We start from the raw sequence: 246,540 nt of genomic DNA, 5'->3' as shown, positions 1-246,540 counted from the left end.
AAGAGTGCACTAGGCTAGAGAGAAAAGTAGCATTCCGTTTTTCATTTTCTCTCTTTTGATACTTGAGAAACATAGATTCACATGACGTCCAAATCTGCAAGAGACAAAAGCAGCAGAAAATCAGCAGGTGAAGAAAAGGGTTAAGTGAATATGATTTAAGAGCAGTCAAATGAAGTAATAGTGACATAGATTGTAAGAAATGAAATGTACCATGTGAACATTGCATTGTGGCTTTAGAAGAGCATGTATTTGTAGATGAATGACAGATTAGGTTTGGTGACAAAGTAACTGTATAATTTGAGGTACTCTACATGAGCATGTGTTTGCCTATTTGATGATCTGTTGTAGTTAATGTTTGATTTTGAGCACATACTTGTTGTGACAATTGCATCAGGTTGAGGGAGAAATGGTCTGTGTGGCCATTGTGAGTGGCACTTCTGATCCAGCAGGTGGTGTTAAGATCCCTCCCTATGTGGCTTTGAATGATGAGCCAGTGTTGGCAAAATGACTTGTGGTCCAGCGGGTGGCGGTGAAATGCCTCCCTATCTATATGACTTGCCCTATTCCTTTGACATTGTTCACTTGATTGGAGATGATTCCGGTCTTCTTCATGAGCACTCCTGCATGTCTTCCTTCCTGTCTTGCCATGTGGGTTCCACGGAGGTGTGTGTTTTTGTTAGATATCACTGGGCACATTCCTAACGTGGAGGTGGTTTGCATAGCTCATGTCATGTGGATATATAAAGTATTGTATTGTAAGGTATGTTAGTCTACGGACGGTCTGACATTGCTCGTCCATATATTGATGTATTCCAATTGCATTTGGGTGTATTGTGTGGAATGTTGGAACATGGTTAGATATTACTTGTTAGACTTGACTGTGCTGTTGGAGCTAGTAACACAAGCATTTCCGACATCTGCTAAACAGGTGTATGTATATCTCTCTAGTCACCCCCAAAACCAATTCTTTCTTTGGCCGCCTCTCCTTCCAGTTCTCTGCTGCCAATGACTGGAACGAACTACAAAAATCTCTGAAACTGGAAACACTTATCTCCCTCACTAGCTTTAAGCACCAACTGTCAGAGCAGCTCACAGATTACTGCACCTGTACATAGCCCACCTATAATTTAGGCCAAACAACTACCTCTTTCCCTACTGTATTTAATGAATTTATTTATTTTGCTCCTTTGCACCCCATTATTTTTATTTCTACTTTGCACATTTCTTCCATTGCAAATGTACCATTCCGGTGTTTTACTTGCTATATTGTATTTACTTTGCCACCATGGCCTTTTTTTGCCTTTACCTCCCTTATCTCACCTCATTTGCTCACATCGTATATAGACTTGTTTATACTGTATTATTGACTGTATGTTTGTTTTACTCCATGTGTAAGTCTGTGTCGTTGTATGTGTCGAAGTGCTTTGCTTTATCTTGGCCAGGTCGCAATTGTAAATGAGAACTTGTTCTCAACTTGCCTACCTGGTTAAATAAAGGTGAAATAAAAAAAAGAATAAACAAATAAATGTGTCTATTTGATTAGGATTAGGACTTTTCCTCTATGTGTCGCACTTCCATTTCCACTTTATGTCCCCGTTAGGGAGCTGTCATTTATGCTGCAGGCTAATTACTACCAATGTCATTGTGGTCCAAGTTCAACTCCTAGCCTATAGGGTGTGGTAACAGGCCCTCTGTTATTTGTTGTTGTACTCTGCATGTGAAGTATCTGCACTGCAGCCTATAGAGGAACTAAGCCCTTGATAATAGGGGAACGTAAGCTGTTGAACACAAACTCCCAGTCCTATGATGTTGCTCTGTGAAGGAGGTTAGCTTTTCAGCATTCAATTCCTGGCAGCCTTCTTCTCCCTGGTTGATTTGTGAATGTGAGTGATTCGAGAATGTTTGGCTTGGGTATCCAAGGTGTTTGAGATTGTTGAGGACCAGTGTTCCGAGGGGCTGACTGTGACATCATAAAGCGGAATGTAGTTAGCGTGCTGTTTGAGGGATTCCAATTCAGTCCGTTGCGGCCTTCCAGGCAGTGCAGTTGTGCTTCAAGTGTGCTCTCTGTGTGATGACTTGTTGTGCCTACACGGAGTACAGCTACGAACGGACGTGGCATTTGGGGTAAGCCTAAGCCTTTTCGTAACCTTAACCTATTTCTTCTAACTTGCTATGACAAAGTGCTTTGATGACACTAGTTGCATCCCAGCTAGTTGAACGCTTGTCAGTCGTTCTCCTAAAAGGCAACCTCTGTTGCTCGATGTACTAAACCGAGGGCCGGCAGCCACTAAGTACATGTAAGAGACAATTGTGGCAACAATAAGTTGTAAGATGATACCTAGTCACATCTGAGATGTGAATCAACTGCACCGATTGGTCAATCGCCAGTATGTGCCCTTGGGCCTCATTTGTCCCCTTTGAAATGACCTGTTGAGATCATTCAATGCAACATCTGAGGCTCTCTGGCCTATAAAGGATCCACCTCATACCACTATTTCCGTAATATAAGGCTATGTTATTGTTTTTTGAAAAAAGTACCATACAATATTTGCACATCCCTATCACCTCTGTACGCATAGGAAAATGATCCCTTTATTGTGTGTGTGTTGGGTGGGTGTCTGAGGAATGTTTTACTGCATTTCAGCTTGCAGAGGTATCACCACCCGTCCCATGGCCACCTGGATCATGTCTAGGGAAGAAAAAGAAGAATGACGTTATTACATGGCCTTCAAGAGCTACATGACTGCTGAGGTGACATTACGGACCCCTTAGGATTTGTGGCATTCCTTGTGTATTTGTTTCCCGTTTGTGCCACTTCGTTTCTCCTTTGTACTTGTGACACTATTTGAGGTTTTTAACGCCTATCTCTATTAGGTGTGACTGGCAACTGCAGTGGGTTGAATCCTACTAGTTCAGTGTTTCCCAACTCCAGGCAGGGGTAGAGTAGGCATTTTTGTTGAAGCCCTGGAGAGGCACAGCTGATTGAAAGAGTTGAATCAGGCGCAACAACAACAACAACAACAAGAACAACACCAATCAATGTGAAGAGTGGGACATCACAGTTGGGCCTTGTGTTCAACATAGCTCAGTATTTGAGTGTGTTTCCCGCGCATGCAAGTAGCTTTGATTTCTTCTTCCTCCATAGTTCCCTAGAACGAACGCCCTCCCCTTTGCAGCAGAGGCCAGGCAAAAGCGCGCGCTTTCTGTGCCACTGGCTTCAATCAGGTCCACCAAACGCAGATAATAAGAGCACCGAGCACCGAAAATTACGTCATTAATTCACTTGAACTCAGCTAGTGAACACACGATGTCTGGAAGAGGTAAAGGCGGCAAGGGACTCGGAAAAGGAGGCGCCAAGCGTCACCGTAAGGTTCTCCGCGATAACATCCAGGGAATCACCAAGCCCGCCATTCGCCGTCTGGCTCGCCGTGGCGGCGTGAAGCGTATCTCCGGGCTGATCTACGAGGAGACCCGCGGTGTCCTGAAGGTGTTCCTTGAGAACGTGATCCGTGACGCCGTCACCTACACCGAGCACGCCAAGAGGAAGACCGTTACGGCCATGGACGTGGTCTACGCTCTGAAACGCCAGGGACGCACCCTGTACGGTTTCGGCGGTTAAACGCACTCTTCTCGGAACGTCAACATCCCGACTTGAACCCAAAGGCTCTTTTAAGAGCCACCCACATCCGCTTCAAAAGGGTCAAATCCATTATCGTAGGAAACCATGAGCCACTCTTGAGTGGACAGGGAGGGAGTATTCGTGACAGGAGGCTATGTTCAGTGCAGGCTTTGCGTACAGTCGTATTAAACCATGAGCCACTCTTGAGTGGACAGGGAGGGAGTATTCGTGACAGGAGGCTATGTTCAGTGCAGGCTTTGCGTACAGTCGTATTACTGAGGCACCACGGCTGGGAAATCCCCACCAAGTACCAAAAAGGGGGGCCTTATTTCTAGCCATTGTAGGACTTTTTTGGAAACACACCATTCCCCACCAGTGACAGAGCATAGGCTATGGTCTTTGTTAGGGAAGCAAGCCTCTGAGTGGAAGGCTCTTATGCGCGCTCAGCTCCACTGGGCAAATGGCAGGGGCGCCTATGAGAAAGCAGGGGTGTGTCCACGGCCGGCGAATTAGCTTAGCTTCGTCTTCATAAGAGGGAAAGGGCTCTCCACCCCCTCATTCGTTTGTGAGAAGCAGCGAGACATCAGCATCATGCCCGAGCCAGCAAAGTCCGCGCCCAAGAAGGGCTCCAAGAAAGCCGTCACCAAGACCGCAGGGAAAGGCGGCAAGAAACGCCGAAAGTCGAGGAAGGAGAGCTACGCCATTTACGTGTACAAAGTCCTGAAGCAGGTCCACCCCGATACCGGCATCTCCTCCAAGGCCATGGGAATCATGAACTCGTTCGTGAACGACATCTTCGAGCGTATCGCCGGAGAGTCGTCTCGCCTGGCCCACTACAACAAGCGTTCCACCATCACCTCCAGGGAGATCCAGACCGCAGTGCGCCTGCTGCTCCCCGGAGAGCTGGCCAAGCACGCAGTGTCCGAGGGCACCAAGGCCGTGACCAAGTACACCAGCTCCAAGTAAACAGCCCATTTGGAGTGCTGTAGTAACCCAAAGGCTCTTTTAAGAGCCACCCAACCTGTCAGTGAAAAAAGCAAATCCATATGTGTGTGTGTGGAGGACATGTCAAAAAGGGGGGAGAGGGAATAAATGATGCTGACATGAACAGGGTAGGAATGTGTGCATGGTAGTATAACACAGTGAGTGGGATTCCACTCGTGCTCCGATGACTGGAGCCTGTGTAACAGTATAACTTTAGGCCGAACCAGGGACCCTCTGCACACATCATCAACAACAGTCTCAGAGCAAGTGACGTCACCGATTGAAACTAGCCGTTTCACATCCCTTACACACACCTGTACAAGAGGGAGGAGGAGAGAGAAGAAGAGGCTCCAAATCTCTCTCTCTCTAGGCCTATATCAGGGCGGACAAGCACATGGGGCGCCAGCCTCCATAGCGCCGGCCGCACAGCCAGACACCAAGACCCACAGACACAAAGACCGGCACGAGTGAGTCACGCTGCGGAGTCAAGCGAGGAAGGACTGCGAGAAGGCCACAAGCCTATCTCTCTCTCTCTCTCTCTCTCTCTCTCTCTGACACGCTTTTGAAAGAGACACACAGACAGAGAGAGAGACTACCTAGCACAAGAAAACACACAGGCTCCAAATCCAACTAATAAACTCATACTAATAAAACATCACACACACACACACACACACAGTGCAAGTAAGCATGTCGTTGGACAGTGTATTATTTCGTTTGCCTCCTGGACACATGACGAATACAACGTGAAACTAGTCTCAGCCAGGCCTCACAAGTGCATGTGTTTTAAGGTCCCCAAAAGAGCTCTCCTTTAAAACACCAAGGAGCACATCAGGGGACGCCAAACCATTTGATTCCCTTGCCAGACATCTCGGCTCACTCCACAATCAATGGTGCTCGCAATCGGATGCACTTTTAGGCCATTTAGGAGACAAATAGCACAGGAAAAGCAGTGCGCACCGCTCCACCCGACAGTCGAACGGTGAGGTTTTGAGCGAGTCGCAGCAAAATGCACGGGGCTTCTGCAGCCCACATGACTTTATTCTGAACGGACACAAGTCTGCTCGCTGGGCCGTTCGCTTTTGGGCCAAAAACACGGCTCCGTCGGTGACTTTTGGCCCGATATTGGCGACCAGAAAACACAAGTGAAAGAGCATTTGGCCAGCCCGGAGAAGCCGAGCTGGGTGGCTTGAGTCTACATGGTTCTCATGTCGCGTTTAAGGCCAGCCCCCTGCACGGTGTGGAGCTTCAATAGCGCAGAGCAGCGTCTACAGCAAAGTACTCCTCCTCACAGACTACCGTAGTGTTGTAAGTGTGTGTGTTTACCGGACCGAACGACAGACATGGCAGAAGTCGCACCAGCACCCGCCGCCGCCGCGCCGGCCAAGGCACCCAAGAAGAAGGCAGCAGCCAAGCCCAAGAAAGCGGGACCCAGCGTAGGCGAGCTCATCGTCAAGGCGGTGTCCGCCTCCAAGGAGAGGAGCGGCGTGTCCCTGGCCGCGCTCAAGAAGTCTCTGGCGGCAGGCGGCTACGACGTGGAGAAGAACAACTCCCGTGTCAAGATCGCCGTCAAGAGCCTCGTCACCAAGGGCACCCTGGTCCAGACCAAGGGCACCGGTGCTTCCGGCTCCTTCAAGCTCAACAAGAAGGCCGTCGAGGCAAAGAAGCCCGCCAAGAAAGCCGCAGCCCCCAAAGCTAAGAAGGTGGCCGCCAAGAAGCCCGCCGCCGCCAAGAAGCCCAAGAAGGTAGCAGCCAAGAAGGCCGTGGCCGCAAAGAAGTCCCCCAAGAAGGCCAAGAAGCCCGCTACACCCAAAAAGGCCGCCAAGAGCCCAAAGAAGGTGAAGAAGCCCGCCGCAGCGGCCAAGAAAGCGGCCAAGAGCCCCAAGAAGGCTACCAAGGCAGCGAAGCCCAAAGCCGCCAAGCCCAAGGCGGCCAAGGCCAAGAAGGCAGCCCCCAAGAAGAAGTAAACCTATTACAAACAGTGTTCTTTCTACTCGACACATGTTGTTACCACAAAAGGCTCTTTTAAGAGCCACCCACCTCTTTCCATAAAAGCGCATGTCATTCCATTCCACCTACCTACCCGTGGTGCAAAAGAAATGAAATGAATGACTTTTACGCACCACATTTTCGAGTGGCTAAATGGCTTTACATTTGTCACTCAAGAGTGCAGCACCCTCACCAGTCAACATTGTTGTGATGTGTTAGAATTGGCATGTCACATTGATCCTGATAATAAGAAGCATACATACTATAGTGGGTTGGACAGCAGCCATTGGTATTATGAGCCACTCTCGAATTGATTGATACATGTTTCAGTGATTTGAGTAGTCACTTTGGCGCTCCCGCCAACGTGAAAAAGTCACAAAAGTCGGAGGGAAACAGAGTAGCCTAGCCCTCGTCACTCTGCTGCCTGCCTGCCTGCGGGTGGGTGGGGGCGGGCTTAGGGCTGACTGCCTGTCTGTCTGTCCCTCCCTCACTCCAATTGGATAAGGCCACACCGGTCCGGTGGCCAATCGATGGCTTTTGTGGCGAGGTATAAGTAAGGCTCTCGAGGTGGCCAGCGGCTCATTCAGACTTTCTGTGACATACTGAAGCTACCAATATGAGCGGAAGAGGCAAAACCGGAGGCAAGGCCAGGGCGAAGGCAAAGACACGTTCATCCCGTGCCGGGCTCCAGTTCCCCGTGGGCCGTGTGCACAGGCTGCTGCGTAAAGGCAACTACGCCGAGCGTGTGGGCGCTGGCGCACCAGTGTACCTGGCCGCAGTGCTCGAGTACCTGACTGCTGAGATCCTGGAGTTGGCCGGAAACGCTGCCCGTGACAACAAGAAGACTCGTATCATCCCCCGTCACCTGCAGCTGGCAGTCCGTAACGACGAGGAGCTGAACAAACTGCTTGGCGGCGTGACCATCGCTCAGGGTGGTGTTCTGCCCAACATCCAGGCAGTGCTGCTCCCCAAGAAGACTGAGAAGGCCGTCAAAGCCAAGTAAAATCGCTGGTGCGGCTGCAACTTGACTACTCAACCCCCAAAGGCTCTTTTAAGAGCCAACCACCTAGCTCAACAAAAGCGCAAAGTGTCCTTTCTATGCCTGGCCAACTATTTGGCGTGTTTGTTAGATACACACACACATATACACGGCACCGTATCAAGTGCCCACATGAGGCCTAAATGAAGGATAACAACTAGTAGGCTCGAATGAGAGCATTATTGCGCGTAAAATGTAACGTTGCTCGCGGCCCTAACAAAAGACCCAAGCGCGCCTCGGCGAGGGTGGGGGTTGCATTTTGGGGCGGCACGGAGAGGCCGAGCCTCCCGTCCAATGGGCGGCGGAGGAGGCCTCCGCAACGGGCCAATCAGGGCGGTGCGGAGATGGTGACCAATGAGCAGACGCCGCTGCCGGCTTTATAAACTTCACATAGGCATTTTGAGGCTATACTCCGACTGTGAAAGAAGGAAGCTAGCTAGCGCCATGGCCAGAACCAAGCAAACCGCTCGCAAATCCACCGGTGGCAAAGCACCCAGGAAGCAGCTCGCCACCAAGGCTGCGCGCAAGAGCGCCCCGGCCACCGGCGGCGTGAAGAAGCCTCACCGTTACAGGCCCGGCACCGTGGCTCTTAGAGAGATCCGTCGTTACCAGAAGTCCACTGAGCTGCTGATCCGCAAACTGCCTTTCCAGCGCCTGGTGCGAGAAATTGCCCAGGACTTTAAGACCGACCTGCGCTTCCAGAGTTCCGCAGTGATGGCCCTGCAGGAGGCAAGCGAGGCTTACCTGGTCGGCCTGTTCGAGGACACCAACCTGTGCGCCATCCACGCCAAGAGGGTGACCATCATGCCCAAGGACATCCAGCTGGCCCGTCGTATTCGCGGAGAGCGCGCATAAACGATGACCTGATCTCCAAAATCCCCCAAAGGCTCTTTTAAGAGCCACCTCCATATTTCAGTCAAAAAGGCACAATTGTTCCATTTGTACACGCCCCTTTCCCACCGTGTATGTTCCCTGTTCTCGAGTCACTACAGACCGTGGTTCGATTCCAGGCTGTATCACCACCGGCCGTGATTGTAAATAAGAGTTGGTTCTTAACTGACTTGAGTCGTTTCAATAACGCTCTCTATATGTGATTAGATGTATGCCTAGAGTAGAAGAGGGGAAAAATACACTAGCAGTAATGAGTGATAGTAATGATATAGGGCAAAAAGTGTCAAAAATGGTCACTATGTAGCTAAGAACAACTGACTTTGAAAGTCCCATGTTGCAGTGCCGCTGATGAGAGGGGAAAAGTTTACCGTGGAGCACGGAGGCCATCTAGTGGTTAAACGCGGGTACTGTCAGCGTGTGAGCACGTCATAGTGGCTCCCTATTGGTATTTGATCTTCAGGCCAGCGTTTCCCAAACTCGGTCCTCGGGTCCCCAAGTGGGGCACGTTGTGTTTTTTCGATTCCAATTGCTCTTGGAATGTAACATGCTAGAGTCTGTCTATTCCTTTGTGAAAATGGCCATTCAATGATTTCTGGGCCATGTGACATTCCTCGATGGCCCCAAAAATCCATGTTTTGATCCGATCATTACAACGTTAGCTGTGTGCACCCCATAATTCATGCGACTGACTAAGCTATTGAAAGTAAAATGATATATCTCTGTCCGGCGCAAGTGAAAGGTGGTCGAAAAAAATTGTTACCAACGTTGTGGTTGAAGGTACAGGAAATGTTGTAGGCCACCAAATTAGACGTGATATTATTAAGTCGCCCTTCTGTGCTTGTTTGTGTGCGTGCATAGGTAAGTTGTTTCGATATGGTGGAATAAATGGAGAAATGAAAGGAATGTATTTAGTGGGATGAATTCAGTGTGCGATTGAATATTCCAATGCCATACCCATTGATAGGCCTTTAGACTAGATCCGAGATCCCTTAAGAGAAAAGGTATCAGGACAGCAGGAATCAATAGATGTAATCGTCAAGGGCTTGCAAAACAGCTGTTACGAAGCTGCCGGGATGATTGCCCTATTAGTAGTTGACCAATTACAGAATAGCAATCACCAATGCAGGCAGGTACGTGGTGATTGCTGCATTGGCTTCGTAAATAGGCTTCATAGGAACTAAATGGCTCAGCACATGACACCTTCACAGTGCAGAATATTTGATACTATTGACTCCGGTTGAGTAGAGTCGTGTGTCTTTGGCGTGATTTGAAGTCGACTTCTGATGTGGGATTTAGTTCATTTTTCAAAGAAGATTTGCTGACGAATCGAAACCCCTTGACCAAATGATACGACAAAGTAAAGGCCCTAAATACAGGCTGCCAGTTAAATGCAGCAATGACACGGCTAAAGTGTGTCATTGCAGGACAAAAGAGCAGGAATTGTCTGCTGTTGCATCTTCACTCATGAGACAGGTAATAGGGGAGCTCCGTGGTGCTGAAAAGGACAGCGCCCCTGGCCATTTGCCAAGGCCTATTTCCCGTTGGAGGGATTTTTGACATGCTATAGGCACAGTTCAGTACACCCCTCACCCCTATCCTGTAATTGGTCCCAGAATCATCCACTTGATTCCCGACCACCAACCGATTGTCGGGGTGCATTGGTGTAAAATGTGGTCGTCGAGATCAGGTTCTATGGCATCTGTACCTTTTTTTGGAGCTACCTACACCAGTAGGGGAGCTTACAGATAAAGAGTGCACTAGGCTAGAGAGAAAAGTAGCATTCCGTTTTTCATTTTCTCTCTTTTGATACTTGAGAAACATAGATTCACATGACGTCCAAATCTGCAAGAGACAAAAGCAGCAGAAAATCAGCAGGTGAAGAAAAGGGTTAAGTGAATATGATTTAAGAGCAGTCAAATGAAGTAATAGTGACATAGATTGTAAGAAATGAAATGTACCATGTGAACATTGCATTGTGGCTTTAGAAGAGCATGTATTTGTAGATGAATGACAGATTAGGTTTGGTGACAAAGTAACTGTATAATTTGAGGTACTCTACATGAGCATGTGTTTGCCTATTTGATGATCTGTTGTAGTTAATGTTTGATTTTGAGCACATACTTGTTGTGACAATTGCATCAGGTTGAGGGAGAAATGGTCTGTGTGGCCATTGTGAGTGGCACTTCTGATCCAGCAGGTGGTGTTAAGATCCCTCCCTATGTGGCTTTGAATGATGAGCCAGTGTTGGCAAAATGACTTGTGGTCCAGCGGGTGGCGGTGAAATGCCTCCCTATCTATATGACTTGCCCTATTCCTTTGACATTGTTCACTTGATTGGAGATGATTCCGGTCTTCTTCATGAGCACTCCTGCATGTCTTCCTTCCTGTCTTGCCATGTGGGTTCCACGGAGGTGTGTGTTTTTGTTAGATATCACTGGGCACATTCCTAACGTGGAGGTGGTTTGCATAGCTCATGTCATGTGGATATATAAAGTATTGTATTGTAAGGTATGTTAGTCTACGGACGGTCTGACATTGCTCGTCCATATATTGATGTATTCCAATTGCATTTGGGTGTATTGTGTGGAATGTTGGAACATGGTTAGATATTACTTGTTAGACTTGACTGTGCTGTTGGAGCTAGTAACACAAGCATTTCCGACATCTGCTAAACAGGTGTATGTATATCTCTCTAGTCACCCCCAAAACCAATTCTTTCTTTGGCCGCCTCTCCTTCCAGTTCTCTGCTGCCAATGACTGGAACGAACTACAAAAATCTCTGAAACTGGAAACACTTATCTCCCTCACTAGCTTTAAGCACCAACTGTCAGAGCAGCTCACAGATTACTGCACCTGTACATAGCCCACCTATAATTTAGGCCAAACAACTACCTCTTTCCCTACTGTATTTAATGAATTTATTTATTTTGCTCCTTTGCACCCCATTATTTTTATTTCTACTTTGCACATTTCTTCCATTGCAAATGTACCATTCCGGTGTTTTACTTGCTATATTGTATTTACTTTGCCACCATGGCCTTTTTTTGCCTTTACCTCCCTTATCTCACCTCATTTGCTCACATCGTATATAGACTTGTTTATACTGTATTATTGACTGTATGTTTGTTTTACTCCATGTGTAAGTCTGTGTCGTTGTATGTGTCGAAGTGCTTTGCTTTATCTTGGCCAGGTCGCAATTGTAAATGAGAACTTGTTCTCAACTTGCCTACCTGGTTAAATAAAGGTGAAATAAAAAAAAGAATAAACAAATAAATGTGTCTATTTGATTAGGATTAGGACTTTTCCTCTATGTGTCGCACTTCCATTTCCACTTTATGTCCCCGTTAGGGAGCTGTCATTTATGCTGCAGGCTAATTACTACCAATGTCATTGTGGTCCAAGTTCAACTCCTAGCCTATAGGGTGTGGTAACAGGCCCTCTGTTATTTGTTGTTGTACTCTGCATGTGAAGTATCTGCACTGCAGCCTATAGAGGAACTAAGCCCTTGATAATAGGGGAACGTAAGCTGTTGAACACAAACTCCCAGTCCTATGATGTTGCTCTGTGAAGGAGGTTAGCTTTTCAGCATTCAATTCCTGGCAGCCTTCTTCTCCCTGGTTGATTTGTGAATGTGAGTGATTCGAGAATGTTTGGCTTGGGTATCCAAGGTGTTTGAGATTGTTGAGGACCAGTGTTCCGAGGGGCTGACTGTGACATCATAAAGCGGAATGTAGTTAGCGTGCTGTTTGAGGGATTCCAATTCAGTCCGTTGCGGCCTTCCAGGCAGTGCAGTTGTGCTTCAAGTGTGCTCTCTGTGTGATGACTTGTTGTGCCTACACGGAGTACAGCTACGAACGGACGTGGCATTTGGGGTAAGCCTAAGCCTTTTCGTAACCTTAACCTATTTCTTCTAACTTGCTATGACAAAGTGCTTTGATGACACTAGTTGCATCCCAGCTAGTTGAACGCTTGTCAGTCGTTCTCCTAAAAGGCAACCTCTGTTGCTCGATGTACTAAACCGAGGGCCGGCAGCCACTAAGTACATGTAAGAGACAATTGTGGCAACAATAAGTTGTAAGATGATACCTAGTCACATCTGAGATGTGAATCAACTGCACCGATTGGTCAATCGCCAGTATGTGCCCTTGGGCCTCATTTGTCCCCTTTGAAATGACCTGTTGAGATCATTCAATGCAACATCTGAGGCTCTCTGGCCTATAAAGGATCCACCTCATACCACTATTTCCGTAATATAAGGCTATGTTATTGTTTTTTGAAAAAAGTACCATACAATATTTGCACATCCCTATCACCTCTGTACGCATAGGAAAATGATCCCTTTATTGTGTGTGTGTTGGGTGGGTGTCTGAGGAATGTTTTACTGCATTTCAGCTTGCAGAGGTATCACCACCCGTCCCATGGCCACCTGGATCATGTCTAGGGAAGAAAAAGAAGAATGACGTTATTACATGGCCTTCAAGAGCTACATGACTGCTGAGGTGACATTACGGACCCCTTAGGATTTGTGGCATTCCTTGTGTATTTGTTTCCCGTTTGTGCCACTTCGTTTCTCCTTTGTACTTGTGACACTATTTGAGGTTTTTAACGCCTATCTCTATTAGGTGTGACTGGCAACTGCAGTGGGTTGAATCCTACTAGTTCAGTGTTTCCCAACTCCAGGCAGGGGTAGAGTAGGCATTTTTGTTGAAGCCCTGGAGAGGCACAGCTGATTGAAAGAGTTGAATCAGGCGCAACAACAACAACAACAACAAGAACAACACCAATCAATGTGAAGAGTGGGACATCACAGTTGGGCCTTGTGTTCAACATAGCTCAGTATTTGAGTGTGTTTCCCGCGCATGCAAGTAGCTTTGATTTCTTCTTCCTCCATAGTTCCCTAGAACGAACGCCCTCCCCTTTGCAGCAGAGGCCAGGCAAAAGCGCGCGCTTTCTGTGCCACTGGCTTCAATCAGGTCCACCAAACGCAGATAATAAGAGCACCGAGCACCGAAAATTACGTCATTAATTCACTTGAACTCAGCTAGTGAACACACGATGTCTGGAAGAGGTAAAGGCGGCAAGGGACTCGGAAAAGGAGGCGCCAAGCGTCACCGTAAGGTTCTCCGCGATAACATCCAGGGAATCACCAAGCCCGCCATTCGCCGTCTGGCTCGCCGTGGCGGCGTGAAGCGTATCTCCGGGCTGATCTACGAGGAGACCCGCGGTGTCCTGAAGGTGTTCCTTGAGAACGTGATCCGTGACGCCGTCACCTACACCGAGCACGCCAAGAGGAAGACCGTTACGGCCATGGACGTGGTCTACGCTCTGAAACGCCAGGGACGCACCCTGTACGGTTTCGGCGGTTAAACGCACTCTTCTCGGAACGTCAACATCCCGACTTGAACCCAAAGGCTCTTTTAAGAGCCACCCACATCCGCTTCAAAAGGGTCAAATCCATTATCGTAGGAAACCATGAGCCACTCTTGAGTGGACAGGGAGGGAGTATTCGTGACAGGAGGCTATGTTCAGTGCAGGCTTTGCGTACAGTCGTATTAAACCATGAGCCACTCTTGAGTGGACAGGGAGGGAGTATTCGTGACAGGAGGCTATGTTCAGTGCAGGCTTTGCGTACAGTCGTATTACTGAGGCACCACGGCTGGGAAATCCCCACCAAGTACCAAAAAGGGGGGCCTTATTTCTAGCCATTGTAGGACTTTTTTGGAAACACACCATTCCCCACCAGTGACAGAGCATAGGCTATGGTCTTTGTTAGGGAAGCAAGCCTCTGAGTGGAAGGCTCTTATGCGCGCTCAGCTCCACTGGGCAAATGGCAGGGGCGCCTATGAGAAAGCAGGGGTGTGTCCACGGCCGGCGAATTAGCTTAGCTTCGTCTTCATAAGAGGGAAAGGGCTCTCCACCCCCTCATTCGTTTGTGAGAAGCAGCGAGACATCAGCATCATGCCCGAGCCAGCAAAGTCCGCGCCCAAGAAGGGCTCCAAGAAAGCCGTCACCAAGACCGCAGGGAAAGGCGGCAAGAAACGCCGAAAGTCGAGGAAGGAGAGCTACGCCATTTACGTGTACAAAGTCCTGAAGCAGGTCCACCCCGATACCGGCATCTCCTCCAAGGCCATGGGAATCATGAACTCGTTCGTGAACGACATCTTCGAGCGTATCGCCGGAGAGTCGTCTCGCCTGGCCCACTACAACAAGCGTTCCACCATCACCTCCAGGGAGATCCAGACCGCAGTGCGCCTGCTGCTCCCCGGAGAGCTGGCCAAGCACGCAGTGTCCGAGGGCACCAAGGCCGTGACCAAGTACACCAGCTCCAAGTAAACAGCCCATTTGGAGTGCTGTAGTAACCCAAAGGCTCTTTTAAGAGCCACCCAACCTGTCAGTGAAAAAAGCAAATCCATATGTGTGTGTGTGGAGGACATGTCAAAAAGGGGGGAGAGGGAATAAATGATGCTGACATGAACAGGGTAGGAATGTGTGCATGGTAGTATAACACAGTGAGTGGGATTCCACTCGTGCTCCGATGACTGGAGCCTGTGTAACAGTATAACTTTAGGCCGAACCAGGGACCCTCTGCACACATCATCAACAACAGTCTCAGAGCAAGTGACGTCACCGATTGAAACTAGCCGTTTCACATCCCTTACACACACCTGTACAAGAGGGAGGAGGAGAGAGAAGAAGAGGCTCCAAATCTCTCTCTCTCTAGGCCTATATCAGGGCGGACAAGCACATGGGGCGCCAGCCTCCATAGCGCCGGCCGCACAGCCAGACACCAAGACCCACAGACACAAAGACCGGCACGAGTGAGTCACGCTGCGGAGTCAAGCGAGGAAGGACTGCGATCTCTCTCTCTCTCTCTCTGCCTGCTCAGAGACAAGGTGAGCTCAACTACTTTGGCCCTTCACGTCAAAGTACGTGCCGCTTTTCTAACTCCTCTATGCCTATGACTTAACACCACTACAGGTGGAACCACTTCTGAGCAACACCGTCCACCAAAGACACCTCTACTAGACTGTATAGGCTTCTTTGCAGTGGTTTTATGTCTTTTCCTTTTTCAACACGTATGTCTCCCATGGATTAGTTCACCATTTCACTAACTCCTACCCTGTAACTCACCTCTGGAGCACCAACCCGTTTCACCTGCATTTGCTCATTATCCCTCTCTAATCATGGAATCGTTTAGGTGTGACACAACAGGTGGGTGTAATTAATTATCAGGTAGAGCTAATCGTTCTGTTGCCTCCCAATCTCTTGGGTTAACCATTTCTTACCCCTGACATATTTTCTCTTACTATTAACTTTTTGGTTTTGGGGGCATTAAAACCTAGCTTTTTTGCTATTTACACACTGAATGTTTAACTTTTCACCCATGTCCTAGCGCTTTTGCCAATGCCTGGTTAACATCTAACCCTAGATGCTGTTGTAAGTAGTACTGTCTGATTATACTACATAAAATGGCTACATCTCCCTTTGTCTGTTTGAGAATACCTTGATGCTTTGTAAAGTATTTTATTGACTCTATACTACTACTACTAAGCTACAGATCAATGCCACCAAATATTATTGAGACATCAATACCCTATTTATTTTACCTTTTCAATAATAGTTACAGCAAGAGTAGGGAGATCCCCAGGATGGAAGAGTTTACTACTCTTAGCCTGATCTGCCTTCAATCACTTGAGATAATTTCCCATGACAAATAACCACCGTATCTATACCAACTTAAATTACTTCTCACCGTCCCCATAAAACTCTCATAGAAGATTTCCCATCCTATCCTACCTGGGGAACCGAACAAATGCTTAGTAAATAGTAGGCTAACACTCCTTTACTTTCCTTTCACATTTGATGGAATACTTTTCTGTTTACACACCATCACATATACACCTTTTCTAAGCATGATTAACCTACCATTTCACATTCATTACCTCCACATGGTGAACACCTGCCAGCCTGAAACAGTTGCCTCTATTGGTTGAAAGTCTATTTCCCAATGACTCATGAGAGTAGTATTTTGGAGCTGCACATTAGTTACATATTTTCTTCAAATGTATCTGTGACATTTTAAATCATTGTCAAGTTTCAGGAACAAAACCATCATTCATGTAGGACACCACCTGAAAACCTCAATATGGCATTAATACAAACCTGAGCTGATTGAAGACAATACCAATTAGTGGGGTGAGGGGACATTTTACCCTGTCTGTGTAAATGCAGCTCTAGAGCGCAAATGCTTGAAAGCTCAGTTAAGATTTAGCCTTTACTTTTACAGTCCAGTCTGTGAAGACCTGATAGCATCCTTTTTCACCCAACTATTTACCATTTCTAATCTATTCACACAACTACACACATTGGTGTGAACACCTGCAAGTAATTTGCCTGAAAGACCTGGACGTAACTTCACATGTGCACTTCTTCATAAAATGGCTTCTCGACAACCAGCACACTTCACTGGGTAACTTTATCCCAGTATGGTAAGTTATAGGCTTTTGAAATAGCATGAGCCCAATGTGACCTTTCATGTATTTATCATTCTTATTTACTCACTACTTCATATAAGCTTGACATGGCTTGTATTCAAGTAGCCTGAACTATAACTTGTGCCTATAATGGCCTTTAAAACACAGTTGCCTAATTTATGATAGGTCATAATACTGACCATGCCAACAAGGCACTTTAACAGTCTTCAAACTGCCTAACAATTGATATGTGGCTACAAGAGGATCACAGTAGGCTTTGGTGTAGCAAGTGGAGTGTTACCCAAAAATCAGTCACATGCATGTGACTACATGAAGGATAAATTACACGTTAATGCAGTCAATATCAATCATATTGTAGTTGCAAAAGTATATTACATAAACAAATGTATACTTCAAATTAGCTTCCTCACCACTCTTGCGAAACAGTATATTACCGTTTCTTTTCTGGCTTGCTCAGGCACAATCTTTGAAACTATAGGCTATTTCTTTTTTCATCTCTACACACTAACAACCAAAACATTATACATCTCTTGCTAAAACAATCCATTCTTGCTAAACTCTTCAACCTCTTCACAAAAAAGTGTTTTTGCATCCATACAGTAAACACAAACCATCATTTGAATCAGCACACAAAGCACCACCTACGCACTGATCATATAAATTTACAAACACAGGTTTTTCCTGTGTGCAGGGCATAGCAGTTTGAAAGGAAGTTTTCTAATACATGTTGCAAACCGAAATAAACACAGGTATCAAAATGTGTAAATTATGGATGTGTATTCCAAACATAACACACTCAATACCAATAATTTCCCCAGTGTTCTAACAATCCTAAAACAACAACCGCAATAGGAAAAAAAAAAAAACATTTGTGCTATCAAACAAATAAGTTACATATCTTTTCATACATCTCGCCACCTTTGTCAGTCCGACAAGAAGACTTCATCACGTCACATGCGATGTCTGGAGCGATGCATTGTGGAAAATATCACCTGAAGTGTCGTATCCAGCCCTGGCATTACACCTAATCGATATCTACACAAGCCTCCTCTATTGCCTGTAGAAGGGGCATGCGCTGGTGGGGCTGGCAATCGTACACCTTCCAACGCCATACAGAAAATATTTCTTCATTACCCATTGTAAGGGTTTAGGATTCCATGATGGTGAAGAATGCCATTTTAACTAATAGCCACACACATTATGTTGCCACCATGTTATCACGGGACATTGATGATGACATGGTGTCAGATTATGTTTTTGCCACCGCACCTTGTTTTTCTAACCTGCCTTGTCAACATATATTGGCTCATGATGCACTGCATCTTGCTTCTAGCTCCATGACTCTCTGAAAGAGACCAGGCAAAACTATGTAGCACAGTAGACAGGGATCATTCAATATAATGTAGCACCGTACACTTCCAGATCCAGTACCAATGATAGGATAGTATAGCTTCATATCTCCGTTTTTTTACACAGTCAGAGTTTCTTTCGTAATGGACTCTGTACAGCTGCTTCATCTTAATTCAATTGCGTTTCAGTAGACGAGACAGTGCAGAGAGACTCGCTCTGTTAACATAATTACTGTTAAGGCTGCAAAAGCACAGAGTACTCTCATCATCAGTGAGAGTTTGGGTGAGCTGATGCTGTAACCCAAAATTATTTTCTGTCAACTATTTGACCTGTATCAAATACACTGACAGTCAAGCTGAAGATGACACGAGTAAAGAGAAACCAACACATACATGTACACAGAAGGCCCATAGTCCAGAGCTCACAAACTACACTCTGGACCTCAAACCAAGTTCAACTGCATTTGTTCATTGTTCCCCTCTAATCAGGGACTTATTTTGACTTGGGACACCGGGTGGGTGGAATTCATTATCCGTAGAACAGAAAACCTGCAGCCTCCAAACCTCGTAGGGTAATATTTGAATACCCCTGGTCTATAGGCTATGCGAGCACAACGCAACAGCAGGTGGACTTACGGTGCTCGGAAACCTACAATGGGAACACATCCTGAGACTACAACTCAATCTATCAGTTTGATGCCTCTATCTTAAGCTATCTTGTTGAGAGTAGAGAGGTGATTAGCTCTAAAAGGCTGTGTGGAGGGCCTTTATTTTATGGCTGACTACTATGTGTGGACTGACCATTTATGACCTGTGGGTATACAATCCTATGAGGACAAAGTCTATGAAAAGCTATTGGCAAAGGACCTTTCGCTTAGTTACTACAATATTTCCTTTGAAAATATCATTTTTAATGGATTAAAAACATTGGAATTTAATATTTTATTACATTATTGGCAAGTTCAACATGTCAATGTTGCATGCCATGTATTATCTAACCCAGTAAGCAAACCAAGCTACTGTGCTGTATCCTCTTGCTTCTATATTGCTTTGGCTCCACTGATGTGGCGCTGCTGACTCACTGTCTTCAGTCGGTTAGTTCAACTCTCCCCTAAAACACTCCTAACACTTATGTCCTCTGATAGCATGCAATCCCTACACTACCCTCTCACTACTAAGCTTCATGGCTGACAGTTTCTATAGTGTTTTGCTGCGTAGACTTGTCATATGTTAGATTAGATGAATGTATTACTGAATTAGCATTATAATGTAAATTAACACCATATCATTTCCTGTGTTTTTGCCTGCTTCATTGGTTCTGTTTGAAATGATTATTTATCTGTTCTCTACTCAGCTTGAGTCTGTCTTACTAACCCACTCTGAATGTTTGGCAAAGAAAATACTAGCTTTCCTACTGTAAACATTTGAAACAGGGCTGGGGTCAATTTCAATTGAAGGCATTTCAAAAATTTCCATTTCAAAGACATTGAAAAACTTTGGGAATAAATAGCTTCTACTTCTCGGTTTATTTAAGTCATTGAAATAGATAACATTTTATTTCTTTTGAGGATTTATTATTTACAACCCAGCCTTGTACTGTATGTCATGTAACTCCTCAGCGTCCCTCACTTTCCTCAGATCATGGCTGACTTTGACATGGTTCTGAAATGCTGGGGGGAAGTAGAGGCTGACTACAACACACACACACAAAGGATTGGTTCGAACCCAGTCAGTGGATAACATTGGACTGTACTTAGCTCTGGGCCAGGGCGTTACATTTTGCCTAGACTGCAGACTGTTCTGTTGAACGTAAAGAGCAGTAAAAATAAATGTTTGGTCATTCCCGTGGTATACGGTCTGATATACCACTGCTGTCAGCCAATCAGCATTAAGGGCTAGTACCACCCAGTTTATAATCAACTTTATATCACTTCATCTCTGTTGGAATATTTGTTTTGGAATACACAAAGCATAAACACATTAGAGGGTGTTAATGTGGAGTTACAATTAACATTTTAGCATGTACTGTGAGCATGAGCTGACCAACTGGCAAGTGTCTTCACTGACATTATCAACCTCTCCCTGTCCGAGTCTGTAATGGCGGAACAACTCAACAACATTCAGTTAAATTGCAGAGAGCCAAATTCAAATTAGTTTACTATAAATATTTAACATTCATGAAAATACAAGTGTAATACATCAAAATAAAGCTTAACTTGTTGTTATTCCAGCCGCCATGTCACATTTCAAAAAGGCATTACGGCGAAAGCAAATCATGCGATTATCTGAGGACAGCGCCCCACATACCAACACATGAAAAACATATTTCAACCAGGCAGGTGCGACAAGAAAGTCAGTCCCAGTCCCAGTTACATCACAAATGGTCATTTTGTTCGATAATAAAAATCAGTTTAGCTGGCATGCATCAGTCAATATTCCATCCAGTTTCCTCCCTCAAAATGCATACCAAATGAATCCCAAACATTACTAATAAACCTTTAAAAAAACAAGTCAAACAACGTTTATCATCAAACTTTAGGTATCCTAATATGCAAATAAATGATACCGGTGTCGTGTCTTTACTATCATTAACTGAAGACTTTTAGTTTTTATTAAATATTCTCTGTAATTAGTATTACACCATTAAACTGATTAATCATGTAACTAATTAACTAGGAAGTCGGGGCACCAAGGAAAATATTCTGATTACAAAGTTATAATTTTCCTAATATAACTTTTCAGATATTTTCATATCTGATCAATAGTCTTCTGAATTAATGATTTATTTATTTTACCTCACATTAGTCTCATTCCAAACGTCGTCAATCGTTGGTTATCTGCACAAACCCAGTCTTCACTATGAGTCAGCCATACATCCATTTTCTTAAATTATTTATTAACTAACTAAACAATCACAGAAGTGCACACACAAACAAAGTAAATATGGTTGCAAGAAATGATAGGAGAATGTGCCCTAGTGGGCTAAACCGGCATGGCGGCTTGTTAAACAAAAGGGGAGTGGGGGTCAGCTGAGATAAGACAACACACAGTTGATAATTATAACCATTGAAATGCTAATCCTTTGCACATGAACGCTCACTTATTTGGGAACAATTGCAATCAATATATATATTTACGCTCAGTGTGTCATTGGGATCTCTGCTGAAAAGTTTGTTTCTTTTGTAGAATTGTCCATCTCTCTCTCTGGTTAGAATAGATAGTTCAGAGTGACATTCATTCATGTCGTTATGGATAGATGTTTAGGCGGTTGTCGTTCTTTGCGTTCAATGATACCGAATTCCTAGCTGCAGACTAGTAATTACTATCAAAGACTTGTTCTTATTCTGTCGGTATCGATAGACTAAGAGTTTAACCATGTGGTATGGTTCAAAGATTCAGCAGTCTGGTCTGCAACCTTTGTCCTCTCGTAATTGAGGGAAACATGGTCTGTTGAGAAATTCTCAAAGTTGGGGTTTTATTCGGGGGCTGCAAAAAAGGGCCTGTCCCAGGATGCCCGGCCCTAACTGGGCTCATTGGTGGTCCTCTGATTTAGTTAACCTCAAAAGGGAATTGGAGTTTCCTTCATTAAACAGTCCAAAATCACATTGCACAATTTTACAAACAGTATCATCCTCACTCATTCATCTTATACAACAATTAGATGTAAACCTCATATCTGAGCCTATTATATAAACAGCGTTATGGTAATGTGGCCGCACCGTCTTCCATGAGCCCCCCAAAATTACACCAAACGGACCAGTTTGTAGCTGGATTCTTCACCGATATTTCATACCTTCTCCAGAACATAAATGTGATTCGGACCTGAAGTTCTGTGAGGTGGAAGAAATTCCTTTGTTCTCTATGAAAATTCACTATGTCTCTATACTGTGGCCATGAGGAGATAATCTCCTCCCGGAATTTACGACCTCTCTGACCACAGCAGCCTAGTTGTAGGAGACAGAGAGAGGGGGATGGTACTCGCTGTACCCAAAGAGGGCAACTTCATGACACCGAAAATAAATAAGAAAGAACGCTCTTTCCTCCACTCGCTTGGAAACACTACAGCCAAAATGGGAGTCACCTACAAAAACTACAATTTCTGGGTAATTTAAAAAAAAAACAGCCTGAAACTCTTTCTAAAGACTGTTGACATCTAGTGGAAGCCATAGGAACTGCAATTTTTGAGAACTTGGCCTTATAATTATAGTACTAGCCATTGAAAACAGTGGTAAGGTGAAATTGTTTTTTTGAGGGGATGGTTTGTCCTCGGGGTGTTGCCTGCCACATCAGTTATGTTATACTCACAGACATAATTTTAACAGTTTTAGAAACTTTGGAATGTTTTCTATCTAAATCTACCAATTATATGCCTATCCTAGCTTCTGGGCCTGAGTGACAGGCAGGTTATTTTGGGCATGCTTTTGGGCACACCCCCTATCCCAAAGAAGTTTTAAGCAGACCACCAAAGTGCCTGTGCCCAAGAACACTAAGCTAACTTTCCTAAATGACTACTGACTTGTAGCACTCATGTCTGTAGCCATAAAGTGCTTTGAAAGGCTGGTCATGGCTCACATCAACACCATCATCCCAGAAACCCTAGACCCACTCCAATTTGCATACCGCCCCAACAGATCCACAGACGATGCAGTCTCTATTGCACTCCACACTGCCCTTTCCCACATGGACAAAAGGAACACCAATGTGAGAATGCTGTTAATTGACTACAGCTCAGCGTTCAACACCATAGTGCCTTCAAAGCTCATCACTATGCTAAGGACTCGGGGACTTAACACCTCCCTCTGCAACTGGATCCTGGACCTCCTGACGGGCCACCTCCAGGTGGTAAGGGTAGGTAACAACACACCCGCCACGCTGATCCTCAACATGGGCCCCTCGGGTGCGTGCTCAGCCCTCTCCTGTACTCCCTGTTCACTCATGACTGCACTGCCAGGCACGACTCCAACACCATCATTAAATTTGCCTATGACACAACAGTGGTAGGCCTGATCACCGACAACAACGACACAGCCTATAGGGAGGAGGTCAGAGACCTGGCCGTGTGGTGCAAGGACAACAACCTCTCCATCAACGTGATGAAGACAAAGGAGATGATTGTGGACTACAGTAAAAAGAGGACCGAGCACGCCGCCATTCTCATCGACGGGGCTGCAGTGGAGCAGGTTGAGCGCTCAAGTTCCTTGGTATCCACATCACCAACAAACTAACATGGTCGAAGCACACCGTGACAGTCGTGAATGGGGCATGACAAAACCTATTCCCCCTCAGTAGACTGAAAAGATTTGGCATGGGTCCTCAGATCCTCAAAAGGTTCTACAGCTGCACCATCGAGAGCCTTTATACCAGGCAGTGTCAGAGAAAGGCCCTACAAATTGTCAAAGACTTCAGCCACCCTAATCATAAACTGTTCTCTCTGCTACCACACGGCAAGCAGTACCGGCGCGCCAAGTCTAGGACCAAGAGGCTTCTAAGCAGCTTCTTCCCCCAAGCCAAAAAACTCATGAACATCTTGTCAAATGGCTACCCAGACTATTTGCACAAAAAACACAGCCCAAGAAGAAATGCATTATTCGGACTAGTCCGTGTCTTCTACTACAACTTTCGCTTGTTTTGTTCCGTTCTTTGATTTCACTATGTTACATTCATTATCACACACTTCACTTGCCACACTTTCGGATTCAAACACCGTTGCCGTTTCCTCCTCAAAGTCGTAAATTGTGACTGGATGAATGTGTGGTCAAAATGTATATTGTTGCTCAAATGTTTTACAGATCGTATCATAAAAGTAGCCATAAAACATACGTGGATTTTGAGACACAACATACTAGGCAGATTTTTTGTGGTCGCTTGTCCCAGAAAACCCCTAACTAGTCGCTAATGTTTATGTTTAAGATTAGATATCAGATGTAAGATTACAGCTCGTGTTCACTAGCACGCGGTAAATTGCTGTGTGCCGCTTACGCCGCCCGGGGTGGCTTGCTATTTTATTTATTTTACCTTAATTTAATCAGGTAGGCCAGTTGAGAACAAGTTCTCATTTACAACTGTGACCTGGCTAAGATAAAGCAAGGCAGTGCGACAAAAACAACAGAGTTACACATGGGAAAAACAAACGTACAGTCAATAACACAATAGAAAAATCTGTATACAGTGTGTGCAAATATAGTAAGGAGGTAAGGCTATAAATAGGCCAATAGTGGCAAAGTAATTATAATTTAGCAATTTATACTGGAGTAATATATGTACAGATGAGGATGGGCAAGTAGAAGTACCGGTGTGCAAAAGAGCAGAAAAACCAAAACAAATATGGGGATGAGGTAGGTAGTAAGTTATCCAGGCTATCCGGGCTAAAGCGTCTGGTGTCTGAGCTAAAGGTAAAGACCGCTAGCAGTGGCTAACAATAACTAAATCGCAAGTAGCTAATTAGCTGGCTAGCTGTTGATGTAGATTCCAATTATAAGGTCTAAAAAAATAGAAGATCCGTGAGGCGGGTTGCAGGAAGGAATATTTCATTCGAACATGGATTTTTTTTTTTTTAATATAATGAAATGTATACTTAAAAAATGATAGACAATATTTGTAGGTTAAAGCTGGAATCCTTAGTGGTGAAACTGCCATTTCCATTTGCGATATTACAACCACAAAGAAGTTCTTGCAAAATCAATATATATACACTGCTCAAAAAATAAAGGGAACACTTCAACAACACAATGTAACTCCAAGTCAATTACACTTCTGTGAAATCAAACTGTCCACTTAGGAAGCAACACTGATTGACCATAAATGTCACATGCTGTTGTGCAAATGGAATAGGCAACAGGTGGAAATTATAGGCAATTAGCAAGACACCCCCAATAAAGGAGTGGTTCTGCAGGTGGGGACCACAGACCACTTCTCAGTTCCTATGCTTCCTGGCTGATGTTCTGGTCACTTTTGAATGCTGGCGGTGCTTTCACTCTAGTGGTAGCATGAGACGGATTCTACAACCCACACAAGTGGCTCAGGTAGTGCAGCTCATCCAGGATGGCACATCAATGCGAGCTGTGGCAAGGAGGTTTGCTGTGTCTGTCAGCGTAGTGTCCAGAGCATGGAGGCGCTACCAGGAGACAGGCCAGTACATCAGGAGATGTGGGGGAGGCCGTAGGAGGGCAACAACCCAGCAGCAGGACCGCTACCTCCGCCTTTGTGCAAGGAGGAGCAGGAGGAGCACTGCCAGAGCCCTGCAAAATGACCTCCAGCAGGCCACAAATGTGCATGTGTCTGCTCAAACGGTCAGAAACAGACTCCAGCAGGGTGGTATGAGGGCCCGACGTCCACAGGTGGGGGTTGTGCTTACCCATGGTAGCCTCCATGTGCTCACCAGAGGTAGCCTGACTGCCATTAGGTACCGAGATGAGATCCTCAGACCCCTTGCGAGACCATATGCTGGTGCGGTTGGCCCTGGGTTCCTCCTAATGCAAGACAATGCTAGACCTCATGTGGTTGGAGTGTGTCAGCAGTTCCTGCAAGAGGAAGGCATTGATGCTATGGACTGGCCCGCCCGTTCCCTAGACCTGAATCCAATTGAGCACATCTGGGACATCATGTCTTGCTCCATCCACCAATGCCACGTTGCACCACAGACTGTCCAGGAGTTGGCGGATGCTTTAGTCCAGGTCTGGGAGGAGATCCCTCAGGAGACCATCCGCCACCTCATCAGGAGCATGCCCAGGCATTGTAGGGAGGTCATACAGGCACGTGGAGGCCACACACACCACAGAGCCTCATTTTGACTTGTTTTAAGGACATTACATCAAAGTTGGATCAGCCTGTAGTGTGGTTTTCCACTTTAATTTTGAGTGTGACTAAAAATCCAGACCTCCATGGGTTGATCAATTTGATTTCCATTGATAATTTGTGTGATTTTGTTGTCAGCACATTCAACTATGAAAAGAAAAAAGTATTTAATAAGAATATTTCATTAATTCAGATCTAGGATGTGTTATTTTTAGTGTTCCCTTTATTTTTTTGAGCAGTGTATTTAGTCAGCCACCAATTGTGCAAGTTCTCCCACTTAAAAAGATGAGAGAGGTCTGTAATTTTCATCATTGGTATACTTCAACTACGACAGACAAAATGAGAAAAGAAATCCAGAAAATCACATTGTAGGATTTTTTATGAATTTATTTGCAAATTATGGTGGAAAATAAGTATTTGGTCAATAACAACATAAGTTTATCTCAATACTTTGTTATATACCCTGTGTTTGCAATGACAGAGGTCAAACGTTTACTGTAAGTCTTCGCAAGGTTTTCACACACTGTTGCTGGTATTTTGGCCCATTTCTCCATGCAGATCTCCTCTAGAGCAGTGATGTTTTGGGGCAACACGGACTTTCAACTCCCTCCAAAGATTTTCTATGGGGTTGAGATCTGGAGACTGGCTAGGCCACTCCAGGACCTTGAAATGCTTCTTACTAAGCCACTCCTTCGTTGACCGGGCCGTGTGTTTGGGATCATTGTCATGCTGAAAGACCCAGCCACGTTTCATCTTCAATGTCGTTGCTGATGGAAGGAGGTTTTCACTCAAAATCTCACGATACATGGCCCCATTCATTCTTTCCTTTACACGGATCAGTCGTCCTGGTCCCTTTGTAGAAAAACAGCCCCAAAGCATAATGTTTCCACCCCCATGCTTCACAGTAGGTATGGTGTTCTTTGGATGCAACTCAGCATTCTTTGTCCTCCAAACATGACGAGTTGAGTTTTTACCAAAAAGTTATATTTTGGTTTCATCTGACCATATGACATTCTCCCAATCTTCTTCTGGATCATCCAAATGCTCTCTAGCAAACTTCAGATGGGCCTGGACATGTACTGGCTTAAGCAGGGGGACACGTCTGGCACTGCAGGATTTGAGTCCCTGGCGGCGTAGTGTGTTACTGATGGTAGGCTTTGTTACTTTGGTCCCAGCTCTCTGCAGGTCATTCACTAGGTCCCCCCGTGTGGTTCTGGGATATTTGCTCGCCGTTCTTGTGATCATTTTGACCCCACGGGGTAAGATCTTGCGTGGAGCCCCAGATCGAGGGAGATTATCAGTGGTCTTGTATGTCTTCCATTTCCTAATAATTGCTCCCACAGTTGATTTCTTCAAACCAAGCTGCTTACCTATTGCAGATTCAGTCTTCCCAGCCTGGTGCAGGTCTACAATTTTGTTTCTGGTGTCCTTTGACAGCTCTTTGGTCTTGGCCATAGTGGAGTTTGGAGTGTGACTGTTTGAGGCTGTGGACAGGTGTCTTTTATACTGATAACAAGTTCAAACAGGTGCCATTAATACAGGTAATGAGTGGAGGGCAGAGGAGCCTCTTAAAGAAGAAGTTACAGGTCTGTGAGAGCCATAAATCTTGCTTGTTTGTAGGTGACCAAAGACTTATTTTCCACCATAATTTGCAAATAAATTCATTAAAAATCCTAAAATGTGTTGAAATAGTTGAAGTGCCATATCAGTCAAAACATGCATTGCTGATGTTAGTTTTGAAGAATTGTCTTTGATTTGATCAAAAGCATTGATCAAGGCCAAAACTGGGTCTGCAAAACTTTCATTGCTCTCAACCATGTCTTACCACTCCTGGCACAGGCACTGAAACTCTGATAGGAAGTTTGCGTGCTTTGAAGCTGAAAAAAGCTGACTTTATCCAAGTTGACTACTGAGTCTTCTCACATATGGCTACAATAATTCACTAAATCATTTGCGCACGTTACCCATCATGAAAAACATTCAGTGACCAGTTTATTAGGTACACCCATCTAGTACCTGGATTCAGAACAGCCGGAATTCTTTGAGGCATGGATTCTACAAGGTGTGAAATTCAAACACTGCTCAAATGGTATTAAGGGACCTAACTAGTGCCAGGAAAACATTCCCTTCATCATTACACCATTGCCACCAACCTGTACCATTGACACCAGGCCATGGACTCATGATGCGTATGCTAAATCCTGACAGCCATCAGGATGACACAACAAGAATCGGGATTTGTTGGACCAGGCAATGTTTTTACACTCCTCAGGCCAGTGGTGGTGACCACGTGCCCTCTGGAGCAGCTTCTTGTTTTTAGCTGATACAAGTGGAACCCGGTGTGGTTGTCTGCTGCAATAGCCCATACATTTGTCAAGGACTGACAAGTTATGCGTTCCCGAGATGTCACTCTGTGCCGTTATTTGTCTGTTTTGGCCCGCCAGTTAGCTTGCACGATTCTTGCCATTCTCCTTCGACCTCTCTCATCAATAAGTTGTTTTCATCCACAGGACTACCACTGACCGGATGTCGCACCATTCTCTGTAAACCCTAGAGATTATCATGTGAGAAAAGCCCAGAGATACTGGAACTGGCGTGCCTGGCACCGCCGATCATACCACACTCAACATCGCTTAAGTCACTCGTTTTGCCCATTCTAATGTTCAATCGAACAGTAACTAAATGCCTCTATACCTGCTTTACATAGCAAGCCACGGTCACGGAACTCACTGTCTGCAGGAGCTAAATATTTTCTTGAACGGGGTAGTATACCTAATAACTGACCACTGTGTGTATATTGAGTCAAATATTAGACAGTAGCGTACACATATCATTAAAATACTGAACAATAATAAAAACCCAACAAATAACAATTTCAAATATGTTACTGTCACGACTTCTCCCGAAGTCGGTTCCTCTCCTTGTTCGGGCAGTGTTCGGAGGTAGACGTCACCGGTCTTCTAGCCATCGCCAATCCATTTTTCATTTTCCATTTGTTTTGTCTTGTTTTCCCACACACCTGGTTTTCATTCCCTCATTATGTGTTGTGTATTTAACCCTCTGTTCCCCCCATGTCTTTGTGTGGTATTGTTTGTTGTAAGTGCTTGTGCACATTGTTGTCTGGTGGGCGATGGGATTTGTACCCATTCTTTATTATTCTGGATGCCGGTGGTTATATATATATATATATATATATAACTGCTCCGGTTATTACCCAGTTCTGCTCTCCTACGTCTGACTTCGCTGCCACCAGTGACGCACCCCTTACAGTTACAAATCATATAAGAAAATCAGTCAAATTAAATATATTCAAAATACCCAAATCTATGGATTTCACATGACTGGGAACACAGATATCCATCTGTTGGTCACAGATACTTTAAAACATCCCAGGCATGCTCAATGAGTGACATGTCTGGTGATGTCACGATCGTCTGAAGGAATGGACCAAGGCGCAGCATACTTAGAGTTCCACATGTTTAATAAATATGCAACTCACCAAAAACAAACAGAAGAAAATGCAACGTGATGTTCTGGGCTGGGCTGCTCACAGGCAGCTACACAAAAACAAGATCCCACAAACAACAGGTGGGAAAAGGCTTCCCAAATATGATCCCCAATCAGAGACAACTATAGACAGCTGCCTCTGATTGGGAACCATACCAGGCCAGCAAAGAAATAGAAAACATAGATTGCCCACCCTAGTCACACCCTGACCTAACCAAATAGAGAATGAAAAGGATCTCTACGGTCAGGGGGTGACAGGTGAGTATGTAGGCAATGGAAGAACTGGGACATTTTCAGCTTCCAGGAATTGTGTATAGATCATACAATTTTGTCAGCTGGTGAATGTCAAGCAAGTAACTGCCAGTCTCACGGTAAATTACCTTTTAATTAGGATAAATACACATACATAATTAGCATAAATACGTTTTAGAATCTCCTGGCTTCCACGCATAGCCTACAAGCCACTGATGCAGACCAATGGAACCTCTACATTTCCAAAAGACTAATAAATCAATGTAATGTAGCCTACCCCATCACAACAAATCCATTATCTATTTTAGATAGGTCTAAAGAAAGATGACATGAAGAAATTGTAGTCTATTTCAGAAGAACAGAATAGCATACTCTGAGTTGTTCTTATGTTAGGCCCTGCCTGATACAGCTATGCCATATGGCTGTGGACTACACTCATTTATTTAGCAGACAAGATTTGCTTAGAATTCCGTGGCATATATATATTTTATTATATTATGAAGAATACAATTGAACATAGCTCAATAAAATTGAAAGGATATTTTCTCCAAACGATTTCAAAGGAAGTGCGTACATGCGGCTATTCTGTGTAGAGGGGTTAACAAATAAACTGTTCCTCCTATTTGCTTAATTTAGTTATTTATGCTACTTTAGTTGTGATACAAACGTTGGGCTATTGTTGTTTTTGAATACCCATACTAACATACTTAATGAGACTACATACTATATACTATTAGTTAATTTTAGAATACTGTAAATGAACGGTATACTTTCAGTTGAGTATACTAGTACTTTGCATGTCCACCAGAAGGCAATGCTGTTGCTATGCGACTTCTTGCTAGCTTGTTAGCATAACAAATGAATAGCTAGACATCTTGCGACTTCATTAACAATGTATATTAAGAATGCACAATGACTATAGCACTTAGCTAAGCTAGAATGACGTGAATAATCAAGTCAATAGGTTGCATTCGTAGATTCACTCTGGCTATCTACTCCGATTTTAGAGCACTCTCATCTGATTGTGCAAGAGCGTAGAATAACCGATGAATTTACGAACGCTCAACACCCGTTGAATATGGTCGGTGTCAGTAAACATAAAAAATCCTTGCCTTTTGTGGCCAAAGTGGCAGCTTGGGCTGAATATAATAGGCTAATTATAATTCCCTTCTCCCGGCTGCCATGCTCCGGAGCACCTCTCACTCAGCATGGCTCTCTCAGATGTAGCAAATGCCCTTCAAGTGATAGGGTCCTTCTCACAGGCATTTCAGCTACGAAGTAGGCTACAAGTGAATGAAGACAGACATCGGGGACGTAACTGTGCACATATTTAAGATGTTAGAACTGTCCCACATTTAGGCTACTTTTCGTCTGCCAGCAAGATGAGTAGGCCAAACGAACAGCAAAAGCACTAGCCTATGTCAGTCTACTATCCCCCATAGTACAAAGGTTAACCTATTCCATTGGTCAACTTGTCCTTCTGTGCAAAAAAATAAATATTCCAAACATACTCTGGGACATTTGTGGGATGCAATTGATCCCAAATTAATACAACCACTTGCATCAAAAACCTTTTAAAAGCAATGAGCCTGATCATTTAGCTTAAAATGTTGATGAACTATTTGGCAATTGTTTTCCCATTATAAGCACAGCAATCAAATCTAATTTTATTTGTAACATGCGCCGAATACAAAAGGTGTAGTAGACCATACAGTGAAATGCTTACTTAATGTACAAGCCCTTAACCAACAATGCGAAACGAAAAATATATAGAAATATCACAAATAATTAAGTTACAGCAATAAAATAACAGATAGTGAGGCTATATACAGTGGGTTCCGGTACAGAGTCAATGTGTGGGGGCACCGCTTAGTCGAGGTAATTTAGGTAATATGTACATGTAGGTAGAGGTAAAATGACTATGCATGGATAATAAACAGAGAGTTGCAGCAGTGTAAAAAATGGGGGGGGGGCAATGCAAATAGTCCAGGTAGCCATTTGATTATCTGAGTCTTATGGCTTGGGTAGAAGCTGTTAAGAAGCCTTTTTGACCGAGACTTGGCGCTCCGATACCGCTTGCCGCGTGGTAGCAGAGAGAACAGTCTATGACTAGGGTGGCTGGAGTCCTTGGCAATTTTTTGGCCCTTCCTCTGACACCGCCTGGTATTGAAGTCCTGGATGGCAGGCACCTTGGCCCCAGTGACGTACTGGGCCGTAAGCACTACCCTCTGTAGCCATTTAAAGGGATATCAACCAGATTCCTTTTCCTATCGCTTCCTCAAGATGTCAACTGTCTTTAGATATAGTTTCCGGCTTTTATTTTGAAAAATGAGCGAGAAAGACAACATCGCGTCATTGTATGGCCGGGTGCCAGCAGTATTTTGCTTGGCGCAACAGAGTTTGGGCAGCCATTACCTTTCCCTCTCCTACTGAGAAAGACAGTTGCGGTTGATATATTATCGATTATATATTTTAAAAACAACATGGGGGTTGATTATAAAAACGTTTGACATGTTTCTGTGGACATTACGGATACTATTTCAAATTTGTCTGCATTGTCGTGACCGCTCTTTCCTGTGGATTTCTGAACATAACGCGCCAAACAAACGGAGGTATTTTGGATATAAAAATAATATTTATGGAACAAAGGAACATTTATTGAGTAACTGGGAGTCTCGTGAGTGAAAACATCCGAAGATCATCAAAGGTAAACGATTCATTTGATTGCTTTTTGATTTTCGTGACCAAGCTACTTGATGCTAGGTGTACATAATGTTTTGTCGAGCAATCAATAAACTTACAAACGCTTGGATTGCTTTCGCTGTAAAGCATATTTTCAAAATCTGACACGACTGGTGGATTAACAAAAGGCTAAGCTGTGTTTTGCTATATTGCACTTGTGATTTCATGAAAATAAATATTTTTTGTAATATTATTTGAATGTGGCGCTATGCAATTCAGCGGTTGTTGATGACAATTATCCCGCTAAAGGGATGGGTAAGCATCAAGAACAATATAGTTCAAGAAATGGTGCTAAGAAAATATTTACTAAATAAACTAAAGTAAAAAATTAAAAGTAACACAATGAAATTACATCACAATAATGAGGCTATATCAAATAAAACTTTATTTGTAACGTGCGCCGATTATACAACAAGTGTAGACTTAACTGTGGAATGCCTACTTACATGCCCTAACAAGAAGAGTTAAGAAAATATTTGCCAAGTAGACTAAAATAAAATGTAATAATTAAAAGTAACACAATAATAATAACAATAGCGAGGCTATATACAAGGGGGCACTGGTACCGAGTCAGTGTGTGGAGGTACAGGTTAGTTGAGTGTGGGGGAGGGGGGGGGGGGGTCTTTCATGTGGCACCGCCTATTAGATAGGTCCTGGATGGCAGGAAGCTTGGCCCCAGTGATTTACTGGGCCGTTCGCACTACCCTCTGTAGCGCATTACGGTCAGATGACGAGCAGTTGCCATACCATGCAGTGATACAACCGGTCAGGATGCTCTCGATGATGCAACTGTAGAACTTTTTGAGGATATGGGGACCCATGCCAAATCTTTTCAGTCTCCTGAGGGGGAAAAGGTTTTGTCGTGCCCTCTTCACGACTGTCTTGGTATGTTTGGACCATGATAGTTTGTTGGTAATGTGGACAACAAGGAACATGAAACTCTCGAGCTGCTCCACTACAGCCCCATCAATGTTAATGGGGGCCTGTTCGGCCCGCCTTTTCCTGTAGTCCACGAACAGCTCCTTTGTCATGCTCACATTGAGGGAGAGGTTGTTGTCCTGGCACCACATTGCCAGTTATCGGACCCCCTCCCTATAGGCCGTCTCATCGCTGTCGGTGACCACTGTTGTGTCGTCAGCAAACTTGATGGTGTTGGAGTCGTGTTTGGCAACGCTGTTGTGTGTGTAAAGGGAATACAGACGTGTTGTTGCCTACTCTTACCACCTGGGGGCGGCCCGTCAGGAAGTCCAGGATCCAGTTGCAGAGGGAAGTGTTTAGTCCCAGAGTCCTTAGCTTAAGTGATGAGCTTCGTGGGCACTATGGTGTTGAAAGCTGAGCTGTAGTCAATGAACAGAATTCTCACATAGATGTTCCTTTTGTCCAGGAGAGAAAGGACAGTGTGGAGTGCGATTGAGATTGTGTCACCTGTGGATCTGTTGGGGTGGTATGCGAATTGGAGTGGGTTGGGCTGCCCAACCCTCTTCCTGGAGATCTACTAGGTTTTCAGTCCAACCCTAGTTTAGCATATCTGATTAAGCTAGTTAAGGTCTTGTTGAGCAGCTACTTAGTATAATCAGATGTTAATTCAAATTAGGGTAGGACTGAAGCCACAGGATGGTAGATCTCCTGGAAGAGTGTTGGGCAGCCCTGGTCTAGAGTGTCCGAGAGGATGCTGTTGATGTGAGCCATGACCAGCCTTTCAAAGCACTTTATGTCTACCAACTTGAGTGCCACGGGGCAGTAATCATTTAGGCAGGTTACCTTCACTTCCTTGGGCACAGGGACTATGGTGGTCTACTTGAAAGACTTGGTCAGGGAGAGGTTGAAAATGTCAGTGAAGACCCTTGACAGTCGGTACACGCATGCTTTGAGTATACGCCCCGGTAATCCGTCTGGCCCAGCGGCTTTGTGAATGTTGACCTGTTTAAAGGTTTTGTTCGGCTACCGAGAGCATTATCACACAGTCAATAAGAACAGCTGGTGCTCTCGTGCATGCTTTGGTGTTGCTTGCCTCGACGCGAGCATAAAAGGCATTTACCTCGTCTGTAGGCTCACAGGGTGTACCGGTACCGAGTACAGGTGGTACCGGTATACAGGGTTTACCGGTACTGAGTCAGTGTGCGGGGGTACAGGTTTGTCAAGGTAGTATGTACATGTAGGTTGGGGTAAGGTGATTATGCATAGATAATAAACAGTGAGTAGCAGAAGTGTAAAATCAAAGGGGGGGGGGGGTCAATGTTAATAGTCCGGGTAGCCATTTGATTAATTGCTCATCAGTCTTATAGCTTGGGGGTAGAAGCTTCACCTGGAATGCTTTTCCAACAGTCCAACTCACCCCAAATCATCTCAATTGGTTTAGTGGTGGTTGTGGAGGACAGGTCATCTGATGCAGCACTCCATCGCTCTCATTATTGGTAAAATAGCCCTTACACAGCCTGGCGGTGTGTTGGGTCATTATCCTGTTGAAAAACAAATTATAGTCCCACTAAGCACAAACCAGATGTGATGGCGTATTGCTGCAGAAGGCTGTGGTAGCCATGCTGGTTAAGTGTGCCTTGAATTCTAAATAATTCATTGACAATGTCACCCGCAAAGCACCCCTACACCATCACACCTCCTCCTCCATACTTCACGGTGGGAACTACACATGCAGAGATAATCCGTTCACCTACTCTGCATCTCACAAAGACATGGCCGTTGGAACCATTAATCTCAAATTTGGACTCATCAGACCAAAGGACAGATTTCCACCGGTCTAATGTCCATTGCTCGTGTTCCAAGTCTCTTCTTATTGGTGTCCTTTTAGTAGTGGTTTCTTTTCAGCAATTCGACCATGAAGGCCTGATTCACGCAGTCTCCTCTGAACAGTTGATGTTGATGTGTCTGTTACTTGAACTCTGAAGCATTTATTTGGGTTTAATTTCTGAGGCTGGTAACTCGAATGAACTCATCCTCTACAGCAGAGGTTATTCTGGGTCTCCATTCCTGTGGCGGTCCTTATGAGAGCCAGTTTCATCAGCGCTTATATGGTTTTTGCGACTGCACTTGAAGAAACTTTCAAAATTCCTGAAATTTCCCAGATTGACTGACCTTCATGTCTTGAGGTAATGATGGACTGTTGTTTCTCTTTGCTTGTTTGAGCTGTTCTTGCCATAATAAGGAATTGGTATTTTACCAAATAGGGCTACCACCCCTTCCTTGTCACAACAATTGATTGGCTCAAACACATTAAGAAGGAAAGAAATTCCACAAATGAACTTAACAAAGCACACTTGTTCATTGAAATAGATTCCAGGTGACTAGCTCATGAAACTGGTTGAGAGAATGCCGAGTGTGTAAAGCTGTCATCAGGGCAAAGGATGGCTACTTTGAAGAATCTCATATATAAAATGTAGTTTGATTTGTTTAACACTTTTTTAGTTACTACATGATTCCATATGTGCTGTTTCACAGTTTGTCTTCACTATTATTCTACAATGTAGAAAATAGTAAAAATAAAGAAAATCCCTTGAATGATTAGGTGTCCAAACTCTTATAGACCAATTACAAAGAGTTATAAACCCCTCTACCAATAACAGCTAGTTTTCAGGTTACATATCCCTCTCATTAGGCCCCTCCTGTCTAGTGGATTGATCCACACAACAGTCGTGTTCCTCTGCTCAGACGTTGCGGAAGCATGCCATATATTACAAATGCCTGGATAGGTATTTTACCACATCATATGTTATAGCAATCTGGTACCCGATGGCACAGATGATGATGTGGCATGCAACCATTGGTTGACGCATGCAACATCTGAACAGCTGAACACAACCTGTGGTAATAGACTGCTTAGGTGCCCTCCCCCACATTACTCAGACCCCACCCAGACAGTCTTGGGCAAAATTCTTGCTTGAGAAATATATTTTTTTATTTGTATTTTTTTATGGAAAACTGTTACAGTAAATACATTCATTGTTACCCAGAAATGATTTGAAATTGAGATAAAAATGGCTGCACTGAGCCTTTAATAGGATAATGAGTTTTAAAATGAAATGTTTGAACCACATGATACATAGTACAGTGCCTTGCGAAAGTATTCGGCCCCCTTGAACTTTGCGACCTTTTGCCACATTTCAGGCTTCAAACATAAAGATATAAAACTGTATTTTTTTGTGAAGAATCAACAACAAGTGGGACAAATCATGAAGTGGAACGATATTTATTGGATATCTCAAACTTTTTTAACAAATCAAAAACTGAAAAATTGGGCGTGCAAAATTATTCAGCCCCCTTAAGTTAATACTTTGTAGCGCCACCTTTTGCTGCGATTACAGCTGTAAGTCGCTTGGGGTATGTCTCTATCAGTTTTGCACATCGAGAGACTGACATTTTTTCTCATTCCTCCTTGCAAAACAGCTCGAGCTCAGTGAGGTTGGATGGAGAGCATTTGTGAACAGCAGTTTTCAGTTCTTTCCACAGATTCTCGATTGGATTCAGGTCTGGACTTTGACTTGGCCATTCTAACACCTGGATATGTTTATTTTTGAACCATTCCATTGTAGATTTTGCTTTATGTTTTGGATCATTGTCTTGTTTGGAAGACAAATCTCCGTCCCAGTCTCAGGTCTTTTGCAGACTCCATCAGGTTTTCTTCCAGAATGGTCCTGTATTTGGCTCCATCCATCTTCCCATCAATTTTAACCATCTTCCCTGTCCCTGCTGAAGAAAAGCAGGCCCAAACCATGATGCTGCCACCACCATGTTTGACAGTGGGGATGGTGTGTTCAGCTGTGTTGCTTTTACGCCAAACATAACGTTTTGCATTGTTGCCAAAAAGTTACAATTTTGGTTTCATCTGACCAGAGCACCTTCTTCCACATGTTTGGTGTGTCTCCCAGGTGGCTTGTGGCAAACTTTATACAACACTTTTTATGGATATCTTTAAGAAATGGCTTTCTTCTTGCCACTCTTCCATAAAGGCCAGATTTGTGCAATATATGACTGATTGTTGTCCTATGGACAGAGTCTCCCACCTCAGCTGTAGATCTCTGCAGTTCATCCAGAGTGATCACGGGCCTCTTGGCTGCATCTCTGATCAGTCTTCTCCTTGTATGAGCTGAAAGTTTAGAGGGACGGCCAGGTCTTGGTAGATTTGCAGTGGTCTGATACTCCTTCCATTTCAATATTATCGCTTGCACAGTGCTCCTTGGGATGTGTAAAGCTTGGGAAATCTTTTTGTATCCAAATCCGGCTTTAAACTTCTTCACAACAGTATCTCGGACCTGTCTGGTGTGTTCCTTGTTCTTCATGATGCTCTCTGCGCTTTTAACGGACCTCTGAGACTATCACAGTGGAGGTGCATTTATACGGAGACTTGATTACACACAGGTGGATTGTATTTATCATCATTAGTCATTTAGGTCAACATTGGATCATTCAGAGATCCTCACTGAACTTCTGGAGAGAGTTTGCTGCACTGAAAATAAAGGGGCTGAATAATTTTGCACGCCCAATTTTTCAGTTTTTGATTTGTTAAAAAAGTTTGAAATATCCAATAAATGTTGTTCCACTTCATGATTGTGTCCCACTTGTTGTTGATTCACAAAAAAATACAGTTTTATATCTTTATGTTTGAAGCCTGAAATGTGGCAAAAGGTCGCAAAGTTCAAGGGGGCCGAATACTTTCGCAAGGCACTGTATTTGGAATTATGAAATATGTCAAATTTGTTTAATTAATGTATTGTGATGTGTAGAATCAGGGGTGCAAATTCCACTGGAGAGGGGGGAAGAATTCAAATACACAAACAAATGATATCCCAGTACTTCATAAATATATATATTTTTAAGTATAAATAAGTATCTAAGAGACTGTCGGGGACCCCCCACATTCTGAAAATGCATTTTTGCCCAACCCCCCAGTTTTATCATTGGAATGTGATACAAAATGAGGCAATGGTGTGCTTTAGGCCCATGCGGACACCTACGAGCGGTCGAGTAGGCTGTTGAGTGTTTATGCGTCTGGATTAAAAAATATATTTTCCCCCTACGTCTAAAACCAAAGTTGGCCCCTGCGTAGAATGAATGACACATTTTCATTTGAACTATTGTATTCCTCGTATTCCAATACAGATGTCAATTAAACATCCTGTTGACACTTTCAATTGACATTGAAGTCTTGCGTTGGAATTATAGAGCAATTTATCTCAATTCTAGAATAAATAAAAGTTTGGAAGGTAGAGTGAGCTTTCCTAAAAATAGGCAAATGATCCTGAGATGTGTAAAATAAATACTTCAAAGTAATGTGGAATAAATCCAGCCAATCAGTATTACACATCCCCTGGAGTTGACAAGGGTTGCGTCTTTTGTGTCTGTATTATGAGTGTTGGACTTCATAATTAAACACATATTTGTAGGTTAATGCTGGAATCCTTAATGGTGAAACTGCCATTTCCATTTGCGATATTACAACCACAAAGAAGTTCCTGCAAAAACAATAGATATACACTGCTCAAAAAATAAAGGGAACACTTCAACAACACAATGTAACTCCAAGTCAATTACACTTCTGTGAAATCAAACTGTCCACTTAGGAAGCAACACTGATTGACAATAAATTTCACATGCTGTTGTGCAAATGGAATAGACAACAGGTGGAAATTATAGGCAATTAGCAAGACACCCCAGTGACCACAGCCCACTTCTCAGTTCCTATGCTTCCTGGCTGATGTTTTGGTCACTTTTGAATGCTGGCGGTGCTTTCACTCTAGTGGTAGCATGAGACGGATTCTACAACCCACACAAGTGGCTCATGTAGTGCAGTTCACCCAGGATGGCACATCAATGAGAGCTGTGGCAAGAAGGTTTGCTGTGTCTGTCAGCGTAGTGTCCAGAGCATGGAGGCGTTACCAGGAGACAGGCCAGTACATCAGGAGACGTGGAGGAGGCCGTAGAAGGGCAACAACCCAGCAGCAGGACCGCTACCTCCGCCTTTGTGCAAGGAGGAGCACTGCCAGAGCCCTGCAAAATTACCTCCAGCAGGCCACAAATGTGCATGTGTCTGCTCAAACGGTCAGAAACATACTCCATGAGGGTGGTATGGGGGCCCGACGTCAACAGGTGGGGGTTGTGCTTACAGCCCAACACCGTGCAGGACGTTTGGCATTTGCCAGAGAACACCAAGATTGGCAAATTCGCCACTGGCGCCCTGTGCTCTTCACAGATGAAAGCAGGTTCACACTGAGCACATGTGACAGACGTGACAGAGTCTGGAGACGCCATGGAGAACGTTCTGCTGCCTGCAACATCCTCCACCATGACCGGTTTGGCGGTGGGTCAGTCATGGTGTGGGGTGGCATTTCTTTGGGGGGCCGGATAGCCCTCAATGTGCTCGCCAGAGGTAGCCTGACTGCCATTAGGTACTGAGATGAGATCCTCAGACCCCTTGTGAGACCATATGCTGGTGCGGTTGGCCCTGGGTTCCTCCTAATGCAAGACAATGCTAGACCTCATGTGGCTGGAGTGTGTCAGCAGTTCCTGCAAGAGGAAGGAATTGATGCTATGGACTGGCCCGCCCGTTCCCCAGACCTAAATCCAATTGAGCACATCTGGGACATCATGTCTCGCTCCATCCACCAACGCCACGTTGCACCACAGACTGTCCAGGAGTTGGCGGATGCTTTAGTCCAGGTCTGGGAGGAGATCCCTCAGGAGACCATCCCGCGACCTCATCAGGAGCATGCCCAGGCGTTGTAGGGAGGTCATACAGGCACGTGGAGGCCACACACACTACTGAGCCTCATTTTGACTTGTTTTAAGGACATTACATCAAAGTTGTATCAGCTTGTAGTGTGGTTTTCCACTTTAATTTTGAGTGTGACTCCAAATCCAGACCTCCATGGGTTGATAAATTTGATTTCCATTGATAATTTGTGTGACTTTGTTGTCAGCACATTCAACTACGTAAAGAAAAAAGTATTTAATAAGAATGTCATTCATTCAGATCTAGGATGTGTTATTTTAGTGTTCTCTTTATTTTTTTGAGCAGTGTATATTTTTTTCCGAACATCATTGCACACGTGATAGAACAGAAAATATGTACTGCATGTTACACAATGCTCCTCACCTCGGTGGGGCGGACAGTGGCTGTTTTCCCCTACTGCGGATTCCATCTTAGGATGCAGATTCCAAGTGACTGCACTTACTGTAGATAAGTAAGCTAATAATGTTAGTCATCTGCTATTGTAGGCAACTAACTAACCAACATGTTCACTGCAAAATATTTTTCCTGTGAAATGCCTGAAAATATTCTGTCCATGTTCATCTGAAATATGTTGTGGTTTTATATCAAACTTTACAACTCAATTGCACCAATAGTATAACAATTATCTGTGGTAACTTTGACTTTCAGATGCTGGTTGTGTTCCGAAACCCAAAAGATACAGTCGTATCATACTACCACTTCATGAACACAAACCCTGTTTTGCCTAATGCCAAATCCTGGGATTCATTTTTCACGGACTTCATGGAGGGTGAAGGTGAGATGTTTTATTTATTTTATTTGACCTTTATTTAACTAGGCAAGTCAGATAAGAACAAATTGTTATTTTCAATGACGGCCTAGGAACAGAGGGTTAACATTCTTGTTCAGGGGCAGAACGACAGATTTTTACCTTGTCAGCTCGGGGATTCGATCATACCACTAGATTACCTGCCGATTTAAAGAACAACTCAACACATTCGTATTGTTTGAAAGAAATGCAGTGTCATGTTGGATAGGCTGGATGTAATGAATAGCACAACTAGAAAATTACATTTCTTAAATAAAATGTCTATGCTTTCTAGCTGGTCTTAAATTATTTATGGTTGTGAAATAAGTTTTAATAGTGGTAGTGACTGGTAGTAGTAGTAGCTGTAGTAATGGCAGTGACTGGTTATGGTTTAATAAATTGGTAGAGGGAAAGATTGCCAGCCAAATAAATCAAATAATAATAACTAGAAAAGTACATTTCCTGAAGAAAATATGGTGTGGTGCTAGATTGTGTCACGCTCTGAACTTTAATATCTCTGTTTTCTTTATATTTTGGTTAGGTCAAGGTGTGACGAGGGTGGGTATGCTAGTTTTTGTATTGTCTAGGGGTTTTGTAGGTCTAGGTATTTATATGTCTATGGTGGCCTGATATGGTTCCCAATCAGAGGCAGCTGTTTATCGTTGTCTCTGATTGGGGATTATATTTAGGTGGCCATTTTCCCTTTTGTGTTTGTGGGTTCTTATGCTATGTTTAGTTGCCTGTCTGCACTATTCGTATTAGCTTCACGTTTCGTTCGTTTTGTTGTTTTGTTAGTTTGAATAATAATAGAAGAATGTACACATACAACGCTTCACTTTGGTCTCCTTCATATGACGAACGTGACAGATAAGTTATGGCTGCGATCCCTGTACAGGGACCAAAATCAGCGGAAATTTCAGAGCGCCAACTGTAGTACTCAATAAAACTCAAACTTTCATTAAAACACACATGCAGGGTACTCAATTAAAGCTACACTCGTTGTGAATCTAGCCAATATGTCAGATTTGTAAAATGCTTTTCGGCGAAAGCATGAGAAGCTATTATCCGATAGCATGCACCCCCCTGAAATACCTGAACGAGACGCAAACAAAATAATTAGCGTAGCCGGCGCTACACAAAACACAGAAATAAAATATAAAACATTCATTACCTTTGACGAGCTTCTTTGTTGGCACTCCTATATGTCCCATAAACATCACAATTGGGTCTTTTTCCCGATTAAATCCGTCAAATTATACCCAAAATGTCGATTTATGAAGCCCGTCTGATCCAGGAAAAAGCGCCTTTCCAAAACGCAACGTCATTGTTTAAAATTACTAAAAGTTGCCTATAAACTTTTACAAATCACTTCAAACTACTTTTGTAAACCAACTTTAGGTATTAATAAACGTTAATAATCGATAAAATTGATCAAGGGGCGATCTGTATTCGATAGCAGCAAGTCTTGAAATCATCGTCCATATTTTCCCTTTCATAACTTCCTTCGGTGGACCCCAAGACAGGAAGTGCCTATTCGTCATCACACCAAGGATAAACTACTAATAAAATGCCAGTACTGGCGACATCGTGTGGAAGCTGTAGGCATTATAAACGGGTCTCTATCTATTTTCCCGTTGCCGTAGACAATACATAGACTGGCGGATGAAATGTTTTTTGGTGTTTTTTGTGAACATTTTTCCTCTGGATTTTTACTCCTAAACACGTTCTGTTAAAGCCACAGACATGATTTAACCAGTTTTAGAGACTGGTGTCAGTGTTTTCTATCCACACATACTAATCATATGCATATACTATATTCCTGCCATGAGTAGCAGGACGTTGAAATGTTGCGCGATTTTTAACAAAAAAATGCGAAAATTCGCAGCATCTTAAACAGGTTTTAAAATGTTTAGAAAATTGTAATATTGTTTTAATGTTTGTAGCTGAAATGGTTAGAGTGGTAGCTTTTAAAATGTCTACTACTGTGGTCTTATTTTTGGCGTTGAATCCATTAATTAAGTGTTATGCTAATTTATGGTAATTACCACTGTTTATACACTTTATTAAGAATGTGAAGATAGCCTGAACATGAGAACGTTGCTCAATGGGTGACATGTTTGGTGAGTATGCAGGCCATGGAAAAAACGGGACATTTTCAGCTGCCAGGAATTGTGTATAGATGCTTGGGACATGGGGCTGTGCATTATCATGCTGAAACATAAGGTGATGGTTGCGGATGAATGGCACAACAATGGTTCTCAAGATCTCACAGTATCTCTGTGCATTCAAATTGCCATCGATAAAATGCAATTCGTTGTCCATAGCTTATGCCTGCTCATACCATATCCCCACCGCCACCATGGGGCACTCTGTTCACAACGTTGACATCAGCAAACTGCTCATCCACACGACGCCATACACTTGGTCTGTGGTTGTGGCGTGTTGGACGTACTGCAAAATTCTTTAAAATGACAGCTTTTCATTAGCCGCCTCAAATTAATATTACATTCTCTAGCAACAGCTCTGGTTGACATTCCTGCAGTCAGCACGCCAATTGCACACGGCCTCAAAACTTGACATCTGTGGCATTGTATTGTGTTTGACAAAACTGCACATTTTAGTGTGGCCTTTTGTTGTCCCCAGCACAAGATGCACCTGTGTAATGATCATGCTGTTTAATCAGCTGCTTGATATGCCACATCTGTCAGGTGGATGGATTCTTTTGGTAAAGGCGAAATGCTCACAAACCGGGATGTTAACACATGAAACATAGGACCAACACTTTACATTTTTGTTCAGTGTAGTTAAAGTATGACTGCTATAAAAAGCATTTCTCAAGCAATCCGAGTTGGGGCAGTCTAGACACATGGTTAGTTTTTTGTTAATTGCGTAAATTGTTTAGCTCTAAAGCTGACTAAAATCAAATAACAGTATGAGCAAGTAAGAAATCTAGAATTGTGCTTTGCTTTGCAAGCACACCTAATAAGAGTATGTAAGAGTTCTAAAGTGGTCTGGCTTTCAACAAGCACATTAATAACATTGAGTGCTGAGACATATACTACAAAACTAGCTATATCTATTTGGGATTTTCTAAAGCTAGCTAGCTTCAGTTAGCTTCACATTCCAACTTAAGCTCAATGAAGCCATTTTTATAACAATATCAAATCACTTGAGTAACAATTAGTGGAACTGACAGCGTTTCAGCAAAATTAAATCTTGTTCATATACACCCCCAGGAAGAGTGATGCATTTTTGTTTTTACGTTTTCTGACAAGTGAGCATTTTCATACATCCATAGAATGTTTGGAAAATATTTCTCACAAATTTAGCTAGGACTGGGTCTGAGTGGCTAGGAGAAAACTGAAAACTAGCTGTTGGCAGACAGGTTTCAAAAAGTAGTTATAGGAAATTATTTTTGAAATACTTTGAAATAGAAATAATTAGATTTACCACAAAAATACTAATATCTAAATACACATGTATTTGAACCCAGAGTGTGGCTGAAGGACAATCAGCACAATGTTTACAGACATTTCTGTTTTTAAACCTTTGAGCTGCTCTGTGTAAATGTTTTTTTTTTAGCTGGCTACATCTGGCACATTTACAGAAGTCTTCACTGATGTCAGATCCCTGTCAGATAAATGCAATTAATGAAAATGAAATTCTTTCCACAGTATCGCACTAACAAATGGATAATCACACTATAGTTATGGTACAACACAGCGCACTACAAAAACATTATGTACATGACTGCTGAATGGATTATGCTATTTTTATTTATTTTTTACAGTGGCTTGGGGCTCTTACTTCAACCATGCCCTCGCCTGGGAGAAACTAATGGACAATCCTAACATATTGATGGCCACTTATGAGCAAATGAAGGAGGTAAAACCCATAGTATGTACAGTGTTGCAAAAATAGTGAATATTGATGCACTATTGAAGGGAATGTTTTTCAGATTAATGGACTCTACGGTGAGTTGTGTGTGATGGTTCTGGATCCTAGTGGCCAATTTAGGGCTTGGACAGGAAACGGAGAGGAGAGCGGGTATGAGGTGATGTTCAGAGAGGAGGCAACGGTCTGGTCAATAAAGTTCCCCACGGCACCGGAATCCACTAGCATTGTAGAAACAGTACATGAGGGACAGCCAGCTAGTGTGATCAACACTGAAAAGGGTTTGGAAGAAAATTATGAAGATTGGATACTCACACCTTCCCCAGGAGGTGGAAAATCATGTGACTGTCCCTCTGCTCTTGTGGATCCCGAGTTGGAACATAACGGACACTGCTGAAATTGGGGGCCTCCTTGACCACAATAAGGACAGAGCCCCAGCAGTTTCCTTCTGTGTCGCTCAGCCGCGGGGAGGCATGTGACCTTCACCTCCATCGGTTCAGGCTCTGCTACAGAGTCATCACTGAGGGAGGGAGAGAAGCGATGAGGGTACCAACGCTCCCGAAGTAGGTTAGCCAGATGGATGGCCATCGTGATGAGTGCGACCAAGGAGAGGCTGTCATCTCTACATGCCAGTTCTTCTGGACCTCCTCACGCAGTCCTCTTCTGAATAGCGTATGGAGTGCAGGCTCATTCCATCTGCTGAATGCTGCTACTGTCCGGAAGGTGAGCGCTTACTCGGCAGTCTGATCATCCTTCCGTAGTTGAAATAGGCCCTCACTCCCCTCTCTGTCCTCCAGTGGATGGTCAACGATACCTCTGAACAGAGCCATGAACCCCTCATATGAAGCCAGCGACTCCTCTCCTCTCTCCCAGACTGCCGTAGCCCACACCCGCCCAGTCAGCAGAGAAATAACCGTAGCAACCTTGGACCTCTCAGTGGTGGGAATTCCCATCTGGTGTGCAAAATAGAGGGAGCACTGGAGTAGGTAGCCACTGCATTTAGATGGGGTTCCGTCATATTTATCCGGGAGAAACAAACTGGCATCGCTGACCTGGGCAGACTGCTGAACGGACTGGTGTGCTGGCTCAATACAAAACAAGAGTAGCATCAGGACATGAAACACATAACTAATACTGCCTGGGAAATGGAACTAAGGGAGTGACAGATATAGAGGAGGTAATAAGTGAAGTGATGGAGTCCAGGTATGATGAGGTGTGATGAGGTGCAGGTACGCGGTGCCAGGTGGTGCGTAATGATGGTAATCAGAGCCAGTGATGAGTAAACCGGCCATGTCGAGCGCCGGAGAGGGGGAGCGGATGTAGACGTGAAAATATTAGGCCTAACTTTTGAAATGTACCAGTAAACTAACAGATTTTTTTGAGTTTTCATAACATGTTAAAGATATAAATAATACAATGAAATGTTTTTAATATAAAATAATTGATTCACAAAGCTGTATAACATAATCCTAAATATAACCAATCAATTTACTGAATACCGTTGTTTACCATGAGGGTTTCAGCATGGAATATCCTTTATATTTTCTTTTACTATGCCAATATATCTTTGCTGTAAATGTTTTTGGGCCGAACCAGTCGGCAGTTCTGAGAAGTCAATAGTTGGAAGAGTTCCAGAAATAATTGGAAATTACATTTTTTTCAGTAATTAGGCTCTCTTGAACCACATGGTCTAACTACTAGACACAGATAAAAAAATATATACATATATATATATATATATATATATATTAAGACATATTTTTGTATTATGTTAATTAAATTGACTCACGGGTGCATCAATCGACACTAAGGATTTTAATTACCAACATTTCCGATGTGGTAAATTACTGGGAGTTTTACAATCCTAATTATGTCTGAGTAATGTACATTTATATGTCATTAATATTCACTTTTATCATTGTCTTACATCATATTGATGTCCTCCTGGCTTTTTTGAGAGTTGTGGAATGCACAAAGTTGGATGCACAAGTTTAAACTCCTCTGTTTATTCTTCAGAATCTAGGTCAGGGGGTGCAGCAGATATCCAAGTTCTTTGATTTCTCATTGACTGAAGAGCAAGTCCAGACAATTGCAGGGCAGAGCACCTTCAATGCTATGAAGGAAAGTAAGTTCCAAGAACACCCATGGAAAACATGGCAATGTGTTTTTCCGAAAAGGTAAGTTCATAATAATTCAAATAAATTGTATTCACTTTACTTTATTCCTCTCATTATTGTCCCCCACGATGAAATCGGGTAGGGGATTGTGGAATGGTCTCGGTCCGTAATTTACTGAAATCATTTACTGAATCACACCAGTGAAGAGGTGAAGTCAGGGATAACTTGGGCCAAAATCTGTCTTTCCAGCAGTTTGTGTTTTTGTATGGAGGTCAATGAGAATGTCAAATCGCTACGCCATTTCCTGGTTGCTAAAATTCTAATAGTTTGCCTAATTTCAGTTTATGTGACAAAACAAGCCGTCATTGTGTAGAGAATCATTTTACCATCTGAACCGCTGTGAAATATCTTTTCCATAACCTAGCATATTGTATTTTCATATTTTTGAAGCTTGTGTAAAAAAAGAAAAAAGAAAAGAAAAGACGCAAAAACTAAATGTAAGAACTGGAAGTATAGAAATAGCGCAAATAGAAAAGATCTACCGCTTCTTAGACTTATTTTCAATGAGAATGACAGATCGATAACTCCCATTATGTGCATTGTGTTGGGTCGCCCGAAAAGTGACATATTGCAGCTTTATTGCCTAGAATGGTCCCACCTGATCTTGCCTCCTGACTGCATTCTAGACTGAGTACCAGTCTCTTTAGCTAAAATTCCACTCTTTGCCACTCCCTGTTATTGACAAAGAGATTGGCCTTTAGGCAATCTCAATGTTCAATATGTGCTGGATTTATGGCAGAGTTGCTCATTGGTTGTTGAAAATACCATTAATGTTTTCCATGACAGCATGTGGCGCCGCGAAAATAGAATTAGAATTTATAACAAAGACAAAAACAGAATTTATCTGTTAGCTAGGCAAGTTGTTGTACTTTGAGGCTTAAAATCAAATCATTATCAAAATTAGTAGTTGGAAATGCAGTATGCATTTACTTTAAGAATTTAGATGTGAGCTAGGAACTTTTGAAAGACTGGACAAACAAAAAACGGTTCCAACATTTACATAATCCTTGATTGGAGGATAGCTGTGAGGGTGATCAAATGCTCTGTTCATTACCGGATGCGTTCATAAATTCATAAATTAACTTTGGCTATCTACTCTGATTTCAGAGTGTGCCAGAGAGCAGATGAAATATGAATTTACGAAAGTGCAACACCCATTGAATTTGACAGGTATTAGTAAACTTCGGCAAAAAAGAAGTTTACTGATATTGCAGGCTATTCTATTTTGAAAACTCCATGTTCCATAGCCTCCCATTGCTCCATTTAAAGGGATATCAACCAGATTCCTTTTCCTATCGCTTCCTCAAGGTGCCAACAGTCTTCAGACATAGTTTCAGGCTTTTATTTTGAAGAATGAGCGTGAACGACCACATTGTGTAAGTGGATAGGTGGGGGCTCTCAGAGAGAATTGTGCGCAAAAGAGAAAGGCGGCCATTGTTACTCCCGGTCCTAGTGAAAAGCCAACTGTCCCGGTTGATATATAATCGAACAGATATTTGAAAAACACCCTGAGGATTGATTATAAAAAATGTCTGACATGTTTCTGTGGACATTATGGATATAATTTGGAATTTTTGTCTGCGTTGTCGTGACCGCTCTTTCCGGTGGATTCCTGGGCATAACGCACCAAACTAACGGAGGTATTTGGATATAAAAAATATCTTTATGGAACAAAAGGAACATTTGTTGTCTAACTGGGAGTCTTGTGGGTGACAACTTCCGAAGATCGTCAAAGGTAAATTATTAATTTGATTGCTTTTCTGATTTTCGTGACCAAGTTACCTGATGCTAAGTGTACTTATTGTTTTGTCGAGCGATCGATAAACTAACACAAACGCTTGTATTGCTTTCGCTGTAAAGCATCATTTCAAAATCTGAGATGACAGGTGGATTAACAAAAGGCTAAGCTGTGTTTTGCAATATTGCACTTGTGATTTCATGAATATGAATATTTTCTAGTAATATTATTTGACTGTGGCGCTATGCTATTCAGCGTTGCTGATGACAATTTTCCCGGATCCGGTATGGGTGGTTCAGAGAGGTTAACACACATAATTGTAGAATTCGTAGGCGATCGAATAAACCCCCACTTCCTTCTATTCTGCTAGCAAACGTGCAATCTTTGGAGAATAAAATCGATGACCTACGCGGAAGATTCAACTACCAACAGGACATTCAAAACTGTATATCTTGTGCTTCACGGAGTCGTGGCTAAACGATGACACTATTAAAATACAGCTGGCTGGTTATATGCTGTCCCGGCAGGATAAAACAGCGGCATCTGGTAAGACAAGGGGCGGCAGAGTATGTATTTTTGTAAATAACAGCTGGTGCACGATATCTTAGGAAGTCTCAAGCTATTGCTCGCCTGAGGTAGAGTATCTCACGATAAGCTGTAGACAACACTATCTACCTAGAGAGTTTTCATCTGTATTGTTTTGTAGCTGTTTACATACCACCACAGATGGAGCCTGGGACTATGATAGCATTGAATGAGTTTTATTCTTCCATAAGCAAACAAGAAAACGCTCACCCAGAGGCGGCGTTCCTAGTAGCCGGGGACTTTAATGCAGGGAAACTTAAATCCAGCAGGACTTGTAAACCATTACAGACTACAAAGGGAAGCACTGCCGAGAGCTGCCCAGTGACACGAGCCCACCAGACGAGCTAAACTACTTCTATGCTATCTTCGAGGCAAATAACACTGAACCATGCATGAGAGCACCAGCTGTTCCGGAAGACTGTGTGATCACGCTCCGATCATGCTCCGCAGCCAATGTGAATAAGACATTTAAACAGGTCAACATTCACAAGGCCGCAGGGCCAGACGGATTACCAGGATGTGTACTGCGAGCATGCGTTGACCAACTGGCAAGTGTCTTCACTGACATTTTCAACCTCTCCCTGTCCGAGTCTGTAATACCAACATGTTTTAAGGAGACCACCATAGTGCCTGTGTCCAAGAACACTAAAGTAACCTGCCTAAATGACCACCGAACCGTAGCACTCAAATCTGTAGCCAAGAAGTGCTTTGAAAGGCTGGTCATGGCTCACGTCAACACCATTATCCCAGAAACCCTAGACCCACTCCAATTTGCATACCGCTCTAACAGATCATGCAATCTCGATTGCATTCCACACGGACCTTTTTTCTCCTAGACAAAAGGAAACCCTATGTGAGAATGCTGTTCATTGACTACAGCTCAGCATTCAACACCATGGTGCCCTCGAAGTTCATCACTAAGCTAAGGACGCTGGGACTAAACACCTCCCTCTGCAACTGGATCCTGGGCTTCCTGAAGGGCCGCCTCCCAGGTGGTAAGGGTAGGTAACAACACATCCGCCACGCTGATCCTCAACACAGGGGCCCCTCAGGCGTGCATGCTCAGTCCCCTCCTGTACTCCCTGTTCACCCACGACTGCATGGCCAGGCACAGCTCCAACAACATTATTTAGTTCACCGACAACAACGAGACAGCCTATAGGGAGGTGGTCAGAGACCTGGCCGTGTGGTGCCAGGACAACAACCTCTCCCTCAACATGATCAAGACAAAGGAGATGATTGTGGACTACAGGAAAAAGATTTGGCATGGGTCCTTGCCAATGATATATTGACCTATAAGTAACATTGGAAATTGCAAGGCAGGTAATTGATCTAAACTGATTATTGTAAGAATATAGGATTAAACATTCATACAAACGTTTAATCTTAAATGTAAACATGATTAAAATATAAATGTGACACATTACAATATAATTTGTCACTTGAAATACCTTGATTAAACTATAATTGAATTAAAACATAGATTACATTAACTCAATCATGATTGGCTTGATTTAGATACCAATTTTAGATGTGGACAGTTCAGAGATATTTTTTTTAAAATAAGAAATGACAGTACTGTTTTAGTACTTCATGGATTACATTAATTGGAAACGAGAAAATAAGTACACCAACATGAGCTTCCATTCATAAAATGTGTAGAGTAAATTGCTAATGTCGATTATCTGTGGTAAACAAGGAAATACTTTAATTCAGTTGTACGGAATGATTGTCAATTGTTAAGTCTTTGCTTAGTCTGCTCAAATAGGAGGTTTAGTTTATACCAAAGATAAAACCCACCAAATAGTCTTGAAAAATGTTGGCAGCATCCAGGACTAAAATGTAACACTTTTGTGAGCATTAACCTGTCTACGATACTGGTTCCCAATTGGGGATCAACCCTCCCACGTGCAGCTGGAACGGTGGCGCATGGAACGCAAAAATATTCTTAAAAATATTTAACCTCCACACATTAACAAGTCCAATAGCTCAAATGAAAGATAAACATCTTGTTCATTTAGCCAGCAAGTCAGATTTCTAAAATGTTTTACGGCGAAAACATAGCACATATATATGTAAAACCACCACCAGACACAGCTCATTTCAATAGCCAAAACATGCAATCAACAAACGCAGGATTAAAAAATAAATCGCTCACTAACCTTTTGAAAATCTTCATCAGATGACAGTAATATGACATATTACACAGTACATATTTTTTTTTTTCAATAATATGCCATTTATATCCATAAATGTCCATTTACAGTGAGTTCACCTTCAGAAATTACTCAAAAACGCCCGCAGGAAATCTATGTAGCGCGGCAAGATAACGTAAAATAGACATCATAAACTTTGACTAAATATACATGTTCTACATATAGTTAGAAAGATACACTGCTTCTTTATGCAACCGCTGTGTTAGATTTATTTTTAACGTTACAGAAATCGCACACTATTCCATATTGTGAGACAGCGCTCAGTTCCAAGCTACATTTCCACGTAATGTTGGAGTCAACAGAAACACAGATTTAAGCATAAATATTCCCTTACCTTCGATGGTCTTCGTTCAGAATGTTCTGGAAGGCTTCATACTTACCCAATACATCGTTTGGTTTCAAGTCTTGCGTCTTTGTATTAGCTACTGCTAATAACATCAGCTGAAATGCACCCAAAACGTCCTCTGGTCCGGATAAGTTGCGCATCAAAACTTCAAAATTACACATTATATGTCGACTAAACAGGTCAAACTAAGTGCAGAAGCAAGCTTTATGATGTTTTAGACGTGCAAAACAAACTTCAATTCAATCGCCCATCGTCTGCCCTTCTCTTCAGTGCTGGAAACAAAGGAATGACTGTGACCAATTCGCGCCCATACGCACAGCCTATTCTCTCGTGGCACGCACTAATTTCACTCCCATAGGGTCAATTCTCGCGCGATTTGAACGGTTTGAAGCTCTAATGAAAGAGGACATCTAGCGGAAGAGATAGAAAGTGTCCCCAGAATCATAGCTGGTTGGGAGGGGTGGGGGCATGACGTCAAAGTTGCTCCAACTTTCATGGCCACAGAAACTAGTTTGGAAGAATGCCTGCCCTGTGAGTTCTGCTATACTTACAGACATAATTCCAACGGTTTTAGAATCTTTAGAGTGTTTTCTATCCAATAATAATTTTTATTTGCATATATTAACAATTTTTGAAAGATTTTTTTTCCAGTTTACTAGGGGTACCCAATCTCTCCAAAGGGGGCGTTTGTCTGCCATATCCTCAACAGGTACGGTGGCCAAAAGTGGTTGCAATGGAGATCAGCAGTGTGGGTGATTTTAGCGCACATTAATGTCATGACCAAAAATCATCTTGTGTTGAGACAATGTTAGTTGCAATTGACCGGTTAACCTCTTGAATGATAATTTAAAAAAATAGATTTCCACCTAAATTGACATACCCAAAAGTATTCAAGTGTTGCAAATGTTTGGTATACTCAAGAGTACACTATAACTCAGTGAAGATCAAAGGGATCTCCAAATTAGATTTCCCTGAGACCGGGTCTGCTAGTTTGTAGGATTTCCACCTAAATACTCTTACCCAAAAGTAATTATTTTTTGATGAGATGGCCAAAAACAATTACTAGAGAGAGAATAAAGTAGACATCAGATTTTGACCCTATCTCCGGATGACGCGTATATGCCCAAATATGGTTATCCGGCCTGGACATCCTTGCGGGAAGATGTCACGTGGTTATGGCCAAATAAGTGCATCCTGTTCCTGTTGTAACGTGTTAGAGGGTGTGTTATTTTATATCTATATTGCATCTATTCCTTTGAAGTTGTCATGATGATTGATGTGTAGGGACATGGTTGAACTGGGGGGGATGTGTTTGAACATTTCAAAGAGGTTGGCCCCACAACCCACCTATTTTATTGCCCTTAGGGCTGCTGTCTATGAAGCAGGAATGTCCGGGGGAGCGGGGGGGGGGGGGGGTTGTATTTGCAGCAGACGCATTATAAATAAGACCCAGAACAACACATGTGGCCTCAGAACACTAAACAAGATTTTAAAAATAAACATGGATTTTGTGATCAGTGGCAAAGCAGTGATGACCGTAACAACGGAAGTAGGACCGCGACTGAAACATAGAGAAAGGGCCAAGTATAAAGCATCAATATATGATGCACCAAAAAAGCGGTTTCTAAGTGTGTATAGAACCCAAATACCGCCCACAACTGCACTGAAAGATCAAGTGATGATGTCTAATGGACAGCATTGGGGGTATCAGTTTGATTACCAGGCCTGTAGAGTAAAACTCTATACCGTAGCCGAAGGAGAAGAATATACAGACCAGACTTTAGGAGTGGACTACGGGCTTGAAGACTGGACGGTTATTCGCAAGGTTGAACTGAAAGTGATCACAAAGGGGTATAGCATGTTCATGGGCTAATAGACCCGTTGGGAAGGTACCCCTGACTCCTCAGGAAGAGTATTTCACAGGGTGAAAATACAAAGAAAGAATGGACTTCCATGTGGAAGTTCTATTGTTCTATATCAGCAACGAGGAAAGCCGCAACAAAAACATTCTTGATGGAGGCCTGACTGGGCATTTTAGGTTGCGCATGCTTATTCCTTATAAAGTTGGGATCTAATGGAATTGAAAATGTTAGTTGTTGGACGCTCTTTCTGTACAGAGCCAACAGCGGCAGAGCATTTTTCGGCTAAGGAAGTGCATAATAAATACGAATCTTGAGGATTATGATTCAAAGGAACCCCAAGAAGGTACATCCTCAGAAGGGTCAGCCCCTGAAGAAAACTAAGTACGCGGCTGCATTAACCACACATTGATACCCAAAGGACTGGTTCACCAATAAAAGGAGTGCCCATAAAGCCTGCATACAATGTTAGAGAGAATAAATACATTTTTTCTTTTGAGAAAACGTACAAATGTTATGCATCAAATTATTGAAAATAAAGTGAACAATGTATCGTTCTACACAACACACAATACCTGTGCTAATTTAGAGCGTGTGCTAAAAATGGAGCAAATCATGTACAACATATGGGCAAGAGTCTACAATGGACACAACTGGTATCCCGTCTTGTGGATGATTCTGAAGAACTAGAAACAACCTTGTCTAAGATTTTACTTCATTTGTTTGAAACACCGTTTAATTGTAACATGTATCATATTTGTTGTTTATATACTTATATAGCGGATGTGTGTTTTAAAAATTCAGCGAATACAAGCCTGTAAATCTAAACCAAATATACAAGGTGTTGCATGCCTGGATCGTTGAGAAAACAGGGACAAGTATCCTGCAACGAATCCTGAATTGTCTGTATACGTAATACTTGATGTTTGCAAAAATAAAAATTCAAAATGAAAATGAAATATTGTCGTTATTTGAAAGTGGCTCATTAATGTTATTGTACCTCAGAGAGGCAAGAAGGATGGCGGAGCAGATGTTGAAAAACATTTATTATACCCCCTCTAAACCTGGGTCTTATGGGGGTAAGAATCATTTACAGATAGCTATAGCCGGAGAAACAGGTAGCTGGTTAAGGGCTGCTCAAGCGAATGAGTGGTTAGCAGAGCAGGATGCTTATACTCTACATAAACCTGTACGAAAACAATTTCCAAGAAATATAGTTTTTTCTACTCATCCCTTGTCCATAATGCAGCCATGATCCTTCTTGGCGGTCTGTCAGCTGTAAACACAAAAATAGCTTTTAATATAGGCTGCACACTTTTTGTTTTTAATGTATAAATATTCTTATGGATTTTATTATTGGATTTACGTCGACAATAGTGTGATGGGGGCTGGCTGCACGCGTTTTGCTCCGCGGAATCGCCTTCTAACGAAGGCAGTTCCAAATCATTTATTCCCTGGAGCAACTGCGTAAAGGACAGTTACCCTACAAACGTTAGATAATATTAACATTAATATTAATATTAACACGGCCAGTTTTTCAGTTTTTGATTTGTTAAAAAAGTTTGAAATATCCAATAAATGTCGTTCCACTTCATGATTGTGTCCCACTTGTTGTTGATTCACAAAAAAATAGTTTTATATCTTTATGTTTGAAGCCTGAAATGTGGCAAAAGGTCGCAAAGTTCAAGGGGGCCGAATACTTTCGCAAGGCTCTGTAGCTTCTCGTCAATCCAGATACCCAGATATTGTTAGCGGGAACACAATAAATGTGGGCACCATCTGAGGTACAAATGCATAAATTACCAGAGCTTTTTGGAAATTATTTATTATGCTTAGTTTTACCTGCAGGTACCAATTTCAGTTTAACAAGGGCTTTCTGCAAAGCAAAAAGGCAGATTGTAGCTCCAAGACAGCCTTGTCAACAGAATGCACAACCGAATAATCTGCATACAAGTGGAAGTTACAATTACCTACAGACCAACCAATGTTGTTTGTATTTATAGAAAAGTCAGGGCCAAAATCAACCCCTTTGGACACCCTTAGTAATATCAAGGAAACATTTCAATTGGTGAAGAGGAGACTGAAACCACCCAAAACAAACAACAACTGAAAAGGGTTGTAGTAAAGGCTGTTTAAAACATTTAAAATGAATATACAAGGATATTGGTGATGTCAGTTGTTGATGTTTTCACAGGTCCAATAAAGTTGATCTTCGCCTTTGATTTGTCCCCCTGCCTTTCTGCCTAGGTGAAGTTGGAGATTGGAAGAACCATCTAAGTGAAGCCCAAAGTAAACAGATGGACGAGAAGTTTGAGAAGCACCTGGCTCACACTAAACTGGGGGCTAAGTTAAAATATGATATTTACTGCAAGTAGGGAGTTGAAATTTCCAGATCCAATGCAGAAGGAGCATATTCAGAAGATTGAAATAGAAAAATGTTGCTCATGTCTACAGTAGGCCTAAACCTTCTGTAATAATACTCAAAGATACATTTATAACGCAGAGAACTAGAGATCAATGCAACTAGTTGTTTTTCAGTTCAGCATCTGTTTAGAATCTGTGTAGGGGTTCCAGTTTGGACTCATAGCTACACGTGGCAAGTTCTCATTGGTCCAAACTATCTACACATTAATAAAGCCTGAAACGGGATCCTTTGTATTCGGCCAATTTTACTGCAACAAATTCTAATTGGTTATTAACCACAGGCTAGGTTTTGGTATAAACTACATCTTGTCTCTTTGTTCAATGAAGAAACAACAAGAACAGGGAAGAATGAACATCAACCATCCACTTTCCAGCATAACAACTATGATTTGTTATTTTTGAATTAATATATTTTTCTCCCCCTTATTTGTTTTGAGGGCTGTGTTGTCGAAAAATAACATAAACAGAATAACCAACCAAATGTTCCAGCGGTATTTGCAAATCAAATCAAATCAAATGTATTTATATAGCCCTTCGTACATCAGCTGATATCTCAAAGTGCTGTACAGAAACCCAGCCTAAAACCCCAAACAGCAAGCAATGCAGGTGTAGAAGCACGGTGGCTAGGAAAAACTCCCTAGAAAGGCCAAAACCTAGGAAGAAACCTAGAGAGGAACCAGGCTATGTGGGGTGGCCAGTCCTCTTCTGGCTGTGCCGGGTGGAGATTATAACAGAACATGGTCAAGATGTTCAAATGTTCATAAATGACCAGCATGGTCGAATAATAATAAGGCAGAACAGTTGAAACTGGAGCAGCAGCACAGTCAGGTGGACTGGGGACAGCAAGGAGTCATCATGTCAGGTATTCCTGAGGCATGGTCCTAGGGCAGTTCTAGGCAATTTGCAGTGTTTTTCTTCTGTTTTGACCAGAATATGAATAGTAAATTGATATGAATTTCATAATAAGTTAGTTCGTTTTGGAATAAATCATAACTTAATTTTGTTGGGTGTTACAGAAACTATGTCTGTCTCCATAAATGTTGATTTAGCTTGTTTGACTTCAGACTGTAATAACCCAATGGAACTGTAGCTATGCAATGGATGAAAGAAGGGACTAGCTTCATAGACTGTTGCTTTATTCTTATCCAGAGAATCGTGTTAATGCAACTGCACTAAGAACATGTATGGGCTGCATCCCAACACTCTTAACCATTTTTTAAAATTGTATTTCACCTTTATTTAACCAGGTAGGCCAGTTGAGAGCAGGTTTTTGTTTACAACTGTGACCTGGCCAACATAAAGCAAAGCAAACACAAACAACAACACAGAGTTACAAAGGAATAAACAAACGTACAGTCAATAACACAATAGAAAAAGTTGATATACAGTGTGTGCAAATGGCGTAAGGATGTGTAAGGCAATAAATAGGCCATAGTAGCGAAGTAATTACAAGTTAGCAAATTAACACTGGCTTGATAGATGTGCCAATGATGATGTGCAAGTAGAAATACTGGTGTGCAAAATAACAAAAAAAGTAAATAAAAACAATATGGGAATGAGGTAGGTAGTTGGATGGGCTATTTACAGATGGGATGAGTACAGCTGCAGCGATCGGTAAGCTGCTCAGATAGCTGATGCTTAAAGTTTGTGAGGGGGATATAAGTCTCCAACTTCAGCGATTTTTGCAATTCGTTCCAGTCATTGGCAGCAGAGAACTGGAAGGAAAGATGCCCAAAGAGGTGTTGGCTTTGGGGATGACCAGTGAGATATACCTGCTGGAGCACGTGCTACGGGTGGGTGTTGTTATGGTGACCAGTGAGCTGAGATAAGGCGGAGCTTTACCTAGCAAAGACTTGTAGATGACCTGGAGCCAGTGGGTCTGGCGACGAATATGTAGCGAGGGCCAGCTGATGACAGCATACAGGTCGTAGTGGTGGGTGGTATATGGGGCTTTGATGACAAAACGGATGGCACTGTGATTAGCAATGCTGTAGACTGATGCTGAAACTGATTCTGAAGTCAAATAAACTTAATAAATAAACTCAACTACCATGGTTTTCCATGCAATAAATACAAAATATGGGAAGTAGCCCAAAAACTGATCATAGCGCAAATGTTATAACATTTGTGTGTGTGTTGCTCAAAATTATTATGGGGTTGGTTATTGTGACGTGTGCTCCCTCTCCGGCCTCTAGGTCACCAGGTTGCTTATTATTGCGCAAAGCGTCACACGCATCAGCGCCCAATGACACTCACCTGGACTCCATCACCTCCTTGATTATCTGCCCTATTTATGTCACTCCCTTTGGTTCCTTCCCCAGTCATTATTGTTTCTGTTTCAGTTTCATGTCTATGCGTTGTTTGTGTTTCTTGTTTCGTATTATGTTTCGTTTATTTATTACATTTTTCACTCCCTGAACTTGCTTCCCAAATCCCAGCAGAATAACGCCTCATCAAAGGGAAACATCAGGGGGTGTTTTTTTGTTGTTATGTTGAAGGTAATGTCGGGTCTGGGTGTCAGTACCACAGCTACCAGAAAGGCCTCAGCCGGTTTTGTCAGACTCTCGTGCCTCAGCTGGCTTGACATGGTTCCCATGCCTCTACGGGTTCGACGGGTTCCCATGCCTCGGCGGGTTTGACGGGATTCCCTGCCTCAGCTGGCTCGACAGGTTTCCATACCTTAGCGGGATCGATAGGCTCACATGCCTCAGCTGGGTGAACAGGTTCCCGTGCCTCGACCGAAGCAACCGGGGAGGTCTCAGCCAGCTCATCAGGCTTTCACACCTCAGCCGGTTTGTCAGGTTCCTGCGCCTCTGCGGAGATGACCAGTTCGCTCCTGATCCCCGGGATTGTCCCTTTGGTTGGTGTCCTGCTGCTGGACCAACGTGCCAGGGAGGGGGGTACTGTCACGTATGTTCTCTCTCCGGCGCTCTGGGTTGCCATGCTCCCATGCCTCAGCCGGATTGACAGGTTCCCACACCTCACCAGAGGTGACCGGTCTGCTCCTGATCCCGGGATCGTCATTTTGGTCGGCGTCGTGAGGGGGGACTGTCACGTGTGCTCCCTCTCTGGCCTCTAGGTCACTAGGCTGCTGATTATTGCACACAGTGTTATGCACATCAACACTTAATGACACTCACCTGGACTCCATCACCTCCTTGATCATCTGCCCTATTTATGTCACTCCCTTTGATTCCTTCCCCAAGCATTATTGTTTCTGTTTCAGTTTCATGTCTGTGCGTTGTTTGTGTTTCTTGTTTCGTATTATGTTTCGTTCATTTATTAAATTATTCACTCCCTGAACTTGCTTCCCGACTCCCAGCACACACGTTACAATTATGGTGCATTCAGTGTGTAGTGTCGTGGTTTCGATGTATATTCTCTTTTTTGACTGAGTTTGCCCCACCAATATTTCCATTCAAAAAAATATGGTATAGATATATTAATTAGTTCACGTCATAGAAAAACCTATAAATGTTTTGCAACAAAAGAAAGTAGTTTTTTCTTATTGGACAAGTTGACATAGTACTTCCCCCCCAATTTTCGCCCGTGTGCCTCTGTGTCTAGTGAATACAACCCTGTCCCTGAGATTACACGTGGTAACCCACACACTCGCTGCAACAAGTAGATTCACTTGTCAGTCACAGTCAATTGTCAGTCACTAGCTACAGACTGCTACAGAGCCTAATTGTACCGATATAGACAATTTTGACTTTGTGGCTTTGGTAACTACTGACAACACTCCTTTCCTGCCTGCCTGGTTGCCTGCCTCACGAGAGAGTGAACACAAATGTTCCTGGAAAACAAGGTGTGTGTTAATAAAATCAGTTTAGCTGTAGCTGATAGCTATAGGTTGGTCTTCCTCTAAAACCAACAAAACTACTAACGTTATCTTCAGTTAACATTAGCTAGCTAGATTGATGAGCCGGCAGCTAACAATAATAATTTAGACTCACTGAATATATGTGTTTGGCACAGAAAGATTAAACGATCTGCTGCTGCTACCCAAGGCCAAGAGATACAGAAGTTCCTGAAAAGGTTAGTCAACCAGTTTGTTGGTCCAGTAATGTTGTAATTTATTTTATTTCCACTGCTGGTGATTATTCACAAATGTTTCTGGTAACAAAAAAAAAACTACAAATTCAACAATAGAAGCGCAATAGAGAACAAAAGAGGAAAGGCTCACCCCCCACTTGTGCCAGATCACGAGGATACCTGGACCTATTGAGATGTGCCTTTCGTTAAGTAAATCAGGTTTTAAATGAGGTGAAAAGAACACTGGGGTAAGACTTAAAATAATGAATAATTACAGAAGAACACTAGGTCAGATTATGAAAGAATAGGTTTTATGAAACATAAAAAAAAAACATTGTTACAAAGTCTACTGTGTACAGTGTAAAATACTTTTCTACATTGAAACATGTCTGTCTTTAAAAAATGTCACATGCTTAACATTGTTTGTTTATAAAGTGAAATTCATATTTAAAGACATTGTAACCATTCTTTGCATAACGCTCAGCCCTGCTATTGTAGTTCGCTACGCTACAGAGTATGTTGTCCATTGAAGTTGAAATGAAAAAGAACAAAGTTTGTGGTAGTTTAAAAGGGTTTGATCCACCTTAGGCCAGGAGTGTTTCCAATTCACATGACCCGAAAAGAAAACCCCCCAGTCTTATAGTCATAGCACTGATGAAAAAGGAAGCTATGTATAATAATAATAATAATATTTTGTCATAGCCTATCAATAGGACCGAGAGTTTTACCTGACCAGGTCATGAGATCAGGAAAAACTCCAGGCCCCAGAAAAGACGCGTCAAAATTTGGACCCACCCCTTTTGAACCTGTGATGCCACCTTTGGCAACCACTCTAATCCTAATCAGTCAACACAAATCTGCTAAACTTTCTTTGAGCATTTTCCACATACAAATCGCTTGCAATATTTACAAAACAGAATAATAATCCAATCTTTAATTGATTTGTCCCTGTAGGGAAACTTGTTTTGGTGCTAAGTATAACCTTTTTGAAGACCCATAAGAGGAGTATTTGATTTGCGCAGCAAACCCAGAGCTTCAATCACAAGAAAGATGCAAATGTGGCCAATCTTTGCGAATAAAAATAAATAAAAATTAACAGAAAATAAAAGTTGCACACCCTCAAAACCCCTGCCTGCCCTGTTTGTTATTATGGACGGATGGATGCAGATTGGGTCGTAAGTGGCAGTCCCTCACAGTCCAGACCCGACATGGTGGTAGAGTGTTGGTCTGTGATCCATTTCAAACTTTCAATGCATAAATCATGAATCAAAATGGTGTCTATTGCAAGAAAATATTGTAATTTCACATAACTATACCACAAGGTTGTGAAAACTCTACCTGCTTAATCCACGATGAGAAAACTAACTGGAACTAGCAACCTAGCCAAGTTACTAGTTAGTTAGCTATTTGTTAGCTAGGCTACCAGTTAGCTTTTTCCCCTTATCAAGCCTAGCTAGCTAGCCCTACTGGCTACTGACCAAATTAGCTAACATTTTTGATTGTAGGTACTAAGATTAGGGATGTTAATTTGCATATTTTAGTGAAATTAAATTGACCTGTGTGTATTTGTATTTTTTTTCTCAGGTAACAACAACACATTTTGATATTCTCTTCACTTTTATCTCTGTCTGTCAACAATCCCTGATGGAAAACCTACAGATTAAGTATTTTTGGTGGCTGGGTCAGACGCCCGCAGCGTGAAAAGACAGGGGGTTTGCCTGCGAGGACTGCGGGTTCCCGCACAGGCGTGTCACCTGACTGTCTAAGGGGAGTATTGATGGGCGAGGGAGCGGCCAACTTCTGATCCCATGGCTCTTCACCCAGTGCCTCAGGCCCCATGTGACTTTCTGGTGTTCCGTCTTTTGTCATGCGACCCCTTTGACCATCAGGGTTCTGAGTAGGTGTTGGCTCAGCAATCCGAAGGTCAACCCTGTTACGACGGTACAGTGATCCATTCACTTCGACAAAGTAGGAGCGTGGTGCCACTTTCTGTACACAGGATCCGAGCCGGGCTGCTATCCATGCCTTCTGTCGGGGTATTGCGCCACTGCAGGATTGCTTTCCAGGCATCTTTGCCCTCTCGCAGAGCTATTTTGCAGAGGTTCTTTGCGATTTTTACTGCGGACTCCGCCTTCCCATTAGCTTTTGGGTGTCATGAATTCCCATCCTGCAGCACATTTTCGGAACTCAACTCCGGAGAATTGGGGTCCATTGTATGAAATTATCCTTTCTGGCTGGCCATAGCGGGCAAACTGAGCCTTGCAGCGTTTGATCGTTGTCTCTGCTGAGAGGTCGGGGAGGAGGTCAATCTCCCAAAAGTCTGAGTAATGATCGACTACCAGCAGAAAGTCTTTGCCACTGTGCTGGAAGAGATCTAGACTTACTATCTGCCAGGGGCGCATCGGTAGCTCGTGGGACATCATCGTCTCTCTCTGTTTCTCAATGGCATATTCATTGCAGATTGTGCATTTACTGACATAGTCTTTGAATTCACTCTGCATTCCTGGCCAATACAGTGTGTCACGTGCTTGTCTGTAACATGCCTCACCTCCTATGTGACTTGAGTGCACGAGTGCCAACATCTCAGGGCGCAGAGACCGGGGAATAACGACTCCCTGACACTTGAATATTACTCAGTTTTGAACACTGGCCAATATTCTCTGAAGGCTAAAGCAGTTTCTTCCTTGCAGTCGGGCCAGCCCATCAGAATCGCAGACCTCAATGCCTGGAGTTGTGCATGGAGCGTGTGTGAGTGCCTGATGCAGCTTGAGCGTGTCACTCACATACATCTCTAGCCCTGGCTTATACACCACCTTGAGGTTGTAGTTTTGTAGGGCCAGTAGCATGCTCTGCAGTCGTTTTGTGGCATTCAGAAGAGGCTTGCTGAATATAGCAATAAGGGGCTTTTGATGTACAGGTAGTGGTGGAAGCGTTGGCATGCAAACACAATGCTGAGGCACTCCTTCTCTATCTGGGCATAGTTCTGCTCTGTTGGGGTGAGTGCCCTAGAGGCGAATGCCACAGGCTGGCCCTCCTGCATGAGGCAACAGCCAAGTCCATACTGGCTTGAGTCACTCTGAATCGTGACAGGTTTTGACACATTGTGGTATGGCAGTACAGGTGTCTGGATGAGCAGTTGTTTTATTTCCCTCACCGCTGCGTCATGTTTTGGGAGCCAATGCCAGATAGTGTCCTTGTCATTGAGCCTCCTTAGTGGCTCACACACTTCAGAGAGCCGCGGTAGGAATTTGGCCATGTAGGTGACGAATCAGATGAAGTGCTGCACTCCCTTCACGTCAGATGGGTGGGGCATTTCCAAGACAGCCTTCACTTTTTCAGGATCCGCCTTCAATCTGGTGGAGGACAAGATGTGCCCATGAAAGCAGACCTCTGGCACTTTAAACTGAAGCTTTTTTATGCTTATCCTTAGTTTGACCTGTCTGCATCTGACCATCAGGGCCAACAGCTTGGTGTCATGGTCACATTCTGCCTCCTCATCACTGTCCCCACAGCCCACTACGAGAATGTCAGTAATGGCTGTTGACTAGCCTCAACTATTTCAAACTCAAGGGTGTGCTTTTGGCCACGTAAAACACACTCTGTCACAAACAGGCCTAAAGAGGTCATGAACTGGCCTGAATACAGTTTCAGATTGGTGCTACTCTATGTGAGTTTGTCTCTGGGCGCGAGCCTCCTTTTGTCTTTAAGGCTCATAACGTTGCATGTGCCCCCTGAATCTAGCAGGCATTGCTGTGGTTTATTATGAAGTAGCAGAGTGACAAACCACTTTTGTCCTTTTCCCCTCACTGCCCATATGCACTCGCTAGCATATACATCCTCTGTGCTGTCGTTCCCTTCATCTGTGTTTGTTTCCATGGAGTGCACTTTACCCTCCTTTCTCTTGCTTTTCATGCAGACCCTTGCGAAGTGATTAGCTGTACCACAGGATTTGCATATTTTTCCATAAGCTGGGCAGTGTTCTTTTCCTCGTCCATCAGAAATACCACAATATCGGCATGTATTGGGGTTGTCTAATGCAGAGTTGGCTGTAGTATTAGCATTCGCTGTGGCAAAGGGGAATTTCTTTACTGGCTGCCTGACTGTATCATTGACATTGTCCATATGTTGCCTTTCTAGCTCCATGGACCTTATCCGTATATCAGTAAGCTCTGCTGCATGGCATGTCTCCACTGACAAGACCAGCGTCAGGTCACGTTCTCTCTGCAAACGTCTGCGGGTGCCCTCATCAGTTATGCCAAGCACAATCTTATCTCTGATCAGTTAATCTCTTAAAGCACCCTAGTCACATGTAGCTGCCTTTTCCCTTAACCTAGTGACAAAGCTGTCAATGGACTCCCCGTCACCCTGTTTGCAACAACCGAAAACATAACGCTCGTAGATGACGTTCTTTGCTGGCTTAAAGTAATGTTCAAGAGCATCAAGAATAGCTGCAGCGTTACCTTGCTGAGCTGCTGTTAGGTTCAGGTTGTGTTTGTATACGTGTCGGCATTCAGTTCCCATTATAGTCCTCAAGGTGGCAGCCACTACCTCATCGTCCTTTTCCAGAAGTGCCGTTGCTAGCGCATAGTCCTCCCATTCACCTCTAAACGTATCCCAGTTCGTGCTCCAATCCCCGCTGAGCTTCATAATGGCGGGACGGGGAATTTTCGCTGCCATGTCTAACCGGTGCTAACAACACGGAAGCTAGCAAACTAGCAAACTCACTCTAGCTAATGCCAATTCCGGCGAAATTTTTATCAAATAAGCATTTGTTTGGTAAACCAGAACAGGTGACTCAAATTTGCGGAAAGCATGGTTAGTTATCCGACATGTTTCAATGTTAAAAGACGAGACAGAGGCATTGATTCGAGTAACCAGTCTTGTTCAGTACATCACAATACATCCGGGTATCTCAAGCACACCGCTGCTAGTACCAGCTAACAGGGACTCGTCCATCTCGGCAAATGAACGGCCTGTCCTCTGGGGGTTGTCGTTCTCCACACTGGCTGATGGACATTGCTGCATTGATACATTTCAGCAGTGATTTTCTTTGGCTTAGAGATTGTGCCTATTTTCTAATTTCTCAAATTTGACATATTAGCTTCATTTTTTGTCTCTTAGACATGGTAGCACATTTTGTTGCAAATCTCTATAGTTTACTTTTAGCTGAGATATTTTTCACTTGTAACTAGCTAACATTAACAGGCTAGGTTAAGCTACTGCATTAATCACTGAACGTCGTCGTCACAGACAAACAGAAAAAACTATACAATAATTGAATTGTCAGAATCATTTTTATTAATGTGAATCCCATAGAAACACACACATCACCAAAACTACCAATGATAGAGGGAGTGAACTTCTAGAGAAAGTCAGCAATGGCTATGAGCTGGTGGCTGGGGCGCCTCCGGCTGGTATAGTAGCTGGGTCAATGGGCGCCGAAATGCACACCCCCACCCAAAGAAATTGAGAAAAAAATATGAAAATATATATATATATACATTTACAAAATAACATGGGTAACTATTTACACAATTTCAATATTTGGAAGACCATCAGTCCTCTATCAAATCAAATGTATTTATATAGCCCTTCGTACATCAGCTAATATCTCAAAGTGCTGTACAGAAACCCATCCTAAAACCCCAAACAGCAAGCAATGAAGGTGTAGAAGCACGGTGGCTAGGAAAAACTCCCTAGAAAGGCCAAAACCTAGGAAGAAACCTAGAGAGGAACCAGGCTATGAGGTGTGGCCAGTCCTCTTCTGGCTGTGCCGTGTGGAGATTATAACAGAACATGTCCGAGATTTTCAAACGTTCATAGATGACCAGCAGGGTCAAATAATAATAATCACAGTAGTTGTAGAGGATGCAACAGGACAGCACCTCAAGAGTAAATATGAACAGGTTAGGGTTCCATAGCCGCAGGCAGAACAGTTGAAACTGGAACAGCAGCAAGGCCAGGTGGACTGGGGACAGCAAGAAGTCATCATGCCAGGTAGTCCTGGGGCACAGGTCCTCCTCCGAGAGAAAGAGAGAATTAGAGAGAGCATACTTAAATTCACACAGGACACTGGATAAGACAGAAGAAGTACTCCAGATATAACAAACTGACCCTAGACCCCCGACACATAAACTACTGCAGCATAAATACTGGAGGCTGAGACAGGAGGGGTCAGGAGACACTGTGATCCCATCCGATGAGACCCCCGGACAGGGCCACACACGAAGGATATAACCCCACCCACTTTGCCAAAGCTCTACACAATAGTGTGCAGCTGATGCCAGGTGCCATAGCAGTCTCTATATATATAGAGAGAGAGAACAGGGAACATAAGGTTGAATATATTATTATAGACCTGCTAGATCTACTGTCTCTTTTATATTATGACATTTCAGCTAGATCTACTGTCTCTATTATATTATGACAGACCGGCTAGATCTACTGTCTTTATTATATTACAACAGACCAGCTGTATCTACTGTCTCCATTTCACTTTGGCCATTGTTGTGGGCCTGCCCTCCCCTCAACAGCCTCAAATAGGCTATTTCATGTGGGTTGGGGTGGGGCGGCAGACACACGCATCTCACATTTCATTACATTACATTTTTATATATTGCTTGTAAAATTTAAAAAAAATCACAAATAATATTTTAGATTATTAATTTCAAACAAGGGCATTAGCATGAGAAGAACTTACCAGTCCAAAACTTGTCCTCTCCGTTCAAACAATATTCCTCCACTTGGGAATCACTAAATGAATCGTCCTACAACCATCTCTGTCTCACTTTTCCGATCAATTTCTTCTAAAATTGTATGTACATCTGTATATCTAGACTTAGACTTAGCTTTCCCTCACTTAGTCGCCATAATGATTGATATATAATCAGCTGAATCTGCGCGTTTACCAAACAATGCTGTGCGTAATATGCGTAGCTCCTTCCGGTAGAAAACTTCAATAGCGAATGACTCTAATTACGCTGGAGTTTACTACATGGACTACAAGACCAACACATAACCAATGCATATTGCCGTTTACCTCAGCTCATTGGCTATCTACCCAGCTAGATTTCAAGACGATCAGTGGTCATTGGGTTAAAATACAGTCAATCAACAAAACAGTGGTCATATCATTGGTGCACAGTGATGTCATTACTTGTTGTCTTCAAATCGGTTTCTTTGAGTCAATACGTCCCGCGAAATGGCCCATCACATTTGGTTGTGTTACAAACAAACCAGTTGATTGCAATGAAACCAAACATGACTGGAAAAGTCACGTTCTGTGTGGGTATTTACCCTGGAATGTGTCGTCGAAAAGGGAATGAGACGGAATTCACGACACAAGCGGTTCACAAAATGTTTTGTGTTAGGCTATAAAAACTGATTTTATTTTAATGCAGTTTGTGATTTTATTACTCCTGTGCTGGTTGAAATAGTTTTTTTATGGGGCTCTATCCTCAGATAATCGCATTGTATTCTTTAGCAGTAAATCATTTTTTAAACCTGACAACGCAGTTGGATTATCAAGATTCTAGGCTTTCGATACATGGGAGACACTGTATTTTCATGAATGTTTAATATAACTATTTATGTAGCGATCACCAAATGTTGTGGAATTTCAGCCCGCTAGCGGGTTCCGTGCGCAGAGAGGTTAATTTGCATAATTCTGTCAAATTAAATTGGCCTGTGTATATTTTTGTTAGCATTCAGAGCCTAATTTGAGAAGTGGAATAGCCTATCACCTGTCAGAGAGCGCAAGAGCAGCTTCTCAAAAAGCTGGTACTGGATCAAGCATGTGTTTTTGTTAGCCCAGTTAGGGCCGGCCCTGGACGAGACAAAAAAACCTGCCATCCCCCTCCCCGCTAAATTATGTACAGCAGGGGTTGGCAATCGGTTTGAACTTGGGCCAATTCTTTTCTCACCTAAAAGTCGGAGGAACAGATACAAGTGCCGTCATACCTAATCTAGCCTAGTGGGAGGGCTGGCCCTGAACCCAGTCATTGTGCAACAAATAACAATTGTAAATGCAATTGTGTTTAAAAATGGCACAATCCAAGTCATTTTAGAAACCCATCCTAGTTGTTGTGTATGGGATAGTTGATTGGTTAAGGTCATTGTCTCTCCGCTGACCCAGTCAATCAGTAAACAGAACAAAGTCATTCTAAGGTCCAATAAACCACCTTATTTTTCAGAAGAAGCGGGACTAACAATCATGTTAACAGATGTAAATCACGTTTGAATAGAGTATATAGCCGAAGGCTCTCCGCTCCCAGCGCCATTATTAGCAACAAGTACCCTAATAGTAACAAAATAAATGTTGTTATATATAAGAATTATTACATTTATGTATTAGATATGTAGGCTTATGTCTTATATATATATAAATAAAACAAATATTATTTAAAATTAGCCCTATATCTACTATACTTTTGTTATTTTCGCTGTTCATAATCACTTGGCAACATTGACTTGTCATTCATGCCATTAAAGCATATAAAATGAGAAGGAGAGACAGGATTAGAGGTAGCATATAGATAAGATTTATACTTTTCTCGGGAGGAATTTAAAAAAGCACACAGCAGGAAAAAAGGAGAGGTTAATGAGACGCAGAGCAGGGAGTCACTTACCACTACGCAGGTGCCTTACTAGAGAAGGAATCCTTAATGCAACCATGGAAAACCACAGGTGTCAATTCAGCAAATCATAAATCAAGTGGCCACCTCTACTGCGCTGTGTAGATTATAAATCTGAAGAGATGAGTTGGCAATGTAAGTAAAGTTATGTGAAATTAAATCACTGAATGATCCATCCACCTTGCGTCTCATGACAAAGCTTAACACTTTGGAGAAGTCAATGGGTTCTCGAACGGGATTCTCAAGCGAGAGACCACAGTTGACATCCACTAGTTGCACATTTCATTCATCTACACGTTTTTAAATAATAATACAAATATAAAAAATACTGAAAGATGCTGTGACGCCAAATTGCTTAAAATAAATTGAACTAATCAATAAACAAGTAGGCTACTTTCAGACATCAAAGATTGTTGTTCTCTATAATATATAAGGGGGTTAGGGTATAGGCCTGCATGAGGGGATTTGATGGAGGAAGACATTTCAACAATAATGGGGAGATCTGGACTAGGATTAATATACTGTAGCAATTTTACGAAATAGGCTTGAATTACAAACTGACCCAGCATAGCATGCATGCAGCCACCACTTCAAATGAATTAATTAAATAATACAAATAATTGAGGGTTGTTATCGACAAGTAAATTGAAGACTATCAGAAAAAGAGCCGTACGGCAATGATCAAACATTAATGCACGAGACTAGTGTTATATGGATCATAGAAAGCAAGTGAAACCTTAATCGAACCTAGCATGCGCTCACTGTCAAGGCTCAGAACTATTTTAATTTTAAGCATTGTTAAATATCCAAGCTGTGTCCCAAAACTATCATTACTGAAGTTGCACTTGAAAACTCGTTATTTACCGACTGCCTCAGACCACTCGTGGAATATCTTAATTGCGTTGTTAGATGCATTTTTTTCTGACAACTTCACAACCATTAAACTATGTAACTGTTTTCAAGTCACTATTGGCCTCATGGTGAAATCCCTGAGTGGTTTCCTTCCTTTCCGGCAACTGAGTTAGGAAGAACGCCTGTATATTTGTAGTGACTGGGTTTATTGATACACCATCTGAAGTGTAATTAATAACTTCACTTCAATATGCTCAAAGGGATATTCAATGCCTGCTTTATTTTTTGCCCGTCTACCAATAGGTGCCCTTCTTTGTGAGGCATTGGAAAACCTCCCTGATCTTAGTGGTTGAATGTGTTTGAAATTCACTGCTCGACTGAGGGACCTTACAGATAATTCATTGTCTGTGTGGGGTACAGAGAGATGAGGTAGTCATTCAAAAATCATGTTAAACACTATTATTCCACACAGAGTGAGTCCATGCAATTTATTATGTGACTTCCTAAGCACAGATTGTTGAAAAAAAGCCTTTGAATACAAAAGCATTTTAACTGCCATGAATCGGAACGATAGTGCCAGCGACGAAGAAGAACAGCCTTGGCGTAATATTATTTTCCTCACAATGTCGGGCTCCATGAACTTGTGAGTTCTCGGGTAAAACAGATGCCTGTCATTATGAAGTTGGATTTTTTTTTAAATGACAAACCCTATCTACACATTTGGCAATGGGCTCGTCCACCAGCTGATTTCCTAGTATGCCACAATGCATCAGTTTTTCCTGTTACGACTAATCTAATGAGCTAACTCTCTTGGCTACTTGTGCTCGTGGGACAAAAATGATTGGCAGGAAAGTGGCCATGTGATTCATTTTCCCAGCATATTGGGCTGAAACAAAAAAATCCAGATTGTGACTTTAAATGAGAGCCCAAAACCTAACTTGACTTATTTATGCACAACTTTGACTTTAATTTAAATCATGTTTTGTTGACATCAATAAGAATTTGGTAAAACAAAGTGAGAAAGAGTGACAGTTGTTGAATGGAATGTTTTAGTGATTGCATGACATGCAGTAGAAGAGTCGACCTGGTTAAATATTTAAAACAACTTCCAATGTTCGTGTTCAAGGTGCATTTGATTTAACTTGATGCTTGCAATTTTGGGACTATTCTATTTATTCCATACTAGGTAGATTAAATATAATGTAATGCAAATATTTCAGTCATTAGTCATTATTGAGGTTGTTGTCTTTTTTACCACTCCCATTGAACACAGATCACTTCAGATAAGTCCCTATTGGTCTTTGAACTTCAGCTGTTGAGACATCGCTCGCCGGTGAACATAGTTCTGACAGACGATTGCAAGTAAGTGTTTACACCTTTCCTTTAGTTTATTTACTTTTAGTCAAATGATTTGTATAATTTAGAGACATAATCTTTCCTCAGTTTGCCATATTTAGAAAGACCACACACTCACCAACACCTATCTTAGAATAACAGTACAACGTAAAGCACAAATAGACCGTTTAGCTTTTCTCACACCATGTGGACACATTTGTCAGTCCAGCAATGATCAATAATATGGACAATTAGCTCCATTCTGCATGTTTCAGCAACTTTTCCTCTACTGTAGTGTCTTATTGTTTGGTTATGTGTAATTATTGTCGCCTGTTATTGTGAGTGACAGTGGACAAGTAATTATACACAGCATACATTGTTGAATATCGTTTAACTGCAGCTGACATCTACATGGATTTATTGTATTAATGATTGCACATTAGTAGACTTTGACAGAGAGCTAAAGCAAGTATCAAAAATATGGCAACATGTTGTATACAACAAGATAAAGCTCTATCCTTCCTCCATGAATTACATTTTGACAACAATACTTAATAAAACATTTTAAAAAATAACGTTTATTTAACCAGGTAGGCCAGTTGAGAACAAGTTCTCATTTACAACTACAACTGTGACAAGATTAAGCAAAGCAGTGCGACAAAAACAACATAGAGTTACACATGGGATAAACAATCGTACAGTCAAAAACACTTAACACTTAAGACTTGTCTGATCACTCTATAATGACACATATTGTTTTATGACACAATATTGATATAGCTGATGTTTGGGAAGTAAGAGCTTTTAATTAGCTTTTTTACATTTCATTCAAGGGAAGTACCATAAAAGTTTTCCTGTTTGCACGTTGAAGTCCTTCAGCTATTTCATCCAGGGCAAAAACTCATGGTCAATATCTTTATCAATCCAGTTAATGATTTCCACTCGGAATGCTCATGTGTACTAAATCAAATCAAATCCAATTTTACTTGTCACATACACATGGTTAGCAGATGTTAATGCGAGTGTAGCGAAATGCTTGTGCTTCTAGTTCCGACAATGCAGTAATAACCAACGAGTAATCTAACCTAACAATTCCACAACTACTACCTTATACACACACAAGTGTAAAGGGATAAAGAATATGTACATAAAGATATATGAATGAGTGATGGTACAGAACGGCATAGGCAAGATGCAGTAGATGGTATTGAGTACAGTAAATACATATGAGATGAGTAATTAATGTAGGGTATGTAAACAAAGTGGCATAGTTTAAAGTGGCTAGTGATACATGTATTACATAAAGATGCAGTAGATGGTATAGATTACAGTATATACATATACATATGAGATGAGTAATGTAGGGTATGTAAACATTATATTATGTGGCATTGTTTAAAGTGGCTAGTGATACATTTTTTACATCAATTTCCATTCTTAAAGTGGCTGGAGTTGAGTCACTATGTTGGCAGCAGCCACTCAATGTTAGTGGTGGCTGTTTAACAGTCTGATGGCCTTGAGATAGAAGCTGTTTTTCAGTCTCTCGGTCCCTGCTTTGACGCACCTGAACTGACCTCGCCTTCTGGATGATAGCGAGGTGAACAGGCAGTGGCTCGGGTGGTTGTTGTCCATGATGATCTTCATGGCCTTCCTGTGACATCGGGTGGAGTAGGTGTCCTGGAGGGCAGGTAGTTTGCCCCCGGTGATGCATTGTGCTGGCATGCATAGAGCCTTACATAATATTTTGTTACATGTTGAAATACCATCAAATATTCCTTAAAATCAAGTCACACATTTCATTTTAACAGTGATGATTAAAATATGACTCTCGCTTCTTGTGCACTTCAACAGCAAGAGTATCAGAAAATATTTCACAGCCTGATTATGTAAAAGAAAACTCATAGTAGTTGTAAACTAGGCATGCTAATGGAACGTTTCTAGTGTATGCAAACAACACCTTTTTAGCCAGCAATAATATGCATTACATTCTCTCCTATAACTAGTCATTGAAAAATACACTTGTCTCTTTAAGGGGGAAGAAGAAATGTGACATGATCGTGTAAAAACCAACTAGCACAGGAATAATCAATTGCGTAATAGAGAAACTGCAGCTCTTCAGCTCTTGGAGAAGTCCTTGTTGCTTGCTTGCTTGCGCTGCAGTTTCTCTAGGGTATCATTGGTTAGACTAAGGTTGTTCAAAGAGGTATTTCAGAGAAGGGGATACGAGTACATGTGTAGTGGTTGAATTGGAAGAGAGAAACAATAGAATAACTCCATGACTTCAGTGTATGACCAACAACAGGTGAGATGAGGACAACTACGGAGTAGCTAAGCTTTGTAAGAAATACAATCTATGTTTAACAAACCTGCTCATGGATGCAAGGAATAATCCATCTTAATAAAACAGCTCACGTCACATACAGTAAGTCATATTGATTCTGCATCTGAAGATGGCTATGTGCTGTATTTACCACAGTATTGGACTATAATCTTAAACCAGGGCTGTTCTTCCATTATGGAGGGCAAATGTACCATGTCTGATTAACTACACAAATATTTTTTCAGAGTGACAGCCATGACTATTGGATTATATGATTCAGTGCAGGAATCTAACAAAAGCCTACAGGCTGCTGTCTCACAGGCATAAACTGAGTAAAAACTAAAGCTGTCATGAACTAAACCAGGTATGTTATGATGTTTTTTGATTGTATAAATTCCCATACCCAATGTTGGTTTTTCTGGATGCCTTTTCTATACTGAACAAAAATATAAACAATTTCAAAGATTTTGCTGAGTTACAGTTCATCGGTAAATTTAAATAAATAAATTATGCCCTCATTGATGGATTTATATACATATACATACATACATATAATACATATATGCATATGTTGGTCACAGATACCTTAACAAAAGAGGTAGGGGTGTGGATCATTAAACCAGTCAGTATCTGGTGTGATCATCATTTGCCTCGTGCAGCGTGACACATCTCCTTCACATAGAATTGATCAGGCTGTTGATTGTGGCCTGTGGAATGTTGTCCCACTCCTCTTCAATGGCTGTGCGTAGTAATTATTATTATTATTTTTTTTAAAGATTTTAACTTATGACTTATGAAAGTCAGTTAAAGAACAAATTCTTATTTCCAATGACGGCCTACTCTTGCCAAACCTTCCCATAACCCGGACAGCGCTGGGCCAATTGTATGACGCCCTGTGAGACTCCAGATCACGACCGGTTGTGATACAGCCCAGGACCGAACCAGGGTCTGTAGTGATGTCTCTAGCACTGCGATGCAGTGCCTTAGACCGCTGCACCACTCGGGAGCTAGTAGATCCTGAATATTGGCGGCAACTGGAACGCGCCGTTGTACACGTCGCTCCAGGTCATCCCAAACATGCTAAATGGGTGATATGTCTGGTGAGTATGCAGGCCATGGAAGAACTGGGACATTTTCAGCTTCCAGGAATTGTGTACAGATCCTTGTGACATGGGGTCGTGCATTATCATGCTGAAACATGAGGTGATGGATGAATGGCATGCCAATGGGATTTAGGACCTCGTCACGGTATCTCTGTGTATTCAAATTGCCATCGATAAAATTGTATTTGTTGTCCATAGCTTATGCCTGCCCATACCATAACCCTACCGCCACCCCGGGGCACTCTTTTCACAACATTGACATCTCAAATCGTTCGCCCATACAACGCCATACACGTGGTCTGCGGTTGTGAGGCCGGTTCGACATACTGTCAAAATCTAGAAAACAACATTGGAGGCGACTTACGGAACTTAACATACAACTTAACATACAATTCTCTGACAATAGCTCTGATGGACATTCCTGCTGTCAACATGTCAATTGCACACTCCCTCAAAACAAGACATCTGTGGCTTTGTGTTGTGTGACAAAACTGCACATTTTAGAGTGGCCTGTTATTGTCCCTAGCACACGGTGCCCAAATTATAGAGAAATAAGCTTTTCTGGGATTTTTTACATAAGCTCATGAAACATGGGACCAACAACACTTTGCATGTTACATTAAATGTTTTGTTCAGTATAGATTACATTGTGGTGTGATATATTTACAAGGAACTTGGAAACAGTGTGCAAGCCCTCCACACATTACATAGGACAGGTGCTATTTGGCCTTACTGGTTGTTGTTGCTTATCCACTATCCAGGCCTATTTTTTATCATCCTTGTTTTAGCAGTTAAAACATGACTGCCACATTATTATTATTATTATTATTATTATAGTTCTGGATGGCGGTATGAGAGGTTTTATAATAAACACCGTTACAGAGATTAAATTAATTAAAGGGCTCTTAAGAATAAAAAAGTGTTTCAGGCAGTGATAAAACATGATACAGCATATTGTAGAATACTTCCCATAAATGTCATGTGAGCAACCTGGTCTCAGAGCGAAACATATTATTTATTTATTACATACACCAGTTTGATTTGACCGTTTTCTATGATATATTACATTTGACTGCTTTAGTATGATATATTGCATTTGACTCCTTTAATTTGATATATTACGTTTGACCGCTTTAGTATGATATATAACGTTTGACCACTTTAGTATGATATATTGCATTTGACTCCTTTAATTTGATATATTACGTTTGACCGCTTTAGTATGATATATAACGTTTGACCACTTTAGTATGATATATTGCATTTGACTCCTTTAATTTGATATATTACGTTTGACCGCTTTAGTATGATATATTACGTTTGACTGCTTTAGTATGATATATTACGTTTGACCACTTTAATTTGATATATTACGTTTGACCACTTTAGTATGATATATTACGTTTGACCACTTTAGTATGATATATTGCATTTGACTCCTTTAATTTGATATATTACATTCGACTGCTTTAGTATGATATATTACGTTTGACCACTTTAGTATGATATATTACGTTTGACTGCTTTAGTATGATATATTATGTTTGGCCACTTTAGTATGATATATTACGTTTGACTGCTTTAGTATGATATATTACATTCAACTGTTTTAGTATCATGTGCCATGTTAGATTAGGGGTTAAGGTTAGGAGAAAGGTTAAAGTGTTAAGGTTATAGAGAAGGGTTAGCTAACATGCTAAGTGGTTGCAAGGTAGCTAAAAAGTGGTAAGTAGTCCAAAGTTGCTAATTTGCCAAAATGAGATTCAAACACCCAAAACACAACTTTTGGGTTGCTAGGCATTTGTGTATGTTTGGTATGACCTAATGTCATACCAAATGTAACATATCATACTAATTTGAGTGTTCCAGATTTACGTATACAAATGTAATGGGCTCAATTTTGCTCACACAAAATAGCACTGAGCTGTGCAACAAATACTGTAAAATGTACTTTACTCTGCAGGGTGATTGATGTTACTATTTTTATAATAGTAAACACTATAATGTCTTAACTATCATAAGAGTACGAGTAGATTTTAAATGGTTTCCATGTTAGCTAGTTTATTAATATAACTTAAATGTTTCCCTCCACTCTGCAATGCAGGTGAAGGGAAAAGCAATACCAATTGTACTTTGGCTGAACATGACAAATTCCCTCTAACAGTAGCGAATTCAAAAGCTCACAGTTGGCAATGTCTGTTACTCACACACATTATATTATGTTTGAAACTACTTTTGTTTCTTGTCAATTGGCCACATTTCATTACCCCTTTTTGGAGCACTCTCAGCATGAGATTAAAAGCTCAGCATTTAAATATATGACAGTGGTTTTGTCTGGTCTGCTTTCATGCTGGCCAACTAGCCACTGAAGTTAAAAAAGAGTAGGATGGATATTGTCTGATATGAGTACTTTAGTACCTTTTAACTCTGTTCCCTACTTTCCTCCTCATAAATCAAATGATAAAATCCAACTTGACAAAAGAAATGTGACCAGATATGCAGAGGTCAGTGACACATTTCTACAAAAAGGAATGTGCCTGTTCAGTGAGGAGAAATCAAATCACATGTATTTATAAAGCCCTTCTTACATCAGCTGATATCTCAAAGTGCTGTACAGAAACCCAGCCTAAAACCCCAAACAGCAAGCAATGCAGGTGAAGAAGCATGGTGGCTAGGAAAAACTCCTAGAAAGGACAGAACATCAGAAGAAACCTAGAGAGGAAGCAGACTACGAGAGGTGGCCAGTCCTGGTTATGGTTATGCCGGGTGGAGTCTGGTTATGCCGGGTGGAGATTATAGCAGAACATGGCAAAGATGTTCAAATGTTCATAGATGACCAGCAGGATCAAATAATAATAATCACAGTGGTTGTCGAGGGTGCAATAGGTCAGCACCTCAGGAGTAAATGTCAGTTGGCTTTTCATAGTTCAGAGTATCTCTACCGCTCCTGCTGTCTCCAGAGAGTTCTAAACAGCACGTCTGGTACAGGTAGCACGTCCGGTGAACAGGTCAGGGTTCCATAGCCGCAGGCAGAACAGTTGAAACTGGAACAGCAGCACGGCCAGGTGGACTGGGGACAGCAAGGAGTCATCAGGCCAGGCAGTCCTGAGGCATGGTCCTAGGGATCAGGTCCTCAGAGAGAGAGAGACAGAAAGAGAGAAAGAAAGAGAGAGAGTGAGAATTAGAGATAACATACTTAAATTCACACAGGACACCGGATAAGACAGGAGAAATACTCCAGATATAACAGACTGACATTAAAATGAAGCTCAATGGGAGACATCCCTGCCTCCAGCTGTTTGCTTAGAAATTCTAGGGACAGTTAGGAGGCCTGCATCTTGTGACCGTAGCGTACATGTAGGTATGTACGGCAGGACCAAATCGGAAAGATAGGTAGGAGCAACCCCATGTAATATTTTGTAGGTTAGCAGTAAAACGTTGAAATCAGCCCTTGCCTTAACAGGCCAGTGTAGAGAGGCTAGCACTGGAATAATATGATAATTTTTTAGGTTCTGGTCAAGATTCTAGCAGCTGTGTTTAGCACTACCTGAAGTTTATTCAGTGCCTTATCCGGGAGCGTTGCAGTCATCTAACCTAGAAGTGACAAAAGCATGGATACATTTTTCTGCATCATTTTTGGACAGAAAGTTTCAGATTTTTGCAATGTTACGTATATGGAAAAAAGCTGTCCTTGAAACAGTCTTGATATGTTCATCAAAAGAGAGATCAGGGTCCAGAGTAACACCAAAACACCTATAATAGAGGAACTGGAGGAACCCTGGACTGGAGGCATGGCTTAGTAGAACCTTGGCTTTCAGATAGATATTTTTAGGTCACCCATGGGAGTAAATGTCATTCCTGTTCATCTTTTCTGTTGTATTGTCATCACATGTTAAGGTTGAAAACTGACAGTTTTGTAGATTCAATGAGACTTACTGAGGTGTATGAGTTCCTCAAGATCCTATGCAAAGTTGGAATAGTACCACTTTATTACACTATGCAATCAGCAATGTTAATTATAACTATGATATTAGAATGTGTAATATGCACAAATATTCAAGGAAAATTTACATTTGCAGTGTACAACCATAACATGATGAACAGAAGTTATATTTACTCTAACTGGTGGCCAAAAAGAACCCTGTGAATGCAAAGCCTCCGATCTTCTGATAGGCTGCCACCTCTACAATATATTATTTTAAAAGTTCCAAATTAAACACCTCCCATCACAAAAGGGGGGTCCACGAACGAAGACCATTTTTCAGAGGGGTTCCTAAAGGAACCTTTTTGATCTTGAAAGGTTCCCAGTGTGACAATCTTCCAGGCTCTTCCAGGCTCTTTTACTTCTAAAGGCGTCGGCATGCTTCCTAGCCGAAACAGGTTAGAAGAGTTTGTGTACCGGTCAAAAGTTTCAGAACATCTACTCATTCAAGTTTTTATTTTATTTTTTACTATTTTCTAAATTGTAAATTAATAGTGAAGACATCAAAACTATGAAATGTAGTAACCAAAAAAAAGTGTTAAACAAATCAAAATGTGTTTTCTTCGAGATTCTTTAAATGGCCACCTTTTGCATGATGACAGCTTTGCACACTCTTGGCATTGCAGCCCAAATGAATCATTCACAAGTTCAAGTAACAGACACATCTCAACATCAACTGTTCAGAGAAGACTGTGTGAATCAGGCCTTCATGGTCAACTTGTCCTTCTGTGTGAGAAATAAATATTATAAACATACTCTGGGATAGTTGTGGGATGTGATAGATCCCAAGTGAATACAGTGTCGTGGAAATGTCCTATATTACCAAATAATGAGAGAGCAAACTACACACAAGTCAAGAGTCATATTATAAAGTAAATCTTTAATTATGAGGTTCACCATAGCCCTGTGACTCTCAGATCAATTCAGTGTCTATAAATGAATATATCTGAGAGTGCTTACACAACAGTTATTAGTATAATTTATAGCCAAGACACACCCATCTCAACTCACATGACGAATAACAGATCTTAGGAACATTACACAAATAACCTTTTACTTGAAAGAGGAGTATCCCATAGCTAGATAGCATTAGCTATAAATTGTTGTTCAGTTTGGTCTCCTAAACGAAGTTCTTTATCTCATTCTTGGTACCACTTAGGACCAAAACATTACCTTATCCAAAGGCATATATTAATTGTAATGTAATGCTTTATTATAAAAGTGTATTTTTATGGTGAAAATTATCTTATCGCCTATGTACAGTATGCCAGTTAGGCTCTACATTGGTTGTAAAGAGGATTAATGTGCTTAATTTTAAGAAGTTATCATGCCACTTTAGTTGTGATACATGGGCTAGGCTACAAGAGGTGGGTGACTATGATTAGAAAAAGTCGACAAAAAAAGATATGTGCTGTTTCTTGCCTTACTACACATGCTGGGCATCATTCACACGTGATAATATTGTCACCCATTAGTCTATTCTTCATTTAGTCTTGTCTTTACATATGCTAAACAATATATGTGTGAAATTGGTTTGGATTTAGATTGGACCATTATCATGCACCTGTCTTGGAACAGAGGCCAAGGGAAAAAATACATGTCATCTATGCACATAAATAGTGAATGGAAGACACTTTCCCCGTGGTTCATTTCCATGCCGGCCAGATAGGCTATGCTCCTGTTGTAAAGCAAAACAATGTGCTTAATATTAGCAAAGTTGAGAAATAAATATAGAAAGCTGATGGGGCCTCCTCTTTTTAATTGAGGCCATCGAAACCCTGTTTTGTCACACAATTTCATAGCCTATAGAGATGTTGCGCAATGAGCTCATAGACTCTCAGGAGTGTTCGATTAGATTTCAATAACATTTGCATTGATGTCAGAGTGATTATAGGAATAATAGAGTGCTGGTTGCCATGCAGTTAGCAAGTTTGGTAGGCTACTAATGACTACCAGCAGCATCAGAGCATGGAGAAGCCTAGTTAATGTGACTAATGTGGTCATCACTTGTGACCGCTGGTGTGGCGTTAACAGGCCTAGTCACACCAGATACTGACTGGTTTTCTGATCAACCTTTTCTTCCTTTTTTTAAGGTATCTGTGACCAACAGCTGAATATCTGTATTCCCAGTCATGTGAAATCCATAGATTAGGTCTTAATTAATTAATTTCAATTGACTAATTTCCTTATCTGAACTGTAACAAAGAAAAATCTTTGAAATTATTGCATGTTGTATTTATATTTTTGTGCAGTGTACATTTGTGATTTTATTTTCAAATTATCTGTTGCTCGGTGAACATGCGAGAATAAATAATAATAATAATAATAGCAATATGGATTGTGTAAAGAGATAGATGGGAGGGGTTGAATGGAGCTGAAGGGTGGGACTATATAGCTTCAGAACTTTTGTGAAAGAGCACAGTTAGAAATATATTGCAAATAGACATCAGAACATCAGAAATAGAGGATAGATTGGGCCCGTAAAATGTATATAGAATGAATAAGCTGTGGAAACCTAAGTGTTGTTGTTCATTAGTTTACCCCAAAAAGGGGAGGAGTGGCAGGGTTTACAGGAAATAATACAGGAAAATATATTTTTTAAAGATATTGTGTGTATATATATATATATATATATATATGTATGTGTGTGTATATTAGTGTGTGTGTGTGTGTGTGTGTGCGTGCGTGTGTGTATATATATATTCTATAAATATACTACCGTTCAAATGTTTGGGGTCACTTAGAAATGTCCTTTTTTTGAAAGAAAAGCTAATTTCTTGTCCATTAAAATAACATCAAATTGATCAGAAATACAGTGTAGACATTGTTAATGTTGTAAATGACTATTGTAGCTGGAAACGGCAATTTCAGATTTTTTTTATGGAATATTGACATAGGCGTACAGAGGCCCATTATCAGCAACCATACTCCTGTGTTCCAATGGCACATTGTATTAGCTAATCCAAGTTTATCATTTTAAAAGGCTAATTGTTCATTAGAAAACCCTTTTGCAATTATGTTAGCACAGCACAACTGTTGTCCTGATTTAAGAAGCAGTAAAACTGTCCTTCTTTAGACAAGTATCTGGAGCATCAGCATTTGTGGGTTCGATTACAGGCTCAAAATGGCCAGAAACAAATAATTTCATCTGAAACTCGTCAGCCTATTCTTGTTCTGAGAAATTTAGGTTATTCCATGCGAGAAATTGCCAAGAAACTGAATATCTCATACAACGCTGTGTAAGACTCCCTTCACGGAACATTGCAAACTGTTTCTAAACAGAATAGAAAGAGGAGTGGGAGGCCCCGCTGCACAACTGTGCAAGAGGACAAGTACATCAGAGTGTCTAGTTTGATAAACAGACTTCTCATAAGTCCTCAACTGGCAGCTTCAGTGAAGAGGCGACTCAGGGAAGCTGGCCTTCTAGGCAGAGTTCCTTTGTCCAGTGTCTGTGTTCTTTTGCCATCTTAATCTTTTTTTTATTGGCCAGTCTGAGATATTGCTTTTTTTATGCAACTCTGCCTAGAAGGCCAGCATCCCAGAGTCGCCTCTTCCCTGTTGATATTGAGACTGGTGTTTTGCGGGTACGATTTAAAATGATAAACTTGGATTAGCTAACTTGCTAGCCACTTCCAGACACAAATGAGAGAACAGCTCACTTGTTAAACTGTTTTCATGTTATCCAGAGCATTGGTGACTAACTGTGCTGCTGGCAACAATTGAATTACCTTTTTTGCCAACGTTTACTGACACCGGCCATACTCAACGGGTGTTGAGCGTTTTTAAATTTGTCAGTTATTCTGTGAATTTACCAGCTACGTCTATCAACAGCCGTTGCAGTGACATCATGAACATTGTATTGAAATGGTAACTTGCATAGTGGAGTCTTTTGTTTAGACATGTAGCTAGATAGCTAAACAATCAACCATAATCCCAACTCATAACGTTACTAACCTGCATGAATCTGCATGTAACTAACAAACCAGGTTCAATGTTTGCTAGCTAACATTAGGCAATAACTAGCAATGCAAATCGCTCTGATATATGAAAAATATTACTACACAGATCATACACGTAATGTTAGCTAGTGAGACAGCCAGCTAAAGTGAGCTAGCTAGCTAAAAGTACGCTTTAAATTGAAATGATAATGATTTTCTGACAAAATTAGAAACATGTAATATCTAAAAATGTAGCTAGCTAGACTATCTTATACTTGGATGGACACTTCTTCCCTGTCACAGATGCCATGGTTGCCCTTAGTTTGAAGATGTAATCTGGAGACGTGTTTTATTCAACAGCCTTCTGTGTTTTCTCGTTTCGACTCCCTCTACATATTTGAAGTCAAATGCAATCATTTTCTCCATCTCCTTAGCTATCATACTCTAATTCCACTGGACATTCCACTGATTTCAAAACTCGGTTCTCCAGAAAGTGGAGAGAAACACGTTTGCAGTTCTACTATTGTGATATATTTAAAAAAAATCTGTGTTAGAAAGGATTACCTACACATACTGACCAGCTAATGTTATAGACAGAAGCGTGCTACGTGGCAGACCAATCCAAACTCATCTCTGGACATGTCCAGCCCACCCATTATCTCAGTCAATCATGGCTAGCGGAAAGGTTCCTGACTTTTTCCATGGCTAAACTAACTAGGCTCGTAACTTAACAATTGTATTCATATTTATTGATGCCATACAAGTTTGTAATTAAGGCACATGAAAGTTCACATGTTCCAGAAGGCATTTCTGCAAAAAACGCATTTTTACATTCAAATGGCTCTCCTGTGAAGTAGTGACGCGCGACATATGCATAGTTTCTTGAAACGAGTCACAAATATACTATGTAGTATTTAAAAAAATAAATCAGTTGTCCACATAAGCTTATGTCTAATGAGTCAATATCCGGCCATACCATGTATGATATCTGGAGGGAATCCACAAATGATTTGTACATGTAAGAAAAATATGGATTTCACATTGTTAAATTATTGAGCATGTGCTGGAAACTCAGAAATGCACCAGAAAATGTGCTTTCAAAATGTGCTTTCAAGATCCGGATATGGACCTCAGCCAAGATAAGTTTCATATCTTGAATGTGGTGAGAGGACTGTGGGTTAGAGGGATATGATTCTGAGAAACCGTTGTCGCCACACAATTGACTGTGACTTCATTGTGCCATTGCTAGATATGTTTATTTATTACCTAGTTTTAACTGTTAGTTTGTTTTGCCAATATCTCATGTGTTGTCAGGTTAAGGTTTCTGTTATTTTCAAATATCAGTTCTGAGTCCATATCAAGAAATGTCCATGTGTGATATTCTGAGTAATATTATAAATATCTAAAAGACGCATCTGGATTCAGAATTTGTCATCATATGGTGCATGTCCACAAAACTCAAAATATGCATTGGAAATGGTCTGTATTCTCTAGAACAGTGGTTCCCAAACTGTGGAGCGAGAGTGGTCGGCAGGGGGGCGCAGTGGTCCCCCCCCCCCTAAACTTAGTCCGGCTTAAAAGTTGTAATAGTAGAATGCACAAGGTGCAATTTCGAAATTGGGTAGTGCATCATCAGTTTTCCTCTTGTCATGTCAGTCATTGCATACCTTTAGAGAGCTATTCATGGAAATGTCCAGAACAACTAGCCCATGTCAGCTAACATTCTTTTGCTAGGTTTTTTAGCCCACATATTTTGTAGTAATTTTCGTGTCACTCAAATATAAAATTCAAAAGGCACTCGCACATCTGAGCAATCTCTTTGCAGGTGCATGGCAACAGTTGAACAAGATGAAGGACAAAGGAAACCGCACACTGCTCTTGGTAGTATCACTGATATTTAATAAGTTTACGTATCGGCCTCACGGCCTTCGTCAGAGCTTTTGTGAATTTTTTACATTTAGCATCCTTATGTAGACCTAGCCCCACCCACATCCGTTCCACGCATGGAAAGGGGTTGGAGGCAAAGGAAATACAAATAAGTGCTACCAAAAGAAATAAGCTTTTTGCCCTGAATACAAATCATTTTGTTTGGGGAAAATCCAACGATACACATCCCTGAGTACCACTCTTCATATTTTCAATCATGGTGGTAACTGCATAGTGTTATGGGTATGCTTGTCATCAGCAATAATAATTAGCCTAACATGACAGTAGCCTAAATTATTCTTCAAAATAACCCCACCTTCTTCAGCTGGAGCTCAGGCTTAGTGGTTCTCATTTGAACCCTCAATCATATTTTGTAAAGAAGAGTGACCGTGTGTTTTTGCACAATATCTTAATTCAATTGGCTCTAAATATTGTATGACATATCTGCTGACATATCTGGTAGCCTAAGTTTAAACTGATACAATTACCTAGATGACAAAGAACAGGACTATACACACAAATATACATTTACATTTTGGTAATTTATTCTGACTTGTTGTTTATTGACTACAGCTCAGCGTTCAACACCATAGTGCTGACCCTGGGACTAAACACCTCCATCTGCAACTGGATCCTGGACTTCCTGATGGGCCGCACCCAGGTGATAAGGGTGGGTAAACAACAAAACTACCACGCCGATACTGAAAACACCTAGGCCCCTCAGGGGTGCATGCTTAGTCCCCTCCTGTACTCCCTGTTTCCACATGACTGCGTAGCCAAGCACGACTCCAACACCATCGTTAAGTTTTCTGACAATACAACAGTGATAACGATGAAACAGTCTATAGCGAGGAGGTCAAAGACCAAAACTGGCCAATGCTAAGAACACAATAACACCTATGTTGTTAAAGATTAGGCTACTTAAATTATGTGAAAAATGAGGCCCTTTATTAAATATTAGGCCTACTTTTATGTATTAGTCTTTGCAAGATCAACCACAATTGCTCATCACTTAAGATTCTCTAAGAGTTAGCCTAGCCATGATTAGGCTACTATTCATCTCAGTTTGGATTAAAAAAGATTAGGAGAGCCTCCCTCATGATTTGAGGTTTTCTTTCAAAAAATCTCTACTTACTTTCACAAAAGAGTGTACTGCATGTACACTGCATGTATTAAATAGGGCAAATGTTGTTTTGCTTGGGTTTGGCATTCGTCAATCGTTGAGCTAACACATTTTGATATTTCACAAGGACTGCCACGTCTTTGGAAATAAACCCCTCATACCTATTTATTTCTGAAATCACATGGGATCTTATCCAGAGTTAATGTCACGTTCTGACCTTCGTTATTTTGTTATGTCGTTGTTTTAGTATGGTCAGGGCGTGAGTTAGGTGGGTAGTCTATGTTTTATATGTTGTGGTTTTGTGTTTGGCCTGGTATGGTTCTCAATCAGAGGCAGGTGTCGTTCATTGCCTCTGATTGAGAATCATACTTAGGTTGCCTTTTCCCACCTGTGTTTTGTGGGTGATTGTTTTCTGTTATGTGTCTGTCACCTTACAGAACCGTTTCGTTCTCTTTTGTTATTTTGTTTAGTGTTCTCTGTTTAATAAATATAATGATGAACACTTACCACACTGCGCTTTGGTCCTCACCTCATTCCAACGATGAGCGTTACAGTTAAATTCTTTTATCAAATCAAATGTATTTATATAGCCCTTCTTACATCACCTGATATATCAATGTGATGTACAGAAACCCAGCCTAAAACCGCAAAACAGCAAGCAATGCAGGTGTAGAAGCACGGTGGCTCAGAAAAAATCCCTAGAAAGGCCAAAACCTAGGAAGAAATCTAGAGAGGAACCAGGCTATGAGGGGTAGCCAGTCATCTTCTGGCTGTGCCGGGTGGAGATTATAACTGAACATGGCCAAGATGTTCAAATGTTCATGAATGACCAGCATGGTCAAATAATAGTAATCACAGTGGTTTTTGAGGGTACAACAGGTCAGCATCTCAGGAGTAAATGTCAGCAGGCTTTTCATAGCCGATCATTCAGAGTATCTCTACCGCTCCTGCTGTCTCTAGAGAGTTGAAAACAGCAGGTCTGGGACAGGTAGCACGTCCGGTGAACAGGTCAGGGTTCCATAGAACAGAACGGAATAGAATAGAATAGGCAGAACAGTTGAAACTGGAGCAGCAGCACGACCAGGTGGACTGGGGACAGCAAGGAGTCATCAGGCCGGGTAGTCTGGAAGAATGGTCCTAGGGCTCAGGTCCTCAGAGAGAGAGAAGGGAAGAGAGAGCGAATTACAGAGAGCATATTTAAATTCACACAGGACATCGGATAAGACAGGAGAAATAGTCCAGATATAACAGACTGACTCTAGCCCCCGACACATACATTACTGCAGCATAAATGCTGGAGGCTGAGACAGGAGGGGTCAGGAGACACTGTAGGCCTGACTCCTAAGTCCTGCTTAACCTCACACAGCTTTCACTCAACTCAATCCTGCCAGCAACATCATTCCATGCTGTTGCGTCAGACATGACTACTCCTACTGACTTGAGATAGTTGTATATGTTTGATTTGGAGCTAAGGTCTGTGTAAATACAACTGCGCCAGGAAAATGTATGTAGAATTATGCAACAATGATGCCTTGCACGTCATGGTACAGTGTACTGTGTGCTGTAGACCAACAATGCATTTGGATTTTAGTGCACAGTTCATGTGTTGTTAAGAGAGAGCTTTCCTGATTTTGCACAGTGTAGACAGGGCTGTACTTAGGCTATTGGTTGACCAAATGGTAGTGGGCTCTATAATAATTTGCTTACCGTGTAATGTTTAGAGGCTTGGAGGGTAGGGTTATTGCATTTATACCCCTAAACTATTTGTTTAGATTTTTACATCTGCACCCTGTCTGACTGATCATTATAGCCTAGCCTACTACATGCACAGTACTTTTGCGCAACACATAAGTGTCTTGATACATGTGTAGCGTGGCATATGTGAGTGCTCTACTGCTGATGCTCAAGCCCCTTAAGTGCAGGGAGTAGAGCACTTGCTGAGTTGCATTTGCTAACCAGAGGAGCACAAGACCTAGGCTAAATTTGAGAAAAGGAGACGGTTTTTAAAGAAAAAAGGTCTGTGAATGTGCATGCCTGGGTGAGGGATGGACAGAGGGAGGGGGCAGAGAGAGAGAGAGGGAGGGATAGAGAGAGAGTGATAGAGAGAGACAGGGAGGTGTGCATCTCAATGATTTCACCCCAGAGACACGGGGCAATGAAAAAGTAAAGGAAGGAAGTTATTGATAAGGTTGAATTGCACATTGTTAGAATGATCAACCTAATCAGACCATCCATTTTGCCCAGTATTGTCCTAAGACTGAACACAGTAGGCTACCTTGTGAGATGTCATAGCCTACAGATCCCAATTGAAAATGTAATAATTATTAAGCAGATAGAGAAAAATAATGTAGCTTATTCATTTTAAGTTGTTATTCTTTTGATACATCACAGCTCTCTTCCCCGTAGTGTGGGGAATATGGAAAAGCGTGTCGGGAGGCTGTGGGGCAGAGTAGACATTAAGATAGCGCCAGTTAGTCACTATAAGCTTCTGAAACGCACACATAGTTGCACTGGGAGGAGTGAGGGCTTCCCTGATTTTGGGAGGAGTCAACATCTGAGTTCTTAGAATGTCCATTAGCCTACCTCTCAACTTTAAAAAAATAAGAAGATCTTGACAACTGTCTGGAAATGGGTAGTTGATGATACTGAGTCTGTTGCTGTAAGTTTTTGATCTCTCATTATCACATTGCATGATGCTCTCTCTGTCTAATGCCTCGATGTTTGGTAATATTAAGAATATCAATCTTACACTGTACAGGAGCAAAAAAAACTGTAGCCTAGGCTATCAGTCAGTATGCTACTGAATAGCATGCAAAGAGTCAGCAGATCTTCATTTCAGTCATTCAGTTGAAGTTTCAGCACAGTGGAAATGTAGTCTAACCCTAGTTTTCAGACCTCATAGCCCCATATTCATTCAAATATGATTTTTTATTCCACTAACCCAGTTTAAGTTCCTAAAACCCTCTTTGCATTTTTTTCTCTAATGTAGTTGATAAAATAAAATGCAATAATATGAGTTTGTTTTCTTGTATTCCTCGACATGACTAAAGGGAAAAAACATGAAATGTTTTTCAATCCAACCCATTTCTTTCAGGTTTGGTGCTGAAGTGTGGAAAAGGGTGATAGTAATCACTGAAGATAAATAATGACCGTCCACGAGCCAAAAGACAAGTGAGTAGCAGCCTCCTTTATGTGTTCAGTGTGTATGGTGACATCTTCACATTTTGACAATGCGCCCTCAGATACAGTATCAAGTTTCTGTGACACACTTGGTTACTTCTTTGCACCAAATGGTAATGTAACTGCTATGTTAGCCTTTGGATTGGAAGTGTGTTATGAGTTCCCCTAAGGGAGTTAACTCTTCAGGGACTGTGGTTAGCGGGCTCACCTTGAGGTCAGTCAGACGTCCAGGGTTCCCCCAGAGGTTGCACATAGTCCTGCAGAAATGACTAGAATTTGCTTAATTGAATCCCCCACATTTTGTATCATAACAGTCAAGTAATTACCATTCTACATTTATAATTTCTGTGGGCCTACATAATATGGTATTTTTTGTCAAATTACAAATAACGTCTGTAACCCTAGTTTCCTCTACTCTGTCATCCAACAGAAACAATGGCGTGTGGCTGATCTTTTTCATGCTGGGCTTAGGAACGCTCCTGCCATGGAACTTCTTTATGACAGCCACCATGGTAGAGCACACAATATTTTTTGTATCATCTACCTTAAGATTGTGAATAATTAAAGAATATATTTCAACGATACAATGCCAGAGCTGTTAGTGAAATGTCTGTATCAATGTCTAAATATGTCTCAAGTCTTACTTTTCAGATCTTCTTGATAGCCAGTTATTATTAACAGAAGTACTGATAACCCCTAATCTACTCATTATAATAATTAATGATGGTTTTAAATTAAATAGCATTTTATAGCATGCTCAATGTGCTTCACATAATTGTATATTTTATATATTATTGTATTTCTTCCACTAAAGATGTATAGCACCCACAAGGGTGCATGGCAGACATGTTGTGCCAGAACTATCACCACACATCAGCAATTAACAAAAATTAAGTGGCTGTCCTCTGTCTGTACAGTATTTTAGCAGCCGTCTCAGAGACCGCTCCCAAATGGGCACCAACCTGTCAGGCAATGGGACCGGGGCAGAAGGGAACAACCGTAGCCTTTTGGAGGCCAAGTTCAATAACGTAATGACACTTTGTGCCATGGTGCCTTTACTGGCCTTCACCTGTCTCAACTCAGTCCTGCATCAAAGGTTTGTCCACCACCCCAACCACATCTTTCCTAATGCATTAAAGCACTACTCCAAAAGTTTCATCTTGAAGATGCACTACAGCTATCTTTTACTTTTCCTGTTGAAAAACAATATACCAAGTATAAATGCAGTCATGTACACACACAAGGGCGAGATGGGTCCCGTTATGTCTGGCGAAAACCAAACACTGCATTCCACAGTAAGAACCTCATACCAACAGTCAAGCATGGTGGTGGGAGTGTGATGGTGTGGGTATGCTTTGCTGCCTTAGTACCTGGACGACTTGCCTTAATAGAAGGAACCATGAATTCTGCTCTGTATCAGAGAATTCTTCAGGAGAATGTCAGGCCATCCGTCTGTCAGCTGAAGCTGAAGCGAATTTTCAGGCATGCAGCAAGACAATTATCCAAAACACACAATCAAGTCTACGTGAAAATGAATAAAAAGCAACAATGTGAGGTTTTGGCACACTCATTGGCTAGAATGGTCCCACCTGATCTCTCCTCCTCCCACCTGCCTTCCAGGACATGTATTTCCATTGTTAGAGCAGTCACTAGAAGTATCTTGCAAATATAATAGACAATCTTTGACTGGAGTAGGACTTTAATCTTTTGCTGGACATCTAATATGATAATGTGTGCATGTATTGAGCAGGCATGTTTAGATTTCCTTTGGGGTTCAACTTAGACAATTGTACCCTTTTTACACTATCTTGCCGACCCAAGCTGCACTGTACTAGAGCAGATATATTATTTTCACATTGTCCTTTCTAGGACGGTTCCAGCAACTACAGTGGATGCGTAGCCAGGCCATTGCATTTCAGCTTGGCCCTGATGTGTACACTGTGAAAAGTGTACTAGGCAGGAGAAACACTCGTAATAAGCATAAGATTGACCTCAGATATTTCACTTCAACTCTCTAACTCACAGGATTCCTCAGAAGTTTCGGATCATGGGCAGCCTGGCAGTGATTTTGGTGGTGTTTCTTCTGACAGCCATTTTGGTTAAAATAGAGATGGCACCCCTCCCCTTTTTCACGCTGACCATGATCAAGATTGTCATCATAAACTGTGAGTTTTTGCGACCTTTCTACTGTCCCTTTTTTGCCTCCTTCCTCCCTCTTTTAATGTGTCAAATCTTTTCCCCTTCAATCATCTGAATTGTCCTGAAAGTAGAACTAGTCCTCAGCACCCTCAATGTAGTATGTCTTTATTTAAGATTTTACATTTTGTTCATTAGCAGATGCTCTTATCAAGGGTGACTTACAGTCAGTGCATTCAACTAAGGTAGATAGAACAATCACATATCACAGTCATTGCAAAGAATAACATTCCTCGCTAAAGCATCTATCAGTAAAATCAGTGCTTGTAAGATAAGTCAAGTGTTAGTGCAAGAATGACAAGTAAGGTATTCGTTTTAGGGGGGAATTCACAACGCAGAAGGCTGGTGGCACCTTAATTGGGGAAAATGGGCTCGTGGTAATGGCTGGAGTGGCATAGGTGGGATTTGTCTTGGAATATTCTAATCAAGTGAGAGAGACTTTGTCACTTCTTCAAACAATCATCTTTATTCAATATCGATTAATTATTGCAATAGTGAGCCTGGTCGACCCCACACCCTTGAGTGTTGTACCGAGTAACCGAACCTTTACACCAATACAGAATACTATTTTTAGCTGACACTAAAAATGCTTAATCATGATTGGATCCACACATCCCATGCAGATTGGGGCATCATAAGCCACTCTGGGTTCATCCTGTCGTTATCTGCACGTGGGTTGTTGTCTTAACCCCACCCTGATTTAGTTTCCCAGATGCAAGGATGATTTTAAGACAATGAGGGATTGTTCTATTCCTTAGCTATCTCTAGTAAAACACAGTATTGTCTATGTAATGCAGTCTTTAACTAATTTGTCAAATCAAGCCATCTCTGGTGACCATACGGCCAGATTAGAGGAGTGATGACCATAAAAACACAGACACTAGTAGAACAGAAAAGTCTTACTATTATAAATCAGGTAAATACATAATTCTTCCCTCACAGATGTCATCAAACACATGTGTTTGATGCCATTCCATTTACTCCGTTCCAGCCATTATTATAAGCCATCCTCCCCTCAGCAGCCTCCACTGATTCACAACTAGTAGGATAACTATAACTGAGTTTAGCTTTATTTCAGTATACAGTATATGGCAGCTAAAAGCTGAATTGCATGTACAGGGAATTCAAGAAAAATAAATCAGGCTAATCATGAAAATAGAGGTCTGAAGAGATCATGGACCAGAGAGTTGTTTGGATGTATGAGCGAAGGAAGCATCGATGGTCTGAGTGGAGGGAGCATCTCGATCACAGCTGGTCGAAGTCAGAGACAGACAGGTCAGTAGCTTCAGCTGCGCACCTTGTCATGCTTCTTTGTAGACATTTAGCAGGCTATTTTCTGTCGATTAAAGTTTGGCCATGTCACTTGATTACTACCTTTTGTATCTACCTTTCTAATTACTTTTTGAGTTTGGGATTTACAAATGTGTGCTTTTTATGGCAAATCTGCTCTGTGAGAATATCTAAGGGGCTTTTATACAAGCATAATGCAGGGTTAATAATAATAATAATAATCATTGGATAACAGATCGGCTCTCAGAACTCATTAAGAGCCGGCTTCTGTCTTCATTATGCATTTAAATGCTTTATTATCCAAATGTTTAAAATGCGTGTTGGCGATGGAGAGAAACAAAATGGAACAGTTTGAGGTCATGAGGCGGACAGTCAAAAAATGTTTTATTAAAGACTATCAGAAAGAATGTTGGTACTAATTTATTTTGATCCAAAGCCATGAATGAGTGAGTAACTCATCTGTATGTACAGTAGGTGAAGAGGCTATAGTATATGACTGCCCCAATATTTAGCAGACATCACTTGCTGCTTATATTCAGTCAACACATATATCTTAAGAATCTTCTTAGGGATAGGAGTCCCGCTAGCTAGCAATTCAAATAAATAATCATAAATATTATGGATTTTAAAAATTGATGTGTCTTATATCAACTGAAAGCTTAAATTAATGTTAATCTAACTGCACTGTCCGATTTACAGTAGCAATTACAGCGAAAACATGCCATGTGATTGTTTGAGGATGGCGGCCCACATCAAAATATTTTTCCATCGGCACAGGTGTGATACAATCACAAATAACGATTAAATATCGACTTACTATTTGAAAATCTTCCTCTGATTTATCATCCAAAGGGTCCCAGCTATAACATGTAGTGTTGTTTTTGTTAGATAAAATCCTTCTTTATATCCCAAAAAGTCTGTTTAGTTGGCGCCATCGATTTGAGTAATCCACTCGTTCAACTTGCAGAGAAAGGAATCCGAAAATCTACCCCTAATCTTTGTTTCAACAAGTCAAAATATGTTTCTATTTACTCCTCAGATACCTTAAAATGTAATCAAACTATAATATTTATTTTGGAAAGAAGTATGTTCAATAGGAAAACGATTTTAGCAGGTGCGTAATGTCTTCACGCACAACCTGCAGAAGCCATAGGAATTGCATCCAGGGAGCTAATTTGCAATATGACCTTTCTCTTGCAATTCGAAGAGGATGGTCTCTCTTAAAAAAATAATTCCGGTTGGTTCTCCTTTGGATTTTCTCCTACCATATCTATTGTGTTATATTCTCCTACATTATTTTAAAATTTCTACAAACTTCAAAGTGTTTTCGTTCCAATGCTACCACTTATATGCATATCCTGGCTTCAGGGCCTGAGCTGCAGTTTACTTTGGGCATGTCATTCAGATAGGAAGTGGAGAAAATATCAAGAATATATTAGGGAATCCAATATGGTGTAGCAGTGGGATGATTTGATTGTCTTGTCCCATCCCTTGTATATATCGTTTCTTTCTTCGTATATATTTTTAATCTAATTTTTCCATCTACGGACTGAACATACTCTCCTGCAAACCACCTCGCCCAATGCGGTATGAATCTGCTATTTTTTATACTTTAGAACCGTAACCCCCTTCAAGTTAGCCAGCTACTAGCTAGTTGTCAGTTAGCCAACATCGTTAACTGAGACATCTGCCAGCTTCCGCCCGGTCAACTCCCAGCCTGCACAGCCAGCCTGCACAGCGCAATATCAACCCAGAGCATATCGGACTGCATTTCTCGACCATATTTCTGGATTCCTACCACAAGCTCTGAACCTTTACTCCGGATCGTCACAGTTAGCTAGCTGCTAACCAAGTGGCTACTCCTGGCTAATGTCTCTGTCTCGAATCTAGGCCCATCTCCCGGCTAGCCGAATAGATCTATCAAGCAATTCCTGGGCTTCAATTGCTTTGCCCATCCATCACGACTGGTCTGCCGACGTAACCGTTTGAGGTGGTTTCAACAGGCTCCCCCGTTGCGACGTCCCCCTGAGGCCCATCTGCTAGCCTGCTGCTAACCCCGGCCTGCTAGCTGTCTGAATCTCCGTGCCTCCAGCTTGCCTAGCTACTCACTGGACCCTATGATTACTCGGTTACACATGCCTCTCCCTAATGTAAATATGGCTTGTCTATTGCTGTTTTGGTTAGTAATTTTGTCTTATTTCACTGTAGAGCCTCCAGCCCTGATCAGTATGCCTTAGCTAGCCATGTACTTCCACCCCCCACACATGCAGTGATCGCACCTGGCTTAAATGGTGCTTCTAGAGACAAAACCTCTCTCATCGTCACTCAATGCCTAGGCTTACCTCCACTGTACTCACATCTTACCATACACTTGCCTGTACTTTATGCCTTGAATCTATCCTTCCGTGCCCAGAAACCTGCCCCCTTTACTCTCTGTTCCGAACGCATTAGAAGACCAGTTCTTTTAGCCTTTAGCCGTACTCTTAATCTACTCCTCCTCTGTTCCTCTGGTGATGTAGAGGTTAACCCAGGCCCTGCAGCCCCCAGCATCAGAGCTATTCCCCAAGCGCTCTCATTTGTTGACTTCTGTAACAGTAAAAGCATTGGTTTCATGCATGTTAACATCAGAAGCCTCCTACCTAAGATTGTTTTATTCACTGCTTAAGCACACTCCACCAATCCAGATGTCCTAGCCATGTCTGAATCCTGGCTTAGAAAGGCCACCAAAAATCCTAACATTAACATTTTCCAACAAGATTGAACTGCCAAAGGGGGCAGAGTTGCAATCTACTGCAGAGATAGCCTGCAGAGCTCTGTTTTACTATCCAGGTCTGTGCCCAAACAATTCGAGCTTCTTCTGTTAAAAATCCACCTTTCCAGAAACAAGTCTCTCACCGTTGCCGCTTGTTATAGACCCCATTCAGCCCCCAGCTGTGCCCTGGACACCGTATGTGAATTGATTGCCTCCCATATATCTTCAGAGTTCGTACTGTTAGGTGACCTAAACTGGGATATGCTTAACACCCCAGCCATTTTACAATCTAAGCTAGAATCCCTCAATCTCACACAAATTATCATGGAACCTACCAGGTAAAACCCAGAATCCGTAACCATGGGCACCCTCTTAGATACACTTGAATTCAGAAGTTTACATACACTAGGTTGAAGTCATTAAAACACATTTTTCAACCACTCCACAAATGTATTTTTAACAAACTATACTTTTGGCAAGTCAGTTAGGACATCTACTTTGTACATGACACAAGTAATATTTCCAACAATTGTTTACATACAGATTATTTCACTTATAGTTCACTGTATCACAATTCCAGTGGTTCAGAAGATTACATACACTAACTTGACTGCATTTAAACAGCTTGGAAAATTCCAGAAAATGATGTCATGACTTTATAAGCTTTTAATTGACATAATGTGAGTCAATTGGAGGTGTAGCTGTGGATGTATTCCGAGACCTACCTGCAAACTCAGTGCCTCTTTGCTTGATATCATTGGAATATCAAAAGAAATCTGCCAAGACCTCAGAAAAAAATTGTAGACCTCCACAATTCTGGTTCATCCTTGGGAGCAATTTCCAAATGCCTGAAGGTACCACGTTTATCTGAACAAACAGTAGTACGCAAGTATAAACACCATGGGACCACGCAGACGTCATACCGCTCAGAAAGGAGACACGTTCTGTCTCCTAGAGATGACTTTGCTGTGAAAAGTGCAAATCAATCCCAGAACAACAGCAAAGGACCTTGTGAAGATGCTGGAGGAAACAGGTACAAAAGTAGCTATATCCACAGTAAAATGAGTCCTATATCGACATAACCGGAAAGGGCGGTCAGCAAGGAAGAAACCACTGCTCCAAAACCACCATAAAAAAGCCTGTCTAAAAAAAAAAATAAGCAACTGCACATGGGGACAAAGATCATACTTTTTGAAGAAATGTCCTGTGGTCTGATGAAACAAAAGCAGAACTGTTTGGCCATAAAGACCATCATTATGTATGGAGGAAAAAAGGGGAGACTTGCAAGCTGAAGAATACCATCCCAACCGTGAAGCACGGGGGTGGCAGCATCATGTTGTGGAGGTGCTTTGCTGCAGGAGGACTGGTGGACAAATAGATAGCATCACGAGAGAGGAAAAGTGTGTGGATATATTGAAGCAACATCTCAAGACATCAGTTATACCAAGTTATAGCTTGGTCGCAAATGGGTCTGCCAAATGGACAATGACCCCAAACATACTTCCAAAGTTGTGGCAAAATGGCTAAAGGACAACAAAGGCAAGGTATTGGAGTGGCCATCACAAAGCCTTGACCTCAATCCCATAGAAAATGTGTGGGCAGAACTGAAAAAGCGTGTGAGAGCAAGGAGGCCTACAAACCTGACTCAGTTACACCAGCTCTGTTAGGAGGAATGGGCCAAAATTCACCCAATTTATTCTGGGAAGCTTGTGGAAGGCTACCAGAAACACTTGACCCACGTTAAACAATTTAAAGGTAATGCTACCAAATAGTAATTGAGTGTATGTAAACTTCTGACCCACTGGGAATGTGATGAGAGAAATTAAATCTGAAAGAAATAATTATCTCTAGTATTATTCTGACATTTCACATTCTTAAAATAAAGTGGTGATCCTAACTGACCTAAGATAAGGAATTTTTACTAGGATTAAATGTCAGGAATTGTGAAATACTGAGATTTAATGTATTTGACTAAGGTGTATGTAAACTTCCGACTTCAACTGTATACACTACCGTTCAAAAGTTTTAGAACACCTACTCATTCAAAGGTGTTTCTTTATTTTAACTATTTTCTACATTGTAGAACAATAATGAAGACATCAAAACTATGAAATAACACATATATAATTATGTAGTAAACAAAAAAGTGCCTTGATGATAGCTTTGCACACTCTTGGCATTCTCTCAACCAGCTTCATGAAATACATTTCAATTAACAGGTGTGCTTTCTTAAAAATTCATTTGTGGAATTTCCTCCTCCTTTCCTCCTCCTCCTCCTTTCCTCCTTAATGTAAGCGGGTATACAGAAGATAGCCCTATTTGGTAAAAGACCATATTATGGCAAGTACAGTTAAAATAAGCAAAGAGAAATTACAGTCCATCATTAATTTAAGACATGAAGATCAGTCAATATGGAAAATTTCAAGAACTTTGAAAGTTACTTCATGTGCAGTCGCAAATTAAATCTAATGTTATTGGTCACTTATACATGGTTAGCAGATGTTAATGCGACTGTAGCGACATTCTTGTGCTTCTAGTTCTGACAGTGCAGTAATATCTAACAAGTAATCTAACAAATTCACGACGACTACCTAAAACTCACAATGTAATAAGAATATGTACATATAAATATATGGATGCGCGATGGCCGTGTGGCTTTGGCAAGATGCAATAGATGGATAGATGCAATAGATGCAATAAATGCAGTATATACATATGAGATGAGTAATGTAGGATATGTAAGCATTATTAAAGTGCCATAATTTAAAGTGATTCCTTTTAATTAATCAATTTGATTTGAGTCTGTATGTTGGCAGCAGCCTCTCTATGTTAGTGATGGCTGTTTAACAGTCTGATGGCCTTGAGATAGAATCTGTTTTTCAGTCTACTGACCTCACATTCTGGATGATAGTGGGGTGAACAGGCTGTGGCTCGGGTGGTTGTTGTCCTTGATGATCTTTTTGGCCTACCTGTGACATCGGGTGCTGTAGGTGTCCTGGAGGGCAGGTAGTTTGCCCCCGGTGATGTGTTGTGCAGACTGCACTACCCTCTGGAGAGCCTTGTGGTTGAGGGCGGTGCAGTTGCCGTACCAGGCTGTGATACAGTCTGAAAGGATGGTCTCGAATGTGAGGGTTTTAGGTGACAAGCCAAATTTCTTCAGCCTCCTGAGGCAAGTCAGTTAAGAACAAATTCTTATTTACAATGACGGCCTACCAGGGAACAGTGGGTTAACTGCCTTGTTCATGGGCAGAACAACAGATTTTTACCTTGTCAGCTCGGGGATTCGATCTAGCAACCTTTCAGTTACTGGCCCAATGCTCTAGCCACTAGGCTACCTGCCGCCCCAATACATAGGTATTAATCTTGTCCAGATGGGATAGGGCAATGCGATGGCGATTGCATCGTCTGTGGATCTATTGGGGCGGTAAGCAAATTGGAGTGGGTCTAGGGTATCAGGTAGGGTGGAGGTGATATGATCCTTGACTAGTCTCTCAAAGTACTTCATGATGACAGAAGTGAGTGCTAGTTACCTTAGCTTTCTTGCGAACAGGAACAATGGAGACCGCAGACTGGGTTAGGGATTGATTGAATATGTCAGTAAACACACCAGCCAGCTGGTCTGTGCATGCTCTGAGGATGCGGCTAGGAATGCAAGGGTTAACACGTTTAAATGTTTTACTCATGTTGGTCCACAGTCTTTGGTAGCGGGCTGTGTCGGTGGCACTGGTTTGTCCTATAGGCCACATACGTCTCATGTTTGAGCCGTTGAATTGTGACTCTACTTTGTCTCTATACAGTCGCTTTGCTTGTTTGATTGCCTTGCGGAGTGAATAACACTGTTTGTATTCGGTCATGTTTCCAGTTGCCTTGCCATGATTAAATGTGGTGGTTCGCGCTTTCAGTTATTTACCATCATTTCTATAAGGCACAACATAATCTGAAACACAACCAAGACAAACTGCAAATGCATCCAACAAGTTTGTAGAGTCACAAGTTTGATGTAGTCATTGTGTGCTAGGAATATGGAAACCAAATACAAAAATGTTGACTACTTTAATACACTATAATTGAATTTGTTCAAATACTTATGACAAATACTTCAATTTCTAAATGGCAAAACAGATGTGTATGATAATACCCTCAAATTAAAGGTGACAGACATTCTGTACTGTTGCCTCATGAAACATTTGATCTCAAATCCAAAATACTAGAGAACAGAACCAAATTAAAAGATTTTGCTTCACAGTCCAAATAAATATGTAGAGTAGTGTACGAGCATTAAATGGGGCAGATTGGGATCACTTAATGAGTAGTCATTAATTCATCAAGCGATAATTCCTTGCTGTATGACTGGACTGGACTTTTTTTTTTACAACCTCTTCAGCCTTTGGAGCTATCCTGCAGGGCAGTCTGTTTGGCATGGCAGGCCAGCTACCTACCAAATACACCACACCCATCATGAGTGGGCAAGGCTTGGCGGGAACTTTTGCTGCCTTCTCCATGATCTGTGCTATCTCAAGTAAGTCTGAGAGGTGATACAGATCACTCTCTCTCTCTCTCTCCTTCCCCAGGTGGCTCGGAGATAAATGACGCTGCTTTTGGATACTTCATCACAGCCTGTGTAGTGATCTTATTGGCCATAATATCCTATGTGGTCCTCCCTAAACTGGTAATAACTCAACTCTGGATTTTAAGTTATTACATCAATTTGGCTGAAAAAGTGCTGAGGAGAGTTTACTCAATGATAATAAGTAATGCAAATAATGCTTTCGGGCAATTTACCGTAATAGTTACCAAACTTTGCAACTGCACAGTGTTTACTGTAAATTAATTTTTGTAGAATGCTCTGTATAAATTGTTAAAAGTAGTCCTTGTGCATAGAGTTGTATGGTTTGTTATACTTTGAAATCAATGTTTTTTTTTCACATCATTTAATTCACTACTTATTGATTTTCCAGTGTTGTTAAAGGAACCAAAATGCGTAATACCTCCATTTGATCCATTCCAGTTGATCTCCTCCGTTTAACTACCATCCCCACTGTGAGATAATTTGTCGTTCTGAACCTTACTTTAGGAGTTCTACCAATATTACAAGACCCAAAGTGGAAACAAAATTAGTGATGAGGAGAACAAGCTGGATCTAGTCAAGAAAGGTAAAACGACAGCCATTTCTGTTTCTTAGATTTGTGAAAATATTAAATATAGAAATAAGACAAAGACTCGAAATTGAGCTCGGGTGCATCCTGTTTCCTTTGATCATCATTGATATGTTTCTACAACTTGATTGAAGTGCACCTGTGGTACATTAAATTGATTGGGCATGATTTGGAAAGGCACACACCTGTCTATATAAGGTCTCATTGTTGACAGTGCATGTCAGAGCAAAAACCAAGCCATGAGCTCAAAGGAATTGTTTGTAGAGCTCCGAGACAGGATTGTGTCGAGCCACAGATCTGAGGAAGGGTGCAAAAACATTTCTTGCACTCTTTGATGATCCCCAAGAACACAGTAGCCTCCATCATTCTTAAGTGGAAGAAATCTGGAGCCACTAAGACTTGTCCTAGAGCTGGCCGCCCGGCCAAACTGAGCAAACAGGAGAGAAGAGCCTTGGTCAGGGAGGTGGCCAAGAATGCAATGGTCAGTCTGACAGAGCTCCAGAGTTCCTCTGTGGAGATGGGAGAACCTTCCAGATAGACAGCCATCTCTATCAACTCAACCAATCAGGCCTTTATGGTAGAGTGCCCAGACGGAAGCCAGTCCTCAGTAAAAGGCACATGACAGCCCGCTTGAAGTTTGCCAAAAGGCACCTGAAGGACTCTCAGACCATGAGAAACAAGATTCTCTGGTCTGATGAAACCAAGATTGAACTCTTTGGCCAGAATGCCAAGCGTCACATCTGGAGGAAACCTGGCACCATCCCTACAGTGAAACATGGTGGTGGCAGCATCATGCTTTGAGGATGTTTTTCAACGGCAGGGACTGGGAGACTAGTCAGGACCAGGGGAAAGATGAACTGAACAAAGTACAGAGAGCTCCTTGATGATAACCTGATCCAGATCGCTCAGGACCTCAGACTGGGGTGAAGGTTCACCTTCCAACAGGACAACGCCCCTAAGCACACAGCCAAGACAACACAGAGGTGGCTTCAGGACAAGTATTTGAATGTCCTTAAATGGCCCAGCCAGAGCCCGGAATTGAACATCTCTGGACATACCTGAAAATAGCTGTGCAGCAATGCTCCCCATCCAACCTGACAGAGCTTGAGAGCATCTGCAGAGACGAATGGGAGAAACTCCCCAAAAACAGGAGTGCCAAGCTTGTGGCGTCATACCCAAGAAGACGCATGGCTGTAATCGCTGCCAAAGGTGCTTCAACAAAGTACTGAGTAAAGGGTCTGAATACTTACAGTATGTAAATGTCAAATTTCAGTTTTTTATGTTTTATAAATTAGCAACATTTTCTAAAAATAGTTTTTGCTTTGCAATGTGGAGTATTGTGTATAGATTGATGAGAGAAAAAAATGCAACAAAATGTGGAAAAAGTCAAGGCTCTGAATACTTTGAATAAACTATGTTAAAACGTACCTCTTGAATTGTTCTGACGTTAGAAGCTAGTAGCCTAGTCAAGGATGCATCATGCAATTTTTCAACACTACAATTGTGAAAGACCAAGTGGAACAAAAGTAACCTTGAATTTGGAGGTTTAAAATATCCCTCTGGTGGCCAAGACCTATTTTCAGAAATTATATTGTTTGGTGGACATAAAGTCTAAGATCTTTGATAGGCTGATGTGGAATTTGTTAGAGCCGGACAGGACAGCTGGTCAGGTTAGGGCTAAATGTGCCAGGCTATCTTATGGGAACAGCTATCAATACATGTAGCATTGGATCACATGCAACTGACTGATGCACATGTACTTAGAAAACGTTTCATGTTTGCAAGTACGGCCCCAATCATGCTGTACTCCTGTTTGTTTTATTGTAAACAAACACTCTATAGCCTCAAAACATGGTTAAAACTGTAATGTTAATATCATGGATGGTCAGTCTTTGCATCCATAGCTCTGTCTATGAATTTGAAAGTGGTTACATTTCTCCAGCCCCATCCCTCAGCTGTTTACTGAAACAGTGGAGGGGGTCTCTGCTTTGCTATTGTTTGAACTGCAGATTGCCCCTTTAATGGATTGCCTTGTTCCTTAACCCCTCAGAAAATGCAGCAGAGACTAAACCTGTTTTCAAAAAAGGAGAAGAGGAGCAAAACGTGTCCATGTTGACCATCTTCAAGAAGGTAAATTAAGGGCTGGATTCAATCTATATTGTTGAAGTTCAACTTTATTGAATGATTGAAATGTAAAGGCAATGTTCCTCATTAAATAGTACCCGCAAAACACCAGTCTCAACGTCAAAAGTAAAGAGGCGACTCCGGGATGCTGGCCTTCTAGGCAGAGTTACAAAGAAAAGCCATATCTCAGACTAGCCAATAAAAAGAAAACATCAGCAAAAGAACACAGACACATGGACAGAGAAACTCTGCCTAGAAGGCCAGTTTTATTGCTTCTTTAATCAGCAATGTTTCATTGGAACACAGGAGTGATGGTTGCTGATAATGGGCTTCTGTATGCCTATGTAGATATTACATTAAAAAAAAATTATGGTCTGATGAAACCGATCCTGACTAGTCTCCCAGTCCCTGCCGCTGAAAAGCATCCCCACAGCATGATGCTACCACCACCATGCATCACTATAGGGATGATCCCAGGTTTCTTCCAGACAGGACGCTTGGCATTCAGCCCGAAGAGTTCAATCTTGGTTTCATCAGACCAGAGAATATTTTTTCTCCATGGTCTGAGAGTTCTTTAGGGGCTTTTTGTGAAACTCCAAGCAAGCTGTCATGTGCCTTTTACTGAAGAGTGGCTTCCTCTGGACACTCTACCATAATGGCCTGATTGGTGGAGTGCTGCAGAGATGGTTGTCCTTCTGGCATGCTCTCCCATCTCCACAGAGAAACTATGGAGCTCTTTCAGAGTGACCATCGGGTTCTTGGTTGTTGACCAAGGCCCTTCTCCCCCTATTGCTCAGTTTGGCCGGGCAGCCAGCTCTAGGAAGAGTCTTGGTGGTTCCAAACTTCTTCCATTTAAGAAAGATTGAGGCTACTGTGGGACCTTCAATGTTGCAGACTTTTTTGGCACCCTTCCCCAGATCTGTGCCTTGACACAGTTCTGTCTCGGAGCTCTACGGACAATTCCTTCGACCTCATGTCTTGGTTTTTGCTCTGACATGCACTGTCAACTGTGGGACCTTATATAGACAGGTGTGTGCCTTTCCAAATCATGTCCAATTAATCAATTTTACCACAGGTGGACCCCAATCAAGTTGTAGAAACAACTCAAGGATGATCAATGGAAACAGTATGCATCTGTTCTCAATTTTGAGTCTTATAGCAATAGATCTGAATACTTAGGTAAATAAGGTATTTCTGTTTTTTATATTTAATACATTTACAAACATTTCTAAAAACCTGTTTTTGCTTCATCATTATGGTGTATTGTGTGTAGATGGATTTTTTATTTTATTTAATCCATTTCAGAATAAGGCTGTAATGTAACAAAATGTTAACGGGTCTGAATACTTTCCAAAGGCACTGTATATATTAAAGGGAACTTAATTGAATATAACATGCTTTTAAAATTCAGTATTGGTGCACAGTTTCGACTTACAAAATCAAAGGGGACTCATTTCGTGAAACGGCCCAATTATTTTTTAAATGACAGATTGTTAAGCTCTATAGCATGTCGAATGACCAGTCACTTTCACAGCAAATGAGTTTTGGAGTTAAAAAAAATTAATTTCAATTCACTTTATGAATTGGACAATCACGAAAACCAAGACACTCTTTATATAACTCCTTAAAATGGATTAACTTGCCATTTTTCCAAGACTACGAAAGTAGATCCATAAACCAAAGAGCACCTTCAATCACACTGTTGATGTTCTACAGGAACTAGATTCTGCAGCGGGCTGATTTTTATCTTGAGCAGATAGTCGGGGTGCCGGAACATACTTACAAATAATTTGTAGACTGCAACTTGACCACAAGAAGCCCAAACAGACATAATGTTTGACTAAAGCATAATAGTTTCAAACCTTGCTCACATTTGTACACGATCACGTCGTGTCTCTCTATTATGCGTGGGAATAATTGGGAGCAGATTTCTTTAACAAAAATTACTTGGAGCTGATTTCCTGGTATTTTTTTGAGTCTTTTATCTCCAAAAATGAAAATTCCACACAAAATTATTATAATTTATGTATATATTTTTTCCTCAGAAAACTTGGGGGGCCAAATATACCATCGGCGAGTTAGGGAACCTTGTTCTACAGCTGATCCACATACACCTCTCTATCTTTCTCCGGGGTTGAATTAACTGAGGGATGCAAGCACAATAGTGCTTAATAAGGGTACAGTTGAAGTCAAAAGTTTACAAACACTTAGATTGGAGTCATTAAAACTCGTTTTTCAACCACTCCACAAATGTATAGTTTTGGCAAGTCGGTTAGGACATCTACTTTGTGCATGACACAAGTAATTTTTCCAACAATTGTTTACAGACAGATTATTTCACTTATAATTCACTGTATTAAAGGATGTCATGGCTTTAGAAGCTTATGATAGGCTAATTGACATCATTTGAGTCAATTGGAGGTATAACTGTGGATGTATTTCAAGGCCTACCTTTAAACTCAGGGCCTCTTTGCTTGACATCATGGGAAAATCCTCAGACCTCAGAAAAAACATTGTAGACCTCCACAAGTCTGGTTCATCCAAACACCTGATGGTACCATGTTCATCTGTACAAACAATAGTACGCAAGTATAAACACCATGGGACCACGCAGCTGTCATACCGCTCAGAAAGGAGACGCGTTCTGTCTCCTAGAGATGAACATACTTTGCTGTGAAAAGTGCAAATCAATCCCAGAACAACAGCAAAGGACCTTGTGAAGAAGCTGGAGGAAACAGGTACAAAAGTAGCTATATCCACAGTAAAACAAGTCCTATATCGACATAACATGAAAGGCCGCTCAGCAAGGAAGAAGACACTGCTCCAAAACCGCCATTAAAAAGCCAGACTACGGTTTGCAACAGCACATGGGGACCAAGATTGTAGTTTTTGGAGCAATATCCTTTGGCCTGATGAAACAAAAATAGAACTGTTTGGCCATAGTGACCATCATTATGTTTGGAGGAAAAATGGGGAAGCTAGCAAGCCGAAGAACACCATACCAACTGTGAAGCACGGGGGTGGCAGCATCATGTTGTGGGGGTGCTTTGCTGCAGGAGGGTCTGGTGCACTTCACAAAATAGATGGCATCATGAGGGAGGAAAATTATGTGGATATATTGAAGCAACATCTCAAGACATCAGTCAGGAAGTTAAAGCTTGGTCGCAAATGCGTCTTCCAAATTAACAATGACCCCAAGCATACTTCCAAAGTTGTGGCAAAATGGCTTAAGGACAACAAAGTCAAGGTATTGGAGTGGCCATCACAAAGCCCCGACCTCAATCCTATAGAACATTTGTGGGCAGAACTGAAAAAGTGTGTGCGAGCAAGAAGGCCTACAAATCTGACTCAGTTACACCAGCTCTGTCAGGTGGAATGGGCCAAAATTCACCCAACTTATTCTGGGAAGCTTGTGGAAGGCTACCCGAAATGTTTGACCCAAGTTAAATAATTTTAAAGGCAATGCTACCAAATAGTAATTGAGTGTACGTAAACTTCTGACCCACTGGGAATGTGATGAAAAAAATAAAAGCTTAAATAAATTATTCCCTCTACTATAATTCTGACATTTCACATTCTTAAAATAAAGTGGTGATTAAATGTCAGGAATTGTGAAAAACTGAGTTTAAATGCATTTGGCTACGGTGTATGTTAACTTCTGTCTTCAACTGTATATCTGCAGGGGAAAAGGTGTCTGTGGTGGCCTCAGCTGGTCTAATGTGCTTTCTTCTTAAGCTCTGATCCATTTACTCTAGATCTGGGTCCTGGCTCTCTCTGTGTGTTTTGCCTTCACCATCACCATCGGCACCTTCCCGGCAGTCACTGTGGATGTGAAGTCTACCATCGCTGATGGAGGCACCTGGGGTGTGTGTGGGTGTGGGTGGGTGGGTGTGGTACATGTATGCGTGTATGTATCTATGATAAGAGCACGGTTTATGAGTCCATATTAGAGTATATGACTTGTCATTTTGCCAGCATTTACAACATGATCATATTCAGTCATTCACAACCAATGAAACACAAATGAACAGACGTGGTCTCTTATTGTACATTGCTCTCTCGTCTCAGAGCTGTACTTCATCCCCGTGTGTTGTTTCCTGCTCTTCAACCTCAGCGTCTGGGTTGGGAGAAGCCTTACTGCTGTGTGTATGTGGGTAAGTCACCAAAACAAAACACTTGTAAATAGAGTGAAAGAAATTGGTCAGTTATAACGGAAGGGCCTGAAACTAACTGATTCGTATTCAAGTTTTTCATACTGTGAACTAAGGATTCCAGTTTACAGGTCTGGATTACATAGGACAAATAGGAGAAAAAAATGCCCTTGAAAGATTTTGTAGAGATTTTCATACCTGTTATAGAGCTCACCCTTGTTTGCACCCATTCAGCATCGTTCACACCCTCTTAAGCCTTAGCCACGCTCATCTCTTTATATCAGCATTACATTTTCCTCCAGAAAGTTCTCTCTCCTTAAACGTTTGCCCACTGAGCTTTGTCGATAGCACCAGCTACATTCAGGGCAGCAATGTTTTTGAGAGCAGTAGCAACACTTTTGCAGTTGTCCATAGATATATCGTTCCAAAAATCGGTGGTAGCAAAGATGATCTAAATAATGGGGAAGCACCCATTCTGTTATAGACAGAAGCATGTGACATAACGGACCAATAAGGACTCATCTCTCGACATGTCCAACCCCTCAATTGTTTTTCAAATGGTCCTACAGTGTAGTAGGAAGCTGTGTCCCCTGGATCCTGTAACCAGACACGGGTGTTAGGCCCGAGATGAAGTTGAGGGCCAGCAAACCTTGCCAATAAATTCTCTATATCACGGCTTCAAAGCTATTATCACTTTTATACAACGGTTACCAACATATTAAAATAATTATGAACATAGAATATTTTCATTAAAAATGTTGTTTATTCACATTACTTCCACGAAGATATAGTCCAGAGGTTGCTACCCATGCCCACTGGTAGTTCATTCAATTTGCATTGTTGCCAGCTATGCTGACTGGTCGTTAGTTTGATTAAAAGGTTGCTACGTCAAACAATAATATTTTCTATGGATGCTCTTCCCCTTTGTTAGCTCGCGAACTACACAGCTAACACAATCACCTCAAACTGAAGCGGGAAAGACAGCAAACTAGTTGCATTTCGTTTTGTTTGACCTGTTTTTTTGTAAAGGAAAAGGAATCTCCACACACTGAGGATCAATGCACAATTTTCAATATATTTAGGCTGAGTTTTCAGTCGTCAAACCTTCATCAGAGCATATAAAAACACACGGACAGAGGCCACATATAGACAATATAAACTCTCAAATAAGTCACACTTTTTCTGAGATAATTGATTACTGATGTGCATCCTGGTGTTTGTTGTACACGGGATTTGCTCATCACATCTGATTGCATTAACGCTATATGTGGCCAGTCATTGTGTGTTTTTGTATCTTCTGATGAAAGTCCGATGACCCAAAGCTAAGCCTAAATACATTTAAAATTGTGCATTGATCTCGAGTGTGCTGAGATTCCTTTTCAATTCAGTTCTACTCTTCATCTTGTGCACTTCATCAACGGTCGGGTTGTGACAGATTGTAAAAAAAATTCTACCAGTTTTTCTATTGACATTTATTTTAATATATCCATGAAAATAATGCTGATTCATGATTTCGACTGTCTGAGAAAAGCTGTGTGTTCCGTCCCAACACATTCATTCTCTATGGGACGGTCGATATTGCATGTCAAATGAATGTTGCAAATGTCACAGTGGATGGATAGAAATAAAATGTTATTTGTCACATGCTTCATAAACAACAGGTGTAGACTAACAGTGAAATACTTACTTACGGGTCCTTTTACAATAATACAGAGTTAAAGATATACTTATTTTTTTAATAAATATGTACACCAGGAATAAATAGACAGTGGATAACAATAATGAGTAAAAATAACATGGCTATATACAGGGAGTACAAGTACCAAGTTAATTGAGGTAGCTATGTACATATAGGAAGGTGTAAAGTGACTAGGCAACAGGATATATAATAGACAGAGGCAACAGAGTATGTTGTGGGTGTGAAAGTGAGTGTGTGTGTGTGTGGGGGGGCATATGTAGTGTATGTGTGTGTTGGGGTGTCAGTATGTGTGAGGGTGTGGGTAGAGTCCAGTGTCTGTGCATAGAGTCAGTGCAAACGTTAGTGAAAAAAGGGTCAATGCAGGTGGTCCGGGTAGCCATTTGATTAGCTATTTAGCAGTCTTATGGCTTTGGGGTAGAAGCTGTTCAAGGTCTTGTTGGTTTCGGACTTGGTGCACTGGGGCCGCTTGCAGTAGCGGAGAAAACAGTCTATTGTTTGGGTGGCTGGAGTCTTTGACAATTGTTTGGCCTTCCTTTGACGCCTCCTGGTATAGAGGTCCTTGATGGCAGTGAGCTCGGCCCCAGAGATGTACTGGGCCGTACTCACCACTCTCTGTAGCGCCTTGCAGTAGAATGCCTTGTGGTTGCCGTACCAAGCGGTGATGCAGCCAGTCAACGGTGCAGATGTAGAACTTTTTGAGGATCTGAGGATAAGAAACACAATTTAATAACAGGTGCAGACATATTTCTGAAAATGTGAGGACAATCAGTATTGTGACAAGATCAGTACAGGACCCATGGTCATTATTATAGAAGGGGCTAGACTAACGTACTATTCATCAGTTGCTTACTGCTCCACCCCCCCACAAAAAAAAAGAAATCCCTTGAAGATAAATATACTTGATTTTGCAAACAAAATCTGTGATGTTGAAGAATCAGAACAATAAAGGTTACCCATAAGCCTTTACTGACGTGGTAAATTTACCATCTGAGAAAAAAATACAGGTCAACACTGAACTACCCTGAATATAAATAACTACCTTATCTTGTGGTGACCGGCTTAAAACATACACAGCAGCAATGTTTTATTGAACATGCACTTGAGTGCTTTTCATTGAATGTGAATGTGGTGTGTCTGGCATCTCTCTACTTTCAGCCTGGGAAGGACAGCAAACTGGTGCCCATTCTTCTGGTGGCCCGTGTGATCTTCGTGCCGCTCTTCATGCTGTGCAATGTTCAGCCCCGCTACAACCTGCCTATCTTCTTTGAACACGACGCCTGGTTCATCGTCTTCATGATAGTCTTTGCCTTTTCCAATGGATACCTGGCCAGCCTTTGCATGTGCTTTGGGCCCAAGTAAGACCTCTTGCCTGGGCACAAACTCAAATAGATCAACTTTCAAGGTACCGGGCAACATTTTACTCTCACAATGACTCACGCTGTGAGCAAACTAACCATTTGCTAACTAAAATTTGACATAGAAGGGATTAGTAAAAATACAACATTTCTTTATTAACAGAGAAATCCTATTGAGAGCTAGGCCTATTTTGAAAGTACACAAATTATACAAACACAACGTAATAATGACATAATATTTACAATCAATTTAAGAAAAGCAAATCACATTCCTCAACAAGGAGCAGGTAGCCTAGCGGTTAGAGCAGTAACCGAAAGGTCGCTGGTTTGAATACCCGAGCCGACAAGGTCAAAAATATGTTGATATTCCTTTGAGCAAGGCACTCAACCCTTATTTGCTCCAAGGGTGCTGTATTACTATGGCTGACCCTGTAAAACAACACATATCACTCCACCTATCTGGTGTATGTGACAATAAAACATCTTACTAAATTGAACTGCCCTAGAGGTAACGGAGCACCAGGGTGCAGAGGTCTGCAGATCATTCCATACACAGGGTGCAAAATAACTGAATGCTAATTTCCCCAGTTCTGTAGAGATCAACGGGACCTCTGGAGTTAGCCATCCCTGTGATCAGGTCTGGTGACTCGTATAATTGAACAGTGAAGTATGGTACGGTGGACGTTTGTGCAAGAGGGCTATATAAACAAAAAGAGAGCAGTGTATCGATCTACGAGACGGCCAGCTTACTTTCTGCAATAGAATACAATGATGTGTACTGAACCTGTCACCTGTAATAAAGTGAAGTGTGGTGTGGTAAACTGAATGTAATGGTTTCAGTGTAGTGGAACCTGCAGTCGTATAAATGGTGTCACTGTAGTCTAGCAATTGCAGGAAAGTTGACTGATTGATCTGCTTTCTGCTGTTCAGAAAGAGACATTATCTATTTCTAAAGAAGAAGCCCATTTTTATTCTCAACTCATCCATATGCTTTTTAAAAGATGCATTTTTGTCAATCCAGATGCCCAGATATTTATAATATATATAATGTGGGCACCATAACCCAATTACCAGTCACCTGATCCAGGACAATTTCAGACAACCTTTTTGAATGTGTAAAGATCGGTCGACAGTGTTGAACGCTTTAGACAAGTCAATGAATAGAGCAGCACACTGTTTCTTCCTATCCAAACAGTTTCCTCCATCATTTAAAACCAGTGATTCTGCCGAGAAGGTGCTATGCCCTGGTCTGAAGCCCGACTGATGCACATTTAGAATAGATTTTGAAGTAAAGAAAGATCTTGGCTGAGCATTAGTCAAGGATTCAAACATTTTAGCTAGGCAAATAAAGTTTAGAAATAGGGTGATAATTATTAAAGTCACAATGTCTGTTAGAAGGACGAGGCATAACACACATGGTAAACGCTAAGCAATTCTGTCCTACCAAGCAAAAAGGCATTAACTGCTCATAGCGTGGAACTGAGAAAAATGGCTTTCATTTCGTTTTTGGAACTGCTGTCTATTTAAAATGTTATGGTTAGTTTACTCACGTTGCAAGGGTCATTACGAGAGAAAAATGTCTCCCAGGTTGACAGAAATGAGGTTGCACCTAAAATCTTACCACACCTGATCGGCTGTCATTCTCTCTCTCCACAGAAAAGTTGCTGCTCATGAAGCGGAGACAGCTGGAGCCATTATGGCCTTCTTCTTGTCCCTGGGTTTGGCTCTGGGAGCATCCCTCTCATTCCTCTTCAGAGGCCTGGTCTAAAATTGAGCCCTGTAGAGAACATGACCCCAAAACCCCAAATTGACCTATAAAACTTGCATGGTAACAAATTGAAATGTATTTGTCTCTTTTTTTAAACAAACGATACTGATTCACCTCAAATCTGGTCTTAATGGAAGGTGGTAAGCAGCTCAAGGCCAGGATTCAATCTGATAGCACTTTGTTGGCTATGCGCTATTTAAAGGTCATTTTCCGATTGTACCGACATATACAGCGTTTACCGTGATTGCGGTCTCTGTGAACACAGGAACATTACCTTTAACAGCCGGTAGTGTGAGGATTCTTTTGTTTGAAAGCTACCAAACTAACCAAAACGGAATTAAGTAGAGCATTTGTGAAATTAGGCATCTACAGGTTCCTACTATCCATGGGAGATCACATGCAATTCAGTGCTTCCCCTTTTGATTCTATAGTATTCCAATTTGAATTCTTATGAAGCCATGGATCCTTAAGAAGCCATGGGGTGGCAGGGAGCCTAGTGGTTAGAGCATTGGACTAGTAACCGAAACGTTGCAAGATTGAATCCCCGAGCTGGCAAGGTAAAAATCTGTAATTCTGCCCCTGAACAAGGCAGTTAACTCACTGTTCCTAGGCCCTCATTGAAAATAAGAATTGGCCGCAGTGCTCGAGTACCTGACTGCTGAGATCCTGGAGTTGGCCGGAAACGCTGCCCGTGACAACAAGAAGACTCGTATCATCCCCCGTCACCTGCAGCTGGCAGTCCGTAACGACGAGGAGCTGAACAAACTGCTTGGCGGCGTGACCATCGCTCAGGGTGGTGTTCTGCCCAACATCCAGGCAGTGCTGCTCCCCAAGAAGACTGAGAAGGCCGTCAAAGCCAAGTAAAATCGCTGGTGCGGCTGCAACTTGACTACTCAACCCCCAAAGGCTCTTTTAAGAGCCAACCACCTAGCTCAACAAAAGCGCAAAGTGTCCTTTCTATGCCTGGCCAATTATTTGGCGTGTTAGATACACACACATATAGACGGCACCGTGTCAAGTGCCCACATGAGGCCTAAATGAAGGATAACAACTAGTAGGCTAGAATGAGAGCATTATTGCGCGTAAAGTGTAACGTTGCTCGCGGCCCTAACAAAAGACCCAAGCGCGCCTCGGCGAGGGTGGGGGTTGCATTTTGGGGCGGCACGGAGAGGCCGAGCCTCCCGTCCAATGGGCGGCGGAGGAGGCCTCCGCAACGGGCCAATCAGGGCGGTGCGGAGATGGTGACCAATAAGCAGACGCCGCTGCCGGCTTTATAAACTTCACATAGGCATTTTGGGGCTATACTCCGACTGTGAAAGAAGGAAGCTAGCTAGCGCCATGGCCAGAACCAAGCAAACCGCTCGCAAATCCACCGGTGGCAAAGCACCCAGGAAGCAGCTCGCCACCAAGGCTGCGCGCAAGAGCGCCCCGGCCACCGGCGGCGTGAAGAAGCCTCACCGTTACAGGCCCGGCACCGTGGCTCTTAGAGAGATCCGTCGTTACCAGAAGTCCACTGAGCTGCTGATCCGCAAACTGCCTTTCCAGCGCCTGGTGCGAGAAATTGCCCAGGACTTTAAGACCGACCTGCGCTTCCAGAGTTCCGCAGTGATGGCCCTGCAGGAGGCAAGCGAGGCTTACCTGGTCGGCCTGTTCGAGGACACCAACCTGTGCGCCATCCACGCCAAGAGGGTGACCATCATGCCCAAGGACATCCAGCTGGCCCGTCGTATTCGCGGAGAGCGCGCATAAACGATGACCTGATCTCCAAAATCCCCCAAAGGCTCTTTTAAGAGCCACCTCCATATTTCAGTCAAAAAGGCACAATTGTTCCATTTGTACACGCCCCTTTCCCACCGTGTATGTTCCCTGTTCTCGAGTCACTACAGACCGTGGTTCGATTCCAGGCTGTATCACCACCGGCCGTGATTGTAAATAAGAGTTGGTTCTTAACTGACTTGAGTCGTTTCAATAACGCTCTCTATATGTGATTAGATGTATGCCTAGAGTAGAAGAGGGGAAAAATACACTAGCAGTAATGCGTGATAGTAATGATATAGGGCAAAAATGGTCACTATGTAGCTAAGAACAACTGACTTTGAAAGTCCCATGTTGCAGTGCCGCTGATGAGGGGAAAGGTTTACCGTGGAGCACGGGGGCCATCTAGTGGTTAAACACGGGTACTGTCAGCGTGTGAGCACGTCATAGTAATTGATCTTCGGCCCAGCGTTTCCCAAACTCGGTCCTCGGGTCCCCAAGTGGGGCACGTTGTTTTTTCGATTCCAATGGCTCTTGGAATGTAACATGCTAGAGTCTGTCTATTCCTTTGTGAAAATGGCCATTCAATGATTTCTGGGCCATGTGACATTCCTCGATGGCCAAAAAAATCCATGTTTTGATCCGATCATTACAACGTTAGCTGTGTGCACCCCATAATTCATGCGACTGACTAAGCTATTGAAAGTAAAATGATATGTGGGATGAATTCAGTGTGCGATTGAATATTCCAATGCCATAGCCATTGTTAGTCCTTTAGACTAGATCCGAGATCCCTTAAGAGAAAAGGTATCAGGACAGCAGGAATCAATAGATGTAATCGTCAAGTCAAGGGCTTGCAAAACAGCTGTTACGAAACAGGACACAAGCAGCCGGGATGATTGCCCTATTAGTAGTTGACCAATTACAGAATAGCAATCACCAATGCAGGCAGGTACGTGGTGATTGCTGCATTGGCTTCGTAAATAGGCTTCATAAGGAACTAAATGGCTCAGCACATGACACCTTCACAGTGCAGAATATTTGATACTACTGACTCTCGTTGAGTAGAGGCGTGTGTCTTTGGCGTGATATGAAGTCGACTTCTGATGTGGGATTTAGTTCATTTTTCAAAGAAGATTTGCTGAGGAATCGAAACCCCTTGACCAAATGATACGACAAAGTAAAGGCCCTAAATACAGGCTGCCAGTTAAATGCAGCAATGACACGGCTAAAGTGTGTCATTGCAGGACCAAAGAGCAGGAATTGTATGCTGTTGCATCTTCACTCATGAGACAGGTAATAGCGGAGCTCCGTGGTGCTGAAAAGGACAGCGCCCCTGGCCATTTGCCAAGGCCTATTTCCCGTTGGAGGGATTTTTGACATGCTATAGGCACAGTTCAGTACACCCCTCATCCAACAGACCCCCTCCTGTAATTGGTCCCAGAATCATCCACTTGATTCCCGATTGTCGGGGTGCATTGGTGTAAAATGTGGTCGTCGAGATCAAGTTCTATAGGCTACATGGGGTAATGGCATCTGTACCTTTTTTTGGAGCTACCTACACCAGTAGGGGAGCTTACAGATAAAGAGTGCACTAGGCTAGAGAGAAAAGTAGCATTCCGTTTTTCATTTTCTCTCTTTTGATACTTGAGAAACATAGATTCACATGACGTCCAAATCTGCAAGAGACAAAAGCAGCAGAAAATCAGCAGGTGAAGAAAAGGGTTAAGTGAATATGATTTAAGAGCAGTCAAATGAAGTAATAGTGACATAGATTGTAAGAAATGAAATGTACCATGTGAACATTGCATTGTGGCTTTAGAAGAGCATGTATTTGTAGATGAATGACAGATTAGGTTTGGTGACAAAGTAACTGTATAATTTGAGGTACTCTACATGAGCATGTGTTTGCCTATTTGATGATCTGTTGTAGTTAATGTTTGATTTTGAGCACGTACTTGTTGTGACAATTGCATCAGGTTGAGGGAGAAATGGTCTGTGTGGCCATTGTGAGTGGCACTTCGCTTTATCTTGGCCAGGTCGCAATTGTAAATGAGAACTTGTCGTCTACGGACGGTTTGACATTGCTCGTCCATATATTGATGTATTCCAATTCCATTTGGGTGTATTGTGTGGAATGTTGGAACATGGTTAGATCTTACTTGTTAGACGTGACTGTGCTGTTGGAGCTAGTAACACAAGCATTTCCCGACATCTGCTAAACAGGTGTATGTATATCTCTGTAGTCACCCCCAAAACCAATTCTTTCTTTGGGCGCCTCTCCTTCCAGTTCTCTGCTGCCAATGACTGGAACGAACTACAAAAATCTCTGAGACTGGAAACACTTATCTCCCTCACTAGCTTTAAGAACTGTCAGAGCAGCTCACAGATTACTGCACCTGTACATAGCCCACCTATAATTTAGGCCAAACCCCTACCTCTTTCCCTACTGTATTTAATGAATTTATTTATTTTGCTCCTTTGCACCCCATTATTTTTATTTCTACTTTGCACATTTCTTCCATTGCAAATGTACCATTCCGGTGTTTTACTTGCTATATTGTATTTACTTTGCCACCATGGCCTTTTTTTGCCTTTACCTCCCTTATCTCACCTCATTTGCTCACATCGTATATAGACTTGTTTATAGTGTATTATTGACTGTATGTTTGTTTTACTCCATGTGTAAGTCTGTGTCGTTGTATGTGTCGAAGTGCTTTGCTTTATCTTGGCCAGGTCGCAATTGTAAATGAGAACTTGTTCTCAACTTGCCTACCTGGTTAAATAAATGTGAAATAAAAAAATAAAATAAAAATGTGTCTATTTGATTAGGACTTTTCCTCTATGTGTCGCACTTCCATTTCCACTTTATGTCCCCGTTAGGGAGCTGTCATTTATGCTGCAGGCTAATTACTACCAATGTCATTGTGGTCCAAGTTCAACTCCTAGCCTATAGGGTGTGGTAACAGGCCCTCTGTTATTTGTTGTTGTACTCTGCATGTGAAGTATCTGCACTGTAGCCTATAGAGGAACTAAGCCCTTGATAATAGTGGAACGCAAGCTGTTGAACACAAACTCCCAGTCCTATGATGTTGCTCTGTGAAGGAGGTTAGCTTTTCAGCGTTCAATTCCTGGCAGCCTTCTTCTCCCTGGTTGATTTGTAAATGTGAGTGATTCGAGAATGTTTGGCTTGGGTATCCAAGGTGTTTGAGATTGTTGAGGACCAGTGTTCCGAGGGGCTGACTGTGACATCATAAAGCGGAATGTAGTTAGCGTGCTGTTTGAGGGATTCCAAATCAGTCCGTTGCGGCCTTCCAGGCAGTGCAGTTGTGCTTCAAGTGTGCTGTCTGTGTGATGACTTGTTGTGCCTACACGGAGTACAGCTACGAACGGACGTGACATTTGGGGTAAGCCTAAGCCTTTTCGTAAGCTTAACCTATATCTTCTATCCTGCTATGACAAAGTGCTTTGATGACACTAGCTGCATCCCAGCTAGTTGAACGCTTGTCAGTCGTTCTCCTAAAAGGCAACCTCTGTTGCTCGATGTACTAAACCGAGGGCCGGCAGCCACTAAGTACATGTAAGAGACAATTATGGCAACAATAAGTTGTAAGATGATACCTAGTCACATCTGAGATGTGAATCAACTGCACCGATTGGTCAATCGCCAGTATGTGCCCTTGGGCCTCATTTGTCCCCTTTGAAATGACCTGTTGAGATCATTCAATGCAACATCTGAGGCTCTCTGGCCTATAAAGGATCCACCTCATACCTGGCTGGCTCGCCGTGGCGGCGTGAAGCGTATCTCCGGGCTGATCTACGAGGAGACCCGCGGTGTCTTGAAGGTGTTCCTTGAGAACGTGATCCGTGACGCCGTCACCTACACCGAGCACGCCAAGAGGAAGACCGTTATGGCCATGGACGTGGTCTACGCTCTGAAACGCCAGGGACGCACCCTGTACGGTTTCGGCGGTTAAACGCACTCTTCTCGTAACGTCAACATCCCGACTTGAACCCAAAGGCTCTTTTAAGAGCCACCCACATCCGCTTCAAAAGGGTCAAATTCATTATCGTAGGAAACCATGAGCCACTCTTGAGTGGACAGGGAGGGAGTATTCGTGACAGGAGGCTATGTTCAGTGCAGGCTTTCCGTACAGTCGTATTAAACCATGAGCCACTCTTGAGGGGACAGGGAGGTAGTGTTCATGACAGGAGGCTATGTTCAGTGCAGGCTTTGCGTACAGTCGTATTAAACCACGAGCCACTCTGAGTGGACAGGACGCTATGTTCAGTGCAGGCTTTGCGTACAGTCGTATTAAACCACGAGCCACTCTTGAGTGGACAGGGAGGGAGTGTTCATGACAGGAGGCTATGTTCAGTGCAGACTTTGCGTACAGTCGTATTACGAGACACCAGGCTGGGAAAAGTATTAAAGGCACCACGGCTGGGAAATCCCCACCAAGTACCAAAAAGGGGGGCCTTATTTCTGGCCATTGTAGGACTTTTTTGGAAACACACCATTCCCCACCAGTGACAGAGCATAGGCTATGGTCTTTGTTAGGGAAGCAAGCCTCTGAGTGGAAGGCTCTTATGCGCGCTCAGCTCCACTGGGCAAATGGCAGGGGCGCCTATGAGAAAGCAGGGGTGTGTCCACGGCCGGCGAATTAGCTTAGCTTCGTCTTCATAAGAGGGAAAGGGCTCTCCACCCCCTCATTCGTTTGTGAGAAGCAACGAGACATCAGCATCATGCCCGAGCCAGCAAAGTCCGCGCCCAAGAAGGGCTCCAAGAAAGCCGTCACCAAGACCGCAGGGCAAGGCGGCAAGAAACGCCGGAAGTCGAGGAAGGAGAGCTACGCCATTTACGTGTACAAAGTCCTGAAGCAGGTCCACCCCGATACCGGCATCTCCTCCAAGGCCATGGGAATCATGAACTCGTTCGTGAACGACATCTTCGAGCGTATCGCCGGAGAGTCGTCTCGCCTGGCCCACTACAACAAGCGTTCCACCATCACCTCCAGGGAGATCCAGACCGCAGTGCGCCTGCTGCTCCCCGGAGAGCTGTGCAGACAACAACTGCCACACCATCATAATGGGAGATTTTAATGCCAAACACATCGACTTCAACTGTAATACTACAAACACATCGGGAAGAGTACTAAGGGATATCCTCGACAGCACAAACCTGGCCATCCTCAACACCAACGAGCCCACACACATCCATTCTGCAAACTCCACGGCAGACATCCTTGATCTTGTCCTCTGCTCCCCAGACTTGGCTGCTAAGCTTCTTAGTTTCTCTGTCAGCCACGACGTGGGAAGTGACCACCTTCCTGTCCTTGCCTCCTTCTCTCTCCAACTCCAACAAGCACCTGAAAAGCAAAGATACAACTACAAGAAAGCAGACTGGGAAAAATACAGAAATTGCATTACAGACAAGCTAACAAATATTTCAGTAACAACGCAGAACCCCAAAGATCTGGACCAGCTGTCGGAGAGAATAGGGAGTATCCTCATCCAGGCCCGGGAAGAGACCATCCCACTTACCACCACCAGACCACCACAACAACTCCCACCACATATCCTCAGTCTCATCAAGCAGAAAAGAAAGATCCGGAGAGACTTTATTAGAACAAGAGCACCCAACCTGAAAACAGAAGTTAATCGGTTGCAAAATCACATCAGACACCAACTCACCCTCCACAAACAGAAACAGTGGACTGCCTTCTATCACCAGCTAGATACAGACAACAACCCCCGGACCTTCTGGCAAAAAAATCAAAACAATCAACGGAGACAAAACCAATAACATCATACCTGTGCGAAAGTCTCAAAACCAACTCATCGAAGACAACAAAACAAAAGCAACATTATTCAGAAACCACCTACAAAATGTTCATTCTTGTCCCGACGACCCTCTCTTTGACAAAGACTGGAAAACCATTGTCGACAGAGAAATGCAGAAAACAGTGTACACCTCAAATCCGACACCAGTAGACCATCCCCTCACCCGCTCTGTGAGCATTGAAGAAATCTGAAAAATCTGAAAAAAACAAAAAACTAAGCACCAGGGGAAGACAACATTGACAGCACACTCATCAAACAAGCACCTGACGAATACCTGCACCTTCTTTCCAACCTCTTCACAGCATGTCTCATGGAAGGCTACTTTCCCCTACCCTGGAAATCTGCAGTTGTCACAATGATCCACAAACCTGGCAAAGACCCATACAACGTCACAAGCTACAGACCAATCAGCCTCCTCAGTCATGTCGGGAAGCTGTTTGAGCGAGTACTCACCCAAAGACTGAGCGGCCACACCGAGGAAATGGGCCTCCTTGGAATCCACCAAGCTGGCTTCAGGAAAGCAAGATCAACCACCGATAACATTCTAAGACTGTCAGAGGACATCCTTCGGAACTTCAAGAAAAAAGAACTTACCCTGGCGGTTTTCTTTGACATAGAGAAAGCATTTGACAAGATGTGGCACAATGGACTGTGTTACCGGCTCGCAGATTCCAATCTCAAACTACCGCTCTCCATCAGAAACATCATCACCAGCTTTCTCCACAACCGTACAATTAAAGTGAAGGTCTCCACAGCAATATCCTCACCTTTCACCCCGGAGGCAGGTGTCCCACAGGGGGGCAGTTCTAAGCCCGCTACTTTTTCTACTCTACATATCAGATATCTACTACCCTCCACCCACCGTAGGTCAAGTCTCACAGTTTGCAGATGACCTCTGCTACTGGTCCAGCTCCAAATGTCCTCAACTTGCTGCAAAAAAACTCCAGAAGTCTATTGAAATGATCGAGTCGTGGTCCAACATGTGGCGAGTAAAATTGAACCCACAAAAGACCCAATGTGTCCTCTTCACAAAAAGCACAGGGAAAAGAACCAGGAAGTTCATCTGAATTGGATACCTCAGATTGGCATCTGTAAAACCATTTTGGTTGTATATCTGGCAACATTCTTATGAGCCTCCTAATGAAACTCCTTTTACTCAATTAGTTAAAAAGGAGAAATGAAAACTGTGATTAATGAACATTAAAAACAAGATATTTAATAAATATTATATGAATTACATACATTTTATTTTTGTAGCAAAAAGAAAGGTAAATTTGACGACGCAATGCAGTGAATTCCATAGGAAATACATACGGGTCATATTTGACCCTACATTTGAAAACTTGGGGTAGTGATGCAAAAACTCTTTTTACTTAAAAAATAAGTAATTAAAAAACAAAACTAGGATGTTAGAACATTAAAGACACATTATTTAAGGATTTCCTGGAATATTAGATGATGACATTTGGGGGGGGTGGTTAATACAGCAAAAAAGAAAACATTAGGAAGGGTAAATTTGACCAGCATTGCATCCAAGGGTTATTAAGATGTGTTTTTCCCAAGTGCAATATTTAGATGTGTGTGATCATAAGTGTTGCATTATAAAGGCTGTCATGGCTAACTGTAATATTAGTGTATTGTTTTTTTCTCGAACCTTGAGTGTAATTTGCAGTAAAGTCAAGGTAACAAATAACATTGGACTGCTTTCTTTATATATTTGTTTAGCTTTGAGTTACTGTAGTTTCACATTAAACCATTTTTATTTTACACACGGAGAATTATCATGTAGATCATATTCTTTGTTGTTTAATTAGTTAAAACCTGCACTTCTCCCTAGCTGTAACGGCTCTCGTTGGTAGAAGGAAACCAAGGCGCAGCATGGTAGGCGTACATCGTATCTTTATTGATGACACCAAACAAAATAACAATGTCAAAAAAACAAAGCGCACAGTTCTGTCAGGCTACAGAAACTAAACAGAAAACAAGATCCCACAACCTAATGGTGGGAAAAAGGGCTGCCTAAGTATGATCCCCTATCAGAGACGACGATAGACAGCTGCCTCTGATTGGGAACCACACTCGGCCAAAAACAAAGAAACAGAAAACATAGACTTCCCCACCCGAGTCACACCCTGACCTAACCAAACGTAGAGAATAATAAGGATCTCTAAGGTCAGGGCGTGACACTAGCAGGGATTTATTTAGCATGTTTCAGTGCAACAAAATGAAAGTGTCATCTTTTTGGGCCCTCACCAGATTGCATTCCTGCAAATAACAAGTATCCTGTTTCAGGCTCAATGTATTTGGACCAATGACAACTTGACACATGTAGCTATGAGTACAGAACTGAAATTCCTACACAGATTCTAAACAGATGTTGAACTGAAAAACAACTATTTCCATTGATTGTTAATTCCCTATTGACCTCTAGTCCTCTGCGTTGTGTATTATCTTAAAATATTCTTACATCGGGGTGGTTAGCATTTTTTGGCGGGTATGATATTTATACCTCAAACTTTCTTACTCATCGTTATTCACGATTCATTCATGACTATCTTTAACCATGGTATTCTATTCTTATTTACAATAAGTGACTCCGAAGTGACACAATACATTATTTACAATTAATTTCTATTACGTTTACATTTGAGTCATTTAGCAGACGCTCCTAACCAGAGTGACTTCATTAGTGGATTCATCTTCACATACAGTGCCTTCAGAAAGTATTCACACCCCTAGACTTTTTCCACATTTTGTTGTGTTACAGCCTGCATTTAGAATTGAGTAAATATATTTTTTCTCTCACCCAATTATACAAAATACCCCATAACGACAAAGTTAAAACATATTTTTTGAAATGTTTGCAAATGTATTGAAATTTAAATAAAATATTCAATTTCCGTATTCAAGTAAGTATTCACACCCCTAAGTCGATACTTTGTTGAAGCACATTTGGCAGCGATTACAGCTTTGAGTATTTCTGAGTAAATCTAGGAGCTTTCCACACCTGGATTGTGCAACATTTGGTCATTTAGTCTTCTCAAAATTCTTAAGCTCCATCAGATTGGTTATTAACTTTCACTGGGCACTTTAAGCTCTGCCCAGTGACCATTGAGCTTTAATTGAACCAATCACATACATTCTGCCCTTGAGGCAGAGCTGCCCTCAGGGCAAGATTGAATACGGAAAACTGTCCCTAACCAATCTGGATTGTTATTTGAGGTTTAGGCTGAATCTCTATCACCTGTTCACATTTTTTTGACCAACCCTTGTCCATCTGCTGGGGAATATGAGAAAAAGCGTTTAGCATTTCAATAAACCGATGACCAACCCACAAACAACATGGAAGCTATCAAAAAACAAGGAAGATGACGACACTTAAAATGCATTTATTGTGGTGGCATGTTCAAATAAACAATATATAAAAAATGTATGTAAAAAAAGGAACAAGAAAACAATGGAGCATATCTACAATGTTGTATGTATACTGCAGAACTTTGCTTTCAATAAAACATATTTGATAATTGAACTCTATATTTTAAGCAATTCTAGATTGGGTTGCCAGACTGTGGTGTCATACATGACCGATGACATCACAATGGTCTTAAAGCCAGTTTGAAAAATGATGTAATGTGGATATGTATCAGTCTTAATTCGTTGTCGACATGGCTTGTTTCTGCTGGTGCAAAAAGGTATGAAATCAGGTCATTTAATCAATTAACAACTACTTAAATTCTGGAGTAGTATTTTTCTCTTAGACCTAGTGAGAAGAATGAAGTAAAAGTAGATTCTGATGGACGAATACATAAAAAGTGTACATGAAATGTATATGAAGTTCAGCTTTTGCAAATGTCACTCAATGTAACTTGTCTATACTGTGTTATTTGAGGTTGAGGATAGATAGCTAAGTTCCTCTATTTTAGACTTACCTGTTCCTATTAATATGACCCCCCCACACACATTTTTTTTTCTACATTGGCTGGGGATCGGGGAAAAATTATTTTGCACTAACACATATTCTTGTCAACAGAAAAAACGGCAGAAAGCCAATTCAATTGATATGGAGCAGAAGACAAGAAATAAGGAGAGTAGCACTTCATCCCCCTCTCCAATTCCAACTGACCGTTCTGAACGGAATGCCTCCGCCACCTCTGACCCCTCACCCTCTGACCAACTCTCCTCCCTCTATCCACCTCTCTCTCCTGTTAACTGTTCCTCTCAGCCTTGCTCTCCTGCTAAACAGCCCTCTCTCCCCAGGTCACCTGCCAAACACCCTTCCCCAGTGAAATCCTCTCCAGTGGTGTCCCGCCCTAGTTCTCTCTCTCTCCTACCAACCCTCTGGACAGTCATGGAGACACCAGCCAAGAGGGCGCAACAGTCAGGTAATTCAAACAAAAATAAAATAAGTACAGTGCCATCCTAGAGTCCCCTTGAAGAGTTGGCTTTAGAGCTACAAGAACAGGGACAGTGTTAATCAAGAGTATGAGAGCTAATCTAGGATCAGGTCCTCTCTGTCCATAATAATCTGATTTATTATGATCTAAAAGGAAATACTGATTCTAGATCAAACTCCTACTCTGAGACGCTTGATAACACAGTCCCAGAAAGTTATTTTCCTCAAACTGCAATTTTAGGCTCTTCTAATCACATCTAGTGGATAAGTAGAGTACTAACCTATTGCCCTGGTCTACTTAGTACACTAAATTTATATGGACATCAATACAAGCATAATGACTCAGACTGTGTTTATAGTACAGTATAGTATTTAAGAGAGATACTGTGTAGAGTGATACTATCTCTGCTTTGGAAGCTTTACACCTGTTTCTCTCCTTCCTTCAGACCTCTGTCTCTTCAGGACCACTCTAGCCCAAGACCCCAGAGGTCAGGCTCAGGTGCCAGAAGCCAGACTCTTCCCAGGGCCAGCTCAGCCACCAGAAGGTCAGAGGAGACCCAGGGGGCCAGAGGAGAACGGGGGGCCCTGGTCAACATGGAACTTCTTGGGTAAACCAAAACACACCGCAAATGCAACCACAACACAATGCAGATGCATTGAAAATAAGCTCTTTATTGTTTAGAGATCAATGTCTGATATACTATGGGGATGGGGCTTACTATCAAGCATGTCCGTTTTATTAGATATTTATAAACCCATGAATTATGGTAATCTTGGTCCTAAAGGACATCCACTTCTTTGTGTACTCATAGAGTGACATATAACTTATCCCTGACCAAGATGGCTGCCATTGTCAGCACTTTCTAGAGTTATGAAGGTTTATGACATAGGCCACTCAATGTTTCTAGGATATTGTATCTCTATGTGTGTACTGATGGCTGGTTCTTCTTCACAGGTTGCCTAACATTGGCAACACTTGCTTCTTAAACGCCACCCTGCAGTGCCTCCTGGTCCTGCCTTCCTTCTCAAAGGAAATCCTACGCCAGGAACAACTCTGGAGCTCCTCCCCCTTCTCCAACCTGCTCAGGTAAGGGAAGGCTCAAAAGCAGACACACCCCCACCCACCCATTATTTGTGTTCATAAATTCAAGGAGGGACACACTCTTCATGCCACTTCTATAGAAAGTGATTTTCGTAGCAGGTTAGGAAAGCATTTTTGCTAACCTTTTCCCTAAGCATAACCACTTCATATTCCGCTGCATTTATTTATTTATTTCCATTTTTGTTTTGTTTTTGGGAATCTTCATAACCCAGAGGAACAACAATGACACAATGATTATGATATAGATATTTGTAGGCCAATTTGGAAACTGTAGAATGACTACATTACCCATACAGGTCATTGACTGAACATTCCACATTAGTATGGGACATTTGGTAGCTTTTAAAATGCTCTGGAAATGAGATCAGTATCCAAACCAAATATCTTAAGAGAATAAACAACACATTTTTTTTGTTTTGCTTCATTGTCAGTCCTCAACGGTGATATTGCATTGAATCGAATTAATAATTTCTAATGATGGGGTGCCACTAGATATAAAATATATGGATATGCTCATCTGCCTCTTCAGCCGTAAGCCAGTAGGTTGACACCATCCAGTCAGCTGCTAATTTACTCTCTTTCTCCCCTACAGGTCTGATGTGCACCGTTCATTCGGGTCTACCTGACAGTGGCGCAAACCAGGACTCAAAAGCAGACCTCATGTGGAAGGTCAAGTACTCCTTGTCGGGATATGATTTGAAGTATCTGGGGGATACGCAACAGGTAACTGAGGCGCTACTCTCTTCTGAACATGCACTCTTTTTGCAAGGGTTCATTTTCTCTCAATAATTAGATTTCATCTTGGTATTTTTCTTTCTCATCATAGGACGCACACAAGTTACTTGTGAATATGCTGTGCCAGCTGAAGGAGGAGGGCATGATACTGAAGACACTCGGGGTGAACTATACCTGCCCTGTTTCCCAGCTGGAGTTCCAGCTTGTCTCAGTGCGCACATGTACCAGGTAAGAGCTCCCATTGGTTGTAATGTATCTACTGGTAACATAATCTTTCTTCAAATGATATTACAAAACACATGGCATAACATTGTAAAGACCTGAAACAGAAACCTGATGCATTTTTCTTCTCTTTGTCCTGCTTCTGAAGCTGTGGGCGCGAGTCGTCCACCAGAGAGGACTACAATCACCTCTCATTGGACTTCAGCTCTGAGCGCACCTTGCTAAGCAGCCTAGCACTCACTTTCAAAGTCAGCACGTAGGGTTTAGCCCTGGGTGTAGAGACTAACACCCAGGGCAAGCTGCCCACTGTCTCAGAATACGGTATCTTATTATTGTAGTGGTATCACTCATTTTGTAATGCTTTTGTTTCTAACTCAGGGAGAAAAGGTTGAATTCACATGTGCGGGCTGCAAGGGCCTCCACGCCTCAAAGGTGGAGCAGTTCCACACACTGCCTCTGTGAGTTGCCCCTTTATAACCTCTCATAGAACTGGCAGTATTTAATGAAATGAGTGGTCATTGTGTCCTGAGCATTTAGGAGTAATTACTTCCTGAGCAGGTTGTAGGACTTAGGGATGAGCACCACTGAACAAATTTCACTCATCTGTTATTTGTTGACTGGTTTCATTGTCTGTCTGTTCCTCTCTGTCTCTGGGCAGTGTGCTGTTTCTGCATCTGAATAGGTTTGGAGGACCTGGGGGGTTGGAGAAGCTGGAGGCTCCTCTTTTGTTTCCTTCGGAGCTGAGGCTCTCCAACTTCTGTGGGGACACGGTGCCACCCCTGCACAGTGCCAGCCCACAGGCCCTCACCAACCAGACCCCCAATATCCAGGTGTCCATACCCCTGACCCTTGCCAGCCAAATCTCCAACCCACCTGGAGAGGCCAAAGATGGCGCCCTCTGCTGTTCAGATTGGTCACGGCATCACAACACTATTCTTGTTCCAACACCACACAATCCACCCTCTCCCAAAACGGTCCTGCAGACAGAGAAGCTAGAAGCTGCAAATTCAAATGTTTCTCAGACATCGTTAGTGATGTACGGAAGCTGTTTTAGACCAGAGCAATTCAGACAAGCGACCACGTTTTCACAGCTCTTTATATGTATATTTGACCCCTCAGATTCAAATGACCAGGAACCAGGGAAAGTGCTGTGGACAGCCTCAGTGGTGAGGAGAGATAGAGAGTGAAACCAGTGAAATATAAGTTATGACAGAACACTGAGATAGTTATGAGGAGTACATGATCTAGTAGACCTCCTGCAGTAGACGAGTAGTGTTGTGAACTGTAGACAGTGTGATGGACTGTAGGGGAAATGAGAATCCAATGATCACATGTGTTTTCTTACTGAAGAAGCAGCCAGTGAAGTCAGTGAATGGCTACTACCAGCTGACTGGCGTAGTCTCTCATTTGGGAGGCTCTGCAAACTCCGGTAAGTAAATACCTTAAAACACACACATGCAGATGCACAGTACATATGGCATAGGCTGAATCCCAAATCACTCCCTTCTCCTCGACTTTCAATTTGCGCGTTCACGTGCACCTCTGCCATTTAAACAAGTATCCCAAAGCTGAGGGAGTGAAAATGATCGAGGGTTGAAGGCCGGGATTAATAATAATTTGTAGACTGCAAATTGACCGTAAGAAGCCCAAACAGATATCATATTTGACTAATTTCAAACCTTGCTTACATTTGTGTACAATCACGTATATATCTCTTTATTAGGCGTAGGAAGACTTTGGATCAGATTTCCAAAATGAAAATCACTTGGAACTGATTTGCTGGTGTTTTTACAGTCTTTTAAAAATTAAAATTGTTTGCTCATAAAACATGGGGTGGGCCAAATAAAATCACCCGTGGGCCAAATTCATCCGACGGTCCGCCAGTTGTGGAACCCTGGTGTAGGGGATAATTAGACCCTCCGATAGCCTCTTAGACCAAGCGAGCAAGGCTGGAGGCTTCAGAGCGAAGTGCCATCCCGACAAGCACTGCTATATGTTTAGAGTTTGCGCAATTTAATTCAAAGGAATGGAGAGGCATGCCACGTGTATGTGTTTATCTCTGATTTCCAAACTTGACACTTGTAACAGATAAAATACCTTCCAAATGAACTGTTTAACTGTTATAACACACTCCATTACCCACAAGAGCCTGACCCTTGACCTGGAGTCTGTCTTCTTTGTTCCACAGGGCACTACATTAGTGACATCTTGAATGCCAGTGGAAACTGGTTCTGCTGTAATGACAGCCAAGTGTCAATGTCCAATGAAGCCACTGTGCTGAGGACCAGAGTCCGGAGTGCTTACCTGCTTTTCTATATGTTCAGGTACTGCTTACTCTCTTCATCTATATTCTTGTGTTGCTATATATGTGTACTGTATGTACAGTAAGTGGTTCCTTTCACACAAGGTACAGTAGCGATTTATTGTTATCCAGCATTACTATTGTTTTATTTACTATGAATTATTATTATTATCCCAAAGTCCATCTTACCTTTAAGAACGTGTTCATTGTTATTTAAAACTAGGCTAGCGTATCTTAGCATAAGTAGGCACATTGAATGCACAGTTGAAGTCGGAAGTTTACATACACCGTAGCCAAATACATTTAAACTCAGTTTTTCACAATTCCTGACATTTAATCCTAGTAAAAATTCCCAGTCTTAGGTCAGTTAGGATCATCACTTTATTTTAAGAATGTCAAATGTCAGAATAATAGGAGAGAGAGAATTATGTATTTAAGCTTTTATTTATTTAATCAAATGTTCAGTTGGTCAGAAGTTTACATACACTCAATTAGTATTTGGCTGCATTGCCTTTAAATGATTTAACTTGGGTCAAACGTTTCAGGTAGCCTTCCACAACAAGTTGGGTGAATTTTGGCCCATTTCTGCTGACAGAGCTGGTGTAACTGAGTCAGTTTTGTTGGCCTCCTAGCTTGCACACACTTTTTCTGTTCTGCCCACAAATGTTCTATAGGATTAAGGTCAGGGCTTTGTAATTGCCACTCCAATACCTTGACGTTGTTGTCATTAAGCCATTTTGTCACAACTTTGGCAGTATGCTTGGGGTCATCAAGACCCATTTGCAACCAAGCTTTAACTTCTTGACTGATGTCTTGAGATGTTGCTTCAATATATCCACATAATTTTCCTTTCCTCATGATGCCATCTATTTTGTGAAGTGCACCAGTCCCTCCTGCATCAAAGCACTCCCACAACATGATGCTGCCACCCCCATGCTTCACGGTTGGGATGGTGTTCTTTGCCTGGCAAGCATCCCCCTTTTTCCTCCAAACATAACGATGGTCATTATGGCCAAACAGTTCTATTTTTGATTCATCAGACTAGAGGACATTTCTCCAAAAAGTACGATCTTTGTCCCCATGTGCGTTGCAAACTGTAGTCTGGCTTTTTATGGCGGTTTTGGAGCAGTGGCATCTTCCTTGCTGAGCGACCTTTCAGGTTATGTCAATATAGGACTCGGTTTACTGTGTGTATAGATACTTTTGTAACTGTTTCCTCCAGCATCTTCACAAGGTCCTTTGCTGTTGTTCTGGGATTGATTTACACTTTTCACACCAAAGTACGTTCACAGAACGCGTTTCCTTCTTGAGCGGTATGACGGCTGTGTGGTCCCATGGTGTTTATACTTGCGTACTATTGTTTGTACAGATGAACGTGGTACCTTCAGGCATTTGGAAATTGCTCCCAAGGATGAACCAGCCTTATGGAGGTCTACAATTGTTTTTCTGAGATCTTGGCTGATTTTCTTTTGATTTTCCCATGAAGTCAAGCAAAGAGGCACTGAATTTGAAGGTAGGCCTTGAAATATTTCCACAGATACACCTCCAATTGACTCAAATGATGTCAATTAGCCTATCAGAAGCTTCTAAAGCCATGGAATAATTTTCTGGATTTTATCAAGCTGTTTAAAGGCACAGTCAACTTATGTAAACTTCAGACTTGTATGTAAACTTCAGACCCACTGTAATTGTGATACAGTGAGTTATAAGTGAAATAATCTATCTGTAAACAACTGTTGGAAAAATGTATTGTGTCATGCACAAAGTAGATGTCCTAACCGACTTGTCAAAACTATAGTTTGTTAACAAGAAATTTGTGGAGTGGTTGAACAACGAGTTTCAATGACTCCGACCTAAGTGTATGTAAACTTCCGACTTCAACTGTATATTGTCTTTACATTAGATTTCAGTTAACCCCCAAAAATGCTCCCAGGTCGTCGATGCAAATAAGATTTGGTTCTTAGTCCACTTCCCAGGTTAAATAATGGAACATTTAAAACAAATTCACTGCTGTGATGATAGCTGCTATGAATTACAGTTGAATTGCAGTAACAAGTAAAAAAGGCTACAATAGCAGCTTGGTCATGTCTAGTGCTACTTGATGCTTAGAGAAGATGGGCAATAATAGTAATGAGCTTTTTTGGTATTCAAATACTCTGGGTCTGTTTTTAGATTTGCAATCTACACTCACCTGATGGCCTTCTGGCACTTGACTGAGCGGGCAGCAGAGACCAAGTTTATAAGTCACAAGCACCAATCCATCTGAAACAAGTGTTACTCGAAGAAAACCGGTAAGGGACAACTTCCTTAAATACTTAGAATATTATTTGATCTTACTGTAATTTCAAAACATGATTTACTTTTTGTTATGGACCGAATGTAAGGACTATATTGTACTAAAACGTTTTTCTTTACGTTCGTTCAGACACTGCCATCAATCGACGAGTTCTACTTGTTTATGACTCATCTGTCGCTGGGTCTGAAGCAGAAGGATTTGGCCCATTGGTTCAGCATCCACCAATCGACAGTGAGCCGGATTATCATCTCTTGGGCCAACTTCCTCTGCTGTCTGCTTGGATCAGCACGGATATGGATCCCCAGGGAAACCATCAAAGCCCACCTGCCACCCGAGTTCAAGGACTATCCAGACACCCAGGTAGTGATCGACTGCACTGAACTCCGCTGCCAGACAACATCTTCACTACTACTGCAGAGTGAGGTGTTTTCTTCCTACAAGTCACACTGTACCTTTAAGGGCATGTTTGGAATGTCACCATATGGAGCTGTCACTTTTATGTCATCGTTGTGTGCTGGATCTGTGAGTGACAAGGAGATCTTCAAGCAGTCTGGAATTATTTCCTTACTCCCCCCTGACATGGCCATTATGGTGGATAAGGGCTTTCTCGTAGATGACATTGTTCCGTGCAAGGTCTACCGGCCAGCATTTCTGTCAAGACGCACACAGATGCCAGCGCATGAGGTTAGGGAGACCCAATCCATTGCCAGGCTGAGAGTACATGTTGAAAGAATGATCTGCAGAGTAAAGGAGCACAAGCTGTTTGACACAGTTATCCCCCTGACCATCTCAGGCAGCATCAACCAATTATTTGCCTGTTGGTCAACTATCAAAACGGACCTTTGGTCAGAGCATGGGCCAAGCCAGTGTAAATGTACACATGTTTATTTGGTAGTAGCAAAATAATAATTTGTTTATCTACGACATGTATCAATCATTTGTGTTGTAGTGAATATCAGTTTGTGTGGAGCTTGTAATTGGCTTTAATTAGGCAATGAGTTTAGGGGTGGGGGAAAGAAATCAAGTAAACACAGAATAGCCAGAATGCAAGACTGAATACAATGTTAGAGATGTGTAATTGATTAACTGAACTGATGAACATTTGCTGAAATACATTATTTTAAACAAATATATTCTACTGCAGTTTTCTTCACAAGAACATCAATAGTTATTTTTCATGAAACCACTAAACTTTGCACCCATGCAGGGGATCCATTCAGGTGCGAGAGACACTTCTGCAAGTAGTGGTAAAAATAAAAGTGTTCAACCTTCTCTCTTATAGTTTTTGAAACCTGTAGATCTTTAGATATCCTTTCAACTAGGATGTCCTCCTGTGCACAGATGACAAAGTCACACCAGCTACAACCTGTGAGAAGAATTTGACCTTGCACCTGCCAGTAGTAAGCATGAAATCTCTTTAACTTCAGCTCTCCATTCTGTATCCTCAGGTAAAGGCAGTCAACCTAACTTGGTACATTTGGGCACTTGACCTCTAAGAGTCCAAAGTGTGGTCTCACACTGGGATCAAATATGATGCCATCTGGAGAGGATCCTAACCACGGAGCATCTGGGTGCACTACGAAGCCACATGGAAAGAAGTTAACATTCTTCAGTGTGCAGTACTCCTGTACTGCCACTGGCTCCATGGCTAGCCCCCTCTTCATCTCCACGGTCTGCACACCAGATCCCTTGAACATCCGCTCAGCTAGGCGGTCCGCTGAGGTCTCTCCCCGGACATGGCAAATCTCTCGGAAACGAGACGATGTTATTCTCATTTTCCTGAGCTGATGCCATTCCGGGCTGCTGCTCTGCTCCCTTGTAGCAAACTCGACTTTGTGTGACTTCTCGTAGGTTGTCTCTAATGCCTTGACCTGGAACTGCCCCTGATGGCTAAGGACGTAAGCACACTGGGAAGACTGAAGCCTGTTGCCATCTAACGGAAGTATTAGTGGAGAAGGGGCATCGGCAATTTTCACAATTTCACGGGTCTTTGGCTGTGGAAGTTGATAGGACAGCACACTGCCAGCTTGCACTGGCCCAAAGGCGGACTCAACCAGGGGCACATCAGCTGACATTTCCATTGTTGTCACCAGAGGGGCAGTAAGTGGAGAAAAGTTGGCATACGTTTCTGAGACGCGGAGAAGGTCCATGTCAGGCATATATCCATGGAGTGCTTTGTAGAGAGAACTTCTGCAAAACATTTTAAACCTTAACATCAGGTTGGACAGATTACTATGACACAGACTCATAGTGGACACAGACTTTTCCAGAAACAGCACAAGCCCAAAAGTTGAAATAAAATGGATTAAAATATACAGATTTATACATTTTAAAAAATCACAAGAAAATACCTTACCTTATTCCATCAGCACACGAGTTAGTAGGTTTACGGAACTATCCCATCAACCGGACCTGGCTTCACACCCTAATTAACAAGGATTTACTGTTACATAGGCTGAATACTTTTCAGGTGCATTTTTTTATGGATATTGATAGACTCACAAGTGTTCATGGCTCGTGCCAACGCTGTTCTGTGTCTGTGCAGCTGTGAACTGGTGGTGCAGCAGGAATGTTTAGTTGAGAGTAGTGCGCTGTCTGGTAAAGAAGGGCCACCAGATGATTGCACACAGCACTTTCTGCAACACAGGAGCAGTGGCGTTGGACCACGATCCCTGGTACGGAGTGCTTTAACACCATCTGTGAAGATAAGTGTGATGAAAGACTGAAGTGAGAAACAAGAATGATAAATAACAATAAACAGTAGTGTCTGGTCTTCTTAACTAGGGGCTCATTTAACTATACAGGAATACATTGTGTCTCAGTAACACAATTACCAAACACTGCATCAACAGATCTTTACCAAATAACCCGTGGGCAATTCTAAATTGGGATTGGGACCCATCATTAATATCTATCTATTGATAAGATTAAACGATGACACTGTCTCCAACACATTTTGACAATGATGACAGTGTCCCACAGGAGATGTTTAACAAGGTCCCTAGTAGCCATCTATAACCTTTCCCTACTCTCATGCTGTGCGCTTTTCACTCTTCCTCATGGACCTGTGACAGGCAGCCCTCACGGTAATCTCCCCTGTCAATGTATTTTCGTTAGATAATGTTTAGAAGACATGAATAACAATTATTTTTAGCTAGCAAATATGGCTAGCAAGCATAACTTAACTTACACACGTTCTTAGGTAGATTCTGTCAACGTTTTATCATTTTACGAAGTAACTATCTAGCTAGCTACAGTTAATAGTTAAATTAGCTAGCTAATATGGTTGTCGCTAGCTAACGTTATATCTGTCACTGACTTGGTAACGTTATTCACCTACATACATATCTAAGTAGCTTCCTATATACATCTTCAACCCCTTTTAATTATTGCTAGCTGTAAAAAAAAAAAAAAAACTGCGACACAGTGGTAGTAATGTTATATCGTCGATAACAACTAGACTGACGCCGGTATGAAGTGTGTTTAGAACATCCGATATAAGGGCATAAGGGCGATTTTCTAGTTGCAGAAAGACAGTAGGGTGCAAAGGCAGTTCGCCAGTTACAGCAGCGCGTCCGTTGAACGATAACGAGAGGTAGGTGAGATCACGGAGACCGGGGTGAGAAGGTGATGAAGCGTACTTCATGAGCTGTAACCGAAAAACAACTGGCATTTGGAAAGTTTGAGGTGAGGGAGAAAGTGTGGTGAAACAAGTATTGTTAGCATTGTATCTTGCTATAGTACTGTAGCTGGATCGAATTCTCCGTTAGCTAGCCAGAGAAATGTTGAGCAACATTAGCAAACTTAGCTGATCAAATAATTGAGTTTATTGTTTGAAACTTAGCTGGCTAATAAAGCCAGACAGCTAGCTAACGTTACAACATCAAATGAGAACGTTAGTTCCCTAACCAATTCGCTATAGTATTAATTGGTAACAGTTATACGACTCCTTGCCGTTCCTCAAGTTATAACACGTTAGTTGCTTACTGGACCTTGACAATCTGTGTGAAATGTTAACTAGCTAACGAACTAACTACTATCTGTGAACTAATGTTTTCCCTCGACAGTATATGGTTAATAAAAATGAGGCGTTGCTTGTTAAACAAGTGGATTCAGGGATCAAGTGTAGCTGGAGCTGGGCCTGGCTTATGCTGGATGCCAATAGAGGTGAAAGAAACGCCATACACTTTCACTCTCAGTGGATAAAAAGAGGTATGCCAGGTGTACTCTCTGCCTGAAAGAGATCAATTATGCCAACAAAGGGTATCATGCTCTGCTGCACATTGTAGAACAGATGTCCACAGGCAGAAATTGTACAATGTTATTACGTGCAGTGTAGCCCAAAGATATGGCTTTTGTTGTGTTGAACTTGACAGTAACACTTTTGTGTGATTTTATTATTATTATTTTTTACTCTGAAAGTTATTTTTGCACACATGCATGCACACATGCATGCAGGGTCAAAATGAACCGTTAATGTAATATCTGTGTTTTATTTATATAGGTCTAAAATATTATCAATTTTGTGGAACATAATTCTTTTGAGTGCTGATTTGGACCTTTTCAATAATTATTTTCTTGTTTTAAATGTTTTTAGTCACTCTTCAACATTTTGATACACATTTTAATGATAACATATGATGAAAATGCATAACAGCTATTGAAAATATTAGCATAATTTTCACATTCAACCTTTTTAGTGTGAGCAACAAAATAAAACCATCTTAAGCATGTTTTATAATATTTCAAAACATTTATTTGAAAATCCAAAGTTCATCATCAATATAAACGACAACACTAACAATTGTGAATTTAGAAAACGTGAACACTAAAAGGAGCAAAGTGTGTGTGATGCTTACTTATGCTGTCTTAGTCCATGCATTTGTTACAAACCACAAGCATGTGACTGCTCTTTGCAGACGGATGTGTTGCACTGAGAACACCAGCAGCTGACTTTTCTATCCTTTGCGCTTGGGCAGAGCTGGCACCTCTTCCTCTTCTGGCCTTGGCTGCTCTGAGTGGTGGTGGTGGTGGCTTGGTTCTCTTTCATCAACCCACATCTTTCCATTGCCTCAGTTCTTCTGTGGAGATGGGAGAACCTTCCAGAAGGACAACCATCTCTGCAGCAGTCCAACAATCAGGCCTTTATGGAAGGTAGAGTGGCCAGATGGAAGCCACTCCTCAGTAAAAGGCAGATGACAGCCCACTTGGAGTTTGCCAAAAGGCACCTAAAGGACTCCCAGACCATGAGAAACAAGTCTCTGATCTGATGAAACCAAGATTGAACTCTTTGGATGGAATGTCAAGCGTCACGTCTGGAGGAAAGCTCCTCATCCACTGTGGCGCAGTCGCTGGGGATGAACATTCCTCTACAGTTTTCTAGGAAAAGGTCCCACACATACCGCAAGGCTGCCAGGTGGTCCGTTGCCTCTCTGAACACTCTGTTCCTTTTGTCATCAAGCCTCGGGTAGCGACGGATATCCTCATATTTTCCGACCGACATGGTGGCCTTCAACATTGGATTCTGCAGTGGATCCAAAAGTAGCTCCTGTGTAGACATCCCACCTTTTTTCCATGCCAATAAAGGCCTTTAGTACCTCTTTTGTTGACCTCTTGCCACTCTGTCCCTTTTGCTGTTACTATTATCTGTCCTTCTAAATGTGTACTCTTTAGGACCTCCTCAATGCTGTTGTCACTAATTAACAGTTCTCAGGCAACTTTTGGTGACATAACTGTTGACCCTGGAACAGGCCCTGGGCAGCTCCTCAGGATGTTAAGGCTTTTGGTCCTGCCTTTAGTGGGGGGGTTCAGTCCAGTAAGACCCTTTTTTACTCAGTCTATTTGACTGGTTTTCACTCTCAGAGGAGTCCTCCACATCTGTAGAATCATCTAGGACAGCTGGACTACCAGGTGCAACTCCAATTTGACCCACAGGCACATACAGTTGAAGTCGGAAGTTTCCATACACTTACACGGAACCCAAACCGGCCACGCAAGTGCGTGCGCCATCGTGCGCAAATTGATTTGGTCCCCCCACACCACACGCGATCACGACACGCAGGTTAAAATATCAAAGCAAACTCTGAACCAATTATATTATTTTGGGGGCGGAACGCTGTTTTTAGCGCCTTTTCTTGCCTGCATTTTCCAGTGACCCTGTTGAAATGTATTTTGATTCTTCTGATTTCACCGCGATTGAGGAGCGATAACATGGGTAAGTACATGATTGCATATTGTACAATAGTGATGCCAGGACAGGAGTTAATACATTCAATAAATGCAAATTGTTTTACACATTTAGGCACTTTCCTCTCAAAGACTCCATTATGCCAATAATATACATGATGGCAGGCTGATTACTGTAATTAGCCAGTCTCTTTCACCTTACAACCAAACCACTTTGGTATGAGATATAAACAATGCATTTACTGAATAAAAGCCCATGAAATAAGAAACTGTAATATTATACAACTAAAAAGAAACAATACTGTATGCTTTTCTAAACAGCATGGATTAACAGACACCATCTGCTAAAACAGAAGTTGGTCGCCCTTGTATTATTGAGGCGCACAGGGAAGGAGGAGGAGGTTATGGGTGCATCCCATAAATGTGCTGAGAAGGGAGCATGGGCAATACTACCACCTTGTCCAGGAGCTGCTTTTGGACCCTGCCCGACATCACCGATACTTCCGGATGAGTGCAGAAGAGATGGAGACTCTTCTGTCTTTTGTTGGCCCAGACCTCACCAAGCAGACGACCAACTACAGGACCCCAGTAGAGCCTAAGCAAAGACTAGCTGTCACTCTAAGGTTAGTTATTGGAAAAGGTTGTATTGTGTAAGCAGGTGCATGGATGTAAAGAAACTCCAGCAAGCTTGTGATCATGATGCTCCACAGATGTAGGCCTGTGTTCCATTACATCTAGGAAGCAGATTACCAGTTATAGTGTCTTCATTATACTCAAGGTAAGTAAGACACACTGTTCTTTGTTTAGTCTTTTATTTATTATTACTCAAGGTGACATAAACAGTCACAACATGGCATGGTGCACCTGTTGTAGATGACATGAACAGTCTCATCAAGGCATGGTGCACCTGTTGTAGGTGACATGTAGTTTCATCAAGGCATGTTGCACCTGTTGTAGGTGACAGTAACAGTCTCATCAAGGCATGGTGCACCTGTTGTAGGTGACAACAGTTACATCAAGGCATGGTGCACCTGTTGTAGGTGACATTAACAGTCACATCAAGGCATGGTGCACCTATTGTAGGTGACATTAACAGTCTCATCAAGGCATGGTGCACCTGTTGTAGGTGACATTAACAGTCTCATCATGGCATGGTGCACCTGTTGTAGGTGACATTAACGGTCACATCAGGGCATGTAAACAAATACGGCATATCTCTCCCAATAACAATATGAATAGCAAAAAAAAACAATTAAAAAAAAGTTAAATGCAAGGTGCAATGCATATGTAACTGCAACAACAAAGTGCAAATAGTGCACACATAAATGTTTCCCTTTTTAAAACACTAAAACAACATGGGCCTAAGTATGCGCAGGGCTGGGTTCTGCCTTTTCGGAGATGATTATTAACGTGGCTGGGAGTCTCTGTCCTAGCTCTCTTGAGAGAATGTACTGAATGTACTGTCATCCCAGCTATATGTTGGAGACCTAGGTTCTGGTGAGTATTGATCCCTGGGCTCATTGTACATGATTGGCTGCAGTCCACCTCTTCCGTGCGGAGTACTTGCGGGCCGTGGTGGTGGCAGTGGTGTTGCCTGCTGGTCATCCCAGTTATGTGTTGGAGACCTAGATCCTGGTGAGTAGGAGTATTGATGCCTGGGCTGGCCGTACATCATAGGCATGATGTAGGCATAGGTCCAGCTCTTCCATGTGGAGCATCAAAGAGCCATTGTGGTGGTGGTGGTAGCAGAGGTGTTGCATACTGGTCATCCCAGTTTACAATCAATGACAGTAATTGCACTTTCAGACGTCCCTTGTTTCTTCCTATTTTCTTCAGCTCTGGTACAAGGCTGAGCACAAATGCCTCCTCCTCTGAGGTAACAGCAGAAGGGATTGGCTTCCTGACAAATGCAAGCAGCTCTTCATCCACATCTTGATAGTTGACTTTCTGTTTTCTTTTTCTTGGCGGCCAATCTTGAGCTGTGCCTGTAGTGGTTGGTATTGACTGTTGTTCAGGCATCTGAAGCACAGGGTCATGGCTCAGGGACACCACGTCGTCTTCAGCGTCATCGGGTTCCATAGGTTGTGGCTGAGGCGAATCAGCATTTTCAAGGCTGAGGTTTCCTCTTGAGCTGAAAAATGAAAAGTTAAACGTGTTTTAGGTTAACTTCAGAAACCTCAGCTCAGGCTCAATTAATCCTATTTCTGAAATCTAGGCCATAATGTCTAATACTGCTGGTTTTCATCATTCCTCTGTAATAAGAGACTGATTCATAATCTATAGGCCTATATAATCACTCATTCAGAAATGGGATACCAGCTGACATGAACCAATCACGTAGTGACTTAGCAGGTAGAAAATAAAGCCAGCAATACTGTAATTTGTTGAGATTTGAAATTCTGTGCAATAAATTCAAATGTATATTATAACTTACCTTCTTGGCTGGACCTAAGGTATCAAGAATGATAATATTTTCATGTATTTCCATTCTTTCTGATTTGTTTCCCAGAACCACTTACGGGCCTTCCGTAAGTGCCTTACAAAAGTGACACGGAGGGACTTCCATCTGGTTTTGCACAATTCAACTTTTGTGAAGAGTAAAATACAATTGATTGTTATCCAATAACAAAACATTTATTTTGTCTTTTTTTTTTTTTTTACCTTTTTTTAACCAGGTAAGCTAATTGAGAACAAGTTCTCATTTGCAACTGCGACCTGGCCAAGATAAAGCGTAGCAATTCGACACATACAAAACACAGAGTTACACATGGAATAAACAAAACATACAGTCAATAATACAGTAGAACAAAATAAAACAAAACGTCTATATACAGTGAGTGCAAATGAGGTAAGTTAATTAAGGAAATAAATAGGCCATGGTGGCGAAGTAATTACAATATAGCAATTAAACACTGGAATGGTAGATCGGCAGAAGATTAATGTGCAGGTAGAGATACTGGGGTGCAAAGGAGCAAAGTAAATAAATAATTACCAGTATGGGGATGAGGTAGGTAGATAGATGGGCTGTTTACAGATAGGCTAAGTACAGGTGCAGTGATCTGTAAACTGCTCTGACAGCTGGTGCGTAAAGCTAGTGAGGGAGATGTGAGTCTCCAGCTTCAGAGATTTTTGCAATTTGTTCCAGTCATGGGCAGCAGAGAACTGGAAGGAAAGACGACCAAAGGAGGAATTGGCTTTGGGGGTGACCAGTGAGATATACCTGCTGGAGCGCGTGCTACGAGTGGGTGCTGCTATGGTGACCAGTGAGCTGAGATAAGGCGGGGCTTTACCTAGCAGAGACTTGTAGATAACCTGTAGCCAGTGGGTTTGTCGACGAGTATGAAGCGAGGGACAACCAACGAGAGCGTACAGGTCGCAATGGTGGGTAGTGTATGGGGCTTTGGTGACAAAACGGATGGCACTGTGATAGACTGCATCCAGTTTGTTGAGTAGAGTGTTGGAGGCTACATCACCGAAGTCGAGGATCGGTAGGATGGTCAGTTTTACGAGGGTATGTTTGGCAGCATGAGTGAAGGATGCTTTGTTGCGATATAGGAAGCCGATTCTAGATGTAATTTTGGATTGGAGATGCTTAATGTGAGGCTGGAAGGAGAGTTTACAGTCTAACCAGACACCCAGGTATTTTTAGTTGTCCACGTATTCTAAGTCAGAGCCGTCCAGAGTAGTGATGCTGGACGGGTGAGCAGGTACGGGCAGCGATCGATTGAAAAGCATGCATTTAGTTTTACTTGCGTTTAAGAGCAGTTGGAGGCCACGGAAGGAGAGTTGTAAGGCATTGAAGCTCATCTGGAGGTTAGTTAACACAGTGACCAAGGAGGGGTCAGAAGTATACAGAATGGTGTCGTCTGCGTAGAGGTGGATCAGAGAATCACCAGCAGCAAGAGCAACATCATTGATGTATACAGAAATACAGAAAAGAGAGTCGGCCCGAGAATTGAACCCTGTGGCACACCCATAGAGACTGTCAGAGGTCCAAACAACAGGCCCTCCGATTTGACACGCTGAACTCTATCAAAGAAGTAGTTGGTAAACCAGGCGAGGCAATCATTTGAGAAACCAAGGCTGTCGAGTCTGCCAATAAGAATGTTGTGATTGACAGAGTCGAAAGCCTTGATCAGGTCGATGAATACGGCTGCACAGTAATGTCTCTTATCGGTGGCGGTTATGATGTCGTTTAGAACCTTGAGCGTGGCTGAGGTGCACCCATGACCAGCTCTGAAACCAGATTGCATAGCGGAGAAGGTATGGTGGGATTCGAAATGGTCAGTAATCTGTTTGCTAACTTGGCTTTCGAAGACCTTAGAAAGACAGGGTAGGATAGATATAGGTCAGTAGCAGTTTGGGTCTAGAGTGTCACCCCCTTTGAAGAGGGTGATGACCGCGGCAGCTTTCCAATCTTTTTGTCAATCTCAGACGACACGAAAGAGAGGTTGAACAGGCTAGTAATAGGGGTTGCAACAATTTCGGCAGATAATTTTAGAAAGAGAGGGTCCAGATTGTCTAGCCCGGCTGATTTGTAGGGGTCCAGATTTTGCAGCTCTTTCAGAACATCGGCTATCTGGATTTGGGTAAAGGAGAAATGGTGGGGGCTTTGGCGGGTTGCTGTGGAGGGTGCCGGGCAGTTGACCGGGGTAGCGGTAGCCATGTGGAAAGCATAGCCAGCCGTAGAGAAATGCTTATTGAAATTCTCAATTATAGTGGATTTATCAGTGGTGACAGTGTTTCCTAGCCTCAGAGCAGTGATCAGCTGGGAGGAGGTACTCTTATTCTCCATGGACTTTACAGTGTCCCAGAACTTTTTTGAGTTAGTACTACAGGACGCACATTTTCTGTTTGAAAAAAGCTGCCTGTCTATATTTGTTCCTAACTTCCCTGAAAAGTTGCATATCACTGGGGCTATTCGATGCTAATGCAGAACGCCACAGGATGTTTTTGTGCTGGTCAAGGGCAGACAAGTCTGGCGTGAACCAAGGACTATATCTATTCCTAGTTAAGTTAGTTAAGATGGTGAGGAAGGCACTTTTAAAGAATAGCCAGGCATCATCTACTGACGGGATGAGGTCAATGTCATTCCAGGATACCCCGGCCAGGTCGATTAGAAAGGCCTGCTCGCAGAAGTGTTTGAGGGAGAGTTTGACAGTGATGAGGGGTGGTCGTTTGGTCGCAGACCCATTACGGATGCAGGCAATGAGGCAGTGATCGCTGAGATCTTGATTGAAAACAGCAGAGGTGTATTTGGAGGGCAAATTAGTTAGGATGACATCTATGAGGGTGCCCTTGTTTACTGATTTGGGGTTGTACCTGGTAGGTTCATTGATAATTTGTGTGAGATTGAGGACATCAAGCTTAGTTTGTAGGATGGCCGGGGTGTTAAGCATGTCCCAGTTTAGGTCACCTAGTAGCACGAGCTCAGAAGATAGATGGGGGGCAATCAGTTCACATATAGTATCGAGGGCACAGCTGGGAGCAGAGGGAGGTCTTTAGCAAGTGGCAACAGTGAGAGACTTGTTTCTGGAAAGGTGAATTTTTAGAAGTAGAAGCTCAAATTGTTTGGGTACAGACTTAGCCTGCAGAGTTCTGTATTACTTTCTATCTTTGCAGTAGATTGCAACACCGCCCCCTTTGGCAGTTCTATCTTGGAGGAAAACGTTGTAGTTAGCAATGGAGATTTCTGGGTTTTTGGTGGTTTTCCTAAGCCATGTTTCAGACACGGCTAAGACATCTGGGTCTGCAGAGTGTTTTTTATTAATTTTTTATTTCACCTTTATTTAACCAGGTAGGCAAGTTGAGAACAAGTTCTCATTTACAATTGCGACCTGGCCAAGATAAAGCAAAGCAGTTCGACACATACAACGACACAGACTTACACATGGAGTAAAACATACAGTCAATAATACAGTATAAACAAGTCTATATACGATGTGAGCAAATGAGGTGAGATAAGGGAGGTAAAGGCAAAAAAAAGGCCATGGTGGCAAAGTAAATACAATATAGCAAGTAAAACACTGGAATGGTAGATTTGCAGTGGAATAATGTGCAAAGTAGAAATACAAATAATGGGGTGCAAAGGAGCAAAATAAATAAAATAAATACAGAAGGGAAAGAGGTAGTTGTTTGGGCTAAATTATAGATGGCCAGCCGAAGAAAAATGCTTATTGAAATTCTCAATTATGGTGGATTTATCAGTGGCGACAGTGTTTCTTATCTTCAGTGCAGTGGGCAGCTAGGAGGAGGTGTTCTTGCTAAAGCAGTGAGTAAAACAAACTTAGGGAGTAGGCTTCTAATGTTAACATGCATGAAACCAAGGCTTTTAAGTTTACAGAAGTCAACAAATGAGAGCACCTGGGGGGTGGGAGTGGAGCTAGGCACTGCAGGACCTGGATTAACCTCCACATCACCAGAGGAACAGAGGAGAAGTAGGATATGGGTACGGCTAAAGACTATACGAACTGGCCGTCTTGCACGTTCAGAACAGAGAGTAAAAGGAGCAGGTTTCTGGGCACGATAGCATAGATTCAAGGCATAGTGTACAGACAAAGGTAAGGTAGGATGTGAGTACATTGGAGGTAAACCTAGGCATTGAGTAATGAAGAGAGAGATATAGTCTCTAGAGATGTTTAAACCAGGTGATGTCATTGCATATGTAGGAGGTGGAACAACATGGTTGGTTAATTAAGGCATATTGAGCAGGGCTAGAGGCTCTACAGTGAAATAAGACAGTAATCACTAGCAAGGACAGTAATGGACAAGGAATATTTATATTAGAGCGAGGCATGCATAGCCAAGTGAACATCTGGGTATTTGGCATCTGGAGACTATTTGCAGCCTGGCCTTCACCTATCGTCTTGGATTTGAGACAGTGTCGCAGTGCATTATGGAGACCTGTGAGGCCATAGAGAGGAAGATGCTGCCGATCCATCTGCCACGACCCACTGAGGAAGCCTGGAGATAAACTTCAAGAGTTTCATGAAAAATGGGACTTTCCCAATTGTTTGGGATCTGTTGATGGAAAACATATTATGATCACCAAACAACCAAACTCAGGGAGCCGTTTTTTAAATTATAAAGAAACCTTCTCTGTGGTGTTACTCGCCCTTGTGGATGCCAATTACCGCTTCACAGCTATTCAAGTGGGGGATTTTGGGAGAAAGAGTGACGGAGAAGTCTATGCTAACTCCCCACCTGGAAGGGCAATGGCATCAAAAACCCTGCAGATGCCTTTCTGCTTGGGGGCGAAGATTTAGGAAAGATACCATACACAATGGTGGGGGACGCTGCCTTCCCACTAAAGCCCTACCTGATGAGGCCATATGCCGGGCATAACATCAGCTACCAGAAAGAAATCTTCAACTATCGTCTCTGTCGAGCTAGAATGACAGTGGAGAAGGCATTCGGGATCCTTGCGGCCAGATGGAGGATCCTCTACCAAAAAATAAACCTACTGCCAAGCAAGGTTGATACCCTAGTGGTTGCAATGTGCATCCTCCACAACTAACTCACAAAGCCTTGTGATGTGGAAATGTGGCTACAGCAGGGTGGGGCAGGGATGAGGCAAGGCATGAGAGGCATAGTCATCCAGGCCAACAGAGCAGGTCAGGAGGCAGTTTCTGTCAGAGAAAAGTTTACTAAGTATTTCACCTCTGTGGAAGGCATAATTGACTTCCAGGACAGAATGGTTGTGGCTAGGCCTACTTGTACTGTGTGATGTACTGTGTGAGAGTGTGTGTGTGTAGTTTATCAACTTTGACATCTTCATATGTTTTGTGTATTCATTCTACACTTTAAAACTATTGTACAATTCCACCATTTCTGTATTAAAAAAAGCATACAGCACACATGGCATTTACATTCAGTTAACGCTAGCTAGTTTGTTTTATACCAAGGATGAACATTGGGTTGTTATACTTTACCTGAAATGTGCATGGTCTTTGCAGTCTCTCTCCATAACGCATCTTTATTAGTTGGATCCTTGTAGAATTTTGAAGACGGGTCATATAAAAGTGAGTACTTCTCTACTTCGACGAAAAATCTCTCCTCGTCCATCTTTCAAGCACCCACGTTGGCTTTTGTTTACAGGAAGTAGGGGACGTATGTTTGTTGTGAGATCCAATGAATTAATGGGAGGCAGAACTTCCAGACTTGATATGACGGTTAGCAACCAATTTAAGGTGCATTCCACCACCAACTGGACTGCGTGGGTATAACCAATGAGGAGATGGCACGTGGGTACATGCTTCTATAAACCAATGAGGAGATGGGAGAGGCAGGACTTTCAGCGCGATCTGTGACAGAAATAGAAAGGAGTTCTATTCTAGCCCGTGGCAACCAGATGCTCAGTGGCGCAATAATTGAATAACATGGATTTCTAAATTTATTTTGGAACGCTTGCGCACAAGACGTGTCCGGTCTGGTTAGCATGTTAGGTTGGAGTCATTAAAACTTGTTTTTCAACCACTCCACAAATTTCTTGTTAACAAACTATCTTTTTGGCAAGTCAGTTAGGACATCTACTTTGTACATGACACAAGTAATTGTTTCAACAATTGTTTACAGACAGATTATTTCACTTAATTCACTGTATCACAATTCAAGTGTGTCAGAAGTTTACATACACTAAGTTGACTGTGCCTTTAAACAGCTTGGAAAATTCCTGAAAATGATGTCATGGCTTTAGAAGCTTCTGATAGGCTAATTGACATCATTTGAGTCAATTGGAGGTGTACCTGTGGATGGATTTCAAGGCCTACCTTCAAACTCAGTGCCTGTACAAACAATAGTACGCAAGTATTAACACCATGGGACCACGCAGCCGTCATTCCGCTCAGGAAGGATAAGCGGTGTCTCCTAGAGATGAACGTACTTTAGTGCGAAAAGTGCAAATCAATCCCAGAACAACAGCAAAAGTATCTAAACATGTACAAAAGTATCTATATCCACAGTAAAATGAGTCCTATATTGACATAACCTGAAAGGCCGCTCAGCAAGGAAGCAGACACTGCTCCAAAACCGCCATAAAAAAGCCAGACTACGGTTTGCAACTGCACATAGGGACAAAGATCATACTTTTTGGAGAAATGTCCACTAGTCTGATGAAAGAAAAATAGAAATGTTTGGCCATAATGACCATCGTTATGTTTGGAGGAAAAGGGGGAGGCTTGCAAGCCGAAGAACATCATCCCAACCGTGAAGCACGGGGGTGGCAGCGTCCTGTTGTGGGGGCGCTTTGCTGCGAGGAGGGACTGGTGCACTTCACAAAATAGATGGCATCATGAGGTAGGACAATTATGTGGATATATTGAAGCAACATCTCAAGACATCAGTCAGGAAGTTAAAGCTTGGCCGCAAATGGGTCTTCCAAGTGGACAATGACCCCAAGCATACTTCCAATTCCAAATTTGTGGACAGAACTGAAAAAGCATGTGCGAGCAAGGAGGCCTACAAACCTGACTCAGTTACATCAGCTCTGTAAGGAGGAATGGGTCAAAATTCACCCAACTTATTGTGGGAAGCTTGTGGAAGACTACCCGAAACGTTTGACCCAAGTTAAACAATTTAAAGGCAATGCTGCCAAATACTAATTGTGTATGTAAACTTCTGACCCACTGGGAATGTGATGAAAGCTGAAATAAATGATTCTCTATTATTCTGACATTTCAAATTCTTATAATAAAGTGGTGATCCTAACTGACCTAAGACAGGGCATTTTTACTAGAATTAAATGTCAGGAATTGTGAAAAACTGAGTTTAAATGTATTTTCCTAAGGTGTATGTAAGCTTCCGACTTCAACTGTAGTCTGTCATCTGAATTGGATACCTCAGATTGACATCTGTAAAACCTTTTTGGTTGTATATCTGGCAACATTCTTATGAGCCTCCTAATGAAACTCATTTTACTCAATTAGTTAAAAAGGAGAAATGAAAACTGTGATTAATGAACATTAAAAACAAGATATTTAATAAATATTATATTAATTAAATGGATTTTATTTTTGTAGCAAAAAGAAAGGTCAATTTGACGACGCAATGCAGTGAATTCCATAGGAAATACATACGGGTCATATTTGACCCCACATTTAAAAACTTGGGGTAGTGATGCAAAAACTCTTTTTACTTAAAAAATAAGAAATTAAAAAACAAAACTAGGATGTTAGAACATTTGGGGGGGGGGGTGGTGGTTAATACAGCAAAAAAAAACACTAGGAACGGTAAATTTGACCAGCATTGCATCCAAGGGTTAAGATGTTTTTTTCCCAAGTGCAATATTTAGATGTGTGTGGTCATAAGTGTTGCATTATAAAGGCTGTCATGGCTAACTGTAACATTAGTGTATTGTTTTTTCTCGAGACTTGAGTGTCATTTGCAGTAAAGTCAAGGTAAAAAATAACATTGGACTGCTTTCTTTATATATTTTTTTAGCTTTGAGTTAGGTTCACATTAAACAGTTTTTATTTTACACACAGAGAATGATCATGTAGATCATATTCTTTGTTGTTTAATTAGTTAAAACCTGCACTTCTCCCTAGCTGTAACGGCTCTCGTTAGTAGAAGGAAACCAAGGCGCAGCGTGGTAGGCGTACATCGTATCTTTATTGATGACACCAAACAAAATAACAATGTCAAAAAAACGAAAGAGCACAGTTCTGTCAGGCTACAGAAACTAAACAGAAAACAAGATCCCACAACCTAATGGTGGGAAAAAGGGCTGCCTAAGTATGATCCCCTATCAGAGACGACGATAGACAGCTGCCTCTGATTGGGAACCACACTCGGCCAAAAACAAAGAAACAGAAAACATAGACTTCCCCACCCGAGTCACACCCTGACCTAACCAAACGTAGAGAATAATAAGGATCTCTAAGGTCAGGGCGTGACACTAGCAGGGATTTCTTTTGCATGTTTCAGTGCAACAAAACGAAAGTGTCACCTTTTTGGGCCCTCACCAGATTGCATTCCTGCAAATAACAAGTATCCTGTTTCAGGCTCAATGTATTTGGACCAATGACAACTTGACACATGTAGCTATGAGTACAGGACTGAAATTCCTACACAGATTCTAAACAGATGTTGAACTGAAAAACAACTATTTCCATTGATCGTTAATTCCCTATTGACCTCTAGTCCTCTGCGTTGTGTATTATCTTAAAATATTCTTACATCGGGGAGGTTATATATTTATACCTCAAACTTTCTCATTCATCGTTATTCACGATTCATTCATGACTATCTTTAATCATGGTATTCTATTCTTATTTACAATAAGTGAATCCAACGTGACACAATACATTATTTACAATTAATTTCTATTATATTTACATTTGAGTCATTTAGCAGACGCTCCTAACCAGAGTAACTTAATTAGTGGATTCATCTTCACATACAGTGCCTTCAGAAAGTATTCACACCCCTAGACTTTTTCCACATTTTGTTGTGTTACAGCCTGCATTTAGAATTGAGTAAATATATTTTTTCTCTCACCCAATTATACAAAATACCCCATAACGACAAAGTTAAAACATATATTTTTTTTAATGTTTGCAAATGTATTGAAAATTAAATAAAATATTATATTTACATACTGTAAGTATTCACACCACTAAGTCGATACTTTGTTGAAGCACGTTTGGCAGCGATTACAGCTGTGAGTATTTCTGAGTAAATCTAGGAGCTTTCCACACCTGGATTGTGCAACATTTGGTCATTTAGTCTTTTCAAAATTCTTAAGCTCCATCAGATTGGTTATTAACTTTCAATGGGCACTTTAAGCTCTGCCCACTGACCATTGAGCTTTAATTGAACCAATCACATTCATTCTGCCCTTGAGGCAGAGCTGCCCTCAGGGCAAGATTGAATATGGAAAACTGTCCCTAACCAATCTGGATTGTTATTTGAGGTTTAGGCTAAACCTGTTCACATTCTTTTGACCAACCCTTGTCCATCTGCTGGGGAATATGAGAAAAACCATTTAGCATTTCAATAAACCGATGACCAACCCACAAACAACATGGAAGCTATCAAAAAACAGGGAAGATGAAGGCACTTAAAATGCATTCAAATGAACAATATATAAAAAATGTATGTAAAAAAAGGAACAAGAAAACAATGGAGCATATCTACAATATTGTATGTATACTGCAGAACTTTGCTTTCAATAAAACATATTTGATAATTGAACTCTATATTTTAAACAATTCTAGATTGGGTTGCCAGACTGTGGTGTCATACATGACCGATGACATCACAATGGTCTTAAAGCCAATTTGAAAAATGATGTAATGTGGATATGTATCAGTCTTAATTGGTTATCGACATGGCTTGTTTCTGCTGGTGCAAAAGGGTATGAAATCAGGTCATTTAATCAATTAACAACTACTTCAATTCTGGAGTAGTATTTTTCTCTTAGACCTAGTGGAAAGAATTAAGTAAAAGTAGATTCTGATGGACGAATACATAAAAAGTGTACATGAAATTCATGTATATGAAGCTTTTGCAAATGTCACTCAATGTAACTTGTCTATACTGTGTTATTTGAGGTTGAGGATAGATAGCTAATAATTTAATGGAATGGAATGACCCCCCCCCACACACATTTTTTTTCCTACATTGGCTGGGGATCGGGGAAAAAATATTTAGCACTAACACATATTCTTGTCAACAGAAAAAACGGCAGAAAGCCAATTCAATTGATGTGGAGCAGAAGACACGAAATAAGAAGGAGAGTAGCACTTCATCCCCCTCTCCAATTCCAACTGACCATTCTGAACGGAATGCCTCCGCCACCTCTGACCCCTCACCCTCTGACCAACTCTCCTCCCTCTATCCACCTCCCTCTCCTGTTAACTGTTCCTCTCAGCCTTGCTCTCCTGCTAAACAGCCCTCTCTCCCCAGGTCACCTGCCAAACACCCTTCCCCAGTGAAATCCTCTCCAGTGGTGTCCAGTGATGGAGACACCAGCCAAGAGGGTGCAACAGTCAGGTAATTCAAACAAAAATAAGTACAGTGCCATCCTAGAGTCCCCTTGAAGAGTTGGCTTTAGAGCTACAGGGCCAGTGTTAATCAAGAGTATGAGAGCTAATCTAGGATCAGGTCCTCTCTGTCCATAATAATCTGATTTATTATGATCTAAAAGGAAATAATGATCCTAGATCAAACTCCTACTCTGAGACGCTTGATAACACAGTCCCAGAAAGTTATTTTCCTCAAACTGCAGTTTTAGGCTCTTCTAATCACATCTAGTGGATAAATAGAGTACTAACCTATTGCCCTGGTCTACTTAGTACACTGCATTTATATGGTCATCAATACATTCATAACTACTCAGACTGTGTTTATAGTACAGTATAGTATTTAAGAGAGATACTGTGTAGAGTGATACTATCTCTGCTTTGGAAGCTTTACACCTGTTTCTCTCCTTCCTTCAGACCTCTGTCTCTTCAGGACCACTCTAGCCCAAGACCCCAGAGGTCAGGCTCAGGTGCCAGAAGCCAGACTCTTCCCAGGGCCAGCTCAGCCACCAGAAGGTCAGAGGAGACCCAGGGGGCCAGAGGAGAACGGGGGGCCCTGGTCAACATGGAACTTCTTGGGTAAACCAAAACACACCGCAAATGCAACCACAACACAATGCAGATGCATTGAAAATAAACTCTTTATTGTTTAGAGATCAATGTCTGATATACTATGGGGATGGGGCTTACTATCAAGCATGTCAGTTTTATTAGATATTTATAAACCAATGAATTATGCTAATCTTGGTCTAAAGGACATCCATTTCTTTGTGTACTCATAGAGTGACAGAACTTATCCCTGACCAAGATGGCTGCCATTGTCAACACTTTCTAGAGTTATGAAGGTTTATGACATAGGCCACTCAATGTTTCTATGATATTGTATCTCTATGTGTGTACTGATGGCTGGTTCTTCTTCACAGGTTGCCTAACATTGGCAACACTTGCTTCTTAAACGCCACCCTGCAGTGCCTCCTGGTCCTGCCTTCCTTCTCAAAGGAAATCCTATGCCAGGAACAACTCTGGAGCTCCTCCCCCTTCTCCAACCTGCTCAGGTAAGGGAAGGCACAAAAGTAGACACACCCCCACCCACCCATTATTTGTGTTCATAAATTCAAGGAGGGACACACTCTTCATGCCACTTCTATAGAAAGTGATTTTCGTAGCAGGTTAGGAAAGCATTTTTGCTAACCTTTTCCCTAAGCATAACCACTTCATATTCCGCTGCATTTATTTATTTATTTCCATTTTTGTTTTGTTTTCGGGAATCTTCATAACCCAGAGGAACAACAATGACACAATGATTATGATGTAGATATTTGTAAGCCAATTTGGAAACTGTAGAATGACTACATTACCCATACAGGTCATTGACTGAACATTCCACATTAGTATGGGACATTTGGTAGCTTTTAAAATGCTCTGGAAATGAGAGCAGTATCCAAACCAAATATCTTAGGAGAATAAACAGCACATTTTTGTTGCTTTGCCTCATTGTCAGTCCTCAAAGGTGAAATTATATTGAATCGAATTAATCATTTCTAATGATGGGGTGGCGCAAGATAAAAAATATTTGGATATACTCATCTGCCTCTTCAGCCGTAAGCCAGTAGGTTGACACCATCCAGTCAGCTGCTAATTTACTCTCTGTCTCCCCTACAGGTGTCTGTCTGTCTGATGTGCACCGTTTGGGTCTACCTGACAGTGGCGCAAACCAGGACTCAAAAGCAGACCTCATGTGGAAGGTCAAGTACTCCTTGTCGGGATATGATTTGAAGTATCTGGGGGATACGCAACAGGTAACTGAGGCACTACTCTCTTCTGAACATGCACTCTTTTTGCAAGGGTTCATTTTCTCTCAATAATTAGATTTTATCTTGGTATTTTTCTTTCTCATCATAGGACGCACACGAGTTACTTGTGAATATGCTGTGCCAGCTGAAGGAGGAGGGCATGATACTGAAGACACTCGGGGTGAACTATACCTGCCCTGTTTCCCAGCTGGAGTTCCAGCTTGTCTCAGTGCGCACATGTACCAGGTAAGAGCTCCCATTGGTTGTAATGTATCTACTGGTAACATTATCTTTCTTCAAATGATATTACAAAACACATGGCATAACATTGTAAAGACCTGAAACAGAAACCTGATGCATTTTTCTTCTCTTTGTCCTGCTTCTGAAGCTGTGGGCGCGAGTCGTCCACCAGAGAGGACTACAATCACCTCTCATTGGACTTCAGCTCTGAGCGCACCTTGCTAAGCAGCCTAGCACTCACTTTCAAAGTCAGCACGTAGGGTTTAGCCCTGGGTGTAGAGACTAACACCCAGGGCAAGCTGCCCACTGTCTCAGAATACAGTATCTTATTATTGTAGTGGTATCACTCATTTTGTAATGCTTTTGTTTCTAACCCAGGGAGAAAAGGTTGAATTCACATGTGCGGGCTGCAAGGGCCTCCACGCCTCAAAGGTGGAGCAGTTCCACACACTGCCTCTGTGAGTTGCCCCTTTATAACCTCTCATAGAACTGGCAGTATTTAATGAAATGAGTGGTCATTGTGTCCTGAGCATTTAGGAGTAATTACTTCCTGAGCAGGTTGTAGGACTTAGGGATGAGCACCACCGAACAAATTTCACTCATCTGTTATTTGTTGACTGGTTTCATTGTCTGTCTCTGTCTCTGGGCAGTGTGCTAGTTCTGCATCTGAAGAGGTTTGGAGGACCTGGGGGGTTGGAGAAGCTGGAGGCTCCTCTTTTGTTTCCTTCGGAGCTGAGGCTCTCCATCTTCTGTGGGGACACGGTGCCACCCCTGCACAGTGCCAGCCCACAGGCCCTCACCAACCAGACCCCCAATATCCAGATGTCCATCCACCAGACCCTCGCCAGCCACCCACCTGGAGAGGCCAAAGATAGTGCCCTCTGCTGTTCAGGTTGGTCATGGCATCACAACACTCTTCTTGTTCCAACACCACACAAGCCACCCTCTCCCAAAACGGTCCTGCAGACAGAGAAGCTGCAAATTAAAATGTTTCTCAGACATCTTCAGTGATGTACGGAAGCTGTTTTAGACCAGAGCAATTCAGACAAGCGACCACGTTTTCACAGCTCTTTATATGTATATTTGACCCCTCAGATTCAAATGACCAGGAACCAGGGAAAGTGCTGTGGACAGCCTCAGTGGTGAGGAGAGATAGAGAGTGAAACCAGTGAAATATAAGTTATGACAGAACACTGAGATAGTTATGAGGAGTACATGATATAGTAGACCTGCAGTAGACGAGTAGTGTAGTGGACTGTAGACAGTGTGGTGGACTGTAGGGGAAATGAGAATCCAATGATCACATGTGTTTTCTTACAGAAGCAGCAGCCAGTGAAGTCAGTGATTGGCTACTACCAGCTGACTGGCGTAGTCTCTCATTTGGGAGGATCCGCAAACTCCGGTAAGTAAATACCTTAAAACACACACATGCAGATGCACAGTACATATGGCATATGCTGAATCCCAAATCACTCCCTTCTCCTCGGCCCTCAATTTGCGCGTTCACGTGCGCCTCTGCCATATAGACAAGTATCCAGGGTGAAGGCCGGGGATAATAATAATTTGTAGACTGCAAATTGACCTTAAGAAGCCCAAACAGATATTATATTTGACTATTTCCAAACCTTGCTTACATTTGTGTACAATCACGTATATCTCTTTATTGTGCGTGGGAATAGTTTGGAACAGATTTCCAAAATGAAAATCACCTGGAACTGATTTGCTGGTGTTTTTACAGTCTTTTAACAATTATATATTTTTTTAGTCAGAAAACATGGGGGGGGGCAAATAAAATCACCCGTGGGCCAAATTCATCCCACGGGCCGCCAGTTGGGAAACCCTGGTGTAGGGGATAATTAGACCCTCCAATAGCTACTTCGGCTAAGCGAGCAAGGCTGCAGGCTTCAGAGCGAAGTGCCATCCCGACAAGCAATATGTTTAGAGTTCACACAATTTAATCCAAAGGAATGGAGAGGCATGCCTAATTATATACCACGTGTATTTCTTTATCTCTGATTTCCAAACTTGACACATGTAACAGATAAAATACCTTCCAAATGAACTGTTTAACTGTTATAACACACTCCATTACCCACAAGAGCCTGACCCTTGACCTCATGTCTGTCTTCTTTGTGCCACAGGGCACTACATTAGTGACATCTTGAATGCAAGTGGAAACTGGTTCTGCTGTAACGACAGCCAAGTGTCAATGTCCAATGAAGTCACTGTGCTGAGGACCAGAGCCTGGAGTGCTTACCTGCTCTTCTATATGTTCAGGTACTGCTTACTCTCTTCATCTATATTCTTGTGTTGCTATATATGTGTACTGTATGTACAGTAAGTGGTTCCTTTCACCCTTCAGGGCAGGAGAGCATTAGGCCCCAGCACACAGGGCCTAACAGGGCCACCAGCACCAGCCTCAACAGGGGCAGCACCTGGACCAGCCTCCACACACCAAGCTCAGCCTCAAAAGGCCCAGACTAAATACCCTCAGCCCAGCTTCAACAGGGGTAGTCCCATGCCCAGCCTCAACATCCTCAGATCTTCCTCAACAGGGGCAGCACCAGGCCCAGCTTCAACACCCCCAGCCCTGCCTCAACAGGGGCAGCACCAGGCCCAGCTCCAACACCCCCTGCCCAGCCTCAACAGTGGCAGCAATGGCCCAGGCTCACATCCCCAGCCCAGCCTCAACACCTCCACGTTTGCCCCTCTTCATATTTTTCCCTGACGACATTCCCACTGCTGTGTCTAAAAAAATAAATCACTTAAGGAATCGGACTTCAGACCCCCCCACCCTACAGAAAATGATGACTGGTCTGTCAATCATGCGGCTCAAGGGAGACTTGATCTTCAACACTAGCTTAGAGCATCCTTTTCAGTAGCGTATGTCATAAATATCTGCCCTTGTTTCGACTACTTCGCCGAATGTATAAAGTGCATGTAAAAAACGAATACAGTATACACACTAAATGTAGTACACATATAAATGTGGTGGATAGAGTGTCTGATTATTTAGAGGGTATAACATCTCTTATATTTGGTTAAGTTTTAAAACCTCCTGTTGTGAAATACACTGTGGTGTATAACCTCTTAATCAGCATGGTCACACTGGATGCACTGCAATATTCAACATTGATCCAGGTCCCCAGGATATCGGGAGATTACTTGTGCATGCCATGTAATTTCAATAAAGAAAAACAAACTTAAAATAATCCAATTGAAGATAATTCTGTTAACCGTTGTAACTCTTTCAGTTCAGGAAGCTTTATCGTCTGGTCCTAATAGGAAACGCGACAAAGGGAAGCAGCTGGGCAGCTGATGTTATGGAGCCTTTTAGCCCTCAATCAGGTCTGGAGGAGGAATGCCACATAAAGATTCAGAGATGCTATGAGTATATTTTGAAGTTACTCTCTAGTTGTATTTACCATTTGAATAAATACAGACATGAAAATGCTGGGCTACGGATGTAACCTTGGTTCTTTCTCTGAGTAGAGTATCTGAGTAGAGTAATGGGTCACCAAACGACCTATGGGAACTCCTTCCCTTTCACGTGATATGATTGAGATGCTTAATGTCAAAGATGTTTACAGTGATGCCACACCCTTACTGTACCCATGTGACCTGTCACCATAAAAGGGTGTGACGTGACGTACTTTTCTTCACTCACGTACGTACACTTCCCTACGTATTTATTTTGACAGTGAAGCTACAACTTTTACTTTGGCTCTATACTCCAGCATTTTGGATTTGAGATAGAATGTTTCATATGGGGTGACTGTACAGAATGTCACCTTTTATTTAAGGGTAATGAATGGTAAATATTTTGGAGTAATTTTATTGTAAATAAGAATTGAGTATTTTTCCGAACACTTCTACATTAATGTGGATGCTACCATGATTATGGATTATCATGAATGAATCATGAATAATGATGAGTGAGAAAGTTACAGAGGATCATACCCCCAAGACATGCTAACCTCTCACCATTATCAATAATAGGGGAGGTTAGCATTTTTGGGGGGTATGATATTTATACCTCTGTAACTTACTCACTCATCATAATTCACAATTCATTCATGATTATCTTTAATCATGTTATTCTATTCTTATTTACAATAAAGTGACACCAAAATGACACAATACATTATTTACGATTCATTTCTATTACATTTACAGTTCCGTGTAACTACAATGTTGTTGATCCATTCTCAATTTTCTCTTATCAAACCATTAAACTCTTTAACTGTTTTAAAGTCACCATTGGCCTCATGGTGAAGTTAGGAAGGAAGCCTGTATCTTTGTAGTGACTAGGTGTATTGATACACCATCCAAAGTGTAATTAATAACTTCACCATGCTCAAAGTGATATTCAATGTCTGCTTCTTTTTTTTTTTACCGTTCTACCAATCGGTGCCATTCTTTGCGAGGCACTGGAAAACCTCCCTGGTGTTTGTGGGGTAATTTGTGTTTGAAAATCCCTGCTCGATTGAGGGACCTTACAGATAATTGTATGTGTGGGGTACATACAGTTGAAGTCGGAAGTTTACATACACCTTAGCCAAATACATTTAAACTCAGTTTTCCCAATTCCTGAAATTTAATCCTAGTAAATATTCCATGTCTTAGGTCAGTTAGGATCACCACTTTATTATAAGAATGTGAATTTTCAGAATGATAGTAGAGAATGATTTATTTCAGCTTTTATTTCTTTCATCACAGTCCAAGTGGGTCAGAAGTTTACATACACTCAATTAGTATTTGGTAGCATTGCCTTTAAATTGTTTAACTTGGGTCAAATGTTTTGGGTAGCCTTCCACAAGCTTCCCACAATAAGTTGAGTGAATTTTGGCCCATTCCTCTTGACAGAGCTGGTGTAACTGAGTCAGGATTGTAAGGCCTCCTTGCTCGCACACGCTTTTTCAGTTCTGCCCACAAATTTGGAATTGGAAGTATGCTTGGGGTCATTGTCCATTTGGAAGATCCCTTTGCGACCAAGCTTTAACTTCCTGACTGATGTCTTGAGATGTTGCTCCAATATATCCACATAATTGTCCTACCTCATGATGCCATCTATTTTGTGAAGTGCACCAGTCCCTCCTCGCAGCAAAGCACCCCCACAACAGGATGCTGCCACCCCCGTGCTTCACGGTTGGGATGATGTTCTTCGGCTTGCAAGCCTCCCCCTTTTTCCTCCAAACATAACGATGGTCATTATGGCCAAACAATTCTATTTTTGTTTCATCAGACCAGAGGACATTTCTCCAAAAAGTATGATCTTTGTCCCCATGTGCAGTTGCAAACCGTAGTCTGGCTTTGTCATGGCGGGTTTGGAGCAGTGTCTTCTTCCTTGCTGAGCGGCCTTTCAGGTTATGTCGATATAGTCCTCGTTGTACTGTGGATATAGATACTTTTGCACCTGTTTCCTCCAGCATCTTCACAAGGTCCTTTGCTGTTGTTCTGCGATTGATTTTCACTTTTCACACCAAAGTATGTTCATCTCTAGGAGACAGAATGCGTCTCCATCCTGAGCGGTATGACGGCTGCGTGGTCCCATGGTGTTTATACTTGCATACTATTGTTTGTACAGATGAACATGGTACCTTCAGGCGTTTGGAAATTATTCCCAAGGATGAACCAGACGTGGAGGTCTACAATCTTGGCTTATTTCTTTTGGTTTTTCCGTGATGTCAAGCAAAGAGGCAGTGAGTTTGAAGGTAGGCCTTGAAATACATCCACAGGTACACCTCCAATTGACTCAAATTATGTAAATTAGCCTATCAGAAGCTTCTAAACACATGACATAATTTCTGGAATTTTCCAAGCTGTCTAAAGGCACAGTCAGTGCCTTAGTGTATGTAAACTTCTGACCCACTGGAATTTTGATACAGTGAAATTATAAGTGAAATAATCTGTCTGTAAATAATTGTCCGGACCTAATGGGAACACAGCCCTTTAGTCCTGCTACGTTTCTTAACTCAAGTTCTGCCCTCAACTACGCTGAGTACAGAACGAGCTGTGGAAATGCGTACAGGAGAACCTCTGGCCACTGGTTTGCAAAAGCATCTATCCCTAGTGGCGGTTCGTCCTGGGCTCGTAGAGAAAACCATAGGGTTTTCGTGACGCGAACAGGTCCACCTCGGCTCTCCTGAACCGTTCCCCTATTTGGAGAACAACATCGGGGTGCAGTCGTCACTCGTCGTCTCGGGGACCCCCTCGAGACATGAGGTATGCTCCGATATTCTGACAGCCAGTAACCATCAGTGCAGTGTACTTACCAAACCAACCACCAAGCCAGGAGAACAGTCCACCCTCCTACACCCCCCTGATTAGCGAGAATCATATCCAAGGCCAACCTATTCTGCCTGGCCACCCTAGAGGTAGCCTCCAACTGTTCTGACATACCAGTAAGTGCACCACGGGAGAAATCCACAAAACGCTGTTGGTTGTAATAAATGTAATTTATCCATGCAGATTGCTGTGCATCCACTATGGCTGGCCCTACAATAGGCATCAGATGCCAAAACCCATCATTTCTACTCAGGGCTTGGAATTCATGAGGAACCCCCACTGGTACCAACAGGTTGGTGTGTATATCCACCACATCCGCTGTCCAGGGAGCAGTACGTCTATGCCTCCCAAGCACCAATGGATTATTCACAGGTCCCTCTGTTACGGAGCCCAGCAGCTGTTCAGCAGTAACGTCAATGATGGTTAGTGGTATTATTAAACTGGCCAGAGCACATGTGCCCTGCCAGTTCCCTCTAAGAATGGGTGTTAGAACTCTATTGGGTCCACATATCCACCATACATCAGCTAAACCACTAGTTTGGTTTAGGCCCCCTATTGGCCAGTAGTCATTAATGGTGACATGACTGACACAGTCTGCTGGGGGCTATCGTCCATAGTTCATACCTGTTCCTGTGATGCAGCTGTAGTTTCCCCCGTAGGACTTAACACCCAATGGGGCCCGCTGGGGAGGAAGGGAACACTAGGCTCAAAGTTGAATTGGGTTGAATTGGGTTTGACTTCATAGAAACCCCTCAGAATACACAACCACCCCTCTCCTTTCCCTAATGCAAATGGGTGTGTTGCCAGAATAGGTCTAGCATGGCTACACATGACACAATCCTGTCTTTTCAGAGTTCTTGCTGTATATCTCATGTAGGACAACCACAAATTGTCCCTTCCATCGTAACCAGTCTCCGTACCTAGTTGATCGCTATCTGAAAAGTCCCTAACATTAATTACCTGAACGGGGTTTGGCACAGTGGTGGGTGGTGGCAGTCTCGGGTTAGGAGGGGTGGAAGAGGGTGTCTGGTCCTGGCTCATCTGGGACCTCTGTGGTTTTGGCAGCACCTTAATGAAAAACAGGCCCATCGTGTCGGCCCCAGTCTCAGGTGCTCACTATACAGCACCTTGTAAGATATGGACAAAAATGGGGCAAGGAGGATAGGGGATATCTGTCCGATACACACCCCAGGAGGCTGTAATGTTCTGACGTCCTACGCAAGACAACGACCAACTTATCTGTGTAATGGGAAGTGGTGTCCCTATTGGGACTACATGATAGGACAAAGCATCTGCTGGGCTGTTATCTACAGTTTTGCAACATGCAGGTCACACCATGTTACTCAGTTCTTGTCACACACAAACAGGCAAGTAGCAAGCAGTTGTTTAATCTCATAATGATGCTCCAGTGCACAAATGCAGACACCTCACACAACCAACATCAGATAATATTTAATACTATATATGCTAATGGCTATAATGTAAAATACAGAATCCAACAGTTGCCTGGAGACAGGTCTCAGAGTGGTAGGTGCCGCTAGCAACAGTCTCTACTGTGATAGGCCAACAGACGGGTTGGAACTGTCTATCACAGTATACAGAATACTGTTTACATACATCTTGTCAGTTCTCTGTTCTGCCCTGCGTGGTATTACAGTGAGCCCGTATATACGAAAGTTGCATTTGCCATTTATTACTTAGCTAATAAAAAATACATAGTATAAAATCGGTGACTCATTGTTATATTTATCCTGATACCAGATTCGAATTTACGCAACTCTAACACCATTCTTTCAGTAACTAAAGAGAGACGCATTAGCGCCTGCCTGAGTAGCAACATCCTACAGCACATTGTCTTAGCGAATTAAGTTAGGAATAGGTAAAAAGGCTCTAAATACTTTTCTGTTTGGGATTTCAAAATTCGAACATATGAGCAGTGTAAAATAGACATTTTCAGGGAAGGGGTAGATTTTGTAAATGTATTTATAAAATCAAACGTCAGGGGCGGTTGGCCTATGAAGGTTCTATCTAGTGTTAAGTAGTACTTCAAAATATTTTTACTTAGTTAATTTACACCACTGCCAACACTGGAGACATTCTTCAGCAAAGATACTAGGATGGAAGCAAACGTAAGTCATTATAACTCCATAATGAATAGTGCAAATATGTTAGTTAATGTAGAGACAAATGACTATGCATATTTTTTTTGTCATCAAATCAAATCAAATTGATTTATATTAGCCCTTGGTACATCAGCTGATATCTCAAAGTGCTGTACAGAAACCCAGCCTAAAACCCCAAACAGCAAGCAATGCAGGTGTAGAAGCACAGTTGTCAAGTTAATTTAGGAAAATCGCTATAAGCAAGCTAACTTTTAGGGGCGTTTTGACATAAGTATGACACTTTAATTTGTGTTTAATGATTTAGGGACTCCTGAGAAAACCAGCAAACCAGGTTGTCGTCTTGTGAAAATGTGGATGTAAAGAATCTAGCTAATGTTGGGCGATGACCAATCACAGGGGTTGGTGTAGGGTCCTGCTAGAATGTGTAAAGTTTAGTTCCATCAATCAATCAATGTTTGTTGTTTCTACGTGAGTCCATCGCTAGCTTTAACCAGAAGAATGGAGGAGAAATTGATTATTGCTGTGGTGGGGTTCCCAGAACTCTATGATGTGACTGACTTTTAAGTAGAAACAAACAAATAAAAATGCAGAGTGAAGGAAATGTGGCAGAAGTCATTGGTGTCCCTGGTGGGTTTCATAAAAAACGTTTATGTGTCAATATTAAATATAATGTAAATATTAGCTAGCTATAAACCTTCCCAGAAAACATGACTGAGCTTTGGGGCTCAGCTTTGGGGCTCAGTACATCAGCGGCCCCTCGCGGTCGAGAACATTCCAGGATTGATCCCGCAACTCAGTGAAGATGTACGCGAGCCGTGTTTAAATGTGAATGGTTTTTAATGAGGGAACGGTTGACTTCACAAACTGACAGGTAAGCAATCGGCTCAGCCATAACATGTGTTAACATTAATTGTTTTGCGATTTTTTAAAACTCAGTAAACGGGTAAGCTACCTAGACTAAATGGTTTGAATATTTTACCGATGGTCACATTGTTTGTCTGGTCAACAAAACTAATTTAGCAAGAGCTAGAAGTTATTTAATGTTGACTTTGTAGCCGTTTTACAAAAGTAAAGTCTTGTCAGCGAATTTGTTGTTTCAATGCAAAAATATGTATTTTAAAGTTAAACCGCCACCATAGGTCAAATCTTTCACTTACCCAAACTTCTGTTTATAGCCATTATGATGTTAGCTTACGTTAGCGCATTAGCTCACATTTAGCATAAACATATTACAAAGTATAAATTGACTAAGATCATTTTGTAATATCTAAGTCGTTAGCTAAGTAACATCTACTAAAGGGAGCATAACTAACTTGAGATGAAAATGTACACATCTAGTGCAAGGGAGTAAGCTTATACATCTATGTACTAGGTTGCTATTTTAAGGTTACTGGTTTTGGACTAACATTACCACAGTCTAGCATCTAGATGTGTGCACTTCTAACTCAAAACTTTTCTGTGGTGATATTCAATAGTTAGCTAGCTAATATGGATACAGTAAAATTGTAAATTTAATGTGTAACTGCCTAACTTTTGCAAGACAAGTAACTTTAATCTATCAAATGATGTGTCCATAATTTAGCTGTACCATATCCCATATACTTAACCCATATTCTTCACTTATCCCACACTGGTTCAAGTCTTTTTTCCCACTGATTTGCTTAAACCTACACTGAACAAAAGCCTCAGAGTAAAGGTCAGTCAACCTCTGAATTTAGTCAGTTTATCTGTAGCATAATTGACTTGTAGTAGTGGCTGTCCAAAGGCAGTTAAGGTCTGGCAGAAGTTATTGGACGAAACAAAAGCGCACATTAAGAATACTCCAATCGTTTGCCAATTCATCATCTTCACTAGAGGATATTAATGATTCTCAAGTGTTAGAAGACGTTCATCCGGAATAGAATCTCCATGAGGAGCCTAATCATGAAGAAGATGATGTGTATCTGCACTGCTTAATTGATGATATTGTGAATTTTCCAGTACGGGTGTGACATCTTAGATTAAAATAAGTTAACTTTATGTGTGTCTAGGTCATTAGGCACCATTAGACATGCACCTGTCTTGGGAGTGGGCATGCCTGTTTATTTTTGTACCATTGCTATGGCCTAATATTTACTGTTGCAATGGTTACACCTATTGGGAATTTTCCAATACATGTGTGCCCATTATACATCTTAAGAGAAATCAGCAGAATAAGTGCACTCTATATGTGTGTCTAGGTCGTTAGACACCATTAGACATGGACCTGTCTTGGGAGTGGGCATGTCTGTTTATTCTTGTACCATTGCTATGGCCTAATGTTTCTATGCCCTAATGTAAAACCAAACTAAAATTAGTGCAAGGCAAAAAGATATTGGTGGCTAAATGCCAGAGGGGATGAATCATTAACATAAAAGGAGTTACTATGTGTGTGATGTAAGGATGAAACCTGTATAAAAAGTGTGCCAAGGCTCGGCATCTGTTACTTTGTAATAAAGTATATATTTGAAATCACCAGTTCCATTATTTGAGAAATATTATTGACTGAATATTTCCACGACGATGAAAATCTTGTTGGTGATGATAGTGATGAGACAAGTGACAACTTTGATGAGGAAGGTAATAATTCTGAAGTTATGTAAGGTGTTATGTGAGTGGACATTGAGAAAAGATCTTCTTGGTCACCAAGATCTTCTTGGTGTGCTGAAGGAATTCCATCCAAATCGACCAAAGCAAGCTTGTACTGTCCTACAAATGGAAAAAAGAATCCAACATTCAAACCATTAAGGTTGCCGAGTATTTCTATTTTGGTCAGAGGTGGAAGTAATGAATTAAAGGCTACTCACGTTCCTGTAATTGAGTAGCTTTTATGTGTACTTGTATTTGTTTGAGTATTTTTCAAAGGATGTACTTTTACAGTAAAAAAGTACTTAAGTACATTTTGAAAACCATTTGTTACAGAGTACAATCTAGAAAAATGATACACATCCACAGCAAGCACATAAAGTTTGCGCCTTTTGTAGCAGCTAGAACTGTCCTACATCGTGGAGCTCCGCCCCATAGGGGAGCTCTGCTCCTAGTGGTTTACCCCGCTGCCTAGGCAACTAATAGCCTGAGGTGTCCCTATATAAGGAGACGCTTCCCCTCAATCAGCCTCCCATTATCTTCAGCGACAGGACTGGACTGAAGAAGCCTAGAAGAGAAGAGATCTCAGGACGAACCAGTCGTCGATATCCTGTTGTTGACGTCGTCCTTCAATGAGCACACCTTTTCCACCCCCAAAAGCTGTTTTAAGAGCTCAGTGTTGCTGCTCCACTATGGCGGCTTTGGACCAGCACAAACTATGTTTTGTGCATTTTTCAGTGAGGATTTCCCTCTAGAGGACGCCATGTCTATGATAGCCTCAGACTCTGAGGCGTCATATGATGACGGCTCCTCTAGAGAGGATGAGGATGTTGGGAAGTGTCAAGGTTTTTCTCCGAAAGAATCCAGTCTACTGACCCGAGGCTGAAAAGACCCCCCTCCCTAGGGAGAGAGCATTTTCTCATCCTTATGCGAGGAGATGGGCTCTGAATTTTCAACAGCCTCCTCCTATGCAGTGGCCTTTCTGCACTCTGATTTTACAGGGCTCATTGAGCGGGCTACAAGCAGGCTAGAGATTACACTGCCCTCCATTCCCTCCGTTTCGGAAGTGGATTTGATGGTGGGCGGCCCCTATTTCAGACCAAGACAGCGATACTTTTGGCACCGACCATGCCCTCGCTCGCCAAATATGTGGAGGGTGCATGGGAAACGCCTTTGACGGCCAGAGCGCTGGTAAAGGCGTATATCCCATTCACTAACGTTGACGGAGAACGGCCTCAAGAGATCCCTAGGCCCGAGGCCGTACTAGCACCTCGTGCCAGGTTCAAGCACTTGGCCGTCTGCCAAGAGACCCACATTACCGACGACTAAGGACCGCCTCATAGCAGAGCTGGCTGAGAAGTCCTTTGTTCTAAGTACACAAGCTGTAGCAGCAGCTAATAATATTGCCCTCTTGGCAGCCTCTCTTCCTCTCACCACTCTGTGTGCAAAGCAGCCCATTGCGGAGCTGAGCACACACAGAGGGACACTGTGAGTGGGAATGACGAGAGGAAAGCAAGACGGATGCTCGTAACGAGCCGTCATGCTATACCTCATAAAAACCCAACACTACACACACTGAGGAGTGAAGTAGATAGGGGTTTTAATAGCAGCATGCGTACACAGCCCCATAGTGGGCTGATGGAGCAATCACTGTTGGGAGACGGCGCACTAATTCAGGCCGGCGCCTCAATTAGTGTAGCGTAGACCCGTGTTGAGTTCACGGAGGGCTGGAACCACAAGGTTACATGTATAACCAAAGTGTCGGCGCCCCCGATTCTCACAGAACGCGTTAGTGTTCCCTCCCCCTTTCAAAGGGGGCCCACCTCGGGCTGTCCCACTACTTCAGTGTTGGGAGACAGCGGCGGCTTGGGCCATAGAGGAATACAGGTCCTTCCTACTGTCTGTACAACAGCTTCGTGGCTCTCCCGCTCTCAGAACACTGGCAGCGAACCCTCTCCTCGGACGCTGGAGAAGGGTTATGCCATTCAATTCCATCGAACCCCACCCCCATTCTCGGGTGTGGTGGAGACGGTGATGAAGATACCAGAGAAAGTAGCCACTCTTGTGAAAGAGATTATGAAACTTTTGGCGAAGGAGGCGGTCACAGTAGTTAAAAATGACGGGGGAATGAGGCCGATATTGGATTTACGCATCCTCAACAAGAGCGTAGCCAAAAGGCCTTTCTGAATGCTCACGACAAAACGTCTACTGGAATGTATTCACAACAGATACTTTTGTGTAAGCATAGATCTAAAGGACGCATACTTTCATGTGCCGGTACTTCCGCGTCACAGGAAATTCTGCGTTTCGCCTTTCAAGGGATGGCGTACGAGTACGCGAGAATGCCATTTGGGTACGCTCTGGTACCTCGCACGTTTTCCAAATGTGTGGAGAAGGCATTGGAGCCGTTGCGCCGTCAAGGGATAAGGCTATTAGCCTACCTAGACGACCTACTGGTTTTGGCCCCGTCAGCAGAGCTGGCGATCACACCATCAAATCCACTTCCGAAACGGAGGGTTCGGAGGGTTCTGGGGTTCGCTGTGAATTGGAAAAAGAGTGCGCCTTGGCCCAGTCAGCAGATTGTCTATCTGGGGTTACAGATAGACACTGACTATGAGGGCGTGAATTTTGGATCCTCGACGGGCTGCCTTGTTGTTAGCCCTGAGAAAGTTTTATCCAAATCACATGGTAACAGTTGATTCCGTCATGACACTTTTGTCGTCTGCCCACTCCGTGGTTCCGCTGGGACTTTGCATATGCGCAAAACACAGCGATGGTTTGCTCAACTACAACTGGACCCAGTGAGGCACCGTCGTCGGTTGTTGACAGTTCCCCTTTCGCTCAGAGCGGATCTGAACTATTGGAGAGACCCATGCGTAATGGCACAAGAGGTCGCAATAGGCAGAGTAGGCAATAGGCATCCTATGTTCCAGTGTTCACAGATGCTTGTCTGACTGGATGGGGAGGGACATGTCAGGCTCGGGCAGGCGGAGGCGTGTGGTCCCAATCGGGACGTCACATCAACCTCCTGGATTTGGAAACGGTTCTACTGGTTCTGACCCACTTCATGTCCACCCTACGGGGACACGACCTGCTGGTCTGGTCAGACATCAGAACTACATTAGCCTATAGAAATCGCCACGGGGAGTCAGGTCTCGTGAATTGTGGCTGTGGGCTCACGAGCACCTTTGCTTGTTGACAGCAGCACACATTCCAGGCCGCTCGCACATGTCCGCTCTTTTTTAACAGAAGAGAGAGAGACGTGCAACATTGTTTGACACTGTCAATACAACAGGGAATGTCTAGACTGCCACCAGTGAGTCATTGATTTTTTATTTATTTTACTAGGCAAGTCAGTTAAGAACAAATTCTTATTTTCAATGACGGCCAGTGGGTTAACTAACTGCCTGTTCAGGGGCAGAACCTTGTCAGCTCGGGGATTCGAACTTGCAACCTTTCGGTTACTGGCCCAACGCTCTAACCACTAGGCTACCCTGCCGTGCTGGGAAATAGCACTGTAACCTAGTGTTACTTGACTATTATTCCGGTCACTAAAGTTGAGGGAATATTGAGGCATCATATATCTGCTGAGGCAGAATAGTGGGCCTATATTCTATCGTCTGCCCCCCAATCATTGGCTCTGTGTTAAGGCAAATTTGGTTTATTTGAAAATAATATTTTTTGTTGATAACGTATTGTCGAAAGATGTAGGCAATATTATTTAGTGAGGAGTTCATATGACTTAGCAGAGGGTCCATGCTATTCGGTAGCCTTGGGATGTCCCTATCTATCAAGTACAAATGTAAAAGGGATAAGTTTAGTGTTAGTTTAGGGTTCAGGGTGAGCGTGTCTCAAGGAATCCGGATAGCAGTGACTGAGAGAACTGGCACGGTATTCTCAGAGCTAGGCGGCAACACAGGCATTAATTTTTATTTTTGTACAAGTGGCAGAAGCAATTTTCAAGTGTCTGCCCTAGATAGTTTCCTTAGAGACAATGAAAATAATTACTGCGTCATACTGCGACACACCCTGCGTGCTGCTGCAGCATTCTGTGGCACGTCATTTAATTTGCAGCCATTTCTTCTGTTACTGTAAGTTTGTAAGTCTGTAAGTTATTACTAGTTTGACCACCAGAAGGCATCTTTGAGAAGCATTTGATATTATTCCGTATTGGCATTACCAGATATTTGAAAACTTTTTTTTGTAAAAACATAGTATATGGGATAGATGTTAAGAAATTTTGATGAATTAATTTGATTAACTTGTTATGGCAATCCCGATATCGGGATAAGTGTCATCAACAACCGCTGAATAGCATAGCGCTACATTCAATAAATATTACTACAAATATTTATATTCATGAAATCACAAGTGCAATATAGGAAAACACAGCCTAGCCTTTTGTTAATCCACCTGTCGTGTCAGATTTTGAAATGATGCTTTTCAGCGAAAGCAATCCAAGCGTTTGTGTAAATTTATCGATCGCATGACAAAACATTAAGTACACTTAGCATCAGGAAGCTTGGTCATGAAAATCAGAAAAGCTATCAAATTAATAGTTTACCTTTGATGATCTTCGGATGTTTTCACTCATGAGACTCTCAGTTACACAACAAATGTTCCGTTTGTTCCATAAAGATTATTTTTATATCCAAAATACCTCAGTTTGTTCGTCGCATTATGTTCAGAAATCCACAGGAAAGAGCGGTCACGACAACGCAGACAAATTCCAAGTAGTTTCCATAATGTCCACAGAAACATGTCAAAACATTTTTTATAATCAATCCTCAGTTTGTTTTTAAAATATATAATCGATAATATATCAACCGCAAATGTCTTTCACAGTAGGAGAGGGGAAAACAATGGCTGTCCAAACTCTGTTGCGCGAGCAAAACTCATGTGACCACTTGACGCGATGTTATCGTTCTGGCTCATTTTTCAAAATAAGACCCTGAAACTATGTCTGAAGACTGTTGACACCTTGAGGAAGCGATAGGAAAAGGAATCTGGTTCATATCCCTTTAAATCCAGCAAAGGGAGGCTATGGAACATGGAGTTTTCAAAATAGAAGCCACTTCCTGTTTTGATTTTCCTCAGGGTTTCGCCTGCAATATCAGTTCTGTTATACTCACAGACAATATTTTGACAGTTTTGGAAACTTTAGAGCGTTTTCTATTCAATACTAATAATAATATGCATATATTAGCAACTGAGACTGAAGAGCTGGCCGTTTACAATGGGCACCTTTTCATCCAAGCTACTCAATACTGCCCCTGCAGGCGTAAAGTTAATATTATGGTGTTTCCATTCAGAGAAAAATTGTCAGTTTGTAAATTCAGACCATTTCACTCTTGGAGCGCACACTGGACATGCAGGCCGAGGAGTAGGGTTGATTTGAGCGTTCTGGCCTTGCAAGGCAGTCAAGCTTGCCATCGTTTTGAAGTAATCGCAAAAACAACAGGCCTTATTTTAGTGCATTTTTCAACCTGCCAGCTCCTGTTAGTTCTATTGAGCACCGTAGCACCAACTCGCCTTCCGAATGTTCTATTCCTAGCGTATTGTTCAACGTCACAATGCCTGCTTCGCTATTGTTGACAATGAGACCTGCTCATGTTGTTTTATAGTTAAAATGTAAACAACAATAATAATATTGGAACTCTGTGGTTTTCCCATTGTTTCCTATGGGGGAAATGTAGGCATATCTGTCTATTTCGCCAAATATCTCGCAATGTGTATATTTAGCTTTTTTTTAAGTCAGGTGCTTGCTAGTTAGCGGGGTTTGCGCTGATAGCGTTTTAATCGGTGACATCACTCGCTCTGAGACCTTGAAGTAGTTGTTCCCCTTGCTTGCTCTGCAAGGGCAGTGATGCCAATTTAGCAATTTTGTTGCTAGATTTAGCAACTTTTCAGACTACTCTGGCAACTTTTTTTTCAAACAGCACCTAGCAACAAATTGAGCTACTTTTAAAAATGTATTTGGAACTTTTAGCAACTTTTGAAAAGTGACTCAAACGCTAAAATGCACGCATTTTCCCTCTAAATGACACAAAAACGATTTTTTCTGTCCCACACTCAGTCACAACACACGTGCCTGGCTGCAAAAGTGCATTGTGAGTGATGTCAGCAGCAGGCGCTCAGCTCGTGCACAGGCAGCAGCAATTTCAGCAAATTGCAAATCATTGTTGGCTGACTGCAGCAGCAGTAGTAGTAGTACGGGTTCGACGAGCCAAACCCAATGAATATAGTTGGTCACGAATGTTTGATCTTGTACAGGACTTACAACATCAATCAACATGCCCCAATCAAACATGTACAGCCAAAAGTACACAAAAGAGTGGGAGTCTGTGTAATATTCATATGTATAAACATACTTAATTGTAATTGTATGCATTTTACCGCTATATCATACTGTGCTATGATTGGTTAAGACCACCCAAATGGTTAGGTCATGGTCAGTTTGATCCTGGTTGGCGATAAGTGAACATGCCAGTTATAGCTAGCTAATAAAGAGCTACGTTAAGAAATATCCTGTAGTACTGCATTTTATTATTTTGTACAAAGTGTGCAAAACAAGACATGTAAAAGGTCTTACAAGATGGATTTTTCTGGAGTTCCTTCACATCGAATGGACTGGGAGTCTACAAACTTACCCGATGCATGGCAAGTACAAACAGCATGTGGAGCTAATGTTGCAGCTACTTGCTCCTCTGGATCGGTGAAAAAGGGAGAGATATTTACAACACATGTACACTTACCGAGGCTGAATCAAAGGTACTGAAAACATACTACGATCGTTTTGAAGCATATGTTGCTCCGAAGACCAATACGATTTTCGCTAGGTACAAATTCCATGAGAAGGTACAGGGTGCTAGCGAGTCTTTTTAACAGTTTGTGACAAACCTGCGTCTGCTTGTGAAAGACAGTGATTATGCAAACAAGGATGAGATGGTCAGGGACCGTATTGCATTTGGAATACACTCACCGCGAGTGAGAGAGAAACTTTTGAATGTTGGGGCTGAGGTAACGCTGGACAAAGCTATCGACATAGCCAGATCTCACGAGCTAGCACAGGCTCAGATGAAAATCATTTCGCGCAGTAGCACGAGTGCGTCACGTGAACAAGCAGTGCACGGAGTCAGGCAGACCTGAAAGCACACCTCCGGGGCACAGAGAGCGCGTTTTAGAACGGAGAGAGACAACTCCAAAACAGAGCGACACAGACTCATTTCGTGTGGATATTGTGGATACAAAGTGCATGGCGAACAAGGAAATTGCCCAGCTAAAGGCAAACAGTGTACTAAATGTGGAAAATGGAAATACTTTGCAAAAGTGTGCAGAGCTTACTGTGGAAAAACTACACATGGTGAGTGAAGATAAAATGTCAATCAAAGAGTCAAACGCTGATTAACTGTTTATTGATTCAGGGACACAGAAAAGTCAAATATCAGAGACAGAGCAAGCCTTTGCTGACATAGAGATAGGAACACAAGGCACAAAGCTAAAGTTCAAACTAGACAACTGGTGCACAAGTAAACATTCCTCTGAAAAAGTACAGCAGCTTGACATCTGAGTGCGAGCTACAGCCCACTGTGCAGACTGACTGGTTATGGTGGTGAACAGCAGTAAAAGGCACATGCACTTTCAAATGCAAATACAAAGAATGATGTTGGACTTTTATGTTGTTGACACTAGAGCACCTGCAGTGCTAGGTCTTAAAGCATGTTTAGACATGGACCTCATCAAACTAGTTTTATCAGTGACAGCACCAGTAGTTACTGGAGGAGTTTGCTGATGTTTTTATAGGAATATGATTATTCCCATGAGAATATACCATTCACCTTGACCCAGATGCAACCCCTGTGGTCTACCCACCGAGAAAGATTCCCCTTTTGGGATTATCTCAGCCCAAGACGAGTTTCAGCGAAAGATCAACTGAGTGTACGAAGGTCTCGACGAAGTTGTGGCAATTGTGGACGACATCCTTGTCTATGGTCGAAACAAAGAGAAGCACGACCGAAACCTCTGCGCGATGCTGCAAAGGTCCCGTGAGAGAGGAGTCCGGCTCAACCCCGAGAAGAGCACAGTCGGCGCTACAGAGGTCAGCTACTTCGGAATCTTCTCACAGCGAATGGAATCAAGCCAGATCCACAGAAGATCTCAGCCATAAAATAAATGGAGCCACCAAAGAACCATGCAGAGCTGGAAACAGTGCTTGGCATGGTCAACTACTTAGCCAAATTCGCACCCAGACTCTCCAATGCTAATGCACCCCTGCTAAAGCAGTCCAGTGAGTTTCCCGGTGACGAGCAACACGACATTGCTTTCTTGAATGTGAAAGACTTGATCATGAGAGAACCAGGACCAATCCTTGCCTACTACGACCCCAACAAAGAGCTCAGACTCCCCAAGTGGACGCGTCGAAGTATGGACTAGGTGCAGTGCTACTGCAAGAAGGAAAGCCCATCGGCCACGCTTCCAAATCTCTCACAGACTGTGAAATCAACTACGCTCAAATCGAAAAGGAGCTCTACACCATTCTGTTCGGATTTAAACGTCTCCATCAGTACATATATTGACGACAAGTCATTGTGGAATCTGACCACAAGCCCCTTTAGTCAATTGTGAGGAAACCACTAGCCGCAGCCCTGCCAAGGCTACAGAGAATGATCTTTCAACTACAAAAATACGACTTCACAATCACTCACCGTCCAGGCGAAGACATCCCTGTTGCAGACACACTCTCCAGGAAGTTACCTATAAGGACAGCAGCCTCAGTGAAGGCATGGACATGCAAGTGCACACTGTGTACAGCAATTTACCAGTTAGTGACACAAAACTGAAGGAGATCCAAGCAGAAACAGAAAAGGACTCACAACTCGCACAGCTGAGGAAAGTCATACAGGATGGATGGCCTGAGGAGAGGAGAAAATGCCCTCCCAGCGTCTCAGAATTCTGGAACCATCGTGATGAACTATCACAGATCAACGGAACAATTTCCAAAGGAGAGAAAATCATTATTCCTACCAGTCTCAGAGAAGAGATTTTGGCAAAGATCCATGCTGGACACATGGGCATGGAAAAGTGCAAACAGAGAGCACAGGACATTTTGTTTTGACCTGGAATGTGCAAACAAATAGAGGACATTGTTAGTAAATGCGCCATATGTCTTGAATGACGCCGCTCAAACACCAAAGAGCCAATGTTACCTCACTGTATCCCAGACCGACCCTGGCAGGTCGTGGCAACTGATCTGTTCACCTGGAACAACGAGGACTACATCGTAACAGTAGACTACTACAGCAGACACTTTGAACTCGACAAGCTTCACAGCACCACATCTGCAGCTGTGATACACAAGCTGAAACAGCCTTTGCCAGGCATGGCATTGAAGAGACTTTAACATCTGACAATGGGCCCTGTTATAAATCAAATTAGTTTGAATCCTTCACAAAAGCATGGGAGTTCACACATGTCACCACAAGCCCGCATTACCCTCAAAGTATTGGCCTTGCTGAAAAATCTGTGCAGATTGCTAAATCACTCATGGATAAAGCAAAAGCAGACGAGAGACCCCTACCTCAGTCTCCTTGAATACCGCAACACTCCAGTTGACAACTTCAAATCACCAGCCCAGCTGTTGATGAGCCGCAGACTTCGCTCAATCCTTCCCAGCACCAACCAGCAGCTGCAACCTGAGGTCGTCAGCTACAAGGAAATGCATGAAAAATGTGCACAGAGACAACAACAAAAGCGATACTACCACCGGTCAGCTAGACCATTGCCACCACTGATCGACGGAGAGTCAGTTAGAATCCAGGAGCATGGCCTCTGGAAGCCAGCAGTCGTCATCCAGCCAGCTGACACTGAACATTCATATTACGTCCGCGCCGCAATCGTTGTCACCTACTGAACACAAAAGAACAACACACTGATGAGATTAACTGTTCCCCTGAAAGAGAACGTGATGGACTAAACACACACACAGCACAACATGCATCATACTTACCTGCAACACCACAAGAAATATTGACTGACACAGAAGCATGCTCAGCATCATATCGCACAAGGTCAGGAAGAGAGATCAAGCCCAGAGCTGTCCTAGACCTGTGAAATGTCAAAGGGTGTAGGCGGATCGCTGCTGAGTTCCAGACTGTAAACTTGTTATTGAAAGTTCACTTGAAATACTTTGGTATTGTATTTGTTTGAAATGTTAAGATGTTATTTCTACAGTGAAAGCTTGAGTTGCTGAGAATCCCTTGTTTGAAAAGTAACAGTATGTTGGATTATTGTTTCAGAGTCTATGTTGATTCAGTTGGTGTAGTATGCAATATAAATGGTAACTTACCTTGAGTTCAAACTACAGAGCATGTATTCAAATGAAACGCTTAGAATATGTAAACATGTTTCTTTTGTTTTAAAAGAAGGGGGATGTAATATTCATATGTGTAAACATACTGAATTGTCTTGCAAAACAAGACAGTCTAGTCTGTACCTGAACAAATGTCAAATCATATTTTTTTTGTTGAGATGGCCAGACAATTTGAGTGACGTTATTGTGTATTCCACGCAATGACATCACAGCGTCATTTAGCAACAAATCAACCTATCTAGCAACTTACCCTTAATGTGTTGGCAACACTGTGCAAGGGCCGTGTCTTTTGTGGAGCGATGGGTAACAATGCTTCGAGAGTGAATGTTGTCAATGTGTGCAGAGGGTCCCTTGTTTGAGCACAGGTAGGAGAGGAACGGAAGCAAAACTGTTACACGGACACCATTTTAATCGAGAGAATCTCCTCTTTGTAATTATGTAAGTCTGGGCAGCGAGCTTGTTTGTCATCGATCGCTAGACCAGGAATAGTCTAGACGTTTTTATTTTTTCCCTACTTTTTCATTACGCAGACATAAGCACAGTTGACAACATCGGTCCGACGAACAGATTGTAGTAGTAAAATAAAAAGGGATACATTTTTAATGGAATTCTAAGCATCACTCCAGTCAAAACAGGCTCTGTGAACTTTTGATTCCATTAATTCGCTATGGGCTCGCGCTAGTGTTCACGCTAGTGTTCCAGTTTTGCCAACCAACATTCTTAACCTCTTGAACCTATAGGGGCGCTGTGTCATTATTGGATAAAAAGACGTGCCCGTTTTAAGCGCAATATTTTGTCACGAAAAGATGCTCGACTATGCATGGAATTGACAGCCTTGGAAAGACACAACTCTGACGTCTCCAAACCTGCAAAGATATTATCTGTGCGTGCCCCAGAACTAATGCAACAGGCGAAACCAAGAAGATGTTTCATACAGGAAATGCCCCGGATTCTGAAGGCGCTGTGTTCCAATGTCTCCTTATATGGCTGTGAATGCGCCAGGAATGAGCCTGCGCTTTCTGTATATTCCCCGAGGTGTCTGCAGCATTGTGACGTGTTTGTAGGCATATCATTGGAAGATTGACCATAAGAGACTACACTTACCTGGTGTCCCGCCCGGTGTCCTGTGTGCGTAATCAGTAAGTCCATGCGCGTTCCATTTCTTCAGAATTGAAAGTAAACTGCCACGATGGATTTTATTGTCGATAGATATGTGAAAAACACCTTGAGGATTGATTCTAAACATCGTTTGCCATGTTTCTGTCGATATTATGGAGTTAATTTGGAAAAAAGTTTGCGTTTTAATTACATTTTTTTTTTCTCCCTTACCCAAACGTGATGAACAAAACGGAGTGATTAGTCGACACTAGTCGAATAATATTTTTTGTAAAAACGGAACATTTGCTATCTAACAGAGTCTCCTCATTGAAAACATCTGAAGTTCTTCAAAGGTAAATTATTTTATTTGAATGCTTTTATGTTTTTTTGTGGAAAATGTTGCATGCTGAATGCTAGGCTTAATGCAATACTAGGCTATCAATACTCTTACACATGCTTGTTTAGCTATGGTTCAAAAGCATATTTTGAAAATCTGAGATGACAGTGTTGTTAACAAAAGGCTAAGCTTGAGAGCAAATAGATTAATTTCATTTCATTAGCCATTTTCATGAATAGTTAACGTTGTGTTATGCTAATGAGCTTGCTGATAGACTTACACAATCCTGGATACAGGGTTTTTTTCATAGCTAAACGTGACGCAGAAAACTGAGCGATTTGTCCTAAACAAATAATCTTTCAGGAAAAACTGAACATTTGCTATCTGAGTCTCCTCATTGGAAACATCTGAAGTTCTTCAAAGGTAAATGATTTTATTTGAATGCTTTTCTGTTTTTTTGTGTAAATGTTGCCAGCTGAATGCTAATGCTAAATGCTACGCTAAATGCTACGTTAGCCATCAATACTGTTACACAAATGCTTGTTTTGCAATGGTTGAGAAGCATATTTTGAAAATCTGAGATGACAGTGTTGTTAACAAAAGGCTAAGCTTGAGAGCTAGCATATTTATTTCATTTCATTTGCGATTTTCATGAATAGTTAACGTTGCGTTATGGTAATGAGCTTGAGTCTGTATTCACGATCCGGGATGGGGAGATCAGAAAGGTTAAGCCGTTTTCCCGCTTTGGGTGAATTTTGGCTCGTTCTATTGTCCAGCCTAGAGATAGCCAGAGCGAATTTACAAAAGCACCCGAATGTCCATTGAGAAAGCACAACGACTATACCATTTAGCTAAACTAAGAATGACGAGAATAATCACGTCAATGTAGCTAACAAGTTGTCAGCCAACATAACGTGTAAGATAAGTTATTTGAAAAGTAATTACTTTATTACATATTACCGGCAAGCTACCCCCTTGGTTGTTAGGGCAAATCTGGTCTTGTGTTAGGAGTTTTTTTTTTCACACCTAGCTCGGCTATTAGACTATTCTTTAGTATAGATTATACACTTCAACAGTGTTTACCACTCCTGCTCCATCAATGATTACACATTGTAACTGTGCGATAGACTAGAAACATTGATTTGTAATTAATCTATTGTTCAGCTATTGGCCCTCCTCCCCAACTTGCAACCAATTGCTGTTCCTATCTTATTCCTTTCCATCATCCACACGTCATCAATCTGCTCCTGAGTGGCTCGCTTGTGGGCGCGCTGGCAGGATATGGCAGCAACTTCGGTTGTGCTTTAAGAATTCTGCATAGAGTAGCTCGTTTGTATGAAGGTGTGGTTATTCATAGGCAAATTGTTACATGTGTGTTATTTTGTTGAGAGCAAAACCTTTTTTTATTTTCAAGCAAAAAATGTTGTTCTGAACGCAAAAAAAAATTCAGGCACAAAGGAAGTCAGCACCTGCCTGACTGTATTGACGTATGCTAAAAATGACATCTGTTGCTTTAGATTGAATGGCCATGTCTCAGTTATTGTTTTCATATCTATAAAAAATAAGCTGTTTTCTTTACTTTCCGAGAGCGAGCTGACCAAGGGGTCAAAAAATGTAATACATACATGCAGACACAGCATCATTAAAATAATGGCATTTGTTTGATATATAGGACTGAAAAAAAATTCATACCTGAACCGCACCTTTATTTGCCAAAGAAGAGGACATGATCAGTGAATATATTCAATGTACAGGCTACAATATGGGAATCTCATGCATGGTAATAACTACAATACATGTGTATATAGAACTTGCATCCTTGACACAATAAATGTATTATAGGCTTCATTAATGCCATTCAGACTTGAAGTTGATACAACTATGATAGATGAGGTTCATAGATTGGTATGAATATTAGTTCAGAAGCTAACGTTTTAGGGTCCATACACAGATCGGCTACACATCCATAGGCATATGAATTGTAATGTCATTAATGCATTTCTTTTGAATATATTATTATTTAATGTACAAGTGAATAGGTTGGTTTACTTTTAAGTTAACGTTTTGACCAATAAGGTAGCTTGTTAAGCTGTGGCCAATGGGAGAGTTGACCTGGTTAACATGAGGCCTGGGAAAAAGAGACGTTGAAAAATGATGGCGATACATTACATTATCAGTGTTGGTGAAGAAAAATGATAAAAGAAGATGATAAAAATAGAACTAAACCCATACCTACCGAAGTTTGAAGGGAAATACTGATTTTATAAGAGTTAATATTATTTTGATTACAAAGACTTAGTAGAGACTAACGCTACCGTCTCATCGTGGAGGTATTTGACTTGATGTACTATAGGAGATAGTAGATTGACATAGGCTAGTGCTTTTGCTGTTTGTTAGGCCTACTAATCTTGTTGGCTTACGAAAAGTAAATGCAGAGAATTCTTCCAATGTCTTCAATATGCAACCTCGGAATTGGTCAAGTGATGTGTCTGTCTTCACTTGTAGCCTGTGAGAAAGACCTGATCAAGTGATGGAAAGCCATGTGAGTGAGAGGTGCCACAGAGCGGGCAGCACTCATCGAGAAGGGCACAACACAGAACTCCAGGTCGAGGGCACAACGGCCACTGGCCACAAAAGGCATGGATTTCTTTAGGGTGCATTACGGCCATTTTTTAGGGTGCATTACGGCCACACAAAGAGGATGCCGCGGTGAAATTCGAGGCATTTATCTAGTGCGTGTCAAATTGAGCGTGTACAGCCGGTGCAAAAAACTAAGTAGAGCTCATGACTTTTCAAGGAACTTTTTCAAATCATCATTAGATTCGCATCATGCAGCCTTACAATGTATTAAAAATCAAAACATATAGCCAAATGTTTGTAGAACAACTGAAGTTACATTTAATAATTCTGAATTAAGCATACAGGAGTACCTATTTCTTTGTTAACCGCTCAACACAGAATAGCCACGTTTGCACCCCCTCAAATTGTTTTGAGAAAATATCCTTTCAATTTTATTCAGCTTTGTTCAATTGTGTTCTTCATAATATAAAATACTGCCACAGAATTCTAAGCAAATTCTGCTAAATGAACTAGTGTAGCTCATAGCCATTTGGCATAGCCAGATCAGGACCTAACAAACAGTGGTTGCTCCAATAATAGTTGTGCGATTATGCTGCGGGATTTAGAGGTAATTTGTGGTTTAGTACGGTACCTTGCGTCACCACTTCATTGCTTTTCGGTCCTACTGTGTTTCTAACTGACAATAAATGGACAATATAAACCTAAATAGAAACTGATAATTGTGCACAACTACAGTGTTACTTACTAAAACGTTTTATTATTTTGTTAGGATTATTTTGCTCTTACTGTAGTACTGTAGACCACTCCCAAACAGTCACATTGTACAGCTCCTGAGTGGTGCAACAGTCTTAAGATACTGCATAGCCGTGCAAGCTGTGTTGGTTCAATACCTGTGCTGGTCTTGACTGGGAGACCTATAAGATGACTGTAGTTTTTGGTTTCTCTCCCTCTAAAAACAGAAATAAATCATTCTAAATAACAAACTAACTGGCTTTATTTACAAATTAGTAACAATGTCTCCTCACCCCATGCATGTTCAAGAATGGCCTTTTTCTCTAATTTTACATTATTTGACAACGAAATCATCTCCAAAATATTGTCATATTTTAAACAAAGCTATTTATTATGATTATTATTATATAAAAGCCTGTTGGATATTCTCACAGATATATTATTATCCCTGTTATTAGCAGAACAATACATATTGTTCCTGGCTCCCCAGTGGCGCACTCGGGATTTGATTGCCTTGCAGTTGTCCAGCTGTATCAACTGAAAGCGTGCGCGGTTCAATGGGGAAGGGAGGGGGAAACCCTGCCATACTGGCAACACTTTAAGGGGCATTTCACTAATAATGGAGCTGACTATTGTTAGAGTTGCGTCAATTCGAATCTGGTATCAGGATAAGTATGACATTGAGTCACCGATTGTATACTATGTATTTTTTATTAGCTAACCAATATGTGGTAAGTGCAATTTTCGTATATACGGGCTCTCTGTCCCACCTCGCAGGGCAAACAGAGAACTGACTTGTTCCTGACAAAGACATTATAAATATACCCTGACAGAAATAGTTCCTGCTTCCGAGCCGGCCTGTCAGAGTAGAGACTGGGCGTGGTTTAAACTCACACAGCCTATCGTTGATTGTTGGCGCAGAGAATGGTCCCAGCCCCCTAAGCGCTTCAGTTGATAGATGTAACTGTTGCTGTGAAGAATATCTATGCGCTCATGCTCGATACCGTTATCTCGCACCTGGCTCCTGTTATCTAACAAAATACCGTTTGTTCTCGCAACACTATGTTCTGAATGTCCCCCCCCCCCCCCCCCCAACTCATTGCACAGTTCCTGTCTTCATGTTATTCTGTATTTTTCTATCATGAGAAAGGCCCATGGCCCTGAAACTGTTAACAATGTTTCAAGTCAGCTATGTTGCATAACACATACATACATCCACACAAACCAACAGCAGATAATATTCAATCACATATATGGTAACGGGCTATAGTGCATAACACAGAATCCTCATACTGACTAGGGAAACGTTTCCGCTGTTCTGTTCTTCGTGCCAGTCTGCACGTTCAAACTAAAACAATGTAACTAACAATGGCATCTTATCCTTTCGTTAATAAAATTAGTTTCCGAAGAGCCCAATCCGAAAGTAACTTTCTGATATCATCCTCCTCGTCTGTACTTTTTTCAATGCTCAACCTCTGTGCTCTCAGTGAAGCTCTCATTATCCCCATCCTCACTAACACTTAGTGTGCAAACATCAGCTGGCTAAACCCTACTATTTGACTCCTGCATTGGAAGAGCCACTTGCACAAAATTGCTTATAACAATCATGACTTCAGTTTTAACAAATCTTGTGCAACTCCCCTCTGAATTTTTCTACGTTTACTCCAGTAACTGGACATTTTACCTGGAAACTTTCGGTATGTAGACTGGATATCTGCAAAGAAAATCAAACAACGCTGGAATGTTTAACATCACTTTAAGTCGACAACAAAACAATGCAAGATTGGTCACTGGTTATCTATGAAGGGCAACAACACGAAAATTAAATGTAAATGAATCTCCATGGTATGTTTCTTTGTGTGTGTCTAAGGATGGTGGAAAGTTTTTAATATGCATGCAGAAAATGCTACACTGAACATATAACACCAATACTAGACTGATGTAGTCCTAATTAAAAAATAAATATATCATTGAAGACACATGAGGGCTGAGTATTTCCCAAAAAATGACATATTTGCTTTGGTCAGTATTTTCAGCTGATTAGTAGCACATTAATTAGTCAAATACTGTGTGTAGGTTAGACCTGATTGTATGTCACTTGTTTATTGCTTTTTCTCAGAATATGATGTTCCTTCAGCTGTGGAGCAAAAAAAAAATACCTTTGGCTGATCGCAGAACAGTGTTAAAAATATTTACAGTTAATTCTATTGGTGCGTAAACCGATGAAATGGCGATTATGATTGGTGTTAATTTTTGTTGACCTCATTACCTTTTACTCAGTATTTAAATGTGTCTCAGCTCTAAACTGAATTAAAGCGACAACGAAGAGCTATGCTAGAATATTATCAACGTGATGAGGATGCCTCTGTGCAGCTGGATGAGGTAAATTAGATAAATGCAGGTCAATTTGGTGAGTGAACAGGGCTAAATAGTTAATTGTAGCAATAATTTTAAGTAACCTAGTTTTAAGGTTGATCTTTACAATTTAACCAAGCTAACGTTACAACAGTGCAGTTCCAAAGGCCACTCACGAGACCCCTGCAGCTTGCTAGTTTTGTTCTGAAGACCGTTGACTAGCTAGCATAGCTAACTAGTCAAATCGCTTGACTATTTTCAAACTTTTAGCTGGTTACTGTTTGTAACTCGACAATGTTAACTTGTAGGGCACTTTTATTGTCCATGTAATGTTAGTTGGCCAAACCTAAAGTTGTCTGCCAACATAGCTGGTCTAACTTTAGCGTCCGTCAACTAAGTCCCTAAAGTTAACCCTAAAGGCACTATTGACTTATTGACACATGACAGTTCCTAGGGTCCTTGTTAACATTAACCTTAGCCATACTATGTGTCATGATATAACCTATCAAACAATAACCATAACTTAAACACACTTTAATTTATCATAACTTACATACATTTTTAGGTAACATCAACTCACCTTGACTTTTTACTGGGACAACAAAGACGCCAACTGGGTTTTTAGAAACAGATGCGCGAGCAAGGTGATCCAGATAGGTGATCCAGCTGTTCTCTCCAGAGGACTCCACAGGGCAACGTTTAAATGTGGTACCACACATCAGGAAAGGGGCGCCTTTTAATGGTGATTTGCAAACCACTCAAGAGGTAAAGGACTGTTTTTAATGGTGATGTGCAAATTACGCTGATCTGTTTCTCCTGTCTTTGTGCTCGTCTCCACCCCCTCAGGTGTCGCCCATCTTCCCCAGTGTATTTATACCTGTGTTCTCCGATGCCAGTTCATTTTGTCCTTGTCTGTCAATCCTACCAGTGGTTTTTCCCTTGCGCCTGTCTTTTTCTATAGTTCCTGTTTTCCCGGTTTTGACCATTCTGCTTGCCTGGCGTTCTGTACCTTGTCACGCCACCCTGGACTGAAACTACTTACTATTCTGTACCTTTGTCAAGAATGCAATCTGGTGAGGGACAAAAAAAGTGACACATTTGTTTTGTTGCACTGAAACATGCATTTTTGGTGTATTATGGTGGCCACAAGGCTATATGTGTGCAGAAATAATGTTCACTGAGTAAAAATATATATATAATCCCCCCCTCACTCACACATTACTGTCAATTTCAACACAACAAAAACAATATCTTTGGGCTACACTTTTCACCTAATTCTCTCAATCTGAACATGAACCACATACTGTAGAGGGAAAACATTAGTTAACATATATATATAGTGGTTAACTAGTTTCACAGATCTAACCCTGACCTGTTCACTGGACGTGCTACCTGTCCCAGACCTGCTGTTTTCAACTCTCTAGAGACAGCAGGAGCGGTAGAGATACTCTCAATGATCGGCTATGAAAAGCCAACTGACATTTACTCCTGAGGTGCTGACTTGTTGCACCCTCGACAACTACTGTGACTATTAATATTTGAACATGCTGGTAATTTATGAACATTTGAGCATCTTGGCCATGTTCTGTTATAATCTCCACCTGGCACAGCCAGAAGAGGACTGGTCACCCCTCATAGCCCGGTTCCTCTCTAGGTTTCTTCCTAGGTTTTGGCCTTTCTAGGGAGTTTTTCCTAGCCACCGTGCTTCTACACCTGCATTGCTTGCGGTTTGTGATTATAGGCTGGTTTTCTGAACAGCACTTTGATATATCAACTGATGTCAGAAGGGCTATATAAATACATTTGATTTGGCACAGTAAGCAACTAAGAACGGCAAGTAGTTGTATACTATAGCGAATTGGTTAGGTTACTAATGTTAGCTCATCTGATGTTGTGATGTTAGCTAGCTATTGTTAGCTGTCTGGCTTTATTAGCAAGCTAATTTTCACACCATAAACTCAATTATTGGATCTGTTAACTTGGCTAATGTTGCTCAACATTTCTTTGGCTGGCTAGTTAATGGAGAATTTGATCCAGCTAGCAAGATACTTAAACAATGCTAATACTTCCCTCACCTCAAACTTTACAAATGCCAGTTTTTCGGTTACAGCTCATGAAGTACGCTTCATCACCTTCTCACCCCCATCTCCGTGGTTAGGCTTCTTACCTAACAAGACCTTTTCGTTATCGTTCAGGGGACGTGCTGCTGTAACTGACATACTGCCTTTCCAGAGTGTGTGCTGATGCTGTAACTAGTAAGTTGGTTGTCTCTTCTTCGGTCGAGGTTAAGAAACGCTAGTGTACCGATGAGCGTGTGCCGCTGACGGCGTGCCACCCAAAAAACGCTGCCGCACCGACAGGTCATTGTTTGCTGGGTGACATGGAACCTATTTGGTAAACTTAAGCTAGCTATGACAATTGGTTTGTCAACTGAACTTCGATGGTTGGCTTGCTAGCTAACATTAACTTACATGTGTGAAATGTGTGTAACATTAGCAATGTTTTCTTGTTGCTAACTAGCTAACATTGAACCTATTTGGTTAACTCTATCTAGCTATGACAATTGGTTTGTATTGCCAGTAACGCTATTCTATGGATTGTGATTTGATTTAATTTGAATAGCTAGTAAGCTAACTCTAATATTAAATGCCTTAAAAAGACCAAGTTAAAGCTTGCTGTTAGCTAGCCAGCTAAAGTTCAATGGCTGGCCTGCTAGCTAACATAGAATATATTTGGTTAACTTTAGCTAGCAATGACAATCGGTTTTGTATTGCTAGTAAAGGCTTGCTAGTAGCTAGCCAGCCAAATATACACTGGAGTTGTTTGCCAAGAACACAGTGAATGTTCCCGAGTGGCAAAGTTACCTGAAATTGGTTGTCTAGCTATGATCAACAACCAATTTGACAGAGCTTAAAGAATAATGGGCAAATACTGCACAATCCAGGTGTGGAAAGTTCTCAGAGCTTTACCCAGAAATACTCACAGCTGTGATCGCTGCCAAATGTGCTTCAACAAAGTATTGACTTGGGGGTGTGAATACTTAATTTAAATAATTTTCAATACATTTGCAAACATTTCTAAAAATATGTTTTAACTTTGTCATTATGGGTATTTTTTATAATTGGGTGAGAGAAAAAATATATTTACTCCATTTTAAAATTTAACACAACAAAATGTGGAAAAAGTCTAAGGGTGTGAATACACTGTATGTGAAGATGAATCCACTAATTGTAAGTCACTGGATAGGAGCGTCTGCTAAATGACTAAAATGTAATGTAATAGAAATGAGTAATAAATAATGTATTGAATAAATAATGTATTGTGTCAGTTTGGAGTCACTGTTATTGTAAAGAATAGAATACCATACATTAATGAATCGTGAATAATGAGTGAGAAAGTTACAGCGGTATAAATTGCATGCCCCCCAAAAATGCTGACCTCCCCTATTATTGGTAATGGTGAGAGGTTAGCATGTCTTGGGGGTATGATCCTCTAACTTTCTCATCATTATGGTAGCATCCACTTTAATGTAGAAGTGTTCAGAAACATTCTATTCTTACTTACAATAAATTGGCACAATACATTATATACCTTGTTTATCATTACCCTTAAATAAAAGGTGACATTCTATTCTAGTCATATGAATTTTTTTTTATCTCAAATCCAAAATGCTTGAGTATAGAGCCAAATTAAACGTTGTAGCTTCAACTGTCGAAATAAATACATAGGGGAGTGTATGTGAGTGATTTAAAAGACAGTATGTCACGTCACACCCCCTTTTGTGGTGACAGGTCACATGGGTACAGTAAGGGTGTGGCATCACTTTTGATATTAAGCATCTCAATCAGAGAACCAAGGTTACATCCGTAGCCCAGCATTCTCATGTCTGTATTTATTCAAATGGTAAATACAACTGGAGAGTAACTTCAAAATATACTCATAGCATGTCTCCTTACCTATTAGGACCGGCCTGAATCCCAGACGACAAAGCTTCCTGGGCTGAAAGAGTTACAACGGTTAACAGAATTATCCTGGGGATCTGGATCAATGTAGAATATCGCAGTGGATCCGGTGTGACCATGCTGAATAATGTTATACATCACAGTGTATTTCCAAACAGGAGGATTTCAAATAGAAGATATGTTATTCCCTCTAAATAATCAGAGACTCTATCCCCCACATTTACATGTGTTCTACATTTAGTGTGTATACTTTATTTTTTAATTTTTTTGACATGCGCTTTATAGATTAGGTGAAGTAGTCAAAACAAGGGCAGATATTTATGACATATGTTACTGAAAAGGATGCTCATGCTAGTGTTGAAGATCAAGTCTCCCTTGAGCCACATGATTGACAGACCAGTCATCATTTTTTTGTAGGGGGGGTTGGAGGTCCGATTCCTTAAGTTATTTTTCTTTTCCTTTTACACAACAGTGGGAATGTTGTCAGGGAAAAACATGAAGAGGGGCAAACATGGAGGTGTTGAGGTTGGGCTGGGGATGTGAGGCTGGGCTGGGGATGTGAGGCTGGGTCAGTGCTGCCCCTGTTGAGGCTGGGGGTTTTGAGACTGGGCCTGGCTCTACCCCTGTCGAGGCTGGTCCAGGTGGCCCTGTTAGGCCCTGTGTGCTGGGGCCTCCTCTCCTGCCCTGAAGGGTGAAAGGAACCACTTACTGTACATACAGTACACATATATAGCAACACAAGAATATAGATAAAGAGAGTAAGCAGTACCTGAACAAATAGAAGAGCAGGTAAGCACTCTGGGCTCTGGTCCTCAGCACAGTGGCTTCATTGGACATTGACACCTGGCTGTGGTTACAGTAGAACCAGTTTCCACTTGCATTCAAGATGTCACTAATGTAGTGCCCTGTGGCACAAAGAAGGCAGACTTCAGGTCAAGCGTCAGGCTCTTGTGGGTAATGGAGTGTGTTATAACAGTTCATTTGGAAGGTATTTTATCTGTTACATGTGTCAAGTTTGGAAATCAGGGATAAAGAAATACACGTGGCATATAATTAGGCATGCCTCTCCATTCCTTTGAATTAAATTGCGTGATCTCTAAACATATCGGCACTTCGCTCTGAAGCCTGCAGCCTTGCTCGCCTGGCCGAAGTGGCTATTGGAGGGTCTAATTAAACCCTACATCAGAGTTAGCCCACGGGTGATTTAATTTGGTCCCCCCATGTTTTCTGAGCAAAAAAAAATGTAATTGTTAAAAAACTGTGAAAACACCAGCAAATCATTGTACACAAATGTAAGCTAGGTTTGAAATTAGTCAAATATGATATCTACTCATATGGTCAATTTGCAGGCTACAAAGCATTATTTTCCCTGGCCTTCACCCTCAATAATTTTCACTCCCTCTGCTTTGGAATACTTGTTTATATGGAAGAGTGTGAATGCGCAAATTGAGAGCCGAGGAGATGGGAGTGATTTGGGATTCAGCCTATGCCATATGTACTGTGCAGAGGCATTTTTGTTTTAAGGTATTTACTTACCGGAGTTTGCGGAGCCTCCCAAATGAGAGACTACGCCAGTAAGGTGGTAGTAGCCATTCACTGGCTGCTTCTTCAGACAGAAAACACATGTGATCACTGGATTCTCATTTCCCCTACAGTCCACCACACTGTCTACAGTCCACTACACTACTAGTCTACTGCGGGAGGTCTACTATATCGTGTACTCCTCATAACTATCTCAGTGTTCTGTAGTAACTTATTTTTCACTGGTTTCACTCTCCTCTCATCTCTCCTCACCACTGAGGCTGTCCACAGCACTTTCCCTGGTTCCTGGTCATTTGAATCTGAGGGGTCAAATATACATATAAAGATCTGTGAAAACGTGGTCGCTTGTCTGAATTGCTCTGGTCTAAAACAGCTCCCATACATCACTGAAGATGTCTGAGAAACATTTTAATTTGTAGCTTGTAGATTCTCTGTCTGCAGGACCATGTTGGGAGTGGGTGGCTTGTGTGGTTTTGGAGCAAGAATAGTGTTGTGGTGCCATGACCAACCTGAACAGCAGAGGTCGCTATCTTTGGCCTCTCCAGGTGGGCTGGAGACTTGGCTGGCGAGGGTCTGGTGGATGGAAACCTGGATATTGGGGGTCTGGTTGGGTCTGGTTGGTGAGGGCCTATGGGCTGGCACTGTGCAGGGGTGGCACCGTGTCCCCACAGAAGGTGGAGAGCCTCAGCTCCAAAGGAAACAAAAGAGGAGTCTCCAGCTTCTCCAACCCCCCAGGTCCTCCAAACCTCTTCAGATGCAGAACCAGCACACTGCCCAGAGACAGAGAGAAAGAGAGAGGAACAGACAGACAATGAAACCAGTCAACAAAATAACAGATGAGTGAAATTTGTTCGGTTGTGCTCATCCCTAAGTCCTACAACCTGCTCAGGAAGGTAACTACTCTTAAAGTCTCAGGACACAATGACCACTCTTTTCATTAAACACTGCCAGTCTTATGAGAGGTTATAAAGAGGCAACTCACAGAGGCAGTGTGTGGCCCGCACATGTGAATTCAACCTTTTTGCCCTGGGTTAGAAACAGAAGTATTACAAATGAGGGATACCACTTCTATAATAAGATACCGTATTCTGAGGCAGTGGGCAACTTGCCCTGGGTGTTAGTATCTACACCCAGGGCTAAACCCTACGTGCTGACTTTGAAAGTGAGTGCTAGGCTGCTTAGCAAGGTGCGCTCAGAGCTGAAGTCCAATGAGAGGTGATTGTAGTCCTCTCTGGTGGACGACTCGCGCCCACAGCTTCAGAAGCAGGACAAAGAGAAGAAAAATGCATCAGGTTTCTGTTTCAGGTCTTTACAATGTTATGCCATGTGTTTTGTCATATTATTTGTAGAAAGATCATGTTACCAGTAGATACATTACAACCAATGGGAGCTTTTACCTGGTACATGTGCGCACTGACGCAAGATGGAACTCCAGCTGAGAAACAGGGCAGGTATAGTTCACTCCGAGCATTTTCAGTATCATGCCCTCCTCCTTCAGCTGGCACAGCATATTCACAAGTAACTCGTGTGCGTCCTATGATGAGAAAGAAAAATACCAAGATAAAATCTAATTATTGAGAGAAAATGAACCCTTGCAAAAAGAGTGCATGTTCAGAAGAGAGTAGCGCCTCAGTTACCTGTTGCGTGTCCCCCAGATACTCCAAATCATATCCCGACAAGGAGTACTTGACCTTTCACATGAGGTCTGCTTTTGAGGCCTGGTTTGCGCCAGTGGCAGGTAGACCCGAACGGTGCACATCAGACAGACACCTGTAGGGGAGACAGAGAGTAAATTAGCAGCTGACTGGATGGTGTCAACCTACGGGCTTACGGCTGAAGAGGCAGATGAGTTTATCCAAATATTTTTTATCTAGCCGCACCCCATCATTAGAAATGATTAATTCGATTCAATGCAATTTCACCTTAGAGGACTGACAATGAAGCAAAACAACAAAAATGTGTTGTTTATTCTCGTAAGATATTTGGTTTGGATACTGCTCTCAATTGCAGAGCATTTTAAAAACTACCAAATTTCCCAAACTAATGTGGAATGTTCAGTCGATGAGCATTATATTATGGGCAATGTAGTCATTCTACAGTTTCCAAATTGGCCTACAAATATCTACAACATAATCATCGTGTCATTGTTGTTCCGGCGGGTTATGAAGATTCCGAAAAAACACAAAAAATGGAAATAATTAATTAAATGCAATACACAGCGGAATATGACGTGGTTAGGGAAAGGGTTAGCAAAAATGCTTTCCTAACCGGCTACGAGTGCCGAGAAAAGAGTGTCCCTTCTTTAATTTATGACCACAAATCATGGGTGTTTGGGGGTGTGTCTGCTTTTGAGCATTCCCTTTAACTGAGCAGGTTGGAGAAGGGGGAGGAGTTCTAGAGTTGTTCCTGGCGTAGGATTTCCTTTGAGAAGGAAGGCAGGACCAGGAGGCACTGCAGGGTGGCGTTTAGGAAGCAAGTGTTGCCAATGTTAGGCAACCTGTGAAGAAGAACCAGCCATCAGTACACACATAGAGATACAATGACCTAGAAACATGGAGTGGCCTGTCATAAACCTTCATAACTCTAGAAAGTGCTGACAATGGCAGCCATCTTGGTCAGGTATAAGTTCTTTGTCATTCTGTGAGTACACAAAGAAGTGGATGTCTTTTAGACCAAGAATTCATGGGTCTATAAATATCTAATAAAACTGACATGCTTGATAGTAAGCCCCATCCCCATAGTATATCAGACATTGATCTCTAAAAAATAAAGAGCTCATTTTCAATGCATTTGCGGTGTGTGGTGGTTTACCCAAGAAGTTCCATGTTGACCAGGGCCCCCCGTTCTCCTCTGGCCCCCTGGGTCTCCTCTGACCTTCTGGTGGCTGAGCTGACCCTGGGAAGAGTCTGGCGTCTGGCACCTGAGCCTGACCTCTGGGGTCTTGGGCTAGAGTGGTCCTGAAGAGACAGGTCTGAAGGAGAGAAACAGGTGTAAAGCTTCCAAAGCAGAGATAGTATCACTCTACACAGTATCTCTCTTAAATACTATACTGTACTATAAACAGTCCGAGTAGTGCATGCATGTATTGATGTCCATATAAATGCAGTGTACTAAGTAGACCAGGGCAATAGGTTAGTACTCTATTTATCCACAAGATGTGATTAGAAGAGCCTAAAACTAGTTTGAGTAAAATAACTTTCTAGGACTGTGTTATCAAGCGTCTCAGAGTAGTTTGATCTAGGATCAGTTTTGCCTTTAATCTTGGAACTACCCATCCCGGATCCGGGATAATTGTCATCAACTACACTAATTAGCATAGTGCAACAGTCAAATAATCTTACTAGAAAATATTCATATTCATGAAATCACAAGTGAAATATAGCGAAACACAGCTTAGCCTTTTGTTAATCACCCTGTCATCTCAGATTTTGAAATTATGCTTTACAGCGAAATCAAGACAAGCGTTTGTTTAAGTTTATCGATAGCCTAGCATAGCATTATGTCCAGCTAGCAGCAGGAAGCTTGGTCACGAAAATCAGAAAAGCAATCAAATTAATAATTTACCTTTGATGATCTTTGGATGTTTTCACTCACGAGACTCCCAGTTAGACAGCAAATGTTCCTTTTGTTCTATAAAGATTATTTTTATACCCAAAATACCTCTTTTGTTTGTCACGATATGTTCAGAAATCCACCGGAAATAGCGGTCACAACAACGCCGAATGATATCCATAATATCGACAGAAACATGGCAAACGTTTTTTATAATCAATCCTCAAGGTGTTTTTCAAATATCTATTCGATAATACACTGCTCAAAAAAATAAAGGGAACACTAAAATAACACATCCTAGATCTGAATTAACGAAATATTTTTATTAAATACTTTTTTCTTTACATAGTTGAATGTGCTGTCAACAAAATCACACAAAAATTATCAATGGAAATCAAATTTATCAACCCATGGAGGTCTGGATTTGGAGTCACTCAAAATTAAAGTGGAAAACCACACTACAGGCTGATCCAACTTTGATTTAATGTCCTTAAAACAAGTCAGTAGTGTGTGTGGCCTCCACGTGCCTGTATGACCTCCCTACAATGCCTGGGCACGCTCCGATTGAGGTGGCGGATGGTCTCCTGAGGGATCTCCTCCCAGACCTGGACTAAAGCATCCGCCAACTCCTAGACAGTCTGTGGTGCAACGTGGCGTTGGTGGATGGAGCGAGACATGATGTCCCAGATGTGCTCAATTGGATTCAGGTCTGGGGAATGTTGATGATTGAATTACAGGAGAGTTGAGACCAAATCACGGACGCTGGACAGAGTGGATTTCAGTTGTAACAAAAGGCAGTTTTAATGAGTCAAAAGATATCTTGTCCTCAGTTTTACGTGCACGGACCTAGTTCATATAACTCATTAAGTGAGTCAGGTGAAAAAGGGACCTAGACATTGGTCACAGCAGATTTTATACAAGGAATATGTAGGTGGAGTCTTGTCGTGTTGGTCTTCTGACTGGTCCCGAAGGGTTGGAGGCGGACCTGCTCTAGCCAGAGCAGGAGCCCCATTGGTGCACAGCAGAGTCTTGTTCTGAGCACCCGAAAAGTAGAGGGGGTTGAGATGTGTGTTTATACAAGGAGATATTTGTGTGTCTGGAAATCTGATACAGGAGAGCAGAGGGGGTCGTGAAAGAAGAGAACAGAGGGGGTCAGTTTTATGGCTGGGTGTATGTGTTCTTGCGATGGAATGTCTTTGTTTCCTGGGGTGGTAAGACAACAGAGCTGAGGGGGGGGTAGTTTTATTGCTGGGTGAGTGAGCTGGTTCCTGTTTTAGCAGGGGTAAGAAAGATGACTTGAGTCAGGCGGTTTGGCTTGGCGCTGTATAATATGTGAGCTATGTGTATGAATGTTTACATATACAGTGCCTTGCGAAAGTATTCGGCCCCCTTGAACTTTGCGACCTTATGCCACATTTCAGGCTTCAAACATAAAGATATAAAACTGTATTTTTTTGTGAAGAATCAACAACAAGTGGGACACAATCATGAAGTGGAACGACATTTATTGGATATTTCAAACTTTTTTAACAAATCAAAACTGAAAAATTGGGCGTGCAAAATTATTCAGCCCCTTTACTTTCAGTGCAGCAAACTCTCTCCAGAAGTTCAGTGAGGATCTCTGAATGATCCAATGTTGACCTAAATGACTAATGATGATAAATACAATCCACCTGTGTGTAATCAAGTCTCCGTATAAATGCACCTGCACTGTGATAGTCTCAGAGGTCCGTTAAAAGCGCAGAGAGCATCATGAAGAACAAGGAACACACCAGGCAGGTCCGAGATACTGTTGTGAAGAAGTTTAAAGCCGGATTTGGATACAAAAAGATTTCCCAAGCTTTAAACATCCCAAGGAGCACTGTGCAAGCGATAATATTGAAATGGAAGGAGTATCAGACCACTGCAAATCTACCAAGACCTGGCCGTCCCTCTAAACTTTCAGCTCATACAAGGAGAAGACTGATCAGAGATGCAGCCAAGAGGCCCATGATCACTCTGGATGAACTGCAGAGATCTACAGCTGAGGTGGGAGACTCTGTCTATAGGACAACAATCAGTTGTATATTGCACAAATCTGGCCTTTATGGAAGAGTGGCAAGAAGAAAGCCATTTCTTAAAGATATCCATAAAAAGTGTTGTTTAAAGTTTGCCACAAGCCACCTGGGAGACACACCAAACATGTGGAAGAAGGTGCTCTGGTCAGATGAAACCAAAATTGAACTTTTTGGCAACAAGGCAAGACATTATGTTTGGCGTAAAAGCAACACAGCTGAACACACCATCCCCACTGTCAAACATGGTGGTGGCAGCATCATGGTTTGGGCCTGCTTTTTTTCTTCAGCAGGGACAGGGAAGATGGTTAACATTGATGGGAAGATGGATGGAGCCAAATCCAGGACCATTCTGGAAGAAAACCTGATGGAGTCTGCAAAAGACCTGAGACTGGGACGGAGATTTGTCTTCCAACAAGACAATTATCCAAAACATAAAGCAAAATCTACAATGGAATGGTTCAAAAATAAACATATCCAGGTGTTAGAATGGCCAAGTCAAAGTCCAGACCTGAATCCAATCGAGAATCTGTGGAAAGAACTGAAAACTGCTGTTCACAAATGCTCTCCATCCAACCTCACTGAGCTTAAGCTGTTTTGCAAGGAGGAATGGGAAAAAATGTCAGTCTCTCGATGTGCAAAACTGATAGAGACATACCCCAGCGACTTACAGCTGTAATCGCAGCAAAAGGTGGCGCTACAAAGTATTAACTTAAGGGGGCTGAATAATTTTGCACACCCAATTTTTCAGTTTTTGATTTGTTAAAAAAGTTTGAAATATCCAATAAATGTCGTTCCACTTCATGATTGTGTCCCACTTGTTGTTGATTCTTCACAAAAAAAATACAGTTTTATATCTTTATGTTTGAAGCCTGAAATGTGGCAAAAGGTCGCAAAGTTCAAGGGGGCCGAATACTTTCGCAAGGCACTGTATATGTATATGACAAATCCCCCTCTTCACATCTACTAGACGTGAAAACTATAGCAGAAAGGTGGTGGTTCCATTCGTGGGTATACATAAGTTGGTGCTTCTAACCTTGTCTGGTGTGCATGGTGGGTCTGTAGGTGTAGTCCTACGTTTGGTGTGTGTGAGATTGAAGGGAGTGGTGCTAGGAATGTTAATCAGGGATAGGGGTTGGGGTGAGAGGGGTTGATGCTTTAGTATGTGTTTGTTGTTCTATTAGCCATGTGAGAGTGCCTAAGGACACCCCAAAGATCAGTAGGAATATCACAAACAAAGGGCCAGATATCCCCAGCCTCACCCAGGGAGGGAGAAATGTCCCTCTAACTGGGCGAGGTTCCTTTTTCAGGGGAGGTGGAGTTTGATGCCGCATCACCTGAGGAAGGAGTGTATTCATTTGGAATCGAATTTAGGCCGCTCAAATCAGCTCTGACTTCAGTCAGTGTTCTGGAAGGAGTTGGGGCTAGGGTGCAATGTGTAAGGTGGTGCCAAGGTGCGCCTGATGTACCTTTGACCTGGACTGAGTGTGAAGTAACCTCCTTCACTTCGTACAGTCCAGTCCACCTGGGTTCCAGCCACTCTCTCTTGTGGACTTTAACCCTCACCCAGTCTCCAACTTTTACCTTCAGTGGTGGCGTGTCCCCCGGCAGCTCCCCCTCCTGGACCTTGTGAACCTGGGTAGAGAGTGCTGCAGAGAGAACCGTCAGTTTTTTCACATAATCATACATTACAATTTGTTGTACATCAAGAGCGGGCATATGACCTCCCTCCCTTGGTGGACCAGGCATGACTCTTCCAGTCATTATCTCATGAGGAGAGAGATGGGTGCCTGCTCCTGGTGAGGCTCTCATGGCCATCAACGCCAGGGGCAGGGCTTCAACCCATGTCATCTTCGAACCTGCACACCCTTTAGCTATCTTAGCTTTCAGCTTTTGGTGTGACGTTCCACCAGACCTTGAGGTTGGGGCCTGTACACAGATCCAAATCTGTGGGTTATGCCAAATCTTTCTTCCACCTGTCTCAGGTGTTTGTTACTGAAATGTGAGCCACTGTCAATATACCTGGGTATTAGTTTGGTTTGTAGCCACTTAACGACTGACCTAGCATCCTCCCCTGCTGCTGGCATTGCCTCTACCCATTTGGAGAACCTATCTACCATGACTAAGAGATAGCGTTTCCCTTTATAGATACATTGTCGGGGCCCATGTCGGTGTAGTCTATACTAATGTCCTGAAAACATGCATTGGGTATTGGGTATGAGCCCATTGGTGTTTGATATGGTTTCTTTGGGTTGCGGCTGCCACAAATGTTGCATTCGTCATAAAATAAGTCAGTCATATTTTTCATGTGAGGGTGCCACCAGATGTGCGAGACCTTTTGAAGGGTCATTAGTTGCCTTCGTGTGTGTGGCCATGTGCTTCTCGTAAAAGTTCTGGGTCCATCAGTGTGGACTGCTCCATGGGCATAGGCTGAGTCTGTATAGATATTCACAGTCTTTCCTTTTCCTCTGATGAGGGCCTGTGTCAATCCGATGATTTCAGCTAATTGGGCCGATGCTGGTTGAGGGATGATGGCTGATTCAAGGGTGACATGTGAGCCGTCTGGGAGTTGCTGTACCACTGCATAGGCTGCTATGTTTCCTTATTCCCCTTTGTAGCAGCAGCCATCAGTGTACAGCCAGTGGTCGGATTAGTCAATGGTTCATTCTTCAGGTCTGGTCTCAGTTTAAATTCTTGTGCCGCTCTCTCAGCACAAGAGTGGGGCAGTCCTTCTTCTGCGTTGAGTGCATCTGCCATATTTTTCTCTGTGTTCACAAACGTGATATGTGACTGAGTGCATTTGTTCTGGATCTTGGTTTTTCTTTCAGCACTAAACGTGAATTCTTTACTCATCAGATACGCAGCGACGCCATGATGGGTGTGGATCTCCAATGGGTGACACATCACGAGGTGAGCTGTTTTTTCAACAGCTTTTGCTACTGCAGCAACGTATCTGGAGCATGTTGTCTGTCCTACCTCAATGTGGTCAAGTTTTGAGGAGTGGTACATCAATACCTTTCTCTCCCCCTCTTGTTTCTGGAATAGAACGGATGAGGTGAATCCTTCATTTTCAGAAACATCCAAATGGAACTTGTTGTTGTAGTCAGGTGCAATCAGCTCTGCTGCCGCTGATAGATCTGTTTTCAGGAGTGCAAAAGCTGTTGAGGCTTCATCCGTCCAGGCCAGGGGTGCATGGAGGTTCTTTGGTCGTAGGATGATCGGTGCTGCCACCCCCTCTGGGCCACACAAAATGGTACAACACCTGATAGGTGGGGTCAGGTGCATCATGTCTTCGTCTCAGTCTTCAGTGTAGGGGCAGTCATCAGTGTCTCAGCTTGGGGAGTCTTATACGGGTGCAGAGTGTAGATTTGAGCTTTCAGTTGGTTGAACTTAAACTGGATGTGAGGGGTGGCAGGCCCTGTGGGTAGGCACTTTAGCCAGTACACTTCTTGGGTTTCAGACAGCGTGGGCGTCGGCAGGAGTGGCATCATCATAATTCTTACTGGGCGATCAGGTGTTGAAGAGGGAGGGTTGGTGGATACTGCCACTCCACTTTCAGTAAGATATATAGTGCACCCCATTTTGCATAAGAGGTCTCGTCCTAGTAGGTTGATCGGGCATTTTGGACAGTACAGGAACTGGTGCTTCAACTGAGAGTTTTCCCAGGAGAATGTTAAAGGGATAGTGCGGCTTTGAGCCTCAGGTGATCCCGTAACCCCTACCACCGATATGGAATCAGATGACAGCATTTGAGGGGACCTGATAGCAGAATAGGTGCATCCTGTATCTACCAGGAACTGATGGGGGACACCCTCAACTTCGCACATCATTGTTGGTTCAGTGTGCAGCTGAAAGTGTTGCCTCCCTTCTCCTGCCAGGCATGGCGTTCCCTGCCATACCTTGGAACTGTGGTTGGTTGTAATCTTGCTGTTCCTGCTGAATGTGGCTAGATCCTGGGTGGTTGTATGCTGGCTATTGCTGAGGTCCTGGTTGGTTGTAGTGAAAAGGGGGTGGTCCTCCTCTTCCTCTCCCTCTTCTTGGTGGTCCTCCACGTCCTCTTCCTCTCCATAGGCGTTGCTGAGTGGAGAGTGGCTGTTGACAATCCCGTGTATAATGGCCAGGAGTTCCACAGTTGTAGCACACCCCTCTGGGTGGACCGGTATAGGTGCCCCGTTGAGCCCATTGTTGCTGTTGCAGGATATACTGCTGTGGGGGAGGGTATTGGGGTGGTGGCTGCAGATATTTTATCTAATTTGTCTGATAATGTGTATAATGCGTTATCTAGGTATATTCAGTCCTTACTATGTGGTGTTTATTTCTATCGTTGTATGCTTAGCCCGTCCCTGGTCGAGACCAGGGATGTACTGTGGTGCTGCGCCCCCACCCTCGCACAGAAAGGTCTTATCAGTCACGTGGTGGCATTCACGTGTGTGCTTCTCCGGCATGTAATTTGAATTTGTTCAGCGATTTATTTAGGTATTTTCTAGAATTGATTCGGCGATTTCCTTTTGGAACAATATATCAGTGAATATATGCGGTTCTATAACAATTGTCAGAGTAATTCTAGCTCTGTAGGAAATATAGATAGAAATTTAGAGTACCAAAAGTTGTTTAGTGAATTATTTAAATACTTTCTGCAAATAATTCAGTAACTTCCTTTTGGAACTTATATCAGTAAATTCAAGCGATTCTATAACATTTGTCAGAACAATTTTAACACTTTAGGCAATACCAGCAGAATTGAGAAACTGAAAATCAGTGTTAGCCCGACCGCTGTGAATCAAAGCGTCACGTTGATTCGACTATTGGGTGGCTAGGCTATCAGCACGAGTGCATAATAGCCCAGTTACGTAACTTATCCTGGCGGTTACTCCACAACAAACGTTTCTCTCAATTTAATTTCCCCGGTCTCAAAATCGTGGAACGTCAACTCTAGTTCATACGTTTTCTCAATACTACATTCATTCGTACGAAATTCACATAGAATTTCCAACATCCATAATTGTGTCCTTTACATGTTAAAACACAGCCTCTGCTTAACCGCACCTCTATCAGATTTCAGAACAAACAGGGTCCCGAAGGAATTTAACACATTGGTCAATCACAATTCACACATTCCTATTAAAATAACTCGGTATAGGCCAATTAATAAAAATGTTTTTTTTTTTTTTTTTTTTTTTCCCAAAACAAGATATCTTTGATGGCCTTAGGTTCTTATGAAAAAAATAATTTGGCAATGATTCATACTCACGCTCAGTACTTTCTGATCAAAATTTGGTTTAGACTATAATACAATATGCAGATTTCGATTTAACAGGCTCTGCTTACCTTATTAGTAGAGCGCTCTGATCAGATTTCCTGAGGCAAGATGAATGGCTGATTTTTCCTGTAGTACCGATCACTCTTCCGTCTGATTTTGAGCCGCTGATTTGTCTCGCCTCTCACACCAACTTATCATAGATCGAATTCAGGAATAACCATCCTCATGCTACCAAGTTCTGTTGATGTTCAATTACTGGAGAGTCGAGACCAAATCACGGACGCTGGACAGAGTGGATTTCAGTTGTAACAAAAGGCAGTTTTAATGAGTCAAATGATATCTTGTCCCGCAGTTTTACGTGCACGGATCTAGTTCATATAACTCGGTAAGGAGTCAGGTGAAAAAGAGGCCTAGACAAAGGTTACAACAGTTTTTATACATAGAATGATGTAGGTGGAGTCTTGTCGTGGTGGTCTTCTGACTGGTCCTGAAGAGATGGAGGCGGGCCTGCTCTACCCAGAGCAGGAGCCTCATTGGTGCACAGCAGAGTCTTGTTCTGAGCACCCGACCAGTAGAGGGGGTTGAGATGTGTGTTTATACAAGGAGATATTTGTGTATCTGTAAATCTGATACAGGAGAGCAGAGGGGGTCGTGAAAGAAGAGAACAGAGGGGGTCAGTTTTATGGCTGGGTGTATGTGTTCTTGCGATGGAATGTCTTTGTTTCCTGGGGTGGTAAGACAACAGAGCTGAGGGGGGGGGGGGGTAGTTTTATTGCTGGGTGAGTGAGCTGGTTCCTGTTTTAGCAGGGGTAAGTAAGATGACTTGAGTCAGGCGGTTTGGCTTGGCGCTGTATAATATATGAGCTATGTGTATGAATGTTTACATATATATGTATATGACAAATACAACTGGAGACCCATTAGCCTGTTGAATAATGGTGGGAAATAATTTGCCCTTGTATTTGCCAAGTAAGAGGTTGAAACAAGGCTTGCATCATATAATTAATGAAGAACAATCTGGTTTTATGCATGGTCGACACATTAGTAATAACATCAGGTTGATCTTAGATATGATTGACTAAAATGACCTCATTCTTGATGATAGTTTTCTTATATTTGTTGATTTTATAAAGCTTTTGACACTGTAGAACATGAGTTTATGTTCAAAGCAATACGTTTTTGGGGGTTTGGTGACATTTTTTGAAAGCATTCTAAACTGTATATAGAGGTTGTTCTAGCTCTGTAAAATTAGCTCACGGGACATCCCAAAGATTTGATATTGGTTGGCTGTGGCATTAGGCAGGGCTGCCCAATTAGTACATTTTAATTTTTTTATTGGTCACTCAAACTATGGTTCTTCATATCAAGCAAGGGAATTTTCAAGGTGTTTCAGCACTTGGCAATGAATTTAAACTATCTAAACTGGCAGATGATCACCATATTTTAAGAGACAGGAATGAGGTTTCTAAAGCAGTTTCCTGTATTGAAGCATTTTCCTTAGTTTCAGGTATGAAAATTAATATCGATAAGTCAGTCTTATTCCCACTCAAGGATTGTGTTTTACAGGAAGTATATGTTATCCCAATTAAACACCATTCTGCATACTTCTGGCCCTTCTTTAGATACTGTGTTAACAACCCTCCAGGCAAGCTTCAATGCCATACAACTCTCCTTCCGTGGCCTCCAATTGCGCTTAAATACAAGTAAAACTAAATGCATGCTCTTCAACCGATCGCTACCTGTACCTACCCGCCTGTCCAACAGTACTACTCTGGACGGCTCCGACTTAGAATACGTGGACAACTACAAATACTTAGGTGTCTGGTTAGACTGTAAACTCTCCTTCCAGACCCATATCAAACATATCCAATCCAAAGTTAAATCTAGAATTGGCTTCCTATTTCGCAACAAAGCATCCTTCACTCATGCTGCCAAACATACCCTTGTAAAACTGACCATCCTACCAATCCTCGACTTTGGCGATGTCATTTACAAAATAGCCTCCAATACCCTACTCAACAAATTGGATGCAGTCTATCACAGTGCAATCCGTTTTGTCACCAAAGCCCCATATACTACCCACCATTGCGACCTGTACGCTCTCGTTGGCTGGCCCTCGCTTCATACTCGTCGCCAAACCCACTGGCTCCATGTCATCTACAAGACCCTGCTAGGTAAAGTCCCCCCTTATCTCAGCTCGCTGGTCACCATTGCATCTCCCACCTGTAGCACACGCTCCAGCAGGTATATATCTCTAGTCACCCCCAAAACCAATTCTTTCTTTGGCCGCCTCTCCTTCCAGTTCTCTGCTGCCAATGACTGGAACGAACTACAGAAATCTCTGAAACTGAAAACACTTATCTCCCTCACTAGCTTTAAGCACCAACTGTCAGAGCAGCTCACAGATTACTGCACCTGTACATAGCCCACCTATAATTTAGCCCAAACAACTACCTCTTTCCCTACTGTATTTTATTTATTTATTTATTTTGCTCCTTTGCACCCCCATTATTTTTATTTCTACTTTGCACATTCTCCCATCGCAAATCTACCATTCCAGTGTTTTACTTGCTATATTGTATCTACTTTGCGACCATGGCCTTTTTACCTTTACCTCCCTTATCTCACATCGTATATAGACTTGTTTATACTGTATTATTGACTGTATGTTTGTTTTTACTCCATGTGTAACTCTGTGTCGTTGTATGTGTCGAACTGCTTTGCTTTATCTTGGCCAGGTCGCAATTGTAAATGAGAACTTGTTCTCAACTTGCCTACCTGGTTAAATAAAGGTGAAATAAATAAAATAAATAAAGATACGGTTACTTATCTTGGAATTGTTATATGCAAGGATGAAATACAAAGGAGTGAATTGAACCCCATTATTGAGAAAACAAAGAAGAAGTTGAACCTCTGGTTGATGAGAGATATTTCGTTATACGGTCGGGTTTTATTGTCCAAAGCTGAAGGGTTATCCAGATCAGTTTATGTCTCGTTATTGTCATATATAGATATGTAAACATTCATACACATAGCTCATCATTATTATTATACAGCGCCAAGCCAAACCGCCTGACTCAAGTCATCTTACCCTACCCTCACCCTGCTAAAACAGGAACCAGCTCACTCACCCAGCAATAAAACTACCCCCCCTAAAACTACCCCCCTCAGCTCTGTTGTCCTGCCTCACGACCCCCACTGACACACAAATATCTCCTTACATAAACACACACATCTCAACCCCCCTCTACTGGTCGGGTGCTCAGAACAGAAGATTCTGCTGTGCACCAATGGGGCTCCTGCTCTGGCCAGAGCAGGTCCGCCTCCAACCCTTCAGGACCATCCAGAAGGCGACAAGACTCTACCTACTTTGTTCTATGTATAAAAATGATTGTAACCTTTGTATAGGTCTCTTTTTCACCTGACTCCTTACCAAGTTATATGAACTAGATCCGTGCACGTAAAACTGTGGGACAAGATATATTTTGACTCATTAAAACTGCCTTTTGTTACAACTGAAATCCACTCTGTCCAGCGTCCGTGATTTGGTCTCGACTCCAGTATTTGAACACCAACATTATCACTTAACTTACCCCCTAAAATTGTAAAGGACTTAGATAAGCTTCTTTATAATTTTATTTGGAGGAACAAGCCTCACTATCTACGAAAATATATCCTCACAAATACCCAAGGACAAGGAGGTCTTGAGGTTTTAGATTTCAATACTCTAAATAATACTTTTAAAATAAATTGGATTCTGAAGTATGTTAAGAACCAGAACAGTATTTGGAATGTCTTCCCTAAGTATTTATTTGACTCTGTTGGTAGTTTAGAATTTTTGCTTCTATGTAATTTTGATAAAATCCCAGTAAAATTGGCCAAATTCCATAAGCAGGCAATTTTAGCTTGGATGTTAGCATATAAACACAATTTTCCCCCTCACAGATAATATATATGGAACAACAAAGATATACAATCTAAAAATAAGTATATTTTTTTGTCGTAATTAGTTTGATAATAAAATTATTTTGGTTGGTCAGTTACTGAATGAGGATGGATATCTACTCTTTCTTGATAAGTTTAAAATTCCAATAACCCCGAAAGAATATGCAATTGTTTTTGATGCGATTCCAAGGGGGCACGTATCTCTTTTAAATTCCTCTGTGGTTGATTTAAGTAACAGATTCACATGAAAATATATTCATTAGCAATATTAACATCAAAGATACATTTAGTAATAAACTGATTAGGAATATTGTTTGTGATACTACAATTCCTTCAGCAAGATTCTTTTGGACAAATATCTATGGTGATATACAATGGGGGAAAGCATGGAAAATTGCTAACAAATATTGTATTAGTAACAAAGTTATATTTAAAATGTTACATAGAATTTATCTTGTGAAACATATTTTGGAAAGATTCAAGCTAAATATTGACTAGAACTGTGATTTCTGTGGAATGGAGAAGGAGACCATTTTGCATTTGTTTTTAGTAGAATTAGTAGATTTTTTTTGGATTGACATACAGAATTTTGTTACGAAAAAATAGGACCGGTTGTACTATTTGATAGTTTTGATATAATGATTTATTTCAGAAATTCTGACATAGATTTAAATGTAGTAGATTTAATTCAACTGCTAATAATACTAGGTTAATTTCACAAATGCAAATGGTCTAATTCAAAAAACCTAACATGTTTCACTTTATAAATGAATTTAAACAATATGGCACTACTTTAACTACTTTAACAAAAAGGCAATTAAAACTTGTTGTATTATTAATACATATGATTTGTTTGTTTCACGGCTTCAATAAGTAGTGAGTGCAGGAGTCAGGCGCAGAGAGCAGGGTAGTTCAAAAGATGTGGATCTTAAACAGTGGTGTCTTTACGATATAATGACAAATGTTGGGGACAAAGACTGGGGGGAAATATGTCATCTATAAATCTGTATATTTTAATCAATTTTATTTCAACTTTCGGGCTTGTGCTGTTTCTGGAAAAGTTACATGAGTCTTTGTTATAGTAATCTCTCCAGCCTGATGTTAAGGTTTTAAAATGTTTTGCAGAGGTTTTCTACAAAGCACTCAATGGATATACGTATGCCTGACATGAAGCTTCTCCGCGTCTCAGAAACGTATGCCAACTTTTCTCCACTTACTGCCCCTCTTGTGAAAACAATGGAAATGTCAGCTGATGTGCCCTTTGGGCCAGTGCAAGCTGGCAGTGTGCTTACCTATCAACTTCCACAGCCAAAGACCCGTGAAATTGTGAAGATTGCCGATGCCCCTTCTCCACTAATACTTCTGTTAGATGGCAACAGGCTTCAGTCTTCCCATTGTGCTTACGTCCTTAGCCATCAGGAGCAGTTCCACGTCAAGGCATTAGAGACAACCTACGAGATGTCACACAAAGTCGAGGTTGCTACATGGGAGCAGAGCAGCAGCCCGGAATGGCATCAGCTAAGGAAAATGAGAATAACATCCTCTCGTTTCCGAGAGATTTGCCATGTCCGGGGAGAGACCTCAGCTGACCACCGAGCTGAGCGGATGTTCAAGGGATCTGGTGTGCAGACCGTGGAGATGAAGAGGGGGCTAGCCAATACTGAATAATGTTAACTTCTTTCCGTGTGGCTTCGTAGTGCACCCAGATGCTCCGTGGTTAGGATCCTCTCCAGATGGCATCATATTTGATCCCAATGTGAGACCACACTTTGGACTCTTAGAGGTCAAGTGCCCAAATGTACCAAGTTAGGTTGACTGCCTTTACCTGAGGATACAGAATGGAGAGCTGAAGTTGACGAGATTTCATGCTTACTACTGGCAGGTGCAAGGTCAAATTCTTCTCACAGGTTGTAGCTGGTGTGATCTGTCATCTGTGCACAGGAGGACATCCTAGTTGAAAGGATATCTAAAGATCTACATGTTTCAAAAACTATAAGAGAGAAGGTTGAACACTTTTATTTTTACCACTACTTGCAGAAGTGTCTCTCGCACCTGAATGGATCCCCTGCATGGGTGCCAAGTTTAGTGGTTTCATGAAAAATAAGTATTGATGTTCTTGTGAAGAAAACTGCAGTAGAATATATTTGTTTAAAATAATGTATTTCAGCAAATGTTCAACAGTTCAGTTAATCAATTACACATCTCTAACATTGTATACAGTCTTGTATTCTGGCTATTCTGTTTACTTGATTTCTTTTCCCCACCCCTAAACCCATTGCCTAATTAAAGCCAATAAAAGCTTCACACAAACTGATATTCACTACAACACAAATGATTGATGCATGTTGTAGATTAACAAATTATTATTTTGCTGCTAGAAAATAGACACGTACATTTACACTGGCTTGGCCCATGCTCTGAACAAAGGTCCGTTTTGATAGTTGACCAACAGGCAAATAATTGGTTGATGCTGCCTGAGATGGTCAGGGGGATGACTGTCAAACAGCTTGTGCTCCTTCACTCTGCGGATCATTCTTTCAACATGTACTCTCAGCCTGGCAATGGATTGGGTCTCCCTAACCTCATGCGCTGGCATCTGTGTGCGTCTTGACAGAAATGCTTTCCGGTAGACCTTGCACGGAACAATGTCATCTACGAGAAAGCCCTTATCCACCATAATGGCCATGTCAGGGGTGAGTAAAGAAATAATTCCAGACTGCTTGAAGATCTCCTTGTCACTCACAGATCCAGCACACAACGATGACATAAAAGTGACAGCTCCATGTGGTGACATTCCCAACATCTCACTCTTCAGTAGTAGTGAAGATGGTGTCTGGCAGTGGAGTTCAGTGCAGTCGATCACTACCTGGGTGTCTGGATAGTCCTTGAGCCTAGGTGGCAGGTGGGTTTCCTTGGGGATCCATATCCGTGCTGATCCAAGCAGACAGTAGAGGAAGTTGGCCCAAGAGATGATAATCCGGCTCACTGTCGATTGGTGGATGCTGAACCAATGGGCCAAATCCTTCTGCTTCAGACCCAGCGACAGATGAGTCATAAACAAGTAGAACTCGTCGATTGATGGCAGTGTCTGAACGAACGTAAAGAAAAACGTTTCAGTACAATATAGTCCTTACATTCGGTCCATATCAAAGAAGTTAATGTAAAATTACAGTAAGATCAAATAATATTCTAAGTATTTAATGAAGTTGTCCCTTACCGGTTTTCTTCGAGTAACACCTGTTTCAGATGGATTGGTGCTTGTGACTTTTAAACTTGGTCTCTGCTGGCCGCTCAGTCAAGTGCCAGAAGGCCATCGGGTGGGTGTAGCTTGCAAATCTAAAGACAGACCCACCAGAGTATTTGAATACTAAAAAAGCTCATTACTATTATTGCCCATCTTCTCTAAGCATCAAGTAGCACTAGACATGACCTTTCTGCTATTGTAGCCTTTTTTTCTTGTTACTGCAATTCTACTGTAATTCACAGCAGCTACCATGTGTTCTCTGTTCCACATTCAGATTGATTCCATGTATTCTCTGTTCCACATTCCGGTTGATTCCATGTGTTCTCTGTTCCACATTCAGATTGATTCATCAGTGAATTTGTTTTAAATGTCCTGTTATTTAACCTGGGAAGTGGACTAAGTGTTAACCCCCAGAAATGCTCCCAGGACGTTGCTGCAAACAAGATTTGGTTCTTAGTCCACTTCCCATGTTAAATAACAGAACATTTAAAACAAATTCACAACCAATGTAAAGACAATATACATTCAATGTGCCTACTTATGCTACAATATGCTAGCCTAGTTGTAAATAACAATGAACATGTTCTTAAAGGTAAGATGGACTTTGGGATAATAATAATAATTCATAGTAAATAAAACAATAGTAATGCTGGATAATAATAAATCATTACTATACCTTGTGTAAAAATGTATATCCTCGTCAGAACCAGCAAATCGCTGTAAACCAAAGCCATGTTGAGCGGTCAGTTTCTCCAGCTTGGCTCAAAGCTCCTCAATTTCTCTTACATGCTCATGGTTTGCCATTAGGGTGTGTCAAGGGCTGCAGGTTCAGGGACTGTACAGTAATCATGTGTCTGGACCTGATCAGAGACAGCACAGTCCATAGGCAGCAGCGCACCTTGTTATTCATCCTCCTCAGTTTGAGCAGGAGGTTTCAGTCTTCTTTCCCAAACACCAGGTCTCTTTTGAATGTGCCAGTTCCATGCGAAGACTGTAGGAACAACACCACTTTGTAGGTAATGTCTTGGGAGTATGTTCCTCTGTAACTTTCTCAATCATCATTGTTCACGATTCATTCATGATCCTCCGTAATCATGGTAGCATCCACATTAATGTAGAAGTGTTCAGAAACATAGTCTATTCTTATTTACAATAAAATTACTCTAAAATGAAACAATACATTATTTACCATTCATTACCCTGAAATATCTCAATCATATCACGTGAAAGGAGTTCCCATAGGTCGTTTGGTGACCCGTTACTCTACTCAGAGAACCACGGTTATATCCGTAGCCCAGCATTTTCATGTATGTATTTATTCAAATGGAATACAGCTGGAGAGTAACTTCAACATATACTCATAGCATCTCTGAATCTTTAGAAGGCTCCATAACATCAGCTGCCCAGCTGCTTCCCTTTGTTGCGTTTCCTATTAGGACCGGCCTGAACCCCAGACGATAAAGCTTCCTGAGCAGAAAGCAAGAGTTACAACGGTTATAAGAATTATCTAAATTAGATTCTTACATTTGTTTGTCTTTATTGAAATTGCATGGCCATCCCGTGTATATATAATTTTCTTTGTATATATTTCATACATATTTTTTTTATCTCAATTTCCATGTACGGACTGAACATACTCTCCTGCAACCAGCCTCACCCAATGTGGTTTGGATCTGCTTTTTTTATACTTTAGAACCGGAACCCCCATCAGAAGCAAGCCAGCTAACTAGCCAGTAGTCAGTTAGCTACTGCTAGCGGTCATCACCGTTAACTTGGACATCAGCCAGCCTCAGCCTGATCCATTCCTGCTAGTCTGCACAGCGAGATATCAACCCAGAGCATATCGGAATGCTTTTTCTATACCCCATCTCTGGATTCCTACCGCAAGCGCTGAACCTTTACTCCGGTTCATCGCAGCTAGTTGCTATCCGAGTGGCTACTCCTGGCTAACATTTCTGTCCCGACGCAAGCACCAGTTAGCCTGGAGCTAACCTCGAGCTAGGCCCATCTCCCGGGTAGCCGAAGAGATCCATCAGACAATACCTGGGTTTCAATACCTCTTTTGCCAATTGGCCTGGACCCTTTGCTGCCGACACGGAGCCCCGCCGATCCATCACGACTGGTCTGCCGATGTAACCACCCGAGGGGGTTTTAACAGGCTCTTCCATTGCGACGTCCCCCTGAGGCCCATCTGCTAGCCCCGGCCTGCTAGCTGTCTGAATCACCGTGTCCCCAGCTCGTCTAGCTACTCACTGGACCCTATGACCACTATGCTACACATGCCTCTCCCTAACGTCAATATGCCTTGTCTATTGCTGTTTTGGTTAGGGATTTTTGTGTTATTTCACTGTAGAGCCTCCAGCCCTGCTCAATATGCCTTTGATAGCCCTTTTGTTCCACCCCCCACACATGTGGTGACCATACCTGACTTAAATGGTGCCTCCAAAGACAAAACCTCTTTCATCGTCACTCAATGCCTAGGTTTAGCTCCACTGTACTCACATCCTACCATACCCTTGTCTGTACATTATGCCTTGAATCTATTCCTCTGCGCCCAGACATCTGCTCCTTTTACTCTGTTCCGAACGCACTAGACGACCAATTCTTATAGCCTTTATCCGAACTCTTATCCTACTCCTCCTCTGTTCCTCTGGTAATGTAGAGGTTAACCCAGGCCCTGGCGCCCATTCCCCAGGCGCTCTCATTTGTTGACTTTTGTAACCGTAAAAGCCTTGGTGTCATGCATGTTAACATTAGAAGCCTCCTCCCTAAATGTGTTTTATTCACTGCTTTAGCACACTCCACCAACTCGGATGTCCTAGCCGTGTCTGAATCCTGGCTTAGGAAGGCCACCAAAAATCCAGAAATTTCCATCTCTAACTATAACAATTTCCGACAAGATAGAACTGCCACAGGGGGCGGGGTTGCAATCTACTGCAGAGATAGCCTGCAGAGTTCTGTCATACTATCCAAGTCTGTGCCCAAACAATTCAAGCTTCTACTTTTAAAAATGCACCTTTCCAGAAACAAGTCTCTCACCGTTGCCGCTTGTTATAGACCCCCTTCAGCCCCCAGCTGTGCCCTGGACACCATATGTGAATTGATTGCCCCCCATCTATCTTCAGAGTTCGTACTGTTAGGTGACCTACACTGGGACATGCTTAAAACCCTGGCCGTCCTACAATCTAAGCTAGATGCCCTCAATCTCACAAATATTATCAAGGAACCTACCAGGAACAACCCTATATCCGTAACCATGGGCACCCTCTTAGATATCATCCTGACAAACTTGCCCTTTAAATACACCTCTGCTGTCTTCAACCAGGATCTCAGCGATCACTGCCTGCGTGCATAATGAGTCCCCTCATCACGGTCAAACGTTCCCTAAAACACTTCAGCAAGTATGGCCCGGGTATCCTGGGAGGATATTTTTTATTTATCCGTTATTTTACCAGGTAAATTGACTGAGAACACCTTCTCATTTGCAGCAACGACCTGGGGAATAGTTACAGGGGAGAGGGGGAATAATGAGCCAATTGTAAACTGGGGATTATTAGGTGACCTTGATGGTTTGAGTGCCAGATTGGGATTTAGCCAGGACACCAGGGTTAACACCCCTACTCTTACAATAAGTGCCATGGGATCTTTAATGACCTCAGAGAGTCAGGACACCTGTTTAACATCCCATCCGGAAGACAGCACCTGACACAGGGCAGTGTCAATCACTGCCCTGGGGGATTGGGATATTTTTTTAGACCAGAGGAAAGAGTGCCTCCTACTGGCCCTCCAACACCAACTCCAGCAGCATCTGGTCTCACATCCAGGAACTGACCAGGACCAACCCTGCTTAGCTTCAGAAGCAAGCCAGCAGTGGTATGCTGCTGGCAATTGACCTCATCCCATCAGTAGAGGATGCCTGGTTGCTCTTCAAAAGTGCTTTCCTCACCATCTTAAATAAGCATGCCCGTTCAAAAAATGTAGAACTAAGAACAGATATAGCCTTTGGTTCACCCCAGACTTGACTGCCCTCGGCCAGCCTAAAAACATCCTGTGGCGTTCTGCATTAGCATCGAATAGCCTCCGCAATATGCAACTTTACTGGAAAGTCAGTAACCAATATACTCAGTCAGTTATGAAAGCTAAGGCTAGCTTTTTCAAACAGAAATTTGCTTCCTGTAGCACAAATTCCAAAAAGTTTTGGGACACTGTAAAGTCCATGGAGAATAAGAGTAGCTCCTACCAGCTGCCCACTGCACTGAGGCTAGGAAACACTGTCACCACCGATAAATCTACGATAATCGATCATTTCAATAAGCATTTTTCTACGGCTGGCCATGCTTTCCACCTGGCTACCCTTACCCCGACCAACATCTTAGCACCCCCTGCAGCAACTTTCCCTCCCCGCTTCTCCTTCATCCAAGTGCATGCTCTTCAACCGTATGCTGCCCGCACCCTACCGCCTGACTAGCATCCCTACTCTGGACGGTTCTGAGCTAGAATATATGGACAACTACAAATACCTAGGTGTCTGGTTAAACTGTAAACTCTCCTTCCAGACTCACATTAAACATCACCAATCCAAAATTAAATCAAGAATCGACTTCATATTTCGCAACAAAGCCTCTTTCACTCATGCTGCCAAACATACCCTCGTAAAACTGACTATCCTACCGATCCTTGACTTCGGCGATGTAATTTACAAAATAGCACCCAACACTCTACTCAGCAAACTGGATGTAGCACTAATCTCAGTGCCATCTGTTTTGTCACCAAAGCCCCATATACTACCCACCACTGTGACCTGTATGCTCTAATTTGTTTATGTGTAACTCTGTGTTGTTGTCTTTGTCACTCTGCTTTGCTTTATCTTGGCCAGGTTGCAGTTGTAAATGAGAACTTTTTCTCAACTGGCCTACCTGGTTATTAAATAAAGGTTACATTTGAAAGAAAAAATTCTAATAATTAAAAAACAGCAGAGGGCGCTGTCTTTAGCCTCTTCAGGTGGGCTGGAGACTTGGCTGGCGAGGGTCTGGGGGGTGGACACCCGGATACTGGGGGCCTGGTTGGTGAGGGCCTGTGGGCTGGCACTGTGCAGGGGTGACACCATGTACTCCGAAGGAGACAAAAGGAGATGAGACTGGGATGGCACTGTACTTATTTTATTTTTTGTTTGAATTACCTGATCGTCATTTTGGCTGGTGTCTCCATGATGGTTCAAAGGGGTTGGTAGGAGAGAGAGAGAACTAGGGCGGGACACCACTGGAGAGGATTTCACTAGGGAAGGGTATTTGGCAGGTGACCGGGGGAAAGAGGGCTGTTTAGCAGGAGAGCAAGGCTGAGAGGAACAGGAGAGGGAGGAGAGTTGGTCAGAGGGTGAGGGGTCAGAGTTGGCTGAGGCATTCCGTTGGCTTTCAGTCGTTTTTTCTGTTGACAAGAAAATGTGTTAGTGCTAAATACTTTTTTCCCCGATCCCCAACCAATGGAGAAAAAAAATGGTGGGGTGGGTCATAATAATAGGAATGGGTAGGCCTAAATTAGAGGAACTTAGCTGTCTTTTCTAAACCTCAAATAACACTTTTTATGTATTCGTCAATTAGAATGTACTTTTACTTTTCTTCTTACAACTAGGTCTAAGAGAAAAATACTACTGTTTATTGATTAAATGACCTGATTTCATACCTTTTTGCACCAGCAGAAACAAGCCATGTCAATAACCAATGACTGGGCTAACCCACCCCTACTTGCCTTTAACTTAACCAATCACATGTATTGCCTAAATGTAACCATTCACATTTGTTTGTGCCCTCAAGGCAGAGCTGCCTTTATAACAAGATGGAATAGGCTGCCAGATGGCCGACATGTTTCGTGACATTGGCAAAAGTCAAATGTCAGTTAAATGCATCTGCATTCTTCAATCAACATGTAGGCTACTTTTGCTTTTAAAAGAATGTGCACACTAGGTGCACAATAGTTGTCAAGTCGATTAGGTGAAATAACCTGGTTTAAGTCCCAAATACATATCAAGGTTGTATTATTAGTTACAGTCGGATGTTTACATACACTTAGGTTGGAAATTAAAATGTGTTTTTCAACCACTCCAAACATTTCTTGTTAAAAAACTATTGTTTTGGCAAGTCGGTTAGGACATCTACTTTGAGCATGACACAAGTAATGTTTCCAACAATTTCTTACAGACAGATTATTTCACTTATAATTCACTGTATCACAATTCTAGTGGGTCAGAAGTTTACAAACACTAAGTTGACTATGCCTCTAAACAGCTTGGAAAATTCCAGAAAATGATGTCATGGCTTTAGAAGCTTCTGATAGGCTAATTGACATCAGTTGAGTCAATTGGAGGTGTACCTGTGGATGTATTTCAATGCCTACCTTCAAACACAGTGCCTCTTTGCTTGACATCATGGGAAAATCAAAAGAAATCAGCCAAGACCTCAGAATTTTTTTCCCCACACGACTGAAGATACCACGTTCATCTGTACAAACAATAGTACGCAAGTATAAACACCATGGGACCACGCAGCCGTCATACTGCTCAGGAAGGAGACGCGTTCTGTCTCTTAGAGATGAACGTATTTTGGTGGGAAGATGCTGGAGGAAACAGGTACAAAAGTATCTATATCCACAGTAAAACAAGTCCTATATCAACATAACCTGAAAGGCTGCTCAACAAGGAAGAAGCCACTGCTCCAAAACCGCCATAAAAAAAGCCAGACTACGGTTTACATGGGGACAAAGATCATATTTTTGGAGAAATGTCGTCTGGTCTGATGAAACAAAAATATAACTTTTTGTCCATAATGAAGGAAAAGGGGGAGCCGAAGAACACCATCCCAACCATGAAGCACGAGGGTGGCAGCATGTTGTGGGTGTGCTTTGCTGCAGGAGAGACTGGTGCACTTCACAAAATAGATGGCATCATGAGGAAAGACAATTATGTGGATGTATTGAAGCAGCATCAATCAGTTAAATCAGTTAAAGCTTGGACAATGACCCCAAGCATACTTCCAAAGTTGTGGCAAAATGGCTTAATGACAACAAAGTCAAGGTCTTGGAGTGGCCATCGCAAAGCCCTGACCTCAATCCTATAGAACATTTGTGGGCAGAACTGAAAAAGTGTGTGCGAGGAGGCCTACAAACCTGATTCAGTTACATCAGGACTGTCAGGAGGAATGGGCCAAAATTCACCCAACTTATGTTGGGAAAGCTTGTGGAAGGCTACCCAAAGCATTTGACCCAAGTTAAACAGTTCAAAGGCAATGCTACCAAATAGTAATTGAGTGTATGTAAACTTCTGACCCACTGGGAATGTGATGAAAGAAAAATAAAAGCTGAAATAAATCACTCTACTATTATTCTGACATTTCACATTCTTAAAATAAAGTGGGGATCCTAACTGACCTAAAACAGGACATTTTTAGTCTGATTAAATGTCAGGAATTGTGAAAAACTGCGTTTAAATGTATTTGGTTAAGGTGTATGTAACTTCCGACTTCAACTGTAGGCTGTCTTGTACACACATTTGCAGCTAAAATATTTTTTTGCAGCATAAAAAAAAAAAAAAAAGAGGTCAACGCTAGTGCCATTTGAGACGCTGATCTCATACCTTTGGCACCAGCTGAAACAAGCCATGTTAGTAACTAATGAAGACTGATTCATATCCACATGACTATGGTGACGTCATACGTCATTTATGGTCGTTTTTAGTGGTAATGTGAATTTAGTTTTATTTTGACAGTCGACTCCACACAAAAATAATGCTCAAACAGTGGTGTATTCATTCCGCCAAAAACAGCTGCACAACGAGTTTCTATTGGACAAATTCAGGTAGGTCCCGCCACGTTTCCTTCCGTTTAAGAAACGTTTTGCAACAGAATCGGCGGACTGATTTACACCCCAGAACACTTGATTTGCACTGACGCACTTAAACGTGCGCGTCCCCGCTATTCAACGATAAAAATGGCGGCCGCCGCCGGATCAGGTAAAGTAATTCCCCGTTCACACATTTGTGATATTCATTTGATAAGCTATTACGTTTACTATAATAGTGGTTTATTTTACCTTCCAATATGAGCCATTCATCTAAAAAAACCTCCACATTTCCCCAGACAGCATGTTTATTAATGTTAGATTAATGTGGGTGTTAGCTCAGCCAGTATTGCGCGCTAACTAACGTTAGTTTAGCTGGCTCTTCGGTTATTTTTCTGTTTTTGCCCAACTCATGTGCTTTTAAAACATTACTTGATTCTGCCATAAACCAGAAACGATGTTATCGTCATAATTGACTATTGGTGAATGTATTGTGGTTGTTTAGCCATCTGCGCATGTAGCTAACGTTAGGTAGCCTATTCAACTGCAGCGTCATGTTTCTGCAGAGCTAACGTTAGCAAGCTAGCTAACGACACTAGCCTAACCGACACAATTTGCAAAGCGAGAAACAGAACTAGTTAACTAGCATACATGTTTAGAATAACTAAGCTAACTAACTATATCGCTGGAATCTTTCAGAATAGATTTATCCTACTTCATATCGGCGGTTAGTTGAGTGAAATGTTCATTTTAATCAGCATTGAGTATTGAACTATTTTGGATACGTTGATGCTAGCTAACGTTAGCTAGTTTTGTAAACTGGTCATTAACTTTGGTACACACCAGGCTATTCATTACGCTAATAATGTTGCAAAACGTGTCTTAAACGGAAACAAACGAAACCGAGATACCTACCTGAATTTGACTCATATAAACTCTCGTTTTAGTGACTAATGATTACACCCCCGTGGTACACACCCATAACCTGAGAAAAATATAGCTACAGGCAATTGCACGTGTCATATTGAGGTGCATGAATAGTTGATTGATAAGGGATAGCTAGTTAAAGGCCCAGTGCCGTCAACGTGATTTCCTGTATTTTATATTTCCACACGGAGGTTTGTATAATACTGTGAAAATTATTTTAAATGTAAATTATTTTAATGCCCTATTAGTGTACGACAGTGGTCACCAACCCTTTCTATGTCAAAATCACTTTGTTAAAAAGCAAGCAGATCTATAGCTTTTCCCCCTTTTTTTTTCATGACTTAAACATAAGCCCACGCAACATCATGAAAAACAGCACTGTAGCAGTGGAGTTTAGGCCCAATACATTATCATCGCATATTGGCTTTGCTTGAATTGTCCTGACAAAACATTGTTCTTCTTTGAGGTAGGCTATATGATTGCACCGGTAATGGATCGGTTGCTTGAGGCACAGTTGAGTGACCATAAATGTGAAATAATTTGCTATTTTGATTTTACTGGGCTGATAGTGCCTGCATCGGATGGTCAGTCTTGATTTGATTTGCTTTCCGACCTGTCGGGATGGCAATTTGTCCTTCAGACACCTCAAATAGTTCAAAATGGGAATACTTGGCCTACCCGGCACGCAGGGCAGCTGACTTGGGTGCACCTACCGCCAACAACGCGAGACAAAAAAAAATATTTAGTGGGTTTTTACTGAAATGTTTGATCAACTAGGAATGCCTTGGAGATTGACCAGTTGACACTGTGCTAGCTAGCTTGAAAGTTAGCTAGCACAGTGTCGCTCCTGCCTGCTCTGTACCAGACTCCTCCTTAGGACTAGCTGGCTAAGCTAGCACGCCGTGTCCTTCATTCCTGCCTGCCGAACACCTGACCTTGCCAATGTTAAAATAACTGCCGGAAAAAGGTGCCCGACAGGTGGGGGCAAAGGACACACTTTTTACTAGCCACCATTGTCGCCCCCTTTCTCTTCTGTGCGGTTTAACGGCGATTGGTATCCAATGTTATGGTGCATTACCGCCATTTACTGTACTGGAGTGCCCCTGCTTCCTGCATATGTACTGGAGTCATAGCTTAAAAATTAACCAATATAAGTATAAAGAGGGGTTCCTGCTAATGCAGGAATGCACATATGCAGGAACGCCCCGAATTGCGGGCTGCAGTTGCACCTTTCTCCTCAGACCACTCCAACAGTCCTAGCAAAATTCTTGCTTAAGAAATTGTCCTTCGCTAAGAAGAGGTTTTTGTTTGTTTGTTTTTTGAGCATTTTTAATGGAAAATGCTCCAAAAAAGCTACTTAATTGTTACCCAGAATTTATTTGATATTTAGATCATGTCTGCATTGGACCTTTGACATTACATGGCTTCTACTATAATGTATTTGATTAGCTGAGGGTTGTGGGTTTTAAATTCATCACTATCGAAATACATACTTACATGTGTGCCTGAAATTGGATGAAAGGACTGCATAATTAGTAGACCTGCCAAAATCTGATGTTTGGCAATAGGGCCAAATTGAAAGCTTATGGTAAGGAATGGACATTTTTATTAAAATGACTACTATGTTCAGTCTTGCGTCACGATTGACTTCTTTTTTTTTAAATGCGTAATTCAATAGAACCAATTGAGTAAACATGGCACCCTTGTTTGTGTGCAGTAGCTACTAGGCACGTGTGGTTGAAAAATGTCTGCTTTGAACCTTTTCTGTTTAAAAAGGCGTCAAAGTACCCCGTAACTTCCGGCTGCTGGAGGAGCTGGAAGAGGGCCAGAAAGGCGTTGGAGACGGGACGGTGAGTTGGGGACTGGAGGACGATGAGGACATAATGCTGACTCGCTGGACAGGCATGATCATAGGGCCTCCCAGGGTAAGAAAAAAAGCTAACACCACACACACACCATAGGGCTTCCCAGGGTGGGAGGGCTCAAACGCACACCAAACAACGCCACATACAAATCCTTGTTTACTCCGGCCTGGTTTCCTTAATTCCTATCAAATTTTATTGGTCACATACACACATTTAGCTCATTGGAAGAGAGGAGTTGTATTTTTGCTCAACAGCAGATTTGGCTGCCAGTGGAACAACGAGCAAAATAACCTTGGGAACAACACCGTTGTAAGACAGATCTATTTACAAAGGAAAGGTGGATGTGCATAACAACTTTATTGAGAGTATGTTTGGTAGAAATACTATGTTCCCCAAAAAATTAGCTTATTTTTGAAGTGGTGGCAATGAGTTTGGCGCCACAGCTAAATGAATGCACACGACACAGCAGGCCAGCTCTTAACCATGCACATGTAGCTAGTTCTTGAGTAATGGCTAGCTTATGAAGTATGATGTGTTTTTGTTGACGTTGCTTGTGAGCATAAACATAGCATAAATCACCTTTCACCCAGTGGAGGCAAAGCCCACAAACCGTAAGTGGGACAGCATTGAAATGGAATGGGAACATTCTAATTCTACTGGGATGGCCAAACGGATATGCAGCAGCACAAACATAGGCCTACAACAAACTTATTATCATAGAGCACCACTGATTATAACCAAGACAGTTACCCACGACCATGCAGTCTTTATCTTGAGCTGAAACCTATTTCAAGACTTAAATCTTGCCTTTTTTCTGATGTCTTTCTTCCAGACAATCTACGAGAACAGGATGTACAGTCTAAAGGTAGAATGTGGACCCAGATACCCAGAGTCTCCCCCTTTTGTCCGATTCGTGACCAAGATCAATCTGAATGGCGTACACAACTCAAATGGTGTGGTAAGTCCCAAGTCATACATTTCCTGGTCGGGTTGGATAAATTACCAAAGCAACCTTTGTATTTGAGTGTGTAGCATGAAAGACTTCAGCCTACAGCTAGCGAAGCACATCTGATTCATTACCTACAGACGTAGGACTGGTTTTCCAGAACCAGATTTACCCTACTCCTAGACTAAAACGCACTTTAAACTGAACATGTTTTTAGTCCAGGAATCGGGATTGTTTGTATTGAGGGAACTTTTGTCTCAGCTAAAGTCACCAATCAGCCACATTTTAAAATAAGCCAAGCTTTGAAACACAATTTTCTAAAACAGAGGCTATGTCCTTTCCAAGTGATGTCTGCATATAAACTCAGAAGAAAAAAAAATGTCCTCTCACTGTCAACTGCGTTTATTTTCAGCAAACTTAACGTGTACATATTTGTATGAACATAACAAGATAACAGAGACATAAACTGAACAAATTCCACAGAAATGGAATAATGTGTCCTTGAACAAAGTACTGCAGTGCATCTCCTCGTGGCCTACACCACTCTTCCACCAAGACACATTTCTGGGGGGGAATGGCCCGAAACCGTATCCTCCGATCCAACAGGTCCCAAACGTGCTCAATGGGATTACATTCCTGTCTTGCAGGAATTCACGCACAGAACGAGCAGTATGGCTGCTGGCATTGTCATGCTGGATGGTCATGTCAGGATGAGCCTGCAGGAAGGGTACCACATGAGGGAAGAGGATGTCTTCCCTGTTACGCACAGCGTTGAGATTTCCTTGCTTTGACAACAAGCTCAGTCCGATGATGCTGTAACACAACGCCCCAGACCATGACGGACCCTCTACCTCCAAATCGATCCCGCTCCAGAGTACAGGCCTCGGTTAAACGCTCATTCCTTTGACGATAAACGCAAATCCGACCATCACCCCTGGTGAGACAACTGCGACTTGTCAGAGAAGAGCACTTTTTGCCAGTCCTGTCTGGTCCAGCGACGGTGGGTTTGTGCCCATAGGTGACGTTGTTACAACGAGCTGTCAGTCCAACCTCTCAGCCTATTGCAGACAGTCTGAGCACTGATGGGGGGATTGTGCGTGTAACCCGAGCAGTTGTTGCCATCCTGTACCAGTCCTGCAGGTGTGATGTTCGGATGTACCGATCCTGTGCAGATGTTACAAGTTTTACCACTGTGAGGACGATCAGCTGTCTGTCTCCCTGTAGCACTGTCTTAGGTGACTCAGTACGGACATTGGAATTTATTGCCCTGGCCACATCTGCATGCCTAAGACATGTTCATGCAGATGAGTAGATACCCTGGGCATCTTTCTTTTGGTGTTTTTCAGAGGGACAGCAAGAAAGGCCTCTTTAGTGTCCTACGTTTTCATAACTGTGACCTTAATTGTCTACCGTCTGTAAGCTGTTAGTGTATTAACAACCGTTCCACAGGTGCGTGTTCATTAATTGTTTATGGGTCATTGAACAAGCATGGGAAACAGTGTTTGAACCCTTTACAATGAAGATTTGTGAAGTTCTGTGGATTTTTACCAATTATCTTTAAAAGACAGGGTCCTGAACAGGGGACGTTTTCTTGTTTAGCTGTGTAAGTTTTGAGCCTCACACGTATGTAACCTCCCATTCTCAGGTGGACACGCGGGCAGTGGCGGCACTGGCCAAGTGGCAGAACTCGTACAGCATCCGTGTGGTGCTGCAGGAGCTCCGGCGGCTCATGATGTGCAAAGAGAACATGAAGCTCCCCCAGCCCCCCGAAGGCCAGCTATTCAGCAACTGAGTCCCCTGACCCTGACTAGCCCTGCTATCTCAACTCTCCTTCACTCTCCCTTCATCCAACACACAAATAAATATACACATTCAATACATGCACATAATGATTCAACGATTCCTCACATGCACACAAATCCGCACATGCAGCGTACATGTACCCCTCTTATTTTTCAGAGACTCTTGAAACCTCTGTTCTCACGTAAGCTCTTTTTGCCAGGCCCCTTCCCCTTTGTCCTAAGTCATGGCCACTTTGTCTCTCGAGACCTTCTCGTTGGACAGAGAGATGGTTGCACAGGTGGACTCCACCCATACCCCACCCTGACACCCAATGCTCACCACTGTGCAGACCAGACATTGATACAAATTACTTCATCTTTTTTTTATTTTTATCTTTGTGTTCTACATCCAGATTGTAAAATAACATAAATGATCTTATTGAGTGTACCTATCTTATGTGTGTGCTGGGTTCTTCAACCAAGGATGATGGCATTTACTTTGTACTGTAGGTATAACAAGGGTGGAAATCAAGATGACTTGCTGCTCCACAAAAGAAAAATAGACTTGTGCCCCCATCGCAATGTGGCCGATAAAGTTTTCACTGTTTGGCTCTTAATTTTGCTGCAAGGATTTTGCTCCCCCAGTTGGACTTGTCAAGGGCAGTGGTTTGGGATCTACAGCATAGTCTTGCCAGTGTGTTTCAGAAAGCTAATAAATAAACATTGCCCCCCCCCCTCCCCCCTTATAAAAAAAAAAACTTTTTTTTTTTTTTTTGTCTTTCAGGATAGCTTTGGTCTCAAACTGAGTAACCAGCTTTTTGATCCCGAATATGTGAATTTATCGGCCTAGGCACGTGTACGGTACGTGGGATTGGGGGGGGGGGGGGGGAAATAAAGGTTCTCTTGGTTTCTCTTAAAGTACATGGGGTTTGAAATGCTCATCTTTTGTGCTTTGCACCTTTTTTCAGGTTCACCACATTACTGTGGCCTCCTATGTGGAGAATGAGTTTTTGTTTTGTCTTTAGGGTTGACCTGTTTACTCAGAGGTCATTGCATACAGTGGGCTCACTGACTGCAACGTATGGCTTTAGTTGTTTATTTCATAACGGGTGTGAATCTGGGTGAAGGTGACCTGTGCATGGTTTTATTTGAATTAAACCTCGTTACTTTTGCATGTGTTTGTCTTCTGATTCTCAATCCATTTTTGGTAAGGCCGGCGTTCAGTCAAACCCGCACCGTGGAGTGATAGGATTGGGTCTACTCTAACAAACTGCATGTTTGACCTGAATTCAAAATACGTTTTTTTTTTTTTGTTTGTTTGTTTAGTGTATTATCACATGGCTTAGAATGTTCCTGTGCTACAATAATGCACATTGTTACGATGCCAAAGTGGTATCCAGTCGGATTTAAAAGGTAGTTAATTCAAGTTATATTTACCCAATCCTATGGATACCTAATAGGTCTTCTATGGAATTTGTATAGAAATGTTACGCTAGAGAATGGAAGTGTATACTACTAAAGTATAGGGTCTCCCTGCTCTTGATGGTTCCATTTTCTTTTTTTACATTTCAAAACATCTCAACTTCATAACTATAAAATGTTAACACTTTAGCGTAGAGTCACATAGCTTAGACTTTCATTGGGTATTAAACATTTACTGTACAGTTTCTTTCCATATCTTATACTAATCCATAATTAATACAATGTGTGCCTAATGTGATCCCTGTAGTGTTTCCAAAAAGACTGCTGACACCTTGCAAACAAATCTCAGGATGTCCTACAAATTTTTCTCACGTGACACTTCGCTTTGACTGAAAGACTTTGTCGTGTCATGCAGATTTTCATGATAGTAGAATGGCTCTCCTGATCTGACTGCTGGATTTTTTTTTTCAATTTTTGAAGCCAGATAGTGTGCAGCAGCATTAAATCAGGCCACCCACCCTGGTTAGATAGGGAAATATGGGGGGGGAGGGACTCATTTAGGAAGTAAGCTGTCATCCCTGAGCAGGAAACTCTGCTAAGAAAATGGGGGTTGTTCTCATCCATCTTGATAGTGACTTGCAAGGTGCAGCAGCTCTATGGGAAGCAGACCACTGGTCCCTATTCAACAGCTGTTGCCTCTTGTGGCTGCTGCTCCTCTCCTGCAAGGCTAACGTGGAGACAGGACAAAGAGAGTCACGTGACTGGGGTGGTTTTGATGGGATAGCAGCACAAAACCATCACAATGAGAGAGACAGCTGGGGGTGCCCCAGTCTCCTATAGGCTACATCACACAATATGGAGCACTCTGTAAACTCTTAAGGGCTGACAAAAGTAGAGTACACCTCGTTATTTCAGCGGCAGTATTCATGTGCCTCAACGTAGGAGTGCTGATCTAGGATCAGGTCCCTCCTGTCCATGTAGTCTCATTCATTATGATATAATAGGCAAATCCAATCCTAAATCAGCACTCCTGTGACGATTTATGAATACAGCCCCAGGAATTGTTAGGTATTCTGTCAGGAAAAATGTATTTTGTATTGTGGTTAGGCAATTATTTGCATTCGCAGGAAAGTCCTAGAATCACATAATTCAAGATTAGTTGTGTTTGTGAATTTCCATCTGAATGTCCCATGGTAAGAATTCTAAGGAAAGAATACTTGTTTTTTTGATGAACCATTGGGTAACACACTCCAGTAAACCAAGCCCTCCCCCCAAAAAAACAGATCTCCCTGCATTTGCTTCATGACAAGACACTAATCAGATTATAAGTATTGGCTTTATATAGACAGCCCTTTGTGTGGTAAGGGAAAGGAAAATAGACATCCCCGTCCATCACCCTAAATGTATGTGCTGTGATGAACAATCCTTCCATCACCTTGACTGTATCTGATATAAAAAATGTATTGGTCACATACACATGGTTAGCAGATGTTAATGCGAGTGTAGCGAAATGCTTGTGCTTCTAGTTCTGACAGTGCAGTACTATCTAACAAGTGATTAACAATTCCCTAACAACTACCTAATACACACAAATCTAAAGGGATGGAATAAGAATATGTACAGTGGGGCAAAAAAGTATTTAGTCAGCCACCAATTGTGCAAGTTCTCCCAACTTAAAAAGATGAGAGAGGCCTGTAATTGTCATCATAGGTACACTTCAACTATGACAGACAAAATGAGGGCAAAAAAATCCAGAAAAGGATTTTTAATGAATTTATTTGCAAATTATGGTGGAAAATAAGTATTTGGTCACCTACAAACAAGCAAGATTTCTGGCTCTCACAGACCTGTAACAACTTCTTTAAGAGGCTCCTCTGTCCTCCACTCGTTACCTGTATTAATGGCACCTGTTTGAACTTGTTATCAGTATAAAAGACACCTGTCCACAACCTCAGTCACACTCCAAACTCCACTATGGCCAAGACCAAAGAGCTGTCAAAGGACACCAGAAACAAAATTGTAGACCTGCACCAGGCTGGAAAGACTGAATCTGCAATAGGTAAGCAGCTTGGTTTGAAGAAATCAACTGTGGGAGCAATTATTAGGAAATGGAAGACATACAAGACCACATTATCTCCCTTGATCTGGGGCGCAACGCAAGATCTCACCCCGTGGGGTCAAAATGATCACAAGATTCCCAGAACCACACGGGGGGACCTAGTGAATGACCTGCAGAGAGCTGGGACCAAAGTAACAAAGCCTACACACTGCGCCGCCAGGGACTCAAATCCTGCAGTGCCAGACGTGTCCCCCTGCTTAAGCCAGAACATGTCCAGGCCCGTCTGAAGTTTGCTAGAGAGCATTTGGATGATCCAGAAGAAGATTGGGAGAATGTCATATGATCAGATGAAACCAAAATATAACTTTTTGGTAAAAACTCAACTCGTCGTGTTTGGAGGACAAAGAATGCTGAGTTGCATCCAAAGAACACCATACCTACTGTGAAGCATGGGGGTGGAAACATCATGCTTTGGGGCTGTTTTTCTGCAAAGGGACCAGGACGACTGATCCGTGTAAAGGAAAGAATGAATGGGACCATGTATCGTGAGATTTTGAGTGAACCTCCTTCCATCAGCAAGGGCATTGAAGATGAAACGTGGCTGGGTCTTTCAGCATGACAATGATCCCAAACACCGCCCGGGCAACGAAGGAGTGGCTCCGTAAGAAGCATTTCAAGGTCCTGGAGTGGCCTAGCCAGTCTCCAGATCTCAACCCCATAGAACATTTTTGGAGGGAGTTGAAAGTCCGTGTTGCCCAGCAACAGCCCCAAAACATCCCTGCTCTAGAGGAGATCTGCATGAAGGAATGGGCCAAAATACCAGCAACAGTGTGTGAGGCACAGATCTGGGGAAGGGTACCAAAAAATGTCTGCAGCAGTGATGGTCCCCAAGAACACAGTGGCCTCCATCATTCTTATATGGTAGAAGTTTGGAACCACCACTTCTTTTCCTAGAGCTGTCCGCCCGGCCAAACTGAGCAATCAGGGGAGAAGGGCCTTGGTCAGGGAGGTGACCAAGAACCCGATGCTCACTCAGACAGAGTTCCTCTGTGGAGATTGGAGAACAACCATCTCTGCAGCACTCCACCAACCAAGCCATTATGGTAGAGTGGCCAGATGGAGGCCACTCCTCAGTAAAAGGCACATGACAGCCTGCTTGGAGATGGCAAAATGCACCTAAAAGACTCAGACCATGAGAAACAAGATTATCTGGTCTGATGAAACCAAGATGGAACTCTTTGGCCTGAATGCCAAACGTCACGTCTGGAGGAAACCTGGCACCATCCCTACGATGAAGCATGGTGGTGGCACCATCACGTTGTGGGGATGATTTTCAGTGGCAGGGACCTGGAAGGAAAGATGAACGGAGCAAAGTACAGAGAGATCTTTGATGTAAACCAGAGCGCTCAGGACCTCATACTGGGGCGAAGGTTCACCTTCCAACAGGACAACGACCCTAAGCACACAGCCGAGAATGCAGGAGTGGCTTCGGGACAAGTCTCTCAATGACCTTGAGTGGCTCAGCCAGAGCCCGTATATCTCTGGAGAGACCTGAAAATAGCTGTGCAGCAACGCTCTTCATCCAACCTGACAGAGCTCGAGAGGATCTGCAGAGAAGAATGGGACAAACTCCCCAAATACAGGTGTGCCAAGCTTGTAGCGTCATACCCAAGAAGACTCAAGGCTGTAATTGCTGTAATTGCTGCCAAAGATTCTTCAACAAAGTACTGAGTAAAGGGTCTGAACACTTATGTAAATATGATATTACAGTTGTTTTTTATATAAAAAAATGTGTACAAATTTCTAATGACCTGTTTTTGCTTTGTCATTATGGGGTATTGTGTGTAGATTGATGAGTTAAAAAAAAAACATTTTAATCAATTTCAGAATAATGCCGTAGCTTAACAAAATATGGAAAAAGTAAAGGGGTCTGAATACTTTCCAAATGCACTGTAACTATATTCAGAAACTATTCATACCCCTTGACTTATTCCACATTTTGTTACAGCCGGAATTCAAAATGTATTACATTGAAAAGTCAAGGAGTCTGAATATTTTCCGAATGCACTGTGCATTCACCTGCCAGTTTATTTGGTACACCACCCCGTTCATGAAAATGGATCACTACAGACAGTGAGTCACAGGGCTGTGGCTTGTTAAATATAAACCTGGCATCGAGGCATTCAGTTACTGTTTGTTTGAACGTTAGAATGGGAAAAACGAGTGACCAAAGTGACTTTGAGCGTGGTATGATCGTTGCAGCCAGGCTCTCCAGATCCAGTATCTCAGAAACGGCCACCCTCCTGGGCTTTTCACGCAAGACCGTGTCTAGGGTTTACCGAGAATAGTGTGACAAACAAAAACATCCAGTCAGCGGCAGTCCTGTGGCCGAAAAAAACAGCTTGTTGATGAGAGACTTCGAAGGAGAATGGCAAGAATCATGCAAGCTAACAGGCGGGCCATAAACAGACAATTACCGGCACAGTACAACAGTGGTGTGCAGAACGGCATCTCGGAACGCACAACTCGTTGGTCCTTGTCACAGATGGGCAATTGCAGCAGATGACCACTCCAGGTTCCACTGCTAGAATCGGCTCCAGTGGGCATGTGATCACCAACACTGGACAATTGAGGAGTAGAAAAACATTGCCAGAAACATGTCAGTGAATTCAGTTTACTTGAGTGGTCTGCGCAGTCCCCAAACCTCAACTCAAAAGAGCATCTTTGGGATGACATGGACTGTTTGCCAGAATAATTCAGGCTGTTCTGGAGGCAACGGAGGGTTTGACCCGGTACTAAATGGGTGAACCTAATAAACGTCATGTGTTCATCAGACCAACTGCCTGATTATCATATGAAATATCTGTATTCGCACACCATCTCAATAATTAACTCCATTCCCTGATTGCACTCCATTTGTTGCATTCACATGTAAAGCACAGACCACAGAGAGCGGACCATTTGTGGGCGGTGTCAGATGGTCTACTGACACACACATACTCCCACACCATTCTCCAGCATGACCCAGTGTGCGGGCTGCGCCGAGCAGTTTCGAGAGGCCCATCTGCTCGTGGGGTCAATACCACTCACACACATTTATACACTCACTCTCGCCCAAAGAGGGAGAGCGAACCATGACTAAAGTGCCACTTAGCTGAATGGGAAAGATTGTTTGCTTAGTGTTGAGTTTCATTTCGAAGGACGTGCACATGCATGTATCATTTTGGGTCTGCTGCTTTGAGATTTCTGTTGAATATATGCTGTGCCGTGCTTGGTGAAAGTCCCGTGTACCGTTGATTGAAACAGCTGCTGATTAAGTTGATCGTCCTCTGTCATATGTCCCTGTAGACCAGGGCTGCCCAACCCTCTTCCTGGAGATCTACCGTCCTGTGGGTTTTCAGTCTAACCCTAATTTAACACACCTGATTCTATTAATTAGTTGCTCAACAATGCCTTAACTAGCTGAATCAGATATGCTTAATTAGGGTCGGACTGAAAACCTACAGGACAGTAGATCTCCAGGAAGGGGCAGCCCTGCTATAGACCCTCTCATTATATAAACAAACTTCTTGATTTTGTTTCCATTTTGGGGCATTGGAGAAAAACGTGAAGTGGGAAATGAGTTCTTCCTGCCCTGATAACAATGACCAATAAACATGTGATCTATTGGGAGACTGAGTGCTAGTTCAGCTTATTTGGGGGCTGCAGAGGAGCTGTTGACTAAATTGCCAGTCTTCTCTCATCTATAGCATATCTCATTTATATATCATTTTAAAAAACTCACCACAAGCACCCATTCTAAGAAAATAGACTTCTCTAGAAGCAAGCTGCTTTGTCAGTGCTGTCATGCCACACGTCTGAACCCAGGCTAGTTGTTTCCCATTTCCCCGTTCTAATCAACTACAGAAACTAAAATGGCTGATAAACCAATTAGACTGATTAGGGAAATGGAGTCATTTATGCGAGGTCACTTGGGCACTGTAAATCTCCCTCTTCATGTCACAGCCCCAGGGCTCAGCCCCTATAGCCTGGGCTCAAGGCGAGCAGCTGAGGTGCTGGCTGTCGCATGGCTTTAAGGTGACGGAATGTAACCCTCTACCATTCTCTGACCCCTCCACCCTCCTTATACCCCCTCACACCGCCACACGCCCCATTATGAAACCCTGAGCAGATGGCCCGGAACAAAAAGTGTGAGAGATTCCTCCCCCTTACACACACACCCTCCCCTCAAGCACACAGCTCAGCACTACAGCTGGCCCCTATCACACCCATTGTAACCTTTCCTCGAACCCCCCCCCCAACACACAGACACACACACTTTCCTGAAGCATAAGTTAGCCACGTGCCCCTCAATTAGGCAGAATTGACAACACTTTCGAGAAACGTTCCTTTTTCAGCATATGCAGATACAGCGATTATTCTACCGGTACTTCATTTTGCAAAGATGTGCTTTTTTTAATGCAGACATTAGCCAAATGTCGTGTCCTCTGCAGGTAATTCTCCCTTTGACAGTGCAATTGAACAGCGAGCGCTGAAGGGCTTTTTGGCAAAGAGCCATTTAATGTAAGTGCTCTCAAGACCACCGAATGACACTTGTAGATACAATGACACCATCAGTTGATTGTATATTGAATAGGGACAATTGAAGTGATATATGCTCCTCAGGGTCAAAAATATACATTATTATTAGCAACCATGAAGTCCAAGGCAAGTGTCCTCCTAGGAAAGTTAATTAACTTTGTATGTGTCCCAAATGGCACCCTACTCCGTATGGGCCCTGCTCAAAAGTACTGCAGTATAGGGAATATGGTGACATTTGGGACACAACCTCTGTGGCAGAGTGTGGAGGCCTTTATCAATATTAGGACAACAATGGGACTTTTAGGCAATAAACTCTGGTTATTTCATTAATGCAGTATACACAAATGGTACGACATAATACATTTTATGGGGGCATAGTGGACACCTGTCCTTTTTCTGAGACACAACAACATGCATCAAATAGGCACTCGTCTGCCTTTCCAATGTTGTATAATGTCAATGATCTACTGTCTGAAGCTGACCTTTGCATGTTGTTTGTACATTCATTTGGTGTTTTTTCTGTTTGTAAAATAGTCGCAGTCCTTGTGTTTTAGCACTATCAACAAAAAAAAGCACATTTTCTTCTACGCTGCCTAGTATTCACACCCCTTGACTTTTTCTACATTTTGTTGTGTTACAGCCTGAATTTAAAATGGATTACATAGAGATGTTGTGTCGCTGGCATACTACACAATACCCCATCATGTCAAAGTGGCATTATGTCTTTTGACATTTTACAAATGAATTCAAAATCAAATCAAATGTATTTATATAGCCCTTCGTACATCAGCTGATATCTCAAAGTGCTGTACAGAAACCCAGTCTAAAACCCCAAACAGCAAGCAATGCAGGTGTAGAAGCACGGTGGCTAGGAAAAACTCCCTAGAAAGGCCAAAACCTAGGAAGAAACCTAGAGAGGAACCAGGATATGTGGGGTGGCCAGTCCTCTTCTGGCTGTGCCGGATGGAGATTATAACAGAACATGGCCAAGATGTTCAAATGTTCATAAATGACCAGCATGGTCCAATAATAATAAGGCAGAACAGTTGAAACTGGAGCAGCAGCACGGTCAGGTGGACTGGGGACAGCAAGGAGTCATCATGTCAGGTAGTCCTGAGGCATGGTCCTAGGGCTCGGGTCCTCCGAAAGAGAGAAAGAGAGAGAATTAGAGAGAGCACACAGGACACCGAATAGGACATGAGAAGTACTCCAGATATAACAAACTGACCCTAGCCCCCCCGACACAAACTACTGCAGCATAAATACTGGAGGCTGAGACAGGAGGGGTCAGGAGACACTGTGGCCCCATCCGAGGACACCCCCGGACAGGGCGGATATAACCCCACCCACTTTGCCAAAGCACAGCCCCCACACCACTATAGGGATGTCTTCAACCATCTTCAACCAACATTGGAGATAATATACGATAAACTACTAGAAATAATAGAACCACAGGAAACATCTAAGAAGCCAGACCTGGTATTTATGGTGGATTTTGAAAATGCCTATGATAAAGTAAGACTGGATTTTATTTATAAATGCCTGGATTTTTTCAATTTCGGTGATTCTTTTATAAAATGGCTAAATGTAGTGTATAGCGGGGTTGTTCTCAGAAAGTTTTGAATTGTCAAGAGGAGTTAGACAAGGGTGTCCGCTGTCACCATATCTATTTGTAATGGCCATCGAAATGCTAGCTATTAAAATCAGATCAAATAGCAACATTAGAGGATTAAAAATCCAATACTTAAAAACAATCGTATCCATGTATGCTGATTACTTTTCTGGATTCTCTGGACTAAAAATGAAGTATGTTAAGAGTACAATATTAAGTATTGGATCTTTTAAAAAGTACTACTTTTACATTACCCTGCAGTTTAAAATGGGCTGATGGTGAAGTAGACATACTTGGTATTCATATTACAAAATATATAAATAAGCTCTCCACAATGAATTTCAATAGAAACCTTGTAAATTTTTACAAGACAAAATATTTATGGCAAAATTGCCCTGATTAACTCTCAGTTTACTCACTTACTTGTGGCACTGCCTACTCCTGATGATTCGTTTTTCAAATCATATGAGCAAAAAATATTTCCATTTATCTGGGATGCTAAACTAGACAAGATAAAGCATACCTATCTATATAATGAATATGAATTAGGTGGGTTGAGATTATTAAATCTAAAAGCACTAAACCTCTCTCGAAAAGCTTCACTTATCCAAAAGTTTTACTTGAACCCTAAATGGTTCTCAAGTAGATTACTAAGAAAAGATCACCTTAGCCAAATACATTTAAGCTCAGTTTTTCACTATACCTGACATTTAATCCCAGTAACAATTTCCTGTTTTAGGTCAGTTCTAGGTCAGTTCACATTCTTTATTTTAAGAATGTGAAATGTCAGAATAATAGTAGAGAGAATGATTTATTTCAGCTTTTATTTCTTTCATCACATTCCCAGTGGGTCATACGTTTACATAAACCCAATTAATATTTGGTAGCATTGCCTTTAAATTGTTTAACTTGGGTCAAATATTTAGGGTAGCCTTCCACAAGCTTCCCACAATAAGTTGGGTGAATTTTGGCCCATTCCTCCTGACAGAGCTGGTGTAACTGAGTCAGGTTTGTAGGCCTCCTTGCTCGCACATGCTTATTCAGTTCTGCCCACAAATATTCTATAGGATTGAGGTCAGGGCTTTGTGATGGCCACTCTAATACCTTGACTTTATTGTCCTTAAGCCATTATGCCACAACTTTGGAAGTATGCTTGGGGTCATTGTCCATTTGGAAGACCCATTTGCGACCAATCTTTAACTTCCTGACTGATGTCTTGAGATGTTGCTTCAATACATCCACATAATTTTCCTGCCTCATGATACCATATATTTTGTGAAGTGCAACAGTCCCTCCTGCAGCAAAGCACCCCCACAACATTATCCTGCCACCCCCTGTGCTTCACGGTTGGGATGGTGTTCTTTGGCCTGCAAGCATCTTTCTTTTTCCTCCAAACATAACGATTGTCATTATGGCCAAACAGTTATATTTCTCCAAAAAGTACGATCTTTGTTCCTATGTGCAGTTGCAAACCGTAGTCTAGATTTTTATGGAGGTTTTTGAGCAGTGGCTTCTTCCTTGCTAGGTGTCATTTCAGGTTATGTCGTAATAGGACTCGATTTACTGTGGATTTTGATACTTTTGTACCTGTTTCCTCCAACACCTTTACAAGGTCCTTTGCTGCTCTGGGATTGATTTTCACTTTTCGCACCAAAGAACGCGTTTCCTTCCTGAGCGGTATGATGGCTGCGTGGTCCCATGGTGTTTATACTTGCGTACTATTGTTTATGCAGATGAACGTGGTACCTTCAGGCGTTTGGAAATTGTTCCCAGGGATGAACCAGACTTGTGGAGGTCTACAAATTTTTTTCTGAGGTCTTGGCTGATTTCCTTTGATTTTCCCATGAAGTCAAGCAAAGAGGTAGGCCATGAAATACATCCACAGGTACACCTCCAATTGACTCAAATGATGTCAATTAGCCTATCAGAAGCTTCTATAGACATTACATAATTTTCTGGAATTTTCCAAGCTGTTTAAAGGCACAGTCAACTTACTGTATGTAAACTTCTGACCCACTGGAATTGTTATACAGGGAATTATAGGTGAAATAATCTGTCTGTAAACAATTGTTGGAAAGATTACTTGTGTCATGCACAAAGTAGATGTCCTAACCAACTTGCCAAAACTATAGTTTGTTAACAAGAAATGTGTGGAGTGGTTGAAAAACAAGTTTTAATGACTCCAACCTAAGTGTATGTAAACTTCCGACTTCAACTGTATCTCTCTTTTTCAAACAAGCATTGCAGAGCTGGCTACAATTTCAATTTCATTCCCCTGAAAAGATAGAACAAATATTACAACAAATATTATGTCTGAACTCAAATGTGCTTGTTGATAAAATACCTGTATTCATGGAAAATATGTTTGAAAAGGGTATTTTGTATTTAATTGATATTGTAAATTGGAATGGTAGAGTTATGTCTTTCATGGAGTTATCAGAAGGTCTGCTCAATCAATTGATTAAAGAATTACCCCAAAAATGGAGGAGGCAGGAGGCCTCAAAACTGGCAGAGGAATAAAAGTAGCATAGATAGGAAAGTATACCAGTTTCATTAGAGGACCATGATGTTGACAGCTCTGCCATACAGATTGCAAAATAGTTGGGAAGAGATTTTTGATGTACTGATTCCTTGGCACAGGGTGTACGAGTTGATATATAAAACGACACAAGATACAAGACTTCGTGCTTTTCAGCTACAATTATTGTACAGAATTCTTGCCACCAACAAAATGTTGAATATTGGTGGCATAGAATCATCACAGCTATGCAGATTTTGTTATGAGGATAACAGAATCAATAGACCATTTGTTTTGGTATTGCCCTCAGGTATCCTGTTTCTAGTCTATCCTTTTTTTCCTTTAATGAGTCCGACGATCCCGAAGTGAATGATATACTGCTTCCCTGGGAACATGCCCAAATCGTTTATTTGTCATGTGCGCCGAACACAACAGGTGTAGGTAGACCTTTCATTGAAATGCTTACTTACAAGCCCTAACCACCAGTGCAATTTTTAAGTACAACATAGGTATTAGGTAAACAATAGATAAGTAAAGAAATCAAATAAAAAACTAAAATGACAGTGAAAATAACAGTAGCGAGGCTATATACAGGTGGTACCGGTATAGAGTCAATGTGCGGGGGCACCGCTAGCCATTTGATTACCTGTTCAGGAGTCTTATGTCTTGGAGGTAAAAGCTGTTGAGAATCCTTTTGGTCCTAGACTTGGTGCTCCGGTACCGCTTGCCGTGCGGTAGCAGAGAGAACAGACTGGAGTGGCTGGGGTCTTTGACAATTTGTAGGGCCTTCCTCTGACACCGCCTGGTGTAGAGGTCTTGGATGGCAGGCAGCTTAGCCCCAGTGATGTACTGGGCCGTACACACTGCCCTCTGTAATGCCTTGCGGTCAGAGGCCGAGCAGTTGCCGTACCAGACAGTGATGCAACCTGTCAGGATGCTCTCAACGTTGCAGCTGTAGAGCCTTTAAAAAATAAAAATAAATCTACCCCCTTTTTCTCCCAAATTTCATGATATCCAATTGTTAGTAGTTACTGTCTTGTCTCATCGCTACAACTCCCGTACGGGCTCGGGAGAGACGAAGGTTGAGAGCCATGTACAACCCAAATAGCCAAATATAGCCAAATACAACCCAACCAAGCCGCACTGCTTCTTAACACAGCTCGCATCCAACCCGGAAGCTATCCACCAATGTGTTGGAGGAAACACTGTACACCTAGCGACCTGGTCAGCGTGCACTGCCACCGGCCTGCCAAAGGAGTCGCTAGTGCGCGATGAAACAAGGATATCCCTACCGGCCAAACCCCCCTAACCCGGACGAAGCTAGGCCAATTGTGCGTCGCCCCATGGCCCTCCCGGGCACGGCCGGTTGCGACAGAGCCTGGGCTCGAACCCAGAGTCTCTGGTGGCACAGCTAGCACTGTGATGCAGAGCTGTAGAACCTTTTGAGGATAAGAGGACCCATGCCAAATATTTTCAGTCTCCTGAGGGGGAATAGGTTTTGTTGTGCCCTCTTCACGACTGTCTTGGTGTGTTTGGGCCATTCTAGTTTGTTGGTGATTTGGACACCTAGGAACTTGAAGCTCTCAACCTGCTCCACTACAGCCCCGTCGATGAGAATGGGTGTGTGCTCGGTCCTCTTTTTCCTGTAGTCCACAATCATCTATTTTGTCTTGATTACGTTGAGGGATAGGTTGTTATTCTGGCACCACCCGGCCAGGTCTCTGACCTCCTCCCTATAGGCTGCATCATCGTTGTCGGTGATCAGGCCTACCAATGTTGTATTGTCTGCAAACTTAATGACCAGCCTTTCAAAGCACTTCATGGCTACGGACATGAGTGCTACAGGTCTGTGGTCATTTAGGCAGGTTACCTTAGTGCTCTTGGGCACAGGAACTATGGTGGTCTGCTTGAAGCATGTTGGTATTACAGACTCAATCAGGGACAGGGACAATGTCAATCAGGGACAATGTCAGTGAAGACACCTGCCAGTTGGTCAGCACACGTCCTGGTAATCTGTCTGGCCCAGCGGCCTTGGGAATGTTGACATGTTTAAAGGTCTTGCTCACATCAACTGTGTAGAGAGTGATCACACAGTTGTTCAGAACAGCTGATGCTCTCATGCATGCCTCAGTGTTGCTTGCCCTCGAAGCGAGCATAGAAGTGATTTAGCTCGCGGCTGTGCTTCCCTTTGTAGTCTGTAATAGTTTGCAGGCCCTGCCACATCCGACGAGCGTCGGAGTCGGTGTAGTACAATTCAATCTCAGTCCTGTATTGGTGCTTTGCCTGGTTGATGGTTCGTCGGAGGGCATAGCAGGATTTCTAATAAACTTCCGGGTTAGAGTCCTACACCTTGAAAGAGGCAGCTCTACCCTTTAGCTCAGTGCAAATGTTGCCTGTAATCCATGGCTTCTGGTTAGGATATGGACTGTGCCTTGCAGATGTAATCAACCCCCGTTGGCATCTTTCCTATTTTGTTGCATTACAACCTGTAATTTAAATTGATTTTTATTTGGATTTCATCAAATGGACACACACAAAATAGTCCAAATTGGTGAAGTGAAATGAAAAAAATAACTTTAAATTAAAAAGTGGTGCGTGCATTTGTATTCACCCCCTTTGCTATGAAGCCCCTAAATAGATCTGGTGCAACCAATTACCTTCAGAAGTCACATAATTAGTTAAATACAGTCCACCTATGTGCAATATAAGTGTCACATGATCTGTCACATGATCTCAGTATATATACCTGTTCTGAAAGGCCCCAGAGTCTGCAACACCACTAAGCATGGAGCACCACCAAGCAAGCGGCACCATGAAGACCAAGGAGCTCTCCAAACAGATCAGGGACAAAGTTATGGAGAAGACAAAGTTGTGGAGAAGTACAGATCAGGGTTGGGTTATAAAAAAATATTCAAAACTTTGAACATCCGACGGAGCACCATTAAATCCATTATTAAAAAATGGAAAGAATGTGGCACCACAACAAACCTGCCAAGAGAGGGCCGCCCACCAAACTCACAGACCAGGCAAGGAGGGCATTAATCAGAGAGGCAACAAAGAGACCAAAGATAACCCTGAAGGAGCTGCAAACCTCCACAGCGGAGATTGGAGTATCTGTCCATAGGACCACTTTAAGCTGTACACTCCACAGAGCTGGGCTTTACGGAAGAGCGGGCAGAAAAAAGCCATTGCTTAAAGAAAAAAACAAGCAAACACGTTTGGTGTTCACCATGAGGCAAGTGGGAGACTCCCCAAACATGGAAGAAGGTACTCTAGATGAGACTAAAAATAGATGAGACTAAAAATGTGCTTTTTGGCCATCAAGGAAAACGCTATGTCTGGCGCAAACCCTACACCTCTCATCACCCCGAGAATACCATCCCCACAGTAAAGCATGGTGGTGGCATCTTCATTCTGTGGGTATGTTTTTCATCGGCAGGGAATGGGAAAGTGGTCAGAATTGAAGGAATGATGGATGGCGCTAAATACAGGGAAATTCTTCAGGGGAACCTGTTTCAGTCTTCAAGAGATTTGAGACTGGGACAGAGAATCACCTTCCAGCAGGACAATGACCCTAAGCATACTGCTAAAGCAACACTCTGGTGGTTTAAGGGGAAACATTTAAATGTCTTGGAATGGCCTAGTCAAACCCAGACTTCAATCCAACTGAGAATCTGTGGTATGACCAGCGGAACCTATCCAACTTGAAGGAGCTGGAGCAGTTTTGCCTTGAAGAATGGGCAAAAATCCCAGTGGCTAGATGTGCCAAGCTTATAGAGACATACCCAAAAAGACTTGCAGATGTAATTGCTGCAAAAGGTGGCTCTACAAAGTATTGACTCCGGTCGGTGAACAGTTATGCACACTCAAGCTTTCTGTTTTTTTGCTTTGTTTTTTTGTTTGTTTCACAATAAAAATTATTTTGCAAATTCAAAGTGGTAGGCATGTTGTGTAAATCAAATGATACAACCCCCCAAAATCTATTTTAATTCCAGGTTGTAAGGCAACAAAATAGGAAAAATGCCACGGGGGGTGAATACTTTCGCAAGCCACTGTACGTACAGTCCCCACTGTGGGGATGACGTCCTTGATGCACTACCAAATTCAAAACTGTAATATCGTATGCTTCACGGAGTCGTGGCTGAACAACAACATTATCAACATACAGCTGGCTGGTTATACGCTGTATCGGCAGGACAGAACAGCGGCGTCTGGTAAGACGTATTTTTGTAAACAACAGCTGGTGCACGATATCTAAGGAAGTCTCAAGGTTTTGCTCGCCTGAGGTAGAGTATCTCATGATAAGCTGTAGACCACACTATCTACCTAGAGAGTTTTCATCTGTATTTTTTGTACATACCACCACAGACTGATGCTGGCACTAAGACCGCACTGAATGAGCTGTATTCCTCCATAAGCAAACAGGAAAACGCTCACCCAGACGCGGAGCTCCTAGTCTTACCAAATTTCTATCAGCATGTTAAATGTATAACCAGAGGGAAAAAAACTCTGGACCACCTTTACTCCATACACAGAGATGCATACATAGCTCTCCCTCGCCCTCCATTTGGCAATCTGATCATAATTCTATTCTCCTGATTCCTGCTCACAAGAAAAAATTAAAGCAGGAAGCACCAGTGACTCAATCAATAAAACGTGGTCATATGAAGCAAATGCTAAGCTACAGGACTGTTTTGCTAGCACAGACTGGAATATGTTCCGCGATTCCTCCGATGGCATTGAGGAGCACACCACATCAGTCATTGGCTTCATCAATAAGTGCATCAATGTGGTCACTTGAAATGTCCTTGTTTTTGAAAAAAAAGTACATTTTTAGTCCATTAAAATAACATCAAATTGATCAGAAATACAGTGTAGACAGTGTTTTAATGTTGTAAATGACTATTGTACCTGGAAATTGTTATATACAGTACTAATCAAAAGTTTGTACACACCTACTCATTCAAGGATTTTTCTTTATTTTTACTATTTTCTACATTGTAGAATAATAGTGAAGACATCAACACTATGAAATAACACATATAGAATCATGTAATAACCAAAAAAGTGTTTTATATTTTAGATTCTTCAAAGTAGACAACCTTTGCCTTGATGAAAGCTTTGCACACTCTTGTCATTCTCTCAACCAGCTTCACCTGGAATGCTTTTCCAAAAGTCTTGAAGGAGTTCCCACATTTGCTGAGCACTTGTTTGCTGGTTTTCTTTCACTCTGCGGTCCAACTCATCCCAAACCATCTCAATTGGGTTGAGGTCCGGGGATTGTGGAGGCCAGGTCATCTGATGCAACACTCCATCACTCTCCTTACTGGTTAAATAGCGCCTACACAGCCTGGAGATGTATACGGTCATTGTCCTGCTAAAAATACAAATGATAGTCCCACTAAGAGCAAACCAGATGGGATGGCATATCGCTGCAGAATGCTGTGGTAGACATGCTGGTTAAGTGTGCCTTGAATTCTAAATAAATCACGACAGTGTCACCAGCAAAGCACCCCCACACCATCACACCTTCTCCATGCTTCATGATGGATACCATCAATGTGGAGATCATCCGTTCACAAAGACGGTGGTTGGAACCAAAAATCACACCAAAGGACAGATTTCCACCGGTCTAATGTCCATTGCTACTGATTCTTCGCCCAAGCAAGTCTCTTCTTATTATTGGTGTTGTAAGGATATGTCAAAGATAAATACACAATGCAGAGGACGAGAGGACTTGTCACGTTCTGACCTTTATTTCCTTTGTTTTGTATTTATTTAATATGGTCAGGGCGTGAGTTGGGTGGGCAGTCTATGTTTGTTTTTCTATGTTTTGGGGTATTTCTATGTTTCGGCCTAGTATGGTTCTCAATCAGAGGCAGGTGTCATTAGTTGTCTCTGATTGAGAATCATACTTAGGTAGCCTGGGTTTCACTGTGTGTTTGTGGGTGATTGTTCCTGTCTGTGTTTTGCACCAGATAGGGCTGTTTAGGTTTTCGCACATTTATTGTTTTGTTAGTTATTTCATGTATAGTGTCTTTATAAATTAAAGAACATGAATAACCACCATGCTGCATTTTGGTCCGCTTCTACTTCACCGCAGGAAAACCGTTACAGGACTAGAATTAACGATCAATGGAAATAGTGTTTTTTCTTTAATATCAATGGGTCAGCGAATTTCAGTCCGGGACTCATAGCTACATGGCAAGTTCTCATTGGTCCAAATTGTTTAAACGTCGAATCTGAAATAGGATACTTGTTATTTGGCCATTGGCCCAGTTTTATTGCAAGGAATTCTAATTGGTCAACCACAGGCTAGGGCTGGGTTATAAAACTACATCCTGTCCTTTTGTTCTGTGGAGAGAATCACAGGAGAGAATCACTGAGCACAGGGGAGCATGAACATCTACCATCTACCTCCCTGCATGATTTGCTCTTTTTGAATAAACCTATTTTCCTCTCCCTGATTTGCTTTGTGGTCTGTATTATTGAAGAATGACATCAACTGCTAACAGTTGTGTCTTCTCTGAACAGTTGATGTTGAGATGTGTCTGTTACTTGAACTCTGTGAAGCATTTATTTGGACTGCAATTTCTGAGGCTCTGGGTCTTCCTTTCCTGTGGAATTCCTCATGAGAGCCAGTTTCATAATAATGTTTGATGGTTTTTGCGACTGCACTTGAAGAAACTTTCAAAGTTCTTGAAATTTTCTGGATTGACTGACCTTCTTGTCTTAAAGTAATGATGGAATGTCGTTTCTCTTTGCTTATTTGAGCTGTTCTTGTGTTTTACCAAATAGGGCTATCTTCTGTATACCACCCCTACCTTGTCACAACACAACTGATTGGCTCAAACGCATTAATAAGGAAAGAAATTCCACAAATTAACATTTAACAAGGCAAAACTGTTAATTGAAATGCATTTGAGGTGACTACCTCATGAGAAGCTGGTTGAGAGAATGCCAAGATTGTGCACAGCTGTCATACAGGCAAAGGGTAGTTACTTTGAAGAATCTCAAATATAAAATCTATTTTGATTTCTTTCACACATTCCATATGTGTTATTTCATAGTTTTGATGTATTCGCTATTGTTCTACAATGTAGAAAATAATAAAATAAAGAAAAATTATGGAATGAGTAGGTGTGTCCAAACCTTTGACTGGTACTGTATATACAGTTGAAGTCAGAAGTTTACATACACTTAGGTTGGAGTCATTAAAACTTGTCAACCACTCCACAAATTTCTTGTTAACAAACTATAATTTTGGAAGTCGGTTAGGACATCTACTTTGTGCATAACACAAGTAATTTTTCCAACAATTGTTTACAGACATATTATTTCACTTATAATTCACTGTATCACAATTCCAGTGGGTCAGAAGTTTATGTACAGTAAGTTGACTGTGCCTTTAAACAGCTTGGAAAATTCCAGAAAATTATGTCATGGCTTTAGAAGCTTCTGATAGGCAAATTGACATAATTTAAGTCAATTGGAGGTGTACCTGTGGATGTATTTCAAGGCCTACCTTCAAACGCAGTGCCTCTTTGCTTGACTTCATGGGAAAATCAAAAGAAATCAGCCAAGACCTCAGAAAAAAGATTGTAGACCTCCACAAGTCTGGTTCATCCTTGGGAACAATTTCCAAACACCTGAAGGTACCACGTTCTTCTGCAAAAACAATAGTACGCAAGTATAAACACCATGGGACCACGCAGCCGTCATACAGTTCAGGAAGGAGACGCGTTCTGTCTCCTTGAGATGAATGTACTTTGGTGAGGAAAGTACAAATCGATACCAGAACAACAGCAAAGGACCTTGTGAAGTTGCAGGAGGAAACAGGTACAAAAGTATCTATATCCACAGTAAAACAAGTCCTATATCGACATAAACTGAAATGCCGCTCAGCAAGGAAGAAACCACTGTCCCAAAAAGCCAGACTGCGGTTTGCAACTGAACATGGGGACAAAGATCATACTTTTTGGAGAAATGTCCTCTGGTCTGATGAAACAAAAATATAATTATTTGGCCATAATGAACATTGTTATGTTTGGAGGAAAAGGGGGAGACTTGCAAGACGAAGAACACCATCCCAACCGTGAAGCACGGGGGTGGCAGCATCAAACATGGGGGTGCTTTGCTGCAGGAGGGACTGGGTCACTTCACAAAATAGATGGCATCACGAGGCAGGAAAATAATGTGGATATATTGAAGCAACATCTCAAGACATCAGTCAGGAAGTTTGGTCGCAATTGGGTCTTCCAAATGGACAATGACCCCAAGCATACTTCCAAAGTTGTGGCAAAATGGCTTAAGGACAACAAAGTCAAGGTATTGGAGTGGCCATCACAAAGCCCTGAACTCAATCCTATAAAAAATGTGTGGGCAGAACTGAAAAAGAGTGTGCGAGCAAGAAGGCCTACAAACCTGACTCAGTTACACCAGCTCTGTCAGGAGGAATGGGCCAAAATTCACCCAACTTATTGTGGGAAGCTTGTGGAAGGCTACACTAAACATTTGACCCAAGTTAAACAATTTAAAGGCAATGCTACCAAATAATAACTGAGTGTATGTAAACTTATGACCCACTGGGAGTGTTCTGGCATTTCACATTCTTAAAATAATGTGGTGATCCTAACTGATCTAAGACAGGGAATTTTTACTTGGATTAAATGTCAGGAATTGTGAAAAACTGAGTTTAAATGTATTTGGCTAAGGTGTATGTAAACTTCTGACTTCAACTGATAATATATACATTTGTAAAAAATGATAGAAAACCGTTTTGCTTTGTCATTATGGGGAAGTGTGAGTAGATTGAGGGAAAATGTTTTGAATACCCTGTATTTTGTACCTGTTTTGTATCATTTTTGTTCAATAAGAAAACAAAAAAATCACAAGTACTATTGAAATGAATGTCTCATGTAGTACAGTACTCCTGTGTTTCTCCTATTTTCTGTCTGTACTGCTCTACCATCCATCCAGATCTGGCATCATGTCACAGCTTTCTCATTATAATGCACCTCCTTCTCTCTTCTTCTGCACTTTTCATTTTCTGCAGCATCTGTAGCGTGGGCCTCCCAGTTCCCCGGAGAGCCGGTTTTCCTCACGCCACGACAACGGGCGGATGCCTCGGAGAGAGACCGGTGGGACAGAGGGAATGACAGGTTTGATTGATGACCCCCGAAATGGAGAGGAGAGAGAAGGACAGAATCTTTTTTATCAGGATTGAGGCTCGACTAGATTAAAATGTAGTTGTACAACCCCCTTTTGGCCCCGGCAGCCCCCAGTCCCACTCCAACCCCCCCCCCCCCCCCCCCCCATGACAACACCCGATGTATAGAAGTTTTTCTCATCCTCTTCCATAACTTCTCATCAGACCTCCTTGCTTTAATATCTTTCGGTGGGATGAGGGTGGATTGCCTTTTCAAGTTACTTTTCAAGCATGGGTTTTGTCATGCGCTTGTCCTATGCAGAATCCCTGTGGACATTGTAGTATTGTTTCTCCAAACAGAAATTCAAACTAAAGTTTGGAGCGGCAGGGTAGCCTAGTGGTTAGAGTGACCGGAAGGTTGCAAGTTCAAATCCCTGAGCTGACAAGGTACAAATCTGTCATTCTGCCCCTGAACAGGCAGTTAACCCACTGTTCCTAGGCCATCATTGAAAATAAGAATTTGTTCTTAACTGACTTGCCTAGTTAAATAAAGGTCAAATAAAAAAGCCATGTGTTTGTCCTGTACAGAATCCCCTAGAATTGTCTCTCCCAGCAGACATGGAGCTGAAGTCAACAAAATGTTTGTATGCATTACGTTAAGTGTATGACCAAACTAAAATATATATTTTTATTCTCCATTTTCAAGTCAGCACATACTCAGAAATGAGTGAGTTAAGGGAACAAGTGTAGGGAAAGTGAAAGCAAGTTCATTCTTCTCTTTTCTCCGATTCTCTCACTGGTAACTGCTGATTAAATGGAAAAGACAATCAGGCTCATTCATTGGCTTGCAGCTGTCTCATTGTCAGGTGGTGAAGAAAGCGACTTTAGCGAAGTGCTGAAAAGACATTCTTAGTGAAAAGGACCAGGATTTGTTTTGCAGAGGGTCCTCCACTAATGACTGGATGCGATTAGCACAAATTATCTCACTTATCGCTACTAAAACAGACCCCAATAGCCACTCTCCCGTTACACACTCTATGGCCCTATTTACTATGCAGTAAGCTAGTCAAATGGGGCACAGTCGCACACAAGATTAATCAATTATGTGTATAGAGGAAAAACACACAAATGTGAAAACCAAACATGTGCAATGTTGTATTTTGTGTATATCTTCACCGATTCGCAGGGTTGCACATTTTCTACAATTAACTTGTGCCTTCTATGAAAAGAGTCTTGTTTTTCCCCTAAGGGAAATAAAACAAAATAAGGCATATTGGCTATATATACATATATATATATATATATATATACAGTACCAGTCAAAAGTGGACACACCTACTCATTCAAGGGTTTTTCTTTATTTGTACTATTTTTCTCTTTGCTTATTTGAGCTGTTCTTGCTATAATATGGACTTGGTCTTTTACCAAATAGGGCTGTCTTCTGTATACCATCCCTACCTTGTCACAATACAACTGATTGGATCAAATGCATTGAAAAGGAAAGAAATTCCACAAATTTACTTTTAATAAGGTATACCTATTAATTGAAATATATTCCAGGTGGCTAGCTCATGAAGCTGGTTGAGAGAATACAAAGAGTGTCCAAAGCTGTCATCAAGGCTACTTAAGGTGGCTACTTTGAATAATCTCAAATATAAACATATATTTTGATTTGTTTAACACTTTCTTTGGTTAGTACATGATTCAAAAGGTGTTATTTCATAGTTTTGATGTCTTCACTATTATTCTACAATGTAGAAAATAGTACAAACAAAGAAAAACTCTTGAATGAGTAGGTGTGTCCAAACTTTTGACTGGTATATAAAATGCATATTTTCCCTTTTTTTTGTACACTGTGTATTTTCAAGAATCCATCCAGAGACATTTCAAGCCACGTATCCATGATTCCCCGTCACCCCTCCGTTCACACAGGAGTCAACCGGTCACAGCCGCCAGGCCGGAAGTCACTACGGGGACCATTGAGGTTGACGTGGAGGATAATAGATTCTTATGTGGACATAAAACTGCCAGAAACCTACAATAAGAAATGAGAGTGAAAAATAGCAGCTGTTGTGGCGGCACTGATGGCAGAATCTCTGTCAAGTATGTGAATGCAAAATGTATGTAAACAGCATAGCTAAAGCATTACCAATGTAGAATATTCATAGGTGGTTTATGCTCAAAGGATACACATTGCAATATGACACCCTCCATTCTTTACATCTAAATCAATCTGTATGGGTGAAAGCTACAATCACATTTTAAAGCATCTGTCTTCAGAAAGTATTTATACCCCTTGACTTATTGCACATTTTGTTGTGTTACAGCCTGAATTCAAAAGGATGAAATATATATTTATCCCCACCGATCTACACACAATACCTCATGATGACAAAGTGAAAATATGTTTTAGAAATGTTTGCACATTTATTGAAAAGGAAATACAGAAATGTAATTTACATAAGTATTCTCAACCCTGAGTATTCTGAGTATTCTCAACCGAAGAGCCCTTACTGCTGCTCGATCATCCTATTTTTCTAACTTAATTGAGGAAAATAAGAACAATCCGAAATTCCTTTTTGATACTGTCGCAAAGCTAACTAAAAAGCAGCATTCCCCAAGAGAGGATGACTTTCACTTTAGCAGTGATAAATTCATGAACTTCTTTGAGGAAAAGATTATGATTATTAGAAAGCAAATTACGGACTCCTCCTTAAATCTGCGTATTCCTTCAAAGCTCAGTTGTCCTGAGTCTGCACAACTCTGCCAGGACCTAGGATCAAGAGAGACGCTCAAGTGTTTTAGTACTATATCTCTTGACACAATGATGAAAATAATCATGGCCTCTAAACCTTCAAGCTGCATACTGGACCCTATTCCAACTAAACTACTGAAAGAGCTGCTTCCTGTGCTTGGCCCTCCTATGTTGAACATAATAAACGGCTCTCTATCCACCGGATGTGTACCAAACTCACTAAAAGTGGCAGTAATAAAGCCTCTCTTGAAAAAGCCAAACCTTGACCCAGAAAATATAAAAAACTATCGGCCTATATCGAATCTTCCATTCCTCTCAAAAATTTTAGAAAAGGCTGTTGCGCAACAACTCACTGCCTTCCTGAAGACAAACAATGTATACGAAATGCTTCAGTCTGGTTTTAGACCCCATCATAGCACTGAGACGGCACTTGTGAAGGTGGTAAATTACATTTTAATGGCATCGGACCGAGGCTCTGCATCTGTCCTCGTGCTCCTAGACCTTAGTGCTGCTTTTGATACCATCGATCACCACATTCTTTTGGAGAGATTGGAAACCCAAATTGGTCTACACGGACAAGTTCTGGCCTGGTTTAGATCTTATCTGTCGGAAAGATATCAGTTTGTCTCTGTGAATGGTTTGTCCTCTGACAAATCAACTGTAAATTTCGGTGTTCCTCAAGGTTCCGTTTTAGGACCACTATTGTTTTCACTATATATTTTACCTCTTGGGGATGTCATTCGAAAACATAATGTTAACTTTCACTGCTATGCGGATGACACACAGCTGTACATTTCAATTAAACATGGTGAAGCCCCAAAATTGCCCTTGCTAGAAGAATGTGTTTCAGACATAAGGAAGTGGATGGCTGCAAACGTTCTACTTTTAAACTCGGACAAAACAGAGATGCTTGTTCTAGGTCCCAAGAAACAAAGAGATCTTCTGTTGAATCTGACAATTAATCTTAATGGTTGTACAGTCGTCTCAAATAAAACTGTGAAGGACCTCGGCGTTACTCTGGACCCTGATCTCTCTTTTGAAGAACATATCAAGACCATTTCAAGGACAGCTTTTTTCCATCTACGTAACATTGCAAAAATCAGAAACTTTCTGTCCAAAAATGATGCAGAAAAATTAATCCATGCTTTTGTCACTTCCAGGTTAGACTACTGCAATGCTCTACTTTCCGGCTACCCGGATAAAGCACTAAATAAACTTCAGTTAGTGCTAAATACGGCTGCTAGAATCCTGACTAGAACCAAAAAATTTGATCATATTACTCCAGTGCTAGCCTCTCTACACTGGCTTCCTGTCAAAGCAAGGGCTGATTTCAAGGTTTTACTGCTAACCTACAAAGCATTACATGGGCTTGCTCCTACCTATCTCTCTGATTTGGTCCTGCCGTACATACCTACACGTACGCTACGGTCACAAGACGCAGGCCTCCTAATTGTCCCTAGAATTTTTAAGCAAACAGCTGGAGGCAGGGCTTTCTCCTATAGAGCTCCATTTTTATGGAACGGTCTGCCTACCCATGTCAGAGACGCAAACTCGGTCTCAACCTTTAAGTCTCTACTGAAGACTCATCTCTTCAGTGGGTCATATGATTGAGTGTAGTCTGGCCCAGGAGTGGGAGGGTGAACGGAAAGGCTCTGGAGCAACGAACCGCCCTTGCTGTCTCTGCCTGGCCGGTTCCCCTCTTTCCACTGGGATTCTCTGCCTCTAACCCTATTCAGGGGCTGAGTCACTGGCTTTACTGGGGCTCTCTCATGCCGTCCCTGGAGGGGGTGCGTCACCTGAGTGGGCTGAGTCACTGATGTGGTCATCCTGTCTGGGTTGGCGCCCCCCCCCTTGGGTTGTGCCGTGGCGGAGGTCTTTGTGGGCTATACTCAGCCTTGTCTCAGGATGGTAAGTTGGTGGTTGAAGATATCCCTCTAGTGTTGTGGGGGCTGTGCTTTGGCAAAGTGGGTGGGGTTATATCCTTCCTGTTTGGCCCTGTCCGGGGGTGTCCTCGGATGGGGCCACAGTGTCTCCTGACCCCTCCTGTCTCAGCCTCCAGTATTTATGCTGCAGTAGTTTATGTGTCGGGGGGCTAGGGTCAGTTTGTTATATCTGGAGTACTTCTCCTGTCCTATTCGGTGTCCTGTGTGAATCTAAGTGTGCGTTCTCTAATTCTCTCCTTCTCTCTTTCTCTCTCTCGGAGGACCTGAGCCCTAGGACCATGCCCCAGGACTACCTGACATGATGACTCCTTGCTGTCCCCAGTCCACCTGGCTGTGCTGCTGCTCCAGTTTCAACTGTTCTGACTTATTATTATTCGACCATGCTGGTCATTTATGAACATTTGAACATCTTGGCCATGTTCTGTTATAATCTCCACCCGGCACAGCCAGAAGAGGACTGGCCACCCCACATAGCCTGGTTCCTCTCTAGGTTTCTTCCTAGGTTTTGGCCTTTCTAGGGAGTTTTTCCTAGCCACCGTGCTTCTACACCTGCATTGCTTGCTGTTTGGGGTTTTAGGCTGGGTTTATGTACAGCACTTTGAGATATCAGCTGATGTACGAAGGGCTATATAAATAAATTTGATTTGATTTGATTTGAGTCAATACTTTGTGGAATCACCATTGGCAGTGATAAAAGCTGTGTCTTTCTGGGTAAGTCTGTAAGTGCTTCCCACAACTGGATTGTGCAACATTTGCCCATTATTCTTTTCAAAATTCTTCAAGCTTTGTCAAATTAGTTGCTCATAAATTCTAGACAACCATTTTCAGCTTTTGCCATAGATTTTTAACTGTAACTCGGCATCTCAGGAATATTCACTGTCTTCGTGGTAAGCAACTCCCATGTAGATTTGGGATTGTGTTTTAGGTTTTTGTCCTGCTGAAAGGTGAATTCATCTCCCATTGTCTGGTGGAAAGCCGACTGAACCAGGTTATCCTCTAGGATTTTGCCATTGCTTTTCTTTTTTATCCTGAAAAACGAATTTAATGATTACAAGCGTACCGATAACATGATGCAGCCACCACTATGCTTGAACATATGGAGAGTGGTACTTAGTAATGTGTTGTATTGGATTTGCCTCAAACATAACACTTTGTATACAGGACATAAAGTGAATTGCTTTGCCACATTTTTTTTAGCAGATTTACTTGTGATTTACAGATTTACTTGATTTACTAGTGCCTTGTTGCAAACAGGATGCATATTTTTATTATGTACAGGCTTCCTTCTTTTCTCCCTGTCAATTAGGTTAGTATTGTGGAGAAACTACAATGTTGTTGTACAATACAATGTTGTATTAAACTTTGTAACTGTTTGAAAGTCACCATTGGCCTCATGGTGAAATCCCTGAGCGGTTTCCTTCCTCACCGGCAACTGTTAGGAAGGACGCCTGTATCTTTGTAGTGACTTGAGGTATTTGACACCATCCAAAGTGTAATTAATAACTTCATTATGCTCAAAGGGATATTCAATGTTTGTTTTGTTTTTTTACCCATCTACCAATAGGTGCCCTTCCTTGTGGTTGAATCTGTGTTTGAAATTCACTGCTCGACTGTGGGACCTTCCAGATAATTGTATGTGTGGGGTACAGAGATGATGTAGTCATTCATAAATCATGTTAAACACTATTTGTCACGCCCTGACCATAGAGAGCCTTTTTATTCTCTATTTTGGTTAGGTCAGGGTGTGGCTAGGGTGGGCAATTTAGGTTGTTTTATTTATATGTTGGCTTGGTATGGTTCCCAATCAGAGGCAGCTGTTTAGCGTTGTCTCTGATTGGGGATCATATTTAGGCAGCTATTTCCCCACTGTTTTTTTTTGTGGGATCTTGTTTTATGAGTAGTTGCCTGTGAGCACTACTTAGCTTCACGTTTCTATTTTATTTTATTGTTTTGTGCGTTTCACGATATAAAAGATGTGGAACCCATATCACACTGCGCCTTGCTCCGAATGTTATTTTGACGATCGTGACACTATTATTGCACACACAGTGAGTCCATGCAATTTATTATGCGACTTGTTAAGCAAATGTTTACTCCTGGACTTATTTAGGCTTGCCATAACAAAACGATTGAATACTTATTGACTCAAGACATTTCAGCTTTTCATTTTTAATTCATTTGTAAAAATAAAAAAAAATCGAAAAATATAATTCTACTTTGACATGATGGGGTATTGTGTGTAGGCCAGTGACAAAAAATCTCATCTTAATCCATATAAATTCAAGCTGCAACACAACAACATGTGGAAAAAGTCAAGGGGTGTGAATACTTTCTGAAGGCACTGGATATTGCCATTTGTTAAAATCCATATCCCCACTTATATAATCATGATAAATACATTATCAAAGAAGATTATAATTATGAAATGAAATTATTTTAATCAGCATTTAGCCTTTGAAGATTAAAATATCAGAAGGTGGGGAGGAAGAAGCACATAACAGTTTTTTGGGGGGGCAGTCAGCAATAAACTGTTAGCTACTTCATTGGAAGACAATAGGGGACAAGATGTTGTGTGTAGTGTCACCCACATGCTTCAGCGGTGCTATTGTCTGCTCTCTCTCTGTGTGTGGAGCGATGAAGGGGTGAAAGAGACGGGGTGAGAGGAGGGGGAGTTGACTGGGGTTGGCTGCAGTGTGTGCGCTCGTGTGTGTGTGTGTATGTGCGTGTGTGTAGGTGCTCGTACGGGGATGCACAGACGGCTCGTGGTAATTTGATGTGTGTCCCCGGGGATGTTTGATGGATTAATGCTAAGTAGGCTCCCTTTTCCAAAGGCACCACCTGATCTTTGGGGGTTCGTGCCCCATATAAAAGCCTGCGCTAGTGCTGAGCTCAGCTAGTCTAGCCATCTCCTCTCTCTCACACGGTCTCTATCTTTCTATCTCCACTGTCTTTCTTCCTCTGTCTTTACTTTCTCCTTTGGCTTTCACTTTTTCCTAGCACTTTCTCTTCCGTTCTTCCGGTTTCCATTCTTTCTGGCATTCAGACTGACGCTATTCAGACTATTCAGGCCTGGGAGTTTTAGTAGTGAGGGAAATCTCAGAGCATCCATTTGCGTCATTCACCTCCATTTTGGCTTTCTTTGACTTGGGGCCTTTTCTAAAGGGCTGTCCTGAAGTAGCGTGCAGGTCTTTGGCTTTTTCCTGCGTTGTTTTTTTATTCATATGTGGCATTAGGACCAGCCCGTCAAGAAAATGCCACGTTCCTTTTTGGTGAAGCAACTGAAGGTCCACGATTACTCCTCCTCCTTCAATCATCAGCATCACTCGGACGGATCGTACACGCTCACACGTGCCATCACCGAGTCCGCCACCAACTTGGCGGTCCGTTTGAGTGAAAATGGTGAGTTGAGATGACTTAACTTTTCTGTCTACACATTGCAAACATGTAGTAAAAAACACATTTTTATTGTTAATGTGCTTATTGTTAATGTGCTTGTTGTATATAGTTTAGAGTTGTGGGTTTTCAAGAAAAATTCAATAGTGTATTTGTTAAGAAATGGAATGAAAAACATACTTGTTAAATTTGTTTTATAAATGGACCAACCCCTTGATACATGTTTTTCCTTAAGCCTGTGATGTTGCTATTTAATCCCTCCACCGGCCAACCCTCCCCACCCCAGTCCGCCCCATGCCTCCAGTGACGCTAAAGAGTATTCAGGTCACTCTGGACCAATCAGTTTAATACAGAGCAGATCACACAACAGGCTTTGGCTTTAATACTATTGTGTACATGCATAATGGTACACATGGATGCGTGCATTAGGCTCGAAATCCCATCCAAGCCTTTGTGAGGTCTATAACCTCCACCACCACCAG

At 42.2% G+C, this 246,540-nt stretch overlaps 11 protein-coding genes across 11 annotated transcripts in view; 10 read left to right on the top strand and 1 right to left on the bottom strand.

The window, feature by feature from the left end:
• The first annotated feature begins 3,030 nt into the window (after nt 1-3,030).
• On the top strand, nt 3,031-13,950 carry LOC110510949 (histone H4). The gene is made up of 5 exons (XM_036949912.1): nt 3,031-3,600; nt 4,338-4,348; nt 5,380-5,386; nt 8,057-8,406; nt 13,564-13,950. The coding sequence occupies exons 1-5, from the start codon at nt 3,308-3,310 to the stop codon at nt 13,887-13,889; spliced, it is 987 nt and encodes a 328-aa protein (XP_036805807.1). The 5' UTR covers nt 3,031-3,307; the 3' UTR covers nt 13,890-13,950.
• Nucleotides 13,951-14,426: 476 nt separating this feature from the next.
• Nucleotides 14,427-14,997, top strand: LOC118940429 (histone H2B). The gene has a single exon (XM_036949911.1). The coding sequence runs from the start codon at nt 14,481-14,483 to the stop codon at nt 14,853-14,855; it is 375 nt and encodes a 124-aa protein (XP_036805806.1). The 5' UTR covers nt 14,427-14,480; the 3' UTR covers nt 14,856-14,997.
• Nucleotides 14,998-15,372: 375 nt separating this feature from the next.
• Nucleotides 15,373-56,909, top strand: LOC110493923 (sulfotransferase 6B1). Its single transcript, XM_036949910.1, is given in 6 exon segments — nt 15,373-15,415; nt 41,051-41,177; nt 44,980-45,074; nt 47,100-47,210; nt 47,212-47,260; nt 56,252-56,909. Coding segments are annotated over 5 exon segments (510 nt in total). The 5' UTR covers nt 15,373-15,415; the 3' UTR covers nt 56,380-56,909.
• A 14,208-nt stretch (nt 56,910-71,117) lies between these two features.
• Nucleotides 71,118-111,388, top strand: LOC110493193 (equilibrative nucleoside transporter 1-like). The gene is made up of 13 exons (XM_036948395.1): nt 71,118-71,310; nt 88,770-88,846; nt 89,286-89,367; nt 89,773-89,951; nt 90,881-91,020; nt 99,478-99,612; nt 99,665-99,762; nt 100,168-100,246; nt 102,282-102,379; nt 106,129-106,237; nt 106,442-106,527; nt 109,379-109,578; nt 111,235-111,388. Exons 2-13 carry the CDS (start codon nt 88,821-88,823, stop codon nt 111,344-111,346), a joined length of 1,344 nt encoding a protein of 447 aa, XP_036804290.1. The 5' UTR covers nt 71,118-71,310; nt 88,770-88,820; the 3' UTR covers nt 111,347-111,388.
• Nucleotides 111,389-112,650: 1,262 nt separating this feature from the next.
• On the top strand, nt 112,651-113,211 carry LOC110493922 (histone H3). Its single transcript, XM_021568521.2, has one exon. It carries the CDS (start codon nt 112,685-112,687, stop codon nt 113,093-113,095), a length of 411 nt encoding a protein of 136 aa, XP_021424196.1. The 5' UTR covers nt 112,651-112,684; the 3' UTR covers nt 113,096-113,211.
• A 4,622-nt stretch (nt 113,212-117,833) lies between these two features.
• On the top strand, nt 117,834-118,204 carry LOC110493190 (histone H2B-like). The gene has a single exon (XM_021567473.1). It carries the CDS (start codon nt 117,848-117,850, stop codon nt 118,202-118,204), a length of 357 nt encoding a protein of 118 aa, XP_021423148.1. The 5' UTR covers nt 117,834-117,847.
• A 7,078-nt stretch (nt 118,205-125,282) lies between these two features.
• On the top strand, nt 125,283-126,584 carry LOC110493189 (ubiquitin carboxyl-terminal hydrolase 37-like). The gene is made up of 5 exons (XM_021567471.2): nt 125,283-125,403; nt 125,546-125,645; nt 125,776-125,855; nt 126,056-126,300; nt 126,517-126,584. Exons 1-5 carry the CDS (start codon nt 125,291-125,293, stop codon nt 126,582-126,584), a joined length of 606 nt encoding a protein of 201 aa, XP_021423146.2. The 5' UTR covers nt 125,283-125,290.
• A 4,479-nt stretch (nt 126,585-131,063) lies between these two features.
• LOC110493924 lies at nt 131,064-132,734 on the bottom strand. Its single transcript, XM_021568523.2, has 3 exons — nt 132,498-132,734; nt 132,352-132,420; nt 131,064-132,185 (listed from the first exon to the last, which is right to left on the bottom strand). Exon 3 carries the CDS (start codon nt 132,152-132,154, stop codon nt 131,459-131,461), a length of 696 nt encoding a protein of 231 aa, XP_021424198.2. The 5' UTR covers nt 132,155-132,185; nt 132,352-132,420; nt 132,498-132,734; the 3' UTR covers nt 131,064-131,458.
• Nucleotides 132,735-150,164: 17,430 nt separating this feature from the next.
• LOC110493921 (ubiquitin carboxyl-terminal hydrolase 37) lies at nt 150,165-155,144 on the top strand. The gene is made up of 9 exons (XM_021568520.2): nt 150,165-150,258; nt 150,866-151,002; nt 151,106-151,242; nt 151,385-151,484; nt 151,615-151,694; nt 151,887-152,128; nt 152,557-152,638; nt 153,378-153,513; nt 153,599-155,144. The coding sequence occupies exons 2-8, from the start codon at nt 150,940-150,942 to the stop codon at nt 153,388-153,390; spliced, it is 717 nt and encodes a 238-aa protein (XP_021424195.2). The 5' UTR covers nt 150,165-150,258; nt 150,866-150,939; the 3' UTR covers nt 153,391-153,513; nt 153,599-155,144.
• Nucleotides 155,145-211,145: 56,001 nt separating this feature from the next.
• On the top strand, nt 211,146-217,805 carry LOC110493920 (ubiquitin-conjugating enzyme E2 variant 1). Its single transcript, XM_021568518.2, has 4 exons — nt 211,146-211,280; nt 213,812-213,960; nt 214,733-214,858; nt 216,492-217,805. The coding sequence occupies exons 1-4, from the start codon at nt 211,259-211,261 to the stop codon at nt 216,636-216,638; spliced, it is 444 nt and encodes a 147-aa protein (XP_021424193.1). The 5' UTR covers nt 211,146-211,258; the 3' UTR covers nt 216,639-217,805.
• Nucleotides 217,806-244,568: 26,763 nt separating this feature from the next.
• The window catches only part of LOC110493919 (transcriptional repressor scratch 2-like), a 5,339-nt gene continuing 3,367 nt past the window's right edge, over nt 244,569-246,540 (top strand). The window contains exons 1-2 of the mRNA XM_021568517.2: nt 244,569-244,713; nt 245,899-246,064. Coding sequence (XP_021424192.2) covers nt 244,639-244,713; nt 245,899-246,064 — 241 coding nt within the window. The 5' untranslated portion in view covers nt 244,569-244,638. The remainder of the gene's footprint in view (nt 244,714-245,898; nt 246,065-246,540) is intronic.

Source organism: Oncorhynchus mykiss, chromosome 17 (assembly GCF_013265735.2).
Source record: "Oncorhynchus mykiss isolate Arlee chromosome 17, USDA_OmykA_1.1, whole genome shotgun sequence".
Lineage (NCBI taxonomy): Eukaryota > Metazoa > Chordata > Actinopteri > Salmoniformes > Salmonidae > Oncorhynchus > Oncorhynchus mykiss.
Note: the sequence above shows the minus strand (reverse complement) of the source record. Positions and strands in the feature narration are given on the sequence as shown.

Excerpts from the sequence above, each read along its gene's own strand:
- LOC110510949 (XM_036949912.1), top strand. The coding sequence starts at position 3,308 with ATGTCTGGAAGAGGTAAAGGCGGCAAGGGACTCGGAAAAGGAGGCGCC. Across the intron at positions 8,407-13,563 it reads GTTCGAGGACACCAACCTGT|CTAGTGAACACACGATGTCT; the intron begins GCGCCATCCACG and ends ACTTGAACTCAG.
- LOC118940429 (XM_036949911.1), top strand. The coding sequence starts at position 14,481 with ATGCCCGAGCCAGCAAAGTCCGCGCCCAAGAAGGGCTCCAAGAAAGCC.
- LOC110493193 (XM_036948395.1), top strand. The coding sequence starts at position 88,821 with ATGACCGTCCACGAGCCAAAAGACAA. Across the intron at positions 89,952-90,880 it reads AACTCAGTCCTGCATCAAAG|GATTCCTCAGAAGTTTCGGA; the intron begins GTTTGTCCACCA and ends TCTAACTCACAG. Across the intron at positions 106,528-109,378 it reads TTACTGCTGTGTGTATGTGG|CCTGGGAAGGACAGCAAACT; the intron begins GTAAGTCACCAA and ends CTCTACTTTCAG.
- LOC110493922 (XM_021568521.2), top strand. The coding sequence starts at position 112,685 with ATGGCCAGAACCAAGCAAACCGCTCGCAAATCCACCGGTGGCAAAGCA.
- LOC110493190 (XM_021567473.1), top strand. The coding sequence starts at position 117,848 with ATGCCCGAGCCAGCAAAGTCCGCGCCCAAGAAGGGCTCCAAGAAAGCC.
- LOC110493189 (XM_021567471.2), top strand. The coding sequence starts at position 125,291 with ATGCTGTGCCAGCTGAAGGAGGAGGGCATGATACTGAAGACACTCGGG. Across the intron at positions 125,646-125,775 it reads GCCTAGCACTCACTTTCAAA|GGAGAAAAGGTTGAATTCAC; the intron begins GTCAGCACGTAG and ends TTTCTAACTCAG. Across the intron at positions 125,856-126,055 it reads CAGTTCCACACACTGCCTCT|TGTGCTGTTTCTGCATCTGA; the intron begins GTGAGTTGCCCC and ends GTCTCTGGGCAG.
- LOC110493924 (XM_021568523.2), bottom strand. The coding sequence starts at position 132,154 with ATGCCTGACATGGACCTTCTCCGCGTCTCAGAAACGTATGCCAACTTT.
- LOC110493921 (XM_021568520.2), top strand. The coding sequence starts at position 150,940 with ATGTGGAAGGTCAAGTACTCCTTGTCGGGATATGATTTGAAGTATCTG. Across the intron at positions 151,003-151,105 it reads ATCTGGGGGATACGCAACAG|GACGCACACGAGTTACTTGT; the intron begins GTAACTGAGGCA and ends TTCTCATCATAG. Across the intron at positions 152,129-152,556 it reads TAGTGCCCTCTGCTGTTCAG|AAGCAGCAGCCAGTGAAGTC; the intron begins GTTGGTCATGGC and ends GTTTTCTTACAG.
- LOC110493920 (XM_021568518.2), top strand. The coding sequence starts at position 211,259 with ATGGCGGCCGCCGCCGGATCAG. Across the intron at positions 211,281-213,811 it reads GGCGGCCGCCGCCGGATCAG|GCGTCAAAGTACCCCGTAAC; the intron begins GTAAAGTAATTC and ends CTGTTTAAAAAG. Across the intron at positions 214,859-216,491 it reads TACACAACTCAAATGGTGTG|GTGGACACGCGGGCAGTGGC; the intron begins GTAAGTCCCAAG and ends TCCCATTCTCAG.